Source organism: Rissa tridactyla, chromosome Z, assembly GCF_028500815.1.
Source record: "Rissa tridactyla isolate bRisTri1 chromosome Z, bRisTri1.patW.cur.20221130, whole genome shotgun sequence".
Lineage (NCBI taxonomy): Eukaryota > Metazoa > Chordata > Aves > Charadriiformes > Laridae > Rissa > Rissa tridactyla.
The window spans coordinates 57,357,529-57,645,886 of NC_071497.1; the positions used below are offsets into that span (position 1 = coordinate 57,357,529).

General features: G+C 41.4%; 4 protein-coding genes and 2 long non-coding RNA genes across 15 annotated transcripts; 3 read left to right on the top strand and 3 right to left on the bottom strand.

Moving 5' to 3' along the window:
- Positions 1-5,076: 5,076 nt before the first annotated feature.
- Positions 5,077-76,250, top strand: LOC128902344 (histone-arginine methyltransferase CARM1-like). 3 transcript variants are annotated; one of them, XM_054185184.1, is made up of 13 exons: positions 5,077-5,454; positions 28,733-28,858; positions 42,278-42,384; positions 42,591-42,695; positions 46,770-46,880; positions 55,872-56,049; positions 58,453-58,543; positions 64,820-64,901; positions 66,651-66,736; positions 68,092-68,181; positions 69,590-69,727; positions 71,524-71,613; positions 73,984-76,250. In XM_054185184.1, the coding sequence occupies exons 1-13, from the start codon at positions 5,088-5,090 to the stop codon at positions 73,991-73,993; spliced, it is 1,581 nt and encodes a 526-aa protein (XP_054041159.1). In that variant the 5' UTR covers positions 5,077-5,087; the 3' UTR covers positions 73,994-76,250. The 3 variants fall into 3 exon arrangements, with proteins under 3 accessions (XP_054041159.1, XP_054041160.1, XP_054041161.1); XM_054185186.1 differs by lacking the exon at positions 5,077-5,454 and adding an exon at positions 5,968-6,513; XM_054185185.1 differs by lacking the exon at positions 42,591-42,695.
- Positions 76,251-76,345: 95 nt separating this feature from the next.
- Positions 76,346-82,193, bottom strand: LOC128902346 (uncharacterized). The gene is made up of 3 exons (XR_008463755.1): positions 81,726-82,193; positions 79,835-80,028; positions 76,346-79,331 (listed from the first exon to the last, which is right to left on the bottom strand). It is a non-coding gene; the product is annotated as an uncharacterized LOC128902346 (long non-coding RNA).
- Positions 82,194-82,258: 65 nt separating this feature from the next.
- PUM3 (pumilio RNA binding family member 3) lies at positions 82,259-111,903 on the top strand. Of its 5 annotated transcripts, none has more exons than XR_008463753.1 (19): positions 82,259-82,327; positions 82,707-82,807; positions 84,666-84,848; positions 86,926-87,061; positions 87,810-87,885; positions 88,664-88,757; positions 88,986-89,052; positions 89,603-89,777; positions 91,670-91,773; positions 92,304-92,382; positions 93,406-93,504; positions 94,861-94,914; positions 96,500-96,580; positions 101,997-102,139; positions 102,912-103,134; positions 104,196-104,283; positions 106,234-106,324; positions 110,544-110,725; positions 111,793-111,903. XR_008463753.1 is itself a non-coding variant. In XM_054185179.1 (18 exons), the coding sequence occupies exons 2-18, from the start codon at positions 82,717-82,719 to the stop codon at positions 110,671-110,673; spliced, it is 1,914 nt and encodes a 637-aa protein (XP_054041154.1). In that variant the 5' UTR covers positions 82,259-82,327; positions 82,707-82,716; the 3' UTR covers positions 110,674-110,799. The 5 variants fall into 5 exon arrangements, 3 of the variants coding, with proteins under 3 accessions (XP_054041154.1, XP_054041157.1, XP_054041156.1); XR_008463752.1 differs by lacking the exon at positions 111,793-111,903 and adding an exon at positions 110,829-111,315; XM_054185179.1 differs by lacking the exon at positions 111,793-111,903 and having other exon boundaries at positions 110,544-110,799.
- A 10,887-nt stretch (positions 111,904-122,790) lies between these two features.
- KCNV2 (potassium voltage-gated channel modifier subfamily V member 2) lies at positions 122,791-131,108 on the bottom strand. Its single transcript, XM_054185183.1, has 2 exons — positions 129,669-131,108; positions 122,791-125,233 (listed from the first exon to the last, which is right to left on the bottom strand). Exons 1-2 carry the CDS (start codon positions 131,106-131,108, stop codon positions 124,958-124,960), a joined length of 1,716 nt encoding a protein of 571 aa, XP_054041158.1. The 3' UTR covers positions 122,791-124,957.
- A 29,627-nt stretch (positions 131,109-160,735) lies between these two features.
- Positions 160,736-187,834, bottom strand: VLDLR (very low density lipoprotein receptor). 4 transcript variants are annotated; one of them, XM_054185169.1, is made up of 19 exons: positions 187,547-187,834; positions 183,238-183,357; positions 182,525-182,647; positions 181,508-181,630; positions 179,810-180,181; positions 179,580-179,702; positions 179,372-179,494; positions 178,803-178,922; positions 178,600-178,725; positions 178,052-178,223; positions 177,503-177,727; positions 177,227-177,345; positions 176,708-176,847; positions 176,449-176,590; positions 175,989-176,135; positions 174,972-175,061; positions 174,496-174,573; positions 174,213-174,382; positions 160,737-173,880 (listed from the first exon to the last, which is right to left on the bottom strand). In XM_054185169.1, the coding sequence occupies exons 1-19, from the start codon at positions 187,686-187,688 to the stop codon at positions 173,845-173,847; spliced, it is 2,691 nt and encodes an 896-aa protein (XP_054041144.1). In that variant the 5' UTR covers positions 187,689-187,834; the 3' UTR covers positions 160,737-173,844. The 4 variants fall into 4 exon arrangements, with proteins under 4 accessions (XP_054041143.1, XP_054041145.1, XP_054041144.1 ...); XM_054185168.1 differs by lacking the exon at positions 187,547-187,834 and having other exon boundaries at positions 160,736-173,880; positions 183,238-187,143; XM_054185172.1 differs by lacking the exon at positions 174,972-175,061.
- A 77-nt stretch (positions 187,835-187,911) lies between these two features.
- LOC128902345 (uncharacterized) lies at positions 187,912-189,192 on the top strand. The gene is made up of 2 exons (XR_008463754.1): positions 187,912-187,993; positions 188,976-189,192. It is a non-coding gene; the product is annotated as an uncharacterized LOC128902345 (long non-coding RNA).
- The last annotated feature ends 99,166 nt before the right edge of the window (positions 189,193-288,358 follow it).

A 288,358-nucleotide genomic window follows, 5' to 3' on the forward strand; every position in this document is an offset into this window, starting at 1 on the left:
GTGTCAATTCATTACCAGCAGAATCTACTTCTGCCAGTTTTGCTCTAAATACTCTCCAGTATGCTAATGCATTGGATATTTTGGCAGTTTCACAAAACATAGACAAAGGCCTAATCTTATCAGGTCATATATCTTATGGGTCTCTACTACAAGTTGCAGGCACCATTTCATGTAAAGAAATGCAGAATGTTATTTTAACTGGGTAGGACCCACCAAGTAATAGATGCTAGAATATCAAAATGGCCATTGGATTCCAAGATTAAAACAGGTATTTCACACAAAACTATGGTAAAGATAAAAAAGCTGCATCCTAAAGCTTATTTTTGTCAGGAAGTTCAGCTGTAAGTTATGGTCCAGTCATTGCCTATCCTTTAATTTCAAATAAAGACCAAAAGCTTAGTAGAGAACAATACTGGTTTCTGCAATGCATCCTACCAAACACAACTACAAATTTTATTCACGATTGACCAGCCATGCTTATGTTTGTGGAATACTCCTAATTGGTTTGCTAATCAAGATTAAGACTTTATTTCCTAGCTGCTGTCTTGCTAAGGCTTAATAGGTCTCACTCCAGCACACACGCACAAGAAAACAACCTGTAGAGGGAAACCTCCCTCTAGAGGGATCTCACACCAATTAACAGTTCATATAACCAACCGGCTGTATTACTTCTTTTCCATGACAGTGTTACCAAGAAGACCCTGCAGAATTCAGCCTCTGCTCCTGCTGATGTTAATTAAAGTCAATTAATTAGTCAACTAATGGAAGTTGATTTCAGCATCCCAAAGTACTTTGATCCAGACCTCAAAGCATGAAGCATAGCTGAAATGTAGGAGAAATGCAGAAATACTGGGTACTGTAAGAAAACACGCATGTAAGAAGGGTTATAAGTGAAGTTTATTTTTATTAATTTTGTAAGGTCATTTCCTGCACAACATTAATGATACCAAATAAGTAAGATACATTCTACATTGAGGTATTTTAAGTGTATTTAATTTGACTTACCTGAAGTGTTTGCTTCAATTATGTAAAATGTCATACAACCTGCAGCAATCCGGTGTGCATCAGTTGTTTATTTCCATATCAAGGTCTATGCCAAAAGCCACCTGAAAGTACAAGCCAGTTATTTTTCCACAAGGGCGTCTGACTAAGGAAGAAACCTTGATCCATTTTTGGCACTGTTAAGAGTATCCTAAAGAGAGTTTTTATTCTGACTTGATGCTGCTGATGTTATTCCAAATTTTGCTAAATCCCATTGTATATGTTCTTCCCCAATACCTGAATTAACCTAACTAGTAGGACTTGTCTGTTCAAAAGATGAAACAACTCCTCCCTGACCACAGTGTGCTGCCCATGACAGTTTATTCTAAGCATTTTTATAAGCAGAACTGTTCTGGTAGGAATCACTATGCATATGGACATTTTCCACTGACATAGTGCACACAAAATCTGCTGCTGCTTTCATTACCCGAGTTTAGGGCAGATGTAGTGGGTCAGTACTTAATCAGTAACTAGCAGTTAATAAATCAGACATACTTTCAGAGATCTAGCTGGAAGTGGTGTAAAAAACTTGGTGCCTCAAGCTGTTCTCTCTTTGCAGCTGGATGTTACCTTTCCCCACGATGGAGCCACACTAACAGATAGTGTCCTGGCACAATTCTGGTTTGGCCATCTTTGCTCAAACTGCTGCTAAATGCAGCCTGTACTAGTATCTCCAATGCTGGAGACATTTGTTGGTTAGTTAGTCTTGACAACTTGCTGCAGGCACAGGAGTGCTCAGATTCTTTATCTTCTTTCATGAAGTATTACTGGCAGAAGAATATTTGCAATACTTGAGTTGTTAAAGCACAGTGTAAGAGTGCTACTGATAATATTATTGTAAACAGGAATACCCTTTAGTATAAACTTCAGAGGAAGGGTTCATGAACTGGTCCTTTGCAGAAGTTGTAATTTGATTTTGTATTGTCTTCCACCAATACTGAAAGATTGCAGAAACAGGTGAGGAAGCTGCTATAACAATGCATTGATTGCAGTTAGTGTCACAAAGAATTGTGTATAAAGCAGCCTTTGTTAGTAGTTGCAATACAGGCATTGAATTTACTGGCCCATGTGAGTGACAAGGTAACTTTTGTTCAGAATGGTTGTGATCACTTTATCCTTTTATTTCCCTGGTATTCAACAGTTTGTGATGCCTAAGAAAAATATAGACTGCCTTTCTCCCTCCAGTTTCACCCAAGAAAGCCAAGCAGACAAAATCAAAAAGTGCAGTAATAGAGCAAGGAAACGGGACAGCTCCAGCCTGGAAAGCTCGCTTTCACCAACAAAGGGAGGCTTGGAACTAAGGTAGCACACCATGTTCCCCAGGCACTTGATGGATCTTTTCCACTGGTGTCAGGGTCACAGAAGAAAGACTTCTACCTGGGATCCACCAGTGACCAGCAAGTCATGTCAGGCTGATAGCATGACATAGCAAGTAGGAAAGCTGTCACTTTGTTACTGCTCAACTGTTGGAATAATGCTCCCACCTAACTTGTGGATCTCATCTCTGCGTGAAAGAGATGTCCCCAAATGCTGCTTGTTTTAGAGCTCAAACAGAGCTGCCTGATGCTTTCTCTCATATTTGTTAGGCGCAGCTGTCTCCTTGCTATGAGGTCAAGGCAGAATTCTCTGAAAGGACTTTGAGAGTGTGTAAGTATTACGGTCACAGATGTGACACACAATAGCTTTTGTAACCACACTTATCCTCAAGGCTTTCAAAGGTGCATTTTTTCTTACACAGGAAGGAAACACTAAATTGTTCTGAAGTTACTTTGGCTATATGTGTGAAATACAAAAGTGTTTTGTCCATAAATATGGATAATCATCATCACATAGAAGATACCATTCCCTTCCAGCGGACTTCTGGTAGAGGGCCCATTTTGTGTGTCGGGAAGCCATGATCCTTCTCTCTGTACACTTTACCTCCATCCACTTATTTTGGCAAATCCAAATCAAATTTATGCTTCTACTACACCAGCTGCCTTACAGATAGACAAGAAAATGACTTGTAGGATGTTTCTGCTGACAAAATTGCCTAAATGCCTACCAGTACCTACTGATCTTACTGCCTATGTTGATAGCGAATGAAAGGCAATTGGATTTGAAACCGAGTTGGTAAAAAGCAGCAATAACCATTGCCCAAAGTGGACAGGCCTCATTTGTGGGACACTGTTTACTGCTTATGGATGTGAGAAGTAGTAATGCTGCTGAGGAGTCGGTGGTCGGTGGCATACCTCTACTGAGGTGAGGTCATCCTGTAAAGATACTGCTATGAAAAAGATACTCTTCTGCCTCCTTATACATGTGAAAAAAAAAATTTACTCCTCCAAACTACCCTTGCCACCTTCTTTTTCAGAGCATTGCGAATGATGCTCTCCTGCTTATCCCCTGGCTTCTACTACTCTTGGTCTGGCATTTGCCCTGTACAGAATCACAGAATGGTTCAGGTTGGAAGGGACCTTAAAGACCATCTAGTTCCACCCCCCTGCCATGGGCAGGGACACCTTTCACTAGACCAGGCTGCTCAAAGCCCCATCCAGCCTGGCCTTGAACAATTCCCAGGATGGGGCAATCCACAGCTTCCCTGGGCCCGTTCCAGCATCTCATAACCTCACAGTCAAGAATTTCTTCCTGATACCAAATCTAAATCTCCTCTCTTTCAGTTTAAACCATTACCCCTTGTCCTATCACTACACTTTTCCTTGTAAGGCCCTCTTCAGATACTGGAAGACCACTATAAGGTGTCCCCAGAGCCTTCTCTGCTCCAGGCTGAACAACCCCAACTCTCAGCCTGTCCTCATAGCAGAGGTGCTCCAGCCCTCTGACCATCTTTGTCGCCCTCTGCTGGGTCCACGCCAACAGGTCCATTCCTTCTTGTGCTGAGGACTCCAGAGCTGGACGCAGTACTCCAGGTGGGGTCTCATCAGAGCGGAGCAGAGGGGCAGAATCACCTCCCTCGACATGCTGGCCACGCTTCTCCTGATGCAGCCCTGGATGTGGTTGGCTGTTCTCAGAAGTGGTAATTAAATCCAGGCAGAGAACTGTGTTATTGCAGTGACAGAACAAACCACCCCAGTCATTAGTGCAAACGCAGGTTCAGCAGCATGTGTGCCACTTCAGTACATCTTCTGGCTCAAGTGGCTCAGAGGAACAAGTGTCTGTGTAGTTAGGAGATCATCTCTTTGTACAAGAAAACAGTCCTTTTAACCCAGTCAGGGTGGGTACATTCCCTTCCTTTCCAGCCAGATAGACGGGACAGCCCCAGGCAGCATTTGGAACATTACTGACATACATACCACAATAACATCTGGAAATGGAATGAGCTGAGGCCCGTTTAAACTTCATGCAGTACTTTCAAACTCGTAGCGCTTCTCAAATATTCATTAATTAACCTTCACAGTGTCTCTTTGACACAGAGGCATATAAACAAAAGTAACCGGCGGGGCTTATTTTTCCTTTTATCGCGGGGGAGGCCGACGGGACGGCACAAGACAAAAAAAAGACCCCGACCAACCACAATATAAAAGCCAAGCAAACAAACAAAACCACCAGGGAAAACTTTTTTAGCAAAATAACGACACCTACTGCTTCATATTACATTTACATCCTTATGCTCTTAGAAAATAAAGCAGAGGGGGAAACACCAGGGAAGGAAAAGCCAAATTATCTGGGGTTTGGTGAACCACCTCCTTACATCGCTGCCACAAACGTCTAGTCCCGAGGCCAACACGGCAGCTGCCCGCAGACACAGCCGTCTCCGGGCCCCGGGCTCTCCGCCAGCCGCCGCGGGCGGTAAGCGCACGGGCCGCCGCTCGCCCGAGACGCCGGCGGCAGGGAAGGGAGGGAAGGAGAGAGGGAGGAAGAGGGTCACGGGGCCGCCGCCTTCCCAGCCCGACGGCGACAGGGCCGGGGACGCCGGAGGGCGCCCGCCGCCCGCCCTGCAGCGGGGCTGCGCCGCGGCCGCTGCCGGCAGGGAGACGACGCTGAGGCCGGGAGGTATCGCTGCCCGCCGCCCCCCCCGGCCCCGCGTACCTCAGGCGGGGGTGCAGATGCCGCCGGGGGGGGGGCGCGGTCTGAGGCGTGGAAGCGGTCTGCCGGCGAAGCCTCCCTCCGCGGCCCTGCCCCCGCCGCCGCAGCCTTCCCCCGGGCCGGCGGGAGGAGGAGGCAGCGGCCGCAGTAGCGCCGCCGGAGCCCGGCTTGTCGGGCGGCAGCCGCTGGTGGCGGCTGAGGGGGGCGGCGGCGGGATCATGGCCGCTCGGTCTCCGCGCCCGCAGCAGCTGCTGCGGTGCAGCGTGAAGGTGCTCCTCGCCAGGGAGGAGCTGCCGGCGGGGCTGCAGCTCGCCAGCCCCAGCCAGAAACCCTTGCAGCTGGAGCTGCAGCCGGGAGAGGAGGACGCGGACGTGACGGTGACAGACGGTTAAGTACCGAGCCCTGCTGCGCCGCTCCCGGACGTCCCCCTCGGCCTCCCGCTGACGGCGGGGACACCGACTTCGCCTCCCAGAGCAGCCTCCGCTTTCCCCCTCCGCCGGGAAGCAGCTGGCCCTGGAGGGGACCGAGCACTTCTCGTTGAGTGCTCCGTGGCGGGGAGGAGCCCCCCCCGTGGCCCGCCGGGCTGTCAGCGCCGAAAGCAGCCCCGGCGCGGTGCGGTGGGCCGCCGCCGCCGCCACCTTCCCTCAGCGCCGCGGCGGCCAGGTGCTGGTAGCGGCCGGGCTGCGCGCCCCGGTCCGTTAGCGGCCGTTAACGGCCGCGGGGTGCGGGGCGGCGTCTCCGCCGGTGTAGGGGAGGCCGGGGGGCTCGGTAGCGCCAGCCCCGGCCCCGCCCGGGGTGAGTTCGGCTCAGTCAGAAACAGCAGGTGGCTGCTCTAGGTGCTTTCCTCGGGCTCGGCGGGCTCTGGGGTGGACGTGGGGACGAACCGGGAATCAGCTCGGTGTGAGGAGCCGGCTGGAGCTCCAGAGGGGAGTCGGGCAGGCAGCGAGCGGGGACGGGTCTGGTCTGCGCGGTGCTGCGCCGTCTGCAGCTCTCCCCGCTGTCCTTAGCAGCCTGCCAGTGGCAAAGTGCCTCGGACAGGCAATAGGAAGTTGCTTTATCGGGGAGAGGTACAAACTGGCATGCCAGGGTCGTTTTTCCTCTCTGTTCTGGAGCATTGCTGATTTGTTAACCTTAGCCAGGGATGGTCAGAAGAGGTCTTTGCCCCTTATCTGAAGGACAAGGTCTTGATTTCTTCCTACGGAGTCAAATGGAAGGGACAAAGTAACACAACTGGAACGGGGAGGTGGTAAAGAAGCTGCTCTGTGGTTGGCACGACCAGGACTGCCCTTGTTTTTCTCCTGCTGCCGCCGGCTGGGCAGCAGCGCTGGGAGGGCAGCGGAGCCCCGCACTGCCTCGGGATGCGCTGTGCTGAGGGAGGAATACAGACCGGTCCAGAAGGGCAGCGCTCAGCCCCGAAGGAATCCGCTCTGGCTCTGCTGCTTGTAGGTAGGCTGTCCTAAGATGCACAGGTGATGTCTGCATGCACAAACTTCACCAGCTTTCTCCAGAGCAATCGTTCTTCCAATTTGTGTCTTTACAGGGTAGCAGCAGAGCTGACATTTTAAAATAAAACAAACTTATTGAATCTTGGTGGTGGGAAGACTGGGGGAAAAAAAAACCCCAAAACCTAGGAAGTAATTAGAAATGCTCTTAGTGAGGTGGGTGAATATGAGACCAAACCTGAGCAGGTCTGGACACACGATGCCTGTTGTGACTTTGATTTTTTTCAAAACTGAGCTTAGTAACTTCTGAAAGGATTGCTGGACTAGATGGATGATAGTCATGTTTGGTTTTCAGTCAGTAGTGTAAACAAATCTGTTAGTATGCCAGTTGATACTGGATATTTGCTTCTGCCATCAGTCATTTAACATGTCATTTAAGAAAGCATGAGTGACAGAAACTGACCACTAATCACGGTTGAGACGTGCTTGTGTCTTGCATTGTATTAATTTGAAGACTGGTCTGTAGTTGCTGTTCTCTCAGTCTTTCATTTCATACATACTCATTCTTGTATGCATATGAAGGAACGACCTGCTGGAAGCAGAGTGAAATTCAAAGTTATCGGTTGGTTGGGGTTATTTTTTAAGTGTAAGGACTCACATGGGACACAACTGAAAACTTTGAAGACATAGAGGGTATATATATATTATTTTTATGCCAAACAATACTGGAGTGTAGTTTACTAAAGACTTGTTTAGTAAATTTTGGATGAGGGTGCATCAGTGGGCATCAGTGTATTGTTGCTAAGAGAAGGGAACTTGGCAAATCTGTTTTGAGGCGCAAGGTGTCCTCTTTCACCTTTTTCCTTTCTTATGAAGATGTTGAAGCTGTGCCCTATCAGACTCTATGTGCAACACAAATCTTTTTAGTGGTACCTGGGAGTTCAGTAACTTGATGCTTGAATACTTTGTGTATTAGGTGAGAGAAAAAGTCTGTAAACAGCTAGATGTCATACCATATTATTAGTACTGCTAATGTAGTGTGTTTTTCCAGCATTAATGTCTGGTCATTAGAATGATCTTATTCTTTATGTTGTCTCACCTAGGATGAACAATTTTGCTGTGAAAAGAAAAACTTTTCTTACCAATCTTGAATAGGATTTACCATACTGTGGTGCTTTTTCTTGTTGTTGGTAAGATACAGGTTATTTAAGCAATAAAAGATATTGGCATAATTTGAAGTGTTGACTTCTTTTTGTTTCTCACCATATTTTATATTGAAGTGATGAAAATTACTTTCTTTTCAAACTTTCTAGCTGAATATGTCTCCCAAAGCTATGTATTGGGTATGTTTGGGAAAAATAATTTGGTTGTAGTTACCGTGATTCTTTAAACACATCTTGAAAGGGTTGTTGCTGTTTCATTTCTGACTATTAAAAAAAACCTCAACAACAAAACAAAAACCCAATTCTAATTTAGGATAACTTCTACTTTCTTCACCAGTAATGGAATATTTGTCAGGAAATATTTTTTTGGAGAGTGAAGCATACACTTTTTACATGTATTTTGAAGTGATAAAATACCCTTGGTCCAACTGTCTGGTCAAAAATTACTCTGACTGCAGATCTGTGATTAGACTGTCCCTGAGGACCACATTCTTACCCTCATTACAGCATTCAGCTATCACTGCTGTGTTTGGCTGAACCTGTTCTGTTATTGTCTGTAATGTAATAATGGTAATTGAGGATAGAGCTAAGTAAGAATGTAGACCACATTGTATACCATAGTGTATAGTATATAGTATATTGCTGGTACTCAGAGTGATTTTAAAGGCAAATGTGTGAGCGGGTTCTGCTGTTGTTGATTGGCTGCTGGAGTTCACGCTCTTTACTGGCAGTGTCAGTAAGAATTCCACCAGCTCAAGCTTTAATGTTTCCTTTTCACGTGGATGAGCATTGGGCAATACAGTGTCTAAAGTCAAGGAAAATCAATACGACCACCCTGTTGCCCAGAAAGGAACCTTGAAGCAGTAGAATTTATCTATAAATGGAACAACTGGTTATGATCCTGAGAAATGCAGAAATAAATAAATACAGTATGTTAAAACAAGGAAGAATGAAGGATGTGCTTTATCAGGCAATGGGTCTTTTTCAGCTGTGGGGCAGGAGAAGGCAAGAATCTCCAAATGTAGTATTAATCTATGTAGTGCGGGAAGAAACACTGGGCTTTCTAGAGTAGAGGTGCCAAAGGCAGCACGTGATTACACTTCTTAGTGCTGTGCAGTGGGGACAGTGCTGAGCTGGAGCTACAGCCATTTGAGAGAAGTGTCCATCAGGGAGGCAGTGGTTTTGGTGAGCTGTGAACCCAAGGAGAGCTGGAGACTGATGCCTCTTGTGGAGCAAAGGTGCTGTCAATAAGATAGATGGTCACCTGTTCCTACTGATTTTCTGGGACACTTCTTTACCACTGATTTGGAAATGAAAATGTAGCCTATAAAACTACTCTTGAAAGGTAGTCTGCTGCTGCTGAGAGAATGCTGACCTTGAGTCAAAATATTTTTGAGGGTGCTGAACAGAAGAAGAAATCTTGTTGACTGACATAGTGCATTGCTTTGGGAGGATGGGATATTAAAAATGCAATTTATAGCTGGTTTATGGAATGATCATAGGATTGCAAAAGTTCTATTATAAATGGTGAGAACTACTGGGAAGAAAGAAAAATTGGTGTCCAGGAAGTGTTCCCAGAAGACAAGAGAAAATCCAGGACTGCAAACTGCTTGGATCAAAGGAAGCTTAATGGCAGATGTCTGAGTGTCATAAGATGCAGATGTCTGAGTGTCATAAGATGCAGATGTAGCAGTGCTGGGGCTTCTCCAGTTCTAAGAGACCTTTTGGATTCCCTTTCCTGTGATAACTGGTATGTAAACAGTCGGTGATCTTAAACTGAGGCCAGTGAAGTTCTAATTGAAGGCATCAAAATTTGGCAATGTCTGGAGGTTTCACCTAGCCACAGCAGCTCTACTGTAATTCTGTTATATTCTTGTTTAGTTTCAGAGCTCTTAGCTCTGAAAGACCATTAGCTACCATTTCTCTGAAGTATTTTTTCCCCACTTCATCTGACAGCTTTTCAGGCAATCAAAAGAGCTTCCTTGAATACTTTTGAAAACATACTGTAAAATCCATGGAATCTTGTATTAATTTTGGTTCCTTCTGTTGATGTATTACTATACTTTTTTGTCCCTTACAAGTATCAAAGGTAGAAACACAGACTGGATGTTGTAAGCTTCCAAAGGACAAAACACACCCAGGTTCCCTGTTACCTAACAGAAGTAGATAACCTTGTGCTCGGTCATGATGTTTTTAATATGAAACAAGGTTTAGAGCTATTGAAGCTGAGAACAGGAAATTGCCAAACAGCAGCTGCAGCATCTGTGTATTTCTGCACTGAAGTGCAACTTCTGTAGAAGCCCATATTGTACCAGCTCTTCACTCATTAAGTTGTTTTGCTTTGTTTATTACGAAAAATAAAATCCCCGATATTTTTTTAGGAAAGGGTTATTGGTTGTACCTCATAGTTTGGAGGGAGAGAAAGAGGAGTATTCTTTTCTGATTAAACAGATATTCTGACAAAATTCGTCAGCAGCCTAGAAAATACATCACTTTTCTCTGTAGTTACATGCAGAATAGACTCGGGCTGCTTAGTAGGCTGCTTTGCAAACTGTCTTTTTATTCAGAAGACCTGGATAGGAGCTAGATGAAACAGTAAGAGTAGTGGGGTTTTTTGGTTTGAACAATGAGGAAGCAATCTTTTTTGAAACTGATTTGGGTCTTTTTCACCCTTACCTTCCATGTTCCGGTATCTGCAATAAGCTTGCTAGCTGTAAATGACATAAAAGTTGTGAGGCTGGCAGATTACTTCCTCTCTATCTATTTACAGTTGAAAGAAGATTAGGAAGTCTGTAATAAATCTGTGTTTTGTTCTTCATATATGTTAGGTGAAGCCAAAAAAAAGAAGTAAAGCTTGGGCATTACCAATACAGGAGAAACTACTGGGTAAATGCTATCCTTTTAGATTGATGTTGCAGTGTCTTATGCTAATTTTTTTTTTTAAATACTGTTTAATTATTGCTGATCTGAAAGTATGAGCTTCTATGGATGGCCATGAATTGAAAGAATTAGTACAATAAGTGAAAGCCCAAGCAAAGTCTATTGTATTTTACCACATTTTTACATCATTACTTATATTTGTTCAAGATCCTTCATGTTTTCATTAGGAGTTGACTCTCTGAGTTCCAACTTTTGAACTCAATGAGGAATGATAGCCAATTTTTGACTGAGTTATTAATAATGTTATATTTTTTGTTTAAAGATGTCACCTACTTTTCAAGAGGTAGTTCTGTGCCTCCAGAAGCAGCTGGAAAATTCATATTGACTTCAAATATGCTGATCATGTCCCAGCTGTGGCAGAAGACAAACTGCGGACAAGCTGGATGGGCAGTAGGGAGTATTGACTCTCACAGGATATGGCAGCTGTAGAGAAAGCCTGCTGCTTTTTGTCTTAATAAGTACTGGTATTATAGGCCATATATTTAGCTTTTTTAAATTACGTAAAAGGGAAAGTATGTAGCATTGTTGGACTCAAGGAGAATGTGTTCTATTTGTGCCCCAGAACAAGGGTGTTAATGAAAACTTTACGGCTTGGAAAATTCATCACTGCTAGTTCGGTTCCACCAACTCAGTGGTAAGAAAACATTCAGGGTAGTGAGCTTCAGACACTATTGAGCTGGACTGGATATGAACCATTAACCACAAGAGATAAACTCAACATTCTTTTACTTGGCCCTTGCTTAGCTCCCCCCATGCAGTACCTTGCAATCGAATATATTGCGTAATTTTTTTCCTATCCCATACTGAGACCAGTTTTAAATCCGAAAACATTAGTAGATTAAAAAAGTAAAATAAATCACTTACTAGCTGAAAAGTATCAGGTTTGGATACAGTGGAAAATGTATTAATAATTCGAATGCTTATGTTTAATATTGTACATTCACGTGCATTGCACAGATAGTACTAGCATCAGCAGTCTCAGGGTGCTGGTAGAGGGCAGTCGCTGCCAGTAGTTCTAAACAGCAGAACTGATGTCATTCACCATTTCCTTTTCCGCTATGAAAATCTTTTTCCTAGTGGGGAAAAAAACGTTGCTAGGGGAAGTTTAAGCAGTTAATATTTTATATGTGTATTAGTTAATATTAGTTAACATGTTAGTTAATATATTATATGCGTATTTCATGTAACCTCTGACATGCAGGTGACATAGAGGCTTTTAGTTGTCCTTTTCCACTTCTTTCTGTATCTTTAGGGCATCAAAAAGGATTCCAGGGGGGAGTAAACAAAGCACTTAAAATTTCTCTTTCTTTTTTATTTTAGTCTGAGGGGAAATTGCAGGTCAGACAATTCTTGAAGCAGAATAGTTTGTGTGAAGGAATAGTTATGTGGTTGAAGGAAGTATCATGAGATACAGTAATCCTGAAATTTTCTGTTAACCATTTCATATCATAGTACTAAGTATTCCAGTGGCTAGTTGAGTAGATAAATTCTTAAATTTATGTTTCACAAGGGACTTTTTAAATTATATCTCAAGTGCTAGTTTTTTTCTTCCATGCAGAAATTTTGCAATATGTAAGTAGTCTGCTAATTAATCATGTCCCTTTTTTTACCTTTTTTACAATACAGATATGTAATTATCTATACACACATATGTGTGTTTTATACAGGTAGGTAGATCAATATGTAGAGGGTTAATAAATTAAAAATTGAATCAGGAAGTTCAATAACTAACTCAAATGAAAAAGACTACAGTGTATACTGGATAGCTTGGTTTGGTTTTGGTGGTGTGGTTTACGGGGATGGTTGGTTGGTCTTACTTCTGCTTTCTTGTTTCCTATCTAACTCCTTGTGTCAGATACAACACTGTAACAAGTGTGGTGCTCTGATTATGGATGCAAGTATGGGATTTGAGAGACCTGGGTTCAGTTCCCTATTCTCCCACAAAGTGACTGCATCAATAATACAGCTGATCCTTCTGTAAAATGCGGTGATACCAGTTCTTGACCCATCAACCATATGGTAAAGCTAAATGTTTTAAACTTGTGAGGTGCTTGGAAACTGTGGTGAGACCATCTATGGGTGGACTGAAGTACCTTTATAGTGGCTGGTGCTGGTACTGGAAGCATTATGGTATACTCAGCTCTAAATAGTGTTGCCTAAAATTCCTTTTGCTGAGAAGCCACCGTATATTCAACCACCCCAACGTCTGCTGCATTGGTGAGCTGTAGGCAATCCAGGAGACTCGTGGAATGCATCGAGGATAACTTCTTAAGGCAGGTAATAGACAGCCCTACCAAAGGGGATGTGATACTGGACCTGATGGCCACCAATGCAAGCGAGCTAATCGGTGACGCCAAGAGTGGAGGCAGCCTGGACTGCAGTGATCATGTACTGGTGGTGCTCACAGTCCTCAGGTACACGGGTCAGGAGAAGGGTAAAGTCAGGACCCTGAATTTTAGGAAAGCAAACTTCCAGCTCTTCAAGGAATGCTCAACAGGACGCCCTGGGAAACTGCCCTCTGGGACAAGGCAGCAGAACAGAGCTGGCAGATCTTTAAGGACACTTTCTGTCGAGTGCAAGAGCTCTCGATCCCCAGGTGTAAGAAATCAGGAGAGGAAGGCGAGAGACCAGCATGGATGAGTTGAGACCTGCTGGTCAAACTAAAGGGCAAGAAGGAAATGCACAGGCAGAGGAAGCAGGGACAGGTATCCTGGGAAGAGTATAGGGACGCTGACGGGTTGTGTAGGGATGAGGTCAGGAAGGCCAAGGCACAGCTGGAGCTGAACTTGGCAAGGGACACAAGGAATACTAAGAAGGGCTTCTACAGGCGTGTCAGCCAGAAAGGGAAGGTCAAAGAGAGTGTACTCCCCTGATGAACACAACTGGAAAGCTGGCAACAAAGGATGAGGAGAAGTCTGAGGTACTCAACAACATTTTTGCCTCAGTTTTCACTGGCAAAATCTCTTCCCACACCTCTGGAGTGGGTGGACCACAAGGCAGGGACTCGGGGAGCAAAGTCCCTCCCACTGTATGAGAAGATCAGGTTTGTGACCACCTGAGGAAAAATGAACATACATAAGTCTATGGGACCTGACGAGATGCCTCCCAGAGTCCTGAGGGAACTGGCTGATGTTGCCAAGCCACTCTCCATGATATTTGAAAAGTCATGGCAGTCTGGTGGAGTCCCTGGTGACTGGAAAAAGGGAAACATTGCACCCATTTAAAAAAGGGTAGAAAGGAGGACCCTGGGAGCTACCGACCTGTCAGCCTCACCTCTGTGCCTGGGAAGATCATGGAACAGATCCTCCTAGAAGCCATGCTAAGGCACATGGAGGACAGGGAGGTGATTTGAGACAGCCAGCATGGCTTCACCAAGGGCAAGTCCTGCCTGACCAACCTTGTGGCCTTCTATGATGGAGTGACTACCTCAGCGGACAAGGGAAGAGCTACGGATATCATCTATCTATCTGGACTTCTGAAAGGCCTTTGACACGGTCCCCCACAACATCCTTCTCTCTAAACTGGAGAAATATGGATTTGATCAGTGACGTGGTTGGTGGACAAGAAATTATCTGGGTGATCACATCCAGAGGGTAGTGGTCAACGGCTCAGTGTCTGGATGGAGACCAGTAATGAGTGGTATCCCTCACGGGTCTCTGTTGGAACCAGTGCTGCTTAATATCATCATCAATGACAGAGACAGTGGGATTGAGTGCACCCTCAGCAAGTTTGTGGATGACACCAAGCTGAGCTGACACGCCTGAGGGATGGATTACCATTCAGAGGGACCTGGACAGGCTCTAGAAGTAGGCCTGTGTGAAGATCATGAGGTTCAACAAGGTTAAGTGCAAGGTCTACACCTGGGTCAGGGCAATACCCAGTGTCAATACAGGCTGGGGGATGAGGGGATTGAGGGCAGCCCTGCTGAGAAGGACTTGGGGGTACTGGTGGATGAAAAGCCGGACATGAACTGTCAATGTGCACTCGCAGGCCAGAAGGCTGACCGCATCCTGGGCTGCATCAAAAGAAGTGTGGCCAGCAGGTCGAGGGAGGTGATTTTGCCCCTCTGCTCCGCTCTGGTGAGATGCCACCTGGAGTTCTGTGCCCAGCCCTTTCCATGAGGAAGGACATGGACCTGTTGGAGCGGGTCCAGAGGAGGGTCACAAAAATGATCAGAGGGCTGGAGCACCTGTCCTCTGAAGACAGGCTGAGTGAGTTGGGGTTGTTCAGCATGGAGAAGGCTCCAGGGAGACCTTACAGCAGCCTTCCAGTACTTAAAGGGGGCTTATAAGAAAGATGGGGAGAGGCCTGTTCTGATAGGACAAAGGGTAATGGTTTTAAACTAAAGGAGGGTAGATTTGGACTATGAAGACGTTTTTTATGATGACGGTAGTGCAACACTGGAGCAGGTTGCCCAGAGAGGTGGTAGAATTACCTAAATTGCATGCAGAGAGAAAATGAGTGGATAGATGCCAAGAGAGTTTTATTTCAAGGCCACTGATACTAGTAGAAAGGTTCTTGTTCACTTCAAGGGACCCTGGATCAGCTCCTGCCTGGCCCTTGTCTCCAACCAAAACAAATTAAAGGGATCAGTGTATTGTAAAGGCAACAAAATTGGCAACTGAAGACTGAGATCGCTGAGATGTTTTTATAACTGGCTGAAGTTGTACTCAGCAATGCATTTAATGCAGTGGACTTACAATTTTGTCTCTTGTACCCCAAAAGCCACTACTATTTTGTTCTCCGTACAACACATGACTGAATTAGTTTTTTAATATACGGAAAAATTTCTCTATAGTAGTAGTGTCATAATCCTACTCTCACAGGACACTTGCACATGTTTGTGTTAGCATAGTAAGAATCCTATTCCTAGCTCTGTTGGTTTTACAGTTTTGTCCTGTTCTACTGAATTTTCTGTGGTGTATTTTAATTTATTTAATCTGCAGGGGAAACTGAAGCTGAGTGTAAATATATTTGGACCTTGAGGTAAGCAAATCTAAATGTAAATTATTTTCTCCTTTGAATAATCTTACATGCTATCTATAAATTAATTAAGGTCTTTGCATCTGAAAGTGTAACTTGAAAATCTTGCATCCATTTATGTTTAGCCATATACTTTTGAGTGAGTCAGGCACAAATCCTTATCCTGCAAAAATGTATACTCGTAATTTTGCCCCTCTGATTTATTGCCATTGACTTCAGTTGGCAGTGTTCCTGGAAGTAGCATGGGTGGCATTACGTCTGCATGTGTCCATAGGATCGGGTTCTTTTTATCGAGAAAACAAATTGCAACTGTTTAATAATAGACATCTGGAAAGCAAACCATCTGCATTGAGGTCATGATGGCCTGATCGTTTCAGTGCCAGCTGCTTATATGCCAGCTTCTTCTGGCAGCTAAAAAGTACGGACTAGAGAGAGGCTTTCCATTCATTTCACACTGTCACATGTACGGAATGTTCCAAATATGCCCTGGACCCTACAGTGGCTTCCAAAACTGTAGCAGAACTGCTGTATTAGGAACTTAGTTTTCCTAAAGGTGGGTCTGCTTATTTTATTTCCACAGTAGCATGATATAAAATGACAGCAGGGCAGTGTTGGTGCAGACAGAGTGGCAATACGTTCAAACATATGCAGGGAATTCTAAATGGAAAGATGTTCAAATTTTTTTTTGGTCCAAATACAGAATTCTTCAATCTTTATTAGTTACTATGTTCTGGTTTTAATACTTTGGCACTCTGCCATGCACAGCGGCTGTGTGCTTCTGAGTAGAAAGAAGACTTTGTTGTCTGGTTAAATGTTTGGCAAATAATATGTTAAAAATATTTGTGAAGCAAAAAAAAGCATTCCCGAAGTGGGAAAACTACTTCAAATATATCAAGTATAATTAAAATATAATAAAGTAATAAAATAAGATATTTTTGCTGTTTTGAAAGCAGCAGCAGGAGATGGCCGAAAATTACAGGCTATGTGGCTAACTATAGGGTACTGAGGTAAGGCAGTAAAGATAGTGATGACTGAAGATTTGTTTTTTCCTCCCTCCCTCTCTCCTTTTCTCTCTTCCTCTCTCCCACCACTGGTCAAAAAGATAAAATACATCTGAGTTGTTGATTAAAATGTAACAAATCTTATAATGTATTGATCAGTGACTACAATTTCTTAATTTTCCTTTTTTTAAATTGTCACTCATAACCAGAAGGCGAGTTTCTTTAGGTATCCATGAATAAGAGATTCTTAATTTTCTCTTCGTCTTTTCTTTCACATTATTAAAATGTGAAGTTTTCAGGAAACAAACTTTATTTTTTAAATTTATATTTGATGATTACCTAGCATTACCTACTAAATATTTAGACATTAGACTCAACATATTAGTTTAGTCCTCAGTGCAAAATGAAAGAAGCTTGTATCTCAAAGTGATACATATTAATTGCTACTGGCATTTTTTTGCTGTTCTGCACCCACCAATGCTTTAAAAAACACTCCTGCTGCGTATATTGGGATTTTCAATCCAGAGGATATTGTGCTTTTCAATCTATTTTTTGTGTTATAATTTCAATACAAATGGTCAAAAGTCACGTATCACTGCAATTTTTCCTTGCAACTTTCACAGTAGCTTACTTTTTTTAAGTCTTATTTATGTAAAACTACAGTTGAAATGTAATGATGCCCTCATAAAACATGTGGATGTAAAATTAGCAAAAATAAGGTAAATGTATATGGTAATTAGAGAAGAAAGGGAGTTGCAAAGTGAGAATACAAGTGTGGTCTTCTCTTTCTGCAACTCTGGTAACTTTACACCAGGCCCTTCCCTTCCAAGATGTTCTTGTATAAAGAAGGAGATGCACTGACTCATTAAATGTCAAGCTGAGTAGACACCAACAGCGTGAAATCAATTTACAACTAGCAGTATGAGGTGTTATGAAATGCTGTTCTTGTTTTTCTTAACTCTAAGTCCTTTTAAAAGTGCAAAGAAGTAGCTTCTACATGCCATTGTATCCTTTGTATCGTATCTTACTTGAAAGCCCAGTGCTTTATTGCTGCAGTGTCTCTACGCTGCAGTGATTTACCACAGTACTCTGAGATTAATACTGGCTGCTTTGAAGTTAATGAAACTGTGCCTGTTTATAGTAGAAAAGAAATTCTTTAATACTTTTAAAGATACCGGTGTGCAATTGAAAAATAAATTTCTCAGACTCAAAACACTTCTAACTTAATATATATATAAATAAATATTAATTTTTCTAAAGTATCCAATTTCTCTAAAGGTTGCTGTAGTACAATTAAAGTAGATCTCCTGTTCTGTGTTCTGTGCCTCAGATCACACTCCCATGGTGGTTATTTCAGAATATTTGCTTGAGCTCTAACTGCCCTACAAACTGCATCCAAGACAGCCGGGATACCAAGAGGGCAGTTGTCCTAAATCATCACCATTGTGAATCTATGTCACAGAAATTCTTTACACCTTCTGGGTGCCAGTTTTAGTCATGTATGAGGCTTTAAACGGTGCAGTTAATACTTAGAGGAGGTATCACTACTGAGATTACAGGCAGAGGTGGGTGTTTGCATGGGATAGCTTGCGTATCAGAAAAATATTAGAGCCCATGATTCTAAATACCAACCTGTCCTCCTGTCTCAAGTTGTTTTTTTTTTTTTATAAACCGAGTTATGCTTTTGAAACTTGAATGTGTCAGTTACACCAATAATTGGAAGAGGTAACTTGTTCAAGTCTCCTGTTGTTGCAACATGACACTTAATCGTCTTGAGGCTGACCAAATAAATAGGAATACTCATAAAATTGGTACTAATTGTTCTGTACCAGAGTATTCTTTTTGCACTGCTTGCAATCGGTGACTCTTGATCTGCTTGTGATTACATGTTTTATTCGTTAAGCTGCATGACTGCAGATAAAGGCAGAGCTCTGTTTTGAGGTTGACAGACCAGCACCTGACAGGCGCACAGTAAAATCCAGCTATGCCTTCAAAGGTCAGGTTACGTATTAACTCAAGACTGTATTGCCTGCAGATAACTTCCAGACTTGAGTCAGTGTCTTTGGAAGATGTCTTTTGCTGTGTGAGTGTACCAGCTTCAGTTAACTGTTACTGAGGGATGTTTACATTGCACTTAGTTGCGTGGGGCAAACATTCTTTTTTGTGTTTGGTGTTTTAAAGGTTGTCATAAATCAGCTGGAGGAACAGGCGGTGCGGTATAGGTAATTAGTAAGCAGGTGTATTTGAAGCCTGCTGTTGATGGGGCTGTGTTTCTTTAATTTTGTATTTGCATCAACGGGAAAAGACAAGATGATGTTGAAGGATGTGAATTGCTTGGAAACTTGTTTTTGGCATTAGCCCTCTCCATGCAGTAGGTGCTGATCTGTTTTCAAAATGTGATACAGGTGTAGGGAACAAAAAAAACAAAAAACCCCAAAAACCAACAACCGAAAGGCATATAGGAGTAGATAACTGTGTCAGGTTGTCTTTGTTCTAAAGCTGATTAGCAGGAATTATTAAATTAATGTAAACATCTTCTTCCTCTTAAGCACGAAGGCCAGGAAAATCTTAAAGGAAAAATATTTTGTCATGGGGGACAGGACAAGGAGAACTGGCAGGGGAACAGGAGCAACTGTTAAATCTTACTTTCCCTGAAAGAATTCCTATACTTAGGAAAAGTGAGGCAAATGCCTTTTCTGGTGATTAAATATTTAGTGCTGAATTCTGTAGAAGGTGTCTATGGGTACGTGCAGATATCTGCAAGATAGATTTATTTTTCAAGTAAACAGCCACTGCTTAGACATATTTCCAGCAAGAGGATAAAGGATTTTCATTTCAGTTATCTTGAGCACTGAACCATGAAAGTGAAATTTTGCAGAGCTTTTTCCTTTGTTTCCTTTTAATCTAGGTTCACCCAAGCCCCTCTGTCCCATTTCCAGGCTTTGTCATATTTCTTTTCAGACTCTCAGTCCTAGGGTTTTCTGACAAGAAAAACCTTATCAAGATCTCTTTTGAAGAGGAGCAAAGGAGGAAGACTTTGATACTTCTAAAAAGATTACTGCTAACCCTTTTTTTTTGTTATTAATATGCTGAATAAGGAAAAGCCTTTAAATAAATTAATCAGTTGTTTTTCTGCCTAGAAATCATTTAGCAAGTAGTGATTTTAGAGGAATATATTTAATCAGATCAGCTTACTACACTAATGGTTTGGCTTGCTTGTTGCTTGTGAAGTAGGTAGGAGATAATGCTATGAAATACACGGTCGATTTTGGTTGTAATGTGGTTTTTTTTTTTCCTCTCCTTTTGCAAGAAACTCATTTGTTACCTAACAGGGTAGCTATTCATTCTAAGCTTGAAAGAATCGAGGCCTCCACATATTAACACACCTGTGCCTAAATTACACAGGATTCAGACTTACACTCCTCATTGAGGTTGCAGCCAGTTCACATGCGTAAAACTGGCAACAGTTTTACACTGTTGTCATCGAAACAGTATCTTAAGACTTTTTGTCTACAGTGATAGTAATGTTAAAGCTCTGAACGAGTGATGTGTTAAGGTAATGTAATGGCTAACTGGGCAAGACTCCAAGGCTTAAATCTCAGAAGAAGAGCAAATTTTTTAGACATTTTGAGTGTGGTTGTCCTTGATATAGATAAACAAGGTAGAACACTTTTTCTCTCTTTTTATTAGAAAAGCAGGTATAGTGCAACACTTTGTATTTTAAACTGCCTGCTGACTAGCCACATTGTGCCACACCACCATGTTACTGCTCTGCAGCCCCTGTGTACAATCATTTAGCAGCAATAGGAAAAGCTATAGAGGGAAGAATTAGTTCCACATGAGTATGTAAGATTATCATATGAATCGTTGTTCCTCTTTCTTCCTAATTTAATGTCCTCTTATTCCTGAGCCTTTACTGCATTTACCCACTATGTTTCATGAATTCAAGAAATTAGTTATAAGTCGTATGGAACATTCTTTCAGCTGTTGTAATTTGGTTTAAACAAGCATATGTCTGAGTCTTGAAGGATTTTTGCCATTGACACAGTAGAAGTCTGAGAAAAAGAAATTCCGTAGTGTGTTTTTTTTTTTTCCTGATGTGAACCAAATAGCATTTTAAGCTTTTAAGCTTTTAATTTTAAATATAATATTTCAAAGCTCATACAGTAAATACCGTAAGTCACACACAGACAAGGAATTTCTTTCCATGTAGAGGAGAGAAGAAGCTTTGCATAGTTTTGTGAGAAAAGATGATATAATAATGTTGTCTGTCTCTGATTTACCGTATCATTGTTGAGCTTGCTTGGAAATCTGGGTGCCTTGTATTTATTTTCCACCATAAAGTCTAAGCTGATAAAAGGAGAGATGCCTGGGAAGGGGAGGATGGAATGGAGAAAATTCTTGTAATCAGAATCTGACACCTTTTCTTACACCTTTTGCCCTGATAGACTGTTTTGTCTTTCTGTAAACGAAGTGGGAATAGTCTGAGTGAAAGCATCTCATTCTGGTACCTGGGCTCCTGCAGTTAGCCAATCTCCAAGGCAGAGTTCACACAGCCTCCTTGGTTGGGCTCCCCCTCTGTGTCCGTGATGGGCCTGACCCAGTGGAGGGCAGCATCCCACCTGGTGCTAAGCCACACAGTGGTGCATGATGGCATCGAACGACTTAATACGAAAAAGGCACAGAAATTAAAATGACTGTGTACGTACGAGGAATAAAGCGAGAGGGAAAAGCAAAGAGAAGTCAACCCTCTTAAGGCTGGATGGGAGTAATGGTCTCTGTCCAGGGGATTCCTTGGAGCGCAGTTTAGGATTTGAGAGAGTCCTGTTTATGTTGCATTTAAACCATTTAATTTTGTGTGTCCTTATAAAGAAAAAGACATGCTGTTCTGAAATGCTCAGTTTCCCCTGGAGTTTAACTTAAAGTTCCTATGCTATTCTGTAGATGTCCCAGGAGCTGGGAAGTGAAGGGGTTTCTCCAACAGTTTTGTTTCTTCTGTTTACAATAAAATAATAAACCCTTTTACAAACTAGTTTTTATATAGTGAAGTGTGTCCTAAGTGTATCCTGAAATGTATCCTAATGAGAGGGTGAACATAGGGCCCATGGGGGAAGTAGGCCTAATTTTTTCAGTGGTGTATAGACCTCGGGGGCATGTTCCACGCAAAATGGATATGAAATTGTTCTAAAATTCAGGCTGAGGAAATGGAGGTTATCACAGAGAAACTCTGTCATCTGCGAGTAGAAAAGCAGTGCTATCAACAATGTCCTTGTCCACTTCAGTGCAATTACAACTTGCTAGTCCTGTAAAATCTTCTGTGGATGTTGACTGTTGCAGCCATGCAGTGAGCTGTCATATTCAGTGTGATGCAAAAGCAACAAATTGAAATGGTATTGATTCTGTGTACTGAGTTTGAAGTGTGTTATTTTCTTTTTCCATTTTAACTGAGGGGAAAAAAAAAAAAGTATTTCCCTCGCCTTTCAAATACTTCTACGGGTTATGACATTGGTCACCATCTTTATTGCCTTGAGTCTTGATACCAAAATACAGAGTCTGGTGCTTTTCTGTCTTTTGTTGTTGTTCTGAAATAACACAGCATTTTGGCGCCTGTCTGTCAAGGTGAAGAAAGAGCTATACAGATCTGTATGTGGCAAATACATTTTTACTGATGCTGTTGTACATAGTTTACGGGCAGGCAGGAGGAAAGAATCCAGCATCTAGGTGTTTGCCCTCTGTTCCCTACAGGTCAGAAAATATGTGGGGACCATCCATAGGAGCTCCAGTGAACATGTAGAATATTCCAAATTAGCAGGCAATTGATTTCACTATACTTAGTGCTTAGCCATGATAATTGTAATTGTCAGCTGACACGTGGCAGAAGACACGATGAGTGAGGGTAGGTTGTATAATTCAAAATATGTTTTCCTAATGCCTAACAGGTTATGTGCTATGGACAGCCGCCGCATCGGTTGTGTTTCCAATATTACATTCGGAAGAAACTAGCACTTTTATTTTTTAGGGGGTGGGTGTGGGTGGTGGAGGGTGATAAGTTTATTTCTTAGCCATACAGTTTTAAGCAACTTACAGTAAGTTGATTGGTTTTCCAAAAGTGTTTTCTGGGTGAGAAAGGATCTCTCACATCTCATGTGTGCAGGACTCATGTTGCATAACATTAGGCAAATGGCTTTGGGGCTTTCTGCAGGAGGGTATTTTGCCATTATTTCAGAAGGTTTAGGGTCCTGAACATACAGACTCAGAATCAGTAAAGCAAGTGAGATTAAAGCAAACTAAAGTAGATCTAGTGTAAATACCTTTCTCTTGCAATGAAGTTATGATTTGTTAGGTGTGATTTGGAGTTGGGTTTGATTCAGAGATCTTGTGGTTGAAGTACAGGACTAGCTGACACTGGGTCTATACTTTGTCCTGTTGCAGGATTTCTGTGGGCGCCAGGAAGGTTTCCGTCTGTCTTCATGGCACAACATCACCTGATACAATGAATGCAGAGGAGCACCATGAGACTTAGTTGACACATTATCATAAAGCCTGTTGAGAGGTTCTCTCGGCTATCATCTCTAAATAAAACAAATTATTCCATGAATGGCAGAACTAATGAAACCTGGTTTTCCTTCAACTGATTTACTTTGTTCACATCTATCCTAGTGTCTTCCTCATCCTTTCCCACTGTTACTTCAGAGCTTCCTCCTTCTCTCTGTCCCAGCCCTTTCTGTGATTGTTTGAAGCTACTCCATTGCTATGCATGATTATGAGTCCTCCATCTGCTGCTCATGTACCACCAGCAGTGGTTGACTCTGGACTTGACTTGTTCATGACCTGAGAAGAAAATGTTGCTATTAAGCATGTCTCATCATTTCCTTCAGCAAGAATGGCACACTGGGCCTTCCATGTTTATTCAACCACCCTTTTTATGCAACTTGCGGGAACACCATGGTTTTGGCATGCCGGCCAAATTTTATTATGACCAGCTGAAGAGTTTAAAAATTAGGAGAAATGGGACTGCCGATCAGCACAGCTGCGTAAACCATGTTTCACCAGAAATGGGACTGTCACAGGGGCCGTCTAGAAAAGCCAGGTGTGAAACTATTTAAGTAAATGCTGCTGTAGTCTTTGAGAAATGCCACATTATCTGAGTTTCATAGTTTTTAAAACCTTTTCCTTGATTATTGGTCAAAGAGAGTATCCATTGGTCAGTAAACTTACGTGAAAGAAGACAATTTCTATGCTTTCCTGTCTGCCCCTTGGGATATTACTGACCTTTCACTCTCTTGTATTCTTGTTTGTGAAGGGATTTCTTGTAAACTTCAATCATTTAGATTTGTTGTGTTCAAACTTTGATGGAGTCACTTCAGGCTATGTCCACTAAATCTGTTTTGCTTAGACAAAAAACTTCGTACAAATTTTTTCTTTACTGTCAGTACCTATCAGATGAAATGTTATTCATATGCTTGTTTTTCTTCTTAGCAGCTATTCCTGATTTTTGTAAAGTCTTTTGTAATGTTCTGTATGAAGAGTGCTGTATGTAGTAGACCATGACACAGTTAGGAGAAGATGTTACAAGGACTTATTTAAAAAAAAAAAAAACAAAAAAACAAAACAAAAAACAAGAACCATTTAAAAAAAACCCCAACAAACCAAAAAAAATAACCAAACCAACAAGCAAGTACTGAGGTGTGGTTTGGGGTTTTTTTTATGTGGCTTGTTTTTTTTTTTATGAATTGCAATCTTTTAGCTTACCCTCAGCTCTCTCAGAAAATAGTTGTTTGGGTTTTTTTAAAGATAGTGTAGTAGCAGAAGCTCTTTTTGTTGTCCTTGACATCCCTTTCTAGTTTCAAGTCTAGCTGAACTTGGGCTTTCCAAATACCAGCTCTTTATGGACAGACAGATTCATTATTCATGTTTTTGGTTTTTTTGGCAATAAATATGTGAAATGAATGCATGAGATTTTTGTAGAGATTCCGAATTGTATGTGATGGCTGTGGCTATAGAGGTGTCAAGCAACCAGCAAAACTTGAAGTACTTAATACTTCTATGATATGACCTGTTTGGTATGATCTTAGTTCGATCACTGTAACTGTACATTGGGAAATTAAAGTAGAATAAATTTATAATTATAACCCATACAGGTAGTAAGAATTTTATATATATATATACACACATATCTATATATATACACATACAAGATTTTTTATATGTATATACACAATAGATACATATTTCTAGAAGGACATAAGTAGAAATAAAACTTAAAGCATTTTAGTATGTCTATCTGCATGTTTAGATCAACTCCAAATTGTTTCGTTTTTTTCTCTAAGTTATTCCCAGTTAATTTATCAAGAAACTTCCCAATGACACATCTGATGTTCTTCAGCAAACTCTGTATACCTAGATTTCTTTATAGAAGCCAAGCTCACATTGCATGTTTCTGTTCAGACAGGTATCCACGTTTAGGATTCTGTTTAATTTCAGATCAGCCTCATCTCCAGAGGTTACTGATCATTCTCTTAAGCAACAAGCAGCCTTGAGGCTCTGCCCAGATATTTGACTACCTTCCACCTCTTTGGAAGTTCTGCTTTTCCTGTGCTTGGCTGGGTACCATCATTTTTGCCCTGAATTAAGTGTAGCCTGTGAATGACCACCCTACAGTTTGACTATCCAGAGAACAAATTAATACCCACTGTGAAGTGAAGTTTCCCATGCTTTGCAGGCTAGTGTTCAGCTCTCACATGGTGATAATCAGTTTGCTTTGTGATGGCTGGCTGTTAACACAGCTATTGAGCAATACTGTGCTAACTATTGAAGAATTTATTTAGTCTGAAATAGTCACCATAAAGATAACATGTATTTTTTGTTGAGTTCAGAGGAGATTAATCTTCATTCTTCTGATGCAGCAAGCTTTTGAAACTTCTTTTAATGAATACATTTATAACGAGGATTTATCAAGGTGTGTGCTTGATAAATGACTGAGCAAGTGTGTAATCCTACATAAAGGTTGGACTGTTTAACAAGTGAAAAAAACCCCTCACTCTAAATTAGGACCTGAATACTAAAAGAGAAAAAGAAAAGATCAACAAGTTTTCATCCTGCTCTGTACAGACTTCTTCCATGTTATGTATTCTGGATGTAAAATGTATTCTGAGGATGAATACATAAGTATTTTTGTTTGAAGATTTTATTATATCTGTGTGGAATGTTATCAGGCAGGACTCGTTCCAACATGATTTTCTGTGCAGTTTCCTGAATATCAATCTCTGTGTTTGGACTTCACATATGAAATGAGGCAGGCATTTATCCTCATTCTTCGTGCAAATTGCCAAATATTTAAAAAACATTCCAGGGCATATATATGTATTTCACAGACCTTGCACAGTCTGGATTAGGCCTGTGACCTGTTCCTACCAATGGCAATATTGTTTTTCACAGGACTGTTGCATACAAAAATGCTTATACAGCTATGCTATATCAATGTGCTTATGTCTGAGTTCAGACCAAGTCCATATCTGTTTATTGTGCTTTTGCTTTAATGTATTGGGTAATAGGCCCTCTGCTTCAGCTACACCACTGTCTCATATTCGCCAATGGGACACCTCAGTAAAGAGCCTGTCTCCATCTTCTCAAAGACATCCACATAGGTGTTAGGTGCCCCCAAAGCCATCTTCAGGCTGAACAAACAATCCATTTTGGACCCCCAGTAAAAGAAAAAAAAAAGCATTGATAGAATCATAGACAAGAACCTTAAGGATCATCTAGTTCCAACTCCTTGCCATGGCCAGGGATACCTTCCACTAGACCAGGTTGCTCAAAGACCGATCCAGTCTGGCCTTTGTTACAGATGGAAGCGATGCACTTCACTCCTAGAGAGAAGCAGCAATACGTTTATTGATATAAACCAGAGATTTAACAAAGTTTGATGGTAAATGCGACAGTTTTAACAAGATTCGAGATGACAAGGCACACTTAGTTATTTACTGCACAGAGCACAGGGTCAGACAGAGCTGTCAGGGAGACCCTCCTATTGAGTCACGAGGTTCAGAAAGGACCCCCTTGCTTTCTAAACTCCTTCTCAGAGAGGAGTCTGGGGCCCTGTCTGCAGGGCTGTTCTCCATCCACTGTATCCATGTTTGGGATTGCGCCAACCCAGGTGCAGATCAGTATGGATGAATTGAGACACGGGTAAAAGGAACATTTCACGTGTGTGCTGAGAGATAGTGTGAGCTAGAAATGGGTTGATTCACTCCTATGTTGCTGTATATTGAGAGTATTTTGCTTTTACAACTAGATTGAATGTTTTTGTAGTACTGATTATTCTAAATAGCTGATGCAGTATATATATGTTTTTAAAAGTTCAGGTGGAAGATGGCATTGATGGGTGGAAGAAAAGCTTGCATTTTAGGAAATGTGAAAAGACATGCTTCAGCTGGGACTTCTGGAAGACCAGAAGTCCATGTGCCAACCTCTCTGCAAATCTATGAAGTGCTTTGGCAGGCTGTAGTAAGCCCAGATAGTTAGGGAACTGCAGCACTTGGTGTGCTCTCCATGAAAGAGACGGTGCTGGCAGATGGTAGCAAGCCCAGTTGCCTGCCTTCAGTTTGTTCACAGGCCTAAATTATGGAAGAGGCTACAAATATAAATGACTCTGCAGATGTAGAAGTGGGCCAGCTCAGGTGAACTGTCCCTTTTTTTGACAACATTTTTTGCCTGAATCAATATTGTCTGACGTGTGGAACATCATGTAGTGTTTTTTCTGTTCTGTTCACTGCTTTTCATAGCAGATGCTGTGAAGTGTAAGGGTTAAAAAAAAAATGCACTGGATGCCTGTATGGTGTGTGTCTATGTATGCCTTCTTACTCTGGTCCTTTGAATGTTGCTAGCAGAATAACATAGCACAGCAGTGTATAATTGGCTTTCTACTGAGTTTTTAATAATAATTTATTTATTACATCTCTTGCTTTTCAAGATGTATATTTTCTCCCCCTTCATTCTGGCTTTTCTTCATTTTTTTCTCTTGCTCACTTTTCAGTCTATTGCAGTGTACTGCTTTTCTCTGTTACTGCCAATTTATGAACTTTTGCTTTTAGTTCTCTTTTTATTTGTGTTTTACCTTAAACCTTTTACATTTTCTAGTTCTGGTGGGGTTTTTTTTGTTTTATCATTTACCTCCAGAAGGATAAAATGTGCGTGGGAGAAGCATAATAAACATTTGTTGTCAGCAAAGTGAACTAAAATGCATGAAAGAATGGCTCAGGGATATTAAGTCCTGGAGCTTTCCTGCTTGAGTGATGAAGATACATATATAACCCACCCCCACCCACCCCCCCATCATTTAAAAGCTTTGCTTATTGTAGCTCAGCTGATAGCTGCCATTTGCTTCAAGTTCTCTTTTAGACCTCTTTCAGGTTTATGAAAGCGGTAACGTGTGTCTTGCTTGATGTGCTCACACGGTTTCCTCCTGACAGCTGCGAGGCTGATGGTGAGACAGCGTGTACTGATGTACTGCACCACGTAAGCCTCTGACACTGGATCCTCCTCCCCAAGGAGCACAGCACACAGGCTTGTCCTCTGCTGCTCCTGTTCCTAGCTCTGAAGTAATTACGTGTTCTTCATTGTGTGAAAAATTGCATTATTTTTTCTCACGTGGTAGATTTATTGGTAGTTGTCAGACACGGTGTGGTACGTAGTGTGTGTTTACTAGAAAAAACTAGTTTAGTTCTGGTTGTTAAGTGAATGTAATTGATCCCTGACTCTTTACCCTGACGTTTCATTTGCCAGAGCAGAATCTCTAGAGGTTATCAGGTCATCAACACATAGGATTACAGAAGCAAAAGAAGTAGAAAAAATGTTAATTTAAGACCTTGTAAACCAGGTAAAAATTAATTTAGTCAGCTCTCTCTTTCTTCTGAGGACAGGAGAACTTCAGGAAACTATGGGTGATAAGTGGGATGGAAACTGTAGGTCACTGGAAAATTTGCTTAAGAAATGTGTTAGAGAAAGTGTATTTTCGCCAAGTTGTGTACTTCAGATACATACTTACGTATACTGTTAGTCAGGAGAGACATCTAGTTCTTTATCTGGTTTTATTTTTAACTGCTAAAAGTTTTCTAAAGTATTTTTTTCCCTTCAGCTGATGGAGTCTGTGTGTTTAAATGCTTGGTTAACAGAGACACTGAATACTGTCACGTGGGAAAACAGTCTGTGTTAATTACGCTGGGATACAACAGTGCCTTGCTCCAGTTCAAGTCACAAGCTGGTACGTACATCTTGCATTTGTGAGTATCTTCTCCTTCCTGCCATGCTACTGTATTGGTAAAGTTTGCTTTAAAATACATTGTCTTCTACTTGGGTTTCGTGTTGGCTATTTAAACATTACATTTTGTTACTACTCTTTGTGCAACTTCATTTGCCTCTAACCCACTCCAGCTGCCTTTTGTGCAGTATGGACCATTCACATAGTGGACATAATATTTTTCCAAAACAAGTGCAGATTAATTTTCTGAAGAAAGCAAATGCAGGTAACACGTCCTATGACTTAACTCCATAAACTCTACGAACTGGTAAATGTAATGCTTGGTGTGGGCAGTCTGCTACTTGTTGCTCCCCATTCAGAAATTATCTTGTAGATCTGTTTGTCTGTATAGTTAATTGAGGTAGTTTAACATACACCTGCAGTTCTTAGGATAAATATTTTGTGTGTGGTGATGCTACTACTCTGTTGTAGAAAAATGACTATATTTTAGTAGAATGTTGAGATCTGTATTTTTATACTTCCACCTGTCTTGTGTTTTTTGTGAATCCAACAGCTGAGACTTTTTAATATGTGCTGTCCTCGTCTCCTCATATTGGCTTTTGGAAAAGCATTCTTAGTTTTTATGCAAGGAAATTCAGAAGGCTGCCTATTTACTCCGAGTAGTGTACAGCATGGCCACGGCTCGTTTTGAAATTGTGTAATTATAGGTAACGTACAGCTTCCTCCTTAGCAATAACCAGGAGTTCTTACATAGCAGCCTACATCAGTAGGCCTGGTGATTTCCAGGGGGCCGTTATAGTTATTTACATGTTATACTGTGTGGAAACAGGCACAGAGCAATTAAGTTGGATTTTTGTCAGCTTATTTAAAGACACATACATGTTTCAAAGCATCAAGGGCTGAGAATTTGGATGTCGATGGGTTGGTTTGTGCGATGAATTGCTACTCCTGTATCATGTAGACACAATACATGAACTCTTGAGTCCCACTCTACTAGAAAATACATTTTCTAGACTAACATGTTTTTCTCAGTTGGGTGCCAAATCTCAGTGGCCTTTGAAGTCTTACCTGGTTACAGCCTTTCATCTGTATCCATCGAGAAAAGCTATTCACATTTTCTTGTCTTACTAAAACAATATGAATATAAGCGAAGAATGACTGCGAGTGTCTGTTGGGTTTTATCTGTGTATCTGAGCGTTACAATTCAGTATTGTGTTTCCATTAAGTCATTTCCCTTGAGACTGCAATACAATATTGTCTCTTACTGAGACCCACATCATAACTGAGGCGATAATTAAGATTTAGGTTGTTTAGCAATTTATTAGCTCACTGCTGAGATAATGAATAACTAATAATTAAGGAGTCAGGGAAGTTTTTTCAGTACTTTTTGGTCTGCAGTCTCTACCATGTCGTGCCTATCTAGGAAGGTTCTGATTCCAAAAGGTACTGATAGTTTGGGATCCCAAGGCAAAATAACTTTCTCTTAGTTGCTTTTCCCTGCCTTTATAAACAAGTATTTGGAAAAAATTCATCTAATTTCTGTACAGTTTAGTATTCTTCTTGAGAGGAATGCCTTGAAGATTAAGTGGTAAATTCAGTCCTCTCTTTAGCTATATTCCTTGGTGATTTGTGTTTAGTTTCTTTCTATAACCACATATTGGAAATACATAGGAACGGTATAGATAAGTCTCAATTTATTACTTCTGATTGCTTGTTAACATGACAAAATTGAGTGTTTTATGTATTTTTTCCATCCTTAAAACTCAGGAGAAAATAAATTGAAATGGCCTGTTAGTTCATGCAACAACTCCTTGATAAAACGACAGGAATAAAATGGATTGGTCACAGTAAAGTCCATTCAGATTAAATGACAAACCTGTGGATATCAAATGGAATGTGCTGGGTGCTGCATTAAACTGAAAGTTACTTATAGGGTATTACTTCTCCATGCCATAGGAATAGCTTGCTGGTACCATCTTCTGTATGTTGAGTATATCAAATAGCATCTAGGCTTGAGAAAGTTGTATGTTTTTACAGAGTCATGGCTATAGAGCAGAAGCTAAGCTGCTGTTGTTTGCTGTGTAGAAGTGTAGGTGTTACTCTCAGTGTTATGTATTTGCAAATGTGTATGTGTGTATAATTAAGAAAAATAGTGCTGTTATTAAAAAATGGACTGACAAATCATTTTTCATACGTTAAAAGTGTTAGTTATGAAAATGCATTGTAAAAGCCTCAGGTTTTTTAAGTCCTCTGTCTTTTAGGAAGGCAGAGCAAGATGCAGAGTAAGGAGTAGGGGGAGAGGGAAAATCATGCCCTGCTTGTGCCCGCACAGAGAATTGCTGTTCTGGTTCCAGCATAGACAGTCATAAATCATGGACTGTATCTTTTATTTCCTGCTGAACATATGTTAAACATCTGAGTAGGATCAAGCAGGCAATAAAAATGAAAGCTAGTAGCCTACAGGCTTTTCTTTTAAAAACAAAGATCATTTATCTGTAACAGACCAACCAACAAGTCTATAACTCATCTGTGGCAGACTTGGTATGTAGCTCTACTCCTTGGTGGAAATGGCCTGCCTAATTTAGCACAGAATTAGTTCATGATCATAGGATGAATTGTTCTTTTGGGGTTGTGGTAGAATGCAGGTTTCTTTCTTCTCTTTTAAACCTCATAACCCTGGTCTCCAGCCACTTTCACAGTGTATCCAGGGCATTGGACATGCCAATAGTTGGTGTCTGTAGATATTGTTTTACTAGCACAACTTACCTTGAAAGTTGTCTGCCAGCTCTAATAGCTGTGCCACGTACATAGAAGCAGGTGAGAGAAAAAAGCATTATTTATAGTTTTGAGTTATTTATAGCATATAGTATTTGTGGATCTCCACATGCAGAACTGAGCTAGAGACATATGAATGTGTGTGTCTGCAGAGAGAGGGAGAGAGATACAAAATGTATTAAAGACACTCATTGAATTTTATATGTGTAAACGTAAATGCTGTTACTGCAGTATAATTCAAGCAAAGGAACATGGTATGTCTTATAGTGATTTTTTTCCACAAAATTATTATTTCATGTAATGGCATATGGATCTAATGAGCTATGACTCCATTAGCAAGTCACACAGTCTAGAAGGAACAAGTTTGGAGAACAGAACAATTGGTGCTGGGGCCCTGGCATGCAAACTGTACTCTTTGGGAAGGAGGCAAGAATGGAGGGTGTGTTTACTTTGAACTAGATCTAGTCTGGTCATATCGACTAAATGACCATTGACTGTCGAAGTTTATTCCTGGAGTACGTGTTTTGGTTTAATTTCATCCAGAAGGATTGCAGTTAGTGTGTACTGAGACCACTCAGTCATGCAGACCAAAGTGCTCTAAGTGGGGACAACTAATTGATATGCCTCAAGACCCACAGGTTGCAAGGAAGCTGTTCAGCTTTTTAAATCTAAGAATTTGTGTCAAATAATAAATTCTATGAAGTGAAGGACCAAATGACTCTGTGGTTGCTTGACAGTTTTTGTTTAATGTAGTGATTATGTTTTACAGAAAAGCAAAAATAGTAGAGTTTGGTTAGCTGAATCTTGTTTTATCTGAGTTAATTTAGAAAGCTGTTAAATTCACAAATGTCTTTAATCTTGCAGCTTGAAACTCTTGCAGAATTTTATTGCGTAAACAATGAGGTGCAAATTGTTGAGAGGAGAACTTACTAAATGCATTGACCTCTGCAATTCACAATGATTGTGAAGTCCAGCATTTGCTAGTCTCAAAAGAGCAGTAGGAGGTTCCACTACCGGAATGACTTAAAAAAACAGGTTTTGAATTCTAGGGCATACTACATGCACAATTGTAATCCCTAACTTCTCATCTCTGGGGCAGAAACTTTGGTTCTGTGTCATATTCCAGTTTACTCCACTGTCACGAAGTGGCTTAAAGCTTCATAGATGCTTTCCCTGAGTTAATTCATTTATGTGGCTGTCCCAAACACTGGGTGGGCTTTCGGAATAGACAGCAATCAGTTTCACCTGTTTGGCTTCAACAGAATTAAGTGCGTATAAGAAAATAATAATTTTTTCAGATGTATTTGGAGCTGGGGACTGTGATGTACAAGAACAAATATGCATGATGTGATTTTGGAGACTGCTGGTCTGTTTGCAAACCTTAACAGAGAAGGCCACCGCTGAGCATGCCTTCTGCTGTGTCTGTATCTGTTAGTCTCTGAGTTCAAACCTCTGGGTTTGCCGTTGTCTCACTCTGTGGTTCTCTATGCCATTGCTTTTCTTGAGACCGTTAGAGGCAGCCATTCACAAGTTTTGTGGTGTTTTGAGCTGACTCACTGAGTGTGTTCAAGGTGGTGGGATCTAAAGGGAAGCTCAAGACCTAATCAATTACAGCGCTATTTTCGGTACCTTTTGTTTCTCCAGGCTTTCCTGGAACTTTTCTGTGGGAATGATTTTAGCATTAGCATTTTAAAGTATTGATTGAGTCTGATTCCTGGGAGGACAAAATAAAGGGGCCTGGAAAAAGGTCAATCGCTTCTCCCTGTTTTTTTAGGAAGTAGTAACATTTTGGTATTTTCATTGGAATTATTCTGGGCTGTTTTCTTGCTAGTTAATATTAGCGTTTGCCTTTCCAGATACGATCTCGATCTGATAATTTTTTTTTCTTTTCTTCTATGGGCAAGTAATTTAGCACAATTTTCCCACCATTTTAGAAAAGATTACTATATGAAGGATTTTCAATTTCTAGATTTTTTTAACTTCTGTCTGCGAGATCTGAGTACTGCTAGATCTGCCTGCCTGTAAGTTACAATATTGCAGAATCATTTCTGTGTGAAGGTGGCAATACGCTTGTATTGGGAATTTGTCCAATCATTCAGAGTGTTTAAAAATCCTTTTAGTTCTAATGTCTTGTGTTCTGGTAAGAGTGAAAGAGATTGGGAATGGGTGGGTGGATAATAGTTTAAAATAGACCGTACTTCATTCCAGTGAGGCAAGGTATGCCTTAGAAAATGTTGGCAGTATTTTGAAAATTAAAAGCCACTAATTCAGTGCTACCAGATAGTAGTTTCATGTGAGCCACATCTGTGGCCACCAGTTCAGAAGAGGCTCTCGCAAAGCACTGCTAGACTTTTTATGTACCAAGACTTTCAGCATTCTGGCTATTTAAAACTAGAAGACACAAGTGAACCACCTGCATCAACCATATCCAACTCAACAATTACACTATACTGAGCCAAATAATCTTGCTTCAGGGAACTGCTGGAGAGGGTACCACAAAGGGGACTGGAGCACCTCTCTTGTGAAGAAAGGCTGAGGGACTTGGGTCTTTCCAGTCTGGAAAAAAGATGGCTGAGGGGGGATCTTATCAACACTTCTAAATACTTCAAGGGCGGGTGTCAGGAGGATGGAGCCAGGCTCTTTTCAGTGGTGCCCAGCAGCAGGACAAGAGGTAACGGGCACAAACTTGACCATAGGAAGTTCCACCGAAACATGAGGAGGAACTTCTTTACCCTGAGGGTGGCAGAGCACTGGAACAGGCTGCCCAGAGAGGTGGTGGAGTCTCCGTCACTGGAGACATTCAAAACCCGCCTGGACACCTGGAACCTGCTCTAGGTGACCCTGCTCCGGCATGGGGGTTGGACTAGATGATCTACAGAGGCCCCTTCCAACCCCTGTCATTCTGTGATTCGGTGATTCGGTGATTCTGTGATTCATTAAAGTGTAATTTGTATTCTGAGGAAGCTTGTTTACACAAAAATCATCCATTCCTTTGAGGAAGAATAAAAGAAAACATCTAATCATTCTTAGTTTAATAGTTCCCAAAGTATAGTTTAACTTCAAAAGTTTTGCAATATCACAATAATTTGTATAACCTTGATGTAAATTTGACTACAACTTAAAACCGCATTTCTCTCTCTGTTGTCTAATGTAAGTGTAATGACTGTTCTAAAGAAAGTGAAACATTTATATTTAGATACTTTATAATGCCATTTCACAAATCATGACTATTCTTTTGGTAACATTTTTAGTGTGAGATTGACACAGTGGGGGAAGCTTTCGCATCTGCTAGTTCACATTTCTTTGGAGTGTGGTTGCAGCTTGAAATTAAAGGTACTCCTTTAATATTCTTCTTGATGATAACTGACTGTTTTATCAATTTGGCTTCATTTTTGCTTTATATCAATGTGAATCACTTACCAATGGGTGGAATGTTCTCTTAGAAGAAAATAAATTTTAGTTAGGATGTTTACCTTGGGGGTGATACAGTATTTTGCTTTCTGCTTACCAAAGAAAGCATATATTACTGGTGCTGAAAATATAAAAGGTTTTTTGCTTTGGAAAAAGTATGATTTGGGAAACTTAATAATGAGAGTTGAAACATGTGACCTCCAGTTCCTGATGTGGAATGACACAAGGCTATCAGTCATGTTTTCTGTAAAAACACACAACTGATTGAGTCCCCTGTATGCTGATGAAGTGCTCACTGATCGAATTTCTAAGCATCTAGTTCTCCTGTGCTGACACTTGAAATGATTCACCCACTAGTGTTTTTGGGCCAAAATATTCCCGTTGCACAAATCCAGACTCATAAAAAAAGTTTGAAAGAAGGTTGCAGAAATTCACTTGTGAAGTAGCATTGTTTTAAGGGACCTCGTCTGCGAATTGTGATTTAATATTCAATAATGTTTGCAACAACATGGTCTAGTGCCGATTGAAATATTAGTAAAAGAGTTGTTCGTTTTAATGAACAGAATCCCATTAGTCTAATCTGGTGGTTTTATGGCAATGAAAAGCTATATAAATGGTTGAAAGGTATAACATAAAGAGAAAAATATTTCGGATAAATACTATCAAAGTGGTGTAAACCCAAGGATTTCTGGGACCTTTTTCTTTTGTGTGGTAAATGCTGTCGGAATTTTACTGGGGTACTTGTAATAGGTGTCACTGTAAATTTCTGAAACCTAATACCTACAACTAAATAGAAGCAAAAAGATTTTCTTCCTCATTTGGAGATAATACTCCAGTCTTAGACATCTTGGATGGTAATCTGGCATTGATAAGCTTACTATATTTTTTCTGCGTGTTTCACTTTTTTGCAAAGCAGGCATTTTATTATTTAAGTATTTTGCACTTCTCTTGTTCCAAATGAAGACTGTGTGCCATTTGTTAATAGCAGACAGCCTGACCTGTCTGATCATTTGATATAGTCTTGTGATAAGTTATGGACTTACTTTCATTAATTTTTTCAAACATGGTCAAAATTATGACTGTACACCTCTCACCAATTACAGGCCAAATTTACTGCTTAATGTAGGTACTGCATTTTAATAGTAGCCTGCAGCAGATAATGCAAAATAATGTGGGAGTAGTCTTCTCTATGGCTGTTACACTGATCTCAGATCAGAAAATCTAACAGCTGTTGGTAAAATATATTTATTTAATGATTTATTGCAAGTAGCATTATTTTTGATTTCTGCTTTGTGGAGTTTGTGGATATTTAGTCCCCATTGAGTTTTCTTTCCCTTATTCTGTATATGTTCGTTTGCCTTTTTTGCTTTCTCCCCCAACAACCAACCATGTTTATTACTGGAGCCATTTGTTTTGTTTTGTTTTGTTTTGTTCCTTCTCCACCCTCTTCCCCTTCGGAGCAGTGAGAGACTCCATCTGTTCTGAGCAGATGGGTGAGGTGCACAATGTTAATAGCTTTTGATTGTGTGTCTGTATCTTCTGCTTTGAGGATAAGCATTTTGTAACGAGAAATCAGTACAGTGGTTCTGCTTATGCAGACTGCGACCATGTGAGTGACAATTTAGCAGGAACGGAGTATGAATGTGCATATGGGAAGTGCTACAGGGGCTTGGGGCTTCTGCTCTCCCTTTTGGGAAGGGAGTAGTGCAAAAGAGACACCAGAAGCAGGGCTCTTTCGAAGGATGTTCCTGTTATCTTTGATCATAGGAATCAGTTTTAGCTGATTTTTAGGCTGCATACTCATAGTGATCTTCATTCAAATATTTTCCATTATTTTCAGAACAACATCCAGATGAGGCTCCTTGAAAGAGAAACATCTGTGGGTCTTGGGGGTGTTTTAAGTTGGGTGGGGGTTTGAGATAATGACAAGGTATAGATCAAAAGGCAATAAATGTCTGTTTACCTCTGTCCTCAAGAACATCAGGTCATTCTTGTTGGAGTAGTTATTGGGGGTCTTACAATGCACGGGAAAGAGTAAATTCACTCTAGGAGTTACAATTTAAAGCCTTGATTCATTAATTTGCCACTCTTGGAACGTGGAATTAACACGTGTAAAGTTTTGAGGTTTTTTTCAACCTGCTAGTGGAACACTTTAGATTGATTTAAATTAAGTGATTGGGGTGGTGGGGGCACACGGATTTGTTTTTCAGTCAGTGAAAACTGTAAGTTATTTCTCTGAAGGCAGCCAAAACCATTCAAGAAGATTCATGGCCATCTTCCCAATTTGCAGTTTTTTCAGAGAATAAAGCAAAAGAAAGGGTTTTGAGGGTGAAAGAAGATGGCTCTGCATAGCATAAAGAAGCACTTCATGAAGAAACACTTGTGCCCTCCCTTCCCCCCAAGCACATTAATTTTGGATTTTACAGGACAGATGAATTTTTGTTTAAGTATAACCCCTGATAGCCCAGAAAATTTTGTAAGCAAGCAGCACCTTTTTCTTTATAGATGAACCAAACAGGCAAAAACCCTGCATAATTTGTTCAAGGTAACAGAAGGAATCTCTCAGGACTGGATAGAAGACTTTGAAGGGGTCACATTTGAAACACTACACTCAGATTACTAGGCAACACCATTCAGTAAAAAAGCATTATACTTGAGTTTGCTTTTGAAAAGATGGTAGAAGATCTGAGGAGCCTACCTGATTGTTCCCCGAGATAAGAAAATCAATTCCTTACAGCAGCAAAGGAAAAGATATATAGAGTGCCAGATGCAGAATATAGAGCTGTGGATTAACAAAAAATATTGTTTGGCTGTTCTTGAAAAATATTTTACTGACTTTCAGTTCTCTGTGGTTGACTCCTAGTTGTAAAATGAAGAGTTCCAAAGCATGTGATCCACCAGCATTCTAGCCTGTCAGGGAGCCAAACTGGTTTTGGTGTAGATCCTTTTCTGGTTCCCTTACTTTAAATAAAGAAGAAAATCCAGCCTTCATAAAAGCCAAGATCAGTTCTGGGTATATTTCTACATATGACAGATTAAGTTCCCAGATTCTTAGGAAGATGAAAATTAAATTTTATTTCAAGGACCTTGATCAATATGCTGATAAAGCTATTTTTCGTATCACAAGCAGGATGAGTTATTGGCTAATAAGAAGTTCCTATACAGAAAATACAGGAAGGAAACAGCTTAGTGTATTTGCATGCAGTGGAGAGAAGACAGGCTGCTGTAAATTGTTGTTGGATATAGGAAATAGACTTGCTGGATTTAGACAACAGACTCGAGATAAATTCTTTTCTTTCTTCTGTGACAGTCTACAAAGGAAGAAACGTGTCCATGCTAAAGAAAGATAAACCTGTTTCTCTTTTGCATAGTAGGGGGTTCCTTATATGGGAGAATTTCTTAAAGCTTCAATAGGTCTTACTTTTGAATTTATTTCTTGTGTCTGTGTCATGTGCACTGTGTTCGCAATAATTCCATTTTTCTATATTAGATGGTAAATGTCTATTATTTGGCATTTTGCCCTGAACGTGTATCTGAACTCTCAGACAATATTTGAAACTGGTAGCAATTGTTATGAATGATTCCTAAGCAATTTGCATTCCCTAAGAGATTTCTCTTTAGAATCCTTTGACTGTTTGCATTCAAAAGAAAAACAAAATCCCAAATTCACATCTGCAACAGTAATTCCTTCCTTACAACCTGGTCTTTGGTTTGTAGCTATTTAGCTATAATTTCCCTCAAATAGTAAGTAGAAGCAACTAAAAGATTTTTGGTGAATGTTTTACTTATAAATATCGAGGATAAACTAACATCCACTGAACATATGAAAAAAAGGAGATCAAATTCGTGCTGTAGGTGGACTTTTTGCAGTATATTTATTCAGTCAGTGCAGGATCAGACAAAGCTATGAGGATTTCTCAAAGGTGGAATCATTAAGTTTCATGGTTAAATTGAAAATCAGTGCTCTTGGTTGCTGTTGCTTTTTTTCACTAGAGTGTATTTTTCACTTCCCATCCAACAACAGCAACTAAACGTATATTTCTATTTTTATGCTCAGATGTTTTTTTCTCACAGAATTAGCCACTGATGAAAGTGTAGAACGTGGATTTGGGATTTAAATTTTGTGACAACATTGAGATGTACTAGAACTAATGCTGTTCTTATTTTTATTGCTGAATCTTTGCTGCCATTTAGTAGAGATTTTAATTCTGTATTTTTCTTGAGGTTGATGATTGAAATGGGACACTTTTCTCCTCTATAGTCTGCCAGAGCCTCTTGTGATCTTGCAGGATCTTAGGAAAATGTAAAGGGCATCTGAGGTCCATTATTAAAGATTATGGAGGAACTATGTCAGCCTCTTGTTCTTTCTATTTTGATGTACCCTTCAACTCAGTGAGTACTAGTTTTGTAATTTGACAGCACTCTGGAGAGCTCTGGCAACAAGCGTATTATGTGTGTATGAAGTACTACTGTATTACAAGGATAGCATACTTTTTTTCATAAAATCAAAGAATAATTCAGTTGGAAGAGAACTCATATGGTCATCTGGTCAAGCCTCCTTGCAAAGCAGGTTCAGCCCCAGGTTGCTTGGGGCTTTGCACAGTTATGTTTTGAAAACTTCCAAGGATAAAAACTTCTACAGCATAACCTCTCTAGGCAAGCTTTTCCAGTTTTTCTTACGGTGGTGTAGTTTTGAAATCCATTCTCATTCCTGGATGCCAAAGACACCAAAGATGTTCTGAGCTACCAAAAAGTCTCTGCAGAGGTATGAAAACAACGTGTGAAGAGTGAATAGAAAAGAAAGGAGTCAAGCATGTCACCAAATCTATACCATCATGTGTTACCTTCAGACAGGACAAAAAAAAAAAAAAAAGAGGGAGAAGCTGAAGACAATGAGTGATGGCCTGGAAAAAATCTCTGCTGTCCAGTGTCTGACTTTTTTTCTGGTGTTGTCTCTTCATGCAGAGAAAGAACAGGGGGACTGATCTGTTTTAAGCTGATTTCTGCATCTTCCAGCAGAAAATTGGCATTGTCTGTAATTTGGGCCACTCTTTAGTTGTCATGATCCAGTCACTTACTGTTTCATTCTGACCATCATCCCTGTGTGGGAGTTGTGTGGCATTTGTATATTTTCATGGTAATTTACAAATACTTCTGGAGAGAATTAATTATTTTGAGACCCTCATATCACTGCAAATCCAGATGTTGAATGTGGCGTTTTCTTCCCACTGGAGCTGACAGGCCAGCAGTAACAAAGTGGGACTTTCTCCCACCTGGAAATTACATGGGAATATTCTGCAGAGTGGCAACAGATCGGCTCTCTATCAGATTTCCTCAGCAGATGAAGGGCATTTGAATAAGCTGGTGAGTTGTGTTTTACAATTTCTGCCACCCGTACAGTCTTCTATTAGGGTAAGGTTAAACTGACCTGTTCGTTCACAGCAAACTAATGCTGTGATGCTTCTTAGAGCTTTTGTTCCAGGCTTTCAACAAAATTATTTCATTGCATGCATTAGACTGATCGTAATTTCAACTGAGAGAAATGGCTTGAACTCTGGACGCTTACAAGTGGACTTTGTTGTGTGGGGTAGCCCAGAGGTTCAACGGGCTGTGCCCTTAATTGATTTGTACTTCCCTGAGGACATATAGCTGCCTGTCACAATTTTGGTGTGACATTCTTAAGATGAAACAATATACGACTGCCCCAAAGGTGGAGCTTTTTCCACCCAGTTTTCCAATTTTAGTGATTTCTAGCTGTATAAAGACTGGAAATCTTGAATAACACTAATAGCAAATTATGATGCTTTTGCTGAATTACATGCTGTCTTTATTATACACTTTTTCTAATAATTTAGTATTTTCTACAGAGGATGTGTCTCTCAAGACCCTACTCAAAAATACCTTTTAGTCCCATTAAAGATAACTTTGCAGCAACCGTGCTCATGTTGGGTTGTGTAAACACGGATCTTTGTTTTCATTCCCAAACATCCTGAAATTGAGCTTGTCTTCATTTCCAAAGCTAAAGGGAAAGTAATTTGCTATCTTTTATGTCTCTTCCCTTTTGGATATGCCAGCTTTCTGCACTGGAAAAGAATCAGCACAATCAAACGTCTGTTTTGAGGATTTCAAAATTTCCTGAAATGATGAGGGAAATTCTCCTTGTTAACTGTACTGAGAAGTTTATTAATAATTAGTTTCTGTTATCTTCAGACCGCTTGTTTCAAAGGCCATTCAAAGTATTGAATTATTGAATTATCTCCAAATGATTAGGGCACTTAGCATTTACTTCTGGGTGCACACTTAGATGCTTCAGGCAGTTGTTGTTTTTATTTGTGAACTGTTGCAGGAGTTTCCTGTCTCTCTGGTTTAGCAGAGAGGGCTGTGGTCTGATTTCTCTGTCTTCTTTTATCTTTGTATGAACAGAAGGTGCAAGATTTCCATCCCTGATTTTATTGTTGTCATCTATGCTTCCCCCTGGACTGTTTTTCCTTATAGTGTTTTTTCTCGATACTTTCTCCACTTGCTGGCATGTGCCTTTCTTTTGGACATCAAGGAATTACTTTATGCTTGGGAGGTTGGTTTGATCTTAAAAGATGGAGACAAAAGCCCTTGTGTGAACTGGTTATTTGTTTTTTAGGTCCACATGATTTTTCCGGTTACTTACCGAATGTCAGAAGTGATCTTGTCCACAGAAGCCAAAGGGCTATAACTCTGACCTTGTTAGTTAGAGTGCTCCTAAAGGAAGATGCATGCTCCTCAGCCTGGCTTTTTAGGCCAATTAAATTTGAGTGTTTTATTCTAGGTTGTAAACCTCCTCACTCAAATCCATGCATTTCACAATAACGCTAGGTGATTCTCTGTGTGGAGCTTGGGTTAGTGTAGATTAACCTGAAGTAGTAGGTTGAGGCTTATGTTCGGCCATTGCTCTGTTAGACTTCACCATCACAGATACTTGTAGGGTTTAGGTAATGTGAATGGAGACTCCTCGACAACATGTCGCATGCATCCAGGTACTTCTTAAAACCTTTCAATGCTGGCCAGATCTTTGCAGCAGTTCTTGTCTGTTTAATGAAATTTGAAAGTGTTTACTGTGTATTTATGAACATCATAAGCCAAATGAAGCATTCCTCTCAAATGTGACTGAATGCGTTCTTATCTTGTCATTGGATGTTTATCTTGATTTACTGTCCTTGTGTTTTTTGCTACATTTGTGTCTTTTCTGTTTTTCTCTTCCAGAGTACTACACATTTTCAAATGCATTGAAGGGATGCCGTAGCCAAAAGAAGGAGAACTCTGTTTTCAGTCAGAGAACAGATGAAGCATCCGCTGCTCAATATTTTCAGGTAATGAAACTTCAGTGCCAATTTGTGAAATTGAAGTTACTGTTGTTTTCTTGACCTTAGTCACCAGGTCAGTTAGAAAGATAGCTTAGGTTTATTCAGAGAGTGGTCAGGACCTTGGTAGTTTAAGTACGAAGTAATTTAAGGTAAGATTGATAGAAGATGGGCTTTATCTTTTTTCTGTTTTTCTTCTCCTCCTTTGCTTTTAGTTTTATGGCTGTTTATCTCAACAGCAGAATATGATGCAGGATTTTGTGAGGACAGCCACTTATCACAGAGCTATCCTACAGAACTACCTAGATTTTACAGACAAGGTAAGCTCTGTTAAGAGTCTTAAATGTTCCAGTATGCTGCTTAAGCTCTAAAATTGAACTTATCTTGTAAAGAAACACTGATCAGACCAGAGCCTTTTCTCACCTGGGACTTTGTGCATGAATATACTATTTCACGTGTGCTTTATATTGTTGTTACTGTCAAGCACGTGGATGACAATACGTGATGGTGGTGGTACATTGTTAGGATGAATGGCACTGAACATGGATCCAAACATGAGCTACAAATTCCTCTGCTGTCTTCTGTGGACAATGTGGGAACCTACACATAAATGTTTCTTCACATTTTGCGTTGTTAATCATTCCCATTTGGCATCTTGGAGCTCACACACAATATTAGTTTCCTTATCTTAACTGTTGACTGTGTATTTATTATTGTGCCATGTAGTCTTTTGCAAATACCTGAAAAAGTATTCCAGTTTTTGTCTCTTTCATGGAGGTCTACACTGAGTGTTTTTGCACCCCACAGTCATTATGAACTGAGCAAGCACGTAAGTGGCAGCTGTGACTCCATTTGTACAAGGCAAAGATTTGGAAACAATGCAGGAACTTACAACTTCAGATGCCAAACTCATCTCTAAAATATGTACATAGATCTTGAAGACTACTGTAACAAATATAACACAGATTATTAGTTTTTTACTTCTTTATCTAGTCCTCTGCTTCTCACATTGTCCAAGCCAGATACTTAAGGAAAAAAAAAAAAAAAACAAAAGAAAATTTACATTGGGGAGATCTAGGATAGTCTGCCTCCCAGCCACAGATTAAGTTGTTTTCTAAGTTCATTTTTTTAGGCTTCTTGAAATGCAAAGCATAGGACCAGTACATTTTACAATGTTTTTCTTACTTTTTAAATTTATTTTGCAATTAGTCACAGGACCAGTCCCCATGCACAGTCTTTTCTGATTCCACCCTTAATACAGCACCCTTAATTCCATAATAGAATCACAGGTTATGTGGAACAATATTTCCTTTAGCGAGATTTTTAATTTATCAGCTTTCTAATTCTGTCATTTTGCTCTTATGTTGTGAGACAAAGGAGGATTGAAGTTCTAATTTTCTTTATATCATTCCTCCATTGTATCAAGTTTTGTTGTCTCTTCTTTTGTAGTCGTGCTTCTGAGGTCAGTGTTCTCAGACCTCTCCGTCTTTTTCTGTATGAAGAAATTGTGCATGCCCTGTTATCATTCTTGCCCTCTTTATCAGTGTCACCAGTAATTCTGCAGCACCTGTTTTGAGAAGGATTGGCAGGAGTTATGCATGGTAGCGTAGACAATGCCATACAATTTATTTATGTTGCAGAGTTCTAACTTCCTAGTTATTCTTTACTGTACTTCTCATAAATCTTCACTTTTTTTCCTGGGATTGCATCTGTCCATTGAGTATTGATCTTCACCAAACAATTCATAGTGGTGCTTAGGCTCTTTGTTTTTGTTGCTGTTGATGATGATTCATTTACAACTTGGATGGTACATGTACAGTTCATATTTTCCACACAGTTATATTAGTCACCACTGAGTTGAATTTATCTGTGCATTGTCCAGGTCTACCTTCCCTATCTCTTTCTGCTCTTTAATCGCTGGACATTGTGTCATCTTGCTTTACACTGCTTACCTCTCTTAATAAAATAATAAAAACCAGCAAAAACTATATTAGACCGCATGTGACCTTCTGTAAGCAAATAGGCAGTTTGTAAGCAACAGCCTATCAGGAATCTTTCCTAGGTCTCCAAATGTCAGCTGAGACCATGTAAGCTCCATTTATGATGTTTGAGCAGCAGACTACAAAAAAAAAAAAAAGGATAGAGAAAATGAAGCTGCAATTATTTTATTTTTTTTACCTTGTTGTAATTTTTTTGTCTTTTCTTCTTTCTCTCATCTTTCTGTGTGCACTTTCTTTTAAAAGGAGCCTGTGACTTCAGCTCACACCAGCACAAATGGCTTTACTACATCACAGAAAAGAGTAGAGTCTTTAATAACATATAAGCAAATACTCAACCAAACATTTCCTTTTAAGTGTGTAGTGTATTTATGGCCAAATGAGGAGAGTTGTAAGTGTGAAATTTATCAGAATTGCTTTAAGATTGTTATGTTTTAACTATTAATTAAGTTTAGTAATAAACTCAAGTGTAGCTGATAATTTTTCTTTGCTGTAAACTGTGCTGCTTTAAAAACTACAGTTAACTACTTACTTTCACAGAAAAGAAGCAAATAGGTTCCAGTCGCTGTAATTTCTTTTAGGCCTGAGACAATCCTCCTCTCTATTTTATTCAACAGCGCCAAGAGGATTTTATTTGCCATTGGCTTCTTGCCAAATAGGATGCTCCTATGTTATAATACAAAAGGCAGGTTTATCTCTGTAGGTAACATATCCATTCCATTTTTGGGCACGCGGTAAGGAATTCAGGTTTTGCATACTCCTTGCCTCTGTAGGAAATCTTGCTGCTGTGCAGTAGTACAGCTTGCTTGCTTTTGCTCTTGGTTTATTTATTTTTCCAATGGTTGGAGGTGCCTTGGCTTCTCTTCAGCGTACCTAGCAGGAAGACTATTACAGGCTGGGTGTTGGTGGCCACCCACCTAGAAAATGATCTCTCTTTTTCCTGATTCTGTTGAGAAATGGCAATTTTCAGAATAAATGTAGCTGAAAAAATTGAACGACCTACATTGCAGTAAAATGCTTTCCCATGAGAACCTGAGAAACCCATTGTGCTGAGACTTATCTGTTGGAAATATGGCAACTATATTTATTCTACATCCAGAAACTATAAGGCAGACAGAGACATTTAATGATGGCAATGAAGAGATAAAAAAAGGCAAAAAGGACATAATTATTTTAATACCTCCATTATTGCAAAATTTTTCATTGAATTGCTATTTGTCTTAATGTTTCCTACCTACTCTACATCCCCCTAATATATTTCTTTACCTTTGCTGCCTCCTTCCCTAAATTCTGTGGTGATTTATGATACAAACACTTTTGCCTATAGTAAAGGGATAGCCGATGATAGTGTATTTATTTTTTTAATTCTAAGCCTTGTTTGTTTTTGATAAAATAGCTGTATGAGAAAGTACAACTGGTTATCTGAGTTGTGCTGGAAAAAATAAATTCTGTACCCTTTGAGAGGGTTCTTGGTAATAAATTCAAACACTGTCAGAGGTAAGCTACTTTAGAACATGGTGGGAGTGGTGCTTGGATTGACCATTTGTGTCTACTGAAGCTTAAAAGAATAAGAAGAACTCATTCAGAATCTAATGAATCTGAGGCTGGATTCTTCACATTAATAAGTTAATTCTTACCTGCATATACTTCTTTATATTTACTCTTAGAAGGAGTCGCCTTAAAGCTTTCACTAATTTTTTTAGTAAAACTTTGTCTTAGATTTTGAATTGTTATGGAACCAAAAGGGGGATTTCTAAGTGTTTTAGTTGGTTGTATGAAAAAAAGGCTCATAACTACATTTTACAGTCAACATTTTGGCTTGCAAAAAGTGAGCCACCTGACTGATGGAGAAAATGAGGCTTTGGGATTTACGTTTAACTGAGGGCCTTTGAGAGACCACATCAAGCAGTGCAATTAAATGTCTAATACTGACACCAGAAAGCAGAACCAATATTGGAACAAAGCTACATAGTTTGGTTTTATCCAAGATTTCATGCAGAAGATATGATTCTGTAGTCCTTCGAAGGACTATTACTGACATGTCTTCCCTCCTCCCCAGAGTATTCAGACTACACTTGTTTTTCAAATTTTTCTCCTAAAGAATCTTGGTTAAAAAAATTCTATTGCCTCCAAACCATAACCATGTATTTACATGGTTAGTCCACAGTCCACAGTCTTTTAAAAATAAGCTATTGCTGCTAAAATAACGATTAAGGGCATGAAAATTTCTCATTAACAAGCCTTTTCACTTTTTCAAGTGAAATTAGTGATATTTTTGCACAATGCCAGGCTTACTAAATGCAGGGTACAGCTATGAAAATTCACATAGTTAAAAGAGGTGTCAGGAAGCGACTTTTTGATTATTTTGTTTCTTTTGGTCTGCCTTTTGTTTTCAAGGTGGTCCTAGATGTTGGCTGCGGATCAGGAATCCTCTCATTTTTTGCAGTGCAGGCTGGAGCTAGAAAAGTCTATGCTGTTGAAGCCAGTTCAATGGCAAAATATGCAGAGGTAAGTGTTTTTCACCTGAGCCAAGTGTTAGAATGGTGTAGAGTGAAAATGTTGAGAACTCTAGAACTGTGCCTCAAAAAGGCTGAAGGCTTCAGTGTGATTTTTGTAAGAAGCCAGATCTCTAATGGGCAACGGTTTTTGGAAGGTAATTTTTGAATGTGTTCTAAATGCTCTCATGTCATGTAATGTCACAAATAAACCGTTTGATTGTTGTTTCTGTGAAAAATGGTGAACAGTCATAACTGTGATTAAACTTTTTTTACTTTCAGAAGGAAAAAAGAATAAACTAGATGTTGTTTTCATGTGCAAAAAAACATTTAGGTGTTTTTTTCCTAAGACTCTTGAACATCTGTGTGATCAGGCAGTTGAGTTAGTCTCCTGCTAAGTGTGATCATTTAGGTCTTTCTTACAAAACTGTTTTCTTAGGGTTTAAAGAGGACCCAAAGAATGCACTTACTTTTAAAAGATATTTTTCAGGCATTGTTTTTACTAAGCATTCTAATATCATTTAAAAAATAATAAAAATTAAGCACTCAAAGTGGTATTCATAACTAAATGCCTTAGGAGAAGTTCATGTCCTTAAAAGTGCTAATCCTAAATAGCAGCAACAGCAAAAATCTCTGTGTTTTCCTCTCACAGTCTCTGCTTATTTAGAATCATAGAGTTGTTGAGATTGGAAGGGACCTTTAAGATCATCGAGTCCAACCATTGACCTAACACTGACAAAAAACAGCACTAAACCATATTGCTAAGCACTACATCTACACGTCTTTTAAATACCTCCAGGGATGATTTAGGTGAACATCAGAATGTGTGAGGCGAAGTGTGAGCATTATCATTATAAATTTTGTCAATATTGATCACCTCTAGCTGAGTTTTAGAAATAGTTTTATGTGGAAGAGGGTGAAAAGTGGTGAGGTGGAGGATTTTTCATCCCATACCTAGAAAAAGTTTGCAGTATCTGGATGTTAATTTTTCTTTTTGCTGTACTGGTCTAGAATGTAAATGTCCATGTGCAACATTAGGAGTCCATAGTTCCTCTAAGTCCACACAGTGAGCATTCATCAGTTCAGTGAAAGTTCCTCCTGTATGTCCTGATCCAGCCATCCAGCCTTGCTCTTGGTGAAGGCTGGCGAGCACCAATTGTCAACTGTAACATTGTGAAGAAAAAGCATTGCTGTTGGAAATTGAGATAATCTGTTTAGGTCTTAAAGAAGAAAAACGTGGATATTAGACATTTTCATTTCTCTCCAGATAGAAGTAGTTATTAATGTATAAATTATTTGAATTTTTCATTCCAGTTTAAATACGGGATTCAGTAATCTCCCCATACACATTTTGCATTAATTTATGTATTTGGGAAAAATGTTTTCTCATACAATCATTTTCTACTTCTGCCTCATTTGTGTTGCTATTGACAAATGTTTTCTTCTTATGTCTGTGTTAAGTTTGGAATTGGTGACGATGTACTAGCCTGACATGGCATATGTGTACTGAAAGAACATTTCTATTTTCTTATTATGATTTGAATAATTAGAAAGATTCTTTGTAATTAAAGGGATGTGTTTTCTGATGTCTGTCATTTTGTCAGACCTTTCAAAAATAGTAAAAATGTTAATATATGGAAGGTATCTCTCAGCCGGAAGGGTGGAGGGTGGTTCTTATTTCACACAGGATTTTGTAAACAGATAAGATTTTGTACAGTGTCTTTGTTTCATAATAGACAGAAGTTTTATTTATGAAAGCATAACACAAAGAGCAAAAGAGAACTTGCTTTTCCTAATAGTAGTGTACTGTGTAGTAGTGAGTATAATGTGGTTTGTTTTTTTTAAGTTTTCGGTCACAGGTTTGAACTTGACTCCAGTCAGAAGTAAGCAAAATCACTAGTTGTGAAATCGCACATGCTGCATCTGTAGTGTATCAAATATTGTGTATTTTTTAATGCAATGTAAATGTGAGTGATATACCTGGCAACTTACTGGTAGAGAAATAGCATTGATCCATTGGTTTTAGAAATTGAATTGCTTTTCTCTTGGGGTGGATGAAATGCTAAACTGCTTAAAACTATGATTGATAAAGAGAAGTAAAGAACCTTAAGCAGCTGTAGATACTGGCAAACACTGGCTAAAACGTGAGAGTCTTGGTTTGATAATTCATAGATTTTTGGTCATTTCCTTCTCCGTCTACTTCCCAAATGGTACTCAGTATTCATAAGAAATGTAATGGACTTCTATAGTCATAAGTTCTTGTGAAATTACTCGTGAACTGTATTGAGATCATCTAATCTATTAACACATAATATGTTTTAAGAATTTAAGTTTATTGAGTATAAAGATGCTTAGCCTTAGGTACTCTTATTTATCACCTCTTAATATTCGACAGTGGGATTTCATTAGTATGGATTATCAAGTATCTGGATTAAGAGAAGAGCATTACTTTCCATCCATTTCTTCTCTCATTTCTATATGGATTTATTGTATTGTTCATCTGTTTCAGGTCTGTGTGATAATATTGAATGTGAGATTAACGAGTCTTGTTCCTTTTTTTATTTTTTTTCTATTTTAATACAGAATACTTGAAATGAATACAACGAACTACTGAATGAAGGGAAATTATATTTGAACAATGCAAATTAATGGTGTAATACTTCTTACTGAGAGATTTGTTGGGTTTACAGTAAATTCCTCTTCATGGTTGGAGGTTTATTTTGAAAGAATGATATTAAAAATTTAGCACTACAGTTCAGTTACCAGGAGTCAGATGCCTATTTGACAGTGTTGAAAACTGTACTGTTTATAGATGTGCACTAGTATAATGTTTGAAAATTCTGTTGGAGGGAAAATTCGTAGAAGCTGCTGTATTAGGAAACATACTGTTGTTGCTTGGCCACTCATTTATTTTAGGTATTTGCTGGAGAGTATCTCGTGTCTCTATCACTGTGTTATGTGTAGTAGTTGGGTGGCTTTTTGATTGGTTTGCAGTATACTTGCATTTCTGTTTTGTTCCATGGCCTCATTAAGCTGTTCAGAAAAGCTAGACAGATGTGAGCCTCTTTCTTATGGTTGCTATATGTTTGACATAATTCCAGTGAAGCTCATACAGGTTTACATTAGACAAGTTTGATTTGCATTTAAGCTGAAAATGACAACAGAAGATTAATTCCGAATATATATAATTTTAAAATGCAACTCATTATTACAGTCCAAGGAACGTAATATTTATTCCCCTCTCCACTATTTTGCTGTTTCCCTACACTGAAAAGAATAGCATTCAAAGGAATTATGAATTAATAGTAGTGTCACCTATTGTTTAATTTCATGTTAGTCTGGTCTACCTATTGGATATCGTTTTTTCATGAACACAGACAATAGTTTCTGAATGGCACCCTGTCCCCCAGATGTGTCAGCTGCACCACTCACCTTGGTGTGGTCTGCAAACTTGCTGAGGGTCCACTCAATCCCACTGTCTCTGTCATTGATGATGATATTAAGCAGCACCGGTTCCCTGAGGGACACAACTCATTACTGGTCTCCATCCAGACATTGAGCCGTTGACCACTACCCTCTGGATGTGATCACCCAGATAATTTCTTGTCCACCAACCACGTCACTGATCAAATCCATATTTCTCCAGTTTAGAGAGAAGGATGTTGTGGGGGACCGTGTCAAAGGCCTTTCAGAAGTCCAGATAAACAATATCCATAGCTCTTCCCTTGTCCACTGAGGTAGTCACTCCATCATAGAAGGCCACAAGGTTGGTCAGGCAGGACTTGCCCTTGGTGAAGCCATGCTGGCTGTCTCAAATCACCTCCCTGTCCTCCATGTGCCTTAGCATGGCTTCTAGGAGGATCTGTTCCATGATCTTCCCAGGCACAGAGGTGAGGCTGACAGATCGGTAGCTCCCAGGGTCCTCCTTTCTACCCTTTTTTAAATGGGTGCAATGTTTCCCTTTTTCCAGTCACCAGGAACTCCACCAGACTGCCATGACTTTTCAAATATCATGGAGAGTGGCTTGGCAACATCAGCCAGTTCCCTCAGGACTCTGGGAGGCATCTCATCAGGTCCCATAGACTTATGTATGTTCATTTTTCCTCAGGTGGTCACAAACCTGATCTTCTCATACAGTGGGAGGGACTTTGCTCCCCGAGTCCCTGCCTTGTGGTCCACCCACTCCAGAGGTGTGGGAAGAGATTTTGCCAGTGAAAACTGAGGCAAAAATGTTGTTGAGTACCTCAGACTTCTCCTCATCCTTTGTTGCCAGCTTTCCAGTTGTGTTCATCAGGGGAGTACACTCTCTTTGACCTTCCCTTTCTGGCTGACACGCCTGTAGAAGCCCTTCTTAGTATTCCTTGTGTCCCTTGCCAAGTTCAGCTCCAGCTGTGCCTTGGCCTTCCTGACCTCATCCCTACACAACCCGTCAGCGTCCCTATACTCTTCCCAGGATACCTGTCCCTGCTTCCTCTGCCTGTGCATTTCCTTCTTGCCCTTTAGTTTGACCAGCAGGTCTCAACTCATCCATGCTGGTCTCTCGCCTTCCTCTCCTGATTTCTTACACCTGGGGATCGAGAGCTCTTGCACTCGACAGAAAGTGTCCTTAAAGATCTGCCAGCTCTGTTCTGCTGCCTTGTCCCAGAGGGCAGTTTCCCAGGGCGTCCTGTTGAGCATTCCTTGAAGAGCTGGAAGTTTGCTTTCCTAAAATTCAGGGTCCTGACTTTACCCTTCTCCTGACCCGTGTACCTGAGGACTGTGAGCACCACCAGTACATGATCACTGCAGTCCGGGCTGCCTCCACTCTTGGCGTCACCGATTAGCTCGCTTGCATTGGTGGCCATCAGGTCCAGTATCACATCCCCTTTGGTAGCGCTGTCTATTACCTGCCTTAAGAAGTTATCCTCGATGCATTCCACGAGTCTCCTGGATTGCCTACAGCTCACGTGCTGCTTTTCCAGCAGGTGTTGGGGTGGTTGAAGTGCCCTGGCAGGAGGAGAGCCTGCGAGCATGATGCCTCCTTTAGCTGCAGTAAGAAGGCTTCATAGCTTTGTATGATCCATGACATCGTTTATTAGGCTTACAGAATGGTTTTGTGACTCTTTTTGTTTCTCTGTTTCATTGGGTGAGAGATCTGCTGTGTCTGGATATAAAACTGGACCTTTCATGAGGAGAGATGTATGTGAGAAGTTTCTGCTTACCTGTGTGTATTAGAGAGATCTGTTTTCATCTGTTTGTTGTCAAACAAACCCTTACTATTTTGCAAAAGGCTTTTGAGCATTTAATTTTTGTGAATGCTGCCATGAAGGAAAGGAAAAAATAGCCAGAACACCAACATGGGCACATTTGGTGGCAGGCTGGTGCAGCTCATTTGAAGTGAATGCATATACCAGATACAAATTTAACTGTTTGTATGTTATTTTAAAGTATCAATTTTATCATCCATCTCACGGCAATCTTGCCCTGCTTTCAAAGTCTTCTGAAATCCCAGAGAATCTCAAGAGAGTGTGGCTGTTGAAAATAACACATTCCTTTCAGTCGCTGACAAAAATTATAAGATACTGGGTGGTATTTTCCCCCCGCCCTGGGTTTTTTTTTTTCCTTCACTAAAGCCATGAAATATTGAAACTACTTTGCTCCTTTTGTTCATACACAATTTGCTGACCATAACTTGGTGGTTGCAGGATTTTATGAAAAACCGTGTGGGAGGTGAAAACATTGTTAAGACACCCACTCAGATATGCCTCCTCTCCTTTTGCCACAGATTTGCTATTGATTCCCAAAGGCACTGAATTAAAAAACTGTACTGCCATCACCCTTAGCTGCTTGTTCTTCAGTTGACAATAAGATTTTTTTTTTAAAGACACAAAATTTGCTAATATTTAGAAAAGAAGCTTCCAATTAGATTAGTAAAAACAGCAAGCTGTCAAGATGAAGATATGTGTTGGGGGTATCCGTATAAGAGATGAAGAAAGAGTTTGTTTAAGGCATATTTTTTAAATGGCATGCCCAATATTCCTGTCTGAGCACCAAAGTCATATTGGTGATGGCAGAAATAACTTTCTATGTTTAAAACCCTCAAGTCATGAACGTGCTGCAGAGGGTGAATTAACATAATAATCCTGTCAGAAATAAGTTCAGTTCAAACCAGATAGAAATATTTGGGACAAAGAGTTAGTTTATAGATGTTTAGCCTCCTCCTTATAGCCTCCTCAAAGTGATTTATTTATTTATTTATTTATACATCTCAGTTTTGGACTAATAGTGCCTGGGAGTAGACGATAACAGTGTTTTATGTGCATTTCATAGAATATGCTTGTGTTCTGTGTCTCTTGCAAATTATTTCTATTACTTATGTAGAATGTTACTCTTGTAGAAAAGAGGTGCATGGAATTTGTGGGAGACTGTAGCTCTCCGATATTTCATGTCAATTAATTGATTTTTGCTTCTGTTCATGTGATAATGAGCCACCAATCAGAGTTCATCAATGCGTGGTAAATTTCAGTTTCAGAAAAGTCATCGTTGTGTTTAAAAAATGATTTTAAAAAAGGTAGATGTTTAAAACTTTCAAAACCTGCTTTTAATTGCCACCAATCCAGCTAGCTATGAAGTATTAATTAACTCTAATTAAACAGGTGTAAAAATCACAAAAAAAAATAGCTGCCATAAAACGAGTTGTCTTCTCCCTGAAATAAATCAACTTCTTGATCTAGTCTGTCTCAGATATGCATGTAAAAATACTTGCTTGAACTGGCATTCATTGGCTTCCTGACAGTCTCGGAGCACAGACTGAGATTTTTGGCAGATGCAGAATTGCCTTGATTCTTCAGACCACTATCAGAGCGTATGGGTGGGACACTGAGAAGAACTTCGTGTGTATAAGCAGAGGTTTCTGTTCCCGGAGACTCTGTAGCCAAAACCTAGGCTAAATTCCTTTTAAAAATGGACCTTCTACCTGTGTTAAGATTCAGAAGGCCAAAAGCACAGGGAACTTTAGCTTTACCAAGTCATAGCCACACTCTAAAGGAGGTGATTAGTACTGACAGTGTTTTTTAGAGTTTTCTTTGGTTTTGTTGTATCTAAGGGAAGAAAAGCAAATAAACATTGAAGATTTTTTTTTAAGTTGTGTAATAATAATAATAATGCAAAATAGCAATGAAAAAACTTTTCTGTTTGTCTCCATCCTAGTATTTACAGTAAAAGTAAAAATTTTCCTAAAACAAGCATCTGCACTGCATGTGATAGAGGTATTGTAATTTTCTGCTGCCCTCTAGCGGACTATGTGAGTTATCGGTCGCTCTGAAATGAGTTAGGATTCTTGCTTTTGCACATCCATGCTGCTGCTGAGCTGTTATTTGACAGCTATTTTTAGATTCAGAATTCTCCTGTGAGAAAAATGGTAATTTCATTTCCAAAATGAAATCACATCATGTGTCTGCTCACATAGTCTGTGTTATAAAGATCTTTTAAACCAAAATCTGTCAACCTGTTCTTAGAAATTGATACAAACACTTCTCAGCAAAAGAAGCAGAAATGTTATTTACCTAATTGATAGCATGTTGGCATACAATTATTTTTGTTTTCTGTAGTGGTTTTATTTATCATATTAGCATGTAGTTTATATTGGTAGGTTATGGCTGAAAATGATTAATCGTATCATTCAAGCTTTAATGCAAATCGTTCACACAGCTTCGGTTAGCTATAAGCAAAAAAGGTGCTACAATTCCACTGGAGAGTATTGAGAAGTTATTTAATAGATAGCATTTCACTTCATTTGAACGAAGCTAAATAATTCAAATATTTGATATAGGAACATAAAATTATTAGGACTTTATGAAGTATTCTGGTCTCTTCTATACGTTGTTCTGGGTTGAGTTTTTTACTGACTGCTTTAGCATATTCACATTTCAGTGAACTAGCTAATAACATTAGTCCGTCTTTCGTTAGTTAGAATGAGTCATAAGTTTGATCGCTGTGACCTAAGGCCCAGTCTGTTTTGGAAAAGGTTTGCTGAAGTAATTGTGCACTTCTATTGATGTTACAATCATACCAGCGCAAGTACATCTGTGAGTGAGTGTTTTCTGTTACTTACTGGATTGCGTATACTTGTTTTTCCTGGTATTTCTGGACATCAATACAAATCTCCTACTGTGCTGTTGCAAAGGGTGCTTCATTTTACAGAGTCTTCCAGCAGACACCTCAAATTAGTGTGAAATAATTGCTTCTTTATAAGTTTGTGCCAGAATAGCCCAGATTCTACTCCTTATTTAAACATAAAAGGTTTAGATATTTCCCTGTATATCTGAGTACAGCACAAATAGGGTATGCATAGGTATATGTCTAGATATACAGAGGCTTTGAAAAGGTTGTTCTTTTCCATTATAACTTGCTGGGTTGAATATAAAATTTTAGGTCCATTTCTTCTGTTCATTAAACATTTTGCTCCGAGGTTCACTATGCACATAGAATTGGATAAATCTCCAGTATCCTGGCTCTAAGAACTGGCCCATTTAAATGTGTTTATGTGAATATGCGCCATTTACGCTTAGAAATTACTTACTGCCAACTTTTTAGCACTTGAGTTTCTTCATCCTTTTATGACTATGTAACTCCCTCAAGAACAGAATTTTTAAAAATTTGGAGAATTATGAAACCCTTTCTTTGTAATCTTATGTATTGAATTAAAATAGCCATCTTTCCCTGATAGATAGATATTTTTTCTTGTAGATATTGATTACAGTTATCTCTTACAGGGCAACAGTACTTGTACTGTCACCTGCTGATTCCACACAATGCATTTCCTGGAGTTTGCTCCAGTGAGCCTCAGTGTTTAGAAATTCTGATTAGCAGGGAAAAATACGTTACCTTTCTATTTTAGTCTGATTAATAGAACGAGGTAGTTGGTTTACATTATGGGTGGTTTAATGCTAATTAAAGATCTCTGATATAAATTCTGCTAATCAAAGGAGTCAACACTTTCTGTATGCTTTTGTTTTTCCTCCAGCTTTTGGTGAGAAGCAACAACCTTTCTGACAAGATCACAGTTCTGTCTGGAAAAATTGAGGAGATCTCCCTGCCTGAGAGTGTTGATGTGGTAATTTCTGAACCGATGGGTTATATGCTGTTCAATGAAAGGATGTTGGAAAGTTACCTTCATGCCAAAAAATGGTTGAAGTCAAACGGTGAGTGTGTCACCACAGCTCCCCCGCCCCCACGTAGCGAAAGAAAGATAAAAAGCTTCTGAAAGAAGAAGAAAAAGAATTATTGAATTGGTAGTCCAGGATTGTCTGGTTTTATACCCTCATTCCATCTCTAACACCAACATCTAGGGGGCCCAAGGGAATTAATATAATGAGGCAGCCGCCGTTGCTATTGTGCTGTGCTCTGACTTCTGGCTGTTTCACAGCGCAAGTAGCTTTTGAGTGTGCTGCTGTTGCGCTGCTGAGTTCTGCTTGTGTTTTAATCTTAACCTGCTGCTGTATACAATATGATTGCATCTCTGTTGTAACATATCGCAATAGATGATGGCACACTAGCCTCAACTGCCAGACAGTGGAATGTAAATGAGAGCAGAATGGTCAAATAAGGATACGCTTTTTTTTTTTTTTTTTTTTTTTGTGGCAAGACTCTAATGTATGGTTTTTGGGAAGACTGTGAAGTTCAATTTGTTTTGATTTCCTTTCATGGGACTTCTCCCAAATACCTTATTCTAATGCTTGGATGTTGACTTTTGAGTGACATGTGGGAGATTCACAGCATTCAGTGCTCTGTCTTTCATCCCTCTTGTGTCTGGAGGAGTTTTGAAGGCAATCTTTAAGTTCCATGGCCTTATGGGAATCTTTGAGAGCCAAATCTGGGCATCCAGTTGCTGAATGACAAATCTTTCTACGTGAACTGCTGAAAATGAACTATGAAGTCTCTCTTTAAAAGTCTCCTTTAAAAGAGACCTTTTTCCAGTAGAATTTCTGCAGCATGGAAGTTCTTGAAGCATGGGCTGGATCTGTGTCTCAATGCAGAGAGCTAATGACTTTGATGTTGAGTTGTTTCAAACTTGCAAAGCCCGTTTGGGTACTATTTTCCAACTCATCCACTGATCTTAAGTCTCACGTTTAGATTCTTAGGGCCCAGTTTCAGAGGAGGGCTCCTGTAAACTGATCAGTAGGCAGCTCATTTTCAGTTTTAAATGAGTGAATACTTTTAAAGATACATGCCTAACTTTCTGATTGCTTACTTTTACAGTGGGAATGAATCACCTTATGTGGTCATTATTAAACTTAATGATTGTATGAGAAGTGAGCTGAAATTGTGACATTTTGAGTAAGTTGCTAATATTTAGTAGCAGTTAGGTTTGGAAACTTTCTGTCTGAAATTCTCTGCAAACTTGTTAATGCTCTCCCCACAGCCAGTCTTAAAAAGCATGCCTATTCTGTGAGTGGGTGTTGTTCTTTATTTAAGTTCCTGTGGACTCTGCCTACATGATGTACTTAGAAAAGGAAAGCTGTTTTCTTTTCCCTCCCCTCCTTTACCTGTCCTCCCCTTCAATTTTGCATTGTGTTTTATACCAGATTAAAAAAGGGTGAAGAAGTATGCTCAAGTGTAGTTCAAAATGACCAGGCTTTGTTTCCTGTTTCCATTGACACACGTACAATAGAATACAAGGGCTTTCATTTAAGCTGCTAGGCAGTCTGATACACTGTCCACAGAAAATAATGGAAGGTAATTCCTCTGATTTCCTGAGCCGTTAGAGTGCAAGATCCTAATGGAAATGGATTCATGCAAACTAGTAGATCAGGATTTCATTCCTTGCTCTGTCACTGATTTGCCACTTCATGCAAATAAAATTCTGTTTCTCAACTTCAACGTCTGTAAAAAAAGAAAAGAAAAAAAAAAGGTGTAGTACCCATTTTTGTATTTGTAAAATTTTCAGTATTTACTCTGACTTGCTATGAGTTTCCTAGATAAAACTCTTAAGAGTGAAGTGAGTATAACTATTCTTCTAAATTTGACCAGAACCATACCTAGCAGTTTAATTCAAGATTAAGTCTGAGCTTTAATGCAACTTGTTCACACAGATGTTATATTTATTAGGTTAGCTATAAGCAAAGAAGGTGCTACAGTTCCACTGGAGAGTGTTGAGAAGGTATTTAATAGATAGCATTTCACTTCATTTGAAGGAAGCTAAATAATTCAAATATTTGATATAGGAACATAAAATTATTAGGACTTTACGTATTCTGGGCTGTTCCATAAATTTTTCTGGACTGAGTTTTTTACTAACTGCTTCAGCATATTCACATTTCAGTAACTCATGCATTAATGAAAATAAATGTTAAGATATCTGAAGTGTATGATGATTGCTACTTCTGAAATGGTGGTTTCTTGCTAGTGAAGACATTTCTGTAGAAACGTCTGGGGACAGTAGAATCATAGAATATCCTAAGTTGGAAGGGACTCAGGAGAATCATCGAGTCCAACTCCTTACTCCACATGGAGCAACCTTAACATTAAAACATGTATTTAAGAGCATTGTCCAAATGCTTCTTGAATACTTGCCTTTCTACTTTATATTCTGTTTTGTTTACTAGGAATGATGTTCCCAACATACAGTGACATTCATTTGGCTCCTTTTTCCGATGAGCAGCTGTACATGGAACACTACTCCAGAGCCAATTTTTGGTAATGGTTATTTATGTCATTTTATTTTTATCCAAGATTCAGTAAAGGTTAAAAATTAAATCAGTTCTTTCATTCAGCGTAGCCTATCTGTCAACATTGGAGGAGAATGCTTTTACGTTTTCCACGTTCACTTCTGCTCTGGCCTACAGTCGTACTGTTTATCATGTAACTCTAAAGGATCTCTCAGGAAGTGATAGAGCTGACTGGGTCTCTCTTTGAAAGAGGAATTGACTCCATGGAGCATCCATCATGAGACGAAGAGTTGACTGTGAATCAGGTGCTACTGTTTCCTTTGCTACACCAAAGCGTAGTATGCTGTGGATGGTGATCACGGTATTGCCTGAGGTCCCAGGTGCCTGAGCACAGGAAAGATTCCTTGGCAGCCTTTACAGAGAATAAGTATTAATTCCCATGTCCTGAACAACTTCCAATTTGGTAGTTACTTTCTGTCCACCTCAACTTTTCATGCAGCTTTATCTAGCGTAAGTTGTACTGCTTTTGCCTTGGAGTATCATACTGCTACTATCCACTGTTGAGCTGTTGCTGTGCTCTATATAGGAGGGAAAATTTACACCAATATTCTAATGAGGAGAAATTGAGATGATTCCATTTCAGCAAACAGCAGGTTTATTTTTAAACATCTCCAGTCCTTCATGTGATACAGATCTGTTAATTTAGAAATTGGCCATTTAGAGATTATTATTTAAAGGTTTTGGATAAAAGGTACTGTGGAATTCTGGGGTTAACTTATTTTTAAATCTTCTGGAAGATGATAAATGCAGCCTCTTAACAGTTCTTTCAGTTTGCAATTCGGAATGTGAACATGAAGTGGTCTTCATCAAACCTATTGGTTGGTTTCACAGGTTAAAGACAATATTTTCTTCCACGCCTAAGTTACAGTACAACTGCTCCTACTCAGAAGGTTTCTTCTGGCTATCCCTGAAGTAGAGCTGTGACAAAATCTTCCTATTTCTACAGTGATTAAAGGAGTGAGAGAAATTTGAGTGATTTACATGCTGAAACTTTTGTCTGGCAATGTTACTTTATACAGCCAGTTTGTGGTCTTTTGTCTCACTGTGTAGGTTGAGCCAGTTATGAAATGTTTGCGTTGCATATTTATGATCACAAAAACTGCAACAGTATTTTTCTATGCTAAGAGACTGAGAAAAGAAGGTAGAAGTAACTTCTGATGAGTTTTTACATCTCAGCTGTCATTCAGGACCCTCTTCCCAAAGATCCTGTTATTTTTGTTTATATACATGACACATCAATGATACATAAATTACAAGACTGAAGCATAATGTTGTACCACAATGCAGATTTTTCATCACTTAATAAAGAAAATAGATATATACTTAGTAGTTTGAAGCAGAAATATAGCTTTTTTTTCCAGGTCTATACAGGACTGAATGTTAGTGCCACAATGAAAGCATTTAATTTCAGACTGCTTGGGAAGCTTCATCTTCATTTGCAATAAATGTAAGATCTCTGTGGAATACCTGGGGGGTAGATACAGTGCATGTGTGTGTACATCGATGAACACTGACATATATGGTGATGTTATTGGTGGTGGGAAAAATTCTGCTGCCTTTTCTTGTTTAAGAATTGTACAGTTGAGACTAAATGGTCCAGCTAGATTAGTTTCTTATAGTTTGTTAACATAAATACACCATCTGCATTCAAAACAAAAAAAAAAAAAAAGAGAACTTCACCTGTACCTACCTGTCATGATTTGATTCCAGTTATTCTACATGCCTACATTTAATAAGCTGAATTATCTATCAACTACTGCAAGGCTTCCAGAGAATTGCATAAAGGGGAAAATCAGATGTTTCAAGTCTGCTTTAGTAACTAATTTCTCTTTGCACCGAGTGGTTTTGTCATTGACATTATTATCACAGGCTGTAGTAATACTTTGTAATTATGTTAGTTATCAGGTTGGTATCTAAGTCGCAACATACTGCAGTCTTTCCTCTACCCATCTTTGCAAAAGGATGTCTCCCGTTTTTGACAGATCTTTTTATTACCTACTTTTAATGTTTTCTGGGGTTAGTTTGTTTGAAACATTCTCATGAAATGTCACGCAATTACCCTTGATGACACTCCTTGTATATCAGGTTCTGTCTGATATATTCCTAGACAAAATAGTTTGTGTGCTTACAATATAATTTATTGCTGTCTTGAGATGTCCCCAGAGCAGAGGGCTATAGTATCAGTCCTCCTATCATTCCACATAGTTGTAGTTTTGTATGGGTGCCCAGGACATTGATTGTTCTAGAGAATTAAATACTTCTGAGGTTACTGAGTGCTCTAAGAACCAACAAATCATAGAATCATAGGGTTGGAAGGGACGTCTGGAGGTCATCTAGTCCAACCCCCCTGCCAGAGCAGGGTCACCTATAGCAGGTTGCACAGGATTGCATCCAGGCGGGTTTTGAATGTCTCCAGAGACGGAGACTCCACCGCCTCCCTGGGCAGCCTGTTCCAGAGCTCTGCCACCCTCAAAGTAAAGTGGTTCCTCCTCATGTTTAAGTGGAACTTCCTATGTTCAAGTTTGTGCCTGTTACCTCTTGTCCTGCCGCTGGGCACCACTGAAAAGAGCCTGGCCCCATCCTCCTGACACCCACCCTTGAAGTATTTAGAAGTGTTAAGGTCCCTGCTCAGCTGTCTTTTTTGCAGACTGAAGAGACCAAAATCCCTCAGCGTTTCCTCATAAGAGAGGTGCTCCAGTCCCCTAATCATCTTTGTAGCCCTTTGCTGCACCCTCTCCAGCAGTTCCCTGTCCCTCTTGAACCGGGGAGCCCAGAACTGGACACAGTACTCCAGGTGCGGCCTCACCAAGGCAGAGTAGAGGGGGAGGATGACCTCCCTCCACCAGGAGGCATTGATCTGCTGCCTCCTCCTATTTTCCCCCTCATCGTTCCCCGCAACTGGGGGGATATAAGAGAACACAACTTGTGCTCCTGATCCCTTGACCGGCTGTCCCAAGGTCTTGAAATCTTTCTTCATTGCCCTTGGACTTCTTTTTGTTACCTCGTCGCTGCCTACCTGAAAGAGCAAAAGTGGGTAGTAGTCTGAGGGCCGTACCAGGGAAGGAAGCATCCTCTTCACATCCTTGACCTGGGCCCCAGGGAAGCAGCAGACCTCCCTATGTACCGGGTCCAGCCTGCATATTGGGCCTTCCGCTCCCTTCAGTAGGGAGTCACCTATGACAAGGACCCGTCTTTTCTTCTTTACCGCAGAGGTTTTGATGCAGGGAGAGGTCTGACTAGACCTCGCTGATGCCTCCAAGGTAGGAGAACTATTGTGCTCATCATCATCCAGGTTCCTCTGCAGAGCACTGTACCTGTTCCATAATAGCACCTGGAAGATGGGGTAGTCGCCGGGCTGTCTTGAGTGCGGCACCTGTTGCGCCATGCAGGAAATTCCTGCCATTGCCCCCTGTCCTCCAGGTCACCACCTTCAGTTGAGGTGATAGAGGATAGGGAGTTCTCTGTTGCAGGGGTTCTGTCTGCCTGCTGGTTTTCTGTCGTGGGATGCAGGATTCTACTCCAAGTATCTGTCTCCCTCTCGCATTCCCTGATGCTCCTCAACCTACTTACCTCCTCCCTGAACTCCATGACTAGTCAGAGGAGATCCTCTACCTGGGCACATCTCCCACAGGCGTGCCCATCACTGCCATCCGACACCGGCACAAGAGCAGGGCACACCCTACAGCCTGGTGTCTGTGTGGCAGCACGTTCCTACAGGAGCTCCGTCGGAGATGCTGCATCAGACCTGGTGGGTGTGGAACTCATGGATGCCACGGTCTTCTTGCGAGTAGTTACCATCGCTACCTGGCCGGGTTGGCAGTCTTTCAGCGCTGTCCTGCGCGAACTGCCGTGCAGACGGCTGTGACTGGACTGGTGTGTCACGCCGTGTTTGGCTGCCCGTTTCTCCAGCCCAGGAAGCCCACCCTTGTCCTGGTGCTCCCGGGTGGTTCCGCGGGTGACACCCAGGGAACGCCCACCCGCCGCTTGTTTGCTCGGTGCCCAGCGACCACGTCGCTGCGCTCCCGAGGGGCTTCTTTTATGAGGGGGGAGGGCGGTCTCACCCCCTGCTCGTTCACACCTGCCGCCGGGGGTGGTGGCTCCGCCCTCGGCTCCTCAGCTGCCTCCGCCCCCCGGAGGTGCCGGGTGCCGGCCCGGGCTAGCCGCTTTTCCTGGCTTTAAAAAGCCTTAAAAACGAGCCCCTAGCCGACCCTTTTTTGACGCGATTCCCTTCCCCGGTGCGGACTGACCTGCACTGGAGCTGGTCTCCTCGGCGAGCGCGTCTCATGTCTTCAACCAAATGTAGGATCCAAGTTTCCCGAGTGAGCGTGCAGTAGTTCTGCTTCTGCACCGCTCTAGGACATTCATGTTCTTATTATTAAAAGTTCTGTCTATCCTGATAAGTCTGGAGCTATAAAAGCCCTATTTCAGACAAAGCACTTTCTCAGGGCTTTCTTGGGCATTTGAAGTAAACCATCAGGAAGTAGTCGGCCACAGCCCGTGATTTGATAAGTGTCAGATTCCAGGCCTCAGGAACAGTTTTCATTCATTGACCAGCTTTGTTACTCAGAACAGAAGATGTGTTTTGTGTGTAATAAATGCTTTCCTATTTAGCTAAATCTATATCCTGGGTCTTAGAGCTTGAACATAGTTTTGGATCCAGTTGGATGATAGTACTTGAGCAAAAGACTGAAAGAAATACCTAAATTTGCAGTTTGAACTTTCATCTGGTAAAGGCACCAGGACTTTAAAACCCATCAAAGTCCTATGCAAAAATCATGCTGTGTGTGTTCTAACATTAAATGCAGCAGATAGTATAGCCTGTTTGCTCTACAAAGGAAAGGCTACATGTTTCTCATGCACTTGGAATTATTGTCTTGGATCTGTACAGTAATAACAATTATGAGACTGTGTGAGTATGTTTTGTTTCTCTTCAGGCCTATAGAGTGGCTTACTGTTGAGCTTCAGAGTTGCATATTAATTTGTATTTACTAGTAATGATTCCTAAAAGTGTGCCAATGTACAGTCTACCATAAAAGAGCAGACTGCTCTCTTTGTTGGTGAAAACCTTGCGAAGATAGAAAGATACAAAGCATAAATATGCAGCAAGTGGTTAAAAACAGTGTGTATTTTTTCAGTGTTTCTCATCAGTGATAAATAAACAACTCAATTATACAGTACAGAAAACATATGGAAAAGGGTAAAAGATGACTTGCACTTACTGACGTCAGCTGATTTCCTCTGTTGTGCTTATTTGAATTCTTTCCTTAAGATATCTTCTCAGATACCTTCAAGGCATACAGTCATCTGGGCATCTTCCCTTTATGCAATTAGCATAGAACTCGTAATGCAGAATTTATCAGTATTAAAGGGATATTGCCAGATTGGTTTAGACTAACTCAGACTAACAAACACTTCGAAAAAAGTTATGATAGTTTAGGAGTTGAAGGATGTTGTAACAATGAGGACAAACACTGAAAGTTTCCCTTAAAAAGGGAAAAGTGCTTCTGAAGACTTGACCAAGGTTTTGTATCTAGATGACACTTCCATCACATGGAGTTGAGCTCCCTTGCTGTTTCCACTTTCCACCCCCTTTTGTTTATATTATCTGGAAGTAAAGATACCTATTAAACTTTTCAATGACTTGATAAGAGGGTTATACGCAGGAGGAAGATTACTGCAAGCATGTATATTTTCATTTCAAATTTCATACTGGAAATAGTCTGAATACATATTAAATGCACATTTGCATAAATTGGTAAGATAAAAATACTATTTTTCCCCCCTGTTCAGTTGGTATAGGATGACCTTTATTTTCCTTTTTAATGTCAAGAAAAAGGAACTGACCTGTAGTCTGAACAGACCTGTTGAGATCTGAAAAGACCTCATCACTATTTTGATTTATACAAGGTCCACCCCTAATTCTGGAATAGCTCAAGATTACAAAATACCTTAAGAGTGCCTCAGCCCTTCTCCCTATTCTCTGATCGTTGCGTGGGTTCTTTCAGAAGCATAGCGTGAAACGTGTTCGTATGTCAGTTAGAGGGGACCTTGTCACCTCAGAGCTGTATAGGATGTCTGTGGGAAAGGTAGAGTTAGCTAAGGAGGGCTGCAATTTTTCTCTTGGCAGATGAGAGAAAGGGAAAGAGGAGCCACACTTCTCCTGCCATTTGCAGTTATTGTGCCTGGGTCTGGTTGGAACCCAGAAAAAAACCCCCATTTTTTCCCTAAACCTTTTTTGTTTTAGGTACCAAGAATGCTTTTATGGGGTCAACCTGTCCAGTCTGCGCAGTGCAGCTGTGGATGAGTATTTCCGACAACCTATTGTGGTAAGTTTGTATGTCTGGGGGTTATTTTTTGTGGTTTTCCCCCTCCCTATCTCATCCCCTCCACAAAATCCCAGAGGTACAGTAGCCTCCTTGTTTAATAGAGTTCTGTGGCTGTTGAGAGCCAGGAAATAACTCTGCAAACAGAGCTGCTGTCAAAGGTTTACTACTAAATGTAATATTCCTGGTTTTGCTATGAATAACAGATGTCTAGAGATACGCACACATTAGGAAGACACAGCATGTGAGCAACTGTCTACGTAACATGCAGCTACCCTCCCTCAGTGTTTCCAGTCTCTTAAAAAAATGACTTGACCTTGATTTTTCCCTTCCCATCTTTGATTTACAAATTAAAGGAAAAGAGAAAGCAGCCAAACAAACATGTTTCTATATTAGGAAACAACCATTTTTTAGTATGGAAATAGCCTCATTTTATTGCTAACTCGGATCTAGCACCTGCTGTTCTCCTTCTTTCTTTTTAGTAAAAGTCAAGGTGTTACCTAGTTAGAAAGAATGTCGGAGAAATCCTTCTCACCTCTCTGGGGAAAGAACCTAATCAACCCCCACCCGCCACCCCCTGCCCCAGTGTAAAGCTTCAATGTAGGTGCAATGAAAAGATTCACTCTCAGAAATTTGCCTGCAACGAATCGTGGCCAGCTTTAGGTGAACTGCTTTAAGTAGCGACAGCAGTGTAGCCGCTGTCACATGGAGACCCTAAAACCTGTCCAGAAGTCTGGAAAGACCGTCAGATTACTGATGTGACCTTCTGCACTTCACTGCTTTTAGTACTTGAGATGGATATAAGAAAACTCTTCATTTGTCCATTTCATTCAGCCATATCTTTAACTACAGCATGGTCATTCTCAGTGCTGGCTCTTTGGCTTTCAGTTTGAGAATGGAGTAATCTGTAGGACTGTGGTACATACTTGCATCCTGTATGGTGTATGTGTTTGGCTTTGATTTTTCGGTGGAGATTCCTCCTCCCTTGAGGATCAGAAATGCATTGCCTAATAAAAACCACATTAAATTGTTATTTATTTCTAAAAAATGCCTATCTCCTTGGCTTCCCCTTACACTACAGACAGATTCTAGTTCTTAGATGGATTCACTGCGGGGGATGTGACATAAGCCTTTACGTTAAGAGTTTGCTTTACTTCTGAAAGAGTATGGGAGATTCAGATTAGTACATGTAATTAAAAAAAAAGAAAAATGAAGGGAAAAGTTTTCATTTGTGGACTGACCACTCCCAACGTTTTTCAGTAGAGTAATCTGTATTAAGTAATTTTGCTTCCTATACTTCATAATTTAATTTTCAAGTATTTCCGTACTGGTTTAGTTCAGCTTACCCAACTGTGCAATGCAGAAAAGCACATTAAAATGTGCGTAGTTTAAAAAAAAAAACCAACCCTAAATAAACCAGCCAAATGCGCCCCCTCCCCCCCCTTTTTTTTTTACAAGTGATCAATTTCTGGACAGATTTTCTTGTTTCTAGGTTGAAATAAGCAGACTTTGATATATATGTAAGCTATAAAATATATTAAATCCTGATAATATTGCAAAATCTAACACTGTTCTAAGGGATGCTAAAAAAAATAAATATTTAAAATCAGTTTATTCGGGTGAAGGTTGATTTTCGTCTTCTTTCCTATTTTTTTTTAACAGAAAACAAGTTTATACCCTGACAAGACAGAATGGTAACACTTGTAACTCCTTTTTTTTTCTTTTTCTTTTTTTTTTTTTTTACCCCCATAGGATACTTTTGATGTGAGAATTCTGATGGCACGGACAGTGAAGTACACTGTTAACTTCATGGAAGCTGCTGAGGAAGATTTGCACAGGTCAGCAGACACCAGCAACCAACTCTTCATCTTTCATTTTTGTACCTGGCTGTTGATCGTTGGTGCTCAGAGGCAGAGGGAACTTTGGTGGTGGACGTGGGGGAGAGAAGGTGGCAGGACAGAACAATCAGTACACCACTCCCAATGGACCGGAGCGTTCATCTGCATGATGATCTGTCTTGTATTAGCAGAGAAGCTTGTTCGTGAGCCTGCAAAGCACGAGAGACAGATCAGTTCACAAGATTTTCCTACTGAAAGGGATAAAAGAGGCTCCGGAGGACATTGCTTACTTCTTAGCATTATATGTTGGGACACATTTAATTCTAGTTACAAGGCAATTTTTGGTTTTATGTGTAGACATCCTAAAAGACCTTGTCAAATGGTGTCATCACAAGCTGCCTTGCTGAACTCTTGTGTATCTCTTTAAACATTTTCCAGTCTAACAGGAGTCAGCTGTACTTCATTACTTCCCTCCAGAGCTCCTTCAAATCTTTAGTTGGAAAATCTTATATATAAAACAACCTGCATCCGTTGTGTCCTAGAGTGACAGCAGAGAAGCCTCCTTCTCAGCACGTCTGTGAAATAAAATCTACCATATGGGAGAACTTGAAGGAGTACTTCAAGTCTTTGCAAGACACTGTCATAAGGGGAAAATATCACAGACTGTCTTTGAAGCTCTGAACCCTTGTTGTTTCAACATGACTCACAACTAATTGTATAAGTGACGTGGTCTAGTGAGAGAGAAGAATTGCTCTAAGAGGGGGGAAGCAGCTGGAGAATTGCTTTCCAGTTTCAGTTGGCTAGGGCTGATTTCCTGCAGTGGTTCTCAGAAATAACATGTTCATACCTGAATCCTAGTTCTATGATATGTTTCTGCAAGAGTGGGTGAGATTTGGGTTCAACTACGTAGCCCAGTAATAGTTATTTTGGAAGGGAAAATATTCCAGCCCTTGCCCAAGCAGGTCAGTTTTTCCTTCTGATTCCAGTAGTTGTGTTTATCAAATTTGTAGTAGAACATTTACCTGTTCAAAATAGTATTTAAACTAAATCCACGTCCTTCAATGCAATGGGAAATTTTCCACTGGAAAGACTGAATCCCTATATTTATAACAGTCTCAGTGTTGCATCTCAAATGATGCAGTAACACGTGTGTAGTGGCACATTTGATTCTTCTATCAAATAAGGCACACAAAAACCTTAACACCTAGATCAGTGCCATTAAATATATGGAAAAAATGTGACATAACCTGATGAATAAGAATGGAAATTCATAAATTAGTACAGGGTAGGTTTCTGGTGGAATTTCCAGTACTTTTTGGAAATTACTTTGGCAGTGTATTGTTTTTTTCCTGCAGAGTGGAAATCCCTTTTGTTTTCCAAATGATGCAGTCTGGACTAATCCATGGCCTGGCCTTCTGGTTTGATGTGGCATTTGTAGGATCACTGTAAGTACTTTTTCCTTCTTCCTATGGAATACTAACTACAGGGGGAAAAATTGCTTCTTTCATACAAAGTGTGCCAGAATTAGACCTTTATTTGGTGGTGACCTAGTTTGTAATTGTTGAGGGTCAAAATGCACTGTTCCACACCATACTGATTCTTTGTAATATTATAGACCTTTCTGGTTTACATTTTAAGTAAAGCAGCAGCATTTGAACATAAGCTGGATTTTCTCATTTGGGCTGGTCTTGTTTGTGGGCAAAAAAAGGAGAGCAGGTTGCAAGTTCCAACTAACAAAATGCAAATAGAGAAAATTTGGCTTGGGAAAATTTTCCACTGCAGCACCAGGCATTTATTTCAAAATGGGGACATTCATCTGGTATAGTAAGTAGGCGAAAATTAGATAAATTTGCTCAGGTAGTCAATACATAGATTTCAGCTATCTGTATTTAGCTCTTAGATAAGGTTTGTTGATTTCCCAGTTAAGTTGATCTAGTTTTAGAAGAGGTGATTTTTTTCAATAAATTGTAAAGTGCACTTCTATTTATTTGTGTTGATAAATTCCTTTTATTAGGCTTTGAAGTGAAGATTGTCAAGAATTCAGAATAGTATATCCATTAAAAGAAAATAGGCATATGTGCATTTGTATTTACTTTAACAGCTGATAGTAAAACTTTTTATCTTAAAAAAGGAATCAGAAACTCCACATCAGTTAAAACAGTACAGAAAATTGCAGACTTGCAGGAATTGACTGAAATCCTCCACTGAGAGGGCCTCCATTTTGGAGTAGGCAATTGCTTAATCAGCATCTCTTTCACGTTTCTACAACTCCAGAAGTTCTTTGTCTTAGCACTTGAAATCTCAGTGTATTGGGCTTGTGGTATTACCTGTGTTATCTGTTTCTTTGCACCTACAAGCCCTTTCAATATAATATTGAAATATCTCTTGCAAGTGAAAATTAGGTACACGACCTTCTTGGGGAGCGTTGTTTGAGGACGAAAGTACCATTGTGAAGAATCGCATTGCCACGTTTGGGACAAACCTTAATTTCTTGTAATTTATTGAAATTGTCTGAGTGGCAAGAGAGGAGAGAAATTAGTATTCTCTGTCCTGGCCATGTGAAAAGAAGAGAAAATGGGAGTCTGAAGAGTCTGTTTTTTGAATCTCCATAATTGAATTAGGCACAAAGATCTGGTGGGGACAGGCACAGTATAGATAAAGAAAGAAAATGAGGCATAACGTATTGATTTCCCAACATAGGGTAGAATCACTCTCCCAGTTTACTTGAAGACAGTTTAAAGTTCATTGTAAGCAGTTGAGGCCTCACGTACATAAAGGTGTAACAACTTAACATTGTTTCTGAAAGGAGAAGACAGGAAAGAAAGTCTAGATAGTTTTTCTGGTTTATTTTAGGGTAACTGTTTGGTTGTCCACTGCACCGACAGAACCTCTCACTCACTGGTATCAAGTACGCTGCCTTCTTCAGACACCCCTCTTTGCTAAAGAGGGGGAAACTCTCTCAGGGAAAGTCTTATTTGTTGCCAATAAGCGGTAAGTGTAAAAGCTTCCCAAGCAGATTTTGTACTGTGGCTGTTCTTGTTAGAGGTACCCAGAAGACACCAGTTAATTTTGGGTATGTTTGTACCCACATTTGTTATTTCTGGTGCTATCACCAATGTATATGGTATCGCTGATACAGTTATGTAGTCTCACAAGGTGAACATTGTGAGACTGCTCACCAAAAGGTCTCCACGTTCCACTCCAGTTACCTCTGATGTTCCTTCTCACATACCTTCTCCTTAACCACCTGTCACATCCTGCCATCCCTCACAGTGGTACTTGCAGGTTTTGTCAGCTTTCCGCTCCGCTGGCTTTCAAACACAGCAGTTTTCTCAGGTCATGGCCAGTCATTATACACACCTTGTTCTGATAGTGTAACCTCTGGCCATGTCTTCATCAGCAGCCTGGTTGTCTGCCTGAAGGCCCAACATCCCCTGTCTCTCAGCAAGTCCTGTGCAGAGACAAGGAGAAGCAGGGTTGATCCCAAATCCATTACATTTTTAATTCTGAAAAAAATTCCGTATGGACATGCTCCCCTGTTTAAGAACAGTGCTTTTCACCTGTTGTTTGTCCTTCCACTGAGGCTAGTGGAGATGGCTGCTGTTGGAAGGGCATATGTCCTCACCAGACTTCTCTGCTGTTCCTGCTGTCAGTCCAGTGTTTGGTAACTCCACTCCTATGCTTTGCTTTGAAAACAACCCCCAGGTGACGGGGTCACACAAGTTGCAGCCTGGTTTGCTTATGTTTATGTATAGTTTCAACAGAAAACAAAGCCTCCTCTGTGCAGGAAGGTGAATCTTTTTTTTTTCTTTCTTTTTTTTGTGGGGAGAGGGGAGACATGCTGTCATGTCAGCTGATTGGAGTGACATCAAAGCTGTCAGTAGTGTTTCCAGGGCTCTTTAATTACATCAGCAATGAATACTTGATTTGTGATTTGTCAAATTTCCAGATCTTCTGCTTAGAAACTCTTCATGGAGAAAATAAATAACACAGATCTTGATATGTCTCTTTCAAATGTAAAATGGATTCATATTTTAATATACAAAAGAAACACTATGTGCCATAAAGCATGCACACAGCCACTGCTGTAAATATGTCAGTACATAAGGCATTATCTACAGTGGAGCATGGCTGCCTGAGCTAGTGACCTTGCCACACTGAGAATGAGAAAGACTTTAACCATGTGTTAGCACCGAGTCCTGACACAAAGCTCATCTGCTTTTGGGATCAATGTAGCACCTCTGCCTAATTCAGCAGTTGCTGGTCTGTGCAGGAGGACCAGCTTTGGTCAGCTTTGGCATTTTGGTATGCCCTCGGCTGGTCCTCTTTACTTTTCTGTGTAAGCTTTGTTTCTTGCCAAAAGTCCTGTGAAAAATACCCTTCCTGGTGAAATCCAGGATTATGACCACAGCGTACCTAATGCTGTTTGGCCAGTTAGATATTTTTGATCATGAAATAATCATCGGATTGTACTTGCTAATGTTGAATTTTATAGTATTTCTGACAGAGAGGGGGAAAAAGACCTTTCACTACTGAATACTATCAGTGCAAAATTATGTTTTCAGATGCAGACTCTTACTTAAGCATCTTTTAAATGTTACTTCTTTAGAGATGATTAAATAATCACGCCCTTGCACTGATACCACTGACACCACTGCAAATGAATTTCCTTTGATGACTAAGTGGTTATTATTCAGACAGCAACTACACTGGTGTTTTTTTCACTCAGGATGTTACAGGCATTTTAGTTTCATTACCTCTTTTTCATACTTCTCTTTCCAATGCAGGCAAAGTTATGATATTCAGATTGTGGCTATGGTGGACCAGACAGGATTTAAATCTGGTAACATTCTTGATTTAAAGAATCCATTTTTTAGGTAAGAAATGCTTTTGACTAAAATATACCATTGTAGAGTGGTAACAAATTGTATTACAGGAAGCAAAGCACACCTACTTTGGTAGAAAAGTTTCTGACCTCTTACAGTTTATTTTATTTCTACAAGTATGAGGGCATCATTGTTTTGTATTAGCAGTATTTACTTGCATAAGCCAATATTCTACTTGGTCTGCGTGACAAAAAGCAAAAGAAAAAAGCTTTATTTAAGATCTGCAATGATTTAGTGCTGTGAAAAAATAGTAGACATTTACTTACTTGAACTAATTTATACTTAAAATCTTTTGCTATTTCCCGTTGTGTGGTGTGCACCATTGTGACATATGCCATATTGTGACGATATGCCAAGACGCACTCCGCTAAGTACATAAGTTCATATTACAATTTGACATGAAGGACCTTTTCTCTCTGTACTAAACATGAGGGGAAGAAAAAAAATCTACCTGCTCCAGTCCTTTCCAACCTAGCAGGGACCTTCATTAGCTGTTGCTACAGCACCATATTTTGGGAAAAGCTGTCATTTACTGATCAAAACAAGCAGGAGGAAGGAGCCACGAATTATTCCAAAAGAAAAAAAGATTTTTGAGAAAAACAGTGTGGCTGTGTTCTATTCTCATTTTGATGCTGTATTTGGCATAAAAATAGGCAAATACAGCTGGTGGAATTGATTTTTTTGCAGATATACACACGGAAAATGCTTCTCTCCTTCATTATGTGTTTTCCATTTCCTATTTTTTTGACTCAGACCTATATGACAATTCCACAGTAACCCTATAAAACAAAATATCCATTGTGTCTGATGAAGATTAATTAATTTTCATCTGTACATCAAATGTGTGGCACATCAGTCATTTTCTCTTTAGAGTAGGGCCCTTTTGATTACATTTGTGAAAATGCCTTTGTAATAAAGACTGTTCACAGAAGACTTGACATAACTAAAAGTAAAATCATGCACTGGAAAAGATTAATTTCCTCAGATTTGACCTATGACATGGGCAGTGTCTAGCTTGCTTATGTTTTTGGTTTGGCTGATACCATTTTCAAATCTAAAAGCTTTTTGAGAAGAAGATCATTAGTAAGTTTACCGGTCTTCTAAAATCTCCATATTTAGCACACATTGCGTGTGAGTGACTTTTCAAAGATAATACAATCTACTAATTTGGAAGCAAAATAAGCTTTTGTTACGAGTTTTTAACTTACATAAAATGTAGAAATCACTTTCAGACTGCTATCACTCATATGCAAGAACGCGGGGGGGGAAATGATCAAGTTGTGTGTTACATATAGAAGTACTTTTAAGTTATATGGAGCAGTATTCTAGTCTGAGAATTGAATGCAAAAATGCCACTGTGTGATTTCATGGTTGCTAGCCAATTAACCATACTGAGTTCAATACTTTAGACTGCTGTTCCTTCATACATTTATTCTTGGTTGTGAAATCCTGTGACAACACACTAACCTTATTTAACAGGCTTCCCCTATGAGGCTCTGTTAGGGTTTTTTTGTTTATTGATCCATCTCCATTCTCCCCCTGCCCTCCCATAGCAATTATCAGAATTCTGAAAAAGTTGAAAAAACAAAGGCAAAGAAGACTTCCCAAAAGAAAAATGCTTATTTATAAACATGAGGAAACTTTCAAAGCATTCATAAGGTTTTTAAAAAATTAAAATATAATCCAGGTTTTAAAGTAGGACATGCAAATTACTGTGCATGATGGGACCTTATACCAACACGTACAGCCTAGCTCTCTTCTCTTCACTGCTTCATAGTGTCCCTGATACAAATATTTATCTCTGTACCACAGGTATGGATAGTAGGGAAGAGGAAATTCTAGACATTTTTCACTCATTTAAAACAACACCCTACTAGTTCTGTAGCATAAGGTAAAAATAAAAGACTGGACTGGGAAGCCTTTCATTTCTGTGAAGGCAATGGCCCGCGCTGCTGTACATAAGAGCAAAATAAGGCCTCTGCCCTTGTAAAATAACTTACAGTGGATTTGGTAGCATTTTACACTTGCTTGCACAGCTGTAAATCTAGATATAAAGACTTACAATTTAAATTTGAAATCACACTGCATTTAATAAATCCAGTAACATCACACAGGACCGATTTCCTAGCTTCATTCCAATGAGACTTATCTGACATACACTGGCTAAGTGTTTTGCTTACAATGCTTTCAATTTCATAATAGTCCTTATTAAATATCAAAAAGCTGTAAAAAGATTTTACTCCAGAGTAAAAGAAAAGCTATATGAAAATTTATTAAGCTTGCTTAGTTCAGCTAGTGCTGTAAGCTATCAAAGAATTGTGTATTTTATTATAACTATTTTATTCTTTCATCCACTTCTAGGTATGCCTAGAACATACTGTAATATGGCACCTGAAAACAGACGTCAGATTCTCACCGAGCTGAGTGAGACTGAAATGAGTTCAATTCTTAGTAGGCTTACTGGTGCTTGTAAAATCAATTTGTAACTGTACATATCTGTAACCATATGCGAGTCACATGAGAAGGGGATATTGTGGTTCCATCCTATTTTTTTTTTTTTAATTGAAATTTAGCCTGCACTCACATTTACAGACTTGAATTGCAGCAGATTCAGTTTTATTCCAGGAAGTTCATTTGGTGTAAAACAAGAACTATTTCTCTGTGTTTATTTCTATTTTACAGTAAGCTCACATTGCTTCTCGTCTTGCTTTTAATATTCTTACCAATATTCTAGGTTATTGAACAAAACCTACCTCATGTTTATATATGTAACATATCAAAAGATCTTTGAGCAGTATGTAGTGTCCATGCTTTAAACATTCAGCACTTATTTCAATGTTTGGTGTTAATATTCTAGCTCACCAGGGCAGTGTGTTAAATACTTCTGGTTTCTCTCAGTGGACTCATTAATTTTGTTCATTTTGAGACATGACCCTGAAGTCATCTTGCATATTCTTTGTAGATGTTCTGAGATTTCTCTGTGCCTACAGAAGTGTAACTGGACACATTTGTAAGTTACTCCCAGCATAGAGTGATATAAAACTGTAAGATAGGATATGTGTGACACTTTTTCTGTAGCTCTGTGAGAAGTATTGATAGTCCAAGCTATATAAGATGTATTTTTGGCTTGTGTGCCTAGCAAATGAGGAGGACTGTAGAGTTCCAGTACAGATTTTAATGAGATCTCTGTCCAGACAATGTTATCCATAAAGAGCACATACTGACTTCTGTAGAACGTGTTTCTGTCATTCAAAGTATATGCCTTAGGCTGAATTAATGAGCTGGAGTCAAATCAGAAACATAGACATCATTTTCCTACCAAAAATTGTAACTGCAGTGATACCTCTAGCAAGATATAATCAGTCTTTAGCCTTCCACACGCTGTTGGAAGGCTGGTTTGTAGGAAAAGCCCCATGAAAGCGGACCCTTCTCTCAGGATGGTAAATGCTGCATTTGATCAGAAGACCAGCTAAGCACCTCTGCTGGGAGTAATTCAGAAATAGCTGTAGTTTCAGAGGTTTTTTTCTTCAAGTCAACAGACAATTGCGGCTATTTAAAGACAAGTTCTGAGATAATGGAAAGTAGTCCCTAAAATTGTGAAACCTCTAAGAGTAACATGAGCTTCATGGCTGAGGCCATGAAACCATTGAAGTTAGCGTCAGAGAATTATTGCCTTCTTATTTCCAGTAGCATTTAATACAGACTTCTAGTATAAAAATGTAGTTTGCACAATAAAAGACTTTTTTGTTACACAAATATATAATATATATTAAAAAAATAATATTGAATGTGAGCTGCTGCTTCAGAATGATAACAGAAATTATCATTCTAACCTCTACAAGCAGTGTAATGAGATTTCTGATGCAATGTCTGATGGTTGGGTATCTATCCTTCCTAAATTTAATCTGTACAGTGGCTGGTGGTTTTATGCTTATGTGAGAGAAGGAAACAAATCCAGGAATGTCCAAATACCAGGCAGCTGTAGTTCAGAGTTTTCTAGAGTTTGGCAAGTTTTCCTCCGCAATTACGGAAGCAGTATATGGAATCTGAATCTGAATTCAGCTGGGTCTCACATTTCAGTGGAAAACCTCTTCCAAAAAGTATATATCAAAGACTTCTATTTTCTACAGGCAAAAACTTTACATTGTGAATTTAATGTGGCAACTTCAATTCTTTTTAAGGAAGAAAGGAAATAAAGGGGAGGAAAAACAGCAGCAGCAGACAGCAGTGTCAGGTTGTGTATCTATATTTAATTCCAGAATAAAAGGTGTATGAATCTAATAACTGCACCTTCACTATGTATAGAAAAGATTATTGCCTTATATGCTAACAAGTACAAAGATTATTTCACTGTAATTGCTACTCTGAAGTGATCTGGGTGATCCAGGACTGGTATTTGTATTTCTCTCTACTTCAGGAATTCACTTTATTCCAGATTGCATGCTAAAACTGAAGAGAAGATCGACATTGGCAACTGTACCAGTTGCAGCCTGAAATACGGTCCTGTGACTGTCTTCATTTCTTTATCATTTAACATTTTCCTCTTTCCTGCTTTGAAGCGTTGGTGTTTTTGAAGTATGCAAGAGCCTGCCTTCAAGGACTACAATGTACTGTTTTCACCTCACAGGACTTTCTGGGTATAAATATGAGAATATATTTGTAAAGTATTTTTTGAAACAACATGTCAATGAAAACATTTTATTGATACAAATGACGTTGTTTTGTTTCGATTTTTTATAAAGGCAACAAGGTAAGATTAATGAATGCTAGAGAATGTAGGGAAAGTAAAGCAGAACTGTGGGGATGCTGGAGCAAACAGTGATGATGTAGTTTTACAACGCAGACTCTTGAACAGATTTGACCATATTATGAAATACAGCGTTTCCTCATTTATAGTTGAAAAGGCTATATTAATCCTGTTGAAAAACTACATATTGTCTTGCATCCCACAGACTCAAAAAGCACAATAGGAAAGACACTGAGTATCATATTAAGGAGCTATAAATTTTCATGCTTGGTTGGATCCATGGTCATTTAGAAGGTTCATCTTCAAGAAATTACAGCAGTAAGAAATGCTTTCAGCAGCTTATTTTTCAACAATTGCATATGGTTATTTTCTTTTACCTTCACCCCAGAGAGATGCATTTAAAGTTTTGTAAGCAGTCATATACACATAGTGATTCATGATAAATTGCATTTTCAGTAGTAATGACTTTCATTTTGAATGTCTATCTATGTGAGTTCTCCCATCTGAACTGATGATTAGAATACTCCGTCCTTAGGAATAGTATAGGAATTCAATGTGGTTACTATTATTCTGGTGGTTGCTAAGAGAAGTAGTGATTTACTGCATATTGTGTGCACTAGACCCACAGAAATCTTTGTGATAGCGCTCTTTAAAATACTTATGACAACTATGACATCCAAAAGCAATCTTGATGCATCTGGATCTAAGTGCAGTGAAACACAATGGAATTGGTGTTAATTTGCTTAGCTAAGTTTCTACAATTTATGCTTTTTTTCTCAAGATGCAAAGAAGAAAAAAAAAGGGCAGGGAGGCATTTAGAGGTTGGAGAACAAACCTCCAGACAGTATGCATTTTATTCTTCTTTTAGTCTTGCCTTGCGGTATACAGGTTTTCATTCTTCTCAAATAGATAATACACATATTTACAACTCTACTGATCCAAGCTGAGAGATAAAACTGCGGAAAGATACACTGTCAAGATGCAGCTGAAGAGTCAGCAGAATGGAGGACAGCAGTTCAACAGGAGACTGCAGGCAGAAAAATTAATTTCTTGCTGGAAGCAAAAGGGTATCAAATAGCTGATACGAACTATTCACGTTCAGCTCACCAGGTTTGACCCACGCTGATTTTAGTGATATTCAGATGCACATATTTATAGAAGAAAAAGAAACTAACGTAACCTGAAGAAAACCAAAGACAAAGGAGTGGGAATTATAAAAATGTCTTTCTCGAAGTGGCTGCGCCTCTAGAGGTTGGCCAGTTGTCAGGCATGTCATCTTGCAACACTGAACTGGGACTACACCCTAATTTGCAGCATTGAACTGACACTTCAGCCCGATTTTGCTGTGACTTCAGCGTAATTTACAGGAGGCTTTCGATGTCCCTTAGCTAACTGGTCACTCAGTAATCAGATATCCAATGGATCATGATTCAGTACTACTGGGAACAAAGCATTGCTCAATAGCACTGGCACTTACGATAATAAATCTTATGTTTAATGGCCTCTGAACAACAGCCAGTGTTCAGTTTTCACTTTGAATCACTGCCTTTCATTTGAATTTGGTCTACAATGAACATTTTTGAGTACCTGTGAAGAAACCCCAAGCAATCTTTAGTCTAACACTTCACTAACTAACACTTCTTTAGTGGTGCAAGGGGAAGCAGAAACTTCTTTTTAGTTTTATGGATGGTTTTCTGTGCAGAGATCCCACAGCTAACACGACAGAGACCCCCAAATATACATTAATCCAGTAACACTCATGTAAGTAATAATAAAAGAGGATGGTACCACATAATATGAAACACATTTGAGTTCAGGAAATAGCACATAACTGAACATGGTACTTTCTTTAAAATAAATCATCATGACCCAAAATCCCAACAAAACAAGTCTTCCCGTGCTAATATATGAGATAACCGGTAAGTGCATACTAAGAGCAGCAACATGGATCCAGTTTTGCTAGAATTCAGGTGAAATTTCCAAAGAATATGAAGTGAATAGTGTCTTCCTAAGATCTGTTAAGAATGCAGGGCTTGGTCTGCCAACCCTGTAGATCAAAGAGCACTTATGATCTTTATATGGGAAACAATACAAGAGAAAAAGGCCAGCCTTCACTCACAACATTCACCTATAATGCTGGATTTCACAGTATCTCAGAAGTTCTCTCAGAATGTTAAGAATCTTGTTCTTTGCCACACTCCACCTGCCCTTGAAACAGGGAGCTGAGAAATATGAACAAATGACTCTGCACCTGAGTGTTCTGAGCTAACTTTGGAAAAAGGGAAATATAAGTCAGTTATCCTGTGGATGAAACTCTTAGCAGGTATATTTAACCAGAAATAAACACAAGTGAGCAGTATCAAGATGCACAGAAAGCCTGGCCTCTTATTTTTCTGAGTAGGTGGCTAAATTACATTTACTCTGTCACTTCTACCAGGCCTCTATACTTTGGAAGTCGAGTCCTTTCTCACACAGTCTAAGTGAGGAAATGAAGGAACATAAGTGCAAATTAGTTTGTGATTCTCAAGTAACCCAGAGTAACATGGTGTAATTGCTACTAAGAATTCACCATTTCTTTACAATTGCAACTCATCATCTTTTCCAACTTAGATGACTTTTAACAAACATTGCACTGAATTCTAAATCACTCAGAAAGTTAAGAATCATGATGCAAGAAGCCTGCAGGCAGCTGTAGGCAAAAAAAATAGCGAGTAGGCACTAGGGGGCAATGAAACACCTGTGGCTCTGCAGCCTCCTTGGGTACGGTGCAGTCCAGGAAATGGACAGTTGCTCATAAAAATGTTATGTGTTGTCACCACCCTTTCCAACTTCCGTGTGGCAGTGAGAGTAACTGGCCTCGCCATTGCTTATCACTCAGGAGCGACCAGTTCCAGGCTGTCTTTAGCTCTGGATCTTTGGGGATCCTTTTCGGCAGCAAAACTCAGTTCTGCCTACACATCAGCTGATGGGAAAAAAAAGAAAAAAAAGGATAAGGATTATTTTTTTTTTTTTTGTAATTAAAGGGTTAGATATACTTATTCAGAGCTAAGTATACCCAGTGTTGCTGACTAAGTTAATCACCATCTTTCCTGCAGCACCTAAAAAGTGACCCAGAGAAGAGATCTTTTGTGTAATGCAGCTGGAGCAGCAGAGACACAAGTGGCTTTAGCTGTATCTGTAGCTCAGAGGTCTGCATTGTGGTGACAAGAAAGATTAAAAAATAGGTTTTCTATTCTGTAGGAAGTGTAGAGGGAGATAACGAACTGAAAGGCTGTGCAAGAGTGATGCTGTCTCCAAAAAAGATGACCAACTGAAAGGCATGACAACCAACCCATTTACAACTGTCTGCTTCTCCACAATGTAAGGTATGAAGTAATAAGTCTTAAGACAGGGTGCATGTAGCTGTCTTCAGCAAGTACCTTCAGAACCATTCACAAATGACAATGAAATCATATGGAGTTTTACCTGACTCCTGTAGTAGTTACTTGCCCTTGGTAGTACGAACAGTCAGGTTATGCCTGTGGTTACACTCCCTTTTTCTCACAGGTGTCTTGTTGAAGAAGGTGTGCTGAAGTGAGCAGAGCAGTCCTGAACAAGGCAGTAGACAGCACTCCATTGTTGCAGTCTTCCCTTCAATTGCCTTAATACAAAGTCCAGATCTATAGTGTCACAGAGCCAAAATATTTTTTTAGATGTGAAAATGGTCAGATAAATGTGCTATTAACAAATGCATGAATAAAAAACTGCCTTTTTAATTTTTTTTTTTTTTAATTCATTGAATTATTTACTACCGACACTACAGGATTCTTGTTTTGGCTGGGACAGGTAAGCAGACATATTGTCACACTTTTGTGAATCTTTACGTAAAATGCGAGACATGCCATTTTTAAACTTCCTCTTATATTTGCCACAGATCTTATTCCTTCAAAGTCTGCTAAGAAATAAAGTGGTATGGCATTCAGCACTACTGAATTCACCATAGCTCTCCTTGAGCTAGAAGCTAGTGCCATAAAAGTGCCCCATGAGGGACTGGTCACAAGTGCAAGTATGCTAGCATTGCTTCTGGTACTACTATAGCAAATATATTCCACAGACAAGTCAGAATGGATGTGGATGCACTGTGTGAAAAAAGAGAAGGCAGTAGACAGTTCATGGTGATCTTATCCAGCCTGTGACTATACAGTGAAACATGCTTCTTACTCTTCCAATTCTTACTGCTTGTTTCTGCTGTCCAAAGAGCATGATCCTTCTTTTTGTTTAAAAAACTTGTCAGAACATTCTCAAGGGTATGCAGAAACATCCTTGGGATACCAAGCTGGAAACCTCATGCTGAAGGAGTAACGCACAATCATGTGAGTAAGAAGAATCTGAATGTAAATTTGGATCTTGAGATGAGGCTTTCACTTGAGAGACAGACTGGTAATACTGAATTTCAACATTACATATCTTGGTCACAAATTAAAAATTCACTTTTGGGAATTTTTATCTTTTAGTTTCTTTAATAATTTTTATCTCCATGGAATTAAAACAGTGTCCAGAAGAGAGATAAAACAGACACAAAAAATAGTGCTGTGCTGATACATGACTCTGAACACACTTGGGGAATATCTTGGAGATGTGATTAGGTCAAGAACTATCTTCTACAATTACAGCCTGTTTTAAAGTACCTGAAGATCTTTACGGAACCTTTAATTATTTATGAAGAGTAGATACTTGAACCTGTAAGCTGTCTTGACTTGAAATCTCTGTCTGACATTCAAAAATTTCATTGGTTTATTCTCTGGGAAATATTTGTTTTATAGCAATCAAGCTGAACATAGCAATATATTTTCTAATGTGTTAATTGACCGTGGTCTTAATTCTTGAAAAAAAACCACAAAAAAAAATGGAAAACGTAATTAGTGTGGAAAACAGACTTAACTCAAATACCTACAGAGGTTCTTCCAAACACTGAAGCAAAAGCATTTGGGCTGTGGGAGGATGCAAACTTGTGCTATTATGCCCCTCGACTTAAGCCAAGCTTCAAAATGCACACTCTTTCTCCCATCCCCTTTAAAACATGCAATTTTCACATAATTTTGACAGGCATGATGTTAACATTTCGAACAGTGGGAAAACTAAATGCCATAATCCTGCCTGTTGTGTTTTGCAAGGCACTGCCAAGTGCTTACCAGGAGACAAATAAAAGAAAAACAGGACCACCACCAGCTGTACTGAAGACAAAGCGCTACTCCACCAAAAAATTTCTCACTACTCGCTTCTTTAGTCAAATATACTGTGGGTGGTACTACAGAAGTATTTACTATGCTCTGACTTCCTGCCACAGCTACAATCATCACACAAGTGTAATAATCACCATATTTATCGATACAGATCCCTTTTCCATTCCGAAGTGATGACTTTATTGAAACAGCTGAATGTGAAAAAACACTTGACGCTGACGTTTCACGCGACTCGTCAGATCTGCATTGTTTTGCAGTAACGGCTCCACCTGGCGTTCTCCAGCATCACCGCTACTTAATCCATGCCGTGGTACGTTACCTTGTTTTTAAAACTATTTACGCTGGGCACGGGACAGGCCGCGCTCGAGAAGATGGCGGCGGGCCCGCTGGCCTAGCTGCGCGGCGGGCAGAAGGCAACAGACGGGAGCAGGGGGAAAAAGACGGGGCCTTTCCTCACAGCGGCCCTCCGGGGTGAGCCTACACAAACGGGAAGTGCTACAGAGGATCCCGAGGCGAATGGAGGCAACTTCGCCGCGGCACCGCCACCAACAGCCGCAGTGAGGACGCGGGGGGAAAAGCGTGCCCTCTTCCGCCTCCCGCGCGGCGCTTTACGGCAGGCTGTTTCGGCACTGTCGCGCGGCAGCGGCCACGCCGGCCAATGGGGAGCCGCGCCCGCCGGAGGGGGCCGCAAAGCGCGGGCGGGGCGGCACGTGTGAGGTGAGCGGCGGGCTCGGAGGTGCGTGGCGGCGGCGGCGGCGGGTGGGGGGCGTGTGTGCGTGTGTGACTTCCCGCGGAGCACCCCCATCTCCCGGCCCTCCGCGCCCGGCTGCGGCCTCCTGGGCACTGGCCGTGGTCTGGGGATCGCTAGGGAGAGGGGCCGGGGCCGCGGCTTCCGGGCCCGGTGATCTGCGGTCTCGCTGTGCTGAGCCTCCGTGCCGACCGGCCTGTGGGCGGCCTCTTCTGGTCCCACACGGCCCACCTAGGGGTGGCGAGAAGGGTTTAGCTCCGTCAAGTATGTTAATCTGTGTTCAGGGAAGCGCAGGCGACCTTTTCCTCACATCGTGAGTAGGGGAGCCGTGGTGGTCCAGTAATGCTGTCTCTTGCTCCGTTTGCAGTGTTGCCACAATGGAAGCCAAGGGTAAAAAGAAGTTCGTCGGGAAGAGTGGAAAAGCACCTCGTGGAAAAGTGCCACCTGGAAAAAAGAAATTTAAAAAAGGTAATGGTAAGAGGGCAAAGGCTCCTTAGTAGGAGTTCTGGCTGAGTGATTATTGTTGCGCACAGGCATGCTTGGACTCAATTTTTTATCTTGGTAAGCTTGTGTCGTGAAATTGCTAGCTTGGTAGATGGGTGAAGAGCAGTGGATGCTGTCTATATGAACTACAGTAAGGCTTTTTACAGCTTCTCCCATACCATCCTTGCAGAGGTGCTGATGAATTACGGGCTGGATGAGCAGATAGTGAGGTAGATTGAAAACTGGATGAATGGCTGGGCCCAGAGAGTGGTAATCAGTGGCACAAAATCTAGTTGGAGGCCAGTAACTAACAGTGTACCCCAAGAGTCAATGCTGGGTGTAGTCCTGTTCAATAGCTTTATTGATGATCTGGATGATGGGGCAGAGCATGCCCTCAGCAAGTTTGCTGATGACACAGGATTGGGAGGAGTGGCTGATACACCAGAGGTTGTGCTCCCTCTCAGAGGGACTTTGACAGGAACCTCATGAAGTTCAACAAGAAGTGCAAAGTGCTGCACTGGGGGCTGGGGGAACAACTCCATCCATGCACTAGTACATGCTGGGGGAAAGCAGCTTTGCAGAAAAGGTCCTGGGGATCCTGGTGATCACAAAGCTGAACATGAGCCAGCAATGTGCCCTTGTGGCGAAGGCGGCTGTTTGGATCCTGGGCTGCATTAGGGGGAATGTTTCCAACAGTCTGAGAGAGGTGATCCTTGCCCTCTCCTCAGCACTGGTGAGGCCCCACCTAGCGTGCTGTGTCCACTTCTGGGCTCCCCAGTACAAGCAAGACATGGACGTACTGGAGAGAGCCCAGCAAAGGGCCATGAACATGATAAAGGCTCTGGAGCATCTCTCTGATGAGGGAAGGTTGAGGGAGCTCGGACAGTTCAGCCTAGAGAAGAGAACACTGAGGGGTACCTCCTTGTCAATATATACAAATACCTGAAGGGAGGGTGCAAAGATAGAGCCAGGCTCTTTTGAGTGACAGAACCAAAGGCAATGGGCACACTATGGTTCCATCAGGAAAGACTTCTTCACTGTGATGGTGACTGAGCCTTGGCACAGTTTGCCCAGGGAGATGTTGGAGCCTCCCACCATGGAGACAGTCAAAAGCCACCTGAACATGATCCTGGGCAACCAGCTTTGGGTGACCCTGCAGGAGCGTTGGACCAGATGACCTGCAGAGGTCCCTTCCAACCTCAGTCATTCTATAATTCTATCTTGCATTCAAAAGTATGCTGACTGTGTGATCAAGTAACCTGGAAGAAGTGAAGCTGAAATGCTTTAAGTAAATGGCATTGCAAGCCCTTCAGCTCTATTTGATTGACCTAAAGTACTCTTTTAATTAAAAATTTAAGTTGGTAAGTTTTTGATTCTAGACTTTGCTTTCCCACATTAAGAAAAAGTTTATTTGAGAATTGAAACTAGGGTGTGTGAAGTGCTGCAGGTTAGGATTCAGAAAATACCTTTCAGTGTTTGTTGTCTTGTGCTTAAAACAGATGATGTCAAAAACAGCTCAGACTGTACTGTGAAGAGATGATTTTGATATTAATGACTTGGATGTCAGGGGTGGTAAAATTCTTAATTTAGAATAATCATTTTTATGCCTGGATTGTTATGCTGTTGCCAAGAAAATAATGCCTGGGGAAAACTTCCCTATGGAAAACTAGGACACCCAGGGACTGCAATGAAAACACCAGCTTTGAGAAGCATGTAAGAGTTATTGCCATATGTATAATTGTTATTACAAAGTAGTTTAATTCTTGTTAGAGTAATAATTTGTTATTTTGAAACAACATTAGCTCTAGGATAACATATTAATTTCTGTTTTGTTGGTTAATAGATTCAGGCCCACCAAAGAAACCTCTTAACAAAGGAGATGAGGAGGGAAAGCCTAAATCCATTTCCAAGAAATTTGTGAAAGGACAATTAAGACCTGGAAGAGCTAGTGTCAAACAATTCAAGAATAAACAGCAATCAGAAAAGCTTGCAAAGAAGAGGAAGCTCCAGGATGGTGAAGAGGGAGGTGAGCAGCTTTTTAAGCCTGGATATCAATGGAAACTATGATATCCAGTTGATATCCAATGGGAACATTGTTCATCTAGGTCTTCCTCTTTCCCCCTGACCTTTCCAAACTGGCCGAATAACTCCAAGTTTACTTCATGTTTAATCTTTGCTGTGGAAAAATTTACTTCACCTGAGGCCAAAGTCATTAGAATTAACAGTTACAAATTTTCTTGGAAGTCAAAAGTAAAGATGCAGTAGGAAATTTAAATAATTGGTATGCCATCATAAAGCTATGATTATTTTAATGACAGTATTAAATGGCTAGCTTGAAACTGGCTGTTTTCGCACAAAATTGGAAAATGCAGAGTTTTTCGTAGGCAATGTTAGAAATGTTATCCTCCATTCTAAAAGTATTGGCTAGGAAATTTGGAACACCAAAATTCACAAAACAAAGTTGATTATCCTTTATATTTTTTCTGTAGCCCAGACTATCTAGACACTCTTTTTGTTTCAAAAAAAACCCAAACAAATAAAAACAACAAAAAAACCCACTCAAAAAACCCCCAAAAACCCACCTTCCCCCCCCGAAAACCCAGACACTATCATCAGTGTTACATTTACAGCTTTTTACATTTTACAGCTTACCACAGAATGAACGGTTAGAGTTGGAAGGGACTTTAAAGATCATCAAGTTCCAACCCCCTGCCCTGGGCAGGGACACCTTCCACTAGACCAAGTTGCTGAAAGCCCCATCCAACCTGGCATTGAACGCTTCCAGGGATGGGGCATCCACAACTTCTCTGGGCAACCTGGTAATACAGAGAGGCTAAATAAATGTCTGATTTTTATCCCTGTTTAAATGGATTTCTTTTTTAACTTTGTTTCTGGCACATGAGCACGTGATGGTTCCTCCTGCTGTGAAGCAAAACTCTACTGCAACAATTAAACAGCACTGTCAAATGAGAAGTGGAGTCTTATGTAGGGGATTCTGAAGTTCTGCAGAAATATGTTAGTTGTTTGAAGGACAGCAGAAGGTCTTGAGTATTTTATTGTTGCTCTTGTTGCATGTTTGTAGAATGGCTTCACATGGAATATGCACTAGATATCTGGAAACTTAATAGCAACAGAATGTTCATATTAAGCCGCTTTAAAAAAAACAACACAACCACAAACAAACCTTTAAATGTTGTTAATAAGAGTAACTGAAAGCTGCTGTGTATTGCATAGTGTCGCTGCTCTCAAAGCAAAGTGTTACTAGTTTTGCTTGTCGCTATTACTTAGAGAGCGACAGAAAAAATCAATAATACACTTTGTACAAAGAGAGCATGGTTTTTGGATGGGTAAGACAGTCAAGTGCATGCTGCTAAATACCAACAAGTGGTGCTTTAAGGTCTAAAAATTTGAAGCTGTGTCTTTAATGTTCCATATAGAAGTGACAATTACCATGACTTGCTTCTGTGAAACCATGTAATGTAAGATGATTGGTTTTTATCAATGTATGAATAAAACTAAAATGATATACTTGAAGCTTTTCCATAACTCTACTAATAGCATTTTCTGTAGAAAGTTACCTTAACCGAGTTTGTTGTGTGGCCGTGTATAGCTAATTTGTATAGTAAAATCCCATGCTTAAGGAATTTGACTGAATAAAAATATTCAGCATGTAAAAAGGCTTTAATTTTTTCCTTTCTCTGAGATTTCAGATCTGTGTCTTTGAGTTAGGGCTCTTCTTTTGAGAGAGGGAAGTTATGTGTGAGTACAGGGTGAACTAAAAAGGGAGAGTTACCTGGGGTGGTCGTAGGCTGATAGGTGCATTTTGAGTAAATTCTTAAGCTATTAAGTAGTTTGCAATGCATCCTTTGACAGAGTGTTGAGGAAAAATTGTTGTTTGCCTTGTTCCTCCAGTATTCTAAAAGTGGAAATTACTAGCTTAGCATACTTACTAAATATTTACTGTTTCTTATTAGCTAGCTGGGTAACTGCAGGCAAAGCTCCTGAATTGTTAGCAATTCAAGTCACAGAGCTGCCACAGTTTATACTGATAAAGGATTCCATTGCTCCTCTTTAATTGACTATGTATTTGTTTTTGTCTTCAGGGTCGGATTCTAAGAAGCCAAAGTGGAGTGACTTCAAAAAGAAAAGGAAGGAGTTAAAGCAAACCAGACAGCTTAATGATAAAAGTAATTACGACATAATTGTAAAATCAAAGCAAATATGGGAAACTGTGAGAAGGTAATAATCATTTCTTTTTTCTCTCATTTAGTTGGCTTTTAGTTATAAGTTGCAAGATGACTGTCTTTCTCCTATCTAATTATCTAAAACCGTACTTCCACAGTGAAACTCCATGGGTGAATAACATTACATACAATTCTGTAGATGGTTCAAGCAGATTGTGGTGACCCACAGTGCTAGAAATATCTGGATTGAGCTCACTTGTATTTTAGGCTAAAATTTGTGAGTAAATGCTTAGGGAGCTGTCTTATTTTTTGAATCCTGAAGCACAGAGCATGTACTGATTCAGCCAGATCTTGCAGTAGGATCACTGCGTGAGTTTTTGTGGAGGTTTGTATACTGTCACTGGGCAGGTGCGATTGTAGAACTGGGGCCCCGCATCAGAAGGAGGAGTTAATTTTACTTGCTCTAAGTGTCTGTGCTTTGCAGTCTTGGCTGTAAGATTCTTACAGATCTCTGCATCTATAAACAACTCTGGCTGCATGTTTGAGTTTATGTTCTCTTTAATAATATTGTTACTCAGAAAAGAATAATTCTGTGGAAATCTGGTTTGGTTTCTAGGAACTGAAACTGGTTAATTACATCTATAAACAAGTTCAATGAATGATAATGTAAATTTGGATTGGCAGGAGCTGTTAATTTTGTACTGTTGTACTGTCTTGTTTCTTAATTTATAGATTTAAGTGAAACACACTACAAAAAAGCTGCTTCCTCAATTCAGATTGTTTTACTATTTTTTTGCTTGTAGAAAGAAATGCAATAAGGAGACCCGAGAAAAGCTAATGAATGAACTACAGAAGCTTCTTCATGGAAAAATTAAAAGTGTAAGATAAACTGATGCCATAGTGCATAAATTCACAAAAGCTTCTTTAAAGAATGGTGGAATATAAAAGAACTTTTAATAATATAGTCCTAACCTGTTATTCCAAAACCTACAGGGAATTTTTTTAAATTGTTGCGTAAAAAAAGAACAAAAACAGGGTTGAAAGGCTGCATTTGGCACCTGGATTTCAGGACAGTAGTCCTGGGATGCTTTGTCTATCAGCTGGCTATTGTAAGTCTGTCTGTTTTGCCAGGCAGCTTTAGTCCAGTTAAATTCTGTGTTAACTGAAGTTCAAAAACAGCCACTCAGAGTTCTGATGAATTACGGTTATTGCTTTGCAACTTTCTTTTAGAGAAGTTAGTGTCCTGATACTTAACTATGCTGAACAGTCTTGCCACTTAGTTCTTGAAATGTATAAAATTGCAGTGAAATAAAGTGATTGGTGGTATTCCATGCCGAAGTGAACTGTATTGTCACATGCTGAAATTACGAAGAACGTGAGAGAAAAAGAGATAGCATTTCATGGTTCTCTTTCAGCATTAAAATGATGATGCATGTCCTTAACTGTCAACAACAGCGAGTATTGTCTATATTTTGTTCGATAGAGCAATAAAAAAACCTTAAAACTTAATTTGTTATAAACAGGTAACAAATTTTATAATTGGCATTGCATGCTACGTGTGGCATAAAACTATATCAGCAAGCAAGTGCATTAAAATAAATTTGGTGCATAATGCCATTTGAATGGCCTAGGGTAATGAAATGTCTCTGTCCTGTAGCTGGCGTTTGCACATGATTCAACTCGAGTGATCCAGTGCTTTATTCAGTATGGTAATGAGAAGCAAAGGCAAGAGACATTTGAAGAACTGAAAGGTACTTTCTTCCCATTTACATTTTACCTATATGCTCCTCTATTGTTGTTAGGATGCATTAAAACAAGCCATATTATTTTCTCTTGAATATTTTTAACTTTATTTTTAACTTCAAATGATGCGTCTTTCCTAGTGGGCTCTTAAAACTTATTTAAATAATGGTATCTTGTTTTGTAGAGTTCATTTTGTGAAAAATCAAACCAGCTGAATGTTTTTTCCCTTCTTTCAGATAGCCTAGTAGAGTTGAGCAAATCAAAATATTCCAGAAATATTGTGAAGAAGTTTCTTATGTATGGGTGAGTATGAAGTGCATTTGCTTAGCTGTGTTGCATTGTTTTATTTCCAATGTGAATGCTGCTCTTAATCTATAGTGCATCATGAATAAAAGATATGTCTCTGGAATCATGTTTATAGTAGTGATAAGACAGGAGAGTGTCTGGTATTGCTAACAGCAGTTTTCCTTTTGCAAAAAGTAAAGCTAGAACTGTACACATCAAGAACACATGCAAAAAAAAAAAAGCTCAAATGCGTGCTCAAAGTTGATCTTCGCCTTATGCAAAAAAACTGGCTTTTTGAAGTTTTCTCTGCTTAGTGTTTCACGAAGGCATCCTTTATTCTGTAGAATTTATCCACTGGATTCTTTTCTTATCCTCAAAAGGCCTCATGATTTCTCCAGGTTCCTGGCTTTCTCACCATATTTTCATAAATGCTGTAAGGCTGACCAGATTTCCTAGTTTCTGTGCTAAAATTTATCACCTAAATGTGCTTCCGAAAATAAAACTATTGATAGGTCAGCTTGTCCCTAAAGCTTTAACGCTTCCTGTCTTATCTTCCCCTGTGAAACAGGACAAAACCACAAGTTGCAGAAATAATAAAAAGTTTTAAGGGCCATGTGAAAAAAATGCTCCGTCATGCCGAAGCATCTGCTGTAGTGGAATATGCGTATAATGACAAAGCCATTCTGGAGCAGAGGAATATGCTGACAGAAGAACTATATGGGAACACTTTCCAGGTTTACAAGGTGATGTTCCAATACTTTCTAGTCTAAGGTTTTAGCATCCAAGGTATTGTGTCAGTAATACCTTGCTTATCATACCTACTATTTCTTTTGATTAAATTTCTTTCTGTCAGCTGTCCAAATGTAGTCTAGTTTAGCATGTTTAAATGTTACGATTACTTGCACATTTCTATTCTAGATTAAATTTTTGTGATTTTTCAGTTTGAACTATGTATAATGTATTATGTTGATGTATGAGCTTGCTCTGCTTATCAAAGACAGTCTAATATATTGTTGCAGTTATCGTAGTGTCATAGAGTCTAGCATGAAGCGGTCATCCTAGATGAGATAAGATTTAGGCTTAATTCCCCATTAATGCTCAAGATGTTTTTTGTGTCAGAACTGCCTTATGTCTCATGAGGACTGAGCGTGGGCAGAACGTGCCTGCATCTATATATGGTATGCTATTTAGGCTTAATTTTTGGCTTTGTTTTCTTTTCCCATGGAAACTATAGGACTTGAGTCCAAACACTCTTGAAACCATTTAGATGTAGATCCTCATCAGGCACTGGGAATCTTTTTAAAAAATACAGCCTCCTTTCTTTTGACTTCTGTTTTTCTTGCTCATTTGGAAAGTTGGTTTCCTTTAGAGGTACAAATAGTTTTATTTGCTGCAAAGTTCAAAACTGTTTTGCGCAATTATTAACTACACTACACAGCACACCTTTACCCATGATTTCTGTTAAAGTTGTATAAGAAATTAACAGCTCACTTCTGAACGGTATTGCTGTTTTTTTCTTTATGAGTTATTATAAGTTTTAGTAAAGCATTTTGCAACTCTGTAATAGAAATGCATGTTTGCTGTGTTTGTGGGCTGTAATTTGTACTGGGTGTACAACAGCCTCTGAAATCAAATGCAGTGTTAGCTTCCATCATTCTAGCATTCTTGGCATGCATGCTTCAAGTCTTACATTGTGGTGCAAACCTGAGACTCAACAGTATGTGGGTTTATAAGACATTATGGTATAATCCTTAAAGAGACATGGAGTTTCTTGGTGTTACAGGTTGCCCAGAGAGGTGGTGAAAGTTCCATCCCTGGAAGTGTTCAAGGCCAGGCTGGATGGGGCTCTGAGCAACCTGGTCTAGTGGTTGGTGTCCCTGCCCATGGCAGAGGGGTTGGATCTAGATGATCTTTAAGGTCCCTTCCAACCCTAACAATTCTATGATTCAATGATAAGAAATGCGTGGTTCACTTTCCCCATCCTGCCACCAACTCTCCACCCCCCTTCCCCACCCAGCAGGGACAGTTAGAAATGCATTTTTTCTAATTTTCTGTCTAGTCAAACTGTTTTTCAAACAACAGATTCTTTTACAAGAGTTACCAGTGTAATTGGTTAGAGGAGATACCCGCAAGTGTTTCCATATTTAAAGTATATGGTACATATTCCTCCTCTCTGCTGTTCTTGAACTGGAATTTCTTGGGCCTTGGTTAACTTCTCAGTTCATTGACTTGTTGCTGTGCTACCCCTTGTCATGTGCATACTGTCATGCAGAATTTCTGCTTATCTCAGGAGTCCCTTAACGCAGTACCGATGTTGTGTATTTTGCCTTGTATCTTACGGTCTCATGAGGAGCTCACCAGAATTGGCAAAAAGCAGTTCAAACCATTGAAGTAGCTTTTGTTTGCTAATAACGAGTATTCAATTTGTAGAAACTTAACTATACAGCTTTTTGACATAATCAAAGTAGATAAGCTTTTTATTTTTAAAATTGTAAAAACTGTTAGTTTTGCAGGAGATTCATTTTGTTTGTGGTATTGTTCATGAATTTTGATTGAAAAGGGACTAAAGAGTATAATTTTCTATGAGCTCCCAGTACTTACTGGGAATGACTAAACCTCTGTGCATTCATTTCAGACACCAGTTGTCCCAACACTGGATAAAGTGTTAGAAGCTCAACCTGAAAAGAGGGAGGCCATCTTGGATGAAATGAAACAGATTCTTACACCAATGGCACAAAAGTAAGGACAAAAATTGGTTTAAGGTGTGACTATCGTGAACCAGTTTGTTTCTGTCGTACAAACAGACTGTGATATTGATACTCTTTTAAGCTCAGATGACAGTGATATTGATACTCTATTAAACTGTAACATTGCTGTGTTGTGTAGTAAGTAGCTATGGTTTTGTCTGAACTGTCATAGGCAATATTGTATCTTATTTTCGAACTCCACTTGTATAAACTAAAGTGTCCCCTGCCCCAGTCAAATAATTGGTAGAAATCCCAGCGTGGTGTGCTTCCATAACGCATTATTGGATAAGCTTCTCCAGTGGTCTTGAGGAGAAAATATTTTGCTAGGTTTTAGAACTTGTAAGTTGTGGTAGAGTTTTCCACATACTGTAAATGCTAAACATCTAATCCAGAATGACTGTGTTTTCTGTGCACCTCACTACCTAACTTTTTCTTTTTTATCTGCAAATGAAGTATTACTAGCTTACATTAAAACCATTACTTGTGTGGGAATTTTGCTTATTTTCTTCTTCCCAAATACAGAGAGGCTGTGATAAAGCACTCACTGGTACATAAAGTATTTTTGGACTTTTTCACTCATGCTCTTCCGAAACAAAGATCCGTAAGTATGTTTTGGGTTTTTTGTCTTCTTTTGCCTTTCAGTGGAAAGCTAGGGGTGGGAAGGTGGACTATTTGTGGCCTATTCTGAGTCCAGATGCTACCTAATGAAAGGTTCCTGTGCATGGTTTTGTGCTTTGTCAGAGAATGCTTCTGGATTCAGTCTTTTGTGAACTGGGGGACTAAGGGCATATCTCTTCCTCCTTGCCTGGCTTTTTGTACAGACACGGTAGCATATGGATATTGTCTTTGGGGTTTGGAAACCCCTTTTGTAGATCTGTTTCTGCCTGTGCATATCGCTAGTGACACCAACCGTGTTGTGATTGAGCAGTTTCTAAATAAATGGTAAAAAGATTGGAACTTTTGATTAGGCAGCAAGAAGCAGCTAGGGATAGAAAGGGAGACAGGTGGGAGCTTCATGTCAAAGAAATCTATCCAATAATAACAGAAGTAGTGACTATTAACCTGGGAAGGGGGAGTTGGTTTGTTTTTTCTTTTTTGACTGATGGTGTTATTATGTCACATGGCTTCATAACCTCATTCCTTTCATATGAAGACTAACTTTTGGCTGAATCTTGTCATATCTGATTTATAACGTCACCTGGTGCTTAAATGACCTTTTAGTTCTTGCTTTCTGGCTAATACCTTGTATGTATAAATAAATTGCATCACCTTCAAAGATTTAGTTGTCTTTGTCTGCTCTAATTTCAGTCTCAGTTCTGAGCACCCTTTGAATTGTCTGTAATAGGACAACTGATGAGCTTTGAAACAGGTCTGATTTCATAGGGTGAATATGATGGATATATGAATAGTTTTGAAGGGAGAAAGCTTATGTCATTTACAGTCTGTTGGACTCCTTTTGAGGCCATTTTTCATATGTCAAGGCAATGAGAATGGTTCTGTAGAGCCAGTGATGCTGTCAGTAGTGTGGGCAGACAAAAAATCCGTTCATGCCCTCATCTGCCCACCTTGAGATTTGTCAGGCCTTTTCTTTCACCTTTTTGCTTTATCACGTTTTCTTCCCCAGGAAATGATAGAAGCTATCAGAGAGGCTGTCATCTACCTGGCACACACTCATGATGGAGCCCGAGTAGCAATGCACTGCTTATGGCATGGTACTCCCAAGGTACTCTTTGGTTTCAGTGTACCCAGTCCTCTTTAATAGTAGTCTAGTCTGAGAGCGTGAGTATGATTGCTTGCGTGGGTCCTTCTGCCAGCACACATTTTGATGCAGTTAAGTATTGAGAGCAAGGTTTAAAATTGCCCCACTTTACCTATTGGCAAATATAAGCAGTAGTTTTTTGTGAATCAAATACTTTCATTATAATTTTTGTAGGGGAAGAATCTCCCTTTTTTTTTTAGCGGGGATCTTGCAGATGAAACATAAAGCTTTTCCATTTTAAGATTATTGGCCGTTCATTCCTCCTTTAGATTTTTTCATGCAGGTGAAATTGGCAGTAGGGAGAGGACAGTAAAAAAGCCATAATGTGGAACAATGTTTGTCTTTGGAATGCCAAGACCTGGAAAATGTTACAGGAACTGTGCTGTAGTTTCTTCTGCAGATACGGTATCCTGAAATGCTTCAGGTGTTAACATATGCCATCATCTCTTTGTAAATATTGTCATACCTCCTATCTTTGTCTGTATTATTAAAAACAAAAAAGACAACTTATGAAAATAGTCAGCTTGTTACAAAAGACTGCAGAAAAAAATAAGAAGTTGCTGGGATCTGGCGCTAGTAATGTATCTAAAGAAGACTGAGCAGTGATTGCAAGAGCCAAAAGTACAGGCACTGAGGAAACTTTCTGCCAGAAAATCTTGGTAGTAAAGGGGTTTTGCAACAGGCTAGAGTTGTTGCTACTTTGAACTTTCAGGTCCTGTTGAATGTTTCTTTCCAAATTAATAGTTCAAGTACGTTCCTCTTCTCTAAGTAAGGAACAAGATATTGGTGAACATATGTGGTGGTCTGCTTGTTCTTTTGTTCTGTTTACTAATAGTTGATGTGGTCTCTATCAGTGGTCTCCAATCTTTTGATCACGCAACCCTGAGCATGCTTCCCCAATATGTATATTTATATATAAATTGTGTACGTGTTCTACTGTACATTCCTCTTCTGTAAGTAATGAAAAAGCTATAGGTGGCATATGTGGTGGTCTGGTTTTTGGTGGGTGGTTTGTTGTTGTTGTTGTTGTTTTTTTTTTTTTTCCCCAAGTTTCCCATTTTGGCATCTCCGATTCATGTGCTGGACTTGTAAACATATCACAGAACCTCCCTGGGATTGAGTCTTTCGCAGTTCAGGTTTAAGTCATCACGCTGTTTCCAGGTGTTGACTAATAGTACAAATGTAAGACACTGGCACACAAATGTTAGGCTTTAGTAAGCAAATTGAAGGTTATCTTTTTGAAGGCATAAATAACAATTTAGTTATTTGGAATCACTGGCGTTATAGGCTCATTTGGGTTTCTTGTTTCCTTTTGGGTAGGACAGAAAAGTCATTGTGAAAACTATGAAGACATATATTGAAAAAATAGCAACGGTGAGTGTTCATTAACCATTTATATCATAGTCTCTGAAACACAAGTGGTTTGATAGAGGCTAATTTGAATGTGCTCTGGTACTGGGAACAACTGAGATCTTAATAAAACTAGGTTTAAAATAGTGGTGATGTGCTAGATAATATGAAATATATTGAACTTTGTGGAATATTTAGAGACATATTGAGATGCTTCATTGTGGGTACCACATGAAGTACTGTCCTTCTTTAATGTAGTTGAATTAATTAAAAGTCCTAAATTTTTTTCTTCTTTTTTTTTTTTTCTTTTGAGACCAACATTATATTGCATCTCTGTATGGCTTGTTGGTTAATTTTCCTTGGTTGGGAGTAAAATAACATGTATACAGAAGAGGAACAAAAATTAAGATGTTGGGGTTATCATTAGAAAGGCCATTTGAATGTGCATGTTTCTTTTAAGATGCTCGATAAATTTTTTTTAGTCAGGAAGCTTCAAAATGAATTTTAACGCTGAAGTGACATACAGTGGAAAAAGCCTGTATTTAATTTTTTTCTGAGTAACATGTATGTTTGGAGACTGCAGCACCGGTAGAGTAACAGTTGCAGCCAGATTACATAGTGCTGGGCAAAACTGCAACTGTGAAGAAAAGCCTTTTAAACTTCTTCCCTTCCTGGTTGCTGTATTGCTCGGTTTACTAATAGTTGATGAGGTCTTAATCAGTGGTCTTCAAGCTTTTTTGATCACACAACCCTGAGTATGCACTTCCAATATATGTATATTTATGTGCATATTCTACTGTGCTAGTATACATTATAAAACAGACAGAAATGGAAATTTTAAAGGGATGAGATAAAGATAACCAGTGGTTATTTTTATATGTTTATTAATGGTACAAAAAAATGGTTTCTTCCTGCACCACAGTGGATTGTCTTGTGCATCCCACTTTGGATGTCACTGGTCTAAGTGGTGTTTTTCTCCATAGTTTTCTAGTAACAGAATAAATGAGTTGTTAGATTTTTATAAGACATGTATTATATAGAAATATGAGACAGCGGGTAAATAATAGCTAAAACAACACTGGAGCACTGAAGGTCTGGCTTCACTTTGACGTAGAGTCTCACTGACCTACAAGTGAATTGGGTTGTGCGCTTTTGAGCATGCTAGAGGCTTGCTTTCCAGCAATGCAGTAGAGACTATATGGCTCATCTCAAAAAATAATAGTATGTGATTTATTTCAGTTTTAAGCAAGTCCACCATAGAAATAAAGTCTACATGTAATGTTCCTGCAAGGCAAATCCTATGATTTCAAATGATAATTAAACAATAGGATTAGGTTAATAGCTTGGATGTGATAAAGCATTATATCTGTTTACAACAGGAGATCAATTTAATCTACCTTGGTTTTAACAACATACTTCTCTTAACAAACCTTGCTTTCAGAGGAATCCTACGTTCTGGGCTTCTCTCATTCTATAACAATAGACAGAATTTGCTTGTGGTTTATGTCGTGTCATGTTTGAGACGAACTCTCAGAAATGTTGATTCTAAGTCAATTAGTACATTCATAGAACTTGACTGCATGTGGTTTCTCATGTCTCATCTTTGCAGGGTGAATTTTCTCATCTGGTCTTGCTGGCAGCATTTGATTGCATCGATGACACAAAACTTATGAAACAGTTAATTATATCTGTAAGTAACTGATTTTTTCCTAAAATAATATACTATTGTCAGTGTGTTTGTCAGTGTAGAGGAGGATGAGAGTAGGAATCCATCCTCTTTTTTCAAACAATTTAATTCCTTTTCTGTTTCATCACATTTGTGTATCATGATTATTTTTTCTTTTCATAGAAGACCTCTGCACTTCCGTATGTTATTTTAATTCATTTTTAAGCTAGATTCAGTGCTTGCTGCAAATTACCCTTTCTTTTGTACATGTTCATTCTGGCTAAAGGACGACTGGAATCTCTTTAACGTCAAGGTCTTTGGCCTAGAAGTTTGAGCTCTGCTAGTATTTCAAGAGATTAAATTAGTGGAAAACTTTAGAATGAGGATGTCACCTTATCCCTTTTGCAAGCAAACCTAAAATGTCAAGAATATCCATGCCTAGAATGTCCTTATTGTGCAAATTAATTATTGTAAAAGAGATTGTTTAGCACGTTTAGCTCTTTTATTTCGCAGAAGTAGCATCTCGGAAAGTGATACTTCAGGATAAACTTCAGTAAACTTTCAGGAACATGGCAACAGGCCTGAATGTAGTATACCATGACTTCAAACAAGAAAAGTACTTAGAGACATCCAAGTTTTGGTTGGATGATGAAACCATTAATTCACTTTAACTCTCAAAACTTGACATTTAGTATATTGATAATTAAATGATAACTATTATTCTGGATAAAATCCATGTAATATTCTTATCTTGCTTCCAGAATGGATATAGATAGATGTCTGAAGCATGAGAGCACTCTAGCAGTTTTGCTTCACCTACATGGAATTGCAGAATGAACAATAAGGATAATATGATTTAGTCTGCATCTGCTTCCATTTGGAATGTGCTGTTTCCCCAGCTTTCTTGCAAAAATTGTTTAATAGGGTTTCATAAAGTGTTTATACTTAAGATTATGTTTACATGCAAATTTTATCATTTCTAAGATGTTTTAGTCTGTAAATTACCATGAAGTTACCTTTTCACACTGATAAAAAAAAAGACTTCATAGTGCACAATTAATTTTCTTGCAAGCAGGATAATTAATGATGAATAGATTGTAATGTGCTTATACTGGTACTCATGCTATAGCTTTTTAGGACTGATGGGTTGAGAGGCAATGGCAGGGAGGTAAAGGTGAGGCAAATACTCTGCATGTGGAGGAGTAATATGAGGAGAAAGTGGTTATGATGATTATTGCGTTAAAAAATATGAGCAGTTCTTCCATTTGAGCAACTTTGCATAGCGGGGAATTGGGTTTTCATGCCCTCGCATGGAGATTTGGCTCTAAGTCTGTTTCTCTCTGGGTGTGGAGAGATAAAAGCATCCCAGTGTGATGATGGCTTTTCTTTCTTGGGTGTAGCAGCTGTAATCACAGCTGGGTTTTGTTTCCACAGTCTACTCTGCAAGCTAACAACTTCTGGGCAAGTTCCAAGCAAATAAACCCTGACAGATCAGAGCTGTCTTGGTACAAGATCATTGAGGCATTCCTGTATTATGTTATAAGCACTCTGCTTTCTTGTGGGTTTATTAGTTCAGATACTGAACTGATTAGTTCACATAGGCTTTAGCTGAGCTTCCAAGGTGTCATTTAATTCCTGAATTGGCTGTGTTTTTCCATCATGTGAGATCAAAGATAATGGAGTGTTTACTGTTTGGTCATCCTGTCGCATCAATTTGGACAGAAGAGTATAAGGAGGAGTGCCCTTCACATACAGAGTCAGCCCATCTGGGTTTATATGAGATCAGGAACATGGAAAGGATGTCGGGGGCGGGGAAAAAAAAGCATGTAAGATCAAAACCAGCTCTTCAGATGATGAAGCATACTCTGTAAAAGAATCCAACCTTTTAAATTATCCTAAAGAGCAGTTAGACTTCTAAAACACCTCATATCGATTTATCATTCTGTCCATAGTAAAATTTAGCTTAAGGAATGTAAGGAAAATAATAAGCATTTGTGAGAGGAGAAAAAGCAGTGTCTCTCTCTTTTCTTTTCTTTTTTTTTTTTTTTTTTCTTCTTAGTATTATAAAACTGATCACTTACGTGGATTGGCAGAATGGCTGGTAGGTAAGGGAAGGTTTTAAGCTCCTTAAATCCTCTGGGGAAGGTCTTTCCTTCTCATCATATGTTAGCTCCATGGAGTCTTAATCCAGGACCAAATAATATGTATGGTGCTTTATACCTTCATATGTGATATGAACTGTACATTGTGAGCGTGGTGTGTCAGGATTTGGGCAAATTTTAGCAGGAAATCCCTCTGTTTCATGAGGACTCCAAGCAGGCAGCGTCAGGGAGACGTTACCAACAAGAGACAGCATGCCTGTGCTGTTCAGAGTTTCTCCTACTAGGAGAAAGATGAAAGTGCCAGCTTTCAGTGCTGGCACTGAAAGCGACCAAATTCTGTAATTGGTCTAAATCAGTGAGAGAAGTACACTTTTGGAAGATTTAAAAAAAAAATGTTTATTATCTTTTATACAAAATAGCCGTGTTATAGGTTGATTTCAAAGTGCAGATTTTTGTTTTTATTTGTACTAAACAAAATACTTTCTTTACCTATTTTAAGTTTTGAAATATTTCAGCAACTTTGTCATCCATTTAATTGATAAATGAACTTCACGTACATCTGAATCTGAGTGTACATGCTGAGAAGACAGAATGTGGTCTTAGGTTTTGGTTTTTTCTCAGAAAAGATTTTTATTTTTTTTCCCATGCCCAGAGTGTGAAGGTTGCAGTAGTAGGTTTTTGTTCATAGTTACAGTGCTACGTTAAACTGATGTTCCTCTCAGTTTACAAAAACTCATTTTCACCTAGGTTTAGGCGATGTTTTGGAAATAAGAATGTTATCGTAACATTTCCTGCCAGCTTCCAACCACCTTTCTCTATTTCTCTTACCCTCAAAGACAACCAGCCAAGCTTCATCTTAAGAAAGGGTGACATTGGTTTAAATTGTTCTATTTATCTTTTTATAGATCTTACTGGAAGGACTTTCATGGTGGAAAAAAGGGTTTTTAAGGACTATGGCCTGCAAAATGTGCTGAAAGTGCCCAAAGCTCTGTATAGCCCTTCTTTGCTTTGATAGTCATAAATTTTATATGTATATTAAAAGTTGTCAAGAATGGATTATCATACTGGTCAAGGGTACCCAGATGGTATTCAGGGTTTTCTAGTGGTACTTGGAACTTGCCTAGAAGGCGTGTTGCTGTAGGAAAGGGCATTTGTTGAGAAGCTGACAAAAATTTTGAGTACAAACAAACAGATGGGCTAATATAGGTGCTTCCATCTGAAGATAGCAGCGTGCTTCTATAAGCAAGAAAACTCCCCTCGATATGAATGTGTTTCTTCCTCCGCCATGTTAGTGCACAAGTGTATGAAGCGTCCACTGTGTAGTTTACAAAGTGGTTACTCCTAGCCAACAACTCATAGAATCATAGAATTGCTGAGGTTGGAAGGGACCTTTAAGATCACTGAGTCCAACCTTTAACCTACCCTGACAAAAGCCACTTCTAAACCATGTCCCTAAGTGCCCCATCTACCCTTTTTTTAAACACCTCCAGGGATGGTGAATCCACCACCTTCCTGGGCAGCCTATTCCAATGTTTAATAACCCTTTCAGTGAAAAAATGTTTCCTAATATCCAATCTAAACCTCCCCTGACATAACTTGAACCCGTTTCCCCTCGTCCTATCACTTGTCACCAGGGAGAAGAGGTCAGCCCCCATCTCTCTACAACCTCCTTTCAGGTAGTTGTAGAGGGCGATAAGGTCTCCCCTCAGCCTCCTCTTCTCCAGGCTAAACAACCCCAGCTCCCTCAGTCGTTCTTCATAAGGTTTGTCCTCCAGACCCCTCACCAGCTTTGTAGCCCTTCTCTGGACACGCTCCAACACCTCAATGTCCCTCTTGTAGCGAGGGGCCCAAAGCTGAACGGAGTACTCGAGGTGGGGCCTCACCAGTGCCGAGTACAGGGGGATGATCACTTCCCTAGTCCGGCTCACCACACTACTCCTGATAACAGGCTAGGATGCTGTTGGCCTTCTTGGCCACCTGGGCACACTGCTGGCTCATATTCAGCCGGCTGTCAACCAACACCCCCAGGTCCTTTTCTGTCGAGCTGCTTTCGAGCCACTCTGCCCCAATCCTGTAGCGCTGCATGGGGTTGTTGTGACCCAAGTGCAGGACCCGGCATTTGGCCTTGTTGAACCTCCTACCATTGGTCTCAGCCCATCGGTCCAGCCTGTCCAGATCCCTCTGCAGAGCCAACCTACCCTCAAGCAGATCGACACGCCCGCCCAGTTTAGTGTCATCTGTGAACTTGCTGAGGGTGCATTCGATCCCTTCATCCAGATCATTGGTAAAGATATTAAAGAGAACCGGCCCCAGCACCGAGCCCTGGGGGACCCCACTTGTGACCGGACACCAACTGGATTTAACTCCCTTTACCACCACTCTCTGGGCACGGCCATCCAGCCAGTTTTTTACCCAGCGAAGAGTACACCTGTCCAGGCCATGAGCAGCCAGTTTCTCCAGGAGAATGCTGTGGGAAACAGTGTCAAAAGCTTTGCAAAAATCCAAGTAGATAACATCCACAGCTTTTCCCTCATCCACTAAGTGGGTCACCTTATCGTAGAAGGATATTAGGTTTGATAGGCATGACCTGCCCTTCACAAACCCATGCTGACTGGGCCTGATCACCCTGTTCTCCTGCATGTGCCGTGTAATGGCATTGAGGAGGATCTGTTCCATGACCTTCCCAGGCACCGAGGTCAGACTGACTGGCCCTCTGGGGAATGCCCAGTGTTTTCGATTAAAGCTCAAATAAACCGCAATATAATACTGCCAGCAAAAGTCAGCTTTATTCCATTATGGAAACTTCATTTTTCTTGGTGAATGTTCTGTGATCAGTTTAAGTTTGACTTTTCCTTCCACAGACTGTTGTTGCTGCTCAGGTACTTATGTGCGCTCCCTTGAAAGTCAGCATGGTATCAGTGATTTCTGTTAGTTGATGTGGCAGGTGAACCTTTGTCTGTGTGGTCTGCTAAGATTATGACTTTTACTGAGATTATATTTTTACAGTGTGTGACATACCAGAATATGTATTGTATTTTTTACTTGAATGTATCAGTGAAAACAAATCCTGTCCTTTTGTAGTATTTTCTAATCGGTGACATTGATACGTCTGATGAACACATTTTAAGCCTTAGTATTTTTTTATTTCTCTCACTTATCCCAACTTTCATTCTGATTACAGGGTTTTTTTAATTTAATTTCACAAGCAGATACAAATCTTATTAATAGTATGTAGTTTTTCTTTCCTAAGCTTTGCATTTGAAAGGTAATCAGTAATTACTGATGGCTCAAAACTATTATTTCATTAATATTTTATTGCTGTTTGTTTACTTTTACAGGAAATAAATGCTTCTTTGCCCAATATAATAAACAACAAATATGGAAAGAAGGTCTTGTTGTACTTGCTAAGTCCAAGAGACCCTGCACATTTTGTTCCAGAAATCATCACACTTCTGCAGCAGGGAGATGGAAATGCCTATAGGTAACTCAGATACGAAGGTTAAGTTGTTTTCCCCTAAGTTCACACAACTTTTCTGTCATGATCCATTTAATTTCATCTTTTCTTCATAATATAACTAAGTAATGTAAATACATATATATAAAATACATGAGTATTATTAGGTATGTTAGTCTTTAATCCTTAATTTTGCATTTTTGGTTTAATGATTGTATATGATGATTGATGACCAGCAATGTATTAGTGATCAGCAGTTTATCCCTTTTGTAAAGGGCAAAAATTGTGATGTGTTCTTTGTTTAAACTCATACATCAAATTTGGTGTAGCAAAAAATTTTTAATATACATTATTGGTGTTTTGAGTTGCATAAAAGTATATCTCAAAATCTAGCAATAAAAATGGAAATTGCTAATTTAAATTCAGTCTGTGGTATTGACATTAATGCTTATCAGCTTTTGAAGAAGAACAATTTTAGATCATTAGTGAACTGTTTAAGAAATATATCTCTAGTTGAGATAACAATGCATAGAAAATTAGAGGTTAAATTATCATTAACAAAAATCTGAGGTTTACTGGCAGTCAGCTTTAAACACTATACACTTTCTCACTCCACGTGTTCTTAAAAGGTGTGTGCAATGTGTATTTAATTGTATGTGAAAGAGGGAAGGATAATGCTTTATTTTGATCTTCCAGTAGTTTATACCTGTCTCACATAGCGTATATGTTTTGACTTTCATGTTGCTTGATGTGCATACAGAGCAAGTCCTCTGTAGTAATGTGCTGTCTCTTTCTTCAGTAAGAAGAATACTGAACTCCGCCGCCGTGAACTCCTGGAAGCCATTTCCTCACCTTTGCTAGAATATTTGCAAGAACACACCCAAGAAGTAGTGGTAGACAAAGCTACCTTTGTCTTGGTTGCTGACATCTTAAGAACAGCTCTTGGTGACGTCCAGCCTGCACTAGATGCAATTGCTAATTTAGCAGCAGAAGAGCTGGTTCCAGGTGGCCGTGATGGGCAGGTAATGTAAGAGAGGACAAGGTGCTGAGATCTTGCCAAGCGTTTGCTTGTTTTGTATCACCAAATTGAAATCTGCTCAGTTTTTCCTTTACATAAGGTGCTAATGTACTGACCTGATAGCACTCGTACATTAGACGTGGTCTCTGGTTCCTGACATTTTCCTTTTATAGTTTATTATTGTTGCATCTGGAGTGATGAAGGCTTGAGCCAGCATTTAATTTGAGTTGTAGAGCAAGGTACTTCATGATCTTGAATCTTCAGAACCTCTTTAAACACTTTGTTGGAAGGTAGCTGACAATCATGTTACGCAGACTCTCTTTTAATGTTATTGCTATGCACTCAAGCAGTTAGTAAATTTTTATAGTTCATTTGACTGTTTATACTGAGAATGATAGGGTCTCTTAGCTTTCAGGTATGCATATCTCCATGCAGGGAAGGATCTTGGATAATAGCTGTTTGTCTTTACAGTAATAGCTGTTTGTCTTTACATTATGATCTTCTCTTCAAAGTGTGCCTCTCCCCTATTTTGTTAAGATCAGTCAGATGTGTCTGTAGACGAGAAAACGCAAAATGCTGTGTACACTATATTTAAGATAAATGCCCTCCAGGTTTTCGTAGTTGTGCTGAATTTGGTCTGTCTTTCTCCTTCTTTAAGGTGGGCATTTTACAGAATTTTATGAGAACTACTCATGTTTTCAGTTCTGTAGTGAAAGTCTGTGACAATGTGGAAAGTCTGGAAGTTCTTGTAGAGGCAGCCAGACCGAGAGATTCTGCTTAGTAAGCATGAAGTCCTTGGGGAAGGGTGGATGAAACATTGATTGATATGTTTTATATTACTGAAAGGGGAAGGTGGTAAAAAAATAAACTGGTCAGTTAAATAAGTATTTAGACACTAGCATGAAACTTGTTGATATTTGCATAGGTGATGGATGACTAAATGGATCATTGTGATATGGGCGGAGTGGATAAATCAAGCAGGAATATTTATGGACAGACATGTAACTGCATTTTGAAACATCATCATTAAATAATTTGTGTTTGGTTTGGTTTTTCCCCTTACAGCTTCACATTGCAGAGCATCCAGCAGGCCATCTAGTTTTGAAATGGTTAATAGAGCAAGATGAAAAAATGAGAGAGAGTGGAAAAGAAGGTATGTTGGAAATTCAGCTTTATTTGATCAAATTATGACTTAAGAGTAATCAGTTATCTGACCTAAAATAAGATTGATGCATTTATTTCTTTGAATATACTAACATACGGAAAATTTAACATCTCTAAGATTGTTGTTTCTGTCTTTTTGCTGTTGAGAGCTGTTGTATGAACAGAATCCCAAAGATAATTTTGCTTTTTCTGCAAAACAAGTACTGGTCTGGTTTTTATCTCAGGGGTTTACTCTATACTTTGGACAGGGTTCATTTCTGTGCTTAAAATGTCTTGATAGCTTTGCTAAATTACACAGCAATTTAAAGGTTAATAATAGAAAAAGTAGAGTCTTTCTAACAGAAAGACTTGTTTCATTAGTGCTGTAAACTGTAATCTTTACTGTGTTCATTAGTGCTGCTGGGTTAATGCTTTATAACTCTTATTACAATAATTCATGCACAAAAATAGGACATCGTTGCTATTTTATATCCCAGAAGGCAGATATTGGGCACAGATGTTCTCATCTTAATATAGCTTTTCAACTTATTTTATTACATAACTGTAAAGTCTTGTTGTGTGAATCACCATATCCTAATAGAGATTACTTTTTCTCATACAAAAACCTCAAAAAATGAAAGGAGCTGGATGGGGGTGGCATAGTATAATCTGGAAGGAACTTCTCTGTGTGTAGGGGGCTTTTTTCTTTTGTAGAAATAATCAGACCTTGTTGAAGTGTGGTTTTTTTTTTCTTTTTTTCTTTTCTTCTTCTTACTACATTCAGATATCCATTGTTTCCTTTAAAAATAGGAGTTAGTTTGGCTCTGTTAAATGTTTCTGAAAGGAGGCTGTTTTGCTACCTCTCAAGCGGATGATTAAAAATGTGCAAAGGAGAAGTTTTATATGAGTGTCTTTCAGAGACTAGCCTGAGATGATGATAGGTATCTGCATTTACTTCTGCTAACATTGGGCAGTTCCCATTTTGAACACAAGCTCTTCCCTTTGGTTTCTTTGTTTTCCGCCAAAGAGTGCGCCATTCAGAATTGCTGCTCTGAATTTATGGAATTGTGGTTTAAAAACAGCCACATTGTTATCATATAGGGAGCAAGTTGAATAAAAACTGACGTGTTCTTCAGATGGAATTTTGATTTAAAGTCACAGTGAAAAACAGCTTCAGCGTTTGATTGGATGTTGGAGTTTGTTGGGGTTGGGTGGGTTTTTTGGGGTTGCTTACTGATAAGTTTGCATAGCATACAAGTTGTAAAAGCAGTTTTGCCTGTAGTTCAGTTCCTCAAATTCAGCTGGGGACTGAAGGTCGGCCTAGGTTCTTTCTTTTGCATATGCCATTAGTGTAATGAATCTGCGAACCACCCTAAGCTTTCAAGGTTAATGAAGAAATAGAGCGTGCAGTATCAGAACAGCTGAAATAAATAAGGTTCCTAGTGGTTTTGATGCACCAATAAAGGATTAGCTCTGAAGTTTTAAGTAACTTCATCTGTGCGAATTCTGTTTCTTCAGTTGTAGTCGGATGCTTAAAGGATAGCATTTTTCAGCAGAATTGTGTATGTATTAGTATGTTGCATATAATTATAATCTTGTGTTGGTTCTTAACAAGTTCTTTCTTTGAAATGGACATCTTCTTTAAGACATGAATAGCTTTTGACACCCTTTTAAAAAAATAAACAGCAAGTTTGTCTGTTTTATACTAGTAAGCTGCCACACAGTTCTGCTATTGTCTAATTTTAAGCAATGCTTGGAAGTAGTCAAAGATCTATAAAGGTATTCATTGCATTGAACAGTCAGTTACTTTGTGAGAGCAAAAGTTTGAGAATGTTTGGTGTCTAAAAACTATTAGATTAAATCACAACTGCGGAAGACTTCTAACAGGCTTCGTTATATAAAGATGCTGTCTAATTTTTGTCTTCTTTTCTTCTCCCTACCCCTTTCCCACATTTTACAGTTTGCTTTGGAAGAACATTGTTGGAACGTGTTGGTATTGAGAATATGAAGACCTGGGCAGAAGTAAATCGAGGTGCCATTATTCTTTGTTGGTACGTAAGGCACATAGCTATTTCTGATTGGGTTCCAGTGTTAATTTATTGAACAGCTAAGAGAACATCAGTTGAAATTTCTACTAGTAAAATGCCATTTTTTTTATCAATATGTACTGTCTTTCATGCCACTGGTAAGTCTGTGATGGAACAGGGTACTAGAAGAATTCAAACCAGAGTTTCCATATGTTGTTTCTTGAGCTCACGGTATTGCAATACTAAGAAGTAACTCAATGTTGGAAAATCTTAAGATTAAAAATCAAATTTATTTTTAAAATTGTGACTACCATGTCGTGTTTTACAAGCACAAAATTCTCAAAAGAGCTCTCCACAAATAGCTACATTAAAATAATTAACTCTGAAATATTTGTGACTGGTGGTGGCATACAAGAATCCAGATTTATTTTTTTTTTTGGTAACTTACTGCTTTCTGTTGATGCTGTAATTAGGGAGCCTAAGTATGTCTCAAACTGAAGTAGAAAAGTGTTTGCAATAGGCTATATAAAAGAATAGACTATGAAAAGGCTTATGAGGAGCTGACTGGCTCACAACTTCGAAGCGGTGAACTGTGCAACTAGTGAGATAAAAAAAGACCCCACGGGTAAAATTAACATTTAGTTTTTTTCAGATGTGAACAGCTGTGTTAATCATTGCTGTTTTCGCTTTGCGACTACCTGTCAGTGTCAGGTAGAAACCCAAGGTTTTGTCTTCAGCCCCAAGTGTGTGGTCTGTGTTCTGGAACTGCTGGCTTAGCATTGCACTGCTGGCTCCTCATAAAGACTTGCATTGAGCCAAAATCAGCAAACGATTCAAACGGACAACATGACTTTGAAAAATAAAAACTTCTCCCTTTTTTCCGCCCTGCTTCTCCCTCTCCTAAAGTTACTCCTTGCAGATTGCTTTCCATCTCTGCTCTTTTTGACTTCAGAGTGAGGCTACTTTGACATGCAGGTGAATCAAAAGCTGTTTTCACTAGTAGGACTTCTGATCGGAGGTTAAGTCTAACTTTGTTTAGTCATTATCATTCAGAGCACTAGTGAGAAGAATTGGTAGTAGAAGAAAAGTTGCAATCCATTACAAAAACCTGTTTATGCAACATCATAATAGTCATATGGATCTGGCTGTTAAAATTGTTCAGCTGCTAAAATGATAACACTTTTTCTTTGCCTCTCATGACAGGCCTTTAGAATTCAATAAATATGTCTAATGCCTTTAAGTTATCTGATCCTGTGCACAGATGTTCAGTAGAGATTTGTTACAAAGGCTTGTTCATTGACAGCGTATTAATGCTTGGGCTTTTTTCCCCCCTGACTCAAGGTTGAGATTCATTTAACGTGTGGTGTTGCTGGTTTACGTACTAAGCTATTTTGATTGCCCAAATAAAGTTGCAAAGTAAATTAGTGGAATGTTTTCCATGCATAACACTTTAATAATGGTTTGGCTGTCACTGTGACACAGTCTCTGAATAGGTTTTGAAGACTTATAGGAAAAAACAGGAAATTAGTAATTGCTTGTTAGCAAAAATGAGCACAGGAGCGTTGTGTTTTATGGAAAAGTCTGTGAAGAATGTCAGTCTTTCGCTTTCTCTGCTGTTACTGGTGGCATTACAGGGTGGGGCTTTGATAAGTGTGCGTTGTTACCAAGGAGGGGGGCTTGTCTCCCAGATTGTCCATTAAACATTTTTCACCAACACTGAAACTCACCTAATGGGAAAGAGAGATAACAGTATAGGGGACGAGTGTGTGTGTGTTTGTGTTTGACTGAATTCTGTTTTTAGGTTTGGTTGTTTGTTTTTTTAAAAATTTTAATTAAATCTGAATCCTTTGTAGTTTGAACTGCTTTTGATGGCTCTTTAGGCATAACACCCTTTTGTTTAGGCAACTGAGAACACACGGAACATAACCAGCTGCTTTTGTTCCATTTCATGTGACACCTGCTTACCTCACTAACATAGAGTAATTAATCTCGTCTTTGTTTAACTGCATGCATTCAAGTCAAAAGGTTACCTAAATCATACAGCAATGATGAATCTAATTTAGTCTGGTATAGATGATAATTGCAATATTTTTTTACATAAAATAGTTTAAAAAAAATATTCAGATACTTCTTTTGTCTTAAAGGAGCTCAGATCCCTCAGATAGAGGTAATTTTCAGACACTTCCAGTTCTCCCTGAAGATATGATTGATTTTTGTTTTGTTTGTGGCTCTAGGAAGCCATCTGTCACTTACGTGCAGATCTGAAACTCAGAATTACCCAGTCAGTCCATTTGAAGATTTTCGGCTTTCTAGTAATTTAAGGTTATTTGCCAGTTATGAGCAGTTCATTGCGTGTGCTTGATTTCTTAGTTACCTGCTGTCCTCTGGACCCTCTGCTTTCTTGCCCTACTTGCGTTTAATCTGATTTTTATAAAAAGTCCGGGGCCTCGGTCTGACCTAGTACAAGTGTGAAGATTCCTAAGGTAATGGGAGGGCTCTTTGCAGACATTACGATACAGCTTAGTGTAAATAAAGCGTTGTAAGTACTTGAACGTCATGCATGCTGTTCTATTTACGTTTCTACATCTGACTCCTCCACAGTATTCTTTTTAAATTATCAATGATGTGTTACATCAGGGTAGAAAATGTACTTCACCAAATGACCTTCTGATTTCCATATGTCATTTCTGTAACCTGTAAAAGTTATGTTTTATATCGGCAAAATACCTAGGTGCCTGCTTACCAGATCTTAGAAGAACTTCCAGAGCAATAATTAAAAAAAACCAGTCCCAAACCTAAGTTGGTCGTTTGGCTGTATTATCAGACATGTAGATGTTCTGTATTAAAAATACAGTGTCTTGAAATATCTGTGGATACCAAGAATCTGAAAGCAGTTTCACATGTATAGCTGTTGGCAGATGAAATTCACTTAAATAAATAAAATGCAATCCAGAGTGGCTTGCTACTTTGTATGCTCTTTTGTCCCTGGTGGTGAAATGTGTGAATCTCTACGTGTTAAACACCAATGTGTTCAACACATCCATTATCAGTACTCTTGACATTCCTGCTGTTTTCAGCGGTACATAACTCTCAGAAAAGCTGAAAAAGTATCATTCCTCACCTTTGTTAATTCAGTTTTAAAGAAGGCCTCTTGATTAAATAGTGCTGTCACAGCTAAAAGTGTAACAAAGTTGCTACTAGAAATAAGTTAGTCATAGTCATAGAAATCTAGGAAAAAAGTAGCTGAAAATAGTGTTGTTGTCAGATGGACATCCCATGCTTTACTGCCTATAGGTTTGCCATCCTGCACAGCATTTGGAGTCCTAAGGAGGCAAAATTTAAATCTCACCTTAAGTTACACTAATCCCTTTTCTGCCTTACTCAGTTCAGGTTGCTATGTCTAATCCTTGTTTAAAAAGTAGGCAAGAAACAGCCTTTAGGTAGCTGTAAATTTGGGAGCCTTTTGGAAGAATCCTAGACTTATAGTATCATGCAGCCCACTTGGTACCAAGTACATGGGTGTTATAGTTTGCTTCCAGTCTTAGTTTATTTGTATGCCAGTGCAGCCTATAATTCTGTTCTGGATTGCACACATTGACTGTTGAAGACATTAAGTTTTTTTGGCAGTCTTCACTCATCATTTTGAAGTAGGAAATTAGGTGTGCCATTACCTCTACTGCTTTTATGTTATAATCCAAGAACATTTTACTACTACCTGAAGGAAGGGGAGAAGGACAATCACTGCCTGGGTTGATCTGGACAGTGCAGAAGCTTTTTCTTTCCTAACAGCGTTTTACAGCTTACGATGAATTTCCGTGTTGCTGGGGAAGGAAAGGTATCTGTGAAAGCTGTCTTATTTTCCAAAAGTATTACCTAAAAAATAACAGAACTGGTAAGGCTCTGTAGTCCTGTGCTAAACAAAGCACAGAAGTACAATAGTGAAAGTACTTGACGTGTCTTAGATGTACTTCACTGCATCCAGTTTTAGGACCCCTATTACAAGAAAGGTATCAGTAACTGGAGCGCGTTTAATGGAGGGTGACCAACATAGTCATGGGCTGGATCCTGTGACCTGGGAGGACATGCTGTGGGACCGGGGCCAGTTCAGCTGGGAGAAGGGATGGCTTTGGGGGCACTCAGCAGCATCCGTGGCACCGGAGTGGGTGGAGGAGACCTGGGCTTCTTTTCCTATGACCTACTTGCTGACTTCTGACGTCCTTGTTTTTTTTCCCGTTTCTTGTAGCCTTCTCCGGAGTGCTGATCAAAAAGTAGCAAATACAGTCAAAAAAGGACTGAAAAAGCTTGTCCCAAAGTTGAAGCAGAATAAAAATGTAAAAGGAGTAGAAGCATTACTGGAGAAATTGACTTCCTAGTGTAAATGAAGCTAAAAAGAGAATTTACATCAATGCAGCCAACTGAGAGTTGGTAAGATTTTACACCGTCGTTGTTTTAAGAAGCAGTGTATGCATTTGTAAATTAAATAATTTCTAAAACAACTTTTCTGTTGTACTTATTCTGTTCTGTGCAGTAAATGGTTGTTCTCGGAAACTGAAATATCAAGAAGATTTAAAAGCTAGTGGAAGCTTCTGAACGTGTAATCAAGAAGTTAAATCTTTCCTGATAACTTGCACAAAAATGATTTACGTCGTGTTAAAATTTGTATGTATGTTGTCATAGTTACCATAGAAACAGAAGCATCTGTTCTGGAGCTATTCTTATATATTGGGCAAATACACTTGTTCTTAATCCCCTTCCCTCCTGGTTTCCTCAAAAAAACAAAGCAGAAAAACAACTCAAGTCCTGTTCTTACCCTGTGAAGGAGTGATGGAGGCTCTCATCCTTCAGGAACTAACAAGAATAGAATGAAAATAATGTTTAAATTTTTTATCTTTTTTTTTTCTGAAGAAGGTCCTGAAGGAGAGACAGCTCTTTCAATGGGCCACAGTTTGGTTTTGTTTTTCTTAAGTCTTCTGAAAAGTATAGACTTTGAGCCCTAATAAACCAGAAGAATTGGATCTGGAGTTGGTTTTTTTTTTTTGGTGGCTTCATTTTAATAGGGGAGGAATGAATTTATTTCTGCATGGTATCAAATAAGTGTCCTATTGATTTGTACTGTACCCTATTTTGATCTAGAAAAATCAAGCCAACATTTTATGTTCTAAGCAAAGAAAAAAAACAACAGCTAAAACTTTCCTGGTGGGGCTCACCCAGGTGGTGTTCAATGCCATGCTGATAGACTGATCCAAGCAGAAGATCAAATTAATTAGATCTCGAATGGTAGGAGTTACTCTTTTAGTGTTGCTTAGCCTAATAGGAGGTGGCTCTAGTTTTAATAGCAGATAGTTAGCCATTATTTCTCCTAAGATGCAGCTTCCTCAACATGAAATACAATGCAACTAATAGGAAGTTGCCAGCGATTACATAAACAGGTTTAAGTTTCTGCATTTTACGTACTTCAAATGAATCTCCTAAATTACCGACTTTATTGTCAGAGGTCATCATGATCCACAACTACTCCAAAGTCCATCGGGAACCACAGTGTTCAGCACCCATGAAAATGAGATTACCCAGGTTGAGCCTGAGACTTGCATGCGTAGCATGAGGTAAAATACTCTGGTTCTCCAGAGAGCATCTGTATGTATACAGCTGCTAGAACTGTTCGCAGAATTACAGAATGATTCGGGTTGGAAGGGACCTTAAAGATCATCTAGATCCAAGCCCCCTGCCCTGGGCAGGGACACCTCCCACTAGACCAGGCTGCTCAAAGCCCCATCCAGCCTGGCCTTGAACACTTCCAGGGAAGGGGCATCCACAGCTTCCCTGGGCAACCTGTGCCACTGCCTCACTACTGTTACAGTGAAGAATTTTTTCCTGATATCCAATCTAAATCTACCCTCCTTCAGTTTGAAGCCATTACCCCTCATCCTATCACTACACTCCCTGATAAAAGAGTCCCTCCCCATCTCTCCTGTAGGCCCCCTTTAGGTACTGGGAGGCTGCTATAAGGTCTCCTTGGAGCCTTCTCTTCTCCAGGCTGAACAAACCCAAATCTCTCAGCCTGTCCTCATAGCAGAGGTGTTCCACCCCTCTGATCATCTTTGTGGCCTTCCACTGGACCTGCTCCAACAGGTCCATGTCCTTGTGGTGAGGACTTCAGAGCTGGACGCAGTACTCCAAGTGGGGTCTCACCAGAGCAAAGTAGAGGGGCAAAATCACCTCCCTAGATCTACTGGCCACTGCATTTTCAGTACGTTTCAGTACATTGTGTAAGTATAAATAGTTTATCCAAAGTAATGAAATATCTTGTTTCATCTTAATAAGTAATCTCTTGCTTCTCACTGGTCCTGTTGGGGGGGAATATTTTTAGTATAAAAAAAATGAAAAGATAGCTGAATAGGCAAATTTAAAAAAAATAATCATAAACCCAATTGTAATTCATAATTTACTTCAGTTAACTTAGGCAGTACATGAATGTTCTAGTTGGGAGAAATGTTTCTAACATTCTTTGTTTCTGTTTGTTGATTTACTGATATTTTGCTGACTGTGCTTCCCTCTAATTCCACCTAGGCTTGTGAGGAGTAGTAAATACTTAAAGGTTAATCCCAATTAGACCTGACTGGCATTGGCATTAAGTGTTCATGCTTGTAAACACATCCTCTCTGTTACTGAAGGTTGCAGCTGATTAGTTTCTGTAACAGGATTTTCTTTTGTGACAATAAAACAGATCATTTTAATTAGCAACAGATAATGAATTTAAACTGTAATGAACTGTTTCTAAAGAATTCTCAGTTACTGCCAAAACCCCCAACCTAAACAAAATATGCAACAGATTTGTGACTGAATAATTAGTGGTAGAGTAAAACAGTGGGGGGAAAAAAAATCTGATACAGGCCTTCTCAATTTTCAGGTTATTGAGGGGAATAAACGAATGCTTAGAATCTGGCACAGACATACTTCCAATCAAGAAAATTAAAGGGGGCAGTGAAAGTAAGTCATAGCTAAAGATAGATATTAATAAACCTAATAGCAAAAATCTATGGAAGAATGTCTGCTTATTTGCATTTTTGAGACTGTCTGTATTATTTATTTTAAATTATGTGTAGTAATTTGGAGTGACTGACTATATTCCTTACCACCATTTGTGAAACGCCGCTCTTGATTTAGTAGACATCAGTTAAGGTTATGCTAAAAAGGCCACTATTTTTCTACCAGGGATAGAATATAAATTTTACTGCCAAGGTATGTCTTTAAGGTCAGTTGAAACCAAATTCTGAAATAGCCCAATAGAAGGAGAGGAAAAGGAGGTTATGGGGGGTACTAAAGACTGTTACAGTGGCTCCAGGTACCTCACAGAGTGGACTCATTTTTCCAACTGAAGAGGCTGGTTGGATGCAGTGCCATTGCTGCCCCGGTCTGCTGTGGGTGTCTCTGTGACTGTGAAGGCTGAGAGAGAAATTGTTTGAAAGACTCTGAAGCAAAAGTATTATTTTTTTTTTTCAGCATGTCCTTTTGTTTGAAATGTACTTGGCAAGGACTTCTGCCTACTGTAGATATCCAAACTGCTCAAATTATTGCCAGCACCTTAATATAGCTAGCAGCATGGTTTTTTTCATTGCCAAGAAGGCAGTGGAAGTGCCTGTGCAGCAAGCGGCTGTGTCTGTGCCGCTCACTCAGAACAGAAGCTGTTTCAGGAATTCTGAGGCACTGGTTTTAAAGCCGTTGTCCAGAGGTGAAGTGACTGTCCCCTTTGCCATCCAGAGGCAACACCTCTCTCACTTTACATAGCAGAAGTTGGAGGGTGAACAGCCAGTGTTTAATCATTCTGAATGACAGGACAGTCTAGGATAGAAAAGTTGGTGATGATTATTTTATTTTTGGTTCTTAGATGGTAGAGGATCCGTTACCTTGCTAATGGTGTATATTAGTGTCTAATAGTGTATTTCCCAATTCCCATTCCCTAATAGCGTATTTCCCAATTCCCATTCCCTAATAGCGTATACCCTGCATTGGAAATGGGGGTATACAGATGGATACTATTGCAACTTAAGACCTCTTGGTTTAAGGTACAAAAGGACTGGCTTTCCCTTTTGCTGCTGACAGCAGAAGCTACCAAGAACAAGCAGTGTTTTGCTTTTCCACTGACTCTCCACTAACTTACCTTTTCTTCAAAAGCAGAAAATGTACGCAGTGACTCTTGAGTCTGTTTCTAAGCGCAGAACCGAGGACAAAGTGGGGTGAGCAGAAAATTCAAAATGATTGAAGTAGCTGGAAAAAAAGGGGGGATGGTTTGGTTCAATAATACATATTGCAGGCAGACTGTGTCCCATAAGTTGTGAGATTTTCTTTCTTACTCCTGTCCATCTCTTGTCCAGATGGGTTGTAGACTTATCAGAATGGACACACGGCCATATCCATGTATGCACACCACTTTGTACTTAAGGGTTTCTACATAAATATTCTCACTGTTCCTGTGGTATGTCTAAAAAAACTAAAAATGTTAAAAGTAGGGGGTGTGTTGTTTTTTACATCTTTAAAAAGTGTTCACTGCATTCATCAGGACACCTTTCCTTCTGACTTCTTGGAAGAATTTTGTATTGTCCATTAGAAAGTTTGCATTATCAAGTTCAAATTGCTGTCAAAACCCATACCTTTTGCCTGACTAGTGCACAGCATTCCTCACAGCTTTGTGAAAACGCAAAAGTTCATTTACTCTAACCGTATTAGTCTTCCCGCGCTTTTCTCCTGTTTTCTGCTTGGGATTTAAAGCTCTTGTATCGAGCTGCTCCCTTACATGCTTTATTCTGTAAGTGGCACTTTCTTTCACTGTTAACAATTTTTTGTTGTTGCTTAAAGCTGCTTATTTTGTTTTCTGTGTCTTGCTTTGAGACCCTGGACTCCTAGGATAGGTAACCTTTTTCATGGTCTGTTAACGGTAGATACATTGTGCTAACCATCTAGTAAAGAGAAACAGCCATTACCGGGAAGGATTGCTATTTAAGGAATAGGAATCTGTCGCACTGTGTTTCTCACCTCTGATCTCTGTAACTGCAAATTTCAGCAGTGCAAGCTTTCCTTGACATGATTTTTTCTTTTAAGTGTATGCAAAGGCTCTAACCCACTTTGCTGTAACATCCAAAGTAGCAAGTATCATTTACGAGCTGTACTAGAGGGCGGGACTGAGGGAAGGAAAAGCCACTGGTGACTGGAAAGCTGGAAAATGTGCCAGGTAAACTCAGTTATCAGCAGTAATTCTTTACATCTGCCTGATTTAACATTATGTATCTTTGCGATTTTCTCTTGCAATAGTCATGTATTTAAAAGTTTTTTTGGGGGCCATACTAGTTGAAGTGTGTTTAGTCATCTTGTCATCTGCTGTCATGGAAGGTGGTTTTAATTGTTGTGTCTTTATGCTCTTCCAATTAGAAGGTGTCTTACAAGTACACTCAGGCTTTACAAAGCATAAAAGTCTTACAGATTTTCTAATTTGCCCTGTCTTCCCCGCAGCTGCTTCTGCCTGTCGTTTCTGTAGCTTGTTAGTCTGTACTAACTAACTGGAGTGTGTCTACGCGGATTACATCTTTTATTAGAGTAGTGGGACAGTCTCAAAAAGCACATGGGAGGGAGCTGGTAGGAGCTCTGGGTGGATATGAAGAGGTGCTAGAAGTATTGAGCTAAGAAGTCATCAGAAGGTTTTTCTGTTTGTAAAATAGATGCAAACAAGATACTTGCGGGGCCAAAAAAAAAAAAAAAAAACCAAAACGGGGCTTTTCATTTTAAAGATGTACTGATTTATAGGCACTCCTGATAAAACATGTTTGGTGGGAAAAAGTAATAAGGGAATATGAGAATTGGTTCAATGTGTTGCATTGGCTAAAGCTTCTGCTCCCAGTGAGTGGGGAGTGAGAGGAAGATCGGGTGTCACAACACCTGCTATTGAGTCATCCTCACAGTGTGGGGATAGCAGCAGTTTTCATGGTGGTCAAAATAATCCTTATGGTTGAAATGCATTCACAGGTTGTTGTACAAATTGGTGCCACCAGTTTTTCCACTTCAGCATTTTTTTTCTGTTTTTTTTTTTTTCTCTGTTTGTCTAAAGAGATAAAATATTTAGAAGCTGTTTCAAATTCCAAGTCTTTTGATAGTGGTCGGTGAAAAGAACAGGCAGTACCAAAGACATATTTGAGATACGTCTGAATGATTTCTCTTCAAAAGAATTAAAAACAGTTGAACTTGCAATTTTGTGTGTCAAATTTCCAGGTATTTTTATTAGCCAAGGCCTGGGCACGAGAGAGCTATGGGGTCTGCCTTCCAGAATCAATGCTGCCCACCAGCCTCCCTGCAGCTCCGGTGATCTCCCTTTAAAATGTCCTCATCAATGACAGATGCCAAACACGATGTTGTATTTCCTGTTTTACACAGCATCATGCCCAAGTTGGAGGACCTTTGCTTTCACAGATGGTGACTCAGCTTCGCACCTCATTAGTTTGCTGCTTGGTTGTTACAAAGTGCACCTGGGAACCAGCCCTTGAGGTGACGAGGGTTACTGACAGGGCAAATGGAATAAGCACCCTAACAGCGCATCTCGCATCGCCTGTTGTCTTCTGCTTTCAGGTGCACTTCGAGTGTCTGCTGCTGTTTGTGCTTGGTCCTTTAATCTTGGTATGGTGCACTAAGGTGGAAAATTCATGCTTGTGTGCTCTGCTCTCAGGCAGTGTGATGCTGCTCAGACTGCAGTCACTGCAGTGTGTACGCCTTGCTTCCTAACAAGTAACTTGCATTGTGTCACGTTGCCTGGGAAGCTGTTGTTTTTAACTGGTTTCCCATCTAAGTGGGGTGGTTTTTTTGAAACAAAACAAGATAAGCAATGTAAGTTTCATTAAAGCAAGCTTACTTTTATATTATTTTTTTAACGATAGTAGAAATATCATCATAGAGACTGAAGCCCAAAGCATTTTACCTTTGCAAAGGGAAAGTGTGGTGTAAGCTTTGGACTGACCACTGTTTTACTCAGGATGCTGCCTGAACATGAACAGAAACCATACTTGTACATGAAAGTTTGTTTTCAGACAGGTATGCGAAGTGCCTTAGGATAACGCACTAACGTAGTGAATCTGCATTGGTAATGTTGAGCAGTATCACAGAGAGTGGACCGCATTCGTTCAGAAGGTTCATTTTGTGGTAGGATTTGAATAAAGGGCGGAGGTGGCAGTCTGTGCAGAGAGAAACAGGGAGAAGGCAGGCATAGAAGGAAGTGGTCTCCCATGCCATACCAATAAACTAAAGCTGCAAGCAAGCAGGTATTTGCAGACCTCTGAAGGGGAAGGCATTGGGGGAAAAGAACTTTTTTGCAGAAGGAAAGGTGCCTTTGAAAAGCAACAGCAGAGCAAATTGCACTGAGAGGATGCAGCTGTAATAGTGGTGTTAGAGCTGTGCAAGGGTAGTGGAGGCATGTGGAAAGAGGTAAACCAGGAGCAGCGTGCTTTAAACCTTGTGTGTCTTTCTCTCTCCTCCAGCCCAGCAGTTGATCTAATAAATGTGATTGCGAATCCAGCAGCTTGCCCGCTGCAAGATGAGTCAGTGGTGTTTTTCCTTCTGCCTCTGAGCAGAAGATGCTGCATCCCTCTCCTTACGGCGTTTCTGGCATTTCTCAGGCTATTCATTAAGCTGATTCAGTTCACGAACCAGTTGGAGATTTGTGTGTGGCGGTGTTGAATTAATTTCTATTAGTGAGCTGATAGGATTCACTGAACAAAGGGGAACCTGCTTGAACACTGGAGCACGAGCTAAGCAGCAGTGTTGCATGGTAAGGCACCGCAAAGTCCTTAGCCAGGAGCAGACCTTCCTTTTGCAGGGGATCAACGTTTTGGGTTGGCTGACCTGCATCACCAAACTTGAATTTCAAATTTCTGTATAAAATCGCACCATTCTCTCTTCAGTGCATGGAGATTTAGAGGAACATTCTTTGTACTGCATTGGAAAAATACTCCCAGAAAATGGGCATTATTTTAAGCCTACCATACCTCAAAGTGGAACGACAATTGGTTGAGGCCTGTGTCTTGATTGCTTGTGTTAAATCCTGTCAATAAAAGCCTGGACAATACTTCCTATTAATCTAAAACAATTAATTCAACCTACAGTTAAGGTAACTTTATGTTGAACTTTCATGTTCCGTGACTAATTTTCTGGTGTTAAAGAGGATATTTTTCTTTGCTTAAACTGTTCCAGAAATATGCAGACTGAGTATTAAACATATCCTGACATCATCCAGGTTGCCTAGAATCACTTCTCTTTTTTTTGTACTGGCTTTTGGGGAACACCTTAGGCATTTGAGCTGTCTTTTAGAAACAAAAGGAATGGGGAAATTCATCTCCAGTCTAACTAACGAGATTAGAGTGACGATTCATCTACTCCATAGGGGTGATAATACAGAATTTTGCAGTACAGATTAAATTGTACGCTATTGTAAATGCTCTTGCTGACAGGACTCCAGGCTTTTGGCACGCTGTACCTGAAGAAGGTGCAGCAGAGCCGGCGAACGTAGCAGGCCAGGCGGCAGGCGCTAGGTATTTTTAAGGAAAAGGGGAATCTGGCAGCCTGTAACCTCTGGGCGGCAGCAGTGAACAATTTTCCATGCACGGGACTGTACTTTCCCCAAGGAGTCCCAGCTACCTTCCCCTTTCTTACGGGGCGTTGCGGCCCCCATCACACCGGGACGAGCTATCACAACCAGTGTGTGATTTCCTGAATTCTCCCAAATTTCTGGGACTTGTTGGTTTTGGTTGGGTTTTGTTTGTTTGTTTGTTTCTTTGTTTGCTTTTTTTTTTGTTTTGTTTTGGGTGTGGATTTTTTTCCTCCCTATTTGTTTACTCTAATTAAATGTTTGTCTGTGAAGGTATTTGGAAGCCAGACCAGCCTGATCCTCAAGACTTGGTTGGAGCAGGCTTGAGGAGTACGGAGTCTCTTTGGTGTCAGCGCGGATGCGGCTTATGCCAGGGCTTGATCGCAAAGACCCCAGCCTTTCTGTTACGGGTCGGCTGTTGTGCTTATCTGCAGCCCGTGCCTTCACCTCTGTATGTAGTTTTTGTTAAGAAAAAGGAAAAAAAAAAAAAAAAAGAAGAAGTGTAAGTGTCCTACGGAGCAAGGCTGTTCTTATGTGGGTGTTGAAAGGTTCCTGTGCAGAGAGACGCTTTCAGGGGCAGTGCTAGCCGGTCTTAGCCATGTAGAGCTACATTAGCTCTGGAGCCAAGGCAGGTTCTGCCTTCTCTTTGCCAGCTGGTAGTAGAAGTGCTTTTCAGGCCATTTCCTCTCCCAGAACGGGCAAAAGAAATTGTGTTGCATGAGGACATGGTGGCCTGAAGAACATTTATTAGTGGTAGCAAAGGACTGTTTTTTAAGTATGGTACTTGTTCATCTGGATGTTAGTAGGAGGGAAATGCTTCTGCCTGTAAATGGAGGGAATCTGCTTCAGAAGTCAGAATGACAGTACGGAGTCATTTTATAGAGTAGAATTAGACTCTCACAAGTTTTATTGAAAAACCTGTATAATCTCTATCTCAGGAGCTACCTGTAGAATGCTTTAATTTTTCTAAGCGTATTTCCATTAAATTACCTAAGTACATAAAAAGCTAGTACCTCTGGCCTTTCCCTTCTTCAATCCAAGATAAAGAGCTGGATTACAGTCAAACGCCATGTAGTTTCTCTACTACTGAATAAAGAAGTTAATAAAGGTTTTGTAAATAGCAGATAAGCATGAATCAAATATTTTTACGTAACAAAACCAGAACGTTCTAAACAGTTGAAGCTATTTTTTAAGCAAGGAGACAATTATCCTTCCTAGGCTTATTGCTAATCATTATTTTTCTCCAAAAACTTTTAAGTATACCTAGTTTATAATCTTTAAAATTATACATATTTAAAGACTGAATATTACTATTTGCCTTAGAAGCCTGGGAATAACACCAGATGCCTATTAATCTGTGGCTTACTGTAGCTACCCCTTTAAATGCTATCTTTCTGAATGAGAAAAGCAAACAGCTGCTGAATTGCATTGAAAAAGTGATGTTCTTCTAAGACAAGGATTTGTGGAACAGCACATTTTAATTGGAATTCTTTCCACTGTCTCATGCAGGGACAGACTCTTTAGATTTCTACCAGCCCCACCCCTATTTATTTAGTTTTCTTTTTTCTCTTTTCTCTTTTTTTCTTTTTTCTTTCTTTTTTTTTGTTCTTCTATTTTTCAACAGTTCCTAGGCCTAAAATGAGTGAAAGAAACAACACTTAGTTGTCCTAAAATGAAGCTAGGCCATCCAGCAAAACTGTTTCTTTGTCTACCAGAGACAACGTGTTTGCTAGATAGAACATATTTTACTTCTCCCTCTGGGCCTCATTAATATCTGCAATTAGTTAAAATAGAAGACTTCAGCATGGCCACATTCAGAGACGTTTCTGATTTCTCAGTGGTTTGAGAATCCTCCACCCTGTTTCCCCAAAACCTTAGCTATGCCAAATTAGCATCTTATAAGCCAAGCCTGTCTACTTTAGCATTAATAGTATTGCCCATCTTTGTTGTGATTAAGCATATTTTCCCTTGATGTGGTTATTTTGAAATCTTTCCATTGTCGAAGCCCTGTGGCAGTCAAGCAAGCAAGGCAATCACTGCTCTCCTGCATTATTTTTGGATGTCATCATGTGTACCGTTTGCCTGTTTCATTTGAGTAATCTAGGAACAGTGACGATGCCACTAGAAGTCCTAGTAGATGTGGCAGAATACATTAGCTGAGAATCCTTCTCAGAAGGAACATTGTGTCAACAAGAAAAAATAGCAAAAGCGCTGCATCCTATTTCAAAAGCAGCTGATACAGGTTTGCACAGCCTTCTGCAGGCTGTCAGAAGTGTGTTCTGTGGAAATAGGAATTCCTCCCTTCCTCTCAGCTGGTTGGAAGTCCTCTTTGTATGGTATGAGCCTCAGGCACGTTCTCTCAGCGGGAGAGGACTTTGTGGGAGGACCTTGCTTATAGCTATCCGCAGAAAATGCTGGTACTGACAGAGCTTTGGACATCTGGGGCAATGTCTGGCTGGTATACTCGTACCTCAACTTTAGGCATACTCTTTCCTATTGAGTTGCACAGTCCTATTGACTGAGTCCTATTGACTTACGCTTGCCACCCCTAAAATAAGACTAGTCAAGCCACAAGGCAAAAAGCTGCATAAAGTAATCCTGAGAAGAAAATGAGCATCCCAGCCCTCAAACACTTAACTTCTAATTTCCTGGAAAATCCATCTCTCTGCTAAGAACCCATTCACCCACTGCATGCCGCAAGGCAGGTGAGCCGGGTATTACAAAACAGAAAAACAGCAACTTTGTGTAGTATTCCACTAAATATTTCATGTGGCAGTTGCCAGCAGTCTGTCCTCCAGACTGCACACTTCTACCACGTACCTTGTGTCAGCTCTAGCATTAGCCAGAGCTCTCTAAATTGAGCTGGGTCACAAATCAATCAAGAATCTAACCCTGCGCTCCCAAACTGTCATATTTATGTGTTGAGTCAGCACACAGAGGATTCAGAAAGGTACCAAAGCTTCCATCAGCGAGATGGTGGGACTTGGATGGTGGATGGATGAGGGGGCAAAGTGCACTGAGAAAGAAGAGTGAGGCAGCTGCTAGGAAAGCTGAGCTGCCCAAGGTGTGATGGCCTTGTTGTTCAGAGCACTCAGGTGGGACCTGGTGGTGCTGGTTACAATGTCACCTTCTCCTTAGGGGACAAAAATTGGTCTTCTCCATGTTGGGAAGCGCTTTGGCTTGTGGCCATTAGCCTGTAGGGTGCTCTCAGTAAGAGTTGTGCCGTCGTGTGGCTGCAGTGTGCAGGGACTGACTCTGGAGCCCTTCCAGACTAAATCCTTCAACCAAAAATCGCTTGAGCCAGAGGGGAGTGAGTGTTTGTGAAGATTTTGCTGCTTGGTCAGGGTACTTTCATAGCTCTTTATTGAAGCAGGGCCTGTGACCCACACCTTTCCACCCCACCGAGTGCTGCAAACACCAAGCTGTACTGGCTTTCTTTTACTGTCACCTGGTGGGTCATTATTTACTCCGTGCAAAGTGGAACAGCTTCAGCTAAAGGGGTGGGAGAGACCCACTTCAAGCTGTATTTAAATAGTTAGGGCGGTACTATGAGACTTGTGCATTAAAATCTTGTTGGACAGATAAGAAAGCGCTTGCGGAGAACATTCAATTCTGGCTCCTGATTAAGGGAGAGGACAGTCCTTTTTCTCCTGCTCCTGTTTTGTGTGGAAAGCCTATTCCCTTACATGTCTTGGAGAACATCTACTTGAATGGGTCCTGCATGTGAGGCAAGCAGGTTGGAAAACAAGACTGGTGATTTGTGTCAAGCCTGAGGCGATGAGTAAGCCCAGCCTCAGCAGAGTAGGTGCTGAGGTGGGTGGCATTCTGGGTGGCAAGAAGCTGCTGAACATGCCGTGCAAGGCTGGGCATCTGCATCCCATTTGCATGGTATATGCAAGTACTGATTCTTTCAGACAAGGAAATTAATTTAGGGTGTCCCGTATCTTGGGAAGTTGGGTAATCCCAACATTTAAGTCCTTTTCGTGGTTCTAACCTAAGCTACATGTTGAAAATAAAGCACAGTCGTGTTTTTGCACGCTTATAACATGCCACCTCACTGAAATGCAGTGGGGGTCTATAAGAGAGGTTTCCTGTGTCTTCAGGAAGCTCCTCGTCCTGTTGCTGCGCAGAAGTGCCATGGAAATGCGTTATCATCTGTAGAGCCAACGTAAAGCAGCTATTCTTCTCAGTGAGTGCCAGGATTGTGCCTGCTGCATTGTGTGCAGTCCAGAACAGCAAACATCTATCACGTTCAACTCCCAGGGCTCAGCTGTGCCTTAAAGACATGGTTTAGCTTTTAACAGCACTGATCAGCACACAATGTGCTGACTGTCATTCCTAAAGAACAAAATGACAGATGGGCTTATGATACATTTGTCTGGAGGTAGAGAATGAGAAGAGCAAGTTGGTTACTAATTACCTTCTCACTACTGAAAGAAGAAATGTCCCTATGCTTGACACAATTTGCATCAATGTGGCAAAATTAATGAACTTTTTCACCCTCATCTGTCCCAAGAGTCAGCTTCACACCATTGTCTTCAGTGTGGCTCTGAGATTTGAATGCAGCGATTTGCATTCAGCAGGGCAGCACAGACACAACGTGAGAGTTCAAGAATTTTAAAATGCATCTCTGCCTTCACGTTTTGCAAAAAGAGTGCTGCTGAGTAACAGCCATGGGTCCTATCAGTGACTGTTACCACTGCTTCTTTTTGTGACCCTGTTTTTTTACACTATTTGTGTCTGAGTATCAATAAAATAACTATTCTTTCAGATCTGTTATTCAGGTTACTATTCCAAAATTGGTATGACTGCTTTTACGTAAAAAGAACTCTCCTGATGTGCTGCGAGCCAATACATGAAACTCTGATTCCATTTAATTGTTGTTGTTGTTAGTTGTTGTGTAGGTTTTGGGGTGAGTTTCCGATGCATGAGAAAATGCATCCAGCTGTGCAGGAAGGCTCAGTAGTCTTAGGAAGTAAGGTACTACTAGGGCTGAGCTAAGGTGTCAGAATTGTGTCCTTAATTGCTGTGTGTACTAGACAAAGTATTTTTACTTTAAATTATATTTAAAATTCTTTACAGATAAGTACTGATAAGATCCTTTGTATGAAAAGTCTTTATGAGATATTATCCATTACATGTTTAATTTGATTATTTTTTTAAATGCTGCTTTAACACTTAACGCCCCATAACGGGCCTATTATTATTCTAACAATTCAATAAGTAGATACATTAAATGCTGCAAAATAAATTTAGTTTATCACTTAATCCTATACCTAAAGAAGGTTTTGGTTTGGAAATTTTTCAAAATGGATCAGTGACATTTATCAACTCGGACTCCAGACTTCTTCACTAGTTCTTGGCATAATGACAGATGACTGGGGGGGCTGGGGTGGAGAAATACTAACAGCAGTGTGTTGCTTGCCTAGGTATGAAAATGGGAATCATTTGTAGGGCTGCCTTTGAAAAATATGATTGAAACAGTGAAGCACAGCTATCTTGACAGTGGAAACAGAAGCTGAAAGCTTAAGGAATATAGATGCTGCTAATATTCAGGTAAACACTCTAGGCTGTTTTGCCAGTTTTGAAAGCAGTGCAGTCAGTATATTGGGTATTCTATTTGTTTAATTTTTGAGACTGCCTTGGCAGCAGTGAGGTGGCTGACTCTTAATGGCAACAATTTGTTTTTCTTTGGTTTGATTATGGCGTGTCTTTATTGTGGGTCTAATCAGTAGCAGTGGGTTACATCTTCACGTGGGTCTAATTCAGAGCTTCTGCATCATTAATCTGAAGAATGTCATTCCAGATAGTTGGTGAGCGCTGAAATGCTGCTCACAGCCTAGCAAAGCCAAAAAAAAAAATTGTTGTACGCTGAACCTTTTTTCTTTTGAAAACAACTCCCTTCAAAACAGGTTTCACTATCTATTTTTGTTACTTTTGGCCTTCTCAGTTTATCTTCAGTTAGCTTGGCTGATCTGTTTTTCTTCTTTCTCCTTGGGCTTCTCTGTTCCCTCCCAATATCCAAAGCACAAACTGTATCAGTGCTGCGATAAAGGGCGGGTTGCACTTTCTCCACAGCATTCAGATATTTTCTTCATGGCTCTCCGTGTGAAGTCCACCTTCCCTCTTTCTTTCTTGAGAGCCGTGTACTCGTAGGCCTTAAGCTTGCTGTAATAGTCTGAGAATTTGTTGTAGAGAATGGAGATGGGCATGCCGTTCAGGATTATTCCAAAAGCAATGCAGAGGAAAGCAAACAGGCGGCCAAGGTGTGTTTCTGGACACATGTCTCCATATCCCACTGTAGAGATGCTGACCTACAGGCAAACAAACATTCACCTCATTAGCTGAGAAGAAACAAACAAACAGATACGTTCAGGGATCAGGGACAATCTTGAAGTTAGCATCTTTGCACTTTGCACGGTAAATCTGAAATGCTCTCTGCTGCCTTTTTTTCCTGTACTGACCATTTTATGCAAAAATCCCTAATTACATAAAATCCCTCTCATGCAGTAAAGAAAGACAACAGTGCAGTTTGACAGCTTTCAGGAGGATTTTTAAAAGCTTTGTCCTGCAGATGGAATTTCCAAACAATTTCCACACCAGCCTGTCCAGAAGGTAGGTTTGCTCAGCTGCGGTGAGCGGATAGAGATGACTCCGTGACCGCGCAAATCCAGTGATAACTGCAGCCCTGCTCCCTCATCGTGTCACTTGGAACAGATGCCCTGTGGCTAAATCCAGTGTGCTTATAAAACCCAGTATTTGGGGGCTTATTCTGAGGGTTGTGTTTTGAGTGTTACCTTTGTTTGTCATATATATTTTACAAACTAATGAAAAACACATGAAAAGCTTCAGCTAACTGTGAAACATATTTTTATAATGTTTGCACTATAGGAAGAAGTGTCCCAGGACTTTGAAGCTGATTGATAGATAAAATCCCCTTTAATGGTTACGTACATACAAGGAGATGTAGAAAAAACAAAGGTTTTTCTCTGTTGCCTGGAAGTTTCTGCTTGCAGTGTATGCTCGCAACATATGTATTTATAGTGCTAAATTGTTTGATCTTCCTGCTCAGCTGTACGTCAGAGGTTACAAAAGTAAGGTGTACGTGCGCCTTCAGTAAGGAATATTCCAGCTTGTTTTATCTGACAGGTACACAGACGGGAATTTTTTACTGAATTCCCCTTTGAAGAAGGGTTTGGGGGTTGTTTGAAATGTTTGGGGTTTTGTTTGTTTGTTTGTTTTGTTGGGTTTTTTTGTGGGAGTGATAGTGTTTAGTATATCGCTTTATATGAATCTGTACATTTTGCCATCACATTGTCCACGTAATTTCACAGACTTTTTTCTTCTCCACCATCAACATTTTCTCTTTTTAGCCTATGGGTATACGAAGGAACTGTGTGTTATATGGACCCAGGACTACACCAAGTACTGCAATTTTATCTTTGTAAAATTCTGTTTCATGGATGTTTGCTTATGGGGATGCTACATACGAAAGATGTACTGCCAAACATTCAGCATGAAATAACTCCTAATGTGTATACTTCCACACATCTTGATTGTTTATAGTTTTTACATTTTGTAAATATAATTCATTTTTCTCTGGCAGGTAAAGCTTGCATACTTTTGCCATCTGGCACTTCCTAGTCTGCGCAAGGGATCTTTTTCAGCCAATGAATTTTATTTTATTTTTTTCACAGTATCTCAACACATTGTGTGTATCTGTGAAACAGTAATCTAAAACTTTGGCAGAAATAACCACAGGCAGTAGGACTTTCACTGTAATGCCCTTGTGGCTCTAGCACTGAAATAAGTCTTTGGAAGGTCGCAGCAGGCAGCCTGTCATCCTCTAACATGCTAAATAAAATGTTATTTCAAATGAAGAAAGCATTAGGGTACATGAGACAGCACTGGGTAAGCACATTTGTAGGATGCACCTGGTGCTTCCTGTGGAATAAAAAGGATTAGTCACTTGGTTTAATGGAAATTAAGTCACTGGATTTGAATGATAATACAGGATAAATATCTCCAAAAATAAATACTGAGATGAAGGCAAGATGTTTATCTCTACCAGCCAGAACAAAACCATTATCCTGTGGTAAGTTTCTGTTCCACTGGCATAGTCTTCTACATCACCTGTGGCCATTTGGGAGGGATACTTCTCCTGTATGTGAGAGACCACGAATGCTGCTGGATTTTAATGAAATTAGAGTGATCTGGATATCTTAATTTTCACTCTTAAAGAATGAATAGGCTTTAAAAAGAGTTTTTTGCCTTGGAATTGCAATGTGCATGCTACAGCTCCTCTTTTGGAGACACTTGATCAGCTAAAAAGGCCTTTTTCATGTAATCCTAGTCATACAGGTTTCTTAGGAGAATCTAAATTATCATGGTGTCACCAGCTTGCAGAAATGAGCCCTAAAGATTTTGCATATATCCTGCATGTTCACAAAACAAAATATAAGGCTAATGTCCTTATTTTAGCAATGTATGAAGCACGAATTTTTTCATAACCTATGTATATCACTGTGAAGTTGATGTTACACAACCCTTTCCTTTATGCTCTGATTTTTCCCTCCTTCCCGTGCCCCAGCTTAAAAGATATTCAGCACATGTATGTATGCATGTACATATATAAATGCCTACATCTGTCTGTAGGGCCAGGTTTTCTGCGATGCACTGAATCACTATGAACATATGTATGGGAAACTACCACATCTCATCAGCTGTTGCTGAACCAAAAGTCTAGGCCGTGGGCTTCCAGGCATTCTGGCCAGGAGAAGTGACCTTGGATGGGTTGCAGTTGCTGTCTTGTGGGCCCCATACACAGCTTGGTGCATCCAGTGCCTATGCTGGTCAACCAGCATAAGCAGATCTTCTGACTCCTTTCCAGACCATTTGCATGGGCTTCCTTCCCCAGGGAAGCGACTGGGACGTAGCCAGCCCCAGGGGGTCAGAAGTGCTCCTGTGCCTCTACCATAAACATGGATTATGGAGCCCACCATAAGATGCTGTGAAACAACATGTACGTGATGACAGACTGGAACAAGCCTTAGAGTTATGAACAGCCAAGATATGGGCCCTTAGCCTTCTCTCAGCACCTGCAACATCTAGCTACCCTCTGATTTGATAAAGGCTGCTATAGATACACACATCTTCAGCAGCATAACAGAGCTGTTGTTTTCCAGCTCTGAGGGGCTGCAGGCAGCAGCACAGGCAGGGATCAACTTCCCCCTCTCCCCAATGCCCTTGATAAAACCACCCCCTTCCCTACCAAAACACTGTAAAAATTATAATTTTGAAACTGCCATACTTGCACATGAAGATTATCGGGTAAGCATTTGCTTACAGCCTGCAGCTCCCTCTACATTGTCTGCTAGCCTTGATAAACCCAGAAGTGTTTCTTTTGTCCCCACAGCTCACCTTGAAGGATATAACTACCATTTTGATCTCACAATAGTTTGGGAAGTATTGCTTACCCTTCTGTAAGTGAATCTATGTCTTTCCTTGGGTGTTAATGTGATTCAATTCTGGAGTTGAACTGCTTCCCAAACCTTTTAGAGTTGAATTCCAAGTTTGGGATGCTGGAACAGTTCTGCCAGGACATTGCCAAAGCCAGGAAGCATTTAAGCAAGGTGGAGGACTTTAAACTCTCACACCTCTGTGTTCCCTGCTAGGTCTTCATGCTCCTGAAAGATGCGAACCCAACAGCCTGGAAAATGCTGCCTCAAAACCACCCCTTCACATAACACAGTATAGTACAGGTCAGTGACAGTTCAGACCTCTCAAGGAGACGTGCCCAAATGCCTTACAGCACTAACCCAGTGGCAATCTCTAGAAACGAGGTCATTCTCTCTTCATTTCTGAGGCTTTTCAGCTGAAACGCAGCCAGTTACCTTCACTCCAAGTGTTTGGGATGGAGCTAAAATCACACTCTTTCTGGTATAGCTTGCAAAAAAAGATTCAAGGTGACATTAACCAGCTCTCAGTACTGACTGATGTGGGATTCAAACCAGTGACCTAGATGTAGAAGGCAGTTTATCCCCTTATCAACCCCTTGAGCCATTCTGCTTCTTTTTTGTATTTATTCCTCTGCAAGTCTGGCATGGTATAAATAACCACCAATGTTTTTTGTGTGCACAGATGTGTGCTTTACATGCGCCACCTAAGGAACAGAACACAATCTCTTGTGTAAAACAGCTTGTGTTGGTCCTAATGCATTTTTAACCACCAAACCTCTGTGAGAGCTTTGGCTTTGCAAATTTGAGTGACCAGCCTATAGCTAATAGTCTTACCATCTTGCAGTTGTATGATGGATCACAGTAGATCTGCAAAAAGAACAAGAATTAAAATCCTGTGTTCACCTGCAACCAGCTAGCCTGATGCAAGCTTTTTTTTTTTTTTTTTTTTTTTGCGCAACACTGGCAATGGGATTAAACGGGGAAATGCTTTTCTTTCCTGTCTCTTTGCCCACTTCTTTAAAAGTGCAAGTGCTGTCTGCATTTGGTCAGATGGGAATTTCAACACTGTCTGCCTGATTAAGCCTTGATTTAAGCTTACAAGAGAGATGAATGAGTGCATGTGTGTGTGTGCGTGAGTGAGTGCATATGTCCTGTAAGCTCAGAATTCAGAGCAGATGTTCACTGATCTGAGCCTGCTGTTTTCAAGACTATCAGCGACTCTAGCAAGGAAGGGGAGGGGAAGGGAGGGAGGGTCTCTGGCTACCCAGCAAGGTGAGATGTGTTTACTTACGGCAGCCCACCACCAAGCATGCGGGATGCTGGTGAAGTTGGTACTGGACACATCATGCTCCACGGTGTAGACCATGGCAGAGAAGGCGAAGATGCCCATGGCAATGAAGAGCAAAAGGCAGCCCACCTGCTGGTAGCACTGGCGCAAGGTAAAGCCAAAGGCACGCAGCCCTGTGGAGTGGCGGGCCAGCTTGAGGATGCGGAAGATGCGCATGAGGCGCATGATGCGAAGCACTTGTCCCACCTTGCCCACGCGTCCCACCTTCTCGATATCGTGCTCGTGTTGAGACCCCCGACCTCGGGGCTGGTCATCATCAGCAAAACATTCGAGCAGCAGCTGCAGGTAGAGGGGCAGGATGGCAATGAGGTCTACGGCATTGAGGGCGCTGCTGGCAAAGCGGCGCAGGTCTGGGGTAGAGACCAAGCGCAGCAGGTACTCCAGTGTGAAGAATGCGATGCACAGGGTCTCAATGTGCTCCAAGACAGGCCGGCTCTCCCCGCTCTTCCGGTCTACCTGATGCATCTCGTCCACTGTGTTGAGTGCCAGGGCCACCACAGAGATAAGCACAAAGAAGCTGGAGGCCACTGCCATCACCTTGGCAGTGACAGAGGAGAAGGGCTTCTCCATGAGGTTCCAGAGGCGCCAGCGCTGGGGACCGTAGTAGCGCATATGGTGGAAGAGCTGTTCGTTCTCCTGACCCTCTGCCTGGGAGCGCAGCTCACGCTGGACCTTCAGCTGCTCGCTCAGCTCGTCACGGCGCTCCTCGAAGCAGATGCGGCAACAGCGAGGTGTGTATTTGAGCCGCACACCCCAGTAACTCAGCTCCTCCAGGAAGCTACGGGGACACAGCTCGTCCCGCACCCGCAGCACCCCCGAGGCATAGAAGTTGTACACCAGCTGGAAGACGGCCGGGTCCCGGTCAAAAAAATACTCATCTACGTGGGCAGCGTAGTCATCGCACAGGCCCAGCTGGCAGCGACGGTCAGTGGAGGTAGCCAGGCGTCCCAGGCGGGTCTTGGGATAGATGGCCACTGCCTGGTAGGTGAGGCGGTAGCTTTGGCCACCAACATTGATGTTCAGGATGGATGAAGTGGAAGCTGTGGCTGGCGCTCCAGACAAAAGGGCAGGGGAGCAAGGAATAGATGATGAGAGCTTGTTTTCGCCCTCAAATATGTCTCCGTCTGGCCATTTTCCTTGTTCTTTCTCTTCTTCTTCCTCATCTTCATCGTCCACATAATAGTTGTAATTCCCCTCAGGTCCCAGGAGCAGTAAGGGCTGGGAGTTCAATCGAGCAGTAGCAGAAATGCTGCTCTGCTTGTCTACATGCCTGCCTTCATTATCCTTTCCCGTGTCGGGCTGTGGGAGGACATTTGGTGCTTCCCTCTCTCTGCCTTTATGTTTTAGGAAAGGAAACTGTCGCCGCATGTTAAACTGGAACATACTATTTTTCCTTACTCTTCTCCCTTCTTTGCATTCACCTGGTCAAGGAATTAACACCAGTCCTTTCCAACACTACAAAGGCTGACAATCCTGTTTTCTTCTCTCTTTATCTCAGTAGTATCATGCACAGCAGCGGGTTTGCGTTTTTCTCCCTGCCAGCCACCACTCCAGTTGTTGTGAAAGCTCCGTGTGGGATATAGACACATGAAGACTGCTGTTGACCGTTTTAATCTTGCTGACAGGGAAGATCTGAGTGCTTAGAGAAGGGGATTTAAGGGCTATTATCCCGTTCCAGCCTCATCTCCCTCAGGCTGTGACGTGAATGATTATGGATCCATAAATCTATGAAAAATCAGTAGTGGAAAAAAACCCCTAAAGTTTTATTGCTAATAAAATCCATACATTTTCCTAATTCAAGTATGTATGGATAAAGGATAATCTCAAAATGAAAATATATGAGGGGCAGAAGGGGGAGAGAAAGGGGGAGAGAGAGAACATTACAGATTTCTTTCACCTACGTGAGTATAGCATGTCTTGGTTTTCCTTAATGAAAATAATTAATAATTGATATGCAGATACTGGGTAGGAATTCACTACAGCAGCTCTTACAATGTTTTCCAATGGTGAGCAAATAGAAGTTGTCCCTTTTTATTCCCAGTTAGAATACCTCCATCTAGTTAAGGGCTGAGGAAAGTCTCAGTCTGTTCCTGAAGCTTTGGCTGTGCTATGGGAGTGCAGGTCTCATGCTCCTCTGGACACAGTGGAAGTGAAGAGCAGGGGTGTGAAGGGGTTTCCAGCATGCTACTTCACTTCAAACTCTTCATGAGATGCTGAGAAACAGAATAAAGGCCGCTCTTGTTTCTCTTGGAGGGCATGTTTAACAGCATAAAGCCACACTAGGTACCTAGTAGTACAGGAGAGATGCTTTCTCTTGGTTTTGATGGAGATTTCATCCTCAGCTCTAGTTGAGCTGGTGCAAGCATCTTTAGTGACAATGAGCACCCTGAAAGCCAGCTTACTTCCCTTTGTCACTGGGAGCACTTCAGCTGAGCTAGAGCTCCCATAAAGCAGAAGATATACACAGTAAAGGGACGGCTGCTTTGGCATGCTCTTAGTCCCTGAGTTACAGCTTCTTAACTCCAGCTCATTATTCCACCTGTATCCGGTCTGGGGCAGGAAGGGACAAGGCACTAGAAAGCTGCTAGCTTTGGCAAAACCCTCGCTCGTCTGGAAAACCTTCCATCTGTAATCCTGTAGCCTGCCTTCCACTCACAGCTCCCTACCCTTTCACGCAAGCGACCGGGACAGTGTATCCCAGAGACTCTGCAGCAATGTTTTTCCTTTGTTGTCCTTAAGCTCCTGTTCTTGTGTCATTAATCTCGTGCTCTTGCGCCTGAAAACCCTAATACTGTTGGTTTGGTGGTGTCCTATCTGAAGCAATTGCTGTTGCCATGAGAATCAGCCATTCTTTTCCCCCTTTTCCGTACCCCCAATTGTAGCTTTTATATTTATATTTACTAACTCTTGACAAACAGGAAGACATCATAGCTGAGCATTTTGCAATACTTTTGTTCTAAGGCTCCATCACACTGGGTGCATCAGGCTGAACAGTGCAAGGTTTCTTCAGGTCACACTATTTAAGGCCTGCCAATTCATATTTAGCCGCACTTGAAAATGTTTTGCTTCCTGAATCTGTCTCCACTGCCCATTCTCTTTCGTGATGCAAAAAAGGCAAGGCCCCTATTAATAGGGATTGTCAGTGCCTTATTACAGATACCAATCTGCTTTGCCGTTTGCTTATTAAACAATGCCATGCTGAATCCTTTGTTAGCAACCTTAACGCAAATTAATGTCCAATTTCAAGGCTGTTTCTTTCTCCTAAGCAAACTGAGTCAGACATAAGAAAAATAGTAGTCTGCAGTGCCATTGTTTTGCTACCACAAACTCCTGAATGTTTCTTAATCAAGATTCAGGCTAGGCTATAATCACATTCGTCTTGCCATCCTCCACTGTAGCACTTCATTTTGTTTTTATCAGGCTCCCTGTTCTCACTTCTGAGAAGTACCCAGTAAGGCTTATTGCTCACTACTCAAGACATTATTTCTCACACCATACAGCAGTAGCGGGTGCTTCTGTAGGGTGAACTTCATGACTGTCACATGTCAACACCTCATGCACCTGGACTAAGATCTTGGACATCACTACTAAGCAAAGCAAGAAAGACTGCTAGCTTTGCTTCTGCTCAGACTAATAGCTTTGCCCTAGATATTCTTGGGAATGAAGCTCTCAGGCACCTAGTACGCTCTGCTCAAACTTGCCTCTAACTGACAGAATAGGTAAAACAAAATTGCTTTTTTTAATGTTCTTCACTTTGGAATGAAGCTTGGCTCTGAGCTGCTAGACTCTCAGCCTAGATAGATAAGAAAATGAAGTGGGCAGAAAAGACATTCCCCCCCTTTTTTTTTTCCTTAGCTACCTTATTCAGTGTGCTGCTAATCTTTGTAAGTGCCATTAATAGGAATTGCATAACATCTTCTTGTATGGGGAGGAGCAAACTTCAGGCTTCTGAAAGAGCTAGGTAGCAAGGTACCCTAGGAACCTGCTTTTGAAGGTACTGGGGTCCATGAATGCTGGTCACTTCTTAAGAGCCATCTCTTAAGAGTTCAGGAGCAGGCAATTCCAAAGTGTCAGAAGCCAAGCAAGTGGGGCAGAAGGCTGGCTTTGCTGAGCAGGGATGTTATTCTAGAACTTAGGTGGACAAGGAAAGTGTATGGACACTGGAAGCAAGGACAGGCAACACAGGAGGACAACAGAGATGCTGTTCACCTCTGCAGGGAGAAAATTTGTGTGGCCAAAGCTCAATTAGAGTTCAAGCTGGCCAGCACTGTGAAAGACAAAAAAAAGGGCTTTTTAAAATATGTTAACAGCAAAAGGAGGACCAGAGATAACACTGGTCCATTACTTGATGAGGTCATTCACCTCATAAATAGAGATGTAGGCAAAGCAGAGAAGTTTAATGCCTGCTTTGCCTCTGTCTTCAACACCAATAATGGGCCCTGGGACTCCTACGAACCCTGCATTGGGAGACTCTGACTGGGGGAATGATAAACTCACAGCCAGCCCTGAACTTGTTGAAGACTTGATGCTCCAGCTGGATGCAGATAACTCTATGGGGCCTGATGGGATTCATTGCAGGGTGCTGAAAGAGTAGGCCAATGTTATTGCGGGACCTCTCTTCATTGTTTTTCAATGGTCTTGGGATTCTGGAGAGGTCCCACCTGAATGGAAGCTGGCAAATGTTGTCCCAATTTTCAAGAAGGGTAAGAAGGAAGACCCTGGTAATTGCAGCCCTGTCAGTCTCAGTTCAGTGCCTGTTAAAATTATGGAGAAGGTTATTCTGGGAGTTACTGAAAAACACTTGAGAGACAATGCAATCAATGGTCATAGCCAGCATGAGTTCACGAGGGGAAGGTCCTGCTTAACCAAATTAATTTTCTTTTATGACTAGGTCACCCTTCTAGTTGACCAAGTTTTATTTTAGCAAAGCTTTTGATACTGTCTGTCACAGTATCCTTCTGGACAGAATGTCCAGCACATATCTAGACAAGTCCGCAATACATTGGGTGAGCAATTTGCTGATGGGTCAAACTCAAAGAGTTTTAGTAAATGGGGTTACATCAGGTTGGCAGCCAGTCACCAGCAGGGTTCCCCAGGGCTCAATTTTAGGGCAAGTGCTCTTTAATCTTTTTATAAATGATCTGGATGCAGGAATAAAATGTACGTTTGCCGATGATACTAAACTACAAGGAACTTTGTACTCCATTGAGGGCAGAGAGGCCTTACAGAGAAATCTGTAATCACCAACCATATGAAATTTAACAAGAGCAAGTGCAGGATTCTCCACCTGGGATGGGGTAATCCTGATTATATGTAAAAACTGGAGGATGAGAGGCTGGAGAGCAGCCGCATGGAAAGAGATCTGGGGGTTTGGGTTGATGGCAAGTTGAATATGAGTCAAAAGTGTGCCCTGGCAGCCAAAAGGGCCAACCATGTCCTGGGGTTCATCAGGCACAGCGTAGCCGGCTGGTAGAGGGAGGTGATTGTCCCACTCGGCACTGCACTGGTGTGGCCCCACCTCCAGTACTGTGTGCAGTTTTGGGTGTCTCAGCGTAAGAAGGAATTCAAACTCTTAGCGTATGTCCAGAGGAGGGAAACCAAGATGGTGAAAGGCCTCAAGGGTAAAACATACAAGGAGTGGCTGAAGTCAGTTGGTTTGCTTGGCTTGGAGAAAAGAAGGCTGAGGGGCAGTCTCAACTGGCAGTCTACAACTTCCTCAAGGGAGGCAGCAGAGAGGGAGGTGCTGATCTCCTCTCTCTGGTGACCAGCAATAGAATGTGAAGAAATGGAATGAAGCTGCAACAGAAGTTAAGATTGGATGTTACGAAAAGGTTCTTCACTGAGAGGGTGGCTGGTCACTGGAACAAGCTCCCAAGGGAAGTGGTCACAGCACCAAGCCTGTCAGAGTTCAAGGAGCATTTGGACAGTGCTCTTAGTCATATGGTTTAGTTTTAGGTAGTCCTGTGAGAAGCAGGGAATTGGACTCAATGATCCTTATTGGTCCCTTCCAACTTGAGATAGTCCATGATTCTATGGATAGAAGAAGAAAGGTCAAAAACAGGCAATCAGTAACAGTGGAGAATGCTTTCCAATCAACTAGACAGTGCTCTGGATACTGGCTTCCCGAGAACAGTGTTTTCACATGAGAAAACTATAATTAAAATGGAAGAGGATCATGAGAAGATGAGTCTTTGCAAGCCTTCATCTTAAGGAGTGATGACTTTTCCCAGGATAGGGGACTCTATAACTGCAATGCTTTTTCACTGAGCAAATCAGCTACAGACTTGAGCGTGCTTGCTTTGTCTGGTTAAAAAAAAAAAAAAGAGAATTTTTTAATTAAAATTACTTTAAAGAATTTATATGGCTCTGTAAGGCCTCAGTGGATTAGTTCCTACCTCACTAGAGGAACTGTTCATAGATTAGTAGTTTTTTAAGGTCAGGAAAGGCCTGTAAGATCATCTATTCTGACCTACTTGAACAATGACCCTAGAAATTCACTCAGTAATTCTGACATTGTGCTAAAAACTGTGGCTCAAACTACTTTAACATCTTGGAGAATTGAAATAACATGCTCACCTATCCATAGGGAATTGCACTGAAAAATTACCTGAGGGTTTGTTTCAAAGCGTCCAGCCATGCTCTTTCATTAACCTCTAGTGACCTCTCCAGCTATGTTGACAACGTGGAAAATACTGCTAATGGTGATTATTAATAATGCAATAATTATTAATGTCCTGTGTATCATATTAGGGCACTCAAAAAAGCATAATAGGGCTGAAGGCAGACTGACTGTGCTAAAACTGTGAGGGGTGACTCAGGGAGTAGGAAAATTAGGATTCTGTTCTGTCTGCCTCTCCACACGCCAGTTCTTTATAAACAGTGATTGTCAAGAGAAAAAAAAAGAACAAAACCAAACCAACCAAACCAAAAAAAACCCCACCAAACAAAAAAACCCAGCAAATCCTGAGCTAGAGCTTTGCCAAAATACCAGATCTGCTCAGAGCTGAAGCAACCATCACTCTACCCTTTGTCTCCTTGTCTCCACCCAGCTCAGTTAGTTAGACTTATACACAAGCAGCAGTGAGCAAGAGGATCCTTCCTGTTCTGTCATTTCAGGCATCTTTGCACCCTCCACCCTGGTAGGCTTTCTCAGCCCTGAGTGCCATGCTGCTGCTGGACAAATGCTTCCCTGCTTGTTGCTTTCTCTATTTCTGTATTTTTTTCTACTTGCCAACCCTGCTGCTGCAGCCACCCAGCGGGTGCTTAGGAAGGGCAGGCTGAGCGGGAAGAGAGGATAATTGAGGGGCGGACTAATAAGCGTCACCCAGCCACTCACGTCTCTTCCAGCTCACATGTTGTGGTGGAGCTCATGAGCCTGTGCAGTTCCCTGCCTCCATGCCTCAGTGTTGCCTTCACCTAAAAGGAAAGAGAATGCAGAGAGAGAGCCAGCTCCAGATGCAGGCAAGAGGCAGAGGGACAAGTCTGTACTATGAAGGCCTTTCCTGACCTTAAAAAACTACTGATCTATGAACAGTTCCTCTAGTGAGGTAGGAACTAATCCACTGAGGCCTTACAGAGCCATATAAATTCTTTAAGGTAATTTTAATTAAAAAATTCTCTTTTTTTTTTTTTTTAACGAGACAAAGCAAGCACGCTCAAGTCTGTAGCTGATTTGCTCAGTGAAAAAGCATTGCAGTTATAGAGTCCCCTATCCTGGGAAAAGTCAGCACTCCTTAAGATGAAGGCTTGCAAAGACTCATCTTCTCATGATCCTCTTCCATTTTAATTATAGTTTTCTCATGTGAAAACACTGTTCTCGGGAAGCCAGTATCCAGAGCACTGTCTAGTTGATTGGAAAGCATTCTCCACTGTTACTGATTGCCTGTTTTTGACCTTTCTTCTTCTATCCATAGAATCATGGACTATCTCAAGTTGGAAGGGACCAATAAGGATCATTGAATCCAAATGAGGACTATGTAATCCTCTTGCAAAACCTGACTGGGGTTAAATTGGCAGCTTGGTACCTGAGCAGTTAGGCTGTGTCAACCAGGGCAACAGCAGTGATGTATGTCCAAGGGGTGTACCTGGTGGCGGCAGCAACGTACCTGAGCCCAGGGACCACGGACAAGCTATGTGAGCTACCATTGCTGGCTGTGCATCAATGTGTCCTTGTCAGTATCTCTTTACACTTCTTCCACTCCATGCCATCTCCTCCCTCTCCCTGTGAACTTCTGCTGATTGTTGTAACTTGTGTCCTTTTATACAGATAAACCCACCGTGTTTACTGTATCTGGTCCCTAGATGCTTTTGCAGGGAAATGTCCCTGTCAGGATGTCCCCTAAAAGCATACTGAGGCAGAATTACCCACAAGGAACACAGTGGGACCTAGTCAGCCGAAGTCTGAAGCAGCTTACCCTGGCTCTTAAACCTGCATCATGTGAGGTCCATTAGCATCTCTGTGTGTAGTACCAGCTCTTACTAGGCACTAGGCGTGTTCAAGGTATGATTCCGCTATAAAGCCAAAAACTCTCTCAATTCTGCCCTAAACTGCACATTTGGTACTATCAGAAGACTACAAGGAGTATTGTTATACAGATGGTGTTAAAGAATAGCAGAATAAAACACAACAAAAAATAGTTAACATAGTTAAAGCAGTTAATAGTTAAAACAGTTAAAGACTAGCAAAATAAATATGAGAGGATTATAACTAGCAGTGGTAGGAAGACCTCAAACCTCTAGGCAGCAAAAAAAAAAGATATTGTTGTGTATTGATGCATGTTCTATTAAATCTTGAGCCCAACCATGTATTGTTTAAGGAGTGTCTTTTGGCTAAGATCTTGCAATGAACTGTAAGAGGGAAAGCCAGAAAATATTGATTCACTATTTTGAAGAAGCCACACTGTAACAAGAAATGAAGTGAGGCATAGGAGGCATGTGGAGGACCAGAGAGTGGAAGCAAGCCCCAGTTATCCCTGTGCTTTAACCCTATACACAATCCAAGGAGTTTAGCCCATGCAGTCCCTGAGAGGCAAAAAGAGACCAAGGTCCAATATCCTGGATTATTTTGTCTTAATTTGGATCTGCGTCAGGCAATTGCTATACAGCAGCCACTACATGAAAGGAAAAAGAGAAGAAGGTCTTCAGAAGAAGGTACGGACATGCAAGCTATCTTTCTTCTGGAATCCCAGCAAGAGGCAAGGCAACCTTTGCATAGGCATGGACAGCAGTAAGAGAGCGGCACTAGTAATCTATGCAGGCAATGGGTCACCTCACACACATATAAAGACACTGAGACAATGAGGAGGGAGGTACCACAGTGAATCAAAGGCTGCCAGGGACAGGACATGTGGGCATGAAGCGCTCTTACACTTAGGAAAAGAAAACAGGAATTGCCTCTGCATACCAGGTATCTCCCAGCCTATGCAAGAGCTAGCTAGTCCCACAGTGGGCAGGACAGAGCTAATAGGGAAAAAAAGGTAGCATAAACATTAAGTAGGATGAAACACTATTGCAGAGAGGCTCCTCAAATAACATTGGGTGTATTTTCTATGAGCTGAATGCACATGAGCTTGAAGGTACAGACACAGCCAAACTTACCAAGGTGTATGAGATCAATAGGCACCAGCTGAGCCATGGAGGCTGGCTGTGCACAAGCTCTGAACTCACAGCAAATGCAAAATAATGCAACTTTCACTTACCCCTCTTGCATTGCAAGATTAAATAAATTCAATGCTTTGTGTTCGCTACATGTTATGGGTATGGACAAAGAGACCACAGCTCTGCCTACGTGTAATGACCCATAAGCCTGAGTGTTAATGTGCCCAACAGTGATACCTGGGATGTTTAGCAGGCTACATATCCAGAAATGGCTATGTGTCAGGTGGCTCATGGGAGTAGAAAAACTGTGGGCAAATAGGCATATCTCGCACGTGCTTCAGCAAGTCAATGCATTACAGCAGCAAACATGCATATGAAAGAGAGACACACAAGAAAAGGATGGGACCATATTCCTCTAGCTTAATGAGTTCGTAACCCTTTTTTACAGGTGGGATGCTGAAGAACAAAGTGATTTAACCTGGAAACGAGCATCAGAAGAATCAGCCAGCATTTTCTGCATTGCATATTGTTGGGCCTTGCTTACTGTATGCAGTGGCTCATTCATAAACATTAGCAGCTCTTCAGACACAGGCAGCTGGTCCCAGCCCTGCAGTGAACACAAACAAACATTAAAAAGCACACGACAGCAGCAGCAAGAGCAAGTTTTACTTAATAAGTGGGAATGAATATCAGCTGTATGTAGAGAAGCTGGAAATACGCTGGGAGCAGAGACCAAACCATGACAGTAACACATCTCTAAGGGTGTGGGAGGGGTGGCCCTTGCAATTGATAGGCTTTAGTTTTTCTGAGCATTACGCTTTTGTGGCAATAAGCACTTTTCTTGCTGACAGAGTTCAGCTGCCAGTTTTGATTTGAGAATTTGTTTTGTACTGCCAAAAGGGAGAAAGTATGAACAAGCTTATACAAAGTGTTTGCACTTCCTCTCACTCCCAGGAATTTACTCTTGTGGGTTTTTTTTTCTTGTTTTGCTGTTTTCTTATGTATGAGAAAGGCACTTTTGACTAGCAGCACAGTGCTTTTTTTTTTTTAATGTGGAAGGACCCTGCACAAACAATAGTGCCACTACACCTAGGGAAAGCCATCTGAACCTCGATAGTGATAAAATCACAAAGTAGAAGCCATAGATTGAAGTCTATCATGTGGAACAGCAGTCCTTCAGTCCACGCAGCCATTCCTGGACTGCTGAGCAGCGTGGCTTGCATTCCCTTTTCAGACTTCAGGATCCTGCAGTGAGCTGGACACTCACCTGTGCCATGAAATGCAAAAAGCCTCCTGAGTATGTAAACTGTATTGTCCTCATACTGTTCCAGCCAACAATCACTCCCTTTTCCCTGTTTGCATCCCGTCCCTAGCAAGAATCATCCACCCAGGTCACGAATCTCAACCTGACTTAATTTATGATATTGCCAAAAAAAAAAAAAAAAAAAAAGACAAAACAAAGAGGTACATTCAACCTTGGATTACTTTTTGTGGTATAACGGTGAGTTGTATTGGGCTCAGTTACAGGGCGATCTGACAGATGCATGTGCCATTGCCTCTGGATAGCAGCTCCTCCTGATTTATACATTCTGTCACACACTGGGCTGAGAACTGCTGATTCTTTACGTAGACTTTCTTGAAATGAGCTAGCAACAAGAAAATAAGACAACTCATTGATGTACATTGTATGCGACAGGGCCACACAGACTTGGAAAGGGCTTAATGCAAGGCATGCATCCAGGAACATTTTTCAAGACCACTGACAGTCTTCTCCAAATTCAGTCCCTTGACAGACACGTCCATTGTAGTAACTTTTTTCTGTAGTTCCTTTTCCTTGTATCCTTTAGTGTGACTGACCCTCCTGATCCTTTCGTATCCCAGCACTCCAAGCGACAGTAAATTAGCACAGCTCACCTGTCTTCTCAACCTTTGCTCACTGCTTTGCAGCTCAATTACCCTCACATGCAGGTCTCATGCTATGCTACATCCCGAATCTGAAAGAACTGCCCAACATCTGACAGGCCCGTAGGGGATGAAGATGTATCTCCTCCTCTTCAGTGTCCTCACAGGCATATCCAGCTTCACAGCAGAGCCCGAGCATCAGCTTTGAGGTGGGGATCCGTGTGAAGTGAATTTTCTGACCTCATACTTGTAAGTCCATAACACATAATGGATTTTCTAAGGCTGTGCTGTTGTGAAATTCTGTTTGTTTCATGCATATTCATGTCACACCTCTCCCTGTCTGTTTGGGACTGCAGCAGCATGGCCTCTGCTTTTCTGACATTTATTTCGAGAGCTGGTTCTTGCTTCCTTCTCTGCCCACCTTGTGTCTGCATTGTACTCCCTTGGTCCTGTCTGTCTGCCCGCTCCACAGCAGCAGCTCTTTGTATAAAAACAGTGACAGCAGCACTCTCCAGTTTTGATTCAGCTGTACATATACCTCATGAAGACTTTCCTATCCACGGCATGGTGGAGGGCTCATGTCTTAGTTTCATTATGAGAGTTTAGTATGCTCTGTCACTCTGACGTTCACAGTGTCCTGCTTTTAGCCTACAAATTGAAATATTTAGCTGCAAAATTGTTGGACTTGCCTTACACACAAGAAAGACTGGTTAAAAATAAACAAGTTACTCCTGGGACTTCTCAGAGGAAATTACATAACTTTGTGCAGTGGAAAAAAAGATTTCACTCCTTACTAAGATGCTTCATTCAGACCTAATTGTGATTTTAAATTCCAGGAGATATTTTCCAAACACAAACACAGATTTATAATAAACCTTTCTATCTACAAAGTTGCACACTGAAGAACACATCAGTTCAGGGCAAGAGAAAGATTTTGCAGCCTGGATTTTAGCCAGATTTTGTGTGTGCGTGTTTGTACCCACATATATTTATGCATATGTGTGAAGATCTGTCAGCAAGATTGCTATCCTTATCCCAACCATGTGCCATTTGTAAATCACTTTAATACAGTGAGCTTGTCAGGCATTTAATGAATATAGAGTTGAGTGGTTTTAACAGGTCATCTTTTATTCTCCCCACTCTTACCACACCCTGCACAGTTACTGGCTTGATTTACAGGCTAAACTTTTCTAGAGGAGAAGAATTCAGTTTCCAACTCTGTACTCCTCTGCTCAATGCAATGCAATACCCAAAACTTTTTTTTTTCAGTTTTCTTAGAAATTGTTGTTTGGAGAGTAAACAAGACAGAGCAAAGATTTTTTTGTTGATATTGCCTCTGAAGAAATAATATTTCTCTGAAGAAATACCTTTGAAAACCTTCCTTTGATTTTTACTTTGGGCAAAAAAGTAAAAGTTCTTCCCTTCTGCTCCCCTACCCTCAGAGGCTGGCAAGAGAAATAAACACGTAGAGCTGCATGACTGTGGAAGGTTTTTGAACGTGACAGAGTACCAAGTGCCTGTTTAATCTAATCACTACCTTTATCAAATACTATTTAGAAAATCATCATGAAACTTTGATTCTTTTAGAAAATACACTGTGCTCTGCTGTTTTAAAAACAGGTCATTAATCCCTATTTAGCAACTATGAATGCTAATTTTGCTATAATGACAGGTTAATTGCATGATGCTTTATGTTACACTGGAGTGCCATGTGATCCAAGACCTCTGTACACAAATGATTATTTTCAGATTTGCTTAGAAGATGGTATTTAGCAAATATTCTGCAGAAACATAACTTCATTGCTATTGCAGATAACTGTGGATTAGATCACTGAATCAACAGGTGGGGGAACCCCCAAATTTGGTGTCGCTACTTGAGGAGAGTTTCTCCATCTTCTTTTCCTCAAAGGCTGATATTTGTCCTGTTTGTTCTTTGTGCCTGTTTAGAGACAGAAACCTTGATGAGAACCATGCTGCAGTGGTTCCCCCCCACCTCCTCCATGGGCAGCATCCCCAAAGGACTGCTTTTACAGCTACATGCAGAAGTCCATGTGGTGCCTCACTGTCCCAAAACTGACTTCTGCTGAATGATAGCGTCTCAGCCTGCTCCTGTCTTACTTGTCTGCGCTTGGTTTCCTACATGCCTCTGTGCACTGTTTTTGCTCAGTGAGGTATTAGTATTGCAATGGCATTGCAGCAGTTTCCTTCAGCCTACAATCATGCCTAGTGGTTTCGAAGCACCAAAGTCTCTTTCTCATTCCCATGAGGCAGTGTAGCAGTTCAAATGTTACGTTAACATCAAGGTTCAGGAAAGAAATTCAGAGGAGAGAGAAGTGATGCTTGGGACTTTTTGTTCTTCACTGTGATTTTGCTTCTCCTTTGTTTCTACTGAAAACCCATCCATACTGACATCAGGATGGCATAATATCTAAAAGTACAGCTGCTACCTGTGAAACTGGGGTTCTGTGAGAGTTCTTCAGAGCTACCATGTTAGCTTGATGTATTCACTGCTGCTTCACTGCAACTGGGGACTGCAGAAATAAAGGCTCTAGACAGCTTAAAAAGCAGTGTCAGCAGACTTGCAGTCTAGCCTTAGTAAAAGTAAAGTAAAAGATGGTAACGAAAGGTGATTCACTGTAACACCAGTATGATCTGCAGTGACTTCAGGAAGTCAGAAGAAAAAGTCAGGCATAGGTGAGCTTTTGTCTGCTGCAAGTACAAACGAGTGATATGAGTGGCAAGATGTGATTGCCTGGACTTGATGGGCTCCATTGCAGCTGAGACTGGGGCTGCTGAAGCTGGAGTTCAGAATGGAAAAGCTGTGTGAGGGTGGCTTAGCACTAAGCTGGAATGATGGAAGGAAGGAAGGAAGGAAGGAAGGAAGGAGGGAGGGAGGGAGGGAGGGAAGGAAGGAAGGAAGGAAGGAAGGAAGGAAGGAAGGAAGGAAGGAAGGAAGGAAGGAAGGAAGGAGGGAGGGAGGGAGAGAGGGAGGGAGGGAAGGAAGGAAGGAAGGAAGGAAAGAAGGAAGGAAGGAAGGAAGGAAGGAAGGAAGGAAGGAAGGAAGGAAGGAAGGAAGGAAGGAAGGAGGGAGGGAGGGAGAGAGGGAGGGAGGGAAGGAAGGAAGGAAGGAAGGGAGGGAGGGAGGGAGGGAGGGAGGGAGGAAAGAAAAAGCTTCCCAGAACAAGCTGTCATGGTGTGACCTGAGGCGGCAAAAAGGAGAATGCGAAATGCAGCTGGGGAAGTATACAGTTCATTCACAAATGAGGGAGATTTGGGAGAAACAAGCCAGAAATAACTAACTGATATTAGCTAATGTAGGATCTTGGCAGTGTAGCAAACAGTGATTTGCCTAAGTTTTCAGCACCCCTGTTTGAAATTTACTTGAGGAGCTGGAAAGCAAAGAAAAAGTGTAATTATGCTGCGCGTTAAATTTTTTGATGTGGGTTTTGGTGATGCTTACAGGAGCAAGGGGCTGGAGTTAATGGCCAGGAGGTTCCTTCCAGCATGATACTTGGCTTATGATTTGTGATAGGTCAGGCACTTTCCAGAACATGCATGTGTGATATTTTCCTGCCTCAGAGACCATACGGTCCAATAGACATTGTCATGTCCTGTCGCGTAGTGATTTCCATAATATGTACAAAACAGCTTTCTTTCTCAGTAACTTGCTAAATCCTCTGCTAGGTCAAGTGGGTCCTGAAGGACAGTTTTCTGTCACCATTCTGCTTCAGTAACTCTATTATGTTGTGTCTTACTTCATTAACTGTCCCTCCATCCAACGTCTGGCTTTGTCACCAGCTTAATTCTCCACTGGCTCATCAGTGTAGTTCCTATGTGCGTGTATGGCTCATCACTGCAAAACTTGGCTCTGTGGGGTCAAGGCATTCCGTAATCTGCCAGGCATAATTTAGCTATGAAGAGTGTGGGATGCCAAGCTTTGGGTAATTGTAGAGGGAGCTAAGCGTGAAGGAGAAATGTCAGGGAGCAGTGGCTGCAGATCAGAAGGAGCAGAGGAAGCAGGGAAAGAAGGAGACCTGAGGTAAGCCAACAGACACCGTTACACAGGTGTATTCATCTTTAATCATTTCATGGGGAGCCAGGCAGGCAGGGCAAGACTGGGAGATCATACCGAATCACTCTACGACTCAGGAGAGTGATAAAGAGGGTGTTTAAGCAGAGCACTTTTTTCCTTACACTTTCCCTTGTCTGCTGAAAGAGGAAATGATCCATTTTGTGATTCTTTACTACTCTATGGTATAAAGACAACAAGTTGCATGCAGGATTTTAGCAGCTCCTGGGGACAGTGTAAGCAAGCATATCACCACAAACACATCAGCATGAATGACAGCTTTAATATCTTTGAAGTAGAGAAAAAAAACAGGGAAGAAACCTTCTTGGATTGCACTCTTTCCTGTTTGAAAGCAGTTAAGGAAACCTAGAAGATGCTCAGACTCTGTGCGCTGGGGGCATAGTAGTGAAAAGCAGCCAGCAGCACACGAATGACAGTTTGCAGCCAAGGGCTACTGATGGACTGAACGCCAAAGAACAGGGAAGATGATGAAGAAACACCAAACCCCGTCCTCACCAAAGAACCCCAGGAAATACAAAAAGCAACGTGCTTCATCCAAAATTAATTAAGGTTGGAGTTTACAGCAAGAGGTGAAGTAAGTAACACATACATGGGAGAAGGCTTACAGTGGGAGTGAAACAGTTGTGATCCCTATGATAAGCAGTAGCCACAGCTCATCAGTTACCTCACATTTGCTGGGACTGTGGTGGAAAGAAAGCTTAATTTTAAAAGGATGTTTAAAGTTGCTCTCTGAACTGTTTTCCTAGTAATTTTTTTTCCTGAACCTTTGCAGAAATGGCTTCCGGAGATATTATTCTCTGTTCTGGCTCTTCCTCCGCCTCTCCCCATTGAGATGAACTAACATGTTTGCACAGAGTCTGCTGGAGGCAGGACAACACATGGTAGTCATGAAGCATCACAGGGCAGCTCTAAACTTGCCACAAACATGGTGGAACAACATGCTCCATTTCAAATAAACTATTTTTCTTAGAATTAGGTCACTGTCTGGCACTGTTGGTTAAGGCTGTGGCAGTTCAGATGTTCCCACTACTTTGCCACATGCTCATCTTCTTGCTCCTGTCTGTCACTGGTGGCCACAATCTCTCCTGAACCCTGTGATGCTCCATTACAAATGGTGAATTGCTTACCTTTGGGGCGACATACATTACACTTTGGCTACCCTGGAGAATAGGAGGGAACCTAGGCATATATTACAGTGTCCTGGCATGCTGTTTTCCTTGTACTCAGAGTTATGACCTGCAGTTTGGTTTATTTTGCTATGAACTACGCTTTAAGCTACATCTTGATCTTAAATTAACCCAGCAGTACATCTCTAGCTCAGGGATTCCTTGCACTTCCTTTTTTTAATTTTTTTTTCTGTTTTTTTTTTTTTTTTTCTCCTCAGGTATAAGCAATTGAATATTCATCCTAGGCTGGCATAAGTCCAGAGAGACTAAACTATAATGATCACAGAGAAGACATTATAGCCAATTTGCTAAGTGAAGCAGCATATGAGGAATACCATTTACTTGACTGCAGCCTAATTTATAAATTAAAGAAATACACGCATAATACATTTAACAACAGATGGCATAAATCAGTCCACTTAAATTAAGTGTCCAAGTTATAAGGCACTAGGGAGGGAGTTTAGAGTGCCAGGGCCTGCGGGGTGAGCAGAGGGGAACCTGCCTCCACAGCTGCACTACCACCACCACAACCACCACCATCTCCCTCCATCAGCAACAGTGTGGGACACACAGCCTTCTGCTCCCCAGGGAGCAGCACCATCACAGCTCCAGCCCACACCCTCCCTGCACTGCTTTCAGGTGTCTCTGGGAGGCTGGTGCCAAGTTTGTGTGTCTGTCTCTTCATCCCTGAGTACTCCTCAGGGTGGGCAAGGGTGGCTTTGTCCCTAACCCAGGGTGCAAGGAGAGGACCAGCATCAGGAGCCAGTTTAGCATGGGGGGACGAGCTAAGTAATCTAGGTGCTGTGTTAGGTAGTAATGGAAGGTGGGTTAGAGTGCTCCCTGAGCCTCAGCTGAATTTTAAGCACATAGAGTCCATCCTTGATTGGATTAAGGCAAGCTAAAGCTGCCTCCTTCCCTTCCCCACCCCCCTCAGCTGCAGCAGCAGAAGCCAGTCTTCAGCAAGCTTGATCCTCCGTCCAAATAAACCAATGTAAATCAGTATTATATTGTGCATAATATAAGGGAATGTGGCTTTAGCTCTAACAAGTTACACTGATGGAGAATCTGGGATCATAGAATCTTATGGATGGAAAGGACCTTTGAGATCATCGAGTCCAACCATAAACAAACAAAAAAAACCCCTACAATTTGTGCCACTAGAGCACGCCCTGAAGTACCATATCTAGACTTTTCTTCTCTAGGGATGGTGACTCAACCACCTCCCTGGGCAGGCTGTTCCAGTGCCTGACCACTCTTTCAGTAAAGTAATTCTTCCTAATATCTAATCTAAACCTCCCCTGCCGCAGCTTCAGACCATTTCCTCTGGTCCTGTCATTATTCACCTGGGAGAAGAGGCCAACACCCACCTCTCTACAGCCTCCTTTCAGGTAGTTGTAGAGGGCAAGGAGGTCTCCCCTCAGCCTCCTCTTCTCCAAGCTAAACATGCCCAGCTCCCTCAGCCTCTCCTCATATGACCTGGTCTCCAGACCCCTCACCAGCCTGGTAGCTCTCCTCTGGACACGCTCCAGCACCTCAATGTCCCTCTTGTACAGAGGGGCCCAGAACTGAACACAGGACTCGAGGTGAGGCCTCAGCAGTGCCGAGTACAGAGGCACCATCACTTCCCTGCTCCTGCTGGCCACGTTATTCCTGAGACAAGCCAGAATGCTGCTGGCCTTCTTGGCCACCTGGGCACACTGCTGGCTCATGTTAATGACCAGGTCCTTTTCTGCTGGGCAGCTTTCCAGCCACTCTGCCCCAAGCCTGTAGCACTGCTTGGGGTTGTTGTGACCGAAATGCAGGACCTGGCACTTGGCCTTATTAAACCTCATACCGTTGGCCTTGGCCCATCGATCCAGCCTGTCCAGGTCCCTCTGTAGAGCCTTCCCACCCTCAAGCAGATCAACACTCCCCCCTAGCTTGGTGTCATCTGCAAACTTACTGAGGGTGCCCTCACTCCCCTCATCCAGATCATCGATAAAGATATTGAACAAAACTGGCCCCAAAACTGAGCCCTGAGGGACACCACTGGTGACCGGCCGCCAAGAGGATTTCACCCCATTAATCACAACTCTCTGGGCACGGCCATCCAGCCAGTTTTTAACCCAGCGAAGAGTACACTTGTCTATGCCATGATTCGCCAGCTTCTCCGGGATTAGATGATGGATTTTTTTTAGTTCATTTAAGATGAATTGATCCCTTGATACTCAGACAGTGTAAGACGTGTAGTAATAGATGTTAATAGGCCACTGACAGACAAATCGCTTTTTAGCCTTTTGCCTATGCAAGCTCCCAGTGGAGTTACACCTTAAAAACCAACTACAACTAAAAAAATCCAGTGGAGGAAGGATTTAAGCATTCAGCATTGCATGTTGTCTCCAGCTTGAGGCGAATACTATGCATTCAGACTGCAGGTGCAACACCCTGGGAGCTGTGGAGGTTACTTGCATGAGCAATGCAAACAGGATCAGCTCATACATGCTGATAATGATGACTGACAAACCAAGAGGTAGTTTTGTGGGTTTTTTTCCTGTTGTTGTGACTGGGCTCCGTGGTGATTGGAGGTATAAATAGGCAGATGGTTTAGATGGATAGAAAAGTTGGCTCTTTATGGCATAAAATGTCAGTTCAGCTGAAGAGTTCTGTACGCCTCAGCATAATGCTTGCACAGCACATTTATCTACCCATGAGATCAAAATTTTATTTTTAATGAACCAGACTTGGTCTCTTGAGGAGAAGCACTACCTTGTGGGTTTTAGAGCATTTCCAGTGACAGCTCCCTAATGTCAGAACCCCAATATATTTTAGGAGGGAAGGAGCTCCTAATAAAAGCCTTGAAAAAGAAAATCTCCCTCAGAGTAGTTTGTAACGCCAAGGTTTGGGGATTTGCTGACAGAACCTCAGCAAAGTGCTAGATAGAAATATTACACTTGTCATTTTTCATCAGCAATGCCCTAAAGGGAAATTCCATTTATCAGGCCTGTTCACAGGAGAGTTTGTGTCCTGTCTAATGAATTGAAAAAATGGATTTGTTTCTGTATTTTAATTTGTTGTGTTAGCTGTAAAGTTAAATTATATTAATGGTTTACTGTGTTTCTGAAAGCTGGAGTACCTTATGTAATTAATCACCGTGGAGTTATTGCTGCTCTCTGTGCGATAAGCGTGATATTTAGTATGTTGATGAGACCAGACACAGTCTTGCTCCCTGCCTTAGTGAATTCAGCGAGATGGTTAAAAACCAAGACCTTGCAGTTTCCCAGCTGCGAGCGGTATGTGAAAACACGAGTGTAAATTTGGCTAGGTAGGAAACAGCCAGCCTCGGACATGACTTGGCATGGCAGAGTTGTGGGGCATGTCTGCGTCTTGGTGAGGTGGCTGAGGAAAGTCTGAGTCAGGTCGCCGGGCACAAGGCTCAGGATGTCCTGGCACACCGAGCTGAGAAATTCAAATTGCTCTGTTGCTAATCCCCTTCTCTCAGCTTCCGTGGAGAAATTCACTTCAGTGCCAGACTCTGCTAAAAGCCCTGCTCACATCTAACCCCAAAACCCTGCTGTCCATCGAGTGCCAATGCAGCTCTGGGTTGTGCTCCCAGTCATCTGGATGGGCTTGACGGAGATGGTCTTGCCCCTGCCCTCAGCTGCTGTCACCCACCCTGTGTTATCCCTGGGGGATAATCTGCCCAGATATAGCCTGCTGCTCTCTTCGTGGAGCAGCTCCTTCCTGCTGTGCGTAGAACTGCATATATGTGTGTGTGTAATGGGTGGGGACAGACAGAGCTGAGGCTTCACACATGCCCTGACTGACGGTCTGTGCAGGCCTGAGGTAGATCAGCCTAACATTCCCCAGGCAGTCTAAATTTGGGGCAAGGCAGCTGATGTGCTTTCATGTGGACCATATTGTCCGCATGAAGGAATTCTGCATTTCTTGCTCCTTAGGAGTGGCTAAATCAGCAACTCTTCTCAGCCTGGGGAGGAGACAGCTGAGGAAGTGGGGCAATGACAAGATGGTGCAGGGTGCAATGACAGTAAGTGTGGGGTGCTCAGAGGTTTTTCCAGAGTTATGGGCAACAAATGGAACTGCAGAGCTTCTCCTTTGCACAACAGCTTGTGAGACTGTGAAGTCTGTCACCCAAAGATGCTGTGGATGCTAAAATTTTCATGGCTCACAAATGGAACTAGGTGAATTCTTAGAAGAAAACATGAAGAACCGTTAAATAGGAAGACACTGCATTTAGGCGAGAAAGTCCTTGATCTACCAATCAGTAAAGATTGGTTGAGTATTCTGGCAAAGTATCACTATATGGTGTCCTTAAATTCTCCCTAGGCACCCACAGATGGCCACTGCCAGGGACCAGACAGTGGGTTAGATAGATCTCTGATGTGCCCTGGCACAAATGATATTTTCTCCTCGTGTGATGACCTTGTCCATCTGCTATATCTGTTGTCTGTTATCTGCCCATAGACAGGAAGTTATGAGGGCAGAAACAGTCTTGCCGTTCTCTATTTATAAAATCAAGGGGATTTGGGTAAATGTTTGGGGTTCCTAGGTACGCGACAATATAAATAACAATGTTGAGAGAAATTATAAGTAGCTAAGTGTTGCAGCACACGTTCTTCTGTAGGTGGTACTCATGCAATGATACCAGCTCCATTTCTGCCCTAATGACTTTCAAACGTATAGTATGCTGCAATGCTGTACTCAGCAACAGTGTTGTGTGAAGAGTTATAAAGAGTTTGTTTAAACAGAAAGTGGAGCATATTCTTATGATAGGGGAACATTTTATAGACTGCACAACTTAAAATTGTCCTAAGGCTGGTAGCCTGCATCTGCTACTGGTTGAGAAATGGGAAGACAAGGGAACACCTCTGCCTTTGCCTTTGCCTTTGTCTTTGCCTTTGCCTTTGCCTGCTAAAGCTGATTTACAGCTGAGGATTACTCCCTGGGTCAGAGGGGATGTTTTACAGGCACGTCTGGAATGAGAACTACAGAATGTAATTGTGAGAATGCAACTTGCCCTTGTTATGGCATTTTTCACTTGTTGCACTGAGAACACAGTCCTCCCAAATGGTTTTAAAACACTTACATGATTAGGTAAAACATCTGCAGGTGTGTAAAACCTAAGCCATGCAGCAGTCCAGAAAAATGAAGCACAATGTCTTGCATTATCCTAGTGTGCCATCTTGTCAGTTACTATGTGTACCACTGATTCAACAGCCAAGACGAAGTACTCTCGTAGGAGCTGGCTATCATGAGACTCCAGATGGCCCTTCCTCCTTCTTGCAGCACATAACCTAAATATGTAACAACTCATTCACTATCACACTGAGAATCTGTTACTAGAATGACACAACGAAGTGAACTGCTGGAGAAACAAAAGACAGTTTGGGGACTTTTGCATAATGTTCCCTTCTGAATTCCAGGCTTTGGAAAAAAAAAAAAAAGTGTTTTATTTCAGTACGCCTCATGGTGTGAAATAGGCAATTCACAGGAGGATGTGCCTTCATCACTCTACACCTGCAAAATAACAGAGGCCATTGTCCAGGAACGAAATTTGGTCTTGAGCAAAGAGCCAGTTTATCAGCCCGCCATAAAGTCATCTTTATCCACCTAACTCAAATTATGGCTTAAAGAGCAAAATACGCTTCAAATTTTTTGACTGATGTGATATGGGAGAAAAGGCAGAAGATATTTCAAAAAGCAAAACTGAAAAAAATAGAGTGATCAGTGCCTCCCGTCGCGGGGCACGCTTGTCATTTGTGTGCCACAGGGTAAGAGGGAATCAGAAGTGCTTTTGATTTACTGTATTTGATTTCGTTTCTGAGAGTAACAATCTGTTCAGGGACTCAAACTGTGACAGTGGAAGTATGTCTGATTTCAGTTTTGCATTCATGAAGGATTCAGAGAAGAGAACAATACAACACTCACCCTAGCAGTCTAGGGTGTAGTATCCTGCTACAAGTATCTGCTTGGCAAAGAATTGCAAATGCAGTAACTCTTGAGGTAAAACGTTTCCCAGTCATAACTGAAGTCTGCTTAGGCCAAAATGTGAAATTCCTTAATGTAATTTGGAATCAGGAGAGTGAATACTGACAGGGTGTGTAGGGCATAAGATAACCCGAAAAACCTTTATGGCTGCTATAGTGCTTAGCAATATTTGGATAAAACATCAAAAATTAATAATAAACTGAAGAGAATAAGGATTCCAATAAATGTTGATGTATCAGCCAGAGGAGCTCAGCTGACATCTTTTCCTCAACTCTCCTGTCCTCTAAGAAAGGAATCTTTTTGGCTCTGAATAGTGTGCTGGAAAGTCTTTGAATGTGTGTACGTTTTTTTAGCTCCCTTGAGAACTGAATGGATGTGCAGAATTTGACGTTACCAGGTTTTCTTCACTTGCAGCATCCAAGTTTGAATCAGCAGTTCCACAGACGAGAGGTTCGTACAGGAATTACGGCACTCTTTATAGCCCTTTTTCTCTCAGGGCAGCTAAATGACTGTGAGTCGTTCAAACCTGGTTTCTGTGAGTTGTAAAAATATTATGCCATTAGACCTCGTTAATGAACTGCTGAGAGCCACACTCCACAGTAACCAACATCTCTGTTTTCCCAGGAAGTAAATCAGCCCTACTCCGTTAAGTTTAATGGGCTCAAGCTAATTTACACCAACTGAGGAGAGCATCCAGTAAACTCAGGCTCCCACAGTGTGTGGATTGCTTCATTCATCACAGAATCACAGCTGTCTCCAGCTGGCAGAGAGCACCTATTCAGCTCCTTAACACTGCACAATGAAGCAGAGTAAAGCAGGAAGTGAATAAGAACATGAGGCCCTTGTGGGACTGTATGGTGCATGTATACTTTCTGAACGTCATATGGAGTTTGGCCATGGTGCTTGCAATTCAGCCGCTGCTCTTGGGGATGGGGGAAAACAGATCTGTAGGATCTTAGGTTATACATGTGCAATCGTATACCTAACATAATAGGACAACATAGGTACTGGGTCAGTCCATTTGTGCAGTCTTTGAGATCTGACAGAAGTTTTGCACAAAATAGAGAGATTTTTAGATGCATTATTGCAACTCTTCTGCTAGTTATAAGCCTGAAATGAAGAATAATGTTAAAACTCCAGCCGAATGAGGCAGGCATTCCTCGTTGGGCTTTTTGTTCTCTTGTAGCTTTTTCACAGTTTTCTTAGTGGCAACTGCAATTTAGTAATACTCAAAAGAGAAATAAGGAGTAATACAAAATTGATATAAATGGCAATAATTTCAACCGAATTCAGGTATTTCTACCTTAGATAGTAAATATCTCTACTTATAGCCCTATAGTGGGACTCCTGCTTTAAAGATCAGCAGTACTATCCTGAAGAAGAAAGCCTTAATGGAATGTAGAGGCCTTTGTATAGACCACTTAACGCCCATGAAAAAATACAAATACAAACATTGGTCAATGAAAAATTTGCCTTTTTCTTTCATTCGGTGTAAGTTCCAGAAACAAGACCCTAATAGAACTGTTGACACTTTTGTACCCAATCTCACCTTTCCAGGACAGCTGGTACCTGCTGCTTTGCACTTCTGTGGTAAAGGAAGATACTACCTGGATTGTAGGCAGCCTAGGTAGGCAAAAATGAGCAAACTGAGCCTCCTTAGCCATATCGTTGGTAATGGGTTCATAAAATACATGTGAGCTAACCATTGAGAAGTTAGTGAAGAGAATGAGTAGTGGTGGAAAGAGCTGTTTTCTTTCTTTCCCTTGGTTTTAAAAGAAAAAAAAAAAAGAAAAAGGTGTCTAATATTGGAAGAGTTTTGAAGGCTGAGGTTTTCGAGCAGAAGAAAAAGGTGAATCCTGAGAAAGGGGTGGAGTGGGCATAAGATGTATCCATCTGTGGAGTATCCTACTATGCAGTTCTTGGGTCAAAGAATGAAGAGGTAGAGCAGTTGCTACCTATGAAATCAAGCTTGTCAAAGGAGGATCCAAAAGAACTTTACAGACAATAGTAGCAGGGGAGACAGAAAATGTATAAGGAATAATGCAATAGAAGTAATCCATTAAGAAAATACAATGTGGCATACAGTGTCTGTGACCTTAGTATATCCCCAGAAAGCTTAACAACAAATCTTATGTTCTTAAGTTTAAGTAACACCAGTAGGCGGCCTGTCCTAAAGGGGCAAATCTGTTCTAAGCTCCAGAGACTTGACCACAAAAGGGAAGAGAGGATCTTGCTGCACCTGCAGGTAGGAGTCTCTGCTTGAACAGCAGATGATTGTGAGACGCATTCTCAAACAAGCACCCACCCGTTAGCTTATTACCAGTTCTGCTCATTAAAATACAGCTGCATCAATCCAAATATGGCAAATGCGTTACGTAATTGTTCTCTGGATTTCTTTGACTTGGAGCCGAAAAATGCTTTTCCAACTTTTGTTTCAGATGCTTCTCTCTATACCATGGCTGCTTTGGTTCCCATTTTCCCTGTTACATTTTGACAAAACATATGCTAGCTTATAATTATTGATTCTTTAAAAATTACCAGAAGTCTGCAAAACTTCAGAGGCACTATAGTCATCATCAAGTTTTTGCTGGGGGAAGGCAGGTTGGGGAAATCCTAACACAGATACTCAGCTCTCCTCCTCTCCCCCTGTTTTGGGAGGAAGACTTTTAGTACTGGGGGAAGTCTTTTAGTACTGCTCAAGGCAGTTGGAATGATGTCTGAAGTTTTAGCTTTGTGGCTCTAAGAGTTGTGATATGCAGTCCAGTTAATAGATCTCATTCTGAGTATGGAGGGCATGGCTGTTATGATATAAAACAAGCATTTTCTTCAAGAGTGTTTTTATTGTATGTTTTGCCTCTCTGTTATTTATTGCATTACATTCTGTTCCCAGAGGACTGGAAATTCTTTAGAGCAGAATCATTTTTCCTGTTCCTATCTATTATTTAGTACAACACAGCCCTTAATTTTATGGCAGCTCTGGGCTATGTTAAAATATCAATAATATCAAAATAAAGATGCCATTCTTGTATTCACTTTCCCTGCTAATGTACAATAGGTACTATGCTGCCAAGCTGTCCTAACTACCTAATTATTGTTTTCTGCCTTGGAGTGAGACCCTTCAAACTTACAGCCTTCATATGCACCCCAAATAAAATCACACAGTGGCCAAACAGCAACATTAAAGTGACAGGATGTGAATATAGCCAACTAAACACCAATTATTTTTGTCGAGGAGGATTGTAATGATTAATGCTGAATTGGATAGGAAAAGCATCCGTGCCCTGCTACGAAGTGCCAAGGGATATAACTTCATTTTCTATTACCAGGAATTCCAGCGTGATTTCTCAGCTCAGACTGAAATTTCCTCTACTTGCTGTAGGTGTGAAAGTTGAATTCTGGTCCTGGTTACTGGGACAGGAGTTCCCTGCCAGCTTGCCTTCTGCGTGCCTTTCTCAAATGTGAATTTCTCATCTGAGATCTCCCATTCAGGGGCTGTTTAGGCACATTATTGAACCTAATTAAAGCATAAACGGACTGTCAAGACAGGGAAATGAAAGAGTGGAAAAGATGAAACTCTTTTCCAGTTCTCTGTTAGCTGCTAGCAGGAATGGAAATGGCCACCAGCTGCTCAGGGATTAGCCAGTACCCCAAACAGACGGATTTTACAGACCACAAGTTCTGTTTTAGGTTGTATCACTAAAGCAGATCTAGCCTGGACTCATGACATTACACCTAAGTTTTCACGCAGCCACTAGTGCTCAGATTCTCACTGCTGTTTCCACCAGTTTGAACCACAGCAGTTCAACCACCACTCCTGTCCCCAGCTTGACTGCCCTTGCAGACTGCCACCAGTGTGTGAAGGCACCGGGCCTTTCCTCTCCAAGACTACATGTGCTGGTGATGTGGCACAGATTTCCAATCGTTATTTATCATTATTTTTACACGGCAGCAAAAGGCTAAACTTGCAATGCTACACAAGAAGTCCAATAGGTATATAGGTAAGTTGGATGGATTGATTGATTGCTTTTGGCAAGAAAGATAGGAATTGAGTTTAGTAGCTATATGGTAAGGAAAGCTGCTCAATAACTTTAAAAATAGATCTATACAAATGCTGTATAGTATTTCTTTGCTTTCTTTGGCAGACACAGGCTGTGACTTTATACTAAGAGTCAACCATAACATTCATTGGGACCCTAGATGGTCTTGCAAGTCATGCATCCATAAAACTATGTTTCAAGATCAGAAGAGTTGTTATTCATCAGCTTTTATAGCATGGTAGCACCTAGAAGAAACTTGGCTAAGGAATGGGGGCTCACTGTGCTTTCTTAATATTCATAAAACTTTAACTGGGGATATATCAACACATTTCAATTCTATATGTAAATAGCTGTAAAACTGTGATCTGCAGAGGAGGATGAACAGTTTAGAGGACTCATTATAAGCTTTGGAAATCTCTGTTCCCTTTTTCTGCTCCAGTTTTCATTATGGGCTATGGTGGAGAAAAAATATTGTTATTGCTAGTATTGTGGTTTGGCCATCACTGTTAGCAGTCTCATTTCTTTTATCTGTGAATGTGCTTCAACACTGCTACATTCATCAGAAGGAGCACTAATGGGCACTCAGAGTGGAGACCCCAAAGATCTGTCTGCTAAATCACGTCATTGGAGCAATGAGATGAAGTTTTCAATGGAAGAAATGACTAGGTTTTACAGATACCACTTGATTTTTTTTACCAGCCTTAAATTCTCTTCTAAGGAAAATGTCTTTTTAGACAAGAAATTATAGCCTGCAGAAAACATCTGCTAGTAAGTTGATTAATTAAAGACTACATTCTCTGAAAGCAACTGTTGTGTCAGTCACACTGGAAATGAGAGAATATGGAAACCATGGCTGAAAGGCTGGGGGTGAGTGGAAGTAATTAATGGTAGTAAAGGTTTCTGAAAGGCCTGGACTTACATGGACAAGCCATGGTTTAGCAATAGGCTAAAAAAGTCAGAGGCTCATGATTCTTAGTAACCTGAGGAAGTTTAATTCATTAAGACGCAAACACCTTGAAAGCTGTCCTGGGTGTACAAACATGTCAGGCTTGATGTAATTTTCCCCCGTCAACCGCCTGCTAGACAGAAAGACAGAAGACCAAACAGCCCCTAGGGCAGGTTTATTACTTCCCTGACCTACAACTTCCTTGGGTTTAATTGAAAGAGCCATGGCAGAGGTTTTAAATCTCTCCACATGCACTGTGCTCTCTCAGGTAACCCCTGGGGACCGCTGGTTTTCCCTGAGCAGCTGTGGGAAACAGAAATGCCTCTGCCAGGTCCCTTGCCTGCAGGTGGAGACAGCATGGAGAGCCCTAAGCCCCGAAGGTGTGCCTGCAGGAGAGTCACCCAGGTGGCGGCATCTCCTGCCTCTGCCTAGTGCTGTGCCAACCTCCGAGCCCTTCACTATGTCGTTGTGACTTTCCAGGGTCATTTTAAAGGAACCTAATGAAGTCACCTGAAATTACACTTGCTGTGTTGAGTCAGTCATGGGAATCTATATTTCATACCTTGTTGGGTGCCACATCACTGAGCATGATGCTAACACAACCAACACTGCCATCACGTTTGTGTCTTTAATGGCATGTTTGACTGGGTGTTCAGGAATTCGTCTTTTTTCACCAGGTATCTTAGTCATTAAAAAATAACAATACTGTAAGATTTATGGCTCATGAGGTCAATAATAATTGCAATCAGTGGTTCAGACATTTTCCAGGCTGCCACTGAATACCCAAAACTGAGGTTGTGTATAACCATACTGTGATGAGCCAGAGATTTACACGTTCTCTCTAACCTTTCCCTTGTGATGGGTTTATTTGCTTCTTTCTGTCTGTAGTGTAATTAGGTGGATTAAATCAGTCTGGACATGTGTATTTCATGTTTAAATCAGGCTTATTTTGATGGAACATATTTATTAGTTTGGCCAGTTCAGCACAGGTTTAAACACAAACAAAATAAGTAACACCAGGGACCACAAATATTTTTGCACCAGTTTAGCTGAACTGGCATGTTTTTGTACTTCCATCACATGTACTTCCCCACCTGTCAGGGGACGCCCACTCTGCTCTGTGAGGAGGAGAGCACAACCACAGCCTACCGAGGGATTCAGCTTTGCAGTAATAAAGCAGATCATAGACTTTCTGCTTCAGTGTCCTGTTTGCCATCTTTGAATTATTTGAGCAGGAAACTGCCTGGAGAGGCTGTTTTTTATTCAACTTGTGGCATGGTGCTTGGCCTTAGTCATTACCAGTTACAGGACCCAAAAACTTTCTGTTAAACAAGTAAAAGCTCAGTTTAGTGTCATAACCCCCCTTTCAACTTGTCTAAGACAGACATACAATCACAAGAGAATCGTGCTGGTACAGAACAAGCACTTGGATAAAACAATAGGAACAATGGTCCTATTCTAATTAGGTAAAACAATAATTTAATGCCTTTAAAACATATTTTTTAATTAAAATAGTAGAAAGGGAAATAAGATCGCCTCCTTATTGCTATTACGTGTCAGGGATTCCTATGCCATAGAAACGTAGAAACAAATAATTATTTCAACCACAGGAAAGAAACCTTATATATTAATTTCTATAGAGAGAAAATATTTTTAAGCACATGTTCTATGGTGGAAAAGGAGTTGGAAGTAGTCTAATAAGGATCTATCCTCTGATGCAGAATTAAGCCTACAACATAATACTCAGGTGTAAGAGCTCGTTGTTCAGAGGAATTATTATAGGCTGCCCCATAGCATAAGATGCAGCCATGAGCCTGGGAAAAGTCATTAACAAGAAAGACAATGGAAATGCTAAACTGGGAACTTATTATCTCCTGATTTTCTTTCCCCTCTTTCTTAAGGAGGAAAAGAGGACATTAATGCAACATAAAAGAACAAATTAAAAAGGGCCCGACTGAGAAAACTTAGCTGGTTTCCAGCTGGTCTAAAAACACTAATTCACTCACTTGTATATTTGACTCCCCTTAAATGGAAAACTCAGCATTACTTCTGAGCATGACATAACCACTCTGTGTGTATATGTGTGTGGACACGGAGACGGCAAGTAATTAACATTTTGGAAGCAACATCAAATGTCAATTTCTTGACTTTTTGGCAGCTGGAACATAACATAGCCTTTTAAGTACATTTTCTTGTATTTAATTTGTTGGATTAACATAACTAAAATGGTGGTCATAGGCCAGAAAAACATTGTGTCTCTGCCTCTATTTCTTTATTGGCTTGCCCTCTGATGATATTATATTTCACTGTCTGCCAGCTGGGTGACCAGCTGCCTGATTGAGCTTTATCATGTCCACCCTCCGTGGTTGACACAACAACGTGTCATAAGCAAAGCATTCATGATGTCAGAGTATCAGCCTCTGGTGGATGGACGGCACACAAAATAAAAGCTGTAAAACAGCTATTTGTCTGTGCAAATTTCCTTGCTCCTACTGGTGGCTTATATTCTTATATTTATTATTTTTCTTCCATTAAATGTTTATAGTCTGTTACACAACAAAAATTAAATCATATCTTTTCCTTAAACCAATCACTTGCTTTTTTGTTTCACAGGACTTGATATTCAGGTATAGGTGTTTTTTTTAAGCCCTGAACTGACATGTTTTTTTCTGCTTACTTAGTTGACATATCCTCAAAATCAGCTCATATCTCACAGTAATACTGGATGGACAATAGTGTGTCTGAAGACACCAGAAGGTAAAATGTTGCTTCCAATGACTATTTTGATTTTCTTTTTTTTTTTTTTTTTAAAGTAACATGGATAATTTCTACCCAAATATTTAAAACTATGAAGACGTCCTCTTTCGCTCAAGGCAGGTTGAATTTTAAAATGTCACTATTTAAATAAGCCGTATGTGTTTTCTTTGCGTAGTTTCAAGTAAGAGAATCCCTTTGGTGTTTGACACTGTGTGCTAACAGTAGATTGCTCAGCCCGAAAACCAGAGGAAAACTACTTCTGGTTTCTTAAAGGCAGATGGAAATTTCCCCTGAAACTGAGGGATATTCTAAACTCAGGGCGTGACCTTAAAGCTTCACTGGTTTCTTAAGCTGATATAATTGTGGCAAAGCCCATCAAATCAAGTAGATTAAATCGTTATGCAATAAACATACACTCCAGACCTTTACAGTATCGTAGACATTTCCCACTTGTGCAAAGACCGTCTTGTGTCCTGCACAGAGTAGTCAACAAGCTACCTGGCAATTAAGTAAGATGCAAAACTTCTGCTGTAAAATTTAACGGATTCCTCTTAATAATCTCCTCATTACCATTTAGGCTATTCTGATCCTGGAGGCTTCTCTTCTGTAAAATATATCCTACTGAACTTAGTTGACTGTTACTTTTAGGTTATTACTGCGGCTGTAAAGCTCCCACTTTGGGGAAACCAGGTTCCATCCCCAGGCTTCCAGGTTTTCTGCGGATGTTTGAGGAATGGCTGTGCTCCAGACTCCAGGCAAACATAGCACACATGTAGGGTCTCAGACAGGGAAAATCACATTCTTATGTAGTTACGTCAATATAACGGAAATCATATCTAACTCTGAAGTAGGATCCATATGAAAAAATATTGCTAATACATGATATTTCTTTTTGTAATCTTTGACATGTAATTTTCCCCTTTATCCAGAGCAAATAACTTTGCTTTGATTTTGTTGAAAACAGGGCAAACTTTCATGAATATTCAGAAAATTTTTTTTTGTTCCACCTACAGCGTGCACAGTGTTGATTGTTATGCCTGTGTACAACCATGCCTTTCCTTTTTCAGTCACATGAAATGAATTTTAATTAATTGTAGCTAGGATGGAAATGACAACAATATGTTAAAATCTGCAGCTTGTTTTACATCAAGCAAGCTATTCTGTTTTGCCTCTTGTACAATCACTTGTCTGTACACAAAGGATAGAAAAAGTTGGTCAGGGTTTAGTGCTGTTTGACTACCATTTGGCATGCCTATTAAATTACTGCATAAAGCAGACAACAATGCAGATTCAAGCCCCGAGTCCTGTGTTAACTTGACGGCATAAAGGGGTCTCCAAGTTTAAAAACAGTTGAACAAAAGAGCCACCACGGAGTGATTAATCTTAATTTGGGTGCTGGAGTGCACAGCTGCTGCAGAGAGGAGGGAGGGAGGGAGACGGTAGGCATCCTCGGGGCTCGCCTGTGCTTGGCACAGATCCCAGATGAGGGGGAAGGAACTGAGCAACGCTACAACCTTTGTGCTGCTCTGCTTCCTCAGGGCTGGCCCGATCTCCCAGTGCCACAGGGTCTGTCCCACAGGAATATGGCCCAGCGCAGGATTTGTCTGCCCGCAGCTGTGCTCTGGTTAAAAGTGACGCCTCCTGCTACACCGGCCTCCAAATTTGTTCACTTCTCCTGTAAGGCAGACCCGGGGTCCTTTTGCATTCCTGCAGCAAGGCAAAGGGGTAGGGGTTAGGTGAGGAGTGGACTCTCAGCTTTCCTGTGGGTGTTAGTTCTTTGCCACCACAACTTGAATGCTCAGCGCTGTTTTCCAAAGTGAAAAAAAGCCTTTGACTGCTTTGCTATTGTCATCAATGCAGGGGTCACCTAGCCTCCAGCAGAAGGCTGTCCTTTGCTTCCTACATTACTGATTATCCCAGGCTGCTCATGTTTGCTAATGACCTAAGAAGCCTGTTGAGAAGGCGGAGTAGCACTGGAGAAATAGAAAATGAAAACATCATGAGGACAATATTAACACAGAAGCAAAGCACTTCATTGTGACCATTTTAAAAATGACCAATTGTGGTGGAAATGTGCCTAGTCTCAGGGAGCAGGCAGTGCATGATTTGAATTAAGATAGGCAGAATGAAAACAATTATGTTCCAAGTCAGGGAGCCATTCACATGTTCAATAGTATAGCTTTAGCAAAGAGCTAACAAATTGCTGATTTTTATTTTTTTTAACGCCACGAGACAGCTCTCTAATAGCAGATTTTATTCAATTGTCCACTTTTAATGCAGCAACAGATGGGTAGGCTGATAGAGTACACCCAGCTTCTATGCCGGTCGGTGTTCTTTGTTCGTAAGACAAAATGATACAGTGATACAAATTGAGCCAATTAGATTTTTACTCTTTGTCTTTGGAATGAGTAAGCTAATCAGCCCAAGACACTTTCTTTTTTTTTCTCCTTCAACTTACACTGTTGATAAAATCTCCACTACTTTGGGACGAAGATGGTTTAGCATTATAATAATGTAAAGGTCACAATCACAGCAATGTATCATGATTTTGTTAAATTGAAGAGGAATCTTGATTTTTAAAAATGTTCTTAATGGCATAGTCTTATGAAACTGAAACATCTGAAGGTCAGCAACACTACATCCTTAAGGCCTTTGCTCATACTATTAGCTTGCTGCTTTTGAAAATATGACACTATGGCAATGCATGACAAATGCAGTAGGCATGTACGTGAGACTTCCGAACAACACAAAGCAAATGCAGATTATTCTTGAACTTCCCATGTAACTTGAACAGATGAACAGATTAGTTGTGGAGATGCTGACTGAGGCTATGAGTTAACAGAAGAGTCTTAAGCATGTAAACATACACTCAAAAGCCTCACCGGGCCAGCTGCTGAAGTACATTTACTTTCATTAAAAGCATTATGTCAGCTGTGCCGAAGAATAACACATTCAGACTCACTTTGGGGGCTGACATCTGTATTTGGGTCCATTACTGTTTTCAAAGAACAATGCCTTATTTTATGGCCCTGCACCAGAAAATCTTACTGACACATTGCTAAAAGAACCTGACATCTTAATGATATTTTGATCAAGACCTGAGTAATGAAGTCTGTTCTAAGTTGCAAACTGTGAGATACATTAAAAAAAAAAAATCTCCAAAATTCTTGAAGGTGTGAGTGATGCAGCCCTGCAGCAGGCTGCCCTGAAGTCACGGCAACTCCATCTCCTGCATCTTCAAAACTTGCCCAGGCAAGGAATACCCTGGGCAAGCTGATTTAGCTTTGAAATGAGCCATGGCCTGAGCAGGAGGCTGTACTAGATGACATCCAAGGATTTTTCTGTGGTTCTCTATTTGACACAATATTTTCTGTTTACTCTTCTTGTTACCTTCAAACTTGCCACTTGCATCTCAGACTAGTGTAGTACATCTTGTAGAATGAACATATACACACTTCATTTATGTGGATGGATTAAACTTCATATATATGTAATTTCTGTTTTCTCTCTCCTTAAGCAAAACATGCTTAATGTAAAATCTTACAACTAACAGTGAAGTAAAAGTCCTTATGGTGCACATCACCTAGATTCCCTACTGAAAAAAAACCCAGCATCAAAACACTGGAGGAACTCATCTCCAGTTTTTGCTAAAATTTGGTTAAATGATGGTATTGGGTGTCTTTCAGTGAAAACTGCTTATACGCGTATGCTTGTATATATGAGTGCATATACGTGCATGCACCCGTACTCCCCTTGAGCTTTACAGGCTGTAGTTAATGGCCCTGTGACTTGTTACAAGTGGAAAAACTGAGGCATAGGAAAGAGATTTGTCCTAAATGAAACAGGAAACAAATAGCAGAATGAGTGGAATACACTTTCCACTTAATTACCACAAGAGCTATTTAATAGCCTTTCATACGTACCTAATCTGAAGGCAGCTGTGACTCCTTTCGAAGCACGGGACTGTATTGTCTAGTCATACCTCTAAAGGTCCACGAAGATTAAACGATTGAACATGATGGACTGGAACACAGAAACTCTGGAGTGCCAGGGGATCCTGTGACAATACCTCTTTGTAGCTAACTGTGTCAGCTTGTGTGCTTAAGGAGACAAATTGCTGAGTGAGGCATTTTCTTCTGTGCCAGGCTGAGGATTTCTGTGACTTTTACACATTTGTTTCCTCTCTCAAGAACATTGTATAGAGTAAATTGGACTGTTTGTTGGTACGCTTGTCTGTGTCCTTCTTTTAAAAGCAAATGGTAAGTTCCAAGCAGGTCACGCTATAAATTTGTCAAGCTGAAAACAGACACTGATTCATTTTCCTTCCTATTTGTACCAAATAAAAAGCACCAAAATGAATCAAAACATTGGTAATGTATATTCCCTCCCACTGACTGTTTATGGCCTTGTTAATTCTCATCATTTTAGTAGCTGAGCTGTGCCTGGCTGGTCTTCTGGACTTTCATTCATAGTCAAACTAGAGAAAGGCAATCCTTTCCTCTCCTCTTGTGTACTTAACGCAGCTCATAAAGGATTCCCTGCAAGACAGGTTAATGTGGTAGCTTCATCTTTGCCTTGAAGTGATTTTATGCTCTGGTCTGTAACGTACTGCTCCATTTTTATTATTAATTTCTGAAAATCTTAAATAATATAGGATGTCTTTCTGCCTGCTTATTACTCCTTGTTCCTTTGTTTCAACAGATGGATGAGCCATCGTACACTGCCCTGAGAAGAGGGCTGGAGCCTTTCCATAAGCCCCAGACTCTCTGGCAGGGACTAGTCCTTCAAAGAGTACCCAAGGATGTTGCTGCAGGCCTTATGGAGGCCTTCCAGACTTTTTGTGTGTTTTTTTGGTTGCCCTATCTTTTGCAACATGAGCAATGGGAGTTTTGCATGTCTCGCTTATGTTCTTGGATTTATCCATGCAATTGCTTCTGATTGCTATGGATTTGGGTCAGGTTCCTTCCTGTGATCTATGGTGAACACAAAAGAGATTGGAAGTTTATCTAACGGTATGGGATGACAAAAACAAAACCAAGAGGTAGCCTAGACAACTACCTCACAGTGCATTCACCACTCTCTGGTTACTGCCCACAAGAGGCTCCTTGACTCCAGGGAACTCAGGGCTCCCTCTTTGGTTACCCACATAGTACTCCTCAGTCCTACAGACCTTACTGCAGAGCATGAAGAGTCTTCAAAAAAAAACCCTAAAAGCGGAAGTGCAGATAAAGGGGAAGGTGCCACATGTCTAGGTGCCTCAGCGGCACTGGAATATTCTCTACTGATGATTAGCTTACCCATGTCTCCTGAGGCAGAGTGTGAAGCTTCATTTCCTCCCCACAGGGAGAACAGAACAGGCTCACTGAAAAGAATGACTAGACTTACACAAGTTGTGGTTATTTCAATTCATCACTGATCCATTAATGTGATTGTTAAGCTCTAAATGACCAGGCTGGCTGCTTGACTTCCTTCCATTCTGAAATAATTTAAAGGCAGATTCATTTTCTCAGTTGTCCCTGCAGTACCATGTAAAAAAGTGTCACATAATGTTTGTTAAACTAACTAACTGCTACTGAAGTGTTAGACAACCAGGAGAAGAACAAAATAAATGTCAGGTCTAATTATTAATGCTGATTTATTTCACAGCCATTTGCAGAGGCCATAGTCTGAAGTGGATCCTTTTAATTGCTGAATGCTAGATGAAAGTCTTGGGGTAGCTCCTAGTGAAAGTCATGTCAGAGTAAACTATGTTTATACATGGAGCACTAAACAGCCTCCTGCTAGAGGTTCTCGCTGGTCAACAAGGGACCTTCAAGTGGTGTCATATAGCTAGGATCGCCTATTGCTCATATGTGACCTTTAAATTACAAAGACAGCTAACAAAATGTTAGTCTTCAGCAGTTGGTGGCTATTTGTATCTGGCACACAAGATGGTGAAAAATGGCTTTTTTGGATGTTTTTTCTCTCAAGCAGATGCACTGTATCAAATATTGAAATGCAGTTCTCATGACACCATTTGAATTATGTTCTCTGTAATTAAGCAGCTTTCAGCTTTTCTTTCTCTGCCTTCACTTACATAAATTACACCAGCAGTGGAGGGTGCTGAAGAAGAAAAGGAGCTAGGAGGAGCTAGCTCTTACTCTATGCATAGGTCATTTTACAATCTGTCAACTATCTACCTCTGTCCAAGCAATTGTTAAAAACTCTGTTTCTGAGGCAAGCTAATAGGTATAGTAAAATTAAAAAATTGCAAGGGAACTTTATAATGTGTAGGGATCACAACAAACAACTTATCAAGATAAAGTATGGACACCCCCTCAATTTGCCCTATTATTCAACAAAAAAACGCCGGTGGGGTAGGGGTAGGGGAGTGGGTTAGATGTTGTTTAATTACAGAATAACCAATGTTTCTTCTTGGAAAACCAGAACGACCAAGTTGCTCCTCCATCACTAATTGCACATGCAATTTTAATTTTTGTACTAAGGCTTTATCAAGTGTCATTATTTGAAAAAGATTCATGAGGTGAACTCCTTTTACCACTAGAGGCACAAGCTGAAAGTTAGAAACGCACAGTATTTGTCACTTGGACAGTGGGAATGCTTTCACCAGGGAGTAAACAAGTTTCAAGCTTCATTTAACTTGCAGACTGCAAGAGCACGAAGCAGAAATAAATACTGAAGTATAAACTTCTTGAGCTACTCATTTCAGCTGTAACTGGAGAAAAATATTTTGTTATTCATCTGATTCTTTTAATCTTCTGCAGAGATTATACTTACCAGTGACACCACACCAGGCAACATTGCCAACACAGGAGAACAAATCAAGTTCCTTGAGCACCAGGTCTTTTAGACATTGAGAAGCCATGCTTCTACATTGGTTAAGTTTTCTTTACCTGGCCTGTTAGAGCTGCAAAAATAGGACTGAAGGATCACAAGGGAAACCCCACTGACACAAGAGGACTAGCGCTAACCAACAGAGATAACCAAGAGGTGGAAAAATTCATCACGAACTTAAACTTGCTGCCAACGACCGGAGTGCTCAAATGGCTGGGCCTAGGCCATTTTCTGCAAAGATGGTATGATTTACTGCTGCCTGCCCTCTCCATTTTATCCAGAACAGGAACTCTCATCTACAGGGACAATATTTACCTCCATTTTGAGAAAAAATTGTGTATTTGTTGTCAAAAGAACAACATTTTGCAAGGTTGATCAATTCCTTTGTTTCCTCAATGGTCAAACAAATCACAGAAGCATAGGATCCTGTTCAGACTGGTGGAGACCTGGGGAGGTCTCCAGCCCCAGCCCCTTCCAAGAGCAGGCTCAGCCGTGTGCTCAGAGCTTCACCCAGTCCAGGCTTGAACCCCCCTGAGCTCGAGAGAGACCAGCTTCCCTGGGCCCTGTCCGCACTGCCGGGCTATCTTCATGGGGAAAAGGCTCCTCCTTATCTCCAGACTGAGCCTCTCGTGTTTCATCTTGTGCCACTGCCTCACACCCTCCCACCATGCACCACTGTGAAAACTCTGGCTGAGGCTCCTCTGTCCCCTTCTGTTGGTGGCAGGGATGCTGCTGAGTGCTTCCAAATCAGTTTCTTCTCCCAGCTGACACAGCCCTGGTCCCACAGCCTCTCCTCCCAGGCCAAGGGCTCCAGCCCAGGACCAACGTGCTGGCTGTTTGCTGAACATGGCCATTTTTATTGACATCCTTCCTCTGTTGGAGACCCAAAACCAGATGCAGTGCCCAGATGTAGTGTGATGAGCAATGAGCAGAGGGGACAGTCCCTGCCCTCCTCTGGCTTTCAGGGCCACATCCAGCTCACACCACCACAGGCACTGCTAGACCTTGTTGCTGCCTGGTTCCAGCCTGTATCCCTGCAGGGCTCTGCCTTCCCAGAGCAAGACTTGGCCTTTGTCCTTGCTGAATTTCATTGGGTCCCTGTCAGCCTCCCTTCCCCCCACCTGTGCAAATCTTCTCAAGGCAACAGCTCTTATTTTGAATGTATTCTGTGTTTCTGCCCCCCACCACTTATTTGGTGTCCTCTACAAACTTGACGACTGTGTCCTCCATGTGCTTCTCAGGGTTCCTGATAAAGACGTTGAACAGAACTCTTCCCAGGATAGACCCTGTGGTACCCCACTTGTTACCCACTCCCATGTAGAGCACAACCCTCAGACCCCAAGTGTCCAACCAGTTTTTACCCATCTAATTGTCCTCCCATGCAGGCTGCAATGTCCCAATTTGGACAGAAGAATAACATAAAAGACAGTTTTGAAAGTCTAAAGGCAAGCTGGTTCGTAGGGCATGATCAACCCTTGGTAACTCTATGCAGACTGTTTCTGACGTGTCCATCAGTGTGTGTGGAGTTGCTTCATACAATCGAATACCTCCATCAGATTTTACCTCAGTGATATCAGGACCTCAGCAGGGGAGGATGACTAGCTAAAGCTCAAATTAAGAACACCAAAACATTTCCTTAACTGCCCCTCACCAAATAAGTTACTTATATTTCTAAGTCCCCATGAGACACAGCCCTAAACACATTTTCGATCCAGGCCTGAGAGAAATGAACAACGCCTTAAAGCACGTACTCTATTGCCGAGTTCTTGAGCTCAAAACTACAACCACAATACATTATGCAACTACCCAATCACAAGCTAACTTTCTTGAATTAGAAAGTCTAAATCTTAACTTAAATGGACAGGTGAGGTTTTATTTATTTAAGAGCCAAAAAAAAAAAGGAATAAGCAATAAGTTGTCCAAACAAAACCATCACTTCTCATTTGAACACATCCACAAAAGGGATATTATAGCAGGCAGCAGTGCTTCTAGATTGTTATGGCATTTGCTGTATTCAGCGATCAGCCTTTCCAAGAGACCTTTCAACAATAAATACTTTCCACTGGAGGGAAACAACTGTTCTGAATGTTAAGTTAATCTTTTCAAGTTGCTATCCAACTATTTGAGCTCTAAAGCTATGCACTGGCAGTACGGTAAAACAGTTCCATTTCCATGTATTTTGAAGTTTGACTCCAAGAAAGCATGTCTACGGAAGATGGGGAGAAAGGACCTAAAAAACTGCTTAGTTTTTCTACAGAGGACATCACGACAGGCAAAAAACATTTCTACTAAATATTTGGTTTTACTGGTCACTTGTGTTGATTTAGTGCTTAGTGTTTCCTATGCTCAAGCAATTCATTATAGACCGAAGAGTGTCTTAGTTAAGTTAACCTTCAGTAGACTCTTCAGGCTGTAGTGCTTGTTTTTTACCATGTGCGATACAAAGCATTTTCCATTGCTTGACAGAGGTGTGTTAAGTGTCCTGACCAGAGCTGTGCAAGGGGGAATTAAGACCATCATCCTTTCCACAGACAGCCTTTATCTTGGATGTTCAACAGCCTATATTGAGCAGCCTAACTGTGATTTCACAGCCTCTCTGTCCCTCCCCTGGTCTAAAGACTTTTTTCATTAGATATGGGCAAATTGTGAAGATTTTTCAGAAGAAAAAAAAAAATTAAAAGCAACACACCAGGAATGTCAGCTTCTGCACTTCAACAGAGCACACGTCTTCAAGCACCTTCTTCCAGTAAGTGACAATACCAAGCATTGTTGTGAGACAGCTCAAGGGAGGAACAGGAGCATGTTTTTTCACAGACATGCTGTGGCATATCTGAAGTACTGGCAGGCCTTCACTTGCATCCAAGATTATGGAGTGAGGAGTGCGTCTGCAGTTGTAAGCTTTTTCCCTTTATCTGAGGTCTCCCATTCTACTTCTTCCAGCCTAAGTCCTTATCTCTCTCCCTTTTCCTAATCTAGCAAGATGAAAATAGATAAATGGATCTTCACTGTTTCAGCAAAAATCTGAAGGGGCAGGCAGGGAAAGGTACGTCCATTAAAAATGTAAGAAAATAGAAGTTGGGTTGGGAAAAGGCACACTGCAGTTACCTGAAGAGGAATGAGGTGCAGAAGGGGAAGAAGTGAATCACATGAGCAACCTCAATTCCCCTTGTGTTCAATTTTCTCTGTTTTTGTTGGCATTGTAGATATTTTACATTATTGCTCAAAGGCAGATCAAATAGGATGCAAAACGTAATGTAGGAGCAGAGGGACAGCATTAAGTGAAATCTGCATATTTGTAAAGGAGAGAAAAAGACAGTTTCAAAACGAGCTTTGCACTCTTGCTGGCTAGCAGACACCGAACAGAAATTGGCAGTATTTAGAAGCAGAGGGCTTTGCATTCATCTGAGAAACAAAAATTATACTGTTACCTTAAATACTACTTCAATAACCAACTAAAGCCATATTTATATTTCTATTCGCAGAAAGTTCTTCGAGAGGAATACAAACCCAACTTAACAGTGAAACCTGACCAAACAGGTTATGAATGTGCCATTGCACTGGGAGCCCATGAGACTGCAGCAGAGGAGCTGAGACAAGGATGATCTCTGACAATTCACTTAGTGACCACCAGCACAGCCACCGGCTGCTGCTGCAGGAGTGCTCAGTACAGCTATACGACCTTCATTAAGATGCCAAAAGAGTCACATGACAGAGCAATAAAGCAGAGTCAAACACTTGCAGATGGCAGGCGAAAAAAAAAATTGTTCAAAGATAGTAAGGCATTTGTCTGTGGAAGTTGGATCTGTTTTTACAGAAGGAATCTCTGACTACTCTCCAAGCCCTGCTGTGGAAGTAAACAACGATTTCATAATACAAAAATGAAGAGGGTCAGGGCAAAATAAACCTAGTGAGATTAAGAGCCAAACAACATCTGCAACTAAGTACAAGCCATTTTATATCATCTCCTGCTACTGCCTGGTATTCCCCACTCCTCCTCCCTCCTGCTATTTGAAGGCATAGAAGTTTTACCTGGTAAAGTGTAAAGTCTCCTATAGACTACAGAAACTACTTTTGTGTGGCAAGGTATTATTCTGACAACTTTGTTCAGTACATTAGACTAAAGTCAGAAAACAGGTTCCCAGAGTCCACAGTTTCTGTGAGAACTAACTCAGGTTCCCAAATTAGATTTAAGTTGCTACTTCAACTGAATGTTAACCTCAGGAAGAGGTGTCTTTATTGTTCTACTCCATATAGTATTTGGTATGATACTGGTGACAGCAATGAACTTTAGCAAAGAATTAGAGCTGTTCATCTGTATGAAAACTAAAAAGGCAAGGGATTTTGCCTCTATTTACCTGCCATGCAAATTCACAACCAACAAGCCGACTGAGAACTATGTTTTAAGGTTTTGTCACATTTTAACACAAATACTTTGTAGTATCTCAGGTTAGGCATTTAACTGAAAAAGTTTAATTCTAGCTAATAACTTATAATTCTTACATATTAGGCTGATATGAAAGGCACTTTATGCCAGAAAGTACTCAGCAAAACAGATACAGTATTCTTGGCCAGAACATTTTGAGATTTCCTTACATCCTAATCTTTGCAAGACAGTTTAGCCCACATGCATTCCAGATACTGAAATTGTCTGCAGACAGACAGGAGCTGCCAGGGCTAGCTGTCTAGAGGTTTCAACCCCCCAAAGAGTAGTGAGCTTGCTAGAAACAAATTATTTTAAATCCGCAGAAGTTGGCAGCTGTCCTCATCTGTCAAGAATGGAGTCCACAATACAGAAAAGACCATTAAGAGAGCAGACCCCAGCTGTAAGTGCAATGAGAACAGGCATTAGAACCAAGCCCAGGAACTGATCCAAGTTCTGGCTCGATGATTTTTATTGTTACTGTTTTAGAGACACGATGGATTGAGAATGATTTAACAAGTCATCACTAAAGCATAGCTAGGAGATTTTTGCTTCTTTCAAACTATGTCTTAGCCTTGAACCTGCATCCAATCAGAAGTAATTTCTTCTTCACCTTGAAGGGGGAAGGAGCAGTGAAGCAGCAGGAACAACGGTAAAGTAGCACCTCCTGCTACAGTAGTTATGGGGTGCCAACTCAAGGCCAAATTCCTGCAGCATCAGGGGAGAAACAACAATTTTACCCCACAAAAATGATCTGTCATTAAGGAAACTACTAACAGGTAGGGAAGCTACCTTTCACTCAGTTGAAGACTACCAAGTAGTTATGCATAAAGATTAAAAGCTTCTTCTTTCTTTACTGCAAACTTGATCACAGAGCAAAATGCCTGATGACCACAGAACCTGCAAAGTTAATTCTGTCTTAATCCTTCTCTATTGCATGAATGAGCTAAATTTGTACAGTGGATAAGGAACATACTTGGTGCTACTGAAATGAGCACTCAAATAGTATCGTACTAAACAGTTTTCACCCAGATGAATATCACCTTCCTGGGCCCAGAACCGTTGTATAATTTATTTTTCACTCCCATGGTCACCCAAGAGAAAGGCTACAGCACTTCAAGTGATCTGTAGTTTAGAGCAATTACAATGAATTGAGTTGCCACAGGGCAGAAGACACTAGCTCACTGATGCTCATTGCAGGGGACATCTCTCATTACACGTGTAGCAGCAGGGGCTTTTTGGCACCAAGACTGCAGGAGCAGGCTGCCATGATTAGCTGCTGAGTCACAGCTCTGCTATTCCTCTATACAGGTGTAGCAGCTACCAAGACCCAACTTGCACTGGCATGGCCATAAAGAGTAACTGCTAACAGACTGACACCACTGAGCTTGCGCATAACATCCTTCAGACATGTGTGTAACATCCTGGCAGACAATGCTTTGACCTGTCTCTAATGTAGCATCTCTGTCAATGCTACCTCTTAGGAGCTTGCAGTAGTAGTTGAGTAATTTTTAGCCAGTCAATCCTAACTTAGGAGTCCAGCTGGACTCCTATGAATGGAGACTCATTCAGTCCAGTACCCTGCAGAGTATCAGTCTTAAATACAAACCTCAGTCACCTGGCAGATCAGTACTGTCTTAGCAGTCTAGGGGTACTGCTGAAATAACTTAAGAAATACTTAAGCTGGCAGTACTAGTGTAGCCCACTGAAGTTTCCAACTTAGGAGATACTATGTTTTACTTCAGTGCTAGCATAATAATGGAGACCAATACTGTAATTGCTTAATTTTTATTATTTTTCCCCCCCTTGAATTAAGGTTTACAGTAGTTTCTTAAAGAGCATTCATATCTGTATACCTCTAAGAGGTAACAGAGAAGATTGTTTCAATCATACATACAAAATTACTTATGTCTACAAATTTTTGGCAATCATAGTAACCCGTTTTTTCCTATTGCCATTGCCCCAATCATTGAAAAAGACAGTGTACAGTAATTTACATTTGAAGTATTTCAAAGTGCTTGACAGTGATTTTCCAGGAATAATATTTACAAGTGTCCTATACACATATGTACAGCTGTTACAAGTTGTGGCTGGAATATGGCTTTCTATGGAAAGTGCTTTATATTTGGTCAGTGGTGTTACTGACTGACCAATCCAAGGGTTACTGATAAAATGGTAACCACTAAAAGCTGAATTGTTGTGGACAGGTATTTACAGAGTTTGTTGTTAATCTGTATAAAATAGCTATTTACATAAGTGTTCCATACATATAGAAAGTATCTTCTTTCTTCCAAGAATGGAGGAAGTCCTTCAGCCACAAACCTGGTTACTATCCCCAAAGAGTGTAAAACACAAGTAAACTGGAAGTGATTGCTGATCCAGTGCTCACAACGTATCATCATCTGTGCTTACAACAGATATCTGTACAAAATAAGGACAAGTTAGCTCCAACTGTACTCATAAAGATAAAAAACAATGCATATCATCACTACACAGCAGTTTGAAACAGGGGCTAGTTCTGCAGGCTAGTGGCCATGTTGATTGCCCCATCCCAGGTACAGGACAGTAGTTGCCTACTAGAACTTTAACCCCGATTAAAAGGGCAAGTTCTCAGCTGATTCAGCCCAGTGGTTTGGCTGCAGCTTTCAACAGCAAAGCCCTCTCCTAAACTCAAGTCAGGTATCATTCAGCAGTCTTTATATCTGCTCTGAGGATTAACCTGGAGCCTCAGACATGTGAATAGGTTTACTTACTGCAGGGTAGGTGTGTCCTACTGAAGCACTGTGTCTTCCAATATCAATTGTGAGGTCCTCTTCTGTAGTTTTCAGGTAGACAGGATTATCAAAATTCATGCTCTTCATGTTCTTGTGCTGCCAGTTACGCCACATGAAGTAGCCAGCGACTGCGGCCACCACCAGCAATACTTTAGGGAGAGAAGCAGATTGCAAGTAAGGAGTAGGGTCAAGTCAAGCTCCTGACTACGGGTGGCTTGCCCCACCACAAAGGGTCCCAAAGGCTAGTGAATGTTGTACTTACAGACAGGAAGAACAGTCCAAGCTGCTGATGTTCCTCCAGAGGCAGGTGTTGCAGATGCTGTACCACTGATGTTGAATTCTGCATGAGAATTTGAAGTAGTAAGCTTGCTTACTGATAGGCTGGCAGACTTTGTCAGATGCAAGCACTTTCCAAGCCCAGAAGGTGCTATCACATATTAGCTTCTCAGTAATACACTGCAAGAACTGCCTAACAGGCTTCATCCTGTATTAGTAAAATGCTACTTTTATTGCTTTCTTTCTCTGAGCATTCCTGAGATTTTGTGAAACATACAGGTTCCACACTATTGTAAGTGAACTAACACTTGTTTATGCTGTAGCTGTTGTACTTGTACTACACACGTGACATGGCCTGTGTTCTCTACTTGCATGCAAAGGAGAAAACTTCAAGTAGGCTAGTGGGTCAGTTTGCATTTAATTTCTCTAATGTTTAGCAGTCTGAGTTATTGGGACCAGTACCTCCAGGAACTAGTCCAAGAGTTGGAGATTTTTCTGTTGTGCTGGTATCTTTAGCCTCAGTGTAAGCCACAGTTGTTCCAGTACCTGAAACTAATTATAGATCAAGAACCCAGTTAATCCTGAAGTTCTGCAATAGCTTAGCTATGAAAGCCATGGTAGTGAATGTTTAGCAGATGGCAGAATGATCATGCAGCTTGTTAGCTTTACTGGAAACACTGATATTAGTTATTTCACTAGCACAGCCTCTGTTGAGGGTTTTTGATCAAAAATACTTCCAAAACCAAGCCTAGACAGTTAATCAGGCATGAATTACAGGTATTTAGAGCCATGACAACAGTAAGCTACCCCATCCTTCACATCAGGTTTTCCGAGTGAGATTTTAGTTCCACAAGTTTACTGGTTAGGTACAGTCTTTGATACCTACAGCAACCCTTTAGAGCAGCCAGCTGAGGACAGTGTCCTTGCATACGGTGCTCTAACTGTGGCAGTCAGAATCAACATGCAATATAGTAAGTGGCACCTTGGTGTTTCTAGTTTCACTCCACTGGACAAACAAGTGTGCCATAGAGTCAGTCCTCAGGGTAATTGCAGTAGCATGTTTGTTTGGACCATGAAAGGAAGTCCAAACAAACTTCCTTGGCCAGCAAGATTAGCCTACCAGCTTCTCAACATTGTATTTATACACTGTAGAGTCATGTCAGTTTATACCCCTTGTTTTATAAGAAAGGCGATCAGTATATTTTGTGCGTGTTCTTGCTATCTGCAGAAAGCCATGGAGGTACAGGTCTTGTTGCAAATGATGATGATGCAGACACCAAGCATGGACTTTGAACAGCACCTGCAGACTCTGAGGGTCAGCTTAATACATGCTAGAAGACCACCCCCTCCAAGACTAATTACATCAGATTAACTCATGCAAAGCTCTGAGCCTATACTACCATATTTGCTTCCAACAGATTCAGTACCCCTACTCCTTCCCCATCCACCCTGGAGGAGACTTCAGTCATGTTACCATACCAGCACATCTCAGACCATCCTCCTTCAAGAAGTATCCAACAGGACATGCACAAGTGTACTTTGGAGAATGTTCATTTATCTGAGGAGCAGGCAGGCACAGGTAGCTACAGCCTCCATTTGCCATGTTCTCTTCACACCAGTTCCTGCCTGTTGGTACAGCAATTGACAGGAGTGAGCCTTCATATTGCAGGGGTACAGCAACATTATTTGCTTAACAATTGCTCTAGTAGAGTTACTTGCCTCTGCACATTACAGATTTGTACCTGCTCTGCCTAAGAGAGACCAACTGCAACTAGACCTTCTCTCAACCCCAGTGGGGGTGCCTATTTTAGAAGGCACCAAGCACTCTAACTAGAGGTGAAGCAGACAACTATATAGGGGGGTGATACCATTTGCCACCTTGCCACCACCCAAGCAGCTTCTTATGCATTGGCATAACTATAAACTGTGTAAGAGTTACCTGAAGGCTGAACGAGTTCATGATACACAATGATGTCCTGTGCATCATTAAGGTTGTTCACTAGGGTAACCAACTCAGATCCAGTAAATTTGTTGGCACCATAGACTGCCTCATTCTCTCCATCAATCCAGTACACACGGTCCTAGAAGACATAATAATTGCATCCCATTACCTCTGTGTTGCTATCAGCACCATAACTGCTAGCCTCCTACTATCAAGAAGAGGCTCTTTGACAGTTACTAGAGGAAGTCATTCTTACCTCAAATATTGTTAGAGCAAGAGGATGAGGAAGGAACATATGAGACTTCAGCACAATTCTACGGTCCTGGCCATTCAAGTCCACACTTGACAGCATATGTAGTTTGGAATCAAGCCAGTACAGACGGCTTTTTACAAGATCTAGGAGGAAAAAAACCCGAACATATTTACTATCTACATGGAAAAAACCTCCAAAGCCTCCTGCAAAAGTTGAAATACCCACAGGTTCGAGAACAGTTGTAGTGTTGCTCTAGTTTCTTACCACACCAGGATGCAGAAGGCTGCTGCAGTGCTGCCTAAGTGGCCTGTGCCTCAACTATAATATAGAGCAGTGCAAGAAAAATTACCATTTCAGTATCTGAGAAGTGCTATCTGTACCTGTTGCAATGTCTCCAGGCACACAGGAAATTCCCATTCTCAGAAGCTGAAAATAGTTCTCTGAAGGATGACCTTGGCTTTTGTAGCAAACAAATTGCTAAAGCTCCAGAATACCTCTGGCACAGAGACAAGTTCAACATACCTAGAGCAATTCCATTAGGCCACTGGATTTCTGTTGTCACAAGCTGCTGTCTGTCAAATCCATTCATTCCTGCTTTTTCAATTTTTGCTGGCTCACCCCAGTCTGACCAGTACATAAAGCTGTGAAGCAGAATTTATGTTGTATGATGCACTATAGTACTCCGTAGTATCACTCTTAGTTATGACCAATAACTAACAAAGGCTACCTAAGTCAGTTATCAGGACATGGAGTAGCTGGTAGGTCCGCTCTTTTAAGAGAACTAGGACAAATACTCACCCAGAGAGAGGATCTACAGCAATAGAAGCTGGCTCTCTCAGCTCAGAGAGAAACAAAACCTTTCTTTTTGTGCCATCTAGGCTAGCCACTGAAATGGTCTTTGCAGTTGAGTCAGACCAGTAGATGTTCTTATAAACCCAGTCAACGGCAATTCCCGCAGGGCTGTGTATGTTGTCCAGGATTCTGATGTGTGTTCCAACTTTATCACGGGTATCAATAGAGGCACTGGAAGACAAGAATTACTTGCTTTCAACCCCTTCCTCCAAATATTACCACCTGGCATGCCTCAGCAAATACTGCACATGGCAGACAATGTAGAAGATGCACTCGTGACTTTCCACAGAGCGCCTTTTGTACAATTGTAGCAGCAGTTACTAGGATGTGCAATAAGCATACACATTGCTAGTTGTGGGGACTTGCACCTACTGTACTTTGTCTTTAGGACATCAGAAACCTAGTTCTCATCACTAGAGCCTAGAGAATTACCTTGGGTAAAATGTGAGATGGTTTAGGGGGGCACACGAGGGTTCAGAAGCTGAGTCCATTTACCTGAAGATCGCTTTTTGGCTGAAGTCAGCCCAGTAAAGCTTTTGCTCAGCAATATCAGCATCTAGAGCTACAGTGTTTCTTAGCTGCTCTACTAGCTGAATGTATTCTTTCCTCTCAAGACCGATCTTCCTGATATCCCGGCGGTTGGTGAAAATTAGACATGGTTCTTTCCCTGTGGAAAGAGTGTAAGTGTTACCTGTACTTCTAGACATGCAGTCACATACTGTTATTTTATGGCAAGTTTTAAGAGTCATCATATTTAGTATTTGCCATTCCACACTTGCTAGTGGATCCTGACAGAGATCTTGGCTGTACCATACCTCATCCTTTCCTCCCTCCGCCCCTTGACAGGGAGGGTCCTCCTGCCCAGGGAGCAGACACAAGAAGTTTTATGTCAGGCAACTTTAAGTACTGTACCATGACATCATTCAAAGTGTTAGGAGTGTTCACACAGCACAACTAGTGTCAAAACCAGAATAGCATAAACTGTACATCACTTGCTACCTCATTTTAAAGCAGGGATATAGAAGTCTTATGCCAATACTCACCAACTGCCTTGCACACTCCAGTAGCAAGATCCATCTGATAGCCACGGCTACATTCACATTTGTAGCCCCCTTTCAGGTTGATACAGATTTGACTACAGATACCAGGGTTCTGGCATTCATCGATATCTGTGAAGACAACAATTTAATTTGTTCTTATCTCCAACACCCTCAGAAGGGTCCATGTTAACCTACTTGATACTTGCCTCCACAGGTTCTCCTGTCTATAAGCTCAAACCCAGCTGGACAGTCACATTCATAGCCAATAACGAGATCTCTGCAGATATGAGAGCATCCACCATTGTTCACCAGACATTCATTTATATCTAGAAGAGAAGAATTATCCACTTCTGAGACAGCACACATATTTAAGATTAAAGTCTTAGGGTGCTTTACCAGATACCCAGTCATTTTCTAATGATGCCTGCCACATCTGATAAACCACTCTGGCACTTGAAGGCACATGTGTGAGACCCTCCTCAAATTTACACTATCAGCATGTTACTTGTGTTACAAGTTGGCAGCATAGATAAAGATTAAGGCTTCTGGAAGTTTCAGAGTTCCTAATGCCTTCAAGTGCCTTCTGCCCATGGAGAAGTCATCCCAACAGCCAGTTTGGCTAGGATAAAACTAGCCTACTGACTAGGATGCTCTTGGTTGTCTGTTTGCCACCAAGGAAGTGCAGATGGGCATTCCAGACTGACATCTGACAGCTCAGAGGCTGTATCCAAGTATGTCTAATGGTCAGCATTGTGCAATGAGTTTGTTCACTTACTACACTCCTTTAGGGGCTCATCACTCCAGTCCTTGCAGTCTCTCTGCTGGTTACACACTTTATTGATATCTATGCATTCTCCACTTCTGCACTTGAATTTGCCAGGTCCAGAGCACTGAATAACTGAGATAGTGAAGATTATGAAGGCAACTAGCAGCTTCAACAGATATTCTGCAAAGACTTTATTCTTGCTTAGTTCCACACTTACCATTGTTACAGCTTGCTTCATCAGTGCCATCCAGACAGTCTCTCACACCATTGCACTGCCTACTCCCATGGACGCAGTTACCATCTTCACATCTGAACTGGTCTGGTCTGCAGGTCCGAGAAGCTGCGGACACAGCCATTACAGACTTAAACTCCTGAGGTCTGATGAAGGAAAGAAAATAAAAACAGGAGCCAACCAGCACCTCCTAGAGAACGACCAAGTTAACTTACGGCAGTTGATTTCATCACTTCCATCCTTGCAGTCAGGATCCCCGTCACAGCGCCACTTTTTGTGGATACATTCACCTGAGCCACATTGCACCTCACTGGCAGAGCACTTCACAGGAGGTGCAGGCTGGCGGCCACATTGCTCTAGAGATTCATCTGAATGGTCAGAGCAGTCAGCATCATCATCACACACCCAGCTGATGGGGATGCAAGTGGAGCTCTTGCACTGGAACTCATGAACTCCACAGGTAGGAGGTGCACACTCCAGCTCGTCACTGCCATCGCTGCAGTCATCTTGACCATTGCAGACAAAGCTCTTGGAAATACATTGCCCGCTGCTGCATGTGAACTCTGCTGGACTACAAGTCACATTGCCTGGAGTAACAGGAGTAAGACAGATTAGCAGATTATCACAAGGTGTCAGACTCTTGTATGAAGGTATTTTGCTTTGCAGGTTCTTCAGCTGTTAGTTTACAGAAGGTCAGCATCCTGTATAAGGCTCTAGGAGAGCCTAACTGACCACCCACAAAACACCTGGGCCTCACACAGACTGTCCTCCTTGCCTTTGGATGTTATGAGTGAGAGGTATCAGTTTTGAGTTACTGCGTGAAAGTAACCTCCTTCTGAAGCAGCTAGGCTGTTCTGCTTCAGAGTGAGAGCCTTTCAGAAAACAGGCTCAAACCCTGTGAACCAGAGACAGAAGGTAAGAGAATTGCTAACTCTAGAGTACAGACTAAGATTAAGGTAGCCAGATGGTCAGCATGCACTATAGTTTGAAATTGAAGTGTTTTGTGCTGGTCCCCAGGACAGCAGTGGTCCATTTGCCTAGATCAGTGTGGTATTAAGCACATCCACACAATTTATGCCAGTACAAATTATGCTGGTTTAATAGCAATGTAGCTAGCAGCTCAGTATGCCTAGGCTGATAGTTTTATCAGCTTCATTAGAAATGCTGCCCATAGATTTACTTGCAGATTAAGGCTTTTGCTTGCTGAATAAGGCAGCAACTCCACAGGCACAAACCAGAAGTCTGCAGATCTGTGTCTCATTAGTCCGCCCAAGTAAGGTGGCTCTGACAGAAGCCAGCCCTGTGGCTTTGGTAACAGCAAATTCATCTCAGGACACCGCAGCCAACTCATATGTATGCAAGTTCATTAGAACAAGCCAGGAATGCTGCACTCTAACAGTGGCAGCTTCACTTGTGTACCAGCCTGAAGTTGCCCCCCAGCACCTGAAACCTAGCTTCCCTAGTCTGCACTTTCAGACACGCGCACAGAATACTCCAGGATAGGGCTTTAAAGCAGATCAGCTGTGCCCTTGGCTACAAGTCACTACTACGTTTTTAGGAGACCATTTGTTAATGTAAGCAGCAACTAGAGTTACCTGTTGAGAAACTCTGCGGAGAACAAGTTCTGATGGTTTGCCTGACATGTGACTAAACCTATGACTACTGCCAAAATTAGCCAGAGACCAAAGATAGATGTTGTATAGCTTATATTGCTGTAGTTCTTAACTTAGCAGGACAGAGGAGTGTTAGAGCAAGTCCGCTTTGTTAAGCGGGCTGCAATACAAGATGAATGTAGGTTGAAGGAGATATTGATACTATGAGAAATTTGTCTTCCCAGGTATACTGCACAGCTAGCTCCTTTACAGACAAGTCAATTTCAAATAGAGTTATGCAGCCACTGTTTCTTCCCTTACCACAATTCTCTTCATCTTCTCCACTGTCACAGTCTTTTTCACCATCACATTTCCAGGACACTGGGATACACTGGGTTGACTGAGGACCACAGCTGATTTCATTTACTCGGCATGTTCTCATATCTATTGAAAAAAGTTTAAGTTGAATTTAAGAGTTCTAAAGTTTAAGAGCTACTGATCTTGGGTTTTAGCAGTTGTCCTGAAAGTTGAGACTGAAAGGCTTCAGCTCTGGACAGAGTTGCAGTTAATTAGATGCCAGGATCCATCTAAGTTGATAGCTCCATCATGGAAGAGGTTACACTAGTTTGTAGTGTTCGGTAAAAAAGGATGCTTCCAGCTCCCAATAGATTAGTATTTTAAGAGTATCTGTGTAGCCATAGTTTTGTGATTGCACACCAGTTACACTGTAGAAGATTGAGCTATTAACACATAGTAGTAGGCAGGAGTAACGCCAAAGTGCAGTAGGACTTGGGGCTGAAGTATTCCTCAGTGTGGATCCTAATGACACAAGGAAATGAAGCTTCACAGATCTATATCCCTTGATTAGTTACCACACTTAAGACTGGGGCTGCTAACTGTGAGACGTCCCAGTCAAGCCTCTGCACCTCTGCTTCCCACCTCCCAACATGTAGTCAGTCCTTCAGTTCCTACACTAGCTCTGGTTATCTTCCAAAGTAGTTGTCTTTGAGGACAGTGATCACTTGGTGAACAAACCACAGTAATGGTGAGGCCTGCTGTGTTGTGCTTGGTGCTTCTGACTGTCAGTAAAACCTTGTACTTGCTATCTGTTACCAGGTGCAAATACAGAGTCTCCCCACTCAGTAGTGGGGAGAGTTAGTAGTAAAAAGTCTTGTCAAGACCCCGATGTGGCCAAAACCAAGCTAGCACTTAGGAAGGTGCTCTCCAAGACAATACGTTCATCCTTCGTCTAGGAGGAGAGCCGGGCTGCAACCAGGCAAGAAGTCAAAATGCTACTCTCCGCAGGCTTGCCTGCACCGACAAGCCAGGCTCACTTACGGCACAGTTCAGCACTCTCGTCAGACCCATCCTCACAGTCTGGATCCCCATCACACTGCCATCTGTTAGGGACGCACTGACCACTGACGCACACAAAATCAGATTCAGCACATGTCTTCTTCACTGCAAGGGAGAACGACAGACCAGAGCTTAGCTTGTTGGTTGCAGCTAGAGACAAGCTGCCTTGCCCTAGGAAAGCGAGGCACCGTCCTTAGTTCTTGGATGTCTGGTGTCATCTTCCACCAGTCTAATGGCAGCGCTATTTAACACTTCCCAGAGAGTTATACTGTGCATAGAGAAATATTTATCTTCCTATAAGCAGGCACTGAAGGACTGCTATTTGTAAAGGAGACCATGCTTCTAGAATAGCTGCTGCTTTTAACACACTTGGGTTAAAGTAAGGTCTATTGATATTAATATTCAGATTTTGAACTCTGAGTTTATTATCAGGGCATTTGATTTGTCGTTACAGAAGCATGGTACTATGTAACCCTAAGGTAACAGTTTAGGTCTGCTTGAGCAGACTGGCAGTTCAAACACACCAGCATTGGATATTGAGTCCATTTCGCCTCTTCTCTAACGTACCTCTAGTCATCTATCTGAACCTCCATGTCTGCTTAAAGCAAGAGCTGGCAGCTAAAGCTAGGCTTAGCAACTAGCACCGCCAACTAGCAAGTACTACTACAGAGGTATTATTTCTTTTGATTACTTACCACAAGCTTTCTCATCGCTGCCATCTGAACAGTCTTCATCACCATCACATTTCCAGAGTAAAGGAATACAGCGTCCATTACTACACTGGAATTGGGATTCCTCACATTTTGCTCTGGCACCTTCAATAGAAAAAGGAACATAAGCTCTGATACTGTTTAGCAATACTTTCTTGCTTTCCCCCCCACTGCTGACCAAGAAGTTACCCAGCTTAATAAACAGTGTAACACCAGCACAAAACCAGACCTGAACTCCAAGTCTTTGTAGTGACATTACTCGATCATTAAAATACAGCCAGAAGCTTTCCTTCAGAGTACAAGTGCAGAGCTTAAGCACTGTGACAGTCCACCTGCCAGAAAACAGGTTCTTCTTCCCGAGTTTTCCTTTTCAAGGCAGGGTCAAGTTTGACAGGCAGAGGAGTGCATGCACACAGTAACTTCTGCTGTCTAGCACCCAGCATTGCGTCCTCAAAACTCTTCAAACTTCAAGCAAAGTGAGTTTAGACTTGACTAATATCAAGCTGCATTAGCATTTGAGTACTCTGCTGCCGACACATTACAACAGAATCCCCAAGATGTCTGTAAAGATAGCTTAGATATCTGCTCTGTAGCTGAACAACAAGTTATAATGATTTTAGTTACACCTCAAACAACAGCACACAGAGACATTCCTTAGTATACACAAGAAGTGTGATTACTTATCTGGATCTTGCTTATTAAAGCTAGATCAAGTGTGATGCTAAGAGAGCAAGATAAATTATCACTTCCTTCTGGAATTAAGTCTGTTGTCTCACCACTGTTAACAGTCTTGATTTGTTAGTATGCTTGAGTAAGGTACTGCTTTCTGCATGATGCTTAGAGCTGGAGGGCATTTTCCAGAGTATCTTCAGCTCTGAAACCGTATGACCCCATCCCTCAAGGGAACCTACTTTGTCTTGAAGCTGTGTTATAACTGTCACTAAAAGCAGCAGCCTGCTTCTTCAGCTGCTAAGCCAGAGCTGTTCCATGTAATGCATGTAATGCAGGCAAGCATGTTAGCTCACGCATTGGTATTGGCTGCACATGTCTACAGCATGATGCAAGACTCCTGCTCCTCCTTGGTTTATTGCATCATTTAGTGGCAGTGCATTGTCTTGGCATACCAGGGCTCACAAAGGGCATCAAATTTTAGTGGAACATTACTTGTTATTTTATATCTTCTGTGTACAACATGCAAAATGCAAGACAGTTTCCAAGTGGAAAGAAGCTATTCAGCCATCAAGCACTAGGCAGTGGCAAATCCTGGACAGAGTACAAGCAAGGACAACATGAGCGATTTTACCTGCTGAGTGTTCCACGTAAATTCATGCCAAAAGTAAAGGAATTGAAACAACAGCTTATTGAGCTCTGCTAATGTTTTAGCAGCCTTACTGGTTGAGTAAAACACCAGCTCACTGGTCAGTCAGAGTAAAGCCATAACAACTTGTTTTATAGGAATTGTGTTCAAAGACTGACAAAAAAGTGAACATCAACTCATGTGCTCTGTATTTCTGTCCCTCCTTTCCTTTTCAGGAAGCTACTACTATTTGGTCAAGAGCTATCAAACAAGTAGCTTGCCCTGTGCTAGGAGGCACACCCCAGCCAGCTTAGAGAGGGTGCAGAAGCCACAGCTATCAGTGTGTTCTAAGCCTGACATCACCTTGTTGTCCAGCAACCTCTAAGAGAGGTAGCCTTCTGCTTGCAAGCCCTGGTCACACGCTATTCCAGTTATTACTGTACTACCACCTAAAATATGCAACAACTGACTCCCGCAAGTTTTGAGATATTCTCATCCAGGCTGTCGGAGTGCAGTCAACCTTTCCCAAAATAGCATACTAGAGATATTAGACTAAGCCTGCCACTCAGGAGATCCCAAAATAACTCCACAGTCCTTAGTTACACTATTTCAAGCTAGAATAACCAGAAAAGGCTTGCTAAGACTGACTAGTACATTGTGACTTACAAACATAACATCACTTTGACCAAATGCTACAGGGAAGCTACACAGAAGGCTAAATGAAACAGTAACTGAGCTTGGAGTTAACAGCTATAACTCTACAAAGACAACCCTTACCAGCGGCCATTCCAATAAAGTATCATCACTGCTGCAGCTGATGCCAAGTGAAATGTCAGAGCTACTACTTTTGTGAACCCACAAACAAGTAAAGAACTGACAGCACCTAACACACACACAGGTGCACAAAGGTAAAGGTCATCATCTGTTGCTACTCCTGAAGATGTCTGTCAAACTCTAAAGGCCGCCTGGAGTGAGCCCCGGTTAAGACTCCAGCCAGTAACTAACTGTGGTCTCCCGTCTCACACCAAGCACAGTTCTTCAATGACAGGTAACCATTTAGTCATGACACTGCTAGTCCAATCCACAGCTACTTCAAGCAACAGAGTCAAACCTCCTCAGTTGCAACTTCAGTCCCTAGACAGTTAATGATTTTTCAATCAGATGCTAATTCAAAGCTTCTCTTCATGTGCTACTCATACACTGGAATCACCTGTACACCTTTTCTCCTCCTTGGGACAAGGCTGCAGCGGAAGATGGAGAGAACCAGCAACTTCACAGGCTGTGACTGCTAACACATATTATGTTACTGTTCCCCAGGTAACTACTTAATAGAAGTTAGCTCATAAGCAGCAATGCGCCCAGGGTGAAGGAGCACAGTTACAATGACTACCCAAGTTAAACTAGCTTCCTCCATATCTCTGCTGTCACAGTGTGTCTCAGCCCCTTAAGCGAGTTGTCATATTACTTATCTGTGCAGCCTCAAACATGTGACACTTGTGTACTGTCATCTGACACCAAGTCCCAGAAAAGCTTGCAACACTGATTGGGAAATCTTGGGAGAGCTTATACAGGAACTAGCTTAGACTCCCCCCAGATCCTGGCAATTGCAACTACTAGTAGAAGAGAGCTGGTGGGGCCACAAACTCAAATTGAGGGAAGAATCAGACTGACTTGGTGGGCTAGAGTCACCCTCCACTGCATATCTCTTGCTATGATTTCTGACCACAGTACACTAGTAGTTTCAGTGCCAGCCTGCTTGCTCCTTCATACTACAGCTGTTTAATCATGTCTGTTGTAGGCTGGACATGGGGGTAACCTACACGACTGCAAACTGAGGAGTGACTGGGCAGACATTTCTCCTCTTCCTCCTTGTAGGGGGACTGGAAACAACAATCCCCTGGCTGGGCTCTTCCAGATAGACCCAGTGCCTGAACTACTGCACACAGCTAGGACTACAAAGTCCAACTACCTTTAAGAACACTTTGCCAACATAGCCAGTATCTGACACTTTGGGCCACTAGTCAGGAGATTAAAAGCCATACAACAATGCAGACATCAAATGCCCGCCTCCCACCTAGATGGGCAGCCTGGAGCTCAGTTCCTGAAGAAGGAAAGGACTCAGCCAGTTGATTACTAATTCCACTCAAGAGGAAAATATTTTTAATCGACCATCCAACGGGCTTAATGCGCAGGTCCCTCTGCCACGAGGGTGACAGTTTCAGCGCTGGGAGGCAGCCCTGGAGCTTGCCAGCAGCAGCGCTACCAGCGAGAGCCCAGCCCGCCAGGGGGGACCCGGCGCTGGCAAGGCTCAACCTTGCCACCAGGTGGAGATCCCTTACGGTGGTAACCGGTGGCCCTGAACTACAGCCGTGCCAGTGCCGCTGGATGCCACAAAGCCGAAGTTGCACAGTAGTTTGACAGCACCTTTCACGCCGCAGGCTTTCCAGGGGCTCCTCTTCCTTCCCCCACGACATCGCCGCAGTTCTCCCCGGCCCCCTCGCTGGCCAGGCAGACCCTACCCTCAGCACCAGGCAGCGCCCAGGAAAATAAATAAATAAATAATAATTTAAAAAAAAAAAATCAAACCCTCCCGCCGCACCCGGGTCTGTGCCGGCTGAGGTGCTCCCGGGCGCGGGGGGGGGTGGGGGCCGGCCGGGCAGGGGCTCTGGCCCACCTTCACCGGCGCCTGGGGCCGCCCGGGGCCCGGCGGGGAAGGCGGCGCCTCCCGCGACGAAAAGGGGGCGGCGGGGCAGACCCCGGCGGCAGCGCCCTGCCGTACCCCCCCAGCCCCCATCCGCGAGAAGCTCGCCCGTTTTCGCGGAGCCCCGCTCCCCCCTGCCCCGGCGCAGCGGAGGCCTGAGAGACCGAAAAAAAAAAAAAAAAAAAGGAAAAAAAAAGAGAAAAAAAAATTAAAGGGTGGTGGGTGAAGAAATTATTGCAGGGGGCGGCAGCGCCCCCCAGCCCCCCTCTCCCCGCCCCCCCGGGCCCCACACTCACCGTCGGCGGCGGCACACAGGCAACTGAGGGCGAGCAGCAGCCACAGCGCCCAGCAGCCCGGGACCGCCCGCCGCCCCGCACCGCCGCCGGCGCCGCTGCCACCCGCGGCACTGGGCTCTCCGCGCCGCCGGTCCGACCGCATCGCCGCGCCGGGGACTGAGAGAGGGAGGAGGGCGGCCGGGCAGGCGCGGCGGTCGGAGAGGCGAGGAGGAGAGGAGGGAGACGGCGACACGCACGGGGGGAGGGTGTCCCCGCGGCGCTCTTATACCAGCCGCCCGGCCGCCCTGCGCGGCCGCTGGTGACTCACGGCGCCGCGCCGGGCCCCGGTTGGCTCGCCAGCGCCGCCCGCCCCCGCTTCCTCCTCCGCGGCACCTGCGGCCGCCGCGGCGGGCCCGCACACCGGCGGGGTTCGGCGCGGTTCGGCGCGGTTCGGCGCGGCGCGGCTGGGTGAGTGGCGCTGCCGCGGTGCGGGGCGGCGCGGTGCGGGGCGGCGGGCAGAGCCCCTCGCGCTGCCCCAGTGCCGGCTCTTCCTTCCGCGGGGCGGGGGGGCGGTGCGACCTCGCTGCCAGCCCCCGCGGCCGGTGCGGCGGGTGTGGGGCAGCTCCGGCGGGAGGGGAGGGGGGACGCGGGGAGAGGGAGGGCGGCGGCTTTGTTTCTCCCACTTTCCCAAAACGGCGATGCCGCCGCGGGGAGGGGGCGTTGCGGGACCCCCCCGTCCCGGCCGCGTGCTGAAATCCGCGTTGCGGGATGGTTTTCTCCAAAGAACCGTTTCCACCGTTCGTTGTCCCCCCCGCGCCACCCCACGGGCACAGGTTCGCCTGCCCTGTGGGGTTTTTTTTTCCTCCCTCCTGTGGCAGAACTTGACTTGAAGCAGGCGCAGCTCTTGAGGAAGAAAATCACTACTTCTGCATTCTGTGATCGGGGATCGTAGTTAATTAGTAATTGCGCAAAATGATATGCCAAAGTCGTATAATTGCAAGCTTAACCTTTTATTTTAAGGAGGAGAATTGGTAGTTTTATTCCTCATTTGTAGCGTTTTGAACATCCCAGTTACATCTTGGTGAAATAAAGAGAGAAAAAAAGGGTTGGCAAAATGCAAATTTGGTTTTGTTCACGGCACCCTTAGAATTTGCAATTGAGGTTTAGTAGTTCTCTGCTTTATTTCACTTATTTTCATAGGCTTGCTATTTTATGGTAATATTGTGTGCTGTGCTGTTAATATTGTAGTGGAGACATAAACTTCATCAAGCTGCTCCATCCAAAAAATGATGAAAAAGCTGGTTGCTGTTTCTTTCCTTGGAAATGAAGTCTTGAATTATTAGCCTAATATTTTAAATCTTTTCCAGGTGATTCCTTCAACGAAGCGAGTATCTTTGAGACCCCATATTTCCTAAATGTCATAACATATTTCTTTATATGTTATTTGCAGAGTGAAGCCGTTTTTGAATCGCATCCGGTTGTGTTGTGACTCCACTAAAGACAAGTCATACCACTGCATCAATAACTTCAGAGTGGATTATCTCTTGCAGTTCATGTAACGAGCGAGTGTCCAGGTCACCCAAATGGGCAAATAGTTGATGCATCAGAGACTTGTTAAAGAAGTCAAGATTTGATTTCATGTTACTGAAATACATCTGGGAATTATAGTTCTGGTATGTGTGTAAATGTGAAGAGACCGGTTCCCAGTGTTTGCCTTCCTACAGCTCCTCTACCTCGTGGCCTCAGGGGCAGCAGGAGAAAGACTGTGCTTTCCCAGCCTGCCTGGTACATGGCATTAGATGCTACAGTATTGTTCTTGCAAACATATGCTACTTCAAGCAAGAAAAATCTATTGCATACAAGGGGGTTGACTGGGGTCCTCGGGAAGATGGCTTAGTGTAAGCAGTACTCTGAAAACATTGTTCTCCTTGCAGATCTTCAGCATGACACATTGCCTTCAGTTGGGTTGCTCACTGTTGCACAGTCTGCTGTGCTTTGAGCTGAGCAGCATTTTCACAAATGTCCTGTTATCATTACAGAAATATTTTATAAGCCATACACTGAGTGCAGCAATATGCAAGAAGACTCCAGTCATGCAGAAATACAGGGCTGGACATAACTTAGTGTATGCTGGTAGTTGATGGTCTTCCTTATTTTTCTATGGAAGATATATATTTACTGGAGGGAGGAAAAACTAGTCTTTGTCCCCTGCACTATTGCTGCTCCATGAGCACCTTTACCTGGCTTTGTGATGGGGAAGCAACTTTCTATCCTGGATGTACCTAGCTCTTTGTGCACCTGAGGGTTTGGACTGCAAAGCAGAACTTGCTGCAAAATAATTTTTGGCATTTCCAACTAAGTTAAAAGGCACGACTGAGTAAGTGCATGAGTCTGATCATCCACAGGCTCTGGTGGAATTTCCAGAAAAGGATCTCATGGAACAAAGATCTTTTCCTTCCTTAGCACCATCCTTACAGGAATTCTTTTTAAGAAAAGGGCAAGTAGCCTACCAGCCCCTACCAGGTGATCTGTGAGATCCAAGGAAGCCGGGAGCCATCTGCAGTGAGGTTTCATGCCTTTGTGTCAGTCATAGTCTTGGAAAGGCTTGCTGTGTGTGGGAACAGGAAGGTGTTTGGGGGGATCTGCGGTGTGTGTAATGAATTTTAGTGTCACTTTATTCATACACACAAGGATACAAGAATAGATCTATACAGGAGAACTGGAATAAAATTGTGGACTTCTGTTGCAAATATGCACGCTTAGGAGAATAGCAGTCCTACTATGCTAGTGATAGCACAGGAGCGAAGCTTGTAGGAGGGTCTAGGTTTAGGAAGGGTGCTGAATTCTGTAGGGAACGTGAGCTGGCTTTTGTAACTGTAAGTCCTTTTGTCCTCAGGCTGGGAAATGCATTAGCATTTGCTCTATTGCAGACCTCAGTCTGCTTTGGTTTTTGCCTTGTCTGTTTGAGTTGAACTTCTCCAGCTGTCAGGAAGTCAGGAGGCTGCAGACAGAAGGTGGATGAGAAAGTGGGCAAACTCAGGGAGCGGAGAGAGGGAGCGTGAAGGGAGAGCTGGCATTGCCACCTCAGTTAAGCAAGTTCCTGTAGTCAAGAACAATTCTCAAAGGTTGCGCCGCTCCTGTACTGCACTCAGAACTGGTCTAGGTCCCTGTTCTGTTATTATTTGCATTTATATATATTTATAGCAATGTTATTAAATATGCACTGTACATGCATACAAAGTACAGAGTACAGGGCTAATGTTTCCAAATCCACTTAGGCATTGTGCAGGAGTAGTTTCTAACTGACCAGACTGGCTGAGACACCCGAGAAAGGCATTCCTAAACCATGTTTCTAACAGTGGCTTCTTCTATAGTACTGAGCAGACACTCAGATTCAGTAGAGTTTCACCGGATATGAAAGTTTGTTGCAGATTTCTCATTTGTGGTAATAGGACATGCCATCTTCGTGGGGATATTCAGAACACTCTGTGGGTGTGCAAAGAACTGCAAAATATGAAGTGCTATATGGTATTAAATATTATGCATAATAGTTTTATTACTGCTAATTGTTTTTAGAGGAGTCTCCAATTCTCCATCCTGTTTTCTGACCCATAGCTGGTGAATATTTTTTGAAGATTTAGTGACATTCCCTTGAAAAGAGCTGGAGAAAATTGCCAAAAAGCTAAGTGAACCAGCTAGGCATTGCTTTTGCCTTACAAAATGACTCAGGTAACAAGAAACAGCATTTTATTACCTTTCCTTTTGGGAATTATGGTGGATATTGGGGCCCCAGAGACTTTCCAACATCAATTCACCTGATAATGCATTTGGACTCATAATAGGTTTGGATCCTTTGGGATAATTAATTTACTCTGTTGGTTATAGAGTGTAAAGTCAATTTACAAGAGAAAATAAAGCACAGCAAGGACCTTCTGGAGTACACCTAATACGAATTCAGTGTGTTTTGTGTTCCTTTCTCTTTTCGCCTTAGAGACCATATAGCCTCCATTACTAAACGAGTTCCTGAAACACTGGGATTACTAATTCACCCTCAGGTCTTAAATCAATGGGACTTTTGCCTCCAGCTCCTCTGGCGAAGGACATGAAGTGGGGATGTCTACAGTATGCAACCTAATCTAATAAAGAAAAAGAAAGCCTCATGGGTAGAAAAAGCAGCAGCTACATATCATGGGATAGCATCCTGCCTTAGGATCACCTGCAAAAATATTTTCTGCATTGTGTGCTGCCGTCAAAGACATAAGATCATTGCATGCCTGAACTGACAGTAATTGAAGGTGTATTGTGGCTGTATTTTGGAAGTGCAGGGCGAGGATCTGTATGACTGACTTCAGAGGAGTTGCACAGTTTTTTTTGAAGGGCTCCTGTGCAAACTACGTGAACGTTTATGCTGTTCTTAAGAAGTGCTACTCACGCACATATTCTATGTTTTGTCTGCAGCTTTAGGGAAAAAAAGGAGAAACTCCAACCCATCAAAACACTTTGCACTAATAAAGCACCTTTCCTGTGTTGTTTTCAGGATACCTAACAAACAGTAAATTAAGACTCATAAAAATGTCCCCTTTAGCCTTCCCATCGTCATCACCTGAGTTGTAAAAATGAGGCAGAGAGAACTGATGTCTTGCTGGTGATCTTAATACAAGATTTTTACAATTTTTTTTTTTTTTAGCATTAGTGGTACAAGAAACATGGATAATTTGTCTCTGAAGGAGGTTAGGAAATACTTGTCTTTCTTGGATGTATTCTTCACCATGGAAAAAACATTGGATACAATTCTTGACCTGCCAACATCAACTGGAATTTGCTGCTGGTTTCTGTGTGGACAGGATTTCCACCTCTGTGCTACAAATTAGATAAGTTTCTTTGTATAGTCACTTACCAATGGATTTCCCCTGTTTGTAAGGATCTAGCATGTGTGATATCAGCATGAGCACATTTTATTTAGTGTTACAGTATTGGAAGACATCACAATAGTTAAAGTCATGCTAGGACCAGAACCTAGAAGTATTTAATTTGTTTTCAAAACCCAAATCCATGTTTCATTGGTGGTACTGTGCTGTGCATACAGTGCATAAACTTGCAGATGAGAGAGTGGTAAGTCATGCATTGGAACTGAAACTTCCACTGTGCTTTTTTTTTTTTTCAGTAATACATGATAAAACTTCAGTTGAGGTGGAAAAAGGGCTTCCATTTCTGTCGGATGTGGGACAGAATGTGGCTTCAAAATACAGCCTTCCCCATTTTGCAACTGTGTGGCTACTTCCACTTTTTTACATTTATCTTTAGAAATGAGGTACTCTTTAGAATGTCATGCCCTCATGTGACATCAATTCTATATCCTTAGTAATAAACCAGATATAAATTATCTTGCTGATACAGCAAGATTTATTTTCAGTATATGTAGGCTGGAGTATATACTGATGAGTTTTTCCTGTGACAGTTGCAAGTGTTACTACAAAAATTTATAAAAATTCCTCCAGAAGTATGCGTTTGTAAAGTTTTCCAGTGTTTGAAGCTTGCACGTGCATATTGGGAAATCTGACATTTGTGTTCCAAAACCCCTGTACATTAGGTAAAGGAGGATATTAATATTTATGTTCTTCTTTGCAAAGGGTGAAAAATGGTGGAGTGTATTAAAAATAAGCAATACAATTAACTTACATGGGTTAAAACTTCAGATTGTGGTGGTGTGCGTGTAAAGCATAAGAAATAGGATGGGGAACAAAAATAAATGTTACTGGGAAGCTTGGAGTGGGCCATAATGTTCTTGCGTGCTAGCAGAGAAGTTTTTAATCAGATATTGAAATAATGAGGGCGTCACTGCAGATGTGTGAAAAGAAATATTACTTTCCCTTCACATGAACATGTGAGCAGATGATCTGGAACATTTGGGGAATGTTCAGCTTTGGAGGATATATGGAAACTGAATACAGTGTATTAGCCTGAATATATAAATTTCTGAATGTATTCTTTATTTGCAAAAAAGGTAACAAGCGTGGCAGAAAACTGTGCCTTTGTAGAAGGGTAAGCATCAGAGAACCATCCTGGGGGGGTTCTCCCTGCTCTGGGCAGAGAGGCTGTGGTGCTTGGTGGTCAAAAAAAGAATAAACTAAGGACGTAGTAAGAGAGCTGCCCTGGGCTCATTGGTTATTTGGAGTAACAGTGGGTTGTGTTTTCCACGTCCCATAGTTGCTGCAAAAATGATCTGTTGTCAGAGTCTGCATTGCCTACTCATATTTTAAAGGCAAATTTCATTTTTCTTCCTTAAGGGTGTTGTAAACTCTTGCCATGTCCATTAACTAGCATGTTTGAGTTTCACAGTCTTTTTGTGGCAGGCAAGTGGTCAAGCTCTTCTCTGGTGCAGGTGGTGTTCTGCAATAAGTAGTAGACAGATTTACAAACTGAGGAAATGCAATATCACCGCACTTCCTTTAAATTTTACATTACATTGAAACTGATCATTACTGGTGTCTTTGCATTTATATGCAAGATAATATTGTTCTGCATGCTGAAATATTGTTAGATTTTGCTTACAAGGAAATTGCTTCTGGGAAATTAAATGATGCCATGAACTACAGTTTCTGTATCTATTTCAAGAATATAATATAAATGTGTCTGTCTGTAGCAATACATAGACTCTAACTTTCGTTCTGCTGATTGAAAATGAGCTTTCTTAGGCCTGGGCTATCTTAGGACATACCTGGATAGGAGAGATATAAATATGTTTTATTCTTGCAAGATCAATTATTTCCTTGTTACAGCTGTTTTCAAAAGGAAAAGGATCTTTTTGTAATAATGAGCAGAAGACTGGAAGGGAAGGCTAAGTCTAGTCTAGTCTTGTGCTGTGGAAAGCTGGGTCATAAGTAAACCATAAATTGATTATGCATTGTGTTCCAACCCTTCAGAGGATTTTCTGGTTTTGGAGGGTTTCTTGATTTTTTTTTCTTTTTTTTTGCAATGGACATCTACTGTAAGCCTTATCAAGTGTACCCTGGTGTCTTGTTCCTGGGATACCTAGTTGTCTTCTGATTTCCACACACAATTTATTTCTGTTCATTTTGTTTCTGTTTCTTCTGAGACTGATATTTACTTTCACTGACTGTGCCTGACGTTATTCCCTGTCCTCTCTCAGCCCCCTTTTTTCCAAGCTCAACCAGCCAAACTCTTAGTGGCACTTCACTGGTGATAGACCATCCCTCTAACCATTGCACTTGGGATCATCGGCCCCTCTCACAGCTTGAATCCACCTTTCCTGGGCTTGACTGAACAGAAAGGTAGGTGGTGCTCCAGGGTGCAAAGTCAGGAGATCTCATAGCAGCCTCCTATGCTGATATTAAGCTGTCGTTAATACTTTCCTTGCTAGAAATACTTTGACTGACACTCTGTGTGCCCTTTTTCCAGCTGCATCAGATGGTGTTGTGGTCTCTGTTGTAAGTTTCCACCTACCCCAAGTATTTAATCTGAGGTGCAAGATTACCTGTATCATCAAAGGGGAGAGAGGGACATTTCTGCATGGCCATTCACAGACATTTAGGCAATTTCTATTACTTAGTTCAATATGTCACTTGTCTTTTAAGTGTGCTGTCCTGAATTTTGTTAACCGCTTCCTAATTTCCGTGGCTAGACTGTTGGTGATGATATTAAATATGATGATTGGTGCCATGGCTGACCACAGATGAACTCTCTTAGTAACCTCCTTTATCTGAATTTTTTCTTTTCAACATTCTTCCTCTTGTTCCCTTTAAGGTGTCTCTTACCCATCTGGCAACTCTTGTACAAATTGTCAGCATTTGCTTCTTAACTAATAGTTTCCTGTGCTGGACTCAGTCAGATGCTTTGCTGAGTCCCATGTGGACCTGGTCTAGATAGTTTGTTGAAAAATTCAGGTGACTTATGGAAAGAAGGACTCAAGTTCGCTGTTCACAGTCTAATTCTGGTAAATCCACATTGTCTTTTCTCCCATTTTCCAAGTACATTGAAGTTTATTGTGTCTTTCTCTTCCATATTTGTCCTAAAACTTTGTATATTATTGGAGTCAGACCAGAGCTCTGACTGGCTGAAAGTTTGAGAAACTTCGCCCCTTTTCTTCCTTAAATACAAACAATATTCATTCTTTTCTCTTATAGCATGTGTCCTGGAATAGAGACTGTCTGCTCCACTGCAGGATCTTTGGAGTTTCACCACTATTTAATTTTGATAATTCTTGTTCTGTATCCTTTTTTCCTATAACCATCCTGCCCTTGACTGTGTAGTCACTGCTTCTGTTGAAAACTGAATCAAGTACTTAGAGGATCTTTAATCTTCGTATCATATGCAATACATATGCAATGTTAAGACATTTGATGGGCATTTGAAAGAACTCCAAACTCTTGAACTCTCTAGTTCTCTGAACTTTTAAAAATTTGATCTTTCACAGCAGAGAACTTAATTCTGCGTGTCACTTAATTTGATTTAAAGTGAGTCGGACCATGATCATTCAGATCAGATCTTACCAGATCTGATGTGGAAAACTTAATGGAAAACAAACTTAAAACTCAACCCCAGCAGTATGGGTTCAATGGCTTCTTGGTGAAGACAGACCCATCACTCCTGTCTGGAAGTAACCAGAACTGACAGCTATCAGTAGTATTTGTTCTCTGTGTATGGGAAGTTCACACCTTCCGCAATAATACACTGTCCTGACACATCTTTCTCCCTTCTGACACTGTAGAGCTGTGTCCGTCTGTTGCCGTATCTGGTGGTCCATAGCAGACTCCAGCTCTATCCCACTAGAACCCTCCTTTTCCAGACTGATTTTAATCTCTTTTTTTTCCTGAAGTGTATCACATCATTAATATGCAAAACTACTACACTGTCATAACCATTATTTCATTTTCCCTGAATGCTTTAAAATACAGGCAAGTATCCTTTCAAAGCTGTGTTTTTGTCATGATTGCTATTCTATCATGTCTCTGTTATTCCTTGGAGATCCATTTTATCGTGATCTCTGTAGTTAGCATCAGTCATTTCAACACAGCATAGCGTCTCCTGATACAAGAAGATAAATCTTATTTGCATATAATGAGTGATTTCTTAGGCTTTTCAACTGCAGCTACCTTGTCTGTTTTTTCTTAAGAACATTGCTGTGAAGATACTGAAGAGCAGTTCAGGAGATCTAGGTTCAATTTATGTCTTGGCTTTGTCGAAATTTTTTCAAATGTTCTGGTGCAGCTCAGTTTTTCTATGCCTCTTTGCCCAGTAAAATGGAGATAAAAATGTTTCCCTGTCAGAAGGCATTTCCAGGGGGTATACTTATTAATGATTCGCAAGTGCTCAAGTAATTTAGTGGTAAACACTGTGGAAGTAAGAGAAAGTCTATGGCCTGCAATACATAGACTTGAATCTTCAGAATAGCAGCTAATAGATTATCAGATTTTTTAAAAAATGAAAATTTAGAAAAATTTTAAAATATGCCAATAAAAAACGCTAATACTCTATTCACGCCTTTCCTAATACTTATTATTATTGCAGCTTTTGATCCTTTTCCAGGGAAATATGCTCAATTATTTATATTTTAAATTTATATTGATTTATGTAAAAGGATTCACTGTCACCTAGAATAAAGGTTTTGTTAATAGTTTCTATTATGAGAACCTGCTCAGCTTCAGGCTGATGTTCTCATTGTTATTTATTAATTTAACAAGGATTACTTGCTCTTGTGCTTCTTAGTGCGCGTTTGAAGAAAACTGCAAAATTTTGGACGTGCTGAGGATACTCAGAGCTTTGCTCCTACACTTCCAAGTTTAGGATGTGTGATTTGCCATTTGAAGGTGAGGTTGCCTGTGCCTTTTGAATCTACCTTTCACAGTCAGATAAAACACACCCATCTTTTCCCAGGTGACAGAATTAAAATAATGAGACCCTGGTTCATATAGCGGTGCTTTTGCTACATTTGGAATGGTGAATGCAATCGAGTTCCCATAATGTAAAAATTATTTTAAAAATAGAGAAGATACAAAGCCAGTAATGGATGATGGTAGAAAAGTAAGACATACTGCAGAAAAAGACACTGAAGGAACTGTATTAAATGGAGGACTCGTGAGATTTGCAGCTACAGACTATAAATAATTGCACAGATAATAGTATAAATGAAAGAAGGGAATTACCCACATCCTCAGAAGAAGGAAAGACAAGGTGCAATGGCCTGAAGCTGAAACAGGAAAATCTCAAGTCATTAAGAAAGTGTTTCTTACAATAAGAGTAATTGGGCGGTGAATGAGAGGGCAGTGCATCGTCACTGCAGATGGGCTACCGAGGCTGCGGGCATTCCTGCAAAGTGGAGCTGGACACATTAGATGACGTAGATGAGCTTCTCCAGCTGCTAGTCATTTCAAGAACTTACAAAAGTCAGTCTCTACATCATCTTCATAAAATCCCACATCCTTCTACAGCTGCCAGTCACATTCTTCCAATGGGATATCAGACCGAAATTCATCTTTGCAGCCAGGATCGTGAGTCCCAGTGGCTTCAGTGAGATGAGGGTAAATCTCATTGCATTTTCCATTGAAAGGAAGTGTGTTTTCTGTTCTGGTTTTCCCAGACTCTCTCTCCGACTGTTGTTTACTCAGCCCTTTGCAAGTAGGTTCTCATTATCATCTTTACTGTCGTGTTCAAGTGCACTGCTTATCCTACGTATAAGTGTCACTGGCGCTGCTGGCAAGTTGCCAAAGGACCCTGTTCAGTTAAGAAAGAGATGAAGTAAAAGGTATGTCTTGTTCTGATATTTCAGCTATAGGCAGAGGGTGAAGCCAGTATGCCACAAAAGTCCAGTATGATCCTATCCTCTTTCCTCTTCCTACGTGTGTCACTCTGTTTGTTGCTACGTTATTGACACCATCTTTTTCTGACCAATTCCAGCAGGTGTATACAGCGATGGGGTTTATCTAAGCTTGACTTGGGTTATTCAGAGGGGAAAAAAATGAGGGTCATGGCCTACTTGTTTTTGGCTTGGATATGGCAGAAGGCCTTGTGGTGTTATAACATTCCAGGGAAAAACACACACACACACACACACACACACACACACACACACACACACACACACACAAACAAACACTGGAAAATTCCTGTATCCTTTGTAGTCTCGTGTTAGAAATTAGAAAAGTATAACAGAACTGGAAGGCCCATCTGCAGAATTAAGGTCAGAGCAAGATTCATCCTTTTGTCAGCAGCCTCTTAGTAGTTATGGGATCTGCTCTTTTTCTTATTTATTTTGCAGGGAGACAGTTTTTTGGTACCTACTGACATGCTGTTCTCTACAGATATCAATAATTCAAGCTTCGCGACAGTTCTGTGAAAGAACTGGTGCAGATGAGCCTGAGGGACAGCCACAGGACAGGTTCATCAGGAAGGCAATTGCCATGTTAAGCTGTCCTGGTTGTTTACCCACTTCTTGCTGCCTCACTGTGCCATGGAGTCCCTAGCCGTGTTTTATTTGTTTCCACTTCTGAATGCAGTTATTGTCCCAGAAGGTGGTTCTGGACGAGTGATCCCCAGGAGCTGTGCATCTGAGGGAGAAAGTCTTGGGGCTAAAAAAGAAATGGGCTTTAATGTAAGCACCCAAATCTTCCCAGACACCCCGAGGCTTCTCAAACTGGAGCATCTCTGCGTTTCAGGGACCAAGCCCACGCCCTGGGCAGTGAAGGGAAGAATGGCGAATTTCTCCTGTGCCAGCTGGTGTGACACTTTTTAACTGAGCTCCTATCTAAGCTTTGCCTGACCTGAGTTTCAACCTTTTTAAGGAAATGTTGATATGAGTATTTACTATGTGGTTTCTGGTGTGCTTTTCCCCATTAGTTCAATTTGAATCTAAACTCATCAATAAAGTCAACACTTTTATACATCTATGCTTAACGTCAGGGTCCAGATTCTATATTTGGACTTTAAGCAGAAGCATCTTGCTGCTCACTCTGAAAGTTAAGGAGTTTTATTGTCCAGCTGCAGGCCTTTGGTTCAGCAAATGTGTCTGGTTTTTGCTTTCCATCCCTGTTTAACTGTGAGCAGTAACAATTCTCAGAGCAGCATCTTGCCAAAGGCACGCCTGGCAGCTGCCTGGGTATAGCGAGCTGCTGTGGTTCTGCTTTTAGTATGGATATAAGTGAAGCAACAGACTTTCTTCCCAGGCTTCAATTTTGGCCAAGGATATTATGTTATTCATTTTTTTGTTAGCAGCTGGGGAAGTACTTATATGGACACTTTGCTAATTAGTTTCATTCTTATTTTTTAGGAGTTTACTAATATTTCAGTCTATTACTTTAAGAAAAAAGCATTTATAACATCCATGAATTGAAACATTCTGTTGGTGTTGCGAACATATGTTGGCATGTAACTGTATATCTGCCTGTGTAGGGGAAGTATGTAACACTCTGTGTGTGTTGTATGATGTGGACATGGATCATCCCAAGCGAAGAGAAAGCTTCAAAAAAGAAATATTTGTCAAGGTACAGTGTAGCTGCTCTTCAGAAACCTAAAGTATAATGATGTAAATGGGCGGAGAATTGTCTTACTACTATGACAGAGTTAACTCTTATTGTTTCTTATTTTATAGCTGTTCTCATCATTGTTAATTATTATTAATCATTAATACTGATGATAGTAGTAAATAAAATCATGAAGTCTTCACCTAATTTTTTTATGGCTTCCAGTGAGACTCTTATAAGACTTGGGGGAGAGAGAAGACTGATGTTAGCATTTGCCTTTGTAAGTTGGCATCTGGCAAAGTGCAGCTGGAGGTAATTAAGGCAGACCTACAGAAAAACTGCTCTAGAAGGGCCCCTCCAGAATCATCTGATCCAGCTCCTGCTTCTAGGGAAGGCCCAGATATTACCATGTCGCTCTTGACAGGTGTTTGACGTGTTTTTAAAGCCCTTCAACAATGGAGACTCCAGCCCTTTTTCTGCAACAGCAAGACATTGTTGACTCTTCAGTTTGTTACCAACAGTTTTTCTCCTGATATTTAAGATGCATTAAAGTTTATTGGGGGGAAGCTAACAGTATGCTAAGGATGTTACATTTGTCTCACGATTCGGACAAGTAAGAGAGGCTGGTGGGTGTATCTTTGCAAATTTAAATTACATAGTTTTATTCTTGGTTAAACAAGCCAGATGCTTATCTAATGTATGAAGAAATTCTCAAGGACACCCAGCAGAGGTGAAAACTTCAGTTACAGCTGTTTTGTGAGGCAGAAGCAGTCCTAGGAGTATGCACAAACTCACCTTATGAATTGATCTGAATGTGACCAGGCAAAAACATCACACCAGAAGTCAAAGGATCCGAGTCCTTTGCGGATCTGCATGAGTCAAAGGCTCTGAGTGAAAAAAATGCACAGTGTACACACTGCCAACTGCACTCCTTGCACGTAAAAGTCACGGCGGCGGAGGCGGGTGATGAAATTTACCCTCTGCTAGCCAGAGGGCAGAAGGCAGAGAGCGGGATGGCAGCCAGCAGCTTGCTCCCTTTCCCATGTGCCCGACCAGTGAGGCAGGTCTCCATGCTTGCCCCGCTCCAGCCTCTGAGCCTGCCGACAGGGAACGAGACGGACCCTTCCGAGCTCCTGCCTGTGCCCTGCATCTGTTTCCAAGGCAGAGTTTTCCATGAAACGATACTTTTGCACTTGTGAATTACAGAGCGGTAACAGAATCAAAAGACAGCTACCCCTGTACTAGGGACCTCTGCAAGTTCTATACAATTATCTTCAAGTGGTTGATGCAGGTGGTAGCAGATACTGTCCTGTACTGCAACTCCCCGCTGCACTGGGCACAGTATGCAAACATCTCTCGTCCTTCTCTGTCCCACCTCTTCCAGGTAGTAGCTCCAGCAAGTTCATGTGGGAAGGCAAGATCTCTTGTCATTGAAACGTGAGCATCCCAAATTGTGTGTGCAGGGTCCACATGGTAATACCGCATTCACAGGCGAATTCACTTCTGCGTAAGTCTTCCCTGTTTTCTTTTCCAGTGGTGAGTCTCGCACCTCTGATTTGAAAGGTCAGACTGGGTAGGTTTTTATAGAGTTTGCCTCAACAGAAAGATGCCTGAGATCGTTGTCTTCAGTGTTAACGTGAGAAGGAAATACTTACCCAAGTGCTTGCTCTTTTAAAGTGTATCATTTCTTTACATTCACATTTGTTTGTTAGATGGCTTGACATAAAGGTATAGCATTCTCCTTCCACCTAAATTCCCTGATTTGAATGGTTATCAACAGCAGAATTGCACAGGAATGTACATGGTAGGAGAACAATAGCTCCATTATGACCTACTAACATTGTAATCTAATTTGAGTTTAAAAAAAGACCGACATATTAACATCCAGCACAGTAGGATAGCTGAATGCATTTTTATAGTACAGAAACAGCGATCTGTGACAGCTTTTAAAGGAATTTGTGTTTCAGTATTATTTAGCTTGCCATTTCTAACCGGTACAGCATTTCAGTTGAATTAATGTTTCACACCTGCACTGCTTAGCCAAGCTTTGTTTTATTTTGATTTCTTGTTGTTGTTCTTTAAATGTTAAAAAGTTTGAAAAGCATGTAATGTTGAGAGCAGCTTGTTAATTAAGGAACAGTTCCCCACTCTTGTGTCTTGAAACACTGAAGACGCAGAAAAGCCTTAATTTACTCGGCCTAGATTAAGGATAACGGTGTATCTGCAGTGATCTGCCGTGGCCTACATCACAAGCTGAGTAGCTCATGGTCTCTCGAGTACTTCCCATCAGGGCAGCGATGCGAGGTGGGATGTTCTGTTACCTCAGCTTTACAGGCTGGGGGATCTCAAGGCACAAGAGATTAAACAACCTTCCCAATGTCATGGTAGGACCTCTGCGACAGAGCAAAGAGCTTGGGTAGCAGCAGCTAAGATCCTTTCTCTCCGAGTAATACAGCTAAAGCCCTATAAAGAGCTGGTGTGCATTCCCATATGGACTAGATTAGTAGTACTGCATATTAAAAACGTGGCCAGAAGCTATTTTTTGCTAAAGCAGTATGCCACACTGGTATAACCAAAGTTACATTAGCATGAATTTCTTACATCAAATGCAGCAAAACTGTGTAAATATGGCAAGAACAATAAAAGTGGCTTATGTGTACATTTAGGCCCAGCTTTTGCCCTCCTTGGGGGTGGTGGGAATCCCTCCATTTATATAGTGGGCTCTTCATTGTTCTCAAATTCCACTCTGTTCTTGTTGAAGACATCTCCTATGGGCATATTGAAGTGAGTTAGGGTAAAGGTAGCCAGGGGGAGTTTAAAGGATCAAGTTTAGGTTGCTTGTTTAACTCCCACTACAAGCACTTATGTTCCTGAGTCACGTAGGCAGTTTAAAACATTCCTTGCTCATTCTAATGAAAATCTGAATACTGGTCCTTGAGACAGATCTCGGTTATATATACAGTGTGGCAGCTGGTACTTGATTCCATTCCCAGAGGGGGAAAATATTGATTGTTTCTTTTTTACTATTGGATTTTGGGTAACTGAGCCGTTTCCTTTACTGCAGGCAAACTGCATTCGGTCATTAACTTCAGTTGCTTAATTAAATAATTTGAAAGTTTCTAATTTCATTGTGCCAGTTGATATGCTTAAATACATTTTTTTTTTGGTGCCAGTAGAGTTTTTCCAGCTATTTAAAGACACATCAATACTGGTACCTTTTAATAGAGTTTTGCTTTCATAGTGTCCAGCTTATGAATCCCACTTCCTAATTCAATTTTAAATAAGCTATTATGAATACTAAGAAGGCTGAAAAATATGTAATGATAAATAATATAGGCAATTTCAAAAATAAAGAAGCAACTGCTTGTGACCAAGAAAATATGAAATTAAATATGTCCTAGCATTGTATATTAAAGCTGGCATCTCTTAACATTAGGTAGGTGTTACACAGTAAAGGCACAGAATTATTTCATAATTTAGTCAGTAAAGTATTTGAATTTCTTTTTGAGATATTAGATGTGTTAGTTGTACACACTCCTCAAACAAAAACTCAACATTCATCTAGCATGCAGATATTTGCCAGACACACCTAAGTTGTCAGAATGTACATGCCTGACGTACATGGTGTGCCTATACCCCACTTGAAATACCACATTTTGATTTCTACCTGACTTACACAATAGTGGGCCTGATTCTCCCTCCCCCTCTGTGCTGATATTTAGATTTCTCTTTCCTGCTATAAGTACTCTCTAACATCTAATAACAGCTGTAATTTTCTGCTCTGCACTTTACATAGTCTATTATTCTTATGTATAGACAGAGGATGGTCTTGCACTTCCATTTGGTTTTCTACACTTACTTTGCTTTCTGTTTCCATAACCTTCCGTGTTTTCAGAGGTATTGAGCACGAGGGCACCCAGCTTTGATAACAGTCTTAGAGAGGAGAGAAAAAGAGGTGGGGAGAGAGTGAAAGAGCGGAGTTAACTTCCAATTGTATACATAAAACAATGCAAGTACCAAAAATACTTGCTTTCCTGTCAATGGTGGTGTGGTAAATAACTGCGTCAGCCCAGCTGAAGTACCCAGTAAGAACTGGCTAAAACCAATAATGGCCAAGTTAGAAAACATATTAGCCTCTATTTATGATGAACTGTGATTGAAGTAATGTGAACTAAAACACTTGTTAACTATGTTATGTGGCCAAAAATACAGGTTTATTGATGGCTTAAAAAGACAAGACTGAACAGGACTTCCATAGTGCATAGGTTTCTTGAACAAGAAACATGGCCAAACTTTAATTTTGTGAGATATAGAAGTTACAAAACTGGAAGACACACAATTGGTGTCTCATATGCCTTGCAAAACCAAGGTAATTACAGGAACATTCCTTAAACCATATGGAAATGGGTTCCTGCAACAAGGGACAGCCAAATTGATCCTATGATTTATTAGGAATAAAAAATGCCAGAAGCTGACTGGCTAGCTTGTATAATGCAAAAAGTTTCCATTGGCTCAGAAGGGAAGGTTAAGTGAAATACAGCGCATATATGTGGAAATCTAGAACAGAGGCTCTGCAGATACTCAGATCTTCTGGAGAGAAGCTGTAGCCTTCGGATTGATGATAGTGTGAATATGTCCACATGGGTGGTTGCACTCATGCACAAATTCCCTTTGCGTGTGCATTCAGCTGCCTGGACACAAGCCAGCCCCAGTTCAAAAGCATGTTTGTGAAGCCCAGCCCAGATCGCTCTGTCTCTGAGTACGGCTTATTAGCTTGGGCACAGTGTCACCCTAACAAGGTCACAAGGGTTTTCAGTTTGGAGCTGGCTGGAGGCCCATTAGATTGGTGTGCAGGCAAAGGGAGCTCATATCTGCTTGTCATAGCTGGTATAGGTGCATCCCATAAGAGCTTACCAGGGTCCCAGGGCTGGATAAGCATCCATTGTAACACTGAAGTTAAGAAGGGGGAGTAACACGCTCTGGAGTTCTTTTAAACAAAATTGCTTTAATTAAGCAAGTTGCTAAAGTACTTGTGCATCGGGTCATTTACATACTTTTTAGGGCCATGAAAAGGAAGGCTAAGGGCCTTTACTTAAGGCAGGTTAACACATACTGAAGGTACTGCTTATGCCAGCCATGTCCAGTGTAGGGCTCACAGGCACACCTGACCTGCAGGACAGTTTTACCCACTTGCAGCTCTCAGGCTGCTGAATCAGCTTCAATCCAGGCTGCTGTGAAAGGGATGGCCCCGTTCCTGCCACTGTGCTTGGCCACTCATCCCCGTGGCTTCCCATCACAAGTGTGAGTTTGGAGAACTGGTCTGGTGGACCAACCTGGCTTAAAATCCAGTCATTTCACAGCTGCTAGCTTTCAGCAGAGCAGCTTCCCCCATCCAGCCTGCTGTTTGGCCACGAGTGAGGGCGCCGGCACAAGAGGGCAAGTGACTGTGGGCAGGGAGGAGGGGGCAAGACCACTCCCATCAGCGCAGCACCAGTTTGAATATGCCTGTATAGCTCAGCATCAAACTACTGAGGCCCTCCTGAGGCGCATCACAGCTCAGGTGTTGTGGGCACTGCTTCTGAGTCCCACTCTGGCTCATACTGGACCCAGGCACTAATTTGCCACAAATAGGAGTAACTGAAATCTAGGCTTAAGTACCACCACAATGTATCTTGACAATATCTGTATGGTTTTTTTATATACACACACACACACACATATATATACATGCTTAATTTTGTGAAAAAGACATGTAATTTTTTTTGCCTCATGTTACTTTCCCTGCGCTGAAGTCCTGAAAGCTGTATTAGGCCCACCATAGAAACTGAACCTCAAGTAACATGGTATCAGAGTGTGAAATCTTTTGAATGGGAATGGCCTTGATATTTCCCAGATGTGTTAGCAGGAAAGGTTTTTTCTCAGATCACTTAAAAAAAAATAAAGAAGAGGAGTGTATCAAAGAATCAACTTTTAACATATGACTTTGCAGAAGAGGATGGAAGATAGATTAATGGGAAGTAGCTACACATTTTCCAGCTTTCATGCCTCATCATCAGTGCATTTTCTGATAGCCTTAAACTCTGATGAATACTGATTGGTGGTAGTCAAAGATGAGGAAGTATAAAATAATTTGATTTTGTTTTGAGGGATGGTATGTTCAAACCAGGCAGAGCCTTAATGGCGAACTGCGATTATGGTATCCTAGTAGCTAGGAAAAAAGTCTGTTCGTCAATGTACAATAATCTGCTAAACATACTACGACAGGCATTTTAGGCACAATATATGGTTACTTTCACAGTCACTACTGTGGAACAGCATTTAGTTCTTCAGTAAGAAGTATCCCTTGAGGAGCAGAAGGTGAAGCAAGACTAGAATTCACATAGTTTTAAGTTACACATTTTTCTATAAATAGAGTGCCTATTAAAATGAAAAAATAGAGCACCTATTAAATCTGCCATGGATTTCAGTGGGAACAGAAGTGGGTCATAGGTCTGCATAGAAACTCAGGAAAATAATGAAATTTTATGCATGGTAGTGCCAACAGAATGCCCCAGATTCTCCATCAGGTTTTGTACTGTTCTTTTTCCACATAGATTTGAGTTCCTGCAGTGACTCTTGATCTAATAGTGTTCGTATTTGTAATACGTTTCAGCAAAAAGGCATGATTAGCCTTGTGTTCTGGATATTGACTTGTCTCTGTGGGCAACTTTTTTCAGCTCTTATTATTTATGTCTTACCCACAAGCATAGAAGCTGCATAGTAACCAGCCCTTACTGAGAAGAAGGTTACCTTATATCTCTGCGGCATAGTAAAGGTGGAAAAAGATGCGTTTAAGTCCTGTCAAATTACGTTTACAGCTTTTACATTATCAAGGTCCTTTATGTTGCCAGCGCAGTGTATAAGGGCCATGGAGAGATGGAGGGCTCTACACCTGCATCAGTGGAGGAGGAACAGGATTAGCAGCTGACCACGGTAACCATTGAATAAACAAGAGCCAGATGTTAGGCTGACACACATCACATCCAGGCAACCCGAGAGGGAGCCAGGCTTCCAGCATTTTCCGTGCGCTACACTCTGGAAGAGGCATTTTTTATCAAGGAAAACTCAATGCCCAAGTTCTGCACAGAGTCCAGTTTTGCTGCTCACTTAGGTGACTTTTTATCATTACACCTGGATCAGTAAATCATCACTGTTGCAGCCAGAAGCATAGGTTGTTTCTTTTACATACAGCCTAAAAGCCAAATAAAATGGATTAAGGGCCGAAACAATGACATTTTCTCCACTAAGTATGTTCAATTTTGATTAAGACTATTGGAAGTCATGAAAACTTATTATGAAATCTGAAAATATTCTAGCTTCTATATGATTTTTTAAATTTACACAGTCCTGGGGATCACATACAGGTGTGACTGCTGTGGTAGCTTGGTAGAAAAGAGCTATTTATGATTAAAGTAATATATACCTAAAAGTTTAGATACCTAAAGTCCTTACAGAAAAGCTGTTATTTCTGAATTAGTACCTAGGATATAATATTGTAAACATAAAGACGTGAGCATCATTCAAAGGTAGTGTTGCCTTGCAAATATGAGACTATATTGCTTGGCATTCCAGATCAGATTATTGATTCCAGTCATCGTTAGCAGTTATAATCAATATTTTAGTTTTAAAAGACAGCTGCGGTTATCTGCATCTAACCAGTTGTGCAATAGTAGTACATCAGAGAGCAAATTCCTTCCATGAGTGTTTGATCCATTTATGCCAATAAATGAGATTTTATTATCCTTGTCTTGCTGCTTGCGTGAACAATTTGAAGTTTTCAGTTTTCTTTTATCTCTTCTGAGTAGCAGAGACGTGCTGACTGAAAGACATTGGTAGGAGAAAAATAAGTTAAATGTAAACCAACCTATCTTGAGTGCTCCTGTTTCATATCTAGATATGAATAGAAACACCTCCTGACAAATGTGTGGGGCCTATTTGGTTATGTCTAATGCCACTGTAAGATTTTTCATCAATATGTGAAATCTCCCACCCAGCTCCTGAGCGTTAGGTTGTATTGAACAGAGGAACCAAGAGATTAACAGAACACTGACCCTCTTCCCAACCCTTGTAAGCACTCATGAACATGAGAATATAAAATATTTTCTCATTTAGGTTTTTAAGTTCATAATTCTCTTGCGTTTCCTTTGCTGCAGTCAATTTCCTAGTGGTTTTTAATGGCTCAGAAGCTGTGGGTATTTTAGCAAAGTTCATCCTTAGGCCAGTTGTACCAGACATTCCAGCTGGTTTGTCTAACCACAGAAATGTAGTGGACTAGGAAAAAAATGTGGAAAAGTAGTGATGGAAACAAGGGAATGGAAACTCCTTTGGATTTGAAGATGCAATGTGCTACCTGCTTGGCAGTATATATGCTGTTACTTGGTGGCTTAGCTTATTTAAACTCTGAAATGCTTCCATCTCCTGTATCCCATATTTCAGTTCTCCTTGTTTTTTCATTTTGCCAAGTTCTGACACGTGTAATCTTGCAGAGTTCGCTGCAATGTAGGTTGTGCCTTTGCCTGCAGAGTTTGTTGTTGTTTTCTCGCTGTGCACTGTGTTAGTGAAAATCCTTCTGCCTGCTCTCATAGAGTCCAGGGCTGGTGTAAGGGCTCTGGTAGATGCGAAGTGATGACAATCTCCAAAAAACCCCACGTGTTTCAGAGGAGGGAAAAGTGTTTACCTTCCTGCTTCAGGTTGCCATCAAAAGCCACAAAGAAGCTTCCCAGGATCCCAGGTGTCATCAAAAAAACTTCTCTGTTGTACTGTAGGTTCTAGGACATGTTCTCATGGCAGTCATGTAATTTCTATTGATCTAGGAACATTATCCATGTGTATTGTCACTTCAGTAGTTGGTGACTAGGTGTACTGTTGTACTGGGTCTGGACGGGATGGAGCTCCTGGCAGCCCATATAGGGCTGTGCTTTGCATTTGTGGCTAGGCAGGGTTGATAAGACACCGATTATAGCGTTCCAGTGTTTTGGCTATTGCTGAGCAGTGCTTGCACAGTGTCGAGGCTTTCTCTCCAAACCACCCCTCCACCCCCAAGGCCAGTAGACTCGGGGTGAGCCAGGACCCAGCAGGGACAGCTGACCCAAACTCACCAAAGCGACATTCTAAACCCTATGACATCATGCTTAGCAATAAAAGCCGAGGGAAAATAGGATGATGCAGGGACATTCGTCATTATGTCATTTGTCTTCCCAAGCAATCATTACAGGTGTTGAGGCTTTCCAGGAAGTGGCTGGACATCTGCCTGCTGATGGGAAGTAGTGAGTAAATTCCTCTTCTTGCTTTGCTTGCATGCATAGCTATTGTTTTTCTTATTAAACTGCCCTTATCTCAATGCAAGAGCTTTTCCATCTTAATTTTGCTTTCTCTCCTGTTGAGGAGGGGGAGTGAGAGAGAAATAGGGTGGGCATCTGGTGGCCAGCCAAGGTCAGTCCACCACCATTGTCTTGCACAATATTGTATCTTAAGATGGGACCAACCTGACCAATCTCAATGAGCGTATTTGATACACTTAGTTGTACAAGGTTCACATCCTCCTCCTGGTGTAGGTACTTGGGCATTAGGGTAGCTTTTGTTCACTCAGATAATCAGTATAGGACTAGGATTACCTCAATATGAAGCCCATCTGCGTAGAATGCATTTACAAAGAAACGCTATGTTTTCAATAGATGGTGGTCTATGATTTGCAAAATAAAAGATTAAGGATTTGACATACATTTGAGACAGTATTATTCTTCAGGCTTTCCATTTTTCTCTTCCACAGATCATGTCTTCACAGTGACTCAAAGGCCCAGGAGCTGTTAACACAGTTGATAATCAGGAGGGTTGCTCACTCTGCTACCAGCAGAGGAGATTATGTCAAGATGAAGCTCAGCTTTAGACTGTATTTCCTGCAAAGGAATAGAAGTAGGGAACTGTGAAAGTCCACATGAGAAGAGTATGGGGAACCATACAGAAGGAAAAATTAATTTGTGGTGAGTAAGAGGGGTTTCTCTCGTTTGTTGCAGGGAGGACAATGTGTGAGAAAGCAAAGTAACATATTAGTGGATGTTATGAATAAATGCAACTCTCCAGACAGCCCATTCTTAAACAGTGCAGTCCTGATTCACTCAACCATATAAAATTATAATTAGTCATGTCCCAAACTCAGCACAGACTTGCTGAATAGGCTGTTTATATAAGATCCCTGTAGCAGACTTAGGAGTCATAGCATTGGAAATGAATGCTTGTACAAAAAATCAAACAGTTTCTCCCATAAGAATCTGTAGCACAGCTAAAGTCTTGAGGCCAAAACCAGCTGTATGTAGATGCAAGAGTCATATGCTATTTCAAGCTAGAACTCGGCTAATTTTGGCAGGTGAATACGACATGGGTGCACCCTGAACAAAAGCATTGACCAAAAGACGCAGCGCGAAATCTGAGCCTCACAGAAATGAGGGGAAGCCATTTCCGTGTGTTTTACAGGATCATAACTTTATTAATCGCTGTGACTAGCAGAAGCTGGTGGAGCAAGGGTGTGCAATCACTTTGAGATCAGCCTGCAGGGTGTAAGTACACACCCAACTGACCTTTGCAGGGTGCCATGGTGGTGTGCAGTCGCTTCTTGTAAAAATGACAGCAAGCAACCTCCTGCTTTACGACGAACAGGTGGTAAGACTTCGTAGCTCAATGTTTGTGAGTCTCCAAATTGGAGCATGAAAACTTCACCTGTAAAAAGCACGTTTTGGAACTTTTTTCCCAGAGTCTGGTAGGTATCAGAGCTGGATATTTAGATGGAAACAGACTTCTTGCTTAGAAGCATTCTTTGACATTTCTTGAGGAAATTTGTGTTAGGGACATTTGAAAACAAAAGCATTCAAGTGAGTGGCTTAACTATTTTCCTGACTGAATGGGTAATTCAAGCATGCAAAGCCATGCCTGTGTCTACAGTCACAAATCTTCTTGTTCTGCTTTTATAGAGCACCTTACACAGGGAACCATGTGCAGGAGCAGAGCAGATGTGTGTTATGATAATACAAATAGTAAATACAGGAATAATCATCAGCAGATGGGATCCTCACACAGCTTTTGCTGAGGAGGCTGTAGGAACATCACCCCAGTGCAGCAGGACACACAACAAGGGATGAGGGAGCAGTCAGGATTCTTATAATTGAAATTAACTGTATGTTGTTTCAATTAATTGTTCCAATTAGTCTCTCTTTCTTTTCAGTTATGCCTTTCTGTAACAGTGTCATCTGGGATGCTGTGAGAAATTGAAAATGCCCTAATGGTCAGATGCTCATCAGTTAAAGAACTTTCTGTTTCTAATTAGCTCCCTGAGAAGAATTCATTGTAAGAATGAAAAATTTTATAGGTGGAATGAGTGAGGAGTTGTTTTTATTACAAGACTAATTTTCCTTTCAGCGATCACATTCTTTCTGTTGCCAAGAATAATCTTTTAAAAGCCTTAATAGAGAAGAAAAGAAGGAAACAGCTGGTTTGTTTCTATCTAGCGGGAGATTCTTGTTCTTGTACAAACAGCGTAACAGCTTTAAATCACTTTTTTTAAAAAAAAAAAAGACTGAGAAAAAATGGTCAGTTTCTAGATCTTTGTAAATATTTCTGAGTTCATAATGGTTTGTTTGGTTTTTTTTTTAATGGAAAACTTAAGTCTAAAATGCAGCTTCAGAAGTTTTCCTTTTCCCCAATTTTTATTTGCACTGGAAGTTCACACAGTACTGAGAACAGTTGCTAGCAGTTGTTTCCCCTGAGGCTGTAAATGAAAAAGACAGAAAGCTCTGCCTAAAAGCATGGCTTAACAGATGCTTTCTGCCACAGCCTGTAATCATCTCCAAATCCAGGTGTAAGTATCACACTGTCTGGATATGCAAGATTCAAGGAGAGATTTTTTTTCAAATTTTTAAGTGCGACACACAGCCTGCACCTTAAACCTGACGTCCAAAGCCTACACATCAAGCAAAGGCCTCCAATTTAAGAGCTTATCCACAAATGGAGCTACTTGTGACTATGTCTAGGGTTAGACAGTGCATAAATATATCTCGTGAATGGATGCACCTTCCTACACAAATTTCTGACAGCAGAATTGCCCAAGAAGCTGTGTTTTTTCTTCTGCTTATCCTCCACTAAGAATGCTGAGACAGATCTCCGAAGTTATTTAGTTGTGGTGCTGCTTCAGCGATGGTGATCCATGGGAATTTTGTCACGTAAAAGTGACAAAACTTAGGGAAATGCACCATCTTATATATCAGCTGTATTACGTGGTACGAACAGATGGCACATAACGCCTTCATCAGCTGCTTTCATCTTCATCAAAGACATTTTAGCAACACAACCTAACTCACATCCTTAAGTCTTCCTGTCTCATTTCTGGTCTGTGCCTAAGAGAATAACTTTATATTAATCACCACAGATTTGGTCACTGGATTAATTTCTCTCTTGCTCTCTCTATATAGACATATATGTGTGTATATGTGTATATGTATATACGTACCTATACGCACATACATAAATATATATATACACATCTATGTATTTTAACTAAGTTAGAAGACAACTTTCATTGCAGCATTTGCTTATGATTTCCATGTAAAAAATCTGCAGTTAATCAAAATGCTGAATGAAGTTAGGCTCAGAACTTCTCCATCCTAAAACTTCTTTGTCAAAGATTTCTGATACTTTTGGAACCTCTTCATAAAAATAAGTCAAACATCACCTGAAATAGTCCATTTTTGCATCTAACTAAATTAATCATCTTTGCCACAGCATTTAAATGGTCATAAACTTAAGGTTTTTTGCATGTGTTCGTACTGACAATAAGATCGATTTAATAGCCCCTAACATTGACAGAGCAGGAGCATCAAAATCAGCTTTTTGGTAGATTATCCACTAAGTAAAATATTTTTATAGGTGGCTTTGGATTTTTGACGTAAGTGTTGTTCAAACACTTGTACCTTCTTACTTATTCAGGTGAAAAGAACAGAGCAGAGCATCTTACTTGCAAAAGGCTCAAAATACAAATTTCCTTCAAGTCTTGTCCTACTGTTGAAGAGATTTACATAACCAATATTGATTTATACAGAAACAAACCCCATCTCCTTTTCTAATGATTTACGCCACTTTCCTGTGTCCTTGGGGGAGCAAGGAGGAAGATTACCTTTGAACAAAGCAGCATTTGGCAAACGATAAATCATGGCTTCTCAAAAGCCAGTCATGCATTTCTCTGTTTACACAGTATTCCTGGAGTGACAGTACAATGGTCCTGTCCATAAGCAGTGTGCAAGTTCACAATAGTCTTAACTCCCGGACCATACATTCCTGCCGCCTCTTTTGTGCTGGCATTAGCAGCTACGTGTCTGTGTTGTGAAAATGAAGCTTTTCTTTTTTTTTGTGAGATAAATGTTCTGCAACATTAGGGAGCATTCCACATTGCTTTGGCTTATACTGGTTGTGAAACCCATCATCAGTTGGGAGGGTAAGAAAAAGAAGTGTTTATCAGTACAGTACTGCTCTCTCTCCATTTCCAACACCTTCTCACTTGATTGAATTGCCGGTGATATGTGTATTTCCTGCTAGCACTTCTCAGGTGTCCCTTCTCCATGTTCATTCTCTGTTTAATGGCCATTTCTTCCTCCTTTTTCTTAACATGAAAGGACTGGATCAAGTGATGCCACAAGGATCTTCCTTTTTGGGTGATGAGTGAACTGGAGATCCTGGAAGCATCCCCAGGATGAGGGGATGGACTTCTAAGGCTATGCTCCTTACCTGGTGTCTGGGAACACATCAGGTGACCTTTCATGTGGGTCCCTGATGGGACTGTATTCTGAGTGATTGCAGGGTCTGAATCCCCTTCCCTGCAAGGTGTTTTGACAAACTTTACGACTAGTGTCCCAATCTTTGTGTGAGAACTTGCCTTAGATTAAAAAGTTGACTTTTGGCTAAAATCGCCAAATACAGTATGAGATGTTATAAAATGATTTTGTTTGCAGTGAAGCAGGTTGCCTCTATTCTTCTTTTTCCTTAGGATCCTGGGGATCAAATCTCAGGTAGTTCATATTCTAGTTTCTCTTATGGAATAGAGAACCCATAAAGAACAGGATGTCTTAGGACCACGAGACTGGACTAATTAGCTAAATGTAGGCCTGCTTCTTGAAGGAGTTTTCTGCAGCTTTTTGTGGAAAAGCTCTTGTCCAAAACAGAGGACACCAGTGAGCACACTCTATCCATACACTGCTGTGGGTATTGTGTCATGCAATTTCAGAAACCTGTTCCTGACAGATTATAAAATTTGGCAAGTGATTGTAATGTACTTCAATAGCTTCTAATATCTGAAAGGGAAGCAGAAGCCAAGATTTAAAAATTGTTATTGAACCCATAGTCTCAAGACATTCATCATTACAATAAATACGTAATACCATGTCTGATGTTGCCAGTCTCAGCTAAAAAAGGAGAAGAGCTGACTTCACAACCTTTCTTTCTGCAGAACTTTTGGAAAGTCTCTTTCTCTTGGCTCAAACCTTGCCTAGCTCACAGCAACCATTGTTGTTGTTGTTGTTGTTGTTGTTGTTGATACTGACATCATCATCATCATCATCACTTGTAAACAAAACTCCATCATGTAGATGTGCTATTTATGGCTATTTTCTTGAGGGTTTTAAGACAGATGTTATGTGCAGTATGCTGCAGGCTTTGTTTATCTCAAATTGCTATGTCAAATGTTCTTTTTTTTGAGGACTATTAGGGGTGCCAATGGTAGCAAAACAACTATCAAAAGCTACCTCTGTATTTTATAGAAGAGGTAGCTGGACTGGCACTGGAGACTCTCTGACAAAAAGTAGTCAAACGTAAGCCTGTAAGGCACTTATGCTAATGGCACACATCACTTCTAGAACTGTAGGAAAATGTGACTTACGCATTAGGTGGTAAAAGATATAGCCTGTGTGTTTCTGAGTGTGGTAAGCTATAAAATTAAGTGTCATCATGCAACTCCATACTGTTCACTCTTGGCTTCTCTGACCAGATCCTGGACTTCCTTGACCTAAGGCAAGAGGAGACTTCACAATTAGGAGAGAAACCATCACTTTTGTACTTAGTTGCTGCTGAACTGTAACCACTGTCTACCCAAATTTCCCTCAAAGAACAGCAGAGGGTTAATAACAGAGTCTAAAACCAGTGTAAAACAAACAGCTTAGGCTTTATTACAACCTTCACCAACTTTTTGAAGTATAGATTACAGAGTTCTTCTGTGTCACTGCATTAAATTAGTTAAACCCAGCACAGATTCCTCAGTGCTAGTATTAGCCATGATTGTAGGGAATTGGCCAGGAACTGATTAAGAAAATACCTTTATCCTCCTCATTTGGCTATAAAATTTTCATCTTCTTAGATGATGCACTGCAAGCCTTCAGCATTAGGAGCTATAAATTATTAACTTGTGGAAAAATGATTTAAAATGTGTGGTGGAAAAGGACAATGCCAAGGTAGAGCTTAAACAGGCCACTAGTCAGAGGCCATGAGACCTGTGCAGAGCTTTGTTTCTTAGGTGTCTTTTATCCCGCTGTTTATCAAACAGACCCTTTTGGGTCAATTTCTTAGACCTGGCTTCTTTTTTTTGTGCTTCCTTTTGTGATCCAGCTATTTCAAAAGAGTATTACTGGGACAGGAGACCCTCAAACAAGAGTGTACCTGGATGGTACAGAGCTGGCAGATGATACTACTGAAACTGAAAAAGTATTAGGGCTTCTCTTGCCTTTGCCAAGAGCTAAAGACAATTCCACCAGCAGTCTGGGTAGAGAAGGGGTAAAACAGAGGAGGGAATTTATCCTGCTTTTCCACTGGTACGCCAAGGAAACCACAGCTGCATCTGGGACTTTTCTGCTTAAGTATACCAACAGCTGAGCTACAGAGCAACAGATTAGTGTACTTGAGAGACAATCAGACAGCAAACAAGTTTATTCAAATACTTTGAAAAGACATGCTGTATCCTCAAATCTCTATCTGGGGATTTTTTACTGTGATATACAATCTGTTTTGTGATGGCCAGCCTGCTAAAGCAGTCACAGACAATTATTAGTGCTAGTGTGAGCCAAAATGTAGTTATTCAGTTTCCATTTTGTAAGGTTTACACTACTTAGATAGCTTGTAATATAATTCTGACTGATACGAAAAATTAATTCAGTAATTAGGTACCTCTCTGTAACAAATGGACCTATGGGTATTCCCAAAATATATGGTTCAAATTAGTGATAGTGTCTGCATTTGCTTCATGTACTGGCATTCCTTATCAACCAGAGCATGGCTCACTGACTACATTCTAGAGCTTTTCCTGCTAGGTATCTTCTATGGTTACCCAAAAGGTAGCTGAGAATGCTGTTGAGGATGATTGACGAACCTTACCGTTTTGTTACTGGCTTACTTATTTTAGGGACTTTGTGTTCAATTCTCTATCTACAGACCTTAGGGATTTAAGGAATTTTGGAGACAGCAGTTTTTCTGGGTCTGAGTCAGGCTTCGAGGCCCATATTAATAGGAGATGCTACTCAGTGAATACTTTGGTCTTTAGATATAATTTTTCTTCCTTTAATACTGCAAAAAGAAGTGGTATTTCCAGTGCTTTAAGCACCTAGGATCCTCACCCCACTAATTTATACTGCTGAGATCACCAGCCACTCAAGACCTCCTCAGCCCAAGGATTTAAAGTGGCTGACTGGTGGGGCATCTTTGCTTAACAGTAGTGACAACAGCAGTAACAACTACTTTGTTAAGAAAAATTGCAGCCTGTGTAGAGGGTTTGCACTGTCCGCAGGAAAGATCCTTTCTGATTTCAGTAGCAGAAAGGAATATATACAGAGAGAGTGCGAAAATAAGCAGAAATCTAGGACTGGCCTATTATTAAGATTTTTACTTCTGGAAAGGAAGAGAGGTGGTGTTTACCACTCACTGAAGGGTGTCTCCCTACAGCTGAATGAAGATGCTGTTACAGTGTTGTGCTGGTTTATGTGTGCCAGGTAGTTTAAGATAGCATAGATAAAAAAAGCAAGGCACGCCCAGTGGCACGACTCTCCCCTGTGCCAGCAACCCAACCTATTCAGGGAACTGGGCGGTTCATTCTCTTCAAGCTATAGCCCATTAAGTTGCTTGCTAACTGTGTTAAGTAATAGCACTGGTTAGCTGTAAATGTTCTTAATTTCCTTTGGGAATGGGATAACAACATATCGGAGGTTTGAATGTCCTTCTGGAGGGACTACAACTCAGTTATATCTAGCAGGATCTGCTTTGCTTCTAGTTTAGCTAAGTTTATTAGGCAGACAATTTGTCAAAATTAACTATTGTTTGTTAGGTATTCATGATTGTACAGGACAAGACGTACCTGAAAGTCCACTTCCTCTTTAATTAAACTGAAGGATTAAAATTATTTATCTTAATTATTGATCATAAACTCCAAAGGATGCGGTGGAAGAAATACTGTCTCCAGTGCATTTCACACTTTGCTTTCCTGTTGCAGCATAGCAACACAATTACCTTCTCATAACACCCTCTAAGGACTTAACCACAATCTCATAACCGCCATCTTCTCAGATCCCCCTCTTTCCCCCAAATCAGCACAACTCCAGTCTTCACAATCGCAGGGCATTGCGCCCATTAATTCAAGCCCGTCCACTGAGGTCCACTACAAAGGCCAAGTAAGACCCTGGGTATAGAAAAAAGATGTGGAAACAGTATCTCCATTTAGTAGCATCTGCTGTTGTCTTACTGCAAGGTTTTTACCTTGCTTCTGAAAGGTGCAATGAACATTCACAGGACAGTTGTCTAAACCAGATGAAATGGGAAAGAAGAGGGAAACCTGAAAAGGCCATAGGTTACATACGTAAATGGGAGTTTCAAAGACAACAGGAGAAAGTACTCAGGTAAATTTAAAAAAAAAAAAAAGAAATTATGGAAGGTAATACATTCAGGTAGCAAGCACTACAATGTTGGAAGCGCTACCCTAAGTTGTTGCTATGTAAGAGATACCTTCAGCATCAACGACAGCTTGGCACAGTAAGAGATGCTTTGCAACTTAATTTCATCTCAAGCAAAAGATGAGATTTGAAACCAAATTGATTTTCTGGAGTTGGAGAGAGATTCATTTTGTGTTTGGAAGCCATTCACAACACCTTTAAAGACGATGTTCTCAGGTCACATATTAACTCTGCCACATGCCCTTGTAATGCAGAGTTTGATACTTGCAAACAAGAGGATGTCCTCTGGGCACAGTAGCCAAGGGAGACGACTTTCACGGATAAACTCCTGTCTCTGTTATAAACTGCACAGCTAATGGAGATCCTGGAGCTCATTCCAAAGAAACTATCAAATCTATTGCACGGGGGCAACGGCTCAGGACTAGTCATGAGCAGGTCCTGTCAGATGCCAAGTGCCCTCGCCTTGCAGGTCACAGAACCCATCAGCTGCCACTGGGTTATGAGGGAGAAGAGCTGGGGCCCCATTTCAGACTGCTACATTCCTACCTGTGGAAATCTGCTCTGGTGTTTCAAAAAGCGAGGTTTTCTTTCTTAAAAAAGTCCTTCTTGTGTCACTAGTGCAAAATAATTCCCTTTCCCACTTCAGAGGTGTCTGCCATTGGGTAGGCAAATCCACACAAACTTTGGAAAAGTCTATGAAATCTCTGAGGATAAGGTGCTGTTCATTTATACAAAATATCCCCAGCACCACCAGAGCAGAGAAGTTTTTTCCAAATTTCTAAAAAATTCCTAAAAACTGTGAGACTCTGCATTTAACTGTATTTTTGTAATGCCTTGTGCTAGACCTGGGTCCTCTCATTTGAGCCTCTCTTGTTTTTAGCTGTAATTTACCTGCATGTAGCTGCATTGCATGAGGAATTCTGTAGGTGGGCAGTGGGCTGAAAACTGGTTTCTTCGGCATATTGTATTGGCGGTTTACAAATTGTTTGGTCCACGCATTAGCTGTATGGAGTACAAGGAGCAAAGGTGTAAGCTATCTTCTGAAAATGACTGGGGTTCAGTGGATAAAACTGAGCAGGCCCTTCATTTACTTGTCACAGCCTGAGAAACAGAAAATTTTGGCACAGCCTGCATAGACCGAATTAGGGTAATCCAGCTCAGAAGTGATCATGCCTGGGTCATTGTGACCATTGCTTATCTGGGGAGAAGGGATGACTCCTGCTCAGCTGGAGGTGATAAACGGCCTTCTTCCAGGCTCGTACAAATAACCCCAGGGCTTAACTCGATGTATTTTGAGAGATGCTCTATGGAGGATAAGGAGAGTCATTCAGGCTAGTTCTTCAAAGGATTTCTACTCCCTAATCAGCACTAACTCAGCCACACTGGCTCCTCTTGCTATCCGCCTTGGAGGCATGCCCTGAGGGACATCACTGGTGGTGAACAGACTTTTAGTGTTTGCTGGCAGTAGCCATGGGTCCTGTTGAACTTCATTATTGAAAAGCCTGAAGCAATCCTGGCTGTGCTCCCTCTGGGACCCCTCTTTTGGTCTTTGCGCACAAGGACAGTATCTGCCTACATGACAGTTACACTGCTTAAAATCTGGGTTATGTTCCCAGGCAAGCTGTTGGTCATCTGCACAGAGCTGAGAAGATAGTCACAGCCAGCAGCAAATTGATGTTCCCTCGAGGAAAGGAGGGGAACTAAGGCTATTAATGCCTGACTCACTCCTGTTGTGGCTGCTCCAGGGGCTGAGCATCTCTATTCCTACCCTGACACAGCTTGTGGAAAACCACTAGTAAATCCAGTATTACAGGCTGTAAGATAATTTTCCATGCTGTCAAGGGTGTGCGGACTCTCTCCCAGTCCTCTAATGCATCTTCTTCCATAAGTGCTTGTCACTCATCTTTCATCTTTCAGTCCCCCAACAGCTGCTCTCCTTGGTCAGCCTGTGAGGGTCCAGGGGGAATCCTGTGTATATCCAGACCACTGTTATGCTGCTACTGTTGCAATGTGTATTGCGGTCGTTGCTATCAGCCTCTATCGTGGTGTGTTGGTTTTCAGCATGTATTTAATGGACAGCCATTTCCTCTGCTTTGAAAGGCACCATTTTCTGTCCTTAATCAAAGTCCTGGGAATGAAAACAGCAGCTCTGTGATGTACCTCTTCCCCTTTTTCTGTAGAGGGTTTGGAAGCGTAGAGCCAGAGGTGGCTTACCTCATTTCTGGTCAGTAACAGCTTTATTAGCCAGTCTTAGCAGCCGGGCAAAGAAGAGAGTAGTACACACAGGCGTAATCATAGTAATTAAGCTATTTTTGTAACAAAATTGGGTTGCTAAAGGTTTGCACAAAAAAAATGTCATAACCGGTATTGTAAGGGAAATGCCATTTCAATTAAATACGTCAAATCCTTTTAAAAATATTTAATAAACCAGTCAGTGTATTTTGAAGAAACACTGTCTATTCTTCTTGCTGAGAGTGCGGCATTTGTTCATCTGCTAGCTGCAAACAGTCAACTAAAGATATGAAACAAATCTGATGATTTTAACACAGTGTATTGATTTGTGTAGTTCCAGTATGCTTGGAATAGGAGCATTGTTTTATTCTGCATACAGATGCTTCCTATAGCAAGCAGCAGGAACATCCTAAGTGTGCAGTGTGATTTTCCAGCAGGAAAATCCCTTGGGGTTCTAAAAACAGGTTTTTGCATTTCACAAATATGGAAAAAATAGCAGAGGCCAATTCTCACCTTAAAAGTTATGGGAGGAGGAGAGGAGGAAATTAGACAAAATGTTTTCCCTTTGACGGTATAGTCAGGTGCAAATGTATAATTTAGGTAGTATATTTCCAGTCAAGTTCCACAAAAACTATATGGGATCTCTCTGTACAGAAGATAATGCATGCTACGTAAGAGTTATTGCATATACACAGGAAAATAATGTCAGCATAAAACAATCGGAATGACAGATGGGTACACATGACAAACAAACAAACAAACTGTTAGGTTTTTGATATTCTTCCTTTAGTTTCACTTGCTTTATTTTGTAGAGGACATGAGTTATTTTTAATTCTCGATAATATCTAACACAGCAATGCTCCCAGTCAACAGAAGATAATCGATACAAAAGAAACTGTTGTACGGATAATTAAGACATAGAACTGTTAATGCAATACTCTAACATCTGTTAAAGGCTATGGCATTTGTTTTAAGTGTTTTGAATGGCTCTGAGCATGTTCAGTAGGACATATGCGTCAACCCACAGCATGGTCTGGATGGACTCCTGTGGAAATCAGTTAAGAGACATTTTGTTTTCTTTAACGGATGATTTTGTAAAGTACACTTTGGTTGGAAGTCTTTGTTAAACATTAGTAAGCACAGCTAAAACCCTAATTCATGACAGTCTTTGCACTTGCTCAATCCTTGAGACAGAGACAGGCATAAATGGGCATTTTCATCATTACAACTCAAGGAATGGGTTGTGTGTCTTTAGTACGGTTGAACAAATGCAGCTTTTGCATGTAGCCAATGTGTTAGTGAGTTACACTACTTTGAAAAGAAAGAAATGTACAAATGCATTGGTTATTTTTATCCCATTCAGAGTCTGATTGCTCTTAATAACACTGAGATTATAAAGGGGGTTTTGGACTGATGATCAAAGCATATGGCATGCTTCCTAAACCGGAAAGGAGGAGCTGGAAAAAAGCCATATGGGACTGGGAAAGATTTGGAAAGATGTAGGAAAAAAAAACTCCTTTCAGAGAGAAAGAAACTCTGCCAGTTGTTCTTGACGAGGTTGTTTTCTGTTCAGAGTGTTTATGTAAGTGTGTATTTATGCTTGGCAAGGTAGGACATGGCAAACCACAAATAACAAAGCAAGATTCTTTGGGAGCAAAATGCAGTAAAGTATGTGAAGCTGATGATATGCTACTGGATGCCATTTCTTGGACTGAGTGAACTTTCTGCTCTGAATAAGCAGTTTCCTTAGTTCAGTTCTTTTGCATGCTAATTTTTTCATTTTCTTGGGTGACAATATAGTTTCAAAGTGGAATCTTCAGTGATTTTTGAAGTCATTCTTAAAAGACTGATAAGGTAGAATAATTAATTAGTCACAGTGGCTGCTGACATTTTGAGATAAGTCTGGCCTGCTCAACAAGGAAGACATGATGGAGGAACTATAGACTTGGTTAAAGAAACACTTAGGTCTATCAGGGATGAATAGGTCATTTGGTGATTATGTAAATGTTGCTTACAGAAGTTCTGTGTGAAGAGGATGGTATATCAGAGTGATGTTTCTCCCAGAAATCTGGGGTGGGTGGGGGAAGGGGGAAAACAAGGGAGGACGTCAGCTGCATAAAATAAATGACTACACTTGAAGAACAGTTGAATGACCAAGGATATAAAATGAGTGACCTAAGTTTAGTTGCAGCTACCAAAAAAGATTCTTATTATAGAGTAGACTGACCTGCGTTTCCCCCCTTCTCTAAAGGAAAGGAAAATACAGAGTGAGTCCTAGTGTACTGAGTTTTTGGGGTAATTTTCTCCCTCCCTACTTCCCTGTGAAGTCAAGGAGCTGTTTTTTGAAAAAGCACGCTGCAAAGTGCCACAGATCTCCTCAGGCTTTGAAGATACTCTAGCTGCCCTCATGCGGTTCGCCCTGACCTGGTGAGCCAAACAGAATCCCCTATCACTGCACCAGCAGTGCTGCTCCCTGAGCCTCTCTGGGGACGGACAGGGTGCTCTGCCATGAGATAGCCGAGCCTGGGGCATTCATATCTTTTCATGGGGCCTCTCCATGAGGCTGGAGGAAAGCTGCACACCTGCCTCCAGACTCTGTAATCCGCTTCTTTTCCTAGCCACCGTCTTTCTTCCCCCCATAGATATAGGCATCACCTATTTTATCTGGTAAAGCAGGCTACTGCATTGACCAGTTAGCTCCCTAAAGTAATTTATTTTCAGGAAAGCTAAGGCAAATCAGCTAAGGGTGTGAAGAGAAGCATTGAATTAAACCACATTATATTGCTACAGAAGCTCCCAATCAGGTGTCACATTATTATATTGCAGCAGCTTTCTCCTATGCAAAGGAAGGATAATTTACTGTGATCGAAGAACAACTGTACAGGAGTGAATGGGAGCTCTTACTCAGGGTGAAGGGTTAATGATCTTAATTTATACTCTGAATTGATGTACTTCTACCTTCCTCGTGTAGCAAATCCACACTAAATGCGGGTGTCTGGTTGAGACAGAAGTCTCAAGTTGAGACTGGTTGAGTCTTTTGATTCTGGTTGAGTTTTTTGATTATTACTTTCGGTAGTGATATATTTTTAAAAGGCAAACAGGAACTCCTGTGTCACCTGCTTAATTTGTGTTCCTGCCTCGGGCCCTTGACTGCATTTTAGTTGTCACCTTTAGTCCCTGTCCCCACATCAAATCATTCTGCAGGAGTCTGGGAGTAACTCAGTCCTGAGCTGGCACAGGGACCTTTTTGACATGAAAATGCACATTTTGAATGCAAGAGCTCTGTGTGACTTTCTCATCTGGTTCAATTTACTCTTCTGCCTAGCTGCTGTTACATGTCATGTCACAGATTTCCCATTCTCCTGAGTCCAGCCCCAGCAGATTAATGGCACTATGTCAGCGTGCAGATAGCAGGTCTGCAATTGCATCCTTTTTGCATGAGTGTTTATTCTCTGTTTTGGTGACTTGTGCTACCAAACCAGAAGTTTCCTACCTTTTTTTTTTTTGGTGTGTATCCCCGTCCTGTAAGTCTAGAAATTGCATCCACCCGGTCCACATAAGTAAAGACAGCCTGCTGGCAGGAGGATCAGTCTTGCCGTGCAAGGTGTTGGACTTCCCTGGGAAGCATTTAGGCATTCACAGATTGAAAACCCCTGCAGAAAACCCAGTGGCACAGTAAATGCCTCAGGATCTCCTTTAGTGCCTGCTTTATTTGATAAGAGGTTTGTTTACATGGTTTAATATCTTTAATTAGTCTGCATTGTTGCTGAACTGCTGCTGTAGTTTGCATTACAATTGTTCTTTGAGACTGGTAACTGAATACATTTTCTTCAAGTATCTACTACTCTTTATGCTTTGTTTTATGTCCACATTTCACGGGTCCCTGTGCAAAAATATTGGCTTTTGATTGGGCTCAGCAGGTATTCCTGCGACCAGTCTGACCAGCTGTCTTCCTTCTCTTTCTTTTGTGTTCAGAGATCAAATTTATCTCACAGAAACAAATGCTGCCAAGTGGTTTATATTAATAATGCATTGAAAGCTGCAGCCACATCTGATGTTTTCTCCTACTCTTGAGGAAAAGGATTATTGTAAACCTTGAATGTTCCTTTCGTTCCTCCAGTCAGAGTGATCTTGAGGGCTCTTAAGGTACTCAAGGAAGGCTTACAGGAATGTAAGTGGGCTTTTCCAAAAGAAAAAAACATCCTACTTTTGCAGTTAGTTCCAAGGACTGTGTCTCCTGCCATGGAGCAATCCTACCCAGATCTAAAAGGTCTGGAATGGCGTGCTACCTAGTGGATTAAAAGTGGATACCACTTTCAGTTAAATTAGCCAGCATTATGCAGGATGTTTCCTCTGATGTCTATTTAGTGTTAGTTTTTTTTTTCCCCCTGGCTCCCTGGCTTAAAGGAGTCAAAAGACAGAGGTTTTTCATCTCATCCCCATAGTGGAGGTTAGCTAGACTCTAAACATGCTTTGTTGCTCTCTAAATTTCATTCCCCCTTTGAACATCTATGACATTGAGGCAACCGGATCTAAACTCGTCTACTGGAGTCTAAGGGACCTTGGCACTGATCTGAGTTCCTGCAGTCTGGGACCAGGAGCAAGGTGCCTGTGCTCCCTGTCCCTGCGTGGGATGTTGATGAGTAGTGGTGCATACTCAGCTTGGAGCTGCACAGAGATGGCAAATAGGAGATGGTATCCACTGAGTATATGAAATCCCATCCATCTCTGTTGGACTCAGCTTTACCGGATGGCCTAATAACCTGTACAGCAAATGAAGGATCAATGCATTTGTCCAAGGATCTTTTCCCAGCGTCATAACTTTTTTTCATAACACACCGAGTGGCACAGTTAATGGCAACAGGAAATGTTGAGGGTATCTTCTCCCTCACTCATACTAGACCAGACCTGTCAGAGCTCTCTGCTGGCAGCTAGAAGATGTGGCTGTGAACTGGTATCGAGAATAATCGTGCTCTTAGCCTTGTGGAAACGCTGCAGTAAGAGGCAATGTGTCTCCAAGTTGCACAATATCTTTTTTCCATTCTCTCTGTCAGCAAATCTGTGCCTAAGCCACCATGGTCAACCTCAGGGAGTTACTCTGAAAGATTTTGAGCTACTTCCTATTCAACGTGCGTTTCTTAACGTGCAATTTTTTTGAACAAGATCTCATTGTACTTTCTGTTTTAGTTTCTGTCTTTTCTTTTGTCGTTCTCTGTTTTCTTCCCTCTCACTGAATTGATAGATGTGATGAATACTAGTATCAGCTGTGCACGTCCTTTCATTTCATTTCCAGCCTATAATGCAGATGTTACACCAGGTGCTGGGTCTCACATGCTTCCAGCTAAATCTATCTTTATAGGTCCTCATGAGACAAAAGCACTTACATAGGTAATTATCTTGGCTTTGCATTTCTTTTTTTGCAATTTGCAATCCATTTGACGGCACTCACTTCCAATCCTGTGTCTGTATATAGCATTTTGTAATTTCTGACACAGTAAGAATCAAAATCTAAATGAGATCTGTTATGGCCAATGGAAGTCCATCACAGAAGGCAGGAAATGTGCAGGGTGATATTTGTTTTTAATGGCACTAGATGTTTCGGTACACTAACACTTTCATACCTGACATGGCAGGCTGACCCTGCGGAAACTGGTAAGGCATTGATAGCAACATCAAAGGAGTGAATGGACCATATGCTGATTTTATAAATCAGACATCAGCATCTCAGAAATGTCTACATCTGCATTCTGGGGGGACCTGCAAAAGTAAACTGTGCATCCTACAAAAGAGAAAATTGTAACCAGTGACTGAGAGTCAGCAAATTCTTTTGAAGTTCAAATAAATATTTATGTTCAATTGGTTACATTCATGCATTTTGAGCATGATTTGTTGGCTTTTGAAGTAATGGAATACCAACTAAAAAACATTTGAAACTATAGTGGAATTATCTCTTTTCTTGTTTTAATGGCATCTAGCACGACTACAACTCACACATTTTCTAATATATACGTTGATTAAAAACTTCTCTTGAGTCTCTCTACAGATTTAACTGGATCTCAGTAGGAAGGTTTCTGAAACAGTCTGAATGTTCCCCATGCCCTATTCTATCTTTTATAATATATCTCCCTTAGCAATGAGCCTATTTACAATTGTGTGTGTGACTTTTTTGTCTTGTGCTGCATGCACACCCTCAGAGTATGTTACAGAAGGGCAAAGGAAACCTGAGGGTGGCAGGTGTAAATGGTGGGTGGGATCCTTGGTCTGGGGACCACATGCTGGCATGATGGAGTAGCAGGAAGAAACCAGCTGATGTGCTGATAGAAGGAGAGATTAGCGGTGAGGCTGGAGCTTCTGCAGGGAGAGTAACAGATATAGGTAAAAAAGATGGGGAAAAAAAGGAGATTGCGAGCAGCCGAATGTCTATAGGGATTAGCTTGGGGGGTAGAACATTGAATGGGAAGGAAGAGAGTAAGTTAGGAGACTCTAGAATGCTCAGAGAAAAGGGAATGCTAATGTTGGGAGGAGATGGTTTGGGAAGAGTGAATGAGTTTTGGCATGGTGGAGAACAGATGAATGTATGTGCTGATGTATTTGCACTGACAAATGAGAGGAGTTCCAGATCTGGAACACCAATCTAGCGTCTAGGAACACCAGCCAAAATCTATTACTGGGGAGTTAAGTAAAAGTACTGTTCTGCCAAGAAGTGTTCTGTTAGTTCCCCACTACATCCCGCTGCTGTGATAAGGAAATGTGATTTTTACACACAATTGTTCAATAGAATATGCATCCTATCGTGACAACACAATTTTTAGTGATCCCAAAACCATTTGCTGGAGGGCAATAAATTTTAAAAGAAAATGCTGTGAATTTCATAGGAAGGTAGAAGAGTGACGGGAAATCATCAAAGTAACTTTTAGTCTGTCATTTTGCTATGCTGCTCAGTGCTTACCATACTCCTCTCTGCAGAGAGGACTCCACAAGGCCAGGGCTCTTCTAAAGTCACTTTGAAGATGTAAGTAAGTGGCTTGTGAACCTTGTGCAAGGTCTTTGCACACAGGTATATCCTAGCCTTAAGGCATAACTTGTGCTGGAATGAAGCATGAATATTAAAGCTGGGTTTTGGCACAAGGGTGTGTTCTGCCTTCTGATCTAAGCGACCAGGGTTGCCAGGAAGCTTGAGTTGCCAGTGATTACTTGTGCAGAGTTTTACCTTTGGCCAGGCCTTTGCTTACTAAGGAGATCATTTCTGTAGCAAAAGAAGGACACTTCACTTCCCAGGGAATTAATACAACCACCAAATTCTACAATCGTGTAGGTTAAGTATCAAGCCAACGAATGTCACTTATGTTCCTGTAAATTAATGGAAAGGGTAGGCTTATCAAATCATCTTCAGGAAAGCAAAGTACAATGAGAAGACTCAGTTTCTTTTTTACACTTATTCTAAAATAGCCAAAAAATGGATGATAAAAATCAGTGCCAAAAATATTGGATAATAAGATGGCATTACTGTCTCTGCTCAAAGATACTCTAAGGCATTCCAGAGGAGATTTCCCATGAAACAGAAAACTGGATCTGATAAGCAAACTCTTGACTATAAAATATATTAAGACTTATCCCTTTCTATAATCCTCCTTTAAAAAAAGGTGGCCACGTTAACAGTAACAAAAGAGAAAAAAGAGAGAAAAGCAAGACCTTGAAAATGGCCCCGGGTGAAAAACTGAGCTGAGGAAGGAACAGGAACAATTCATGTGTGTTGTGCTATTGCTGTGTGATGTTGCTTTCCTGTTTACACCTGAGGGCAGGTGTAAGTACAGTACCTCATCAAAACACAGGGAAACTACTGAACTCAAATGTGTGAGTAGTGGATGTTGAGATAGCCTAGCACTGAACAGCTTGTCATTTGAAACCATGCTGGGAGATCTTTTGCTATTAAAGCCATGTTACCTGTTAGCAGCTTGGCAGAGAAGGATAACATTGATTCAGGTGCTTATCATTCTATTTCTCTGTGTTCTAATCTGTAAAAATGGTGTTACAGGGGATGGATGCATTTCTGACACAATTTAGAAAGTTGAACTGGAGCTAGCAAGAGCACACTGTGATCCTTGAGTGCATATTTATTGAGAAAGGTCAATTAAGTCAAATACCCCATTGATTCCTGTACAGAAAGGTTGAGATCAATTTGATCACATGGAACAAGTACTGAAAAATGCATCACCGGCAACTCCCACTGTGCAAGCGCCTTGTCAGATTCTGTAGATGATTGCTGCAAAATGGGCTGAACCTCATTCTCCCTCGTAATAGGTATCCAAAGATATTGGCTGAGTAGGCAATAATGAAAAATATCACTCAAAAGCAAGTTGTTATTATTATTTTTTCCTTTTCAGTAGGCTTGTCAATGTGTAGCAAAGGCATGGAAGAACTTGCTCTGTTTCAGCGGCGCTGCTGGATCACTTCATCACAGAAACAAACACCCAAATATACTAAACTGGCAACACATAATTCTGTACTGGTATGGCTGGAAAAAACAGAATTTACCTGGACCTAATTCCTAATGTCTTGGCAGGATTCTTGAATTGTTCCAAGCAGTGTAAGGGCGCCTTAATATTAACGGGTAATCCATCCTGGAATACCTGAGAAAGCACAAAGTTTTTTTTCTAAAAAGTGGTTGAATTACATGTTGCTTTTATACATCTTAAATAAACAGACCAATGACGGCTCTACACAACAATTTAAGTTGAAAAAAGGAATAGTTTTTGCAAGTAAAAATGAGAAAATCTTAACTGGACCAGCTGAATTTTCCCTAAGATAATGTGGATTTAAAGAAATATAGCCAAAATGAAACAAATTTCTATGGCAATAACAGCATGGAAACTACTCTGAATATAGGACAGCATGACTGAGTTTTCTTCATAAACTGTGATTTTTGCACATTCTTCTACACAAATATTGTCAACACATCACCATTATGATTACAGTTAGATTAACAGGGTGGATTTTGGATACATGAGGTTATATGCGAAGTCAGCTCTACATGATAACTTTGCAAACAAATTTAACTCTCATATTAAGAAGAATGCATGCAACTTTAAAAGTCTGTGAAGAAAATTCTATAATTTAGAAAAATTAGAAACAAGCTACACAGAATCTCCATAGCTTATACTGACACTTTGAATATGCTGCGTGTGCATATGGACAATCAGACAGCTTCCTTTCAGATCTTCCAATAGTTAATTGTCATAGCCTCAAGTTGGATATGCTTCCAGATATCGAGAAGAGGATGACCAATCTGTGTCAATGCCTTTATGCAATATTCATCACTGTTTCTTAGCATTTGTTTTTTGTATCTGCTTCCTCATGCATATACGAGTAAGACTCCGTTCCTGGAAGATTTAGTAAGAGCTTGCTAAGCTGCAGAACTTCAACACAGCTACAGAGATTCTCCTGCATGCCAATGCTAATCGAAGTCTGAGCTTTCGTGTACAATTCTAAGTAGAACAAAATAAGCATCTACTTCGGGCTGCATAAAAGCAGTGTTCTTGTATTGGTGCATTGTAGTAAATACCTAATATGGAGCTTAATTTTCAAATTAAGGTAGAGACATCCAACAGCATGATGGGCCAGCAAGTATCCAATTCCCCATTCAAGTGCCTAGTTATCCTCTGTACCTCAAGGACTATGATTATGACACTTCTGAATTTTTCTATGGCTGTATTTTGAAAGCATAAACCAATACAATTTTATGATGTTGACTTAGTGTATTCAGAGCTTCTTGGGCGCTTTGATGCCTGGAGTAACCGTCATGAGTCATGCAACCGTCTTCACATGTTGCTGGTGAAGCACTCAGAATGGCTTTTGCAGGTCCTTGCACTAATGGAATGGTTCACACCTACTGTATCCACATCCATTTCTATACATGATGTCACTTAAAATAACGTGACTTCATCTATATAGATTTGAAATCAGAGCTGAGCATTTCAGAGGGAATGGGCAATAATTCTGAAATACTTCAAGTGAAGAAAAATGTTTGAATACAGTAAGAAATAGAGAGAAGTATTGGTAGTCTTAATGTCTTACGCATCCTACAAAAAAACATTTTTTCAATCCTTTGCCACTTTTGTTTGCTTCTCCTTTCTCTCCTTCCTCCTTCCCTCCCTCTACACTTGAACTGTGGGTGAAAACCAGCAAGGTGCATGTGGTCATCCATCTCTGATGAGCAGTGTGCTGGTGCCTCTAACTTGTCTTTAATGGGAGCTAGTGATTAAAGAGATTGAATCTGGAATAACCTCAACATCCAATGGTTCACCTCCAGATTCTATTGACAGTGGTAGAAAGTCATTCCTGATGATGGCTTCTCAGTAGCCAGTGAAAAATAATCAAGTATTGTTAGCCTATTCCTTGTGACTAAATGGCTTGTGAGTAAAACAGCCACCATGGAGATTGAGCCATAGGCAGACTTCAAGGCTTGAGAGTGGAGAACACAAACACTGCATCGATGCTTTGAAGGCTGCTCATTTAGGTCAGGGATGAATTGCGCAGTGAGGAGAATATAGAAGACCTGTCTCTTCTCTTGTTTCAAACACTGCTTTCAGACACTATGTTCAGTTAAAAGGGGAGGGAAAAAAAACCCCACCTTGCTTCAAATATCCTAGCTTACATGTACAGTGAGAAATGGCACAAAAAGGCAGGGAACCGTATAAGCTGGTAATTGCTGCTTCTGTACCTAAAAAAACATAGTAGGATTGTAAGCTATGTTTGTACAGGAACCATAATCATGGTTTGCCGGTATTTACATACCTAAAAATTTATAGTAGAAATAGTCCCTTGAAACAGAATTGTTGTGTCTGTGTGGTTTGTGTATCCCCACCCCAAAGGTGTCCCTGTCTACCTGCAAGAGCTCAGTACGTCTGAAACACTGAGACATACCTGCTAAAATTGGTTCTATCTTGTGCCCAGACCCCTATCACACACTACCAAGACAATCTGTGTTCCCAACCATTTATAGTGAATAGATATAGAAGATAAACTGTTCACCATCCTTATTTACACAGCAGGGAATTAAGGCACAGATTTCACTCAAGCTTAAAAATTTTGCAGAGTGCCAAAACCAGGATTTCAAAATCCTTAAGCAAATAAGAAGTCTTTTTCTTTCCTCAACCACCCAGAAGAACACTGTAATGTTGGTAGCACTACAGAGACAAACCTGTTTGAGTATTGTGATAGAAATATTAAGGCTGACATGAATGGGCATGTGTGGTTCTGGACGCAGCAGCAGGAACGAACAGCAGGCGAAGGGCTATATTAATGGCATGTGTTGGTTGATGGCACCTAGATTAGCACGTCATTGGACCCCAGATGGTATGTGCAGCTTCTCAGGGCACACAGTGTGGGAAGGACAGCATAAAAGAAGGAAGGCTCTACTTCTAGGCTAGAATAAAGATTCAAGCCTTTTAAAGATCATGGCAGAAGGCAGAAAACAGAGTAGGAACCATAAAACAACCAGGTAAATATGAAGGACGGTGAGCAAATCCTAGTGATCTGCAGAGGTGGAATAGGTTGGAGAGACGGGCTATCAGCTTGCAATGGGTACAGAAGGGTAGACCGAAGACTGGCACATGGTTTCCAAACACTGAGGAATCCAGGGTACAGGAGGAGGACTCAATAGCAGGTGTCCCTCATCTTCCATGCCATTTTAAGTTCTTGACAGACACTGGGGTACTAGCACTTCTGTGCCCGGCTGCTGGGCAAGCCACTCTACTACAACTGTCTTGCTGATGATAAGTAAATGGATATGAGAGAGTAAAATCACTTTTGCTTCAGTGTTATTTAAAAAAAACCCTCACCCTTGCCCCCCTTTAAGGTCTGGCATTGAGGTTTGCTACTTGGCTGCTGCAGTATTGCAACACCATTTCTTGCATGCATGTGAATCTGCATGTAACCTTGCAAACAGTCTGCTTTTGCCAGAGGTCAGGAGTGAAAACCGGTCTTCCTGGCCACAGACCAGTTAGATGACTGCAAGACTTGGCTCCCTGTGTTTTCCAGTGATTCTAGAAAGCCACATGCTGTTTCTGAGCATGAAGCATTTGAAATCCTGTCATCCCTGGAACTCTTGAAGGCAACTGTGGGGGGTGATCTTTGCTACAAAACCACATTGTCTTGTCTGGCAGGTTTATTCCAACGCAATTAACTATTAATTTTAAAAGTTTCATTACAAAAAGGGTTGCCATTAATTCCTCTTTTCATCTCCCTGGATAGTACTTTAAAAGACAAAGCAACTTTTCATCAGGATATTTTGCTCCCTATTTTCAAGACAGTTGCTTGTTCTCTGCTTGGCCTCTTAATTTTGTGTGTGGAAATACTATGTTGTAAGAACTGGTCGGTTCTCCAAGGCCAGAACTGGGCTGCTAGAGGGTGGAAGTGCTCTTGCTGCGTTGTCCTACAGACAAACCAAATGCTGCAGTCTTTCCAGGGGAAAGAATAACATTTCTTTGCAGTTGGGCCCGGAGCAATCTTTGCTGTAATAAGCTTTGCCAAGATAATAATAATAATAATAATAATGTATAGAACGCTATGTCTACAAATATTACTCCAGGGGTGTTTGTGGGAGTCTTCTGTGGTAGGTAAACTGTAGCAGAAAAATAGTCATTCCAAGAAACAGCATCTTGTCTGTAAAAGAATTTATAGATAAATGTCTTTTGTTCCCATCTTTACCACCCACTCCCCACACACATACTTTGCATTTATATTGCATCTTTTTATGCTCAGCCTTGTTATTTCAGCTCTGACAAAGGCCCTTGGGTGGGCAAGGAGTTGTATGAACATGCTGAGTTGACCTGCAGGTTCACTGACCCGTGTCATTTATGCAGTAAAGCAGAAAGTCTGTGGAAAAGCAGGTACACACATGCTTTTCCCACGTTCAAACAGGATACTGTTGTGAGCGTGAAAGGATGTATCTTCAGTTCCAGCTTTGAAAGCCTGTGGCTGATTTTGGTCTCGCTCACCAGTTTATATGTTTTCTTTTTGGAAGTGGGAGGGAGGTCTCCAAATCACTTTGCAACTGCAGGAAATACTTCCTGGGCTGCTGTAAGGTCTGTCCTGCATGGCTGCCTGATCTAAAGTCAGGTACCCCAACTGAAAAGCCAAATGTGGACCGTTCTTGCTGGTTCAGAGGTTGGTAGGTAAGGGGAGACCATGATCTAGGCCTCTGACTTAGAATACGGTGTTTATCATTACATCCTGTCCCTGATACACTCTATTCCCTGTGGTTATTTAATCTGCTGGTGATGATTCCGACTTCTGAAAACAGGTATTGCCTTTGCCTCAGTTGAAATGTTGCACAGTGCACAAGGCTTTTCTGCTCAATCTGGCCCTTTAAAAGCCTCTATGCAGAGATAAAAGCTAGTGGTATCAGAGGGATTTGTGTCCTTATCCTCCAGTCCGCAGTGTGCACTTCTGTCAAGGTGCAATTTGTCTAACCTTGTTATGAAAACCTGTGGTGCTTATACAGTCCTGGCCTGGAAAGATTACTGCCAGGAGAAAAGTAGATTCCTTCTCTTGCCCGTCTTTATAACCATCGGGACAATGCTGTATAGTCCTACAATATTTCCACATACTGCTTTATAGGTTGTTTTAGGTGAGGTAATTCTTGGGGATTTTTGTAGAAGATAGTTTCTGGTACTTTCTTCTGGTGCCCAAGACAAAGCCCTGTAGTTCAAATGGGTTTTATTTCTAGATGCATCAACCACTGTTTTTCAGAACCAGCCAATACTGTTAATGTATTCTCCTTGCTCAGAAACCACACTAAAATTCACTGGAATTAGTTGCTGTGGGTCTTCCCCCCTCTTCTTATTATAGCTTGTCATATTAAATCAGGTTAGCCAAAGTTTTTCAGATCTGTCTTTAGGATTATATGTGTCCACAGGAAGAGAGAAGCTTGCATGCTTTGCTGCAAAGCACGCAAGCGTTTCGTTTTTTTGTTTGTTGTTTTTTTTAAGATAAAAGGAAGACACTATGCTGCATACAAATGCCCTGTTTGTCCTGCAGCACTTCTCTTGCTTTTAAAATAGCATCTTGGTTTCTGAACTCTAAAACCCCGCTCTAGGCAAAACCAAGGATTGCTCTTATAGACCTGTCCTCTAGCCAGTCTCCTATGGCAAGAGTCAAAGGACAGTTCATGGTCATTAGTTTGACAGCAAAAAAAAAGAAGTACAAGCAAAAGTCTGCAGAGATTATAAGGTCTCTTCTTTTGCATTGGACTCAACATAGATGTAGTGAAAGGTGGTAAGCTTAAAACCTTCACCTCCATGACCCTGATGCAGTGATTGAGATTTTAAAAGGTTCTGCATTCTCCTTGACATATATTTTCTTGGCTGTATGACAATACATACAATAGTGTACAGGCCTTGAACAAGAAAGATAATGGGAAGGGAAAACTGGAAGGTGATGTCCAAAAACCCTGCAAAAATTAATAATCTTTTATGGAACTATAGTCGCCTCTAAAACCAGTTGTGTTCCTCTGCAATTAAGAGAAATGGCCAGTGATAGCTGCTATATCCATATGTAGCTGCTCAGCAGGACCAGCATAGGGTATTTACCTTTACATACTGTTCTAAAGCATAACCACACAATTTCAAGAGATCTCTTCTGAGAACTGGACTGGAAATAAACCATGAGACTTGTGATCTACTTGATCTGGGAAAGCTACTTGCTTTAACCACAATTTAAATGTTACAGGCTGCACACCTCAGTTAGTCACCTGTTTTGTAAATGTGTCTCTTACAGGGAACTACGACAGTCCAGAGCAATGTGGTTTTCTGAACATGTTGAAAATCATGGCAGATGTACATGTTATCTGCCAGAAGAGTAGACCTTAGTGGTTTTATAAACAGCTGAGCTCATAACAATTAATTTAGTCTTGTGTTATATGCACTCCCATCCATTATATGTGTCAGTAACTCATAGTCTTAGGGTACCTATGAGGGGTGACATGATGAACAATTCAGTGGCTTATCTCTTTCTTCTTAAACACTTAACCCCCTGCCACTAAAATAATTGTATCAGGACTCAGTCCTCCATGGACTAACCTCATTTGTGCTGCTTGATAGCTCATGCAACATTGAACATACAGATGATTGCTGGTGACAAGGTTTAGCATCCTGTACCTTTTATATCCAAAGCAGGGATGACTCTCAGGGTGCCAGGCTGAAGAGCGGGCATACTGCAAAGTCTTGAATTAACAAAGTATGGGGTGTGGCAAGAGTCTGGCTTTGATTAAATTATCAATTTTGAAATGTGCCATTCTCATGCAGTGATCTGTAATTGTGAATCAGATCAAGTTAGCTCTGCTAGACTTTGATAGCCACTTTTTTCTTTTTTTCTTTTTCTTTTTTTTTTTTTTTTTAACACTGAATCAGGAAGACTGCTTTCCCTTTGTTTGCTCTACTGCAAACAACTGGTATCTTAGATGACTGGTTTATGTCTCCAGCTGTGATAAACTTTCCTACAGACCGAGAAGGAGGAGGATGAGCATACTGTTAGCCCTTCCTTGCATCGTACTCTGAGTTGCAGAATGACCTTCACTGCAAGAACACTGGGTAGATCAGCAATGTCAGGTTCACTGCTGTCCAAATAATAGCTGTGGAGGTGGTTACTGACAAGAAGGCTGCAAGCGTTTGAATGAAAGCAGTGAAAAAAATAGGTATTTTAAGTCAGGTGGTCAAATTGCCGTTCTAATTTTCTGGTTTTAGTTGGATTGCCTTTGAAGCATGTAGCCTGTAAATGCACAGATCATGTTTCTATGTGGCCTTTGCTAGTACACCCCGATCCAAAGGCAGGCATTTTCCTAGTGGCTCTTCCTTTCATGGGAAGGAGGTGTCCTGTGGCTACGTACAAGGCTAGGACAACTTGAGTGCAGTGTCAGCTTTGGCACTGTCTGTCTGTGAGTTTTGACAAACTGCTGTGTCTCTGCCTTGCATGCAGAAAGCAGGACATACTTGTCACTCCTTCCACTTTTGTGTTAGACTGCTTGCTTGGGACTGTACTGCAGCGGCAGGAACGGTGGGCTAACTCCTGCATGCTGCTCCTAGCTCTGCTGTCATCTTCTCACAGAAGGAAACCTGGCGTTACGCATCAAATCTAAAACCCGTAATGTTTCTGCTCTTGAAGAGTAGTGTGGGCAATGAAGCCTTTACCTTGCTCTCCTAAAATGTCTCAAGGACATGCTGCTGTTTTATATAAATATATTAAGGCCCAATCATGAAAACGATGTTAAAATTCACACCACAGAATGCATGCCTAGTTTTGGGATGGTCTGTATTCCACCTAGGCTGTTGTATGATGTTTTTCAAGTGCCAATGCATGTAACAAAGCTGATTTTTGTGGACTAAAAGTGTAACTGCTTTCTCTGAAACTTCGTGAGCATTCTGATGAAATCATGTTGAAAAGAAAATATGTGGCACAGACCCTGAGCACTGCTGAGAAGCTGAGCACAGAGTTGAGTCAATGCTCTTTTTTTTACTTTTATTTGCTTCAGGCTTGCAGAAATACTTTTCTTAGCGTATTAAACCCAGAAGGATGCACCCTGCAAATGCAATGCAAAGCAAGACTCATATCCAGATCAGCAACAGCTTTGAAGAGAGCTGTTTGAGGGGAAAGGGGTAAGAAGGCCTGAGACAGTGAAAAAAGCCGGAGATATTAGGACATAATTTCATAAGGAACTTTGAACTTGAACTGTGCTCAGAAATGTTAATAATAATCCTGATCGTACCTAAACAGTGTGACTCATCAAAACTTCATTACTAGCACTTGTACTATTCCCCATAAGGTGTGAATTCCCATGTTAAGAGACTAATACTTCATAACATACAAACTATAAACAACCAACTTAAATACGTCTACATTTCCTACCCATCTGGGCTTCGTTTTACTGTGGCATACACCAATGGCCCAGCTTCAGAGCAAGCTAGAGCAAGTAATGATTGTATCTAAGGTTGTGGCATGACACCTGAAAACTGAGCAAGAAAAGCAGCAGGATTTTTTATGCTGTTAATTCTCTGACCTGCTTAGGATGGTTTCTCTTGAATTTCTCAGTCTCTGACAAAGATTGTCTCAGATAAGGTATAGTTCAGCTAACCTGAAGTAAGAGGGTGATAATGAGGCAGAAGAAACTCCAATGAGCAGAATGCTTCTGCTCCCTGTGCCCTTGCCACCAGCCTCCTAGGAAAGAGTATTATTGCATAGCTCAAACCTTGAGGATTTCTTCCTTGAATATTAAATCTCCACCTATTAGGATCATATCAGTTTTCATTGTATGGGCCTTACTCAGTTCTTGCTCCTATAGGTGGTTGTGTATTTTCTAAGCATGTATTTAATGATCAGCATGTTATCTAGTTCATAAACTGGACCCTTCCATATTATCTCATGCCAAGAGGTTCAGTAACCATAGATTTACTACATTTAATAATAGAATAGCCTTTCATAACGGAATGCTATCTCCTGAGAGATTGCTGTCTTGTTAAGTCCTGTATTTTTTTCTCCTGGAGAATCACTCATCCAAGAACAAGCTAAACTTCTCTTTGTTTTTGACAATGGATGAGATCATTGCCTGATGCTAACACAGACATTAAATAATAGAAATTGCAAATTAGACATGAAAAGCAGCCTGTGGATGCAGTTTAGCATTTTAATGCAATAACTGGTTTCCTAGCAATGAAGATACATTTACTAACAGTTTTTAAATAGCTGAGCATGCTCTTTCTAAAAAAGGTGTTAAAAGCTGAGAAGTTTGAATGCTTTTTTCCCAGATTATATATGAAGAATAACAGGCTTGTTATCGAGATGGAGTGAGCTTGTACCAAGAACTAGTGAACAAAAGCTGAAACTTTGAACTGCCTAGGAACATCTGATATGATAATGAAACTCATACCTAGCAATAAGGTTTCTGGATTGAATCCCTGTATTCTAGAGCCACAGGACTGGATACACCATCAATACACTGTCTCAGTAAAATCTCCTTTACATCTATGACACTTGTACTGTTGAACAGTGAGCCAAGGACTTTTTTTTGTGAAGATCAGCAGTCTCATGACAGAATGAGGCAAATCGCTTGTACCAAGTGGACAGACTCCCTGTAACCTGCCATGCTTCTCGCTAATGCCTGTTAGAGAGAGGAAAGATTCTCTAGAACTTCCTTATATTCAAACGCTGAAGAGAAACAGACTCGACACTGAAAAGTGAAACTAGGCTGAACGACTCCAGCATATAAATCTGATTTGAGTGCTTGGAGATAAAGCACCCTGTCCATCAGTGTTGATGTCTGTCTGTACACGTTTTGCTGGGACCAGACAACATTGGGCAAAGATGCAGAACTGACCAACGTCAGGCATCGCAGAATAGGGCCTAGAGAAAAGCCACATGCCAACATTCCTGATTTCAGGTTAAAGCACAACCCATGACAGAAGTTAGGAATCTGCATAAGGTGGCTTTGTTACAGATGTTCTCCTTTTGGATGTTCTTGTCTGACAAGCAGTCGCACCGAGTCATGCATTTGGCGTACGTCTTCTGTGTTTCTCAGTGATTTCAACCACACAACTACCTGATGCTTCTAGTACTCTGAAAGAGAGTGCGGTGTCTGAATTAGTGAATTTGGCAGGTGTACAAGCCAGATTTTAAAACAGCTCTGTATTTGGAAACTACATAAGCCACTGAATTGTTTTCAACTCTGTTTATGAAATGGTGTTCAGTGCAATCCTGGCATGGGGAAAAGGAGCTGCTCAGCACCCACCAGTGACTCCCACTGGTCAGGGAGGTTTCCCAGGTGGTATCTAAACCTGTTCACAACAGTCAGGGTGGAAGTACTGCCATCAGTTTAAATGGAAGCAGAGAACATTTCCTTTTAGCAGCATGACTTCAGAAGGCCTTTCTTTTTGTTCTCTGGGATATGGTGTGTTGGAAGGGCTCTTGGTCATGCTAGTTGGCAGATCCTAGCTGACACTTGTGAACAGACGGTGATGAGTATAGTTGTTCCCCTTCCTTCAGTTAAACTCCTTGAAGTCCATGAAGGAAAGATGGGATTTGGTGTTAAATTGTCCCGGACGAAAAGCCTCCAATCAAATGCTTATTTTACAGTCAGTTGAGGTACTTTGGTTTCCAGCTAAGCACAGGAGAATTTCTGCCTGTGCATCAACTCTGACATTTGAAGTAGTGATTTTAAATCCTCCTCTTTCTGAGAGTTACCAGTCCAATGAAGATGATTCAAAAAATCGCACAACTTTCTTGTTGACGTAGGCCAGCAGCAACCTGCTAGCACTCCTGGTGAGTCCTACTTGGAGGACCAATGTTCGATTTTACAACCATACAGTTTATTTTAATAGGAAGCCTTATTGCTACTAGACAAGAAGATATTTCACAGAACACAACTTAAAATATTGGCTTTACATACTTTCTTCCTATTTTCTTGGAGCTCCTAAATGAGCTTGGGTTTTTTGCAGGATTTGGGGCAGAGGGGAGGATTATTGTTTTTCCTTTAATCTGTCTAATGGTTGCCAATAGAAACTGTCCAGCTGACTCCCTCCTGAATTGCAGTAATCATGACTGAGTTTGCTACATCATTCCCAAGTGGCTTGTTCCCTTAAAACACTATCTTGTACATGAGACCGAACAATGTAGAAAAACAAGTTCATTTAAAGACAAGTTCAAAGAACATGAGGTCATAAGCTTTTCCCTCTTTCTTGTTAAACGTCTGCTTGAAATATCAATGTTTTTTATTTTTTTATGATACTTACATGAGTTAAGTTTAGGTTTAGTACCCCAATGATGCACTGAAGCTTACTGTTACACTTGCAACTAACCCAGCTGACTTGTTACTGAGATTTGCTGTGCAAGAGGAAAGGAGAGAGGTGGTTGTAACATACAGTGCCATGGAAAGAGGAAGGTACTTATGGAAGCTGGGATGTACTCCTGATGTACTTTAAAGCACAATTTCTGAATCCGAGACAAACAGAAAAGTGAGAGGAATATGAAAGGGAAAAGGTACAGCCATGGTCTGGCAGAAGAACTTGGTCACGTTAGTGCGGACATGGACATAACGTGTGTGCCTTGCAGGTACTACTGTTCTTTCAGGCCCTGTGTTACAGGACTTTACATCACGTGTGGGCTAGACCAAATTAGGCACAAATTTTTGTAGAATCACCCTCTCTTTCCCGCCATTCATTTTTGAGTGACAGGGTAAAATGAGGTCAGACAACTTCTAATCCTGGAGAACAGATATTCCCCCAAATATTTTAAGCTGTCAAGAACTGATCTGTCAGATCTTTGAACTGGAAATGCTTCTATAGAGCTCAACTGCTCAGCCCCAAGGTGTCTGTCTAGGCTAAAGCTGCCACTCCACTCCTATCCCAATGTTTTGCCTAATGGCAAGTAAGCCATCATATGAAAGCTACATGAATTCAAGAAGTCCATGAATAGTTCCACAGGAAGAATTGCTGCATTACAGCTGTGCTTCCATACACATTAAATTTGAGATGTAATGAAAGAGTTTTGAGAGCATATTGCCATATTCAGCCAAGTGGAAAACTCATCTTTTAAATACATCTGTCTGTTTGGAATATAACGGGCTAGTGAAATAATTTCACTGGTTTCAAATATGCATTTTTTGTAGCATCGTAGCCTCAAGGCTGGTGCTTTAGACTATGATGTCAGATGTTGTTTCCACACCAGTCAGGAAGATACTTAATTGAAAATATATTTTATACTCTATGGGTTGTTCAACATGGGACATATCACAGATCAACCCATGTAAAATTAATGGACACAGGAAAAAGGAGTGTAAGGTTTTGCCAGTGTTAAATAAGTCCTTTTGACTTTTCCAGGAGCCTAGTATTAATTGCATACCAGTTTTCCCTTGTTCTAGCTATATCTTTTGCATTTGAAGAGATGCAAGTGAATTCTGTGTATTGTTCAGTGAAATACTGATAAGCCAAGACAATCATTCTAGTTTGATGCACAGAACCAAAGCAATTCACTGTGGTACAATATAGTATTTTATAGGTTTACTTGCACCCTTAAATGGATACAGGTATTCCTGGAGGGTTGGGTAGACTGAGTGCTTTGCTTCCCCGCTGTGTCATAGTGTTGGTACTGGTGGTCAGAGTTGGAGTAAGAGGTCTCATCACAGCAGCTGTTCCTCATCATACAGCACCCCTATCACAATTAAGGAGAAAAAGTCCAGAAAAATAAATCTTAGTTTTGTCAGGTTGAATTAAGCCTTGGATAATTAGGGAGGTGACAGCAATTCTACAGCATCTAATGGAGAAATATTACTCACTGTAATCCAGAAGGGTAAAAGCCATTTCTATTTCATGTCTTCAAACTAGATAGCCATATGCTGCAATGCAATCAATGGTCTCTGCATGTGGCAATCCATATTAGTATTTTGTGCTCCTAAAATATGAGGGTGGAGGGGATCCCTCAGTGAATTGCTTCATGCATAAAACAATATTTTCCTGCAAGGTTGGTATTAGCAGCAGCTCAGCAGAGAGGACAATGCTGAATAATTGGTGTTTGTAAACCAGAGACCATGTTCCCTACAGCTTTTGTTACTCTGTTAGCTGTGTGGCAGGGAACAGTAGTCTCTTCATGTCTTACAGCCTGCCAAGGCGCTGCTCTGCTCCAAATGTTTTCTTCAACCAACGAAGCAGTAGGCTTTATCCTCTGACTCATGTTGTCAGCTTTGTGCTTGACCATAAGATTTACAGGCTTACAACAGAGCTATGCACCAGTCTTCTGGCATGTAACTCTTTCCAACTGGCACAAACAAGACCAAGAGTTTTTCAAGTGCCAGTTCCACTGAAAGCCAAATAACTAGCACCTTCCCCTCCTCCTTTTTTTTTTTTTTTTTTTAACAATAGAAAGGAAAGACAAAGGAAGGAAATTTCACTTTTAATAGAGAACGAGTTTGCTATATGACCAGTGTTGGCTCAGTAAAATATTTCTCAGAAAACTTCCTTATTAAGGTTGAAGGACTATAAAAATTAACATCTTACACTTTGGTTCACTGATATAAGAAAAATGCAGCAATAATTAACATCTTCCTTTGAGCAAGGTGGCAATACAGGTTGAAACACAGTAGTATCCCTTCTGCCAGTAACAGCAAGAGCACTAGTAAATGAATAGTTAAAGACCACGAAGCATCCTCCAAGCTCAAAATACAATCACTGATTAATTTGGTGGAGGATTCATAGTTGTTGTCGTCGTGTGTCTGTTTTAAAGCAGATGTATTTGTTTCTGATCCTGCAGACAGAATTATGTGCTGCTCTGAGTCTACATCACAGAATCACAGAATCACAGAATGGTAGGATTGGAAGGGACCTCTGTAGATCATCTAGTCCCACCCGCCTGCCAGAGCAGGGTCGTCTTAGAGCAGGTTGCACAGAATCACGTCCAGGCAGGTTTTGAATGTCTCCAGAGATGGAGACTCCACCACCTCTCTGGGCAGCCTGTTCCAGCGCTCTGCCACCCTTAAAGTAAAGAAGTTCCTCCTCATGTTTCGGTGGAACTCCCTATGCTCAGGTTTGTGCCCGTGACCTCTTGTCCTGTCCCCGGGCACCACTGGAAAGAGCACTCTCCAGCAGGTGCAAGAGATTGCGGGCACTGAAGTCCCACGGACTTTGCCCCTTAAAGCTGAGAATTATACATCGGCAAAAGTACAGGAAACTGTTTCCTAAATCTCTTTGTACGCATAGGGAACGTCTACCATTTTGTGTAGCAAGGGACACCATATAGAAAGTCAATCTGAAAATCAGAGGACAATCAGCACTTTGAAGAACTGGGCTCGCAGTGAAAGTTTTCTGTGAATGTTTCTTCCCTTAATTCAAGGAGGGCACTAGAGAGGGAGACGGAGGAGCAGGAAATCTGAAAAGAACGTGCTGCACATTTTTTTGTCTTGATATTTTAGAAAACATACTTTTTCAGGTGTTAATACAGATTTCATTGCTTGTAAATCGCTCCTTCATATGGCTTATGATTTTTGTGATACGGCTTATAAATAACTGATGAAGTAGTTCAAGGAAAACCACAAAAATTACTTAAAAGGATGCTGTCAAAATGTATGTTACCTTTAAGGTTTTTTCCTAGCCTTGAATATTTAATGACTTCATTTTCCCTGTTTCTTACTTGAAAAGCTCCACCATGAAGTTAAAGTGTTGATCTTTTTTAAAATAGAGTGCACTGGATTCTCACTTATCTTGGTATGTATGTATTTCTGAGGATTTATGAAATAGCATGCAAAAATTATTGCTGTGATTTTATTAGGTACCATAAAACAAAGCCCACCATGATTGGCAGTTTGACCAGATTGGAAATTATTTAAGTTCCTTGGTTATGTTAACCATAGAGATTTACTTTCCTATTAAAGTAAGGGATTGCATTAATTTACTTTGGTCTCTATATAAAAGAAATTGGTGAAAGAAAGCATCAGTGACACGCGTTCCTGTGCAACCTGCTCTAGGTGACCCTGCTCTGGCAGGGGGGTTGGACTAGGTGATCTCCAGGGGTCCCTTCCAACCCCTACCATTCTGTGATGCTGTGAATATTTGTGAACTATTCAAATCAGTTTTGAAGATGGTCCATATACGATTTGAGTGAGACTTAAAGACTCTGAAAGTATGCCAGTGCTAAAGACAGGTTTGGAAAATGAGAAGACCTGGAGTCTATTTTTGTAGAACTCTGGAAGGGTGCCAATTTCTTTTCTCCATACCATTTTTGATTTGGTGAGTTCAAAGTTGAGAACTCCCAATGTCTTTTCCTAGAGGGAGAGGAGGAATCAATGCTGAGTGGTAATGAGGTACATCTGATACCATGTTTACCTAAGTGAAAAGTGTATGTCCATTCACAATTTTGGACCGTAAGTCATGAAATTGGAGGGGACCATTTTCTTGCTTCCAGCCAGAAGCAGCTTTCAGCCAGCATTCAGTTCAAAACCTCACTTGGCTTTTTTTCAGTCCATGTGTATGATCCAAAGATCCTCAGTCCAACCAGTGCTCTTGTTTATGTATTTATTTGCCATTGCTATTTAGTCTCCAAGGAAATCCTTTAGAATTTTCTTTCACGCATTGTGATGTGTCAGTAGCTTATATTCTAAAGGACCTTGATTTTTATTTTCTTTTAAATAATTGTAATTACACTAAAACTACACCCAAGCTGCTAAGATTTTAAGGCAGACCACAGCAATACTACTCTCTGCTTTACAAAGTGGTGGCATTAAGGACGTTCACTGGGTGATGGATGAGACAGGGAGATGCAGTGAAAGGACATGATCTAGTATTTACAGATAAGTTCTGCTGGATTTGCCTGTTTCCTTGCTCTTGCTGCATAATACAACATAGCACTTACTTTGGTCCTGGAATAAACATAACTTCCTCAAACAGCATTCGATGTGCTGTGAGGTGAGTAGAAAGTGGCAGTTTTCCTACAGCCATGTAGAGTAGGTAGATCTTCTGACCGTAGAAAGCAAGGCTGAGATAGTAAGATAAAGGGAAAGTTGTGCTGTGGAGGCACTGAATCCTTATTCATTCAGAGATTGAGATAAGAGCAATTGCTTTCCAATCAGAGGTCTAGCAGTTTTCAGAGACTTATAGCTATACACCTTTTCTCAAAGGTATTTTCACAAACTGTTTTATACGATAATAAGCACTGTACAATACAGCAATTAGGAAAAGTAGAAATAAAGTAAAATTTTAGAAAAGTGTAATTCCGAAGTTCCCTGTGAATTTTGGAAAGAGATGAGATCTATAGAAGAGTTTATTGGCCATCATGATTCGCGAGACAGCATATCCTTACCAATGGTTGAGGACAAATCAAGCAGTAATCATAAATTTCCTATTTACATTTCTTTCAAAAAAAGCCCCATTGCATTATCAATTTGTCGGCAGCTTTAGGGAATATACCTTAGTGATCGAGTTTTGAAATGTGCTCAACCTGGTGGTGACTGGAAGGCAATTGGAAGTTTTAAGATTTCTCATAAAGATGAAAATGAAACAGCTTGCTTAGATCATGTGCCAGCCTCTACAGTAACATTTCAGGGATAATGCGACCAGTCTAGAGCAAGAAGTGTCTTAGGTTCTTCACTGTCATACTTCATCTCCTAGAATAACACAAGTCTCTGGAAAAGTGTACAGTGTACAGTCCAGATTGAGTTGTGTTGAAACAATTCAGGCTGTGATCCAAAACCCATTGAGGTTGACGGAGAGATTCCCATTTGTTTTCAATAGCCTTTGAATCAGAGCCTTAAAGCTGGTGTTTTGCTCTCAGAATTTGCTCAAGCAGACCATGAAACATAAGTATGCATTTCTCAGAAGAGCTGGAGAACACTGAAACTGGTCTTTTCCCTGCAGCTGTGTTGAGGATTATGCCTGATTGGCAAAGCTTTCCAGAACGTTTAATCTTCAAATTAATTTGATGGTCCTGCTCAGCACAGGGTAAACACAGCAGCAAAATGTTCTGCAATATTTATTCACATTTTTAAATGGATGGTTGTCAACACTATTTTCTCTCTCTTTGTTTACCTTTTTGATAAATCATTCTAGTGAACAAGTTTGCTCGCTGGAGGGGATTGCTGATACAGCAAACCTTAAATTGGTTGCACTCTACAGTCTATTAGCGGTGAGGTCCATGCCTGCTATAGTTAAAGGTGCAGCTGCAGTTTGCGTGGTTGTGCACAGGTTGGTTTTGTGTTGTCAGCTGTGCGGAGTTCTATTTATCCAGCAGATCACAACACGCAGTGTAGCCATTGCAGATTGAGCGGTCTCTGTATCCTATTAAACATGAGGCTGGCACAGCTTTGTCTAGTAGAGTGACTGCCTGGTATAGCTCCCACTATTGGCAGCGCATAGGAAAAATGCATCACTTTAACCTCTACAAGATGCAGGGAATTTATCTCTGATAGAGAAAATCCACCTCAGCAGGTTTTAAATGCAGTGCCTGGTGGCATTATGGAAAGCATGAAGGCAGAGTAGGTGCCCAATTTGTTAATACTCACTCTAATGAGTCCTTAAAATGATTTCAGATGACACAACAGTTGGTATCTACGTTACTTTCAAAGCCGAGACCCTGCCATATCCACCTCTTTCTCACGGGATTTACTTTCTCTAAACAATAAAGTCATGTAATGATAATCCAGAGGAAAACGCCAATTGTCTATTGTGAGAGGAAACTAAGGATGAGTTTGTGATTGAGTCTGTGATTTATGATTTAGGTGAAGATTTTAGAGGCCTGGGCTCTTTCTTTTTCATTGCTCTTCTCCCTGACTTCTAAGAAATTTCTCAGTCTCATGACACATTTCTCTACTGTGAAACAGGTAGAATCTCCTGATTTTAGGGAGGAATTAGAAGATTAATTTGCTGCTACCTGCCATGAAATCAGTTGTATTAGATGTTGAAGACGTCAAGCAAGACATTGAAAATGTTGCTAGAATGGGTTTTATTTATACTGCAGCACCATTGTTTATTTTGCAATTGTTAAGACAACACAGAAGAGACACTTGCTGTTTCCAGGTTTATAGACATTTCTGGAAACCTATGGAAAGAGCTATCACTCCCAGTGGATAATTAACAGGTGGCCACAGCCTCCGTGGGAACTTCTGGTTGTTGATGCTTGTGGTCTGCAATCGTTTATGGTCAGGAGCTGTTCTGGAAGGTCAGCCCTCCTAGCACGCCAGGCAGAGAAATGGGAAAAAGAAGTGGATTTATTGCACCACACACATTCGTTCAGCTTTAAAACATCATTTTCTGTGAAGGATGTGATTCTGCATCATCCCCATGGGCTGCATGATAAGGCAGCAAACAGGGTACAGCTGAAGGTATTAACTCTGTCCTCAAGTACGTGTCCAGGATGGCTCATCTACACAGTTGCAAAATGTATGCAAGTGTTAGGTATACATAAATATTTAGTACCTAGAAGTTTGTAAAATTTTCAGTAGTCTTCAAGGCAAGGCACTGTACTTACAAAAGCTGTAAATCAGACAAGCTTGATAAAAGCATGGGTCAGTGCTACTGCTTCTCCAAGACTAGCAGGATGCCTCCAGCAGGGTTTTGCTCCTAGGACGCATGCTGGCCTGGCTCCTCCTTCATGGTGCTGCTGGGCAGATGAGCTCCTGATGCAATTTTAGCTGCATTCTTTAATGCTACCTTTCCATTTAGAGCACAAAGTAAAGTAGGATACTGTGACTGAGATCACTTCCCGTAAAGCCAAGCAAACCCCCAGGCCTGAAATCAGGTATTAGGTACTGCATATGAGGTATGTAATAGTTTGTATTATCAAATGTGGTCAGAAAAGATACTAAAAACATTCAAGCACACCATTGGAGGGCTGGGAAGATTTTATTTTTCCTTTTCTTGTTTACAGTTTCCTGATAGCTGTTGCAGGTTCTTCTGAACATATCACCGGAGAATGGAGGAAAAGTGGGAAATTTTCCTTTCCTACCTAATCTGAAGCAGAAATCCTACAGTTTGCATTCTTTTCTTAGAAAGCAAACACTGAGATGCTTCCCTTATTCTAAATTATCTAGCATAGCTGAACACATTTATGTTCTGCTGATGCATTATATCTGCATTATACATTATATCTTCCTATAATAATGCATTATGTGTTCATATAAACCTTTTTCAGTCATGTTAAATAAACTCCCCAAAAACACTGCTAACACCAGACATTACAGAATACTGCTGGTTGTTCAGATGAAATACTTAGAAGATGTGTTCTGACTTGCATTTTTAAGGCTTTCTGTCTGCTTTACTGCTTGTTGTAAAATTCTAAAAAAGAAAATCTGAAAGGCTATTCTTTTGTTTTGAATAAATATTCTGTCTGTATATTTTGAATAAAAAAAATCTGTTGTCTGTGTAATTCCCAAACATTTAGGATGCTCTCTGCTTTCTGTTCTGTGGGGTATTTAGAGCTTTGTAAATAGACAGTTCATGCTGCTGAATTTATTCTTCCTTGAACAAAATTTTGTTCAGGATGGCACGGCCTGATAGTTCACTAAAAGGACAAGTCCATCTTGCTCTGAAACTGCGAAGTCTTCGAAAGCACCCCTGTGCCAGAGGAGGTCAGCTTGTTCCTGAGAGCTGCTTATGGCAAATAATGTCTCCTGCAATAAGGCTCACGTCTGAATGCTGTGGTTAGTGTTTCATAAAGGGGTTGGGGGAGGGAGTAGGGAAACGCCACTCCTGTGACCCCCACAATATTTTTTTTTCTAATTATTTTTGACAGGCCTCGCTGGTGTCCGCATCCTTCCCATGTGTCGCAGGCTGAAAGCCAGGCTCCCACTGCAGCTGGCCCCCCTCCCTCCACTCAACACCTCCTCGCAGCCCCAGCTGTAAGGGATGCCTTGGTCACCACCACCCCAGCAAAGAGCATCGCCCCCACCGGGGCTCCATTCCGCAGAAATCTGGGGAAGTTTTGCCATTTGCTTCAGCTTGGCTTTTGTTGACGTTTTTAGATGCTTTGGATTTGCTACTGACATGATGTTCCCCGTGGCTTTGTTTTCCTCTGTGTTCAGCTTCCCACTGGCGGCTGCAGTGCCATGTCTGACCTGGTCGCCCCTGGATGTCATCTGCTTCTGGGGAAGTTCGGGCAGCCCCACACCACCCCCACACTGGTAGCACTGGGGGAACTATGGAGCAGACCACCCCTGCTTTTCAGAGGAGTTAAAGAGGTCCTTTGTACTTGGTTACAACCCCACACATCTTTCCAGCTCAGGCAGGCTGGTGTCTCTGTGGAAGCTTTTTCAGGACACCAAGCTTAACCCTGCTCCCAGCGAAGCCAGCAGTGAAACTGGTCATGACTTTGGTATCTTCAGAGCTGGATCTGCTGTAAAGGAGGATGCAGAAGGCAAAGCAGGTTCAAAGTGCACAGCAAACTCCCATAAAGAAGCATCCTCTTTCATAAACTTCCAAGAGGATATAACCCCTATATGGATGGAAGGATATGGGTCATAAACCTGTGGGAAGCAATCAGTTCTTCTACGGTAGAAATACTTCAAAAATAAATGATTTCATTACGAAGATTAAATTTATCCCAAGTTTCCAGGAGAAGCAATATTTCATTTTGGCCTTACACATCTACCCTATGTGGTTTTAAGGGTGTAGCCACATTAATATATGCTGATTAAAAGCTGCCTCCAAGAAGAGATGTGCAGTAATAAGCCTCCTTCCACGCCTTTTCTCAGCCAGTCTGTCTTGGAGTTCTGTGAGCAGCACTGAGCAAAACCAGATGACATATTACACATCTGCCACTCTCCCCGACCCTAGACCAGCAGAAACAGAAAGAGCTCAGTTCTTTATATACACACACAGAGTTTTACCTTTATACAAACACAAACATCTCCCCATCTTTGTTTCTAAGCAAAGAGGGATAGACTTATCAGGTAACCCAGCAGATGATGTTTTAGTGTGAATCGCACGGCTCTCTGGGATCACCATGAGAGAGAGAGAGAAAACTCCTTGCTTCCATCACTTCTTTGGCATGTTAAACCAACCTTGTCTGGGATTAATTTGAGTCCTGGCTCTGTCTGTCTTTTGTGTTAACATCCCCAGCAGACCAAGAAATACTTTAATTCAAAAAAAGGTTCAGGCTAGTGGTTCTGGCTGCTTTCATTGGAACAACTTTCATGAAGCAGTTATGGGGCTAGAGGTGGGCCTCTGACTTTCCGAGAGACAGCAGTCTGGTGCCGACCACATGCTGGCTGTTGCAGAACCCATTTATTACCCCCAAATCAACAGCACTGATTCCCGTGTGTGACCAGAAATACACTGGATAGATCAGTGATTACATGACATAGAGGAGTCAAACATCCTGGTCTTCTAGCTGCTGCTGGTTGGCTGCTGATAAAGTGTATTTTTAAACACTAACCTTTTGCTGCAACTCCTTAACAAGAAAAAGCTATCGAAGTTGTCCTTCCTTCTCTTTATTTCCGGAAGATGTGAGTGTTAGTAGAGAGATTATTATGCCTACAGCAGACTCTTAAACTCTTTGAAGCCACAATATTTTATTTTTTTAAGGACATTGGGTAGCAACCATTATCTAGAAAAGTTTCTTTTCACCAATGTCTGACCTTGTAATCCATCCCTCCTACAAGTTTTTGTTGTGCTTTGATTATCTCTGTAGCTTTGTTTGGGGGTGAGTGAAAAGGTGACAGTTCCTCTGCCTTTGACAGTGCGCCAAGAGTACCAACTGTACAAGGAAAAAAAATAATTCATGAATTTATATCCTGAACTAGTTTCTGGGTAGATCTACAGGTACTTTGAGACTTCCAGAGGAAAAAGAGAATTTTGGGATTACACTTTAAAAAATCAGTGATAAACTAAAAGAGGTCTGTCTTCAGGTTATTTCTGCTATTGAAATACAAGACAGTGAATAAGTGCTTGTGACACACAAACACACTTGTCTAGAACAACCTGAAACACTACTGGCCAGAAAGCTTATCACTGGTGCTGATGCAGGGTGGTAGTTGGGACTAAACCAGTTCCTGGGTGCTGGCTGATACTGCAGCATCAGTGCATGCTGACTGTGAGATGGGGAAGGCCCAGGGCTGACAAGATATAGTCCAAGTGAAGATATAAAGTCAGTGGGATGAATATAGTGGCACACAGAAATGTAGCCGAGACTGGAAACAATAATTCCCTCTTTACACCCATCAAGTTAATTGCCAATATGCACTAACTCCAAAGACACATCTGAAGGAGGACATGACAACATGCTAAAACCCAGTGAAATTAGGATGTAGAGTGCTGGCAGCTTACATAGTAGGGAGAACTCCTTCATGCCCCCTCATCCTTCAAAAGCACAAAAATTCAAGTGACTTTTTAAAGTCTTCTGCTATGCAGAAGATTTTCCCAACTTTACCAAAGCATTTTGGTTGCTATGGCTGTTAACCCACATCACAGATAGAGAAACAAGTTAGTGCAGTGGGACGAATTATATGTTTTTTGTAGCTGTGCATCTTCTCCTAACTCACCTGACCAGCTGTAATGGCACATGATGACACAGCTTGTGACAAGAAGCCAGACAGATATGCACATATTTCAGGACAGAACCTTTCAGAGAACTGGGTAGTAGCTCACTAAGAGAGGCAAGTCCTGGAGAGTGAAGACTCTTGCAATGAATGCTTGTCCCCTTATCTTCAGCAAAGGGATGTGGGGAATCCGAAGTGAGGTGTGTGCCTTTGCTTTACACGTTGTTGCAACCCTGGGGCAGCTATTTGCAGGTGAGAAGGTCTTGGTGTGTGGTTTAGAAATGTGCGTGCAAAGCAACAGCAATAAGCAGCATTCCAAGGACAGCAAATGAAGGAATTGGAGCTCTGCAGTGTTTGCCTGTAGGGTACAGTAACAGGGGCACTGATAGTACTGCCGCAGCTAGAACTCATTCATTCGGTGCCTCATACTGTGTAGATGCATGTTTAAGAGTTAGTTTAGTTTCACAGTCACTCAAAAGTCCTCATTGTGTAGTTCATAAAATTATCTTAAACTGCCATCTCGATACCTCTTATCACATATCCTCTGGGAGACAGGAAAATGGAAGACCCCTTTCAGGACTGCATGGCTGCTTTAATCACATAAAACAAATTTTAAATATTGAGATAATGTCGGTACTGTTTTTTCTTTTCCTTATTCAGACCTCACATTTGTTTTCTAAGGCTATTGAGCAGTGGTAAACAAAATCCAAGCTAACTGCACATTTTCTTTATACAGAACTGTAGACATGAATCATAGAATCATAGAATCATGGGGTTGGAAGGGACCTCTGGAGATCATCTAGTCCAACCCCCCTGCCAGAGCAGGGTCACCTAGAGCAGGTTGCACAGGATCGCGTCCAGGTGGGTTTTGAATGTCTCCAGAGATGGAGACTCCGCCACCTCTCTGGGCAGCCTCTTCCAATGCTCTGCCACCCTCAAAGTAAAGAAGTTCCTCCTCATGTTTAGGTGGAACTTCCTATGGTCAAGTTTGTGCCTGTTACCTCTTGTCCTGCCGCTGGGCACCACTGAAAAGAGCCTGGCTCCATCCTCCTGACACCCACCCTTGAAGTATTTATAAGTGTTGATAAGATCCCCCCTCAGCTGTCTTTTTTCCAGACTGAAGAAACCAAAATCCCTCAGTCTTTCTTTGTAAGAGAGGTGTTCCAGTCCCCTAATCATCTTGGTAGCCCTTTCCCGTACCCTCTCCAGCAGTTCCCTGTCCCTCTTGAACCGGGGAGCCCAGAACTGGACACAGTACTCCAGGTGCGGCCTCACCAAGGCAGAGTAGAGGGGCAGGATGACCTCCCTCCACCTGCTTGCCTCACTCTTCTTGATGCACCCCAGGATGCCATTGGCCTTCTTGGCCACAAGGGCACATTGCTGGCTCATGGTCATCCTGTTGTCCACCAGGACTCCCAGGTCTCTTTCCACAGAGCCGCTCTCCAGCAGGTCAGGCCCCAACCTGTACTGGTACATGGGGTTATTCCTCCTCAGGTGCAGCACCCTACACTTGTCTGTATTGAATTTCATAAGGTTCCTCTTTGCCCAGATCTCCAACTTGTCCAGGTCTCTCTGTATGGCGGCACAGCCTTCCGGTGTGTCAGACACCCCCCCAGCCTTGTGTCATCTGCGAGCCTTAATGAGCCTTAATGATGAGCCTTAATTTATGTCTGAAGCAGGATTTCATTTAAGATTTGGGTATTGAAAAGTGAAATGTTTGCCCTCCACAAGGATCAAAACACTGATGTCATCTTGCCAAATATAGACAACCCATAATCAAAGCTGCATAGACTTTATAGCGTACATTGTGCTCATCTGCAAGTTTGAAAGCAAAACACTGTTGTATCAAAACCGAGTTTTTCAGCCCTGAAAAGTTTCAGAGTATTGCAATTTACCTGTGTGAGTGAGCCGTGCATATGCATGGAGCTCTGCCTGGGCACAGGCAAAAAGCCACCTGAGATCTTGTGGATTGGAAGGCAGAATAATGTAGGTAAGATTGCAGCAGGTGTCTGCTACAGAGACCACCTGCTCTGGAGGTACAAATAGATGAGGGACATCTTTAAATAATTGGAAGAAGCCTCACATTCAGACCTCCCGAGAGATTGAACTACCCTGATATCTGCTGGAGGGGCAACGCAGTGGTCCAGAAAGTTTCTGAAGTGTGTTGACAATGACTTCTTGACATAGGTGTTTGAGGAGTCAAACAGGAAAGATGCTTTCCTGGACCTCATGTTTACAAACAAGGAAGAACTTGTCAGAGATGTCAATCATAGAGTCATAGAATCATAGAATGTGTTGGGTTGGAAGGGACCTTTAAAGGTCATCTAGTCCAACCCCCCTGCAGTAAGCAGGGACATCTTTAACTAGATCAGATTGCTCAGAGCCTCATCAAGCCTGGCCTTGAATGTCTCCAGGGATGGGGCCTCCACCACCTCTCTGAGCAACCTGTTCCAAGATTGGGGCAGCCTTGGCTACAATGATGATGAGATGGCAGGGATCACGATACTGAGAGACAGTAGCAGAGCAGATAGTAGGATCACAACCCTGGACTTTTGGAGAGCAGACTGTAACCCTTTCAGAGACCTGCTGAGAAAAATCCCATGGTAGACAGCCCTGGAGAGAAGAGGAGTCCAAGAGAGCTGGTGGATTTTCAAGGATCACCTCCTCCAAGCTCAAGAATGGTCCATGTCAACAAGCAGAAACCAAGCAAAGGGGGCAGAAGGCCTCCATGGATGAGCAAGGAGCTTCTGACTAGACTCAGACATAAAAAGGAGGTGTACAGGAGATGGAAGCAGGGCCATGTCACCCAGGAGGAGAAATATAGGGATGCTGTCTGACCGTGGAAGGATGGGTTCAGGAAAGCCAAAGCCCACCTCAAGTTTAATCTAGCAGAGGATATGAAGATTTCTATAGGGTCATCAGGAGTAAAGGACATCTTTGATAAAATGTGGGCCTGTGACTACATGGAGCAGGGATTTGATGGCAAAGAGCACAGAAAAGGCCAAGTTACTATGTGCCTTTTTTGCCTCAGATTTCAGAAATCCCAAGTCCCTGAGACCAAGGGGCAAGTACAGGGCGATGTAGACTTGTAAATGATCAGATTAGGATGCATTAAACAAATTGGACCTACACAAGTCCATGAGATCTGATGGGATGCACTGAGTGCTCAGGGAGACATCCGATGTAGTGGAGTCTCCACCAGTGGAGGAATGCAAAATCCTGTTGGGCACAGCTTTCAGCAACCTGCTTGAGCTGACCCTGCTTTGAGCAGGGAAGGTGGACTAGCCTTCCTAGACAAAGGACTCTGGACAAAGTCCCTTCCACCTTCAACCATTCTATGATCCTGTAGAGACAGAGTAAACAGTGCTCCAGCTCTTCAGAGCTCCAGCCCTGCCACATCTGGCTTAATAGGAACGAGCATGTTTCTCTCAGGCAGGGCTGCTGAGCTAGGCTTCTTCTGTACCTTTTCCATCATGACTACAGCCAGGGAGGTCTGGTAAAGAAGAAGATAATCAAGAGAATTCAATGAGGTTAAGAAAAATAATTCTCTGGATTTCTGGCGCAGCTTGTGGAAGCAGAGATACATCAAGCTCTTTGTGTATAAACACCTGTGCTTAGGAGTGTAACCCAGCTATTAAATGACAGGAGTGAAGAAGAAACTTCACCACTGGGCAGCTTGTTCCATAATTACCAATTACTGGTGCTTCTGCACTTTCTTTGAAGCACCCTTTGAAGCACATAATTGGGTACTGGCACTTAGTCAGGGAAAGGATTCTTAGATGCTAATCTGCTAATTTATAAGGTGCAGGAAATATCAAATTACCTTTGTTAATTTTAATCCAGGTTTAAAGGCTGACTATTCTATAGGCAAGCCCTTAAGTGTCATCTGAAAAAAAGTATAACTTGAGCTTGTTTCAAATTTGAAAGTGTTTAAGAAGTTTTCCTATGTTTTCTAGTTTTTGTATGAAGCCCCCTCACTTCCATTCACTGTCCCTCCCATTTTATTGTTGAATTTACAGAGTTATGTCCAACATGCTTCTGTTGCTCTATCCCCTTACTCTACAGCCTCCTATCTTCTCAGCACCTTTTTTGGACAGGGATGGAATTGTGAGTTTCTGGGTCTCCTGCAGCACATGGGTTAGATGAGCAGGCTCCTCAGACACTGCCTCACATAACTGCCATGACAGCCAATACCCTGGCTGTTTGAGGTAAAGGCAGAGGGAAATCCATATTTCTTTCCATACAAGTCATGGACGTTAAGTACTGTATAGCCAGCAATGACAGAGTTAAACAAGATTGTGAAAGCAGGTTTTTCAGAGCCCAGACTCTGTTTGCAGCTTGAAAGCATGCCGTAGCTTTGAGGAGAATTTTTCATTATTGGACAGGATCCAGCGTCTCACCATCTATGTTACAGTTTGCTCAAAGGCAGGCAGATTACGAAGAAATAGCAGCCACATCAGTGGCAGCCACATTTAACCCATCTGCTTTTTATTTTATCAACTGGGAAAGTAAAATCCTAGTCATCACACGAGACTGTTTTATAAGGATTAATGCAAATAGTTCGGCACTGACAAAACATACACATAAATGTTTTTCCTTCTGGATAAGACATTTAAAACTTACATTTCCAGTGGATTTAATTACAGTTAAAAGCTTTCACCATTTATTCCAAGTCACTACAGTGCTCACAGGCTTCATGCAACTAGCTCTGTGTCTCCCTTGCCCAAGTCATTTTTAGAGCAGGATGTTAAAAAACGTTACCACACAGTGGTCTTTAATAAAGCACGGGTCTGGATGCCCCCAATTTACCTTTGCTCAGGTCAATGTCGTGACTGCCACCAGATGAAGGTAGGAGGCTGGTGTGGGTGCGGGGAGTGAGAAGGAATAGCAAACAGGAGAAGGAGGGGGACAGAAAAACTGTTCCATAACACATTTTTTCCTGTCACTGAGACCTGTCCTGAGTATCACCAGTAATCACATCACGCAGTACCGTTTATAAAGCAACCAGGAGCTTCCCTGTCATCTCGTTATGCCATTAGCCTAAGCACACACCACTTCACTTGTCTGGAAGGGAGAAACCTTTCATTTCTGGTTTAGTTGTGCGGGCACTGCCCATTTGTTCCCATGCAAACATTGGTTAATTGATTTCTTCTCCCTCTTTTTTTTTGTTTAGATCTTCTCCTTCTTTCCTGTTGATTTCACTAGAGAAGTTATAACCTCTAACAAAACAAAGGTTTTGCTATACCAAGCAAGTTAAAGTTGTTTATGTCCCTTCTTCCTAATCATTTTGACAATCCTGTCCTATACCTTTTTCAGCTTAGGTATATCTTTCCTAAGCATGGGCAACAAGAAACTTGCACAGCATGCTGGGGAAATGTTACCAATGCCTTGTATAATGACATTAATATGTTCTTATCTCTACTGGAATTGATTCATGTGTCAGAGTTTTTGATCTCCCCAGGCACAGAGAAGCTGCATCTTTGGTACTAAAGCAAAGCGTGTTCAGTTCTTACTTGCTGGGTCCTACATGGAGTACATCTGAAAGCCCTTTAAAAAGGGTGCTAGTGTCACTGTCCCCACTTTACAAAGGCAGTTCAGACGGTGAAATACTTTGCCCAAAGCCATGCAGCAGGCTGATAGCCAAAATTAAGTGAAGACTATGTGTGCCTTGACCAACAAATGCTTTGTCCTCTAGGCCACAGACTGCAAAGAGAGATCAGACAGGCGTTTTTAATCTAAGGGCTAGGAAAAAAAAGGTGTAATATTATAATTGAGGAGGATGGAAGACCTTTCGTATGGATAAAATAGAAAGTGATCCCTGTATGAAATTCTGTTGACATTATATCCATAACACTTTTGAAAAAACCCACAAAAAAAGCCCAAACATGAAACATGCCAGAGCACAGCATTGCTCTGCACTCACGTGGGGTCTTTGATCTGCGGGGTACAGGCTATCTTTGCCAGGTCAGAAATCGTTTCCAGCTTGCAAGCAGACAAGTAGTTGTATTACAGACCCAAGTTGCATAGCCCTGACTCTGCGAGACTTATTTTTTTTCCTTTATCCACCGTGATTAGCAGCAGCTGCTTACATGGCTTTTCTTTGAGTACTCAAATGAGTCTTGGAATATTTTTGTCAAAGTCCCTGGGAGCTGGAAAGTGAGAAGCCTCTGCTTTTGGGACATCTGTCCCAACTCACTGTCCTCCATTAAGTTTCTTAAAATGTTGCTGAACACGTTATCCTCATTAAAGAAACAGAGAACTACTGAGGTTGGGAAGTGTCTCTGGAGATCACCCAGTCCAACCACCTGCTCAGAGCAGGTCAGCCACGGCAGGTTGCCCAGAGCTGTGCTAATTAGCGTTTCAATATCTCTGAGGATGGATACTTCACAACGTCTCTGTGCAACCTGTTCCAGTGTTTGACCACACTCATGGCAAAAAAAGTGTTTTCTCATGTTTTAGTGGAGTTTCGTGTATTTCAATTTGTGCCCATCACTGGATACCACCAAGAAGAGTCTGGCTCCACCCTCTTTAATCCCCAAGCCCCCACCCCGCGCCATACATCAGGTATTTATACACATAGTTAAGATCCCCCTGAGCCTCTTCCATCGGTGTCCTTCCCTGAGACCAGGTTTCTCAAAGCCCCATCGAACCTGGCTTGAACACTTTGAGGAATGGGGCACCCACAGCTTCTCTGGGCAACCCGTTCCAGTGCTGACATGCTGGGGCTGCACTCTGCCCCATCTTTCTTGACATAAATGAAGATGATAAACAGGATTTTTTAGTGTCATTATTGCCATGGAGGGCAACCCTCATGACTGACTAACTGGGCTTTGTGCCACTGATCACAATGCTTTAGGTGTACCCATTCAGACAGTTTTCAATCCAGCTTACTCTCACATATCTAACCTACACTTCACCAGTTTGTCTATGAGGATGTTATGGGATACAGCATCAGACATCTTGCCAAAGTCCAGAATAACACTATCCGCTGCTCTTTCCATGTCCATTGAGCAAGTCACCTAATTGTAGAAAGCCATTAGGTTGGTCAGGCATGATTTCCCCTCCATAAATCCATGCTGAGTACTCCCAGTCACCTTCTTGTCTGTAAATGGTTTCTAGGATTAATTGCTCCATCACAACATGGACAAACTGTAGATCCACTTTTTCAAAATGTTTCCTAACCTGATTGTCCTCCGCTGAGGGTGAGTCTACATCACTCTGGACTTTATCACTGGTTTTAGGATCTTGGAATACCTGAAGGTGTTGTACCTGTAAAGAGAGAGAGGAGGATGGCATTGAGAAACCCATCCTTCACATCTTTTTTCAGCAAGGGCCCTGTGCTATTTAGCAGTGGGGCCACATTTTCCCTGGTCTTTCTTTTGCTGCTGATGTTCCTGTAGAAACCTAGAAACCTTTCTTGTTGCTGTTCACATCTCTTGCCAGATTAAACTTGAAGTGAGCTTTGGCTTTCCTGAACCCATCCTTCCACAGCCAGACAGCATCCCTATATTTCTCCTCCTGGGTGACGTGGCCCTGCTTCCACCTCCTGTACATCTCCTTTTTATGTCTGAGTCTAGTCAGAAGCTCCTTGCTCATCCATGGAGGCCTCCTGCCCCCTTTGCTTGGTTTCTGCTTGTTGATATGGACCATTCTTGAGCTTGGAGGAGGTGATCCTTGAAGGTCTCCTGGACTCCTCTTCTCTCTGGGGCTGTCTGCCATGGGATTTTTCTCAGCAGGTCTCTGAAAGGGTTACAGTCTGCTCTCCAAAAGTCCAGGGTTGTGATCCTACTATCTGCTCTGCTACCATCTCTCAGGATCCCTACCTCTGCCATCTCACAGTCACTGCAGACAAAGCTGCCACCAATCCTCATGTCCCCAACTAGTTCCTGTGTCTCATCCAACCGAGCACCTCTTGGCTCCTTGATTGCCTATGTCAGGAAGTTGTTGTTTACTCTTGCATTGGAAATGTCTTGAATGTCAGGTCTATTGCTGAAAAAAAAGTAATTGAAGAGAACTTCCTTCTGAAGATAATAGCTTGTAGCTTCATAGATGTAGATTTTTGCTAACTGGGTAAATGCTGGCCTCAATGTGACATACACATCTGTAGTTTTTGCTTACTGCACAAATCAGGAGTATATAGGCTCTAATACAAGGCTGAGGATTGCAGTGACTTATTCCTCAAATGAAATTGGCACAGATGTCAGTTCTTCCACTCCATCAAGCAATGCAATGCCAGGGTAGTTTGTCAGCAAGTTGTCTATTTTAGGAACAAGACATATATTCTGTTGGACTGTGAATTGCAGAAGAAAGTAAACGGATCTTTGCATTTCTGAAAGATGTTTACTGCACAGATTTGTGAATCTGTACCCAATGACACGGACCTTAAATTTACATTTTTTTCTATATTAATTTGCTGTCTCATTTTACTATATTTAATTTGCTGTTTGCACTAGGTTTACTTGCTTTTTGTGCTAGTAACTCTGCTGTGAGGAACACTTTTATAGTGCCTCCATTAAAGACGTTATTGTACAGTGATGGTCTCTGAAATGGAACTAATTGTTGCTCCACTCCCTTCTTAATTTTTACCTTACATTAATAGCTGAAGAGATTTGCTTGGGTTTGGTTTGGGGCTTTTGGGGATAAGCAGGGGGCATGATGTGACTCTTTTGTGTATAAACTAAAATGGAGGGATTCTTCAGAATTTTAGAACATTTTGTCTGCCAATCTGTATTTAGTAAGCAAATTTATCTGGGATAAGGGACAAGGTATTCTTTTTATGTCAGCAATTGAAGAAGCAACATGTGGGATGGGGCATCACCCTTTTACCGTCATTATCTCTGCTCTCTTGACTTACTGAAAGGTTCCCCAGTGCTCTTCCAAGGCCCTGACTGGAGGAGGAAAAGGAGAAAGGAGCATGAGTGCAGAAAAGGGGACACAGGAATGCTCTAGTGCATCCCACAAGCCATGAGGAAATCAAAACCTACAGTGCTATTGCTGTAGGCTTAGATGTTGGTCTTCATGCTGCAAAATAGATCCAGCCCTGTGACGCTAGGAACAGCTGCTTAGGGAGCAGTCCTTGCTCGTATGGTCTTCTCACAAAAAAATCTTTCATCCTGTTGGCTGAAACACACTGAATCATGAGGGCTGCAGAGGACAATGCAGCTTTTGCTGTCCAGCAAGCCTTCAAGAAGTATTTTGTTCTCCATTTTCACCAGATTTCCCTGTCTTCTTGCTCCTTTGGCATGTTGTCAGCACTTGCTATAAAGTACAATCAATTCTGTGCCTGTTATTACACAGGAGGTGAGACTTGCTAAGTTTAAAGAACTGTATAACTGTGAAGTGCTTCTGTATTAACATATGTGAGCAACAAGAGTCCAAAATCTAAACTGTTTTCCAAGCAAGTGATTTCTTTAGCATAGAAAAGCTAATCACAATTGCCATTTTCTCAGCTCTGGTTAAGTCCAGTGTATTCAAACTTGGAGCAAAATGTACGTTCTGATACACCTATTCGACTTGTGCAATAGCTTGACAACTTAAAATATTTTACCAACAGGTTTTAGTTTATTAATAAATTATTTGGTTAATAAGTTAAAAATCTAGAATTAGTGTCTTCACTTCTTTATTTAAATAGATGTTGTAGTGGTTTCACACAGAAGAAAGCAAGTGGAAAGCAGTGAAACAAGAACAGAGGGAAGGTAAGGATGACCTCTGTGTTAAGTCTTTACTCTTCAAGGCTGCTATGGAAATAAAAAAAAATGACACTGTCCCTGGAAAAACCTGGGACAGTAAGGAATGGCTTGTTTATCTGTGTTAACTAGCTGCCTGTTAGCTTCAACACAGTATCGAGGCTGAAGCTGTCAGCTATAGGAAATGCTTCAGAAGTTGGTTGCACACATAAGATCTCATGGGAATATAATTCAGCCACCACCATGCTGAAGCGGGTCAGTCCTCTCCCTATTTATTGTGCTTTCAGCCAACTCTTGGAATACATTACAGAATCTATATGGAGATGCGAAATGCATAGAAATCAAAGCATAGAACCATTTTTTTCTGGACTTCTGGAAATTAAAACTAGCTACAGGTTACAATATATGCAGTCAAGAAACTGATATTGCTTAGCGCTGGCTAGGTGCTGGTTGTGTAATCTGCATTGTTTGTCTCTCTAGGACAGAGTTATCCCATGACAGAGCTAGTAGAATCCCTTATGACTTGATTTCACAGAGCCACAGATTTATCAATGGTGTCAGAGCTGAGGAACAGGGTGCATTTCATACATGCTGTTCTTAACACATTATTCAAGTTCTTTAAGATCCACCCAGGCTTAGCTGCCTTCTCTGACATACTAATTTCTGTAGCCAAGAGCATGACTGAAAACAGCCAGGTAACTGCAGTCACTACCCTAAATACCTCCCCGTACTCTGACCAGAGCTCTGTCATCAAGCTCTCCTGTCTGGTACCTTCTCCATAGCTATGGGACTCACAGTCATGGAGCATGACAGTGTTTCCAATAAAATATATTTAATCTCTTGCTCTGGGAGATGGATAACTTAAATGCTTCAGTGCAAGTACCCCTGCCTATTGACATTAATATGACCTTAGTGCTGCATTCATTTCTGCAAAAACAGTTTAAAGATCAGGGAAAGCAGCAAGCATGGTTGAACAAGCAGATGAGAACACCTTCACATCAGTTAAAACAGGTACCAGGCAATTTGTAACACAAGGAGAGCAGAATTAGCCCTTCTGTGAGTAAGGACAGGTGTGTCACTTTCTAGAAGATATTTGTAGATGTGAAGTTTAGTAGCTAACAGTTTTTAAAAACAAGGAGTCCTAATACAGTTTTGTTACAAAGTTATGCCCCTGGAGAAGCATCTTATTTTTCTATAAAAGTCAAACAGAAGTATTTCAGTTTTAGTACTTTTTTTGCACTGCGTCCAATTTAAACAATAGACACAACTGAGAAAGGATTGACAGAGACTAAAAGATAAAGCCCATTTTATGCCAGATTACACTAGTCCATGGAAAGTGGAGTTAGACTTGATGGAGCTGAACTCAAGTTGGACTTCATGATCATTATGTGCCCAGTCCAACTTTAGATATTCTATGATTCTAAAATCAAGCTAAGTGAAGAAAATTTCATTGTAGAACTATTGCACTCAGGAAATGAAAAACAGTGCAGAGACGGTTTTGCAGAGCTGCTTTCCTTGTTTCATGCTTTAAACAGCTCTGTGCTTGCTTCTAGAGGACTTCTGATCCAAGCCTTTGGAAAAGATTTTCCTTAGATCATGGAATCTCCTCTTGGAGTGCAGTGGAGCTGGAAGACAGCACACAAGAATTTGCGTTTTGGCTTTGCGTTGTCCAGATCTATTTGAAACTGGATGAATAGACTGAAAAAGAATGGAAGTTTTATAACTCTTTGCTTGAACTTTGTACGCAGATAATGTGTGAGATTTTTCAAACTGTTTGGTTCACTTTTCCAAAGTCAGGGATTTTCACCTAGGGATATATCAACTTGAGCAGGTGATCTTATTTATGTCTTGACCAAAGCACTTTTGTGAATTATAGATGTTTGTATGAAATACAGTCAAATGAAGATGCTTTGTGGATTAAAAATTTCTGACCCATTTGTGTGGCCACAGTGCACATCTTGTATTATCTTCCTGAGTAGAGGAGACACCTCTTCTTCCAAAAGGATCTCTACACTTTCTGCCAAGGTCGGCTGAACAGGTTGTGCAAACCAACTTAGGTGGAGCATTTCTGCTGGTTAGTCTTCAATTACAATCTCCAACATGTCAGCCTTTCAGGGGAGAAAGGTACAGTTACGCCATCTTTAAGAAGAGGGAGAGAGACAGATAGATCAATTATGTTTCAGGGTTTTTCCATCCATCTTCCATCAACAGATAATGCAAAAAGCAACAAATATGCGCAGAGTGTACGTAGTCCTAGTACCAAGGTGTTCTTGATCCAAGTAATCCTGCTTCTATTTTTTGACATTCATATTTGTACTCCCAATGAAGTATGAGATCCTTTAATCCTTTTGGTACTAGCATTTTCAGATGTAGTAATAAAAAGTAGATGAAACATTTTAAAGATGAAAGATAGGAGTTAGGATATTTCTATAACATTGCTTGTCTGATCACAAGCACACACTGTATAGCTTCACGTTACCAGCCCATCTTAACAATTTATCCAGATTTTAACAAAGCTTGTCCAGACTTGTTCTTGTCCATCATTATTCCTCCAACTGATTTTCAACATTTAAAAGTCCAGTTTAGTCTTCTTTTTGCTGTGTACAGATAATCCAGGTAGAGCAATGTTTCAGGTTGGATGTCCGCACCAAACTGGGACATGCTGACCTTTTCCTACTTTTTCTACGAGACTAAAAGAACTTCAGGATAAAACTACTGTTTTATTTTAGGTGTAACTGAACTATTAGAGGTAACGGAGCCATTACACTTTATCACTATCAAATACATCTGTGAGGTAAATACTGAAACGATACGGTGGTGTCTGTGTGTCATTCTATTCTGAAGAACCACAAACCCATAGCAGCAGGAATTCACATCTCCTGCCAGTCATTTTAAATTACAAAAGAGAAGACTAACTCCATATAATTCCAAATTAAGAGACACAGCCAGGAAATAAATTTTAACATTCTTTGATTGAAAATACCCTAAGCGTAAAGCCAAATTATCAGCATGTTTTTCTGTTCTGACCCCTTGAAGAGATGATGGCACAACCTAGGATTTACACTGGTGGAGTTCTGGTGTGGATTTACGTGCTCCCATTAGACATGCTCACCTCCATTTTCAGATTGCTTTCCTAAGTGTGTAAATACTAAAAGCCCTACTTTAGCACTACTGAAACCAGCAACTTGCTTATCCTTATTTCCAGCAACTTGCTTATCCTTATTTATGTTGTAGCATACCCACCAGGTGCGTAAAGCTCGTTACTGCACACTTTAGTACAAAAGCTATCGCAACACAGAGTTAGGTTTGTCAGTCATTGTATTAGTTAGTATATTGACATATTGCCTAAGTATCTGGTATGCCTTATGCCTGTAATATTAAATTAAGCAGAACACTTAGCCCAGTTTGAAACATATTGTTTCTTTGTCTTTACATTTTATGGATATATTCTTCCTTCCTTTTGGCTTTCGCACATGGTCCTTTTCGTCAGCAGGCATATGCTGAAGTGAGTGAATAAAGTCCCATGCTTTCATTTTAAAAGGCAGTTTTAAGCAGCCCCTAGGGAACCTTCAACTTCTTGAGCTACAGCCACTCATCTTAAGATTATAGAATCATAGACTCATAGAATAGTGATTTAATCACAGAAGAGGGACCTTTAAAGGTCACCTAGTCCAAACCCCGCCCCCCCTGCCATGGCAATGAGCAGGGACATCTTCAACTAGATCAGGTTGCTCAGAGCCCCATCCAACCTGACCTTGAGTGTTTCCAGGGATGGGGCATCTACCACCTCTATGGGCACCTTGTTCCAGTGTTTCAACACCCTTGTTATAAAAAAAATTAAAATTCTTCCTTATATCTAGTCTCAATCTACCCTCTTTTAGTTCAAAACCATTACCCTTTGTCTTGTCACTACATTCCCTGATAAAAATTACCTATCCAGCTTTCTTGTAGGCCCCCTTTAGGTACTGTAAGGCTGCTATAAGGTCTCCCTGGGGCCTTCCCTTCTCCAGGCTGAATAACCCCAACTCTCCCAGGCTTTCCCCATAGGAGAGGTTCTCCAGCCCTCTGATCATTTTTGTGGCCCTCTCCTGGACCCGCTCCAACAGGTCCCTGCCCTTCTTGTGCTGAGGAACATCTGGAACTGGATGCAGTACTCCAGCTGAGGTCTCACCAGAGTGGAGACACCAGAGTGTCTCAAATCACCTCGCTGTCCTCCATGTGCATTAGTATGGCTTCTAGGAGGATCTGTTCCGTGATCTTCTCAGGCACAGAGGTGAGGCTGACAGGTCAGTAGTTCCCAGGGTCCTCCTTTCTACCCTTTTTTAAATGGGTGCAATGTTTCCCTTTTTGTAGTCACCGGTGACTTCACCTGACTGTCAAGACTTTTGAAATATCATGGAGAGTGGCTTCACAACTACATCAGCCAATTCCCTCAGGACTCTGGAAGGAATCTGGTCAGGTCCCATAGACTTTTGTGTATTCAGGTTCCTTAGGTGGTCTCAAACACGGTCTTCTCTTTCTGTGGGAGGAACTGTGCTACCGGAGTCCCTGCTTTGCAGTCCACCCACTCGAGAGGTGTGGGAAAAGAGGTTGCCAGTGAAGACTGAGGCAAACAGGTTGTTGAGTACCTCAGCCTTCTCCTCATCTGTTGTTACCACCTTGCCAGTTGTGTTCATCGGGGGGGGTACACTTTCTTTGACCTTCCTTTTCTGGCTGTCATATCTGTAGAAGTCCTTCTTGTGTCCCTTGCCAAGTTCAGCTCCAGCTCTCTCTTGGCCTTCCTACATCCCTACATCCCTACGCAACTGCACAGTGTCCCTATATTCTTCCCAGGATACCTGTCCCTGCTTCCACTGCCTGTGCAAGGTTGGGCAACTGCATTGTGCAACAGAGGCAGAATCAAGGCAGGAGGGTTGCTGGTATGTTTCTAAGCACATCTTCACCACCATCTGTATTCCTGCAGCAGAAAAAACATCTTTTTCTATCACTACTAACAAATGACGTCCCCTGTCACACCCAACAGCTGTGTGTGCTGTGTCAGCTTTCACAGAATTCACCTGGTAAAACCATCACAGATGAAGCCATCAGGATGATTATCTTAAAATATGTTTTACTATACTCTGATCTTACATCTAATGTCTGATGCATGTTTGTGTCAGACATGCTAGCAAGCTCACTTTAAGGTGTGGAACTCAACTTTAAACCTTGCCATTCGAGAAACTGCAGTCTATAGCTCAGAAACCTATTAAAGACGGTAGCACGTGCCCTTGCAATGGCAGTTGCCACTTCTCTCATCACTCTTGGATGCCAGTCCAGTAGTCTGTTCCAAGTTTCCACAAGAGATCCCTTTGCCCTCCTCCACCATTGGATGTTTTCAGGACCCAGCCAAACAAATCCATAGGTGACCTGACAGCTGCTTCAACAAGAAGATTGGACTGAGTGACATCCAGACATATTTCTATGTACTAGCTCCTAGAAGACAACTGTCAGAACATAATGTCATTTTTTGTTAGTTATTGCTTCTCTGAAGCACTGATTGTTTATGTTTTCTATTGCATGGAATAAGAAAAGGCTGCCTGCTCTGACCTTGTGCTATAAAATTGTCCCCTTGAGCAGAACTAGCACATAGCTGCAGTATGTTGGAGATGTGTTTAAGCATGTTCTGTTGCAAAACATGAGGAAAGTTATGCTTATCATGAAGACATAAACAAAAAAATATAATGGGCTATTCAGGAAGAACCTGACCAAACCACTGTAACAGGAATTGCATGAAACAAAAGATGACAAATAAGTCATTCCATATAATTATCTGTTCACTGGAGGTTGTTTGCAGCTCAGCACTCCACAGAAGTGCAGAACCACTGGGGAGAGGCAAAAACCACATAATCTGCCTGTGCACAAAAAGGTATGTTCTGCAAAATAAGTTCAGACAATCTTTAAAAATGAATGGTTGAGACTACAGAGAAAGAAGCTATCTGTGATAATTGTATAACATGTGAAGAAGTGGAGGGGAATGACTTTCAGACCAGTACTAATGCAAACAAAGGTCATATAGAGTAGGTGAGAATAGGGTGCCTTGATTACACACTGTAATACTGGGACTCAGAGGACAGCAGGTAATAAGTTCTATCAACTTTGTTTTAAAAGAAAAGTCATCAACATTAGCAAAAGAGGGAGGTTTTCTTTCAGGCAACTAACATACCTTAAAAAAGTGTGGAGAGCAACTGTGTGTGAGTTCTAAATTAGCCTTTATTTGGGTGGTCCGTAAGGCCAAATTCTTGTTACTTAGCAGTAGTGTGTCCCCTCGAAAAATAATTTGGTAAAGGTAGGAGGCAGTCTCCAATGTGTTATTCACAGTAGCCTTAATTTAGGTGATCACGCGCTTTATTTATTTGATAGATATCTTGTGGTTGCTATAGCTAAGCGCTGAAATGTTTCCCAGATGTCTTAGTGATGACCCTGTGTCAGCAAAGCCTATGTGCTGCAATTTCTCTGAAAGTTATCAGGTCTATGTTGATTATGATTAATTGTTTAACATATGCTGGAATATTTCGCTTTCCTGTTAAATGTTCATCTTTCTACAGAGTTTGTTGTCCATTAACCTTTCTGGAGGTAGTGACAAAGTTACTACACAGTCAGTCTTTGTTATCAATAGCTTTCAAAATGAATGGCTGATTGCAGTTTAGTAGCAAATTCATGCAAGAAGGTTTTCTCCATCTTTGGTATCTCACTATCTGCAACTGGATAGAGCTGGACAGCAATGGAAGACCTTTCACATATGTAAATTCAGGTCAAATTTTTCCACAGAACAATCCCTGAAATAATTTTGGCAATGTAATAAGAGGATTATCTACCCCAGCAAGCTCCTTTCAGGTTTTTTTGCAGAAATTAGAGGCTCTGGACTTCTTTCTAGGGCCCCCTAACTACTTTGAAAATTACATTAACTGGCAAAGTTATTTAAGATTTCAAAGATACTTAAACCTAGTTTAATTTAATCCTAGTCTGTAGTTATACTTTTGCTCTTTTCAGCTTTGTCCCACATAAAGGTCCAGTCTCGGCATTTTGGACAAAGTTGTATTCATCTTCACAATAAAATTAATATAGATTGTTTTTCTGCTCTGTGAAAAAAACCTGAGAATAAAGCACTAGACCAGCATAGGGGAAATATGTCCTAGTGAATTTCTAAGGGAGAAACAAGCATCAACTCCACCTTTAAAAACTGTTTTGGTGGTTCTTAGCACTGCCAGTGACACATATCTCTTAGTATAGGCCTGAGTGCCATTTTCAAGATGTCTTTAGCTCTGCAGGGAGAATTTATAACCTGTAAACATGGCCACAGATCTTGGTTTTATTACTGAAATACAGGTATTTTCAGGAGGCATTCGGAAGATCTGAATAAATGCTCAGAAATGTAAACCATGGAATCATCCAAAGGTAACAAAATGCACGGAAACTGCTGTACATCATAGATAATTTACACCTGATGAATTAGATGAAGATTATATGACTCTAAGTATTTGATATTATCTAATGGTAGCAGAAAACATATTTCTACGCCATGTCCAAGAAGAAGCAGAACAGTGGTATAAGCTGCTAAAACATATTTCCTCTAAGTAATACTGAGAAGCAAAGCCACAGAAACTGGAAGGGTCACCCAAAGGGCTTGAGAGTCCTTTCTCGTTATAGTTCCCCCTCCAAAGGCACTGTGGCTGTGTGCACAGGTCTTGACAGTTTCAGCCCCTGCAGCAACTTCTGCAGAGTACTGACCTTTTAACAGTGCTTCTCTGTACTCTTTAATACCTCCACTACTTAAGTGAAGAAGAGTGGGATCTTAGACATAGCTTTATGTGAATTGCTGCTGCTTATTTCAGTGGCACAGACATTTTTTAGCTGAATACTTTCTGCATTCTCTCTCTCTGCAAAAAGAGAGAACATGATATGCTGGTCCTCTTTGTATATGAACCCTAAATATTTGACTTGGTAGCACGTGTGTGATTTACATTGCATGTTACTCTCTGTGAAAGATAGAGACATTCCCTTATTGCCATAGTTTCCAGCTACAGAGATCAACTTTAGCCACTCTGCTATAACTTCACTACCTTCAGTAAACATTCCTCCGTATCCTCTAACCCTTCCCATACAGTACTGTGGTCTGGGCATTCATTTAAGTCAGATATACAGTGTATGTCCGTCATCACTGACTTAACGACTGGAGTCATAGATACTGTCTTATCTTATCATCATTTTTGGTTAATTGCAAGGAACAGTGAAAAACCTATGACCAGTGAGAACAACTGATGAGAAGGTAATATTGTATTCCATGTTAATGTTCATCATTAAAATAAATAATCTAGTCCTGTCCTGAAGTAAGTAGCTGAATAAACGAGCAGAAAGAAAATAGCATCGGAAGAAGAGCAGTTCCTTCTAGGTTGATTTTACCATGTGTATTCTGCATAGAAGGCACAATTTTTGTTTCCCTGAATGTATTGCATTGCATTTCTAGTCAGAGATTTATGAAGTTAAAAGAAAAAAAAAATTAGCATCTGCTGCTTGTACACATCAACTTCCATATTAATATATTTAAGCCAGGATAATCAGTGGGGGTTTATAACCTATCAACAAGTAACCACTTGAATTATAACAAAGAGTTAATCCTACAAAGGGGGGAAAGGGAAGAGGGAACATATGGGAGGACTCATGGATAGGATAAGGGATTCTAAGACCTTGATTCATTGTTTTGTACACTGTGTCGTAGAGAAAATTTTAGTTGACAACCATTAAAACAGCCTTCCAGAGTGTTCCCTTGCTGAACAATTAGCATGTTTAAGTCAAAGCTCTTAGATCCAAGTAGGTAATCAAGGTGGTAGAGACAGAAGAAAGGAAAGTTTGCAGTTGTGTATCCACGGGACTGGGATGCAAGACTGTTAGGTCCCCTTCCTGATCTCCCCCAGATGCACTGGAAGCCTCCTGCAGGGCAGATGGGATTAGGCTGCAGCTCAACTAGACACCTAGTTTAACTCTTCACTGATGGGTGTCCTGTGCATGGTTTTTAATTATCAGGAAGAAAAGAAAAAAATCAAGGAATAAACAGAGGTTTGGTCCCAGTAGGCCACCTACCTAAGAGAAGGGAACGTAGACTGGCAAGTAGTTACAGAGATTATCCCGTGGAAGGTCACCTGCAGAGTGCTGCCTTCTACGATGCTGCCCTGCAGTCAGGCAGCCGTGAACTCCTGTGGGTCCTGCCTCTGAAGCACGCAGCCTGTTAGGAGGTTTTGCACTAAGCTATCAAGTATAAAGGATTTGGCCAGAACAGGGCAGACTTCCATTTACCTGTATAGAATCACAAAGGAATATTTAAAAGCCACAAAACACAGACACACTGCTTGGGACATTCATGTGCGTCAGGAGTTTTAAATTATGCTGTTTTTTCCTAAATACTGCCAGAATTGGCTGAGGCCCTAAACAAGTCTAAGAGTACGTGTGTTTCATCTCTTCAGGTGGACTGAGTCAACTCTTTCTCTATTTCATAATGCAGCCAGCAGCTAGATTTCTTGAATAAAAATAACTGAGTTGCTCTAGGGTAACATTTCTGACTCAGTCATTTTTTCCATCTAGTTAACTGAATTCTCAAACTGAATCTGTTTGATTTGAAGCCTTCCCTATTTTGGGGAAAAAAAAAAGAAAAAGAAACAAACCCACAATTTCCACACAATCAATGTTTCTTTTAGGAGAGGGAATTTGGTCGGCAAACTCCACCTGTTGACCTCCTACCAACTTAGCCTCCAAAAGGGAAACAGTTGCAGCCTTAAGAAATAACATGAGAGGGAGAAGGCACCTGTAAGCCAATCAGCTCTCCCAAGCACTATTGCTAAATTAATTTTCATCCTGGCATATACAAAGCAATGTAGCGCAGTTCCAACTCCTCCCTGGTGTCAAGCTTCTTCCCTTCTGTATGGATGCTCCCATGAAGGCTTCAGTAGGCTTGAGTGAAAGAGAAGGACCTCATTGAGTGATGCTGGTGAGTGCATGTTTTTCTGGGCCCCCTCCTTGTCTCCCCTCTTCCACATGAATGTCATAGACTGATGCTAAGCAGGAAAAAAAGGGAATTTGAAACTCTTGTAAGATTTCAGTAGAACAGTAATACAATAGTAAGTTATTAAGCATATCAATTCCTCCAACATTTCATTTATAGTACGGAAGAGAAAGCAGACAGAGGGAGAGATGAGCAAGACAGTGGAAGATTTTGGCTTCCAGCAAGCGTTTCATGTTTAATTTCCAGGCGTCTATCAACTATATTGAGAAAAACAAATGACTCTTTTTTTCCTGTCTTGCATCAGCTGTCCTTTGTTAGTGCTTTTTCAAACTTTATGAACTCATTGAATTGTTAGCATGCATTAGTGTGACATTTTCAACAAAACATCCTAGTCATCCAAGATCTAAATAGCTTCCTGGGAATTCAGGCTCTGTGTTAAGATACAAGATGCTTTTCTTTATCTGCATCATCAGCAGGAGATGCTATTCCACATGGGGCCCTGCTAACAGAGAAAAAAAGAAGGCAAAAAAATATCCCTGCAGATAGAACAAGCAACATTCAAGTTGATGCTGACATCAATGAGCCAGGAAGGTTTTGTTCTCTGTGAGTGTGTGGCAATTAATTTTTCCTTTACAATCTAGAGATTAGCACAAGTGCCATATACTTCAACCTCATGCACAGTGCTCCAATCTATGAAGCAGATATAACAGATCAAATTGAGGATAACAAATTCCGAGACTGTCTGAATTCTCCTGGACTTGCCTACAGGTATTTTTCCACAACCTTTGAGGTTTTATATCACAGTGTAGTATTTCCATTGTTGGAAGCATGGCTCAGGCTGAGCAGAGCACATCCCAACAAGAGGCGGAGCAGAACACATCTGGACAAGCAAGATGGAGATGCCTTTTCCATCACTGTATGACAGCCTGACAGTACAGGCTGCACTGCTTGTTGGAGACACAGGCAGCATATTCTCAGGGAAACACTGACTTTAGTCACAATACATAGGCTTTGATAGGTAATCTAAGCCATTGCTCTCACAGATTTAGCAAAACACAGGTTTATTCAAGGTGCTTAAAAGGCTTTGTGTTTGTTCAAGTTACAGGTGAACTAGAAAATCAGTGAGAAGCAGACTTCACATCTCCTGCCCAAGGCATAAAAACTAGTCAACTGCAATGGGTACCATTCTTGGAGGAGAGCTAATTGCTTGGTGTTAAAAGGATTTCTCTCCTTTTTCAGGGAGAATCAGTTCCAATCTCTGAGTTAGCCTCATGAGCAGGCTTTGTCCTCCACTCCGCATTGGATTTTTCCATCTTCTGAAGATGGGACAATTGTCCCTTGGTCCTTCTTGGGACCAAAGAAATGCTAAGTTTATCCATGCTTTAGCAGCCTGTGCCAAAAGCTGGAAACTCCTTGGCTGTTATAATTCATCTGCACAAAGGCAAATCAGACTCCTATAAAACACAGCTGCACCAAATTGGCAGGCTGTGTTTTCCCCTCCCCCTCTACTCATAATGCAGATAAGACTGTTCTCAGGCATGGGTCTGGCAAGGCTCATACAAAATCTGCGCACTCTCACTACTGTCAGCTCAGCTTCCACCAACAGCAAGGGAGGTTGGGGCTTCTCTATTTGTAACTGGACACATGCCAAACTACACACCAAACCAGCAGCACCCCAAAACCATGGGAAGACGTGTTTGTGTCAATGATGAACCTGATGCCAAAGTCTGAGTGGATATTTCTAAATACCTAACTCAGAACTTCCCGTTCAGCCTTTATTATAAAGAGAAAAGCATACACTTTGCATACGAAGTAAATACGCACATGGCCTTTGTTGAAGTAATGGTTAAAGTGTAGATTTATACATTACAAAACTTCTTGCTCCCTTCAAACTGCAAGAGATGCAAGAACAGCACATGGGGCTCACTATAGTACAGCTGCATTTTCAGGTTTTGTTCTTTCTGAACAAATGCTGATTTTCAGACTGATCAGACAAGCTCAACATGAAGATTCGCCGAGATTCCCAAATCCCCGAAAAAATAGTCCCCTTCAGTTCCCAGAGGCAACTTCCCCATGGTGCAAGAGGAAAGGTGTTTCGGTGTGGGAAACCAAGCTGTACTTCAACTGCACGTTGAGTTACTGTCCCAGGGGCAGCAGGATCCTTCCTGCCCTCTGCTGAGGCCTTTGATCACGCTTCACCTCAGTGTTGCAGGTGTAGGTGAAATGCTTTACACAAGCCAGTATCATTTTGCAGGACAATTTGTAATAGGGCCCATTTGAATGACAGCCTCTCTGTTCTGCCTTACAGGGCTGTGACAGAGCTCCTCTTTTGCAGATTCTCTATGGGAACCGGTCATTCATTACAGCCACTGGTGCCATGTCCCCATCCTCCAGGTATGTTGCTAGCTTTTCACACCTTGTTCCAGACTGCTGCAGCAGTCATATTCCATCAATAGTAATAAAGCAGAACCAAGTGGTAGCTTATAAAAGACATTAGGCCATATAAAAATATTAAATTAAACAGACCAAATAGTTAGAGGGAAACTGATAAACATGCACCCAGTTCTCTCTGTGCAAAACCACAGTAGAATGGATTTCTTGCACAGGAGACTTGCTATTTGTCTTCCCTTTCTTCCCAGCGTGTGGGATTTCAAGTTAAACAGATTTATCCATGCCCAGATTCACTAGTGTATCCCAAACTGGCTGCTTGACAACTTTGCTGACATTTCAGATTCATAATGTCTTAATCCAGAGTCATTACAGTAACTAGGAGGGAGCCTGAATGTAGGAACAGACCCTTTCCTGGAGAGTTGTGTTTGGGATTTTAATGTAAAAAGGCACCCGTATTGATTGAAAGTTTACCTGGAATGGCAATATGGGTGCAAGTGCTAACCTTGTTTACATGAGCCATTAAAACGCACAGGAGTGTTTGATATTTGCACTCAGACTCAGCTCAGGAAGCCTCAGTTTCTGGATCATCTGTCCAAGGATGTTCGTGATACTATACATAATTTCCCTGAAAATTTGGCTCATTTTCTAGACAGCATTGAGACAAAGATTTATAGACAAAGCGCTGCACTGAAAATGAGTCGGGATTGCACAAGAAGTTCTGGCAAGTTAGAGTAGAAGGAATTGTCTGTTTGATGATCTGTTTGATGATTGTTTGAAGAAAAGTCCAAGAACAAAGCCTCTCATTTCCTGAGTTTCCAATTTCTTAACCTGGAGATTACATATTTTTTGGCCTGGAAACACACATGCATACACACAGTCTTGTTAAATAAAAATTCATTATGGAATAGGAAAACCTTGTGAGTTAATCCATGACCTCAGTGAACTTGTTCCTACAGAGATGACAGAGCTGTTAATGTTTATACAGAGTGACGTGATTTTCCATACTCAGCCCTGTCTCTCTAGCCTCACATGGATCTACAGGCCAACATTAGTTATTCAACTCCCTTCGCTTTTGGTTTCAAGCCAAGATGAAGCGTCTTGAGGGTTCCTACGTTATCTTAACAAAATCTCTTGTTGTTTCAAAGCTTAGTGGTCTGAGGCAAGATGGATGATGAACAGTCATTTAGTCAGTTCAGCATAAACCAGCCTAGTGGAGAACTGTAGGTAACCAGTGCCCATATTTTGAAGCATCTCTTTGTGGTTGTGAGGTTAAGCTGACAAAGGGGCCTGCCTAGGCAGAAAGCAAGGGAGGCATACACAGCAAAAAGGTAGATGTGAGGTTGATGTAATACAAACCTACTCTCTGATTTCTGTCCGAGACAAGAAGTTTGGTATAGTGGCAGCAAAGGGTGAATATCCAGCATTTATGTCAAACCAGTGTTTCCTCCCATGACAGAAAACGGTCTTTCAAAGTGGCAAGAGTAAAGACAGTGGAAAAGCAGAAAAGTTGTAGGAGATAAATTTGTTATTTGCAAGAAGAAGGAAGGGGTGACCATCAGGGCAACCATGATCAGTGTTTGGTTTTGTTTCAGCTTCATCAGCCTCATACTATCCATTTGTATCAGGTCTTTGTGCCCTTCCTGTTCTAGCATTTCAGGTTGAGGCTTTGTTCCAGAAGAAAGCAGATCAGATGGAGGAAAAAGCCCAAACTGTGTAACATCAAATACAGTGTCTCTAATTCCGAGGAAGCATTAGCCAAATAAAGCTTCCAAGGGAGCGCTAAAGGCCAAATAGCTTCTAGCTTGTGGATCAGTTAACTGCTAAAGAAAGAGCAAGAGAAAGAATGGAATTGCTGTAGAGATGGAAACAATAAGATGGTTATGGCCTTTCAGAAATAAAGGCATGTAAGAGAGAGGCACTAAGGGAGCTGCATACAGTACAATTTGTGTTTTAAAAATGGCCTTTCTCCCCATCATCACTGCCTGACCTCCAGCCGTACCCACCACAGATCCCTTCACTGCTACTGGACAAAATGCTGGACAGAAGCCAAGGTGGACACATTTCTTGTTTTGTTGTGGAGGATAAATGCCAGCTTAAGTGCTCTACAAGCCAAGAGGAGAACAGCTGCCTGTAGAAGGGGAAGACAAGAGGAGATTGTCTGGGCCATGAGCTCTTCTTTGTACCCCTAGGCAAGAGAGCCCAGGGCAGTGAAATGTGGCAGTGGGGTGGGATTCCCAGCAGGCACCCAGAGGGCAGCACCGCACTTAGAAGCCTTTCTTTGCATGTTCAGCATAAAGGACGTGTCTGGAAAGAAGGGAGCCAGATAGCAGACCTCATCACCTGGCTTCTCCAGAGCCCTGCTGCCCACAGCTGCACGGCTCAGAGATGCAGCTCGCAGCCCAGGCACCATCAGAGACCGCGTCACTGCTCACAATGCCCATGCCGGGGAGATGACTAGCGCTGGTTACTACCTTCACCTCTTCTAGCCGTAGACCACTAAAGCCCTGATCAGCCTGTGATCCAAACCCTAGCATCATCTGAGCCTCTCCCAAGCAGTTCCTCTGCAGCCCCCTGCCCCTTCCTTTCTCCCGCTGCTGATGGCAGGGCACCCACCATCCACAATGGGGTCCCACCCTCCTGCTTAGGAAAATCTGTGGACTCCCTGGACTTCACAGACCTGCATAAGCAGCAGAAGGCTTCACATACCCCCAGGCCTACCGGTTTTAAACACTGTCTTTGCCTTGTCCTTGCTCACCTTCCAGAGGCTCATAATCACTCCACAGCTTCCTCCTGCTGCTCCTACCATCACTCTCCAACAGCACGTGGGTCCTCCAGCCTTTCACAGCTGCTCTTTACACCTCAGAGGGAGTAATTAATTCGACACTCATAGGCACAGCCAAGTTCTCCTTCAGAGGTTCACATCCCCTTGGACCTGACCAGGCAGCTGGAATAGTACAACAGAGATTTAAACTGACTCCTTCCCCCGCGACCGCTCTCTTCCTGGATCCTGGCCCCAGAATCATACGTATTCATGGCCATTAGGGCAGGAAGGATAATTTTTTAAAACCCAGCTGCTAGAGGAAGCAACAATGGCTGGCTGAAACACCACTGAAAGAGTGAATCTTGACAACATCCCAGAAATTCACCATCTGGGATAAAATTGTAGAATAAGCCCTTGAGGTCTGACATGAGATCATCATGTCAAATCAAGAGATGTTTCCATATCTCTACAGGAGTGCTCAGGGCCTGGATCACAGAAGCAGCCCTCTTTACCAGGCTAAGCTTCACATGAGACGTGACAGGAGATGACTACAGATGGGTTCCCCTCTTGCTTTTGCTTTACATACAGGTAACTCCACTAGCTTCCTTACTGATACTCCCAAAATGCTTCTGTGTGAAGCAGAAAAAGATTTTTGTATTTTGGCTCTAAAATCTGCTGAAGTTCAGTTGAACAAAACTGTAGCTGGGTAACAAAGATTAAAAGATTAAACTAATAACTGTGGGGATTTATGATTCTCTTAATATGACATACTCATCTGAATTAACTTTTATTGATCAGAAATGGGGGAAATTCTTGTTTGTTATGGGATGACATAAAGCAGATAGACTTGGCTCTTTCCTCTTCCCTTGTTTTTGTATATAATTTGATTTGGTCCACATGATATGTCTTTCTGATGTAGGAAGCAGGAACTGAAAACACATTTCCCTACTTATTGCATCAGAAGATATTTATTAGTACAAGGTTTTTTCACGGCATTTTGCCAGCCTTCCCCCACAAGAATAGGGGAAGGATCGGTACAATAATATTGGTAGATCCAGATGGTCTCTCATGCCCTTTGATTTTACTCTCAGATGCAACATAGATAAATTCACAAAACTGTCTTACCAGCGTGAACATTGTGTACATGCATCTGCAAACATCTCTGCAAAGCCATCACCAGGGGAGGAAAGTAGGGTCAGAGAAGGCATGAATTACATTGGCATCTATATTACTAAAATCTCATAGTCTAAAGGATGCAAATGACAGCATCATAAAACCCTCCTGAAGTTAAGCTCAAGATATTTGCGTCTGGAGAATTCTCTTCTATTCCATCATGGAGAAAGAGAGTAAATTAGCGAGAGAGAGAAAAATGCATTTGTTTCTGTAGTGCACACTGAGAGGGTGGCTGGAGAGAGAAAATTTTGTTTCCTGACCATAACCTGTACTGGGAGATGTAGTCTGTTATTTTTACTGTGAAACTGGGAAACATTTTCTTTTTAATTGTGTAACTGCCATACTGATGGCTGTTTACCGGATAGTAGAGTAATTGCAGCAAACAGCTGCAATCTGTACAAGAAAATGAGTGTAAGCAAATGATAATTGGTCAGAGGTAAGATGGAAAATATTAGAAGTATGTATATACATATATATCTCTTTGCAAAATTTACTTATTTGTATGTATACATGCATGTATTTTTGGTATTACATACACACATAAACCCTTACCTGGAGGGGGTTTAATTTGTGCTTTGGAAAGGTTTTTTTGGTTGGGTTTTTTTTTTTTTCTTTTTTGTATCGCTGCTCTCTTCCCATCCTCCCCAGAGAAAAATCAGATACATGCTCAAACAGGATATCAGATGAGTATTCAACTTGGAGTATCACCAGTTAGCTAAGTTAGATAAAGTAAATCACTTACTTACATGCTTAATTTTAAATGAAACGAAAATGTCTCTTTGTCAGTTCAGACTACCCCAAAAGTAACTGGTGATGAAAAACTGTCCAACAGTTTGTTGTGCTACAGCTCAGGTGAGATACGGGAGAAAGCCGGCTGGATTATGCCGCAGTCAGGGAAGACAGAGCTTTATCTTGCGGGCACATTTTTTTTTTTTCTTCAACGTCTTCTTCCCACGAGCCGTCTTCCTGCCAGCATCAGCAGAGAGGCTGGGAGTTTGGAGGAGAGCGGAGAGGTGCTGCTGGGCGGGCAGGGACGAGTGGAGCGGCCTTGAGGACAAGGGGAGGGAAAAGTTGGAGGTACAGTGGGAAAATAAGCAGAGAGAAAGGCACAGGGAGTGCCATGGGGCTGTGTACATGCACGTGCTCAGAAGGGGGGCTATTGCAACGAGAAGATGCCACCAGAGAGGCTGAACAAAGGGCAACGATTAAGCTGTGAAAGGGAAAGATTTTTTAAAAGAGCGAAGAAGGAAAAGAGGACAAACATGGTGGGAAAAGGGAAAATACAGCTTTGAAAATGAGAGCTTGGATAGGAACAAAGTGGAAGGGAAAGGCAGAGACTGCCTAAATGGTATTTTAAACATTAAGTGGCAACATTATATTGTCATGAGCCCCTGTATGTGCCCTTCCCCTTCTCAGCTCAGCTTGTGTCAGACCGTGGGACAGCCTGCAAAATTCACGATTTAGTGAGCAGAAAACTGATATGAATCTTAAACATAGCAAGGGAAAACTGCAGGAATTTCACCTTGGACGTGTATACTAGGAGAGGGAGGGAAATTACCCACTCTGCTGGCATAGCGAGTACCTTTACAATGCCTAACACAACACTCCCTGCAGACTCCTTAAGGAATGCAAAGTTGTTCATTTTAAAGTTTGGAAAGCAAGCTTTATGCTGAAATAGTAATTTCGTATACTTAAATCAGAATAATCTGTTGTTTTATTACACAGACAGCCTGAGACTGTGCTCTTCTTTCTTTTTCTTGGGATTTCTAAATTATGTGAATATTCATGGTACCGCTGAACAGTATAATCTAGTCTTCAATATTGATTTGTTTGGTTTTAGACAGAGGGTCAGATTTTTAGGTATTTTACATCCACAGACAGAAGTAACATATTTAAACCCCCAAATATCTCAATAACGTCTTTTGAATATGTTTATTGGTTTACTCTTTTTATTTTTCTTGTTCTTATTGTTTCTCTCCTTCTCCTTCTCCTTCTCCTTCTCCTGCTCCTGCTCCTGCTCCTGCTCCTGCTCCTTCTTCTTCTTCTTCTTCTTCTTCCTCTTTTCTTTCTCCTTTTCTTCTTCTTCCTTTAAAATAGTAAGTCCTGTCCAGAATTTCTGAATACATACATTCAGTTAAAGTACCTATACCTATATAAAGTGGATTTCCCCACCAAAAATCATTTTGAGTGATACTACAGGTCAAAACCCATATATCTGACTCACTCAACAATTTTGACCTGAGCCAGGAAACGAAGATAAGACAGATCAAAAGATACTTTTGTGGGGAAATTAAGAGGGGTCAGCATCTGAACTCCCCTAGAAGAGGTCCCTCTGGCTTTCACAAAAGGGTCACAGAGAAATAATTGTTAGCATTTTCCAACCACATAGCTTGAGTGTGGGAACATATCATTGTTATTTCAAAGCTGGGAAAATCAGGGCACAGAGAGGTCAACATGATTCCATCAAGGACAGATAATGAGTCAGAGGTGGACCAACATAGACTGTTGTTGTTCAGATTTCCAGGCCAGGGTCACAGCTATTGGGTGCACTAACTCCCTTGCTGGTGCCAGATGATAAACATTTCTAATTATTTACCAGTTGTGGAATTTCTATTTGCACTTCTGATAAAAGCCTCCAAAGACCTGAAGCCAGGCTCAGTCATCTCAATACCCAAGTGGAGTTAAGTGTTAGTGAGTTAAAGAGCTGTTTACGCTGAGGCAAGAGTACACAAATGCAGAAACACAGCTCTGTGCCTTTAGGCAGCTTTATGGCAAAACTGTGGTGCCATGGGGGGTAACAGGCTTCCAGTAGAGGCGGCGGTTGTGCTGAAGTGTTAGGAAGGCAGTTGGGAATTTAGATGCTGAAAACAGGACTTAGGCAGAGCTTGGGTCCTTAAATCCTTTGTAAAATTCAGCCCTTGAATCTCCATCTGTACTTTTCTTTCTCTGTAATAAACTTGTGCATTGATATCTTCTGATTTGAATAGCAAGCTAGTGGCAGAAGGTCTAGTCCCACTCACAGACTTCTTGCCTGTCTTGCTCCAGGAATTGCATCAGAAAGGAGTGTGCTGCATTGGCACCCTATACACCCTCCAGTGCTGTAATAGCAGAGATTTTCCCCTCTGCACAAGATGTGGAGTCGCTGAGGTGGTGGCTGGGCAGGTTGAGAGTTGTAGTTGTGCACTCAGTGCAGCCAGTCATCCACTGGAAAAGTTATTTCTATCACTTAAATGTAGCTGCTTCCTGGGTCACTTCTAATCTTTGATACGTTTTTTTTTTTTCTGATTTTAAATTTACAGAGACAGAAATTAGCAAGTACTCAAGGGTCATTGATTTTATGGCGTGGGTAATGAGGCACCATATACAGACCTCATCGTGCAAAGAAATATGCTTGCTATACTAATAAGGCTTTGGACACATCTTAGAGGGATACATTTTCTTTTCGCATGAGCCAAGTTTAGTAAACTGTAGTTTGTTATGACATAACGTGCACACAATTTTGTGCATTTGACAAACGTGAGCAGAAGGCTCATGTGCCTTCCCCTGTAAATTCGTGCCAGAATGAAAATTTGTGGTTTTAAACGAATGACTAAATAGTATTATCTGTTAATTAATTTGCCCTCACAGTTCCAGTGTCAGGGGGCACTTTGCCTAACCACTCTGTTGGCAGGCTAGTATTTCAGTAGTGTAAAAGTTGCTGGCATTTTGGTGGGAAGTTGAAGGCTCAGAGCTGTATTTTGCATGTGTGTTCGAAGACAACTTTTTGATGGTCACTAGCCCAGAGGTCAGTGCTCAGGCATTCAGGAGCAATAGTGATGCCCATACACCTCAATCACGGGAAGAAACATATTTTTCCTTGTACTTCAGAACCATAGGAGAAACCCATGAAAGGTAGCTTGTGACATTTTTTTCTAACATAACTGCAAATGCATAGTCCCATCTTTGGTGCTTTTTACGTTTGCTTGTCCGTGTGTCAGCCCTTCTGTGCAGGGCTACTCTGGCGTTTCCTTCAGGGGAAAGTTTTGCAGTTGAACCTGCAACTCCCTGGTCGGCAAACACAGCAGGTGGGTCAGGTTTTCCAGCAGACATGCAGAAGAGCCAGAAAACAGGCAAATAGAAAAACCCACAGGCTTGTAAATCCAGGCCTGACTTTGTTTTCAGACACATTGCAGGTTTTTCACATCGTGTTCTTATCGGTGTTATTGTGGCTTAAACAGGAAGCTGCATACCAGTGGAGAAGGGAGGACCATATTTATAGGCAAGAGAAGGTTACTCGGCGAGGTGAGGGAGTATCCTTGCTGCTAGCTCCAGTTGTGAAGAATTTTCAGGGAATGACCTTGGAGTTTCTGCCTCTCAGAAACCATGGCAACCAGCATTTGTTCTCATAAAATAATTTCTTGTCTCACAGTGAGTGATTACATGCCGACTCCAAACTCTGAGGTAGAATCTCTCCGTAAGGAAGAAAAAAAAACACAAAAGAAGAAGCCATAGCTGATCGTTCTAAATCCCTCCTATATCCTAAATAATGCACTATAGCATGTTTATCTGCTGCCAGCTGAACAACAAGCTGAAGAGTAGCCACTGGATGATTGTCCTTTCCTGCTTCTAGGTTAGCATAATTAAGTCTGAAATAAATACAGACATCTTTGGTGAATGCCTGTTTATTTTCCTAATTAGCGTCTGACAACTTTCAGGAGAAAATGTTCCAAGATTATACTGGGGCTTTTGTTGTGCAGTTTGGGAATCACTCACGCAGTCATTTCCCTGTTCTTAAACGTATTTTAAGGGAGTAAAGACCATTTGCAAGTTATCTCTTCCTCAGATAATCACTCTCTGCAATTCTGGCTGTAGCACCTTATGTATCCTGTGCTCCGTCAGTGCGAAAACTCCCATCAGCTGGGCATGTGAGGAAAATGTCTCTCATACATCCATACAGCTGAAAAAAATTCTGCAGGGAAAAAAAATTAATCAAAAAACCTAAAAAAATATTAAAATGGTAAAAGCATGGTAGCAGCTGATCTTGCCCTTACACACCACAACATGCACTACTTGTGGCCCCTCTGTGGTGAAAAAATGTGCAAAAAAGACATGGGCAAGCCTCCACACTTGCTTTAGGGTCACCTCTGAGGTGGCTGGCATTTTATTTCATAGGGAGGCAGGTTGCTGAGGCAATCAACTGTGCGCTACCCATCACAGCGTTATAGCTGCTTCTTTTAATCTGAAAAAAAAGGTTCAGATGCTGAAAATTGCATATTTTAAGCCTGGGTCCTAAGGAAATAAGTCCTAAGGGGGATCCAGCTGTTTCTGCCTGTGAATAATCCCTCTCCAGCAGTAACTTTCACCCTTCTGGCAGAATTCAAACACGTCTGAATGAGGAGATGGAACCTCAAGGACACTGATGCTTTCACAAGCATGCTGAGCACTGGGAGCTGGGTAGGTAACAGACACTGGGTTTTCCCCTTTCCCCCGCTGCCTGTGCTCTGTCTGACGGCCCTGTGCATCCCAGCAGGTCACAAAGTGGTGACGCTAACTTGCTTCCGAGGACACTGTGGCTGTCTCCTCTGGCCCCACAGGGAGCCCCACAAGTTCAAGTCTAGTGTCTTCTCCTGCCCATACAGGAGACCCTGGGGACATGAATCCAACTGTTGTTGCAGTGGCCCTTGAGAACATGTCATTTCACCTGAACCTATCTCTCGTTGCAGCCTGTGAGCTCCTTGGGAAAGCTAACCCGTGAACAGGTTTGCATGGCCACCTGCTGCCTGCTGTCCCACCATCACATCAGCCCCCACAGCACCGGGTTACAAGGGGGGCTAGGGGAGCCTCCCTTACAAGCCCAGGGAGCTAGGGGGGGCACAGCCACTGAAGGGACAAGCAGGCAGGGTGGTCACTCTGACAGCACCAGGGAGGACCCTCCCCATCCACTTCCTGCCATCAGGTCTCTCCTGGCTCTTCTCTCAGGGCCCAGGTGCCCTCCCTGGAGCCCTGGTCACCCCTTAGGTCCCTCATCACCTGCACACCAGCCAGAATGAAAAGGGAAGATCTATGTGCGCTGTAATATCCCCAAGGCTAATACCATTTGTTGCTTTCCTTTATCAGAGGCAAACCTCTCTACAAAAGACATAATTATGATGCATGGCATTATTAGTGACAATTAAATGTCATACTTGAAAACAGGCAACATAAACTCCTATTTCATTGCAAGACTGCCCTCCTGCTGTGTTGCTACTAACAGTGACTTTCCCTTGCAGCTTTAAATCACCATGCCAGGGCATGCAACTAAGCAAGGACTTGGAGCCCTCATTTTGATGTCAGCACTCCCCACCGGCCCACAAACATGCTCCAAGGAAAATGCAGCAAAGGATTTTAAACATTCATTTTTAAACAATCAGAACCCAGGGTGGTCCTGAGCTCTGACAGACAAAATGACTGGGAAAGGGACAGGTTATGGTGGGACCTGCATGTGCTGGCACTGCTGCCAAAATTGTGGCAGCAGCCTGTGTCCCCCATCAGCTTGTGGCCCCACTGCTGCCAAAATTGTGGCAGCAGAGGGGCCATGAGCTGATGGGGGATTCAGGCTGCTTGAGGAGTCTTGCTGCACCGCCGTGTGGTGGACAAGCGGCCCCGTGCAGAGCTCTGTCATGGGAAAAAAGGAGCTCTTTGGGGATTGCTGTGGCTGCTTTGGGAGCCCCCATGGCCCATCACAGACCCTCCTTTAACAGCAGCTGTGGCTTGGTACAGGGAGCATCACTGCACCAATGTACACACATAGACTCTAGGTATGTTCCATCCCAGCCCCAAAGCCTGGGAGCCCAGAGACGGGGGGCTTTCCCCAGCCCCAGCCAAAGGGCTTTGCAGAGGGGTGCAGTGATGCTGCAGCAAGACCCACAGGAGCCCCATGTCTAATACATCCCCAGCCCTCCTGGGCCACAAGTAAACAGTGCGCAGACATCTGTGCTGAAAAGAAATGCTTAGCAGACATGTGCATTAGCTGCCAGATTAACTCTGCAGCCTTTTCCAGCCAGTTACTAAGTGGGGACTGAAATCAGAAAGCATTGCATGGAATTAGCCATGCATCTACCATTAAAATCAATCCTCTGCACCGCTTTGAAAATCTCAATTTGCAGTTATCTGCCTGTGGGACACAACAAAAAAAAAAGAGAGGAGAAGAGGAACCGGAGAATGAATCCAGAAACTTTTCAAATATATACTGTGACTCCATGGCATTTATTAATCACAGAATCATAGACTGGTTTGGGTTGGAAGGGACCTTTAAAGGTCACTTAGTTCCACCCCCACTGCCCTGGGCAGGGACACCTCCCACTAGACCAGGCTGCTCAAAGCCCCGTCCAGCCTGGCCTTGAACACTTCCAGGGATGGGGCATCCACAGCTTCTCTGGGCAACCTGTGCCAGTGTCTCACCACCCTCACAGTACAGAATTTCTTCCTAATATCTAATCTTAATCTACCCTTTTTCAGTTTAAAACCATTACCCCTCATCCTATTGCTACACTCCCTGATAAAGAGTCCCTCCCCGTCTTTCCTGTAGGCCCCCTCTAGGTACTGGAAGGCTGCTATAAAGTCTCCCCGGACTCTTCTTCAGGTGAATAACCCCAACTCTCTCAGCCTGTCCTCATAGGAGAGGTGCTCCAGCCCTCTGATCATCTTCGTGGCCCTCCTCTGGACTTGCTCCAACAGGTCCATGTCCTTTTTGTGCTGAGGGCTCCAGAGCTGGACACAGCACTCCAGGTGGGGTCTCACAAGGTGGGGGAGCAGAGGGCAGAATCACCTCCCTTGACCTGCTGGCCACACTTCTTTTGATGCAGCCCAGGATACAATTGGCTTTCTGGGCTGTGAGCACACATTGACTGGTCACATTGAGCTTCTCATCAACCAGCACCCCCAAGTCCTTCTCCTCAGGGCTGCTCTCAATCATTCTCCACCCAGCCTGTATTCGTGTATGGGATTGCTGCGACCCTGTTGCAGGACCTTGCACTTGGCCTGGTTGAATTTCATGAGGTTTGCATGGGCCCACCTCTCAAGCCTGTCCGGGTCCCTCTGGATGGCATCCCTTCCTTCCAGCATGTTGACCGCAACATGCAGCTTGATGTCATTGGCAAACTTGCTGAGGGTGCACTCAATCCCGCTGTCCATGTCACCAACAAAGATGTTAAACAGCACCAGTCCCAGTACCAAACACTGAGGTATGCCACTCGTCAATGGTTTCCGCTTGGACATCGAGCTGTTGACCGCAATTCTTTGCGTGCAGCCATCCAGACAGTTGCTTATCCAATGAGTGGTCCATCCATCAAATCCACGTCTTTCCAACTTAGAGACCATGATATCATGTGGGACCATGTCAAATGCTTTGCATAAGTCCAGGTGAGTGATGTCTGTTGCTCTCCCCTTATTTACCAATGCTGTAACCTTGTCATAGAAGGTCACCAAAATTATCAGGCATGATTTGCCCTTGGTGAAGCCACGTTGGCTGTCACCAGTCACCTCTTTATTTTCCATGTGCCTTAGCAGTGTTTCCAGGAGGATCTGCTCCATGATCTTGCTGGGCACAGAGGTGAGACTGACCGGCCTGTGGTTCCATCAGGGTCTTCCTTTCTTCCCTTTTTGAAAATGGGGGTTATGTTTCCCCTTCTCCAGTCAGCAGAAACCACTGGACTGCCACGACTTCTCAGATACAATGGATAATAACTTAGCAACTTCATCCACCAGTTCCCTCAGGACCCACGGATGGATCTCATCAGGTCTCATGGACTTGTGCACCTTTAGGTTCCTCAGATGGTCTCAGACCTGATCTTCTCCTACAGTGGGTGGATCTTCATTCTCCCAGACCCTGCCTCTGACTTCTGTGACTTGGATGGTGTGGTTAGAACCCTTGCTGGTGAAGACCAAGGCAAAAAAGTCATTCAGTACCTCAGCCTTCTCCATATTCTGGGTGACCAGGTCTTCTGTTTCCTTCCAGAGAGGGCCCACATCTTCCCTCGTCTTTTTATCTCTGACATACTTATGCAAGTCTTTCTTGTTGCCCTTGGTGTTCCTGGCCAGATTTAATTATACAGGGGCTTTAGCTTGCCTAACTGCGCTCCTGGTTGCTCAGATAGTTTTTCTGTATTCCTCTCAGGGTACCTGCCCTTGCTTCCACCAACTGTAGGCCTCCTTTTTGCTTTTGGATGTGTCCAGGAACTCCTTGTTCATCCATGCAGGCCTTCTGGCTTTTCGCCGCACTTCTTTCTTGGGATACACCGCTCCTGAGCTTGAAGGAGGTGATCCTTGAATACTAACCAGCTTCCTTGGGTGCCGAACTTCGGTCTCACACAGCCTAGGCAAGCACAGCCCTTGATAAGAGAAACTGTTTCACTGGTGATGTGCCTGTTGCCCACCATCCTACATCTGACCCCCTTATGCAAATAGCATTGAGATGTGCAAAAATACATTATTCAATGAAGAAACCAATTCCTCAAATCCCACAGCTCAGGAGAATGATTTTCACAACACTGTTATTTTATCAGCTATAACAGCAGACAGTGAGAAGGCTGTGAAAGTAAAATGGAGGGGAAGTTACTCTGTGTTTCTAAGCATTTTAAAAACAGACATGAAATGAGAAAGCACCGAAATACAGAATGAGAGGGAGCATGGCAGCCACAGCCTAGGGTGTGTGCTGGGGAAGAGGGTAGAAATGCCGTGGTAAGAGCTGCCTACAAAAACAGTAAGGGCTCAGAGAGCCAGAGCCAGTTTCATTTGCACACTACATTACTAACCACTTGTGCCCAGCAGAGCTTCAAGATGCACAAATGCCTGGAATAATTAGGTCAGCCATGTCTAGATGCAGAGACAGCGAGATCAGGCTTTGCCGTGCTGTAGCTTTCCCCAGGAAACTGTGGCTGTCACAACACCAGAGTTCAGGAGAGGAGTATAAAGTATTTGCATCTGAGGGGGTACAAAAACTACCTTATTGCCAACAAACTGAAGGGGCTGTAAGAGCTGCCTGCACCTCAGCATCCCCCCGCTCCTTGCAGATGGCTTGCATAAGCAGGTCTTTGACTTCAGGGGCTGGTGTGAACAAGGAGGGGAGGCCCGACATACTCATCCTGTTTAAACATACACTTAATTGTCTATACAGCAGAACACACAAGTCCACGCAACGCAGTATGTGTTCAAACTGAAGCTCCCACTCAAGGATTTCTGTGGGTAGGGAAGGGTTGTGGGACAGCAACCTGAATGTTAAGTAGCTTCATCATCTCCACGATGTCAAAACATCACCTTACACTCCAAGAGAATTCTTTGATTAATCTAACTAATGCTATTCGGCCTGCTATGTGAGGCGGTAGGTGTGCTGGGCCGGAGTTTTTGCTGTCTCCTGGTGGCACAAAGAAGGGAAGGGGGGCTGCTGGTGGCAGAGCAGCAGGAGTGTGGGGACAGGCTCCCTGCATCCCTGTCTGGGAGTCAGTCGCAGTTGCACATGAATCACCGCGGTCTCTCAGGCTTGCAGGGGTCAAGTTCTTCAGCATCAGTGTGAAACATACTGCTAGAGGAAGGCGATAGAGTGTTTTCTGTAGAGATTTCAGAACCTAACAGTGGCAATTTGCTTTACGATCACATCCCCAGGTCTCAGACGGTCCCATCAGTGTCCTTGCACCAGAAAAAGCAAGCAGTAACACCTTCCTGTTGCACTATTCTGTTTCTGTTTTCACAATGTAACAAAGCAACTTCGCTAGCAAGAGCAGAGGAAATTAATCTGGTTTGGCTTTGTTTTGAATAGGAGGTTTTCAGGTCCCTGTGACAGCAAAGAGAAAGCTTCCCTAGCTGTAAGCACCAGGCCCAGGATAACTAAGTCCTTAAAATTGTCTCCATTCTTATTTTGACTCAAATATTCACTGAAGCAACTCTGTTTCCTTCTTCGGTGTGCATTAGAGGCCACACCATTTATTTTTCATTTGATTTGAAGTGAAATGCAGAGAGACTTGCTAGTTAGCAGTAGCACAAGACTACAGTACAAGTGGAATTCAGATGACATTTGATAAGAAATATCCACATAGATAAGAAATTTTCCACACAGGCATTGAGAGA

Excerpts from the sequence above, each read along its gene's own strand:
- LOC128902344 (XM_054185184.1), top strand. The coding sequence starts at position 5,088 with ATGCCGCCGGGGGGGGGGCGCGGTCTGAGGCGTGGAAGCGGTCTGCCG. Across the intron at positions 58,544-64,819 it reads TACTCCAGAGCCAATTTTTG|GTACCAAGAATGCTTTTATG; the intron begins GTAATGGTTATT and ends TTTTTGTTTTAG. Across the intron at positions 68,182-69,589 it reads GTGGCATTTGTAGGATCACT|GGTAACTGTTTGGTTGTCCA; the intron begins GTAAGTACTTTT and ends GGTTTATTTTAG.
- PUM3 (XM_054185179.1), top strand. The coding sequence starts at position 82,717 with ATGGAAGCCAAGGGTAAAAAGAAGTTCGTCGGGAAGAGTGGAAAAGCA. Across the intron at positions 94,915-96,499 it reads ATATTGAAAAAATAGCAACG|GGTGAATTTTCTCATCTGGT; the intron begins GTGAGTGTTCAT and ends TCATCTTTGCAG. Across the intron at positions 96,581-101,996 it reads TGAAACAGTTAATTATATCT|GAAATAAATGCTTCTTTGCC; the intron begins GTAAGTAACTGA and ends TTACTTTTACAG.
- KCNV2 (XM_054185183.1), bottom strand. The coding sequence starts at position 131,108 with ATGTTCCAGTTTAACATGCGGCGACAGTTTCCTTTCCTAAAACATAAA. Across the intron at positions 125,234-129,668 it reads ATGCTTGGTGGTGGGCTGCC|GTCAGCATCTCTACAGTGGG; the intron begins GTAAGTAAACAC and ends GTTTGCCTGTAG.
- VLDLR (XM_054185168.1), bottom strand. The coding sequence starts at position 183,508 with ATGTCACTACAAAGACTTGGAGTTCAGGTCTGGTTTTGTGCTGGTGTT. Across the intron at positions 178,224-178,599 it reads TGGAGTGTGCAAGGCAGTTG|GGAAAGAACCATGTCTAATT; the intron begins GTGAGTATTGGC and ends CTCTTTCCACAG. Across the intron at positions 176,848-177,226 it reads GCCTAATGGAATTGCTCTAG|ATCTTGTAAAAAGCCGTCTG; the intron begins GTATGTTGAACT and ends TTTTCCTCCTAG.